The sequence below is a fragment of the Heloderma suspectum genome, chromosome W (genome assembly GCF_057233095.1).
Source record: "Heloderma suspectum isolate Gila_16-S chromosome W, 16-S_ref, whole genome shotgun sequence".
NCBI classification, from domain to species: domain Eukaryota; kingdom Metazoa; phylum Chordata; class Lepidosauria; order Squamata; family Helodermatidae; genus Heloderma; species Heloderma suspectum.
In genome coordinates, this window is record NC_139475.1 from 35,713,827 (window position 1) to 36,002,184 (window position 288,358).

A 288,358-nucleotide genomic window follows, 5' to 3' on the forward strand; every position below is an offset into this window, starting at 1 on the left:
AAGTTCACCTGTCCTCGGCGCATCACCCCCAATCAGACGGCCAGACAAAGCACACGAATGCCACATTGGAACAGTATTTATGGTGCTATGTCAGCTTCCAGCAAGATGATTGGGAGGATCTACTCCCGCTGGCAGAATCTGCATACAATTCCCTACATGCATCCTCCCAGCAGACCCCCTTCTTTGCCACCTATGGCTATCACCCCAGATTCTTCCCAACAGTGGCACCTCTCTCACCGATCCCCGCTGCAGACCTCATGGTGCAGGAATTGAAGGCCATACAGGCAGTCCTGAAAGATCAACTAGACCAGGCAAAAGAAGTGTACAGGCAATTTGCCGACCGCCATCGCCAACTGAGCCCTCTGCTGAAGGTAGGGAGGGGACAGAGTGTGGCTTTCAACCAAGTTCCTGAGTACCTTGAGGCTGTCCCGGAAGTTGGATGCAGGGCACATTGGTCCATTCCTGATCACCTGGCAAATCAACCCAGTGGCCTTCCAGCTGCAGCTCCCTGCGTCCCTTCGCCTTCACCTGTGTTCCACCGGTCACTGCTCATTCTGGCCCTCCCGCCTCATCCCCTGAGTGCTCGACCGCTGCCTCCACCCCCAGTGCAGGTGGATAGGGCAGATGAGTTTGAAGTGGCACATATCTTAGATTCTCGCCGGCATTACAGCCGGCTCTAGTACCTGATTCACTGGAAGGGGTATGGTCCAGAAGAACACTCTGGGGAAGACGCAGCCCAAGTACACACCCTCCGGCTGGTTCGCCAGTTCCACCAGCAATACCCGGCCAAGACAGGGCTGGGGGGCATGGTGGAAGACTGAGTCTGGCTCCGGACCCAGGAGAAGGGACCAGTACAGAAGGAGCCCAGGCCCCCTCACCTCCTGTGGATGTTCCAGGCCCGGCTGCAGCCCCGCCCCCCCCGAGGATTCGGTGGGAGAAACGCCCCCGACACCCACAGAGTGAAGGCGGATGCATGTAAGGGAGCAGCATAGGTGAGCCTCTGTCCGTTTAAGACAGAGAGGCTCTCAGAGGCAGGAGGACCGATTGGATGCAGCTGCTTCAGGACATGGCTGTTAAAAGCAGGAGGCAGGCAAGGGCAAGACAGCATATCTCACGCCAGATCTCAGCCTCAACCTTGGACCTGACCCACTGCCTTGCTCGTGTTCCCTTGTGTGTTTTGGACTTGGGACTGGAAAACAGACTTCTCTCTGGCACATCGCCTTGGGTTCAACTGCCCTGGTAAAGTTCCCTGCTCCAGCCACCATTTCTCTCTCGCAGCCTTGGACAGGTTTACAGCCCTGTTATCAGCCAGTGATTTATCGCTGCCAGCTGCGGTCAGCTGGCAGGAGCTGACAAAAACTGGATTACCTTCACAATCTCCACCCCCACAAGTCGTGGTGGGGGGACAAGCAGAAGCATCTGGCAGATCAGGGCTTTCTGAGGATGCCCACAGCAGATGCTGGGCCACCCCTTAATAAGATAAGCTGACAATGTCAGATTATTATCATTGATGTCAGGGTGGAAACTGAGCCCAGAGAGCCCCAGAGCAGTTCTGATTCTGAGGAGGAACAGCAATCTGTGGGAGTGGAGCCAGCTCATCCCTCACAGGCTCAGCACCTGGCAGAGATTCCTCCTGCCGACATTCCAGAGATAGATAGTGACCCAGGTAGTGAGGGAGTGCGGGAGGAGGGCTTCTTAGACACTCGACGAAGACGCAAAGAGCGATAAGCAATGGAGGGCGCGGAAAGGAGGCGTAGTGCCTGTTTGGCGCGCAAGCAACGGCCGCCTCCCATGGACCCAAGGGAAAGAGGGAGGATCTCTCCCTAGCCCATAAGTTCTGGGTCTGCAAGTGACTCTCTCTCAAACGGGGACCAACTACCTGCCTGAAGCATAGTCCACTCTGCTGTTTCTTTGCTTTAGCCGCTGGTGATTAGCATCTGAAAAAGTAATTAAGCTGTAATGGGATTAAAGCTTTGAAAAGAATTCCCTTTCATCTGTGTCTTGAGTTGGCTATTGGAATCTACTGAGAGAGGCCGCTTCCTGACAATTATTAACATTTCTATACCCCCCAATACCCAAAGCTCTCTGTACAGTTTACTAAGATTAAAAACATTAAAAATACAGTATACAGAGATTAAAAGCCATTTACATTAAAAGTATATGAACAGACAATATACACAAGAGAGCATATATCTAAAACAACTTCAAACAAGCACTCTCAAGCAAACAACCATAACCATAAGACAATCCAGGATCAATTAAAACTTATCATATGCTGCCAAATGAGAAGAGAAGAGAAGAGAAGAGAAGAGAAGAGAAGAGAAGAGAAGAGAAAGGTCTTAACCTGGCGCTGAAAACATAACAATGATGGTGCCAGGCAGGCCTCATGGGGCAGATCATTCCATAATTTGGGTGCCACCCTCTCCATTGTTGCTGCCCTCCAAGCTTCCCTTGGAGTAGGCAGCCGGAGGAGGATCTTCGATGTTGTGCATAGTGTACGGGTATGTTCATGTCAGGAGAGGTACTCTGTCAGGTATTTGTGGTCCTGAGCCGTGTAAAGGTTTATAGGTTAAAACCAGCACCTTGAATCAGGCTTGGAAACATACAGGCAGCCAGTGCAAGCGGGCCAGAGTTGGTCTCATATGATCGGACCTTCTGGTCCCCATTATCAATCTGGCCGCCACATTTTGTACGAGCTGCAGCTTCTGAACCGTCTTCAAAGGCAGCCCCACATAAAGCACATTGCAGTAATCTAACTTGGAGGTTACCAGAGCATAGACAACTGAAGCCAGGCTATCCACATAGCGGTGTAGCTGAGCCACGGACTGAAGTTGGTAGAAGCCACTCTGTGCCACTGAGGCCACCTGAGCCTCAAGTGATAAAGATGGCTCCAGGAGGAGCCCCAAGCTACGGAGCTGCTCCTTCGGGGGGAGTGCAACCCCATCCAGAACAGGTTGAGCACCCTCCCTGCAGTCAGCGGAGCCACCCACCAACAGCATCCCAGTCTTGGCTGGACTGAGCTTCAGTTTGTTGGCCCTCACCCAGCCCATTGTCGCAGCCAGGCACCGATTCAGCACATCCACAGCCTCACCTGAAGAAGCTGAAAAGGAGAAATAGAGCTGCGTGTCGTCAGCGTACCGATGACAACGCGCCCCCAAACTCCGGATGACCGCGCTCAACGGTTTCGTGTAGATGTTGAACAGCATGGGGGAGAATACCGACCCCTGCGGAACCCCATACTGGAGAGTCCACGGGGCCGAGCAGTGTTCCCCAAGCACCGCCTTCTGGAGCCGACCCTCCAAGTAGGAGCGAAACCAGCGCAGTGCGGTGCCTCCCACTCCCAGCTCAGAGAGCCGCCCCAGAAGGATACCATGGTTGATGGTATCGAAAGCCGCGGAGAGATCAAGGAGAATCAACAGGGTCACGCTCCTTCTGTCTCTCTCCTGACATAGGTCATCATACAGGGAGGCCAAGGCTGTTTCCGTGCCAAAACCTGGCTTGAACCCTGACTGAAATGGATCTAGATTAGATTATGGTCTAAGAAAGCTAATATTTAGAAAAGGAGATTAGCGATGGATCTCCGCCAATCTTATTTTGCAAAACAAGCCACATTTTCCCACAAAGAGGGAGCGCAGCCCCGCCGCTGATCAACACAAGGCACGGATCGCAAGCTACAGGCCCAGCTCCTCCTCCTCCTCCCAATTAAAATATTGTGTTTTCTAGACTCTGAACTGACAAAGGAAGCTTTTATTTATAAACCCCCAACAAACAAAGCTTAGACAGGGACATAAAGCCGCCATCCCAAGAGCGGAGGAAGCCACTCCTGCCCAACCTTGCCCCAGAGGAGATACAGGCTTCGTTTTTGATCCGCTCACCTGGTAGATCCAACAGAGGTGGGACACTGGTGTGGGAAGCAACTCTCAGATCAGAGAATCCAGATTTCACCAAATGCGACATGTAGGTGGACCACTGTGGCCACAGCAGACAGACACTGTGACGGATAAGTAAGGAACAAACTGGATCATGGGCAGGCCCAAAGGGGTAGGAAGCCTTACTACATCAGTGGTGCAGCTCAGGAATTTTCACCCCTGGACGTGATGGTCTTATGGGGGCAGGGGAGCATTTAGATGGTCATGATATTCCTTCAGTTGTGAAGCATGCAAAAAGCATTTTTCTCCCCCCATGCTTCAAAACTGCTCTACAGTCCTGATCTATTACAGCAACACCAAAATTGTTTGCCAACCCTGGTTTTAAAAAAAAAATACTCTTGAGCATGTGCAGTTTTGCATTTTAACCTCACTTAATCATAGCGCCATCATTTGGGGGACCCCTGGGCTGCAAGGCCTCGGATCTTGGCCCCAAGCCTGGCCCTAGCAACACTACTCATGAGAATGCCCAGAGGGGGAGCAGCATCCGTCCATGGCAGCAAACACAAAAGAGGCTCTCGTGGTGCCTCAAGAACAAACAGGTTTATTCTGGCAGACATGTTCGTGGACCACTCTCCATGTCCAAAGATACTGAAGTGTAATTCTAGAGGGGCAGCCATGAAGACACATAGTTGAGGGGGCTGGAAAGTGAAGAGGAGAGCGGGGGCAAGTCCATCCGCCTGCCCATTTTAAGGATTACGCTACATGCATCTGATGCAGGGGACTCAGCCACAGGTTGGGGGAGGCCATTAACAACATGTATTAGTAAGATGCTGCAAGACACATTGTCGTTTCGACTTGAGGCAGCACGCTCAGGTCTTTAGCTGTAATGTCAGAACAGAGGCACCTCTATCCCCTCAAAGCAGTGTAGCAAATGAAGGGCCTATCTATATAGGGAGGCATGCTTGCGAGGGAGCCAGCTCTCCGAGCCCCAGTGATGAAGTGTCTCAGCCCCGGTAACAAAGCGTCAGCGAACAGGCGAGTTAAGCAACTGTGCGAGTTTAGCAACAGGGCAAGGAAGCCAGGGCAGAAACTCTTCCTTCCCTACTCCGTACTCACAGTGAGTAACTGTAAATAAATCACTCTAAATAATATCCCCAACTTCTAGGAGTAAACAACTATGATTTCCAGGGAAAAAACACACAAATAAACCAGGTATGAAGGTAGAGAGCCAGCAGGGGGTGGGGGCTATCCAGCGTATTGCACCGAGTGCCGCATGTACGAGACTCTTCCTGCTGGACGGAAGTCGTGGGTGTGCTCAGTGTAAGGAGCTCCTGGCTCTCAGGGAACACGTGCGTTCCCTTGAGGCCAAGGTTGCTGACCTGGAGAAGCTAAGAGAGGCAGAGAGGTGGGGGGATGAGACCTTCAGTGACCCATTGGCTGTGCCCCACTCCCAGGGTGACAGCTCCTCTGCTGTCACAGAGAATGTGGGTCTTGGGGAAGGAGGGCGTCATTCTGAGGAAGAGGGAAGTGATCCCTTAGAAGGGACCTATTCCTCGGAAGAAGAACAGATACCCTCTCGCACCGAGGATGTGCCTCCAGGGGGAGGGGGGGCTTGTGGTAGTGGGAGATGCGATCATTAGACACATAGACAGCTGGGTTTGTGATGGGCATGTAGCCTGCACGGTGAACTGCCAGCCTGGTGCGATGGTTGCAGATATCATGTGCCGTCTAGGTAGCCTAGCAGATAGTGCTGGGGTGGAGTCAGTGGTCATGGTCCATGTTGGTACCAGCGATGTGGGGAAATGTAGCCGTGAGGTCCTGGAAGCCAAACTTAGGTTGCTAGGTAGGCGGTTGAAATCCAGGGCCACCCAGGTGGCTTTCTCAGAAATGCTACCTGTTCCATGCGCAGGGCCAGCTAGACAGGCGAAGCCGAGGAGCCTCGATGCCTGGATGAGACGGTGGTGCCGGGAAAAGGGGTTCAGATGTCTTAGGCACTGGGGAACGTTTTGGGACAAGCCGGGCCTGTACAAGAGGGACGGGCTCCACTTGAACCAAAATGGAACCAGACTGCTGGTGCTAAACATAGAAAGGGGGGCAGAGCAGCTTTTAAACTCAACCCTGGGGGAAAGCTGACAGGAGCTGGGAAGCATCTGGTTTGGGTTAAATCATCCCAAAGGGATGAAGATGAAAATGTTTTTGAGTGCCCAAATGCAGAAAGGGAGGAAATGAGCCAGGAGCACATGGCAGAACATAAGAGCCCATCAAAGGGGCCAACGTCCCATGGCAAAAGAGGCACACGCCAGAGGCATCTGGGGAGGGACACCGTGCATAGGTGCTTCTATGCAAATGCTAGAAGCCTCTGCGCCAAAATGGGAGAGTCGGAGTGCTTGATTTTAAAGGAAAACCTGGATATAGTGGGCATTATAGAAACCTGGTGGAGCGGAGAGAACCAGTGGGATACGGTCATCTCTGGATATAAACTCTACAGGAAGGACAGGGAAGGGCGTACTGGGGGAGGTGTTGCCCTGTACGTCAGAGAGGGCACAGTGTCGAGCGGACCAGAGCACCTACAAGGGGTAGGCTCTTCCACAGAAGCACTGTGGGAGACAATCCCAGGCTCCAAAACTAATTTAGTGCTAGGAACATGCTATCATCCCCCAGACCAGAATGCTCCAGAGTTAACTTGAGATGGAGAACGAAATCAGGGAGGCCTCCAAACAAGGAAATGTTGTAATAACGGGCGACCTCAATTACCCCCACATTGATTGGATAAATGCATGTTCCAGCCACGACAAGGAGGTTAACTTTCTCGATGCCCTAAATGATTGTGCCCTAGAACAGTTGGTCATGGAACCGACCAGAGGGGAGGCAACCTTGGATTTAATCCTAAGTAGTGTCGCCCGGGACCTAGTACGAGATCTAAGTGTTGCTGAACCACTTGGAAACAGTGTTCACAGTGCTATCGGGTTTAATATCTATTTTTAAGTGGGAAATGGCCCAGGAAGTCCAACACAGTCACATTTGACTTCAAAAGAGGAAACTTCTCTGAAATGAGGGAGCTGGTGAAACAAGCTAAAAGGGGGAGTCAAGTGGATTCGATCCCTTCAGAATGCTTGGAGATTACTCAAAACCACAATAACGGAAGCCCAGCTAAAATACATGCCACAGGTTAGGAAAGGCAGCACCAAGTCCAAGAGGTTGCCGGCATGGTTCACGAGCAGTGTTAAAGGAGCTATTGGAAAAAAGAGTGCTTCCTTCAGAAAATGGGAGTCTTGCCCAAGTGAGGAAAACAAAAGGCAGCACAAGCTGGCACAAAGGCGATGCAAGCAGACAGTAAGAGATGGAAAAGAGCATTCTGAAGAGCATATCGCTAACAACATCAAGGCCAACAGTGAAGAATCCTTTAAATATACCAGAAGCAGGAAACCAGCCAGGGAGGCCGTTGGACTGCTGGATGACAATGGAGCGAAAGGAGGACTGAAGGAGGACAAGGAGATTGCAGAGAGGCTGAATGAATTCTTTTCACTCGTCGTCACTGCAGAAGATATAGGACAGACACCTGTGCCTGAACTGATGTTTTCAGGAAGGGAGTCTGAGGAACTGAGGCAAAGAGTGGCAACAAAAGATGAAGTTCTCAACCTTACTGATAAATTGAAAGCAAATAAATCACCGGGCCCAGATGGTATCCATCCTAGAGTGCTCCAAGAACTCAAAGATGAAATTGCTGACCTTCTAACCAAAATATGCCACATGTCCCTAAGACTAGCTTCTATACCGGAGGACTGGAAGATGGCCAATGTAACACCAGTGTTCAAAATGGTTCCAGGGGGGATCCGGGAAATTACAGGCCAGTTAGCTTAACATCTGTTCCGGGTAAATTGCTTGAAGGTATTATTAAAGATAAAATTAGTAGGCGTATACAAGGACAAGCCCTGCTGAAAAAGAATCAACACGGCTTCCGCAAAGGTGAGCCCCATCTCACTAACCTTTTAGAGTCCTTTGAGAGTGTCAATAAACATGTAGACAGGGGTGGTCCAGTAGACATTGTTTACTTGGGCTTCTAAAAGGCTTTTGACAAAGTCCCTCACCAAAGACTCCTGAGCAAACATAGCAGTCCTGGAATAAGAGGTCAGGTCCTCTTATGGATCAGTAACTGGTTAAAGAACAGAGAGCAGAGAGTAGGAATCAATGGTAAATAGTGGGGTCCCACAGGGATCTGTACTAGGACTGATGCTTTTCAACTTGTTCATAAATGATCTGGAATTAGGAGTGAGCAGTGAAGTGGCCAAGTTTGCAGATGACACCAAATTATTTAGGGTGGTTAAAACAAAAAGGGATTGTGAAGAGTTCCAAAAGGATCTCTCCAAACTGGGAGAACGGGCATCTAAATGGCAAATGCAGTTCAATGTAGGCAAGTGTAAAGTGATAAACGTTGGAGCAAACAAATCCCAATTTCAAGTATAGCTTGATGGGATCTGAGCTAGCCCTCGACACCAAGTGGGCTCCAGACAGACTCAGAGCTGCTCTTCCTCTGAATTCAGTCGAAGGTCAAGAGAGGGTAAGTCTCCGTACAACACACATGCATGCGCACACACACACGAAGGGAAAAGGGTCGCCCAGGAAAATGCTGCACATCCATCACCTCCTGGAGCTGGACAGCTAGGGGCCAGTGCTTTGAAGCAACGTATTTCCATTTTACAAGCTTGCTCCATTGCGCTCATTCTCCCCCAAAGATAAAAAAGTACTTCTAGCTTCATATGAATGTTAAAATATTCTCCCCTCCTTTCCACTGAAACAGCCTTTGAAGCGGCTTTCAGGCCCTGGATTTTTCTCATTTTTGATGGTTTAAAACTGTTTGTGCCTGTGTGTGTGCTGTTTGTTTACGTATATGTTTGTATGTAAATGGTTTTTTATACTACATAGAATGTATTTTTAGTGGGGGGGGTTAATCTTTGTAAACTGCCCAGAGAGCGTCAGCTATTGGGCAGTATAGAAACATAATAAATGAAATAACGAACCCTCCTAAAAGCAAATACCACAACCCAGCTACCAGTTAAAACAGCCTAGCCCACCCTGAGTCCCTCCAGATGTTTTGGACTTCAACTCCCAGCCACCTCAGCCAACATCGCCAATGCTCAGGAATGCTGGGAGTTGTTGTCCAAAACATCTGGAGGGACCCAGGGTCAAGAAGCCTGAGTTCTAATTGCAAATGCAGACGGTGAGTGCTGAGAGAAATAGAGCCAAAAGAGGGATAGGAGGGAGGTAGAAGCATGGCGGGGGGACACCAAGGCCTGCTGAAGTAAAACAAAAGCCTCTTAGGGTGCAATGCTTGCCCTGCCCTCCCTCAAAAATAGTCCAATGAGAAATGAGCATGTTCAGTCGCCATAGAATATGGAACATCTGCTGGAAAAGAATAATGGAAGATCTGGGATTGGGGGGAGAGAATGAAATGGAAGAGTACCCTGCAAGGGGGCATGGCTGGTGGGGTAGAATAGTAGTAGGCAACCTTTTGGAGCCCTTTGGGCTCAAATTTGAGAAACTGTCCTGGGCACCACCACAAAATGGCTGCCCTGGGAGGTGTGGTTCATCCCAAAGGACAAGTCGCCTGCCCCAAAGACCGAGTACAAGGCAGAGGTGGGGTGTGAGCCCCAACACATTAAACCACTCCTTCGAACCCAAGTTTCAGAATCAACAGAGACCTATTTCACAGCAATCCCAGCTACTGGTAAGAAAATGTGTTAATTAATTTATTATTATTATTATTATTTTAAGTGGGAGGGGTTGGACACCTCAGTGGGCACCAAGAAAGGTATCAGGGGGGTATTGGTGCCCGTGGGCACCACATTGCCAAACCCTATGTTAGAAGGTCAGGATGCATAGCAAGATTTTGTAGCAGAACGCCCACTTCTATTATTCAATGTTAAATGTCTGGGTGGATGAAAGGCAGGAAGCCCCACAGACACGATGCCCCCTCCCAGGTTTGCAGCACTCCATGACATGGCCTGGAAATACTACAAAGCCATGCCTGCACCTTTACAACTGGTGCAAGAGGGGCAAAATGTCTCCTGCATCAGATAGCAATTCTGTCAGGAGCGCCCTAGCTGCCTCTTGCAGTCCCCTCCAATAGCCAACTCAGGACACAGAGGACGAGGATTCTTTCCAAGGCTTTATTCCTTTATTACTTTATTACTCTTTCAGATACTAATCACTAGCGACTAAGCAAGGAACTGCACTGGCGTAGATAGCAAAGTAGCCTAAGCTCCAGGTAAGGCAGTTGGTCCCCGTTTGAAGGAGAACCGCGGGAAGACTCTGAACTTATGGGCTAGGGAGAGACCTTCCCTCTTTCCCTTGGGTCCTCGGGATACGACCGTCGTTTTAGCGCCAAACGAGCAGAGCACCTTCTTTCCGCGCCCTCCATCTGGTGCCCCTCCCTGCGTCTGCGCCGAGCGTCCAGCAAGCCCCCCTCCAGTGCTCTCTCACTGCCAGGGTCACTATCCCAGGAATGCTGGCAGGAGGAATCTCTGCCAGCTGCTGTGCCTGTGAGAGATGAGCGCGCTCCTCTCCCACGGATTGCTGTTCTTCCTCAGAATCAGAACTGCTCTGGGGCTCTATGGACTCAGTTTCCACCCTGACATCATCCCTGCTCCCATGAGGCCCCCCCCTCGTGCTCCTCCCCTGGGGCCCTGGGTTTGTGGGGGTACAGCTGGTGGAAACGCCTCAGCAGCAGTGGAGCATGCACATTTCCCGCGGGTTCCCAGGATCGCTCATCTGGCCCGTACCCCTTCCAGTCCACCAGATATTGCAGGCAGCCGCAAGAAAGGTGGGAGTCCAGAATCTCCGCGACCTCAAATACCTCCCCCCCCTCCACCAGCACTGGCGGCGGGGGGGGGAGGGGAGCTGGCCGAGCGATGAGGGTCACCAGAAACCAGGGGGGACAGCAAGGACCGATGAAAAACAGGATGGATCTTCATGGAGAGGGGGAGAGCCAAAAAAGCAACAGGGTCAATCTGGGCCGTAATCTGGAAAGGCCCCGTGTGGCGAGGCACGAGCTTCCTTGCGGGTGAGTGAGAGGGGAGATATTGGGTGGACAACCAAACCCAGTCCCCTAGTTGCAGAGACGGACCCGGCTGGCGCTGCTGGTCTGCAGAGGCCTTGTAGGCTGTCTTGGCTTGCTCAAGGGAGTCCCGTAAGAGGTGGTGTACCGCTCGCAACTCCTCTAAAAAGTCATGGGCCGCCGGCACTGAAGAGGGAGCTAGGGTGGACGGGAAAGCCTTGGAGTGGTAACCAAAATTGGCAAAGAATGGAGTTTGGCGGGTGGAAGCATGGCAGGCATTGTTATAAGCAAATTCCGCGAGAGGCAGCAAGGAAAACCCGTCATCTTGCTGGTAATGGACATAACAGCGCAAATATTGCTCCAGAGTCGCATTGGTGCGCTCGGTCTGACCGTCCGTCTGGGGATGGTGGGTGGAGGAAAGATGGAGCGTCACATGGAGAAGCCCACGTAGTTCTCTCCAGAAATGGGCAGTGAATTGGGCCCCCCTATCCGAAATGGGACCCTCGGGCCATCCGTGGAGCTGGAAAACGTGTGCCAAAAAAAGCTCCGCCGTCCCCCTGGCTGTGGGCAACCCAGAGCAGGGGATGAAATGGGCTATCTTAGAAAACAAATCCACCACCACCAGAATGGTGGTCTTACCGTGTGAGCGAGGCCAGTCAGTGATGAAGTCAAGGGAGAGCAGTTTCCAAGGTCCTGAGGGGGTAGGCAGGGGGTGAAGCAAGCCTGTGGGCTTGCTGGAGGGGGCCTTTGCCTGCTGGCAGGTTGGGCAGGAGGCGACATAGGTCTTGATGTCCCGACACACACGAGGCCACCAAAAATCCCGCGTCACTCCGTGCAGGGTCTTGGCAAAGCCAAAATGCCCAGCAGTGGGGGAGTCGTGGCACTGATGGAGGACCTTCTCGTGGAGGGGTCTACAAGGCACATAGACCCGGCTGGAATGGTAAAGCAGGCCACCTCACAGAGAGAAGGGGGTAGAGTGGGGGGGGGCAGAGGCTAGCCCCAATTCCTCCACTGTTGTGCGGACAAAAGCATCCTGAGCCTGTGCCGAGTGAAGGAGCTCCTCCCAAGAGTGAGGCACCTAGCTGCCGCCAGGCTCTTGGGGGGGGGGAGAATCAGGGGGGGGATCTCCCTCACCCCCTGGCTAGAGGTCAGGCTTACGAGAAAGAGCATCTGCTTGTAGGTTGTCCGAGGCCTTCACATGGCAAATCTTAAGGTGGAACTGGGGAAAAAAAAAAGCGACCACCTAATCTGCCACTGGTTTAAGGCACGGGCTGTCTGAAGATGTTCCAGGTTGTGATGGTCTAACTTCAACTGGGTGCTGTGCCCCCTCCAGCAGTTGACGCCAAGTCTCCAAAGCGGACTTGATGGCCAACAGTTCCTTCTCCCAGATGGTATAATTCCTCTCAGACATGTTCAGCTTCCTGGAGTGGTAGGCGCAGAGTTGCAACCCGCCGCCCGCCCGATCTGGCTGAAAAAGCACAGCCCCCACCACAAAGTCAGAGGCATCAGTTTGCACTACAAAAGGCTTCCTCGGGTCGGGATGTAACAGGATCGGCTCAGAACTAAAAAGCTTCTTAAGTTCCTCGAAAGCCTGTTGGGCAGATGCCGTCCAATGAAAAGGAGATTTCCTGCCCTTAAGGAGGTCCGTGAGAGGAGATGTCAGCCAAGCAAAGCTGGGCAGGAACTTTCTGTAGAAATTTGCAAAACCCAGAAAATGTTGCAAGTCCTTCTTGGTGGTTGGAGCCTGCCAGGAGAGGACAGCCTGGACCTTTGCAGGATCCATCCTGATACCGTCAGCTGAGAAAATGTAGCCGAGATAGTCCAAAGAGGTTAGGTCAAACGCACATTTCTCCAGCTTGGCATAAAGATGGTGCTCACGGAGGCGCTGGAGGACGGCGGAGACATGGTGCTGATGGGCGTGGGGGTTCTCAGAAAATATAAGTAAATCATCAAGATACACAATGAGGAAAGTGTCCAAATAGTCCCGGAAGATGGCATTCATAAAATGCGAAAACGTGGGGGGAGCACAGGCGAGCCCAAACGGCATCACTAGGTATTCATACGCTCCCCTACCGGGCTCCAAAACAGGTCTTCCACTCATCCCCCTCCTGGATGCGAATCAGATTGTAGGTGCCACGCAGGTCCAACTTGGTGAAAATCTTGGCTCGCCCCAGGCGCTCCAGCATCTCCGGTATGAGGGGGAGGGGGGACTTGTCAGGGATCGAGACTGAATTCAACGCTCGGAAGTCGTGCACCGGGTGGAGTTCTCCCGATTTCTTGCACACAAACATGGTAGGGGTGCAGGCGGGGGAGGAGGAGGGGCAAATGAAGCCACGTCTGAGGTTTGTGTCCAAAAACTCCTGCAGAGCTCCAAGTTCCGGCTCCAACATCGAATACAGCCAGCCAACGGGGATGGTTGCCCCAGGAATGAGGTTAATCGCACAGTCAAAAGGGCAGTGAGGGGGGAGCTGGTCGGCTTCCTTCTTGTTGAAAACATCCCAAAAAGCCGCATACTTCTCTGGGAGGATCACGGTAGCTGAAGAACTGCCAGAAGTGGACGAGGACAGGGAGGAAAGGGTTAAGGCCTGGGCCGGGACTGGCACCTCGGTCGGGAGGCAATGCCCCTGGCAGTAGGGAGATGAGAACTCCACTTGCGGAAGCCCCCAAGAAATCTGAGGATTATGCTTAGAGAGCCAGGAAACACCCAGCACGATTGGGTATTGGGGAACCCTGGCCAAGTGAAACTGAATCTGCTCAACGTGGGACTGGGCGTGCAGAGTAAGCGCAGCTGTAGTCCAGGTCACCACGCCCGACGAAAGAGGACGCCCATCAATGGTCTCCACTGCCAAGGGGGCAGGAAGAGGCAGGGTAGGAATCTTGTGGAAGTGTTTGAACATTTCATCCATGAAACTGGTCAAAGCCCCAGAGTCCACCAAAGCCAGGGCCTCCATCCCACCCCACCCCACTGGGAGGAGCAGAGGTGAACATGCAATAGCAGATGGGAGGGTGGGGGGGGTTACGGAAGGCACCCACCTGGTGGGGAACCGACCCCCACACTGGAGACCCCCAACAGGCTTGGCGGGCAGCGTAGTCAGGCCTGGGGACGAGGAGGAGGAAGGAGAGGAGGCGGCAGCAGTGGGTCTGGCGCAGGGTTTGGCGAAATGTCCCAGCTCTCCACACTGAAAGCATCGGCGCTCCACGCGCCGCCGCTCTAGTTCCTCTGGTGGTAGCGGGGCTTGGGTAGCTCCCAGCTGCATTGGGGTCTCCTCCGCCCCCACTGCAAGGGTGGGGGTGGGGGAGGGGGCAGGAAACGTGGGGGAATGGGAGGAGGGAAATCTCGGCCCCCGGCACCCCGCCGGGTCTGCCGGTGCCCCTCCAGCAGACTATCTATCTGGACGCAGGTCTGGATGAGGTCCTCCAAAGCAGGAGGGCTAGGCGTGCGTGCCAACTCATCCAAGATCTCGTCGTTCAAACCGTCCAAAAACTGAGCCACCAGCGTGGCATCATTCCACTGTAAATCCTGCATCAGCAAGCGAAAAGTTGTCGCGTAGCTGGAAACTGAGTCCTTGCCCTGCCTGAGGCGGCGAATCTCCCGAGAAGCCGTCTGCGTGCGCAGGGGGTCACCGAAAAAACGGGCCATCGCTGTCATGAAACCTGGATAGTCCCCGAGCAGGGGTTCATTAGCGAGAAGAAGTCCCGAAGCCCATTTAGCTGCCATGCCTGAAAGTAGGTTAATGATGAAGCCCACACGAACCTGTTCTGTCAGGAAATCCTCAGGTCGAAGGCGCAAGTAGAGCTCCGATTGGGCACGGAAAATCTGAAAAAGTCCTTTCTCACCAGAAAACCTCTCTGGCAAAGCCACCGGGCACTGGCAGCAGGGGGGAATCAGGGGTGGTGGGGGTTGAACCGCAGCTTGCAGAGCCTGTACGGCAGTCGTCAGTTGAGCCACTTAATCACGGAGAACCTGGTTCTCTTGCACGAGAGCTTGCACCGCTGAGTCCATGGCAACCTGCAGAGGCAGTAGGAGCAGAGAGAAAAAAAAGAGAAACGGGGACCAAGCTGTCAGGAGCGCCCTAGCTGCCTCTTGCAGTCCCCTCCAATAGCCAACTCAGGACACAGAGGATGAGGATTCTTTCCAAGGCTTTATTTCTTTATGACTCTTACAGATACTAATCACTAGCGACTAAGCAAGGAACAGCACTGGGGTAGACAGCAGAGTAGCCTAAGCTCCAGGTAAGGCAGTTGGTCCCCGTTTGAAGGAGAACCATGGGAAGACTCTGAACTTATGGGCTAGGGAGAGGTCCTCCCTCTTTCCCGTGGGTCCTCGGGATGCGACCGTTGCTTGAGCGCCAAACGAGCGGAGCGCCTCCTTTCGGCACCCTCCATCTGTCGTCGCTCCCTGCGTCTGCGCCGAGCGTCCAGCAAACCCCCCTTCAGCACTCTCCCACTGCCAGGGTCACTATCTATACCAGGAATGCTGGCAGGAGGAATCTCTGCCAGCTGCTGTGCTTGTGAGAGATGAGCGAGCTCCTCTCCCATGGATTGCTGTTCCTCCTCAGAATCAGAACTGCTCTGGGGCTCTATGGGCTCAGTTTCCACCCTGACAAATTCAAGCCATAGGACGTAATTTGCCTAATACAAAAGTCTTGGTGGGATGCCGTCACGGGGGGGGGGGGGAGGCTTTTTTCTGAAATTACAAGAGAAGAGACCCTGCAAACGCTCTCTTGGAAACGCACTCTGAATTTCTTCTACCAGGCGAGCTGGAACAGAGACAACGTCTAGAGGAGCTGGGCGCTGGAAGGCGGCCCTCTTCCTCTCCACCAGAACAGCTTTTTCCGACAGAGATGTGTTTAGTCTAGAAGAACACTCCATTCAATCCGTGAGACCCTCCCAAATGAAACAGAGAACAGCTAATTATGGTAATACTTGTTGTTGTTGTTCAGTCGTGTCCGACTCTTCGTGACCCCATGGACCATAGCACGCCAGGCCTTCCTGTCCTGCATTCTCTCCCGGAGTGTGCTCAAATTCATATTCATTGCATCGGTGATGCTATCCAGCCATCTCATCCTCTGCCGCCCCCTTCTCCTTTTGCCTTCAGTCTTTCCCAGCATCAGGGTCTTTTCCAGGGACTTTTCTCTTCGCATTAGGTGGCCAAAATGTTTGAGCTTCAGCTTCAGTCTCTGTCCTTCCAATGAGCATTCTGGGTTGATTTCCTTTAGGATTGACTGATTTGACCTCCTTGCAATCCCGGGGACTCGTAAGAGTCTTCTCCAGCACCACAGTTCGAAAGCATCCATTCTTCGGCGCTCAGCCTTCCTTATAGTCCAGCTCTCACAGCCATACGTTGCTACTGGGAAAACCATAGCTTTGATTAGACGGACCTTTGTCGGCAAGGTGATGTCTCTGCTTCTTACTATGCTGTCTAGGTTGGCCATAGCTTTCCTCCCAAGGAGCAGGCGTCTTCTAATTTCATGGCTACAGTCACCGTCTGCGGTGATCTTGGAGCCCAAGAAAGTAACATCTGTCACTGCTTCAATTTCCATTTCCATCACTTTCCAGGAAGTGATGGGGCCAGATGCCATGATCTTAGTTTTTTTAACACTGAGTTTCAAACCAACTTTTGCACTCTCCTCTTTCACCCTCAACAAGAGGCTCTTTAGATCCTCTTCGCTTTCTGCCATTAGGGTGGTATCATCTGCGTATCTGACGTTGTTGATCATTCTCCCGGCAATCTTAATTCCGACCTGTGATTCATCCAACCCGGCGTTTCTCATGATGTACTCTGCATATAAGTTAAATAAGCAGGGTGACAATAGGCAGCCTTGTCGTACTCCTTTCCCAATTTGGAGCCAATCGGTTGTTCCATGTCCGGTTCTTACTGTTGCTTCTTGACCCTCGTACAGGTTTCTCAGGAGACAGGTAAGGTGGTCTGGTACCCCCCATCTCTTTCAGAATTTGCCACAGTTTGTTGTGATCCACACAACCAAAGGCTTTAGCGTAGACAATGAAGCAGAAATAGACGTTTTTCTGGAATTCTCTTGCTTTCTCCATGATCCAGAGAAAGTTGGCGATTTGATCTCTAGTTCCTCTGCCTCTTCCCTTGTACTTCCGGTAGTTCTCGGTTCACATACTGCTGAAGCCTAGCTTGTAGGATTTTGAGCATAACCTTGCTGGCATGTGAAATGAGTGCAATTGTACGGTAGTTTGAACAGTCTTTGGCATTGCCCTTCTTTGGAATTGGAATGTAAACTGACCTTTTCCAGTCTTGTGGCCACCGCTGAGTGTTCCAGATTTGACCACCTCCAGCTTACCTTGATTCACTGATCTTACATTCCAGGTTCCTAAACAATATTGTTCTTTACAGCATCGGATTTTCTTTTCACCACCAGACACATCCACAGCTGAGTGTCCTTTTGGCTTTGGCCCAGCCGCTTCACTCTTTCTGGCGCTACTTGGAAATACCCTCTGCTCTTCCCCAGTAGTATATTGGACACCTTCCGACCTGAGGGGCTCATCTTCCGGCGTCATATGGGTGGGCGTCCCACCCAAGATGGGTGGGAGCTTTTAAAAAAGGAAATTCTCAAGGCACAATTACAAACAATTCCAACCAGAAGAAAAGGTGGAAGACAACAGAAGAAATCAATGTGGCTTCACAAAAAGCTTCAGGATGACCTGAAAACAAAAAAGGACACATATAGGAAGCGGAAAGAAGACCAAGCAACAAAGGAAGAGTACAGGCAGGTAGCACAGAATTGCAGGGATGGCGTCAGGAAGGCTAAAGCTGAGAATGGGCTGAGGTTAGCCAGGGAGGCTAAAAGCAACAAAAAGGCTTTCTTCAAATCCGTGCATAGTAAAAGACAGGAAAGAAATGGTGGTTCAACTATTAAATATGGCAAAATGATAACAGATGACAAAGAAAAGACAGAGGTGCTCAATTCCTACTTTGGCTCAGTCTTCTCCCAAAAGAGTGTTTATGACGAAGTACAGGCTGAAGGGGCAGGATTGCAGCTTGAGATCAATAGGCATATGGTCAAGGAACACCTAATTACTTGGAATGAGTTCAAATCTCCAGGGCCAGATGAACTGCATCCTGGAGTAATAAAGGAACTGGCAGAAGAACTCTCAGAACCACTGGCTATTCTCTTTGAGAAATCATGGAGGATGGGGGAAGTGCCAGAGGACTGGAGGAAGGCTAATGTTGTCCCTATCTTCAAAAAGGGCAAAAAGGAGGAACCTGGGAACTACAGACAAGTCAGTCTGACATCAATCCCTGGGAAAACTCTGGAGCAGATGATAAAGCAATCCATCTGGAAGCACCTTGAAAACAATGCAGTGATTACTCGAAGCCAACATGGATTTGTCAAGAACAAATCCTGCCAGATGAATCTGATTTGATTTTTTGATCAGGTAACCTCCCTTGTGGACTGTGGGAATGCTGTAGACATAATATACCTCGACTTCAGCAAAGCTTTCAACCAAGTGCCCCATGATATCCTGATGAGCAAACTAGCTCAAAGTGGGCTAGATGAAACAACGATCCAGTGGATCCACAGTTGGCTACAGAATGGGACTCAAAGAGTGCTTATCAATGGGATCTTCTCAAACTGGGGGGAGGTAACGAGCGGGGTACCGCAGGGCTCAGTCCTGGGCCCAGTGCTCTTCAACATTTATATTAATGACTTGGAGGAGGAGGTGCAGGGAATGCAGATCAAATTTGAAGATGACACCAAATTGGGCGGGATAGCTAATACTTTGGAAGACAGAAACAAAATTCAAAGTGATCTTGATAGACTGGAACGCTGGGCAGAAAGCAACAGAATGACATTTAATAGGGAGAAATGCCAAGTTCTGCACCTAGGAAAAAGAAACCAAATGCACAGTTACAAGATGGGGGATATTTGGCTCAACAACACTACAAGCGAGAAGGATCTTGGAATTGTGGTAGATCACAAGCTAAATATGAGCCAACAATGTGATGTGGCTGCAAAAAAGGCCAATGCTATTTCGGGCTGCATTCATAGAAGCATAGCTTCCAAATCCCGGGAAGTACTAGTTCCCCTCTACTCAGCAGTGTTTGGCCTCATCTGGAGTACTGTGTCCAGTTCTGGGCACCACACTTGAAGAAGGATGCAGACAAGCTGGAGAGGGTTCAGAGGAGGGCAACGAAGATGATCAGGGGACTGGAAACAAAGCCCTATGAAGATAGACTGAAAGAACTGTGTATATTTAGCCTTGAGAAGAGAAGACTGGGGGGAAATATGATAGCACTCTTCAAGTACTTGAAAGGTTGTCCCAGAGAGGAAGGCCAGGATCTCTTCTCAATCATCCCAGAGTGCAGGACATGGAATAATTAGGGATGGCGGAGAATTCCACCACGGGTTTCTGTGAGGCCGAATGCACTGGCATTCGGCCCCCCGAAACCCATGGCGGAACGGCCTCCCACCCCCTGCCACCCCGCGGAATCCCAACGGGACGAAGTTTACCTGGGGCGGATGCTCCGGCGGCAGTGGCTCTGGCGGCGGCTCCGGCGGCGGCTGGTCTCTCAGCTGGCTGCTGTGGCCGCAAATGGCGGCCGTCGTAGCGGCCGCCATTTGCATCCAGCCAGGCTGCCGTGATAGGCTACGTAAGTATTTACGTAGCCTATCATGGCAAAGAGCAGGGACGCAAATGGCCAATACTTACGTAGCCTATCACAGCAGCCTGGCAGGACGCAAATGGTGGCCGCTACAATGGCTGCCATTTGTGGCCGCAACAGCCCAGTCGCAGCCGGAACTCCAGCTGTGGACGGCTCTGGCCGGCTGCTCCGTGGACCCAGCCAGGGAGGATTCCGGGGGGAGGGACGGAGTGCCTCCTCCCCACCACGGATCCCCCACTGCGGAGCCAGGTAAGGGATTCATACATCCCTAGGAATAATGGGCTCAAGTTACAGGAAGCCAGATTCCGGCTGAACATCAGGAAAAACTTTCTGACTGTGAGAGCAATACGACAATGGAACCCATGACCTGGGGAGGTGGGGGGCTCTCCCACACTGGAGGCATTCAAGACGAGGCTGGACACCCGCTTGTCAGGGATGCTCTGACTTGGATTCCTGCATCGAGCAGGGGGTTGGACTCGATGGCCTTATTGGTCCCTTCCAACCCTACTATTCCATGATTCTATTCCTTTGTGCCGTCTCTCCCTCCATGATCACTAATGATCCTTTTGATCACATCTGGCACCCTCCTGCACATCAAGTATTTCAGGATATCTCACCGGCCACATCTTTGAGGAGTTGGCTGACCATTTTACATTTAGCAGGGACGTAAAAGCGGGTTGTTGTTTTGCGATCTTGCTGTGTCTGCAGTTTTTCCCCTTTTCTTTTCCTGATCGGTTGCCATGAAGACCGGCCAGTGGAGCCATAAATAAAAGGTCCGTTGAGCTGCATCAATTGGAGGCTCCTGGCCAGGGGGGTGGGGGTTTGGGATGATGCCAGTGATGGAAAGGACTGTAGAAAGTGGCTAGAAAGGGGCCACTTTGGAACCCAAAGGCGGCTTTTCCTTCAGCTGCCCCAGTTTCTGTTTGCCGAAGGGACAACAGGCCTCCGAAATATTTCCCCGTAACCTCTGAGCGAGACTCTGGGGCCTGTGAGCATTTGGAAAATCCAAGCCTTGGGAAGCTTTATTGCTGGCCTGGGGAGGGGGTTTGCATGGAAAATGTGGCAATAAAGTGCAACCAGGGCCCTGGAAAGAGCTAGCTAGTGTCTAGGCCTCCTCTTCCACCTCCGCTTTGCCAGCCTTCAGCGGCCATGATCTTTGGACCTCTCAGTCTGAGCCAGACCCATAGCCCCTGCCAGCCGTGGCAGCCTTTTGCAGAGGGAACCCAATGTGGGGTGTGTGTGTCCCTGACCCAGCCTGGCTCAGGGTTTGCCTTGCCCTCTTCTCTCCTTGGCTGTCGTGTTCACATCCCTTCTCTAGAGCAGGCCTTGAGGGGGGTGGCTGAACCTGTCCAGAGTTGTGCAGAAGGAAGGGCGAATGTGACCAGAGGGGGCAGAATAAGAGGGCAAACCCCAAAGATCAGGGGGCTGGACAAACTCCCCTACGGAGAAAGGCTGGGGCTATTTGGCTTATCATAGTATCAAAGAAGTATAGGGTTGGAAGGGGCCTACAAGACCATTGAGTCCAACCCCCTGCCAGTGCAGGAAGCCTGATTCCCAGGCGGTGTCCCATCCAACCACTAACCAGGGCTGACCCTGCTTAGCTTCCGAGATCAGATGAGATCGGGCGCATCCAGCCCTTTCCATAGTGCAGAAGCCTGTGACCAGGTGGCCAGTGTTCAGCTTGCCCTGGTGCTGTTGATGGACCAGTGTTCTTATGATTCTTTTTCTTTACACTGGAACTGAACAGAACCATCTTTCAGAGAGAGAACACCTTCAAATTCAGGATGGTCCCCTGCAAAAGAAGACATTTGGCCACCCTTCCTTCCTTCCTTCCTTCCTTCCTTCCTTCCTGGTGTGCTTCTGAGTAATTAAAACCAATTGAAGAGCACAAGTCATAGCTTCAGTCTTTGGTGCCCAGCTGTTCCTCTTAGACCCCAAGATGGTGTCTGGGACCCAAAGATGGAACCTGACAGATTCAGTCCAGTGCAGCCTGTGTGCCCCTTGCCCTGGAGAGAATCCCCTCAGCAGATGCGTAAAAAAACAAACTATTTTCTAGGAGCTCACAAAACAGTTCAGTCAAGTCCAAGCCCAGCTCAGCGGCTGTTCCATCTCCTGATGATGTAAGTATATTATCAGCAGGACAACCCACATGCTTAGCCTCCAAACCCCCTTTCCCACTGTCCCTTTCCCACTGTAGTAAAAATGTAACCTAAAAGCCATTGTATGTGTCTTAAGCAGCACGTAGTATTGTAAGAGCTGCGCATGCCTGGAATGAGCAGACAGTAACCCTAAGATAAGGTTGCCAAGCAAACTGCTAGCAACCAATCAAAGTGACACGCTGGCTGAGGAATAAAAGCTGAGGTGATAAAACTGCGGCGCGGGAGCTGCCCAGGGTCGACTCTGCTTTTGAGCGTGAGCTCCTCTGTCGAACTGTTTGCAAACAGTAAAATCAAGTTGGACCCAGCCTGAAGTTGACTCTCCTCTTTGGGGCAAATTGGACTCGCCTCCAGGGGGCGAAACTAGCATTTTGTGCAACAAATTGGCGAGCGGCCAGGAGTCCCTTGGACCACCCTGGGGTCAAACGACAGAACCGGCAAAGGTGCCTGTGGGGCGCGCCGGACCGACTTTGAGGTCTGCCACGGCACCGGAGAACGGGGGTCGGGACACCCAGGAGGTTAAATGCGTGGACTCCATTGATTGAGTCAACCAGGCTGAACGGGTCTGAAGTGACGGCATTAGGGTGTTGGGCAGAGTAAGTACTTGATTTCCCTTCTGTCTTTCTGTTTGAGTTGCCTTCGGAGCGTCTGAGGTTTGTCAGGCTCCGTGTATGGTTTCAAATAGAGGTAGGCACAATGGAGGCGGGTAGCTCCTGTTCAGAAAGCTCTGCCACTCCCTTGGAATGCATGCTAAAGAACTTTAGCAAAGTCAAGCGTCTGAGGTTTGTCAGACTCCGTGTACTAAGATGTCGAAAGGCAAGCTGGTTACACTCTGTCAATTGGAATGGCCAGCATTTGGAATTAGTTGGCCAGACATAGGATCCTTTGGTGTAAATCTTGTAAATGCTGTATATAAAAATGTGGTGAATAATGGGCAATGGGATCAATTCGCCTATATTGATGGTTGGTTGAATTGGTGAGGAAAGAATCCCCCTTAGTTACAGAAGTGTAAATGTGTAAATGTGTTACTGGCAAAGGACCGCAGGGGCAAGAGACCCCGGGTGGTGTCTGAATCAAGTAGTAAGAGATAAATTTGCCTCAGGGAAAGTGAGGTTATCAGCATTTAGATGAGTGCCAACCAAAATCCACTGAAGGCGAGAAAAGGTTGAATATAAAGTTCAATATTGTAAAGTCATGATGGTATGCTCCAAGGTGAAGCCCAAAGCCCCTGTTCCCCCCGATTCAAGCCCCACGGAAGGAGCTTGAAGACTGGGAGACCCTGCCCAAGGTGCCCTGAGCTCCCCCCCCCCCGGTCTTATTCGGTCTGTTAGGTTGGGAGGAGAGGTTGTTGGGGGAGGGAGGGGGCCCTCCAGAGACAGTTTGTCTGCCACCGTATCCAAGTCTGATAGAAGAAGCAAAAGCAGTTGAAAAAGTTGCAACTTCTGAAGAAAGAGATTTGTTTGACGTCTTAAAGACTGTGGCAAGATCAAGAAACAAAGACAGAGCAAGTTCTTAAAATATCAGGGTCTGTGTAAGCTTATCTCTGTCAGCCTACTCAGAGCAGAGCCAAGGGGGACTTGCCTAACCCCCCTTCGCCGTGGCGGGTTTAGCCTTAGCAAGCAGAGAGGCTGGAAGGTGTCTGTGAAGACCTGACAAAAGAGTGAGATTTGTAAAAAAAAACAAGAAAAGCATCACAGCTGAAAAGCTGAGCAGCACTGCTCTGTTCTTACCTGTGGAGGAATCTAGAAGAGGTGTAAGGTTACACCTTCCCCATTCGAACTGATGAAGAGACACAGAGCTTTTGTTAAAAACATCCCTTCTTTATGGCCCAAAGCCTTCTTTGTTAGAGGCACTCTGCACATGGACTGGAACTTTGGACAGTTAAAGACTTGCCATAAAAAGTACTGTGAGGCTTGTCATAGCCTTAAACTCCCGTTGCTGTAGATTGTGTGTTTGTTTGTGATCAGCTCAGTGTACAGTTTAATTTGTGATTTCAACACTCAGATAAAAAGCTGCATTTGACTGAAAGAACTGGGTATATTTAGCCTTGAGAAGAAAAGACTGAGAGGAGATCTGATAGCACTCTTCAAGTACTTGAAAGGTTGTCCCAGAGAGGAAGGCCAGGATCTCTTCTCGATCATCCCAGAGTGCAGGACACGGAATAATGGGCTCAAGTGACAGGAAGCCGGATTCCGGCTGAACATCAGGAGAAACGTCCTAACTGTTAGAGCAATATGACAATGGAACCCATTACCTAGGGAGATGGTGGGTTCTCCCGCACTGGAGGCATTCAAGACAAGGCTGGACAGCCATCTGTCAGGGATGCTCTGATTTAGATTCCTGCACTGAGCAGGGGGTTGGACTCGATGGCCTTGTAAGCCCCTTCCAACCCTACTATTCTATGATTCTATGATTTCCAAGGCTTTGATTTCATTTACCCTAATGAAGCATACAGATACAAATTGTTAGAGATTCTCAGACTACAAAGGAAACAGCCTTCAAAAAGTTCAAAGAGAAACTACGAAAGTTAGTTTCCCTTTAAAAAGGGGGGCAGCAAATTCTCTTAACTTAAGAGGTGAGAGAGAAAGAGTCCCCCACTCTCCTGTGATACTTCTAAGCCCAGCTGTGTTTCTGAAGCCTAAGAAAGTTCCTGCCCCATGTGTTCCAGCTCTTTCTCAAAATCTGAACTGTTCTGACGTTCCATTTGCTCAGAGGCAAACCTGACACTCTGCCAATACTCATGCAGTGTGGAGTTGCCGATGCAAAAATGGTGGCTTGGAACTCTTTGCATGTATGAGAACGCCCTTCCCTTAATTTTGATGGGCCCTGACCATGCAGTCAGAGGAGCAGTAAAATGGTTAGATCTGCTCCACCATGCCCTACTATACAAAACAAATGTTTTCCAGTCATGGTGTTAGATTTTAATGATATGAAAAAGGTATAAAAGAAGGCAGAAGAAAGTAGCAGACAAAAAGGCTTTAAAAAAAAAGAAAGAAAGCTTATCCCAAATGTGTGTCGTTGAGATTAGTAAGAAGATCTAAGCAAGCGAGTCACTGTCGAAGCAATGGCAAACAGCCTAACTTGCAGAGAAGACAAAGAGTTAAAACTGGCGCGTGGCACAGAAAATTTGAAACATGATCTGCAGAACAGGCAAGCCAAAAGATAAGTGTGCCTGTTACAAGAGGGAGGCTATAGTAGCCATAAAAAGGGGTGAAGCCCCCGTATGAAGCTCTAACAAAAATATTACCCACTAGAAGTGGACAATTAAAATAAAAAAGGCTTTTCTTAAATTGAAGCAAGCCTTAATATCACCGCCTGCTTTAGCCTTATCAGACCCCAGATCATGAAGTTTTTAGAGCTATGGTGCACATGAGAGCACATGAAAAGAGTGCCATTCCTGAAAAAAGGAAAAGGCAATGCTGGCAGCCACCATGGGCGGAGATATAAACTGCGGCTGGAGAGCACAAAAGCGACGGGGGGGGGGGAGGAAAAGGAAAGGGCCGACCGGGGCGCAATAAATGTGCGTATTGTCAAGAGAAGAGACACTAAAAAAGATTGTCCAGAGTTGAAAGAGAAGAGAAAAGAAACTCACCCTGAAGGCTGCCAAACGCGGGCAGGGTCCTCCGGAGTTGGGGGGGAGTCTAGCTGAAGGGCCACCACCCTACAAACAAACGCTGTGGAGAATCCCAAGGTAAAAGTAAGGGTTGGTGGCAGAGACTGTGAGGCCCTAGTAGATACTGGAGCCACATTTTCTATGATCCCTGTGAAGCCCCCCCGGTGAGAGAAAGTGGAAAGCATGTAACTGTAAAAGGAATTAAAGAGAAAAAAAACCTAAATTGCCCGTGTGTAAGCCCCTCCTCACGAAAACTGGAAATAACATACTGGAACATGCCTTTGTAGTTTCACCTGCATGCCCGGTTGCCCTCTTGGGGCGGGACTTGTTAACAAAACTGCAAGCTAAAATCTTCTTCCCTGATAATCAGATTGTAGTACAGCTGCCAGCAATGCAGGGCTCAAATTAGCAGATGGCCCTTCAAGCAGTCGAGATTGTGTCAGAGGCCAAAGGGACTGAGATTTTAGAGAATGTTGATCCATGTGTGTGGGCAGACAGAACCCCTGCCCAAGCAAATGCATAACACCAGTTAAAATCTTCTTTTAAAAAGGGAGAGCCCTGTGTGCGTGAGGCAGTATCCTCTGAAGAAAGCCACCCGTGCAGGCTTCAAGCCGCTCATTGAGAAGTTCAAAAGTTATGGTTAGCTAATAAAGGGATCATCCCCCTTTAACACCCCGATTTTGGGTGCGCCCGAGGCAGATAGCACCTCCTTCAGGTTAGACCAAGACCTGAGAGCAGTGGCTGACTGCCCTTTGTGCCTCAAAAACAATTCAAAAATGTTTGAGCCCCCAGCTCAAATGAGAAGTCGCCCATGCGCTCACTATCCTTTTCAGAGATTTCAAATTGACTTTTCAGAGTTGCCCCAGACTCATGGCTATCGGTACCTGCTAGTAATGATAAAACCAATTGACCGCACCTTAAAGACAATGCTCACTAGAATTTGTTTAAAGATTAAGTTGAAAGGCCACAGGCCTTGCCAATCACCTTGACTCGAGTACGGTACACCCCCAAGGGAAGTATTAAATTGACACCTTTTAAATGTTCCATAAGCGCCCACCTCAGATATTACCTATGGCTGATAGCTTAAATGTGAATTTAGAAGTAAAAGTTTTAAGATTCAAGGTTATGTTACTGCTTTGCAGTCTGTTTTGTTTTCACAGGTTTGCGACACCGCACCAATCCTGGCCTTTAGATGCTCCAGTGCATAATCTCAATCCCAGCGATTGGGTGCTAATCCAGTCCTGGAAAAATGAACCACTTACTGAGAAATGAAAGGGTCCATTCCAGGTTCTACTCACCACTCACACGGCTATAAAAGTCGCTGGAGGAAAGAAGTGGATCCATCACACTGAATAAAGGCATCACCTGCACCAGAGAGGGTCACACCGGAAGCTGACCCACCTGAAGGTCACCGTTGGAATAATGAACCCCTGAAAGGACTCAAGTAGCTCTGCAGAAAGAGGGTGCTCTCGTTTCAAGGGTTCCTGATGAACGGAACAAAACTGAGTTCCAAAAGTTCAAAAAAACTGTGTTTTTGTTGTCAACATTCTAGTAGCTAGAACAAAGGCGTCCCAGGCCTCACTTGCTGTTTAGAGAAAACCGTCAATGCCACAGCGATAATAGTTTGCGCCTTTAAGTGCGTAGTCCACCGCTGGACCAAAGAGAGTATAAATTTGAGAAAAGCCTTTTGAGGGGGGAATTGTAGTAAAAATGTAACCTAAAAGCCATTGTATGTGTCTTAAGCAGCACGTAGTATTGTAAGAGCTGCGCATGCCTGGAATGAGCAGACAGTAACCCTAAGATAAGGCAGCCAGGCAAACTGCTAGCAACCAATCAAAGTGACACGCTGGCTAAGGAATGCAAGCTGAGGTGATAAAACTGTAACGCAGGGGTTGCCCAGGGTCGACTCTGCTTTTGAGCGTGAGCTCCTTTGTCGAACTGTTTGCAAACAATAAAATCGAGTTGGACCCAGCCTGAAGTTGACTCTCCTCTTTGGGGCAAATTGGACTAGCCTCCAGGGGGCGAAACTAGCATGAAAAGAAGATTTTAGCTTGCAGTTTTGTTAACAAGTCCCGCTCCAAGAGGGCAACCGGGCATGCAGATGAAACTACAAAGGCATGTTCCAGTATGTTATTTCCAATCTTTGTGAGGAAGGGCTTACAAATGGGCAATTTAGTTTTTTTTTTCCCCCTTTAATTCTTTTTACAGTTACATGCTTTTCACTTTTTCTCGCCGGGGGGCTTCATAGGGATCATAGAAAATGTGGCTCTAGTATCTTACTAGGGCTTTACAGTCCTTGCCACCAACCCTTACTTTTACCTTGGGATTCTCCCGAGCGTTTGTTTGTAGGGTGGTGGCCCTTCAGCTAGACTCCCCCCCACTGGAGGACCCTGCCAGCATTTGGCAGCCTTCAGGGTGAGTCTCTTTTCTCTTTTCTTTCAGCTCTGGACAATCTTTCTTCTAATGTCTCTTTTCTCGGCAATACGCACATTTATTGCGCCCCGGTTGGCCCTTTCCTTTTCTGCCCCCCCCCCCCGGTCGCTTCTGTGCTCTCAAGCTGCGGTTTATATCTCCGCCCATGGTGGCTGCCAGCATTGCCTTTTCCTTTTTCTAGGAATGGCACTCTTTTCATGTGCTCTCATGTGCACCATAGCTCTAAAAACTTCATGATCTGGGGTCTGATAAGGCTAAAGCAGGCGGTGATATCAAGGCTTGCTTCAATTTAAGAAAAGCCTTTTTTATTTTAATTGTCCACTTCTAGTGGGTAATATTTTTGTTAGAGCTTCATACGGGGGCTTCGCCCCTTTTTATGGCTACTATAGCCTCCCTCTTGTAACAGGCACACTTATCTTTTGGCTTGCCTGTTCTGCAGATCATGTTTTAAATTTTCTGTGCCATGCACCAGTTTTAACTCTTTGTCTTCTCTGCAAGTTAGGCTGTTTGCCATTGCTTCGACAGAGACTCGCTTGCTTAGATCTTCTTACTAATCTCAATGACACACATTTGGGATAAGCTTTCTTTCTTTTTTAAGCCTTTTTGTCTGCTACTTTCTTCTGCCTTCTTTTATACCTTTTTTATATCATTAAAATCTAACACCATGACTGGAAAACATTTGTTTTGTATAGTAGGGCATGGTGGAGCAGGTCTAACCATTATACTGCTCCTCTGACTGCATGGTCAGGGCCCATCAAAATTAAGGGAAGGGCGTTCTCATACATGCAAAGAGTTCCGAGCCACCATTTTTGCATCGGCAACTCCACACTGCATGAGTTTTGGCAGAGTGTCAGGTTTGCCTCTGAGCAAATGGAACGTCAGAACAGTTCAGATTTTGAGAAAGAGCTGGAACACATGGGGCAGGAACTTTCTTAGGCTTCAGAAACACAGCTGGGCTTAGAAGTATCATGGGAGAGTGGGGGACTCTTTCTCTCTCACCTCTTAAGTTAAGAGAATTTGCTGCCCCCCTTTTTAAAGGGAAACTAACTTTCGTAGTTTCTCTTTGAACTTTTTGAAGGCTGTTTCTTTTGTAGTCTGTAAATCTCTAGAAATTTGTATCTGTATGCTTCATTAGGGTAAATGAAATCAAAGCCTTGGAAATCATAGAATCATAGAATAGTAGGGTTGGAAGGGGCTTACAAGGCCATCGAGTCCAACCCCTTGCCCAGTGCAGGAATCCAAGTCAGAGCATCCCTGACAGATGGCTGTCCAGCCTCGTCTCCAGTGTGGGAGAGCCCACCACCTCCCTAGGTAATGGGTTTCATTGTCATATTGCTCTAACAGTTAGGACGTTTCTCTTGATGTTCAGCTGGAATCCAGCTTCTTGTCACTTGAGCCTATTATTCTGTGTCCTGCACTCTGGGATGCTCGAGAAAAGATCCTGGCCTTCCTCTCTGGGACAACCTTTTAAGTACTTGAAGAGTGCTATCAGATCTCCTCTCAGTCTTCTCTTCTCAAGGCTAAATATACCCATTTCTTTCAGTCAAATACAGCTTTTTATCTGAGTGTTGAAATCACAAATTAAACTGTACACTGAGCTGATCACAAACAAACACACAATCTACAACAACGGGAGTTTAAGGCTATGACAAGCCTCACAGTACTTTTTATGGCAAGTCTTTAACTGTCCAAAGTTCCAGTCCATGTGCAGAGTGCCTCTAACAAAGAAGGCTTTGGGCCATAAAGAAGGGATGTTTTTAACAAAAGCTCTGTGTCTCTTCATCAGTTCGAATGGGGAAGGTGTAACCTTACACCTCTTCTAGATTCCTCCACAGGTAAGAACAGAGCAGTGCTGCTCAGCTTTCCAGCTGTGATGCTTTTCTTGTTTTTTTTTACAAATCTCACTCTTTTGTCAGGTCCTCACAGACACCTTCCAGCCTCTCTGCTTGCTAAGGCTAAACCCGCCACAGCGAAGGGGGGTTAGGCAAGTCCCCCTTGGCTCTGCTCTGAGCAGGCTGACAGAGATAAGCTCACACAGACCCTGATATTTTAAGAACTTGCTCTGTCTTTGTTTCCTGATCTTGCCACAGTCTTTAAGACGTCAAACAAATCTCTTTCTTCAGAAGTTGCAACTTTTTCAACTGCTTTTGCTTCTTCTAACAAACGTGGATACGGTGGCAGACAAACTGTCTCTGGAGGGCCCCCTCTCTCCCCCGACAACCTCTCCTCCCAACCTAACAGGCCGAATCAGACCGGGGGGAGCTCAGGGCACCTTGGGCAGGGTCTCCCAGTCTTCAAGCTCCTTCCGTGGGGCTTGAATCGGGGAGAACAGGGGCTTTGGGCTCCACCTCGGAGCATACCATCATGACTTTACAATATTGAACTTTATATTCAACCTTTTCTCGCCTTCAGTGGATTTTGGTTGGCACTCATCCAAATGCTGATAACCTCACCTTCCCTGAGGCAAATTTATCTCTTACTACTTGATTCAGACACCACCCGGGGTCTCTTGCCCCTGCGGTCCTTTGCCAGTAACACATTTACACATTTACACTTCCGTAACTAAGGGGGATTCTTTCCGCACCAATTCAACCAACCATCAATATAGGCAAATTGATCCCATTGCCCATTATTCACCACATTTTTATATACAGCATTTACAAGATTTACACCAAAGGATCCTATGTCTGGCCAACTAATTCCAAATGCTGGCCATTCCAATTGACAGAGTGTAACCAGCTTGCCTTTCGACATCTTAGTACACGGAGTCTGACAAACCTCAGACGCTTGACTTTGCTAAAGTTCCTGAGCATGCATCCCAAGGGAGTGGCAGAGCTTTCTAAATGGGAGCTACCCACCCCCATTGTGCCTACCTCTATTTGAAACCATACACGGAGCCTGACAAACCACCGACGCTTACACGGTGTCTAACAAACCTCAGACGCTCCGAAGGCAACTCAAACAGAAAGACAGAAGGGAAATCAAGTACTTACTCCGCCCAGCACCCTAGTGCCGTCTCTTCAGACCCGTTCAGCCTGGTTGACTCAATCAATGGAGTCCACGCCTTCAACCTCCTGGGTGTCCCGACCCCCGTTCTCTGGTGCCGTGGCAGACCTCAAAGGCGGTCCAGCACCCCCCACAGGCACCTTTGCCGGTTCTGTCGTTTGACCCCAGGGTGGTCCAAGGGACTCCTGACTGCTCGCCAGTTTGTTGCACAAAATGCTAGTTTCGCCCCCTGGAGGCGAGTCCAATTTGCCCCAAAGAGGAGAGTCAACTTCAGGCTGGGTCCAACTCGATTTTATTGTTTGCAAACAGTTCGACAGAGGAGCTCACGCTCAAAGCAGAGTCGACCCTGGGCAACCCCCGTGCCACAGTTTTATCACTTAGCTTGCATTCCTCAGCCAGCGTGTCACTTTGATTGGTTGCCAGCGGTTTGCCTGGCTGCCTTACCTTAGGGTTACTGTTTGCTCATTCCAGGCATGCACAGCTCTTACAATACTACGTGCTGCTTAAGACACATACAATGGCTTTTAGGTAACATTTTTACTACATCCCTGCTTGCTTTGGCTCTGTTCTTCCATCATGGTTTCCTCCAGGCTCTGCTTTGGATCCTTTTGGGGTTACCCAGTTGTGCTTCCTTCACCCACTCTGTTTCTCAGCCAGCATCATACAACTCTGCTCCCCCCGCCCCCACAGCCAACAGCTTTCCTTGTCCTTGTGTGATCTCTTTCTACCTCTCCCCTTAATTGTCCCCTCCTTTTGCCTTGGCCTGTTTTTGTCTCTTGTCCTCTGTCCCGCCTGGGGTCTCTGCTCACTGTTGACGCTGCCCTCCTCCTTTGGCCTGCTTGCCACTTCTGAGCATCCCTGTCTCTTGACACCTCTTCTTTCTCGCTTGCTTGGCCTACCGGGGTCGCCAAGGGATAGCCCACCCTGCCTCTCAAGCCAGCCGGAGCTCAAGGGGCCCCTGACTTCCATCCTTGTGCTCGTTCCAGGCTGTTTATCCTTTCTTCCTGCTCTTGGCTGCTGCCTCCTGCCAGATCCCTGAGTGCATGAACAACAGAGGCCAGGTGTCCCCAACCTGGTGCCCTCCAAATGTGTTGGACTTCAACTCTCATCAGCCCCAGACAGTAGTCAAAAATGCTGGGAATTGTAGTCCAAAACATCAGGGTTGGGGAAAGCTGACCTAAGGTGAGAGCTGTTGGCACTCCTATCTCCCCAGAGTCTGGTGCTTGTTTATTAATGAGAAGCCTAAGTGGAACATGAATAAATCAAAGCTGAAAATTCCCTTACAGCCTATTACCCCACAGTGCTGTTTTATGCATGGCTGTTCCCGTGGCATCATCTTTTGGAACAGGTACTTGTATCTTGCCCTTCTTCCGAGGAACAGAAGGGGGGCTTCACCCACATTTAATCCTTGCAGTGACCCTGTGAAGGAGGCTGGGGTGAAGCTGGATGGAGGTGTGAATGTGTCTCCCCAGATCCGCTTCAGCCTGTTGTAAGCGTGACGTTACCTCTGGGAGAGCTGATGGAGGACTCAGCTTTCTCCATTGGGTTCTCTTGGCTTCAAACTGAACACGCCACCAAAAATTAATTGCCAGCTTTGCTAATATGAAGGGGGCTACGTTGTGGCCCCCCACACACACTTCTGGTCTCTTTCTCACCAGAAACTTGAGCATTCTGATTAGTGCTGGAGTGCCCATTTGTGCGGTACAATCCAGCCAAAGATGCCTCAGTCCCATTTTACATCCATGTGAGGGAATTCAGCCACGTTGACCAGGGGTGGGCAGAAGGTAGATCTCCAAATGATTGGGACTTCAACTCCCAGCATTCCTGACCATTGGCCATGCTGGCAGGGGCTGATGGGAGATGTAGTCCCAAACATTTGAAGACCCGCCTTCTGCCTGCCCCTGGTCTGTGTGGCTTAATTCTCTCCCATGGACGTAAAACAGGACTGAGGCATCTTCGGCTGCTGTTAAAGGGCCAGCTATATAGTCTAGTTCAAGAATTGGCAACCCTGTATATATGTGTGTGTGTGTGTGTGTGTGTTGGTGGGAAAACCCTGCTCCACCCTGTGCATCAGTTCCATGCTGTGGCACTCCAGTTGTGGAGTGAGCTTCCCAGAGAGGTTCGCCTGGCTCCTACATTGTGCTTTTTTCAGTGCCAGGCAAAGACCTTTTTATTTCCCCAGGCATTTTAGTTTGTCAGTTTCTGTTTTAAATCTGGTATTGCATTGAGAACTTGAGCACGCTCTGGGAGAGAGCGCAGGACAGGAAGGCCTGGCGTGCTCTGGTCCATGGGGTCACGAAGAGTCGGGCACGACTGAACAACTGAACAACAATTGCATTTCAAAATCTTTGCACTGCTGCTAGCCTCTATTTGGTTATTATTTTTATGTTTTATACTGTAGTTTTAAATGTTTACGTTGTATTTTATCATCTTGCATGTTATAGTTTTAATTGTTTTGAACCACCCAGAGAGCTTTGACAACTGGGCGGTATAGAAATATAATTAATAAATAAATAAATTGTGCCACCCACAATTCAGAATTGCTGCTTCTTTCTTGCTCCCTGTAAAAAAAGAAGACGATGCACAGGGCCCCTTGTGATGTAGCTGGATTTGGCCCCTGCCTGCCCTGCTTATGAACACGGCACATCAGGCTGTGGTTTTCCTTTGCATGTGCATGTGCTCGCCAGCAAGACAGCCACTTGCCAGCAGCACTGAGTACTGTGCTTGGCTGCACAGCGCTTCCTGGTAATTTGATGATTTGCTCGTCTTTCTTGTTTCATTAATTGTGGTGATGGTTTTATGGATTTTTGTATTGTTTTTACGTCAGCTGCTTGGGGAGGTGTATTGGCGGAAGAGCAGGGTCAAAGTATTTTAAACAAGTAAACCAAAACCACAGTAAACCCCCCACCCCATCCCAAGCAAGGTGCATTTGTGTGGCTAAGCCAGGGCACTGCCTTGTCCGACCTGGTGCCCTACAATTCCCCTCACCCTCCATACTTGCTGGGAGTTGTAGTCCAACCAACCTGGAGGGGAAGGGTGCTATGGTGAATGAAGGTAGAGCAAACAAGGAGTGGACGTGCCTCTATTCCTCTGAAATTAAGGTACAATCCTATGCATGTTCAGACAGAGAAAAGTTCTACAACTCCCAGCATTCCCCAGCCAGCCATGCTGGGAGTTGTAGGACTTTTTCCTGGCTGGGGAATGCTGGGATTGTAGGACCTTTCTCTGTCTGAACATGCATAGGAATCTCCCCCCCCCCCCCCTGCTTCCCAACATGGCTTTTATCCTGCCATCGGCCTGCCTCAAACACAGGATTTTATGGGTGGTCCAGAGGTCATCACTTTCCATTTGTATCTCACTCTCCTACGTTTTCCCACCACTTCTTTCATTTTACTTGGAAAAATTGGCTAAGGAGGAAGAAACAGAATAGCTGCACAGTGCCTGTAATGGCCCCAGGCTTGTAGCCAAGTGACCAGTCGTTTTAGAGGGGCCTAGAGATCCATAATGCTGTTTGCATTTGCTTCGTTATGAGGTGCAGTTCTCTTGCTAGTGGGCCTCTTCGCTGGTAAGATGAGTCAAAGGTCGATATTGCCGCCTCAGCACATTCCATGCTAACAAGCTCTGAACCTTATCAGGGCTGGGGAAGCGCCTGAGAAGTGAGGCTCTGTTTACAGGTGGCTGTGCTGGGAAAGTTCCGATTGTCTCCCCTCTGACGTGGGGCTGTTAGCCTCTGCTGGGAAAGTTGCAGATGAACGCTAATTAACGCTTGCTGCTGTCATGCTGCCTCACTGCTGACGTGTATGGTATAAGACCCACTGTACCCCTTGGCTCGGGGTTCAGAGAAGCTGTCTGATCCAACCACTGGGTACGCCTGTGCGCTGTGAGTACTCAATAAAGGCTCCTTGTGAGCAAACCTGGATCTGGCTTATCACTATCTCGGCACCTTTAAATTAAGAGGCCTACTGCAGGGGCAATACAGACCCTCATTGGTGTACATGGCAGCTTATTTATATTTACAGAAGCAAAACAGGAGGCCTCTGCCTGCAAGGTGCTTACAAAACTGAGATAGACAATGGGAGAGACAATATAGGGAGGAGAAGCAGAGAGGATCGAATTTGGGGGATGCTCAGATACAGTTGAGGTTTTGATGATTTAATTAACGGGGGGGGTGAAAGAGATATTTGGCTCTACATACACGCAAACTGGGTTACTTCCTGTCTTGAAAGTATGTCTTCCTTATCTAGCAAGCTGCCTTTGTGCATTCTGGGGCATTATCTCTTCAGCGGCCCATGCAAGGGAAAATGTGGCATTATCATGCAGGTGCCACACCATCAATCTTTGGTCAGCTGTTTCTACTAGGAACCCCTCCCCCCGCTCCGTCGCTACAGATGGGCTGACTCTTAACTCTACCAATCCGTGCTCCTCCCTGAGCCTAGCAGCATGACGCTGCTCACTCCATCAAAGCGCAACCAGCCCACCTTTTGTGGCCCAAGAGCAAACCATACACAGCAGCCTCCTGGAGGTGCACTGCCTTTTATGTCATGCTCAGCCTGCTGAGTCTGGTGCTGTAATGGCCCCAGGCCTGTAACCAAGTGACCAGTCGTTTTAGAGGGGCCTAGAGATCCATAATGCTGTTTGCATTTGCTTCGTTATGAGGTGCAGTTCTCTTGCTAGTGGGCCTCTTCGCTGGTAAGATGAGTCAAAGGTCGATATCGCCGCCTCAGCACATTCCATGCTAACAAGCTCTGAACCTTATCAGGGCTGGGGAAGGGCTGTGTCCAGACACAGGGCTGGGGAAGGGCTGTGTCCAGACAGGGCTGTGTCCAGACACAGACAAAGGGATTCCTTTCAAAGCTTTATTCTTCTTTTACAACTTAACAACTCTACCGTTTGCAACTAGATCTGAGCAGCACAGTACCTATGCCCTAAGTTGGAACAGTTGGTCCCCGTTTGAAAGGGAATTACTGGCAGACCCCTGAACTTAAGGACTAGGGAGAGTCCCTCCCCATTTCCCTTGGATTCTCTGGGCGCAGCAGTTGTTTGCGTGCCAACCGGGCACGACGCCTCCTTTCCGCGCCCTCCATTTGGCGCCGCTCTCTGCGTCGGCGTCGCGCATCCACCAAGTCTGCTATCCGTGCTCTGTCACTCCCTGGACTGTTATCTAAGCTAGGAATGCTGGTGGGAGGAATCTCCGTCAGCTGTGGGCCCTGGGAAAGAGGAGCGCGCTCCTCTCCCAGGAGCAACTGCTCTTCCTCAGAATCAGAACTACTCTGGGATTCTATGGGCTCAGTGTCCACCCTGACACACACATCTTTAGATTGAGCTGAAGAACTCTCATGTTGGGACTCCAGACAATGGGTGAAGAGGTGTCTGCCTATCCGTGAAAGGGAGGGGCACACATCTGTCAATTTTTTCCACTGGCGATTCCACATGGGAGGAGGAATGGAGGATTGGTGCTGTCTAAAGGGAAGCGCTAGTACAATTTGAGGCGCCGTGACCCTCTACACTCCTCTGGCGTTCTGAGTAGGGATGTTGGAGAATTCCGCCACTGACTCCAGTGAGGCCGGATTCTAAAGAATCTAAACGGACTACCCCCCCCCCCCGAAATCCCCAGAACGTACCTACCTGGCAGCGGCTCTGGCGGTGGCAGCGGCTCCGGGTCATCTTCCGGGCTGCTGCGGTCGCTATTTGTGTCCCTGCTTTAGCTGTGATAGGCTACGTAAATATATACGTAGCCTATCACAGCCTAGCGTAGGGACGCAAATGGCATCCCCTACACAGGACGCCATTTGCGTCTGCAGCAGCCTGGCAGCGGATGGAGGCCCTGCTGCGGATCGGCCCAGCCAGCGGCTCTGCGGACTGGCCGGGCAGGATTCCGGGTGGGAGGACTGGATTGCCTCCCCCCCGTCGAGGATTCCGGGGGGAGGACCGGATTGCCTCCCCCCCCCGGCAGAACCCAGCAGAGCCAGGTAAGTGGGGTTTCGTACACCCCTAGTTCTGAGAGGAGCTGCAGAACAGACCGATCCCAAACTTGCTTGCTATGTTTGCCTTGTGTTCTGAAAAGAATATTTCAGGTGTTGTGGAGTTTGGGCAGGAGAGCTGTGGATGAATGCATGGGACTGTAGTTGGTGGAGGAGATTTATTTTGTGGGCCAGAACCCCAGCTCTCTGGGGGAGAATGACTCTGGTGCACAGAGCTGTGCCCTGGATTAAGTGTTTCTTCTAGCATGCAAGTCTGAGACGTGGGGAATGCTGTAAGCCGAGGCACCGTGTTTAGAGGGCATTTCCAAGTTCGATCCCTGGCAGCATCTCCAGGTAGGGCTGGGAAGGAACTTTCTCTGTCTAAAACCCTGGAGAGCCATTGCTGCCAGTCAGTGCACAGTACTGAACTACATGGACCAAGGGTCTGACAGGGTATAAGGCATCTTCTTCCTTACCTATTTAGGATGCAGTCCTATGCATGTTTAGACAGAAACAGGTCCTACAACTCCCAGCATGCCCCAGCCAGGAAAAAATCCTACAACTCCCAGCATGCCCCACCAATAAAACATCCTACAACTCCCTTATGTGCCATGCATTAAAGTTATTTCTTAAAATTATTCACAATTGAATGTATAAGAAATTAGAATTGTATATAAGTGAAATGCAGTTTGGCTTTAGAAGCAGGATGGGAACAAGAGAAGCATTATTTGGAATTAACATCTTAATTCAAAGATGTCTTGATATGAATAAAGACATATACATAGGATTTATTGATTAAGAGAAGGCATTTGATAAAGTTCGTCAAGAGTGATTGATTGACATACTGAGGAAAAACCGATATCAATAGTCAAGAGGTTTGAATTATAGAAAATATGTATTGGAATCAAACAGCTTCAGTTCATATAGATGGAGAGTTATCTGAAGAAATTCAAATTCAAAGAGACGTAAGGCAAGGCTGTGTCCTGTCACCTATGCTGTTCAAATTATATTCTGAAGCTATATTTAATGAAGCACTTGCCGAACAGATGGCTGGCATAAACATCAATGGAAAAATAATTAACACAGTTCGATATGCTGATGACACTGTAGTAATGACAGACAATATATCTGACTTACAAAAATTACTAGATCAGATTAATAAAGTAAGTAATGAGTATGGCCTTAAAATAAATATTAAGAAAACAAAATATATGGTGATAAGCAAAACACTTTTTACTGCATTTAATATTAAGATAAATAATATGCCAATTGAACGAGTCACAAAATACAAATACCTAGGAACTTGGCTCAATGGAAGAAATGAACAAACACAAGAGATAAACGCAAGGGTGGAGATGGCAAGAACAGCATTTGTTAAAATGAAACAATTATGTAATCAGGACCTAAATCTTGCAGTAAGGATTTGGATGGTAAGATGCTACATGTTCTGAATATTATTCTACAGAGTGGCAGTTTGGACACTTAAAAAGAACAATCTGAGGAAAATCAAATCATTTGAAATGTGGATATACCGATGCATGCTGAAAATATTGTGGACTGATCGAGAAACACATGAGAACATACTGTACAGAGTAAACAAACAAACAGAATTGGTAAAGACCATCAAAAGAAGAAAGTTACAATACCTTGGTCATATTATCTGAGGCGAAAAATACGCTATACTCCAACTCATTATACAAGGGAAAATGGAAGGAAAAAGATCAATAGGAAGAAGACAAATATCATGGTTAAAAAATCTGAGGGCATAGTTCAGCTGTACTTCTCTACAACTATTCAGAGCAGTGGAGTCAAAAACGAAACTAGTTGTAATGATAGCTAACCTATGATAGCAGATGGTGGAACAAGAAGAACAACAAGAAGAAAAACAAGTGCTGCTGCTGCTCCTCCTCCTCCTCCCCCCAGCATTCTCCACTGTTAAGGAAATATCCAAGGCAGGTTAGGTTGAACAGTCAGAAATGTATTAAAGCACATCCCGGCCGTGGAAGAGACAGACGAAACTGTGTCTCTCCAAGTAAAAGAAACACGATGTATTTATTCAGACTGAAAGTTGGAGAACAAAGAAAATACACTATGTATGCTCAGAAACCAGTTAGTACTCAGCAGCAGTCTTATCAGCACAGCGGCTTCCTTATCCTTAGGGATCAGCTTCTTTGGTGGATAGGAATTTCTTGCTTATGAGCAAGTTACAATTACCTTCTCATGGACAGACACTGTGTGTGTGTGTCTCTCTCTCTCTCTCTCAGTCCCATCAGGCAGCTTGCTTGAACCAAACTACTTACAAAGCCTAGTCAGGCCTACTGTCACACCAGACAAGGAAAAAGTCCTATAACTCCCAGCATGTCCTAGCCAGGTCTCTAAACCAAATCATTTGAATTTAACAAGTATGTTGCATTATATCAGTTTCAGCCCCTGAGCACTATCACCATGATCTTTATATTTATTGATCTGTTAAGGAACAAAGGGGTTCCAAACCTTAACAAATTTATTATGAAGAGAGGAAGAAGGAGATGTGGAGGAGTGGATAACAGAAATGTTATTTTATTACTTACATTTCTGTTTGCTCTTCATTTGCCTACCGCTTTTTCTGATTGAAGGGCGAGTAGCAAAGGACAACAATGCCCAAAAGAGCAGATGAAAAAAACTAGAATAGAATTATAAAATAGAACTAAGTCTGTAGCATTTTATGGAGTGATTCCTGTCCCCCGTATCCCCCCCCCCCGCCAGCCCCCAGCAAAAACTTTCCTTGGAGGCATCTTGAAACACACACACACAGTAGCAGATAGTCCAAGATGACTATCTCTGTTATGAGATAGTGTTATGAGATAACAATGTGATGTGGCTGCAAAAAAGGCCAATGCTATTTTGGGCTGCATTCATAGAAGCATCGCTTCCAAATCCCGGGGAGTCCTAGTTCCCCTCTACTCAGCACTGGTTAGGCCTCATCTGGAGTACTGTGTCCAGTTCTGGGCACCACACTTGAAGAAGGATGCAGACAAACTGGAGAGGGTTCAGAGAAGGGCAACAAAGATGATCAGGGGACTGGAAACAAAGCCCTATGAGGAGAGTCTGAAAGAACCGGGCATGTTTAGCCTTGAGAAGAGAAGACTGAGGGGAGACAGGATCGCGCTCTTCAAGTACTTGAAAGGCTGTCCCAGAGAGGAAGGCCAGGATCTCTTCTCTATCGTCCCAGAGTGCAGGACACGGAATCATGGGCTCAAGTGACAGGAAGCCAGATTCCGGCTGAACATCAGGAAAAACTTCCTGACTGTTAGAGCAATACAACAATGGAACCCATGACCTGGGGAGGCGGTGGGCTCTCCCACACTGGAGGCGTTCAAGACGAGGCTGGACAGCCACCTGCCAGGGATGCTCTGACTTGGATTCCTGCATTGAGCAGGGGGTTGGACTCGATGGTCTTGTAGGCCCCTTCCAACCCTGCTCTTCTATGATTCTATGATTCTATGAACCCCTTTTTGTGTTAGCATTACCATGAAGCGTGTGTGTTTGGGGACAATGTGCATTATGGGTGTGTTTTGCTACAGTGTGGTGTTACGTCTTAGCTTGTGGATACAGACTGGGCCTTCCTGGTCCATTCTTGCTGTGTGAATTAATCAAGCCCCTTTGTTATTGCTAAGGAAAGGTTCCTCATTCTGCAGGAGGGAGGCTTCCCCCCCACCCTTTCCCATATTGGTCCCTGTTTCCCCAGTCATGTGGAATGTGGCAGAGAAGTTGTTAGGTGATTACATGAGATGTGCACGCGATCCCTTGAATGCAAGCTGAGAAACTGGGGTGTGTGCATCACCCTGGGGTGGTGTGGGTGTTAGTAAATACCACCAGCTATGCCAAAATCTGTCTTCATAGTTGTCCCATTAAGATCAAGTGGTCCGAGGCCTTAGCACTGCCCTCTGCTCTTCCCTGAATTCTCTTCTGCCCGCAAAAATGACATTTTGCTGAAAATTCAGATCCTTCCACAGCTTGATCCAGTTTGCCGCTGTTCCCTTGGATCAATTAAAAGGGAACGATGAGGTACAAATGACATACCTTAATGAGGATCGTGCCTGCGAGTCGAGAGAAGATCCTGTCTTCTCCCAAATGCCGACTTTTCTCTGATAGTTGGGAAGATGACTGAGGTAGTTCTGAGAACATCCGAGCATCTAGACTGAGCTAATTCCAAGGACATCTGGGTGTAAATAGGCCTATGGAGGTGAGCCCTCACTTGCTCAGATAGAGGCTATTTTAAGAGAGAACTTATTAATCTGTGGGTCTCAATTGTCTGTGGTGAGCTGTATCCAGGTGGAATGTGCCACAAGAGGGCAGCATCTACCCATGTGACGCAGTTGTGCGCCCTGTAGTCTCAGCTGCCAGGTCTGTGTTCAGGGCTGGCACCAAGGGTCAGTGTGGTCGGGCATGATCCAAGGGCCCACACCCCAGCAGGGGCCCACTGACACAAGCCCCCCTGGAGTTGCTCCCCCTCCTCTTCCCCACTGCAACCTGCTTGTTCACCTGCCTCTTGTTCTGGCCCAGACAGCGGTGGTTGTGAGAAGGAGGAGCATCAGATGCCACAGCCTCCTTGCTCCCTGGTTCTCTGCCTGGCAAACAAGCAAGTGGCAGCCATGATGAGGAAGAGGATGTGCAGTGTTGCTGTCCTTTTATGTTGGCCTCTTGACACAACAGAGCAAGAATTCTCTGACTTCTGAGTCTGCTCCATTGCCTTTTTCAGCAGCCTCTCTCTAGTCCCCATCAGAAGGGCTCTGTCAGGTCCAGATAGACTTGTTTAGGGATGGATTCATGGCTTGCAGCCAGTTTGCAGTCAACAAGGGAAACGCATCCCCCCCGCCCTGGACATGTTTCTCCCCACCTCTTCATGATTGCGGGCAGAGATATTGTCATGTCAGGGTTTCGTTAAACTTGTCTAATGATTTATTTTGCTCCATGTCTCTAATTAGGGTGAGTGCTCACTAATGGAATGTTGCTGCCCACAGGGTGTTTTTTTGGCAGAAATTGTTCTCTTCTCTCCTGGCTCACTGCAAAGTGATGATGAGGGTGGCTAAAAATAGCCCTGGGTGTCATATGGCACCTGTCATATGGCTGGTATCCCGTGATGCTCTGGAAAGGTTGCCTCGGGAGGACGAGGCTGCTGCTGTGCTCTGGACTCTTATTGCATCTGCATATTCAAAGCTGGGCTGTTTCCCTCCCTTCTTCTCTGCCTGCAGAAGGTGTTTGCTGTCATTATATTTGTATTTATTTTGCTTCTATACTACTCGATATCCTAAAACCTCTAGGCAGTTTACATCAGCAATCCATCTAATAAACAGGGCATACCTGTGAGTTGGCTTTTGCTCCAAACTGTGAGATGGGTGGTCTGAAGATGGGGTGTGTGTGTCCAAGTAACCCCATTGTCATGGTCAGACCATTCCCTGGTGAGATTTGAACTCACAGTGTTACTTCCCTTCTGCAGGGGCCGGGGACCCATTTGGATGGTCTGCCCCAGGAGACTGATGGAATCCAATGGATCTCTGAATGCTCCTGGGGATTTTCCAGCAGAGAGAGCTGGTGATCCAGCCTCACGGTGGAACAGTGAGATGCGGAGGGCCATCGACATGATTGCACCCGAGTGCCCTCTCCAGTGCTGTAGCGCCCACTCTGCTCCTTGGTATACTGGGGAGCTGTGGTCAATGAAACAGGCTGGACGTCGGCTAGAGCGCAAAAGGCGCAAGACTCACAGCAAAGATGACCAAGCACGCTCTAGAGCACATAACGGTGTCTATTGCATGGTGGTGCGGGCAGCAAAGGAGGCTTATCTTGCTGCCTCCATTGCGTCCTCGAGTAGCCATCCAGCGGAGCTCTTCCGGGTGGTCTGGGGGCTGTTAACACCGTCACCAGCAAATGGGGCCCTGGCCCCATCGAGGACCCGCTGTGACCTTTTTGCATCGCACTTTGAGGACAAAATGGCTTGTCTCCGCAGCAAACCTGACGCTGTTGTTATCACAGTTCCGGCTGAGGTGTCTGATGCCACCATCTGCCCGATTTTGTGGGATCAGTTCCAGTTGCTGCGGCCTGAAGATGTGGACAAGGTGCTTGCAGCAGTGCGACCGACCACGTGCCCTCTCGATCCCTGTCCCTCCTGGCTAATAAAAGCTGGCCGAGGGGGTATGACTGGGTGGGGTCAGGGAGTGCTAAATGCTTCCCTGCGGGAAGGGGTGGTCCCTGCTGTCCTTAAGGAGGCAGTAGTGCGGCCACTGCTGAAGAAGCCCACTCTGGACCCAACGGTACTAGACAACTACCGCCCAGTCGCAAATGCCCCTTTCCTAGGGAAGGTACTTGAGAGGGTCGTGGCGGAGCGACTGCAGGCATTCTTGGAGGATACTGATTATCTAGACCCATTCCGCTCCGGGTTTCGACCTGGTTATGGGGCTGAATCGGCCTTGGTCGCCCTGGTGGATGACCTTCATCAAGAGAGGGACAGGGGGAGTGCAGCCCTGTTAATTCTGCTCGACCTCTCATGGGCTTTTGATACCATCGACCACGGTATCCTCCTGGATCGACTGCATGGGATGGGTGTTGGAGGCACTGTGTGACACTGCCCTGTCCTACCCGCGGGCCCGATTTCAGAGAGTAACATTGGGTGACCATTCCTCGGCCCCTTGGCAATTGAGCCATGGGGTGCCGCAGGGCACCATCTTGTCCCCAATGTTGTTTAACATCTAGATGAAGCCGCTGGGAGCGGCCATTAGGGGATTTGGAGCCAAGTGCCATCAGTATGCTGATGACACACAGCGCTATGTCCCTGTGGCATCTGAATCAGGAGAGGCTGTGCAAGTCCTGGACCAGTGCCTGAACTCAGTAATGGGCGGGATGAGGGCCAATAAACTGAAGCGGAATCCTGGCAAGGCGGAAGCCCTGTGGGTGAGTGGTTCCCTGGTCCGGGAGTCAGGCTCATTGCCTGCTCTGGAGGGGGCTGCTCTCCCTCTGAAAGATCAGGTCCGTAGTCTGGGGGCACTCCTAGATCTGTCGCTGGAGGCCCAAGTGGCCGCTGCGGCTCGGAGTGCCTTTTACCAGCTTCGGCAGGTTCGCCAGCTACGGCCTCCCCTGGACAGGGATAGCTTGGCCACGGTGGTACAGGCGCCAGTAACCTCAGGACTGGACTACTGCAACACGCTCTATGTGGGGCTGCCCTTGAGGCTGGTCCGGAAGTTGGAGCTAGCGCAGAACGCAGCAGCTCGGCTGTGGTCGGGAGCTGCCCCTTTCCAGCATGCAACTCTTTTGCTGAGGGAACTGCACTGGCTGCCTATTCGCTGCCGGGCCAGGGTTAGGGTATTAGTTGTTGTTGTTCACTCGTGTCCGACTCTTCGCGACCCCATGGACCATAGCACGTCAGGCCTTCCTGTCCTGCGCTCTCTCCCGGAGCGTGCTCAAGTCCATATGCATTGCATCGGTGATGCTATCCAGCCATCTCATCCTCTGCCGTCCCCTTCTCCTTTTGCCTTCAGTCTTTCCCAGCATCAGGGTCTTTTCCAGGGAGTTTTCTCTTCGCATTAGGTGGCCAAAATATTGGAGCTTCAGCTTCAGTATCTGTCCTTCCAAGGAGCACTCAGGGTTGATTTCCTTTAGGATGGACTGATTTGACCTCCTTGCAGTCCAGGGGACTCGTAAGAGTCTTCTCCAGCACCACAGTTCGAAAGCATCCATTCTTCAGCGCTCAGCCTTCCTTATAGTCCAGCTCTCTCAGCCATACGTTGCTACTGGGAAAACCATAGCTTTGATTAGACGGACCTTTGTCAGCAAGGTGATGTCTCTGCTTCTTACTATGCTGTCAAGGTGTGCCATAGCTTTCCTCCCAAGGAGCAAGCGTCTTTTAATTTCATGGCTGCAGTCACCGTCTGCGGTGATCTTGGAGCCCAAGAAAATAACATCTGTCACTGCTTCCATTTCTTCCCCTTCCATATGCCAGGAAGTGATGGGGCCAGATGCCATGATCTTCATTTTTTTAATATTGCGTTTCAAACCAGCTTTTGCACTCTCCACTTTCACCCTCAACAAGAGGCCCTTTAGTTCCTCTTCGCTTTCTGCCATTAGGGTGGTATCGTCTGCGTATCTGAGGTTGTTGATCATTCTCCCGGCAATCTGAATTCCGACCTGTGATTCATCCAACCCGGCGTTTCTCATGATGTACTCTGCATATAAGTTAAATAAGCAGGGCGACAATATGCAGCCTTGTCGTACTCCTTTCCCAATTTGGAACCAATCGGTCGTTCCATGTCTGGTTCTTACTGTTGCTTTTTGACCCTCGTACAGGTTTCTCAGGAGACAGGTAAGGTGGTCTGGTACTCCCATCTCTTTCAGAATTTGCCACAGTTCGTTGTGATCCACACAATCAAAGGCTTTAGCGTAGTCAATGAAGCAGAAATAGACGTTTTTCTGGAATTCTCTCGCTTTATCCATGATCCAGTGAAAGTTGGCGATTTGATCTCTAGTTCCTCTGCCTCTTCGGAACCCAGCTTGTACTTCCGGTAGTTCTTGGTTCGCATACTGCTGAAGCCGAGCTTGTAGGATTTTGAGCATCACCTTGCTGGCATGTGAAATGAGTGCAATTGTACAGTAGTTTGAACACTCTTTGGCATTGCCCTTCTTTGGAAAGGGTATTAGTACTAGTGTACAAAGCCCTAAACAACTTGGGAGCAGGATACCCGAGAGAGCACCTTCTCCCTTACCAACCTGCCCGGTCACTGAGGGCATCAGAGGGCATGTTCCTGGTGGTTCCACATGGACCTATGGCCCGGTTGGAGTCCACCAGGAGAAGAGCCTTCAGTGTGGTGGCCCCCTTCCTGTGGAACTCCCTGCCTTTGGAGCTCAGGCAGGTGCCAACATTGTGTTCCTTCCAGCGCCTCCTGAAGACATTGCTATTTCGAGAGACCTTCCTTGCATGACCATCCACGGTTTCTTAAGTTCAGAATCTGTTCTTTTAAGATGTTTTAATTATGGGGTTTTATTCTTTTATCTTGCTGTTCACCGTTCTGAAATCGTTGATGTGGAGTGGTATAGAGATATTGTAAATAAATAAATAATAAAATATAAAAATCAGTGTTAAACAATACAAAAAATGAAATATACAATTAAGAATTTTGCAACGAGAAGATCAGTAGAACAGAACAGTGTCCTAGTTGAGTGTGAGGCAGGGAAGGCCCAAGTAAACAGATGCATCTTCAAGAAGTGTTTCAAGCTTGCCACCATTTCCGCCTCTTGAACTGCATGTTGGGAGAGCATCCCAGGGGGTGGGTGCCACTACCACGTAGGCCCGCTCTCATGCTGTGACCTGGTGACATGTTGACCTGGTTTGCACATAATGCTAACCCATGGTTTATTTAAGTCTGGGTTGCTGTGATGTGCAAACTGGGCTGTGCTAACAAGACATGGTTTGTTAACCACAAGCAACCCAGGAAGAGAAAGCTGTAATTAATTCTTCTTCTTGAGAAGCACAAATATTTATACTCACAGCCCTTCAGGCGTGCTAAGATGGGCACGTTAACAGTTTTCAGCACCTTCTTTCTCCCTTTGGGAAGAAAGTAGCTTAATGGGTTCAGGTTTTTTTCAAGCAGCTCCATGACACGCAGGTGTGAGAAGGTAGATAGGTAGTGGTGTGTGTGTGTTTGTGACAATTCAGTTTGTGAATTCAGCCTTCCCTAAACTGGGGCCCTCCAGGTGTGTTGGACTGCAACTCCCATTGACCATGCTGGCTGGGAATGATGAGACTTGCAGTCCAACACATGTGAAGGGCACCAGGTTGGTGAACATTGCTAATTTATTTCATTTTCATTTAAAATACTTATACCTCACTTTTCCCTCCAAAGGAATCTGTATAACATCAGTAAACAAACGAACGCCCCCCTCCCCTGAAGGAATTGTGACTTGCTGTCACGTTCCTTCGTCCTCCCCCTTTGCAATCAACACACTCCAGGAAACGAAGCTTCAGGCCAACACTACCTTACTGGTTAAGGACTCGCTTCTTTACAAATGCAGATCCTAGGAAACTCTCAGACTGCACAGAACCAGCTAACCCGCACATCTACGAAGATCAACAGAGGACGCGAAGTGGAAGTTAGAGTTGCCGCCAGCAGCCTGGGCGTGAACTTCTGGGCCAGACTTGCTTCGCAGGGATGCCCCTCCCTTCGGGCGGCTCCCTCCTACGCTGGCTTCCGCGAGCGGCCAACCTGGCGGGGCGTCTGAGCCCTGCCCCTAACCCTTCCCGCTTCGCTCTGCGACGGGCCCCAGCGTCCCTCAAGTCGCGCCCCTCGCCCTCCTCCTCCTCTCCCTCCGAACCCTGGGTTCTCATGGTGGAGGAATGGGGAGCCCTTCAGGCCGGGCCACCTGTGTGTCAAGGTCCTGGGAAGAAAGTCTCGCTGTATCTGGGCTCACGAGGGAGGGGGCCTCTCCCTGTTCTTGCTGTTCCCATTCTGATTCCGCATCTGAGCTGCCAGACAGCCCCACACGCTCAGGTTCATTCCTGACACTCGCCTTGGGTGAGCAGCTACTGCACAGAGAGGGCCTCGGAGACAAGAGAAGGTGAGGGAGCAAACACCTCCTCCCAGTGACACGTGTTTTTAGTGCTTTTATGAAAAGTTCTGGGTCAGCACCAGCAATGGGGCTGAATAAAAGATAAACCAGCTGCTGGTTTTCTGTGGTCCAAAAGAGCAGAGCCCTGTTCAGTGCTGTCTGGGTATGAAGCTGTATTTTTTTTAGCCCGATTTTTGCGTGGCTTGCAAGGCAGGATGGGGATTTGTATCCAACGGTCTATACTCCTTCGGTACCCAGGAGCAGCTGGGCATGAGAGGATGAGAGTATGTCTGACTTTAGAGGGGCTGCAGCTGTGTGTGTGTGTGTGTGAGAGAGAGAGAGGGGTGCGGGGGGACCTCAACAGCCTTTTGGGACCTGGTGACAGGCAGAGGAAGGACTTCTAGGTATGGAGAAGGAAAGCTGGGATTCTTCGCACCATTATCAGGCTTGCAAAGTGGTGAGAAAGGAGCCCCGTGGAATCAGACCAAAAGCCCATCTCGTGCAACATTTCTTTTCACTGTAATGTTTTTACATTTTGCATTTCAATTTATTGTACACTGCTCTGATTTTTAAAAATTATTATTGATTACATTAATATCCCACCTTTTCTTCTCTTGAAAGAAGCCCAAGGTGGCTTACATGGCCCTCTTCTTCTCCATTTTGTCCTCACAACTATTTTGCTAGGTAGGTTAGGCCAAGAGTTGGTGACTGGCCCAAAACTACCCAGCGAGCTTCATGGCCAACTGGGGACTAGAACCTGGGTCTCCTGAGTCCCAGTCCAATGCCCCAACCACTACACCACCCTGGGTCTCATCAGTATCACATTGCTATCTCTCAATGTGGAGTAGTTCATACATTTTATAATAGATAATGCTTTTCCCACTGGATGCCCCCCTGGGAACCCCAGAAGCAGGACATGAGCCCAATTGTAGCCCCCTCCTGCTCGTGTTCCCCAGTATACTGCCTCCAATACTGGAGGCAGCATAGAGCCAGTGGGACTAGTAGCCACTGATGGCCTCCTCCTCCTCCTCCTCCATTAATTTGTCCAATCCCCTTTTAAAGCCATCCAAATTGGTGCCCATCATCACATTCCTGGTTGTGGAATGCCCAGCCTTGGAGGCCTGATTGGCACAGACATTGGTCTCATTTTGGTGCCAAGTAAAAACATGGCTTTTTACCGAAGCCTTGGAGGGCTAAAATGCATTCCCTAAAGTAGCACACTGTTTTAACTATTTTATTGTTTTAGATTTTAATTGGTATTAACTTGTTTAATGGTTTAATATGTTTTAGCTGTTTAAATTGTTTTATACTGCTTAAATTGATTTTATCTGTACGCCGCCCTGAGATCTTAATGATATAGGGCAGGATACAAATGTTTTAAATAAATAAATAAAACAAAATTCCATGGTTTAACTCTGCGCTGTGTGAAGAAGTCCTTCCTTTTATCTGTCCTGAATCTCCCATCATTCATGGGATGAGCCTGTCAGCTTCTACTCTGGAGGAAAGTTCAGCCAAGGCCCCGAGCTGTGCAGGATGGATGGGGAGGTCGCAGAACCTAGTGCACACGAAGCTGGGGAGGTGGCTAAACGGACGATAAATAATTCTGTGCCTGTCATGTTTCTTTGGTGGTGCTCTCCTTCCCCCTGTTACCATAGCATTGGGTAACCTTGGGTGACTCCTGGATGGTGGCTCCCATGACCTTGTAGCCCAGAAGACAGCCAGCAGGTGAGCCAGACTGACACACTCCCTGGTGTGAACCTGTCTTGCATAATGGCAAATCCAGACCCAAACTGCTGTGAGACTGGCACTCCAGGCTTATATGATGCAATGTGGTTTAATTGATGCGTGGAGAATTTTACATCCTCCTGACAGAGAGTATACTTTTATTTCACCAGTTCAGCATAATGCTTTAGATTAGACTACTTTTTGATTTCTACATCTTTAGTATGTCAAACCAAAGATTGCAAGATTGACACACTGGTAGTGTCAGATCCTGCCCCAGTATGCTTGGGACTGCAATTTTCTGACACTCCTAGGGCCCCCGGTCTTTGGCGCTTTGTTTCCCTTCTCAGTTATGAGAAGTTTAAAATGCAGATGTTAGCTGCACTAACAGAGTATTTCAATATTAACAAGGGTGCAGCAGGTTCGTGTGCCACTGGGAGGGAAGCCAGTAAAGCTTTTATAAGGGGCCGAATTATTTCTTATGCTTCTTATCAAAAGAAACTTAAACTCAACAGACGTTTTTAAACAAGAAGCTGAAATCTCTCATAACTCAGTTTGCCACTTCCCCCACAGCACAACTCTATCAAGAGCTACAGAATACTAAGCATGAGCTGAATAATATTCTTTTATTCACAGCAGGCGGAATTTGCTCTGACTTGTCTATGACAGAAATTTTGGGGAAATGGTGAACAGCCTAGTAAGATCCTTGGATATCGTATTAAACGGCATCACCATGAAAATGTTATTTCAGTGGCAAAGTATATACCTCTCCTACCGACATAAACTCACAATTTTTAAAGTTTTATTCTGATCTTTACAGTACCAGCAGCAAGATATCAGAGCAAGATATAGAAGCTTTTTTTCCTCAGATCAATCTTCCATGTTTAGATTCTTCACAACAGCTTTTAGCTCCTCTGCATTTAGAGGAAATTATGACTGCAATAATGAAAATGAACACTGGAAAATCACCCGGTCCAGATGGATTCCCAGTTCAGCGGTATAAAACATTCTCCAGGTTTTTAGCCTGAAGTTGTATCACCTCTATAACCGTAATTCTAAGGCAGGCTCTTTTTCTTTATCATTACATGATGCTTATATTACTGTGATTCCTAAGCCTGGCAAGGATCATATCTATTGTGCTAATTATCAACCCATATCATTAATTAATGTAGATATCAAAATATTAACAGCAAACTTGGCCGATCGATTGCAGCAAGTTATGGCCGCATTGGTTAGAATGGACCAGGTGGGATTTATTAAAAACAGACAGGGGGCTGATAATTTCAGATTAGTTGTTCATCAAGTTGCTTTAAACGCTGAAAGAACTGAGCAGGCGGCCATCATTTCTGTGGATGCAGAAAAGGCCTTTGACAAAATTCAGTGAACATTTATTTTTACCATATTGACTAATTTTGGTTTCCCTACAGAATTTTTGAAATGGGTTAAAATCGTATACTCAGCTCCAAGAGCGAGAGTAACGACTTAACGGTTTATTTTTGGCTTATTTTTTTACTAGGGCGGGGCACCAGACAAGGTTGTCCACTCTCGCCATTGATATTCAACTTATGCTTGGACCCCTGGCGTGTGCTATTGGACAAAATAGTAGCATTCATGGACTTGTCCATTTTGACTTAGAATTTAAAATTAGCCTTTATGCTGATTAACTTTTGTTGTTTATCTCGAAACTCCAGTTGTCAGTTCTGGCTATGATGAAATTGATTAATACTTTTGGTGAATTGTCTGGCTGTTCAGTTAATTGGCCAAAGTCAGAAATAATGCCATTTGGAGATAGGATATACTGTAGTGTATTAGCCAATTGGCAATTTCGACAGTGCCAATTGTCGACAGGTTAATACACTTAAGATGAATACTATACCTCGAATTATTTATGTTACATGTGGGATCCCCATACTTATACCTGGCAAATATTTCCAAAAACTTAACGCTTTGTTTTGTAAATTCTTTTGGGGTTCCTTTCCACCAAGAATATCTTTGAAAACGATGCGATGTCCAATTAACGCAGGCGGGTTCGGATTTCTGGATCTTGCTACATACCATCGGGCTTATTTGCTGACCTCTGCTAAATTTTGGTCTTCCACTCAGATTTGATTTTCCACCTTGGTCAGAGTTGGAATCTTCTTGTCTGGAGCCTCTCTCCAAATGGATGGCATTAGGTTCTCAGTACATTAAGGAAGACAGAGCTCCTCCCACAATTATGGCAGTTAGAGAAGTGTGGCGCATAAAGTCACACCAATTACACTTTGACCCATTGTCCCATGCCAAATTGACTTTATGGGGAAATCCAGAAGTAGGAATTGGAAAGAAAACGTTCTTGTGGCAGGCCTGGACAGATAAAAGGATCTTAACCCTGGATCAATTAGTGGGTGTTGATGATGAGCTTTTGCTATTTTCAACTTTGCGAGATAAATTTGGTTTGCCTGTTAAAGCGGAATGGCAGTATTTGCAGTTGAAACATTTGGTAGTATCCAGACTCGGTCCTGCTGCTTTTACTGCTTCGGAGTCTCCTACATTACTAAAATACTTATTGAAGCTGACCAGATATATCGATCCACGATTCACGTTTATAAATACTTATTATCAATGAACAAATATGATACATGTGGTTTACAGCAGGAATGGAATAGGGAATTGGAATGTCCTATTTTGTTTAATCAGTGGACCGCCGTTTTGGCGTCTGTATCCGATATCTCTATGGATCTTAGGTTCCGTCTTATTCAGGAAAAACTTTTGCTTTGGGTCTCTTGGATGCCACAACGTCTCTTTAATAAAGGTTTGTCAAACTTGGCTAATTGTTGGAGGTGTAATGTAGTCAATGCTTCTCTTATTCATATGTTTTGGAAATGCCCAATAGTTGCCTCCTTTGGGGAGGAAGTTATTATGCAGATAAATTTTGTATCGGAAAGCTCTTTTATATTTACTGATGTAAATGTTCTCTTAAATTACTTCCCTGTTTTTTGGAATGTGACACATGGTCATCGTAAATGGATCTTTCGTGCCCTTGTGGTTGTTAAAAGACTGATAGTACGATACTGGAAGGATAAAAGCTCACCGCCTATAATGCAATGGATTGAAGACTTAACAGCGCTAGCAACGTTTGCAAGAGTGGTATGTAGGCATCACTTGCAAATGGACTTATATGTGGATATCTGGTCTGCTTTTACTGAAGTTTATGTGTAGCCTATTTTTTTTCCTCTTTTTTTCTCCCTAGAATATTGTAATATTTGAAACTGAGGATTTTAGAATATGTTGTTATATTTTTAATTTGAGGGGTGTTACTGTTTTTTGTTTGTTTCATTGTTTTGTTTGGTTAAAATTCACAATAAAAATTGATTTTTAAAAAAATAATGGCGAATCCAGTCAGGTGCTCTGGCCTGCCTTGGCTAATTAAGTCTTTTGTAATGAACCTCAGTTGGAATGGTATGTAACGGGGTGCCTGCCATGTTTCCGGAGGATGAGCCAGCCCTGTGCTTGTGTCAGGGGTGTTTCTGAGCTCAGGGAGTGGGATAGCAGTTCAGATTCTGAAGGCGAACCGCCAGACATGGGGGATGTGTTTTCCCAGGCTAGTCCAGACATGACTGGGCTGGCCTCTCAGGTTACAAACGTCCAGCTGGCTGACGATGAGGGTCCCTCTTCACACACACACACACACACACACACACCCGTGAGAAGCAGCAAACAGGAGATTGACCTAATAGACGCCAGGCACAGGCACAGAGCAAAGAGAGAGAAGGCAGGGGCGGAACTTAGATGGTCTACCCAATTGGCCTTGCGTGAGAAGCTGCGCTCAGAAGCCTCACGAGAGAGAGGGACCTCCCCCCCTTAAGTTAGGCTAGCGAGACCGCCTTCCTCTTCAAATGGCGGGCAACTCTCGTAACTTCCTTTTGAATCCCCTGAAGGCATTCCTTTGTAGACTGAGAGTCACTGAGAATTTGCATCTGTATGAGCCTGTGAAGTAATGGATTAAAAGCTGCAGACTGAAGCCTCTCGTCTGTGTTTGGTTTCGGCGTTGAAATAAAGTGGGGGCTAAAGGTATCCTGCCAGTGTGTGTGTTAAGCCACCTCTGGGGTAACAACACCTGGAGAGGCCAGAGTCTTTCGTTGTCCTTCTGGCCCTGGAGCTGGAGGGCCGCAGCCTCTTTGCAGAACTGATCTGTCACTTATTGTTTCCTTTCATTGATTGCATTCTTAGAATCGGCCAAATAGCCCAAGCTCCGTGGGCAGTTTGCAAAGATGAGAACCCCCCAAATGCAATATAATAACAATAAAAAATGCAATATAATATAAAACCATCTCCATCCAAAAATAAACAAAACAATTTTGCACAACCAACAATAAAAATCCCCAGACCTGTTAAAAATCTCGTTATGTGCTATCAATTAACCTGACGCCAGAAAGCTGAGAGCGTTGGCACCAGGCGGGCCTCACTGGGGAGATTGGTCCTCGATTGCAGGGCCACCACTGAGAAGGCCCTCTCCCTTGTTGCTGTCCTTCGAACCTCCGTTGGAGGAGGCACTCGGAAGAGGACCTCAGATGGTGACTGTAGTGTCCGGGCAGGTTCATACTGGGACAGATGCGCCATCAGGGATTGCGGTTGGCACAAATGTGACTCCTGCTGTGTCGAGAAACAGTTCAAAATGACCAGATGGGGAAGTGGTGGGAGATGGCTTCTTTGCAAGCGGCGGGCTCTCAGTGGGCACCCTTTGGCAAGAATACGTGGATTTGTGCTCTGAAATTGAGCCCTGGGGGATGTGTGTGTGTGTGGGCATTCTTTTGCTACCACTCCTGCCTTTGACCCCATCTGGTGCCATTTGCACCAGGTTTTGCTGCTTTTCTTGTCTCTTTAAGACAAGGGTTTAAAACTTGCTTCCCTGAGGGTATATCTGTCGGCTATCTCTGCCTCTCATGCTCCAGTGGACGGTTCCTCTGCCTTTTTGCACCCGCTGGCTAAGCCATTCCTTTTGGGTGTACGGAATCTTGCTCCTCCAATCCAGTTCCTGGCCCTGCCTTGGGCATTTGCCAGTTGTTCTGCTGGTCCCAACCGCCAAGCCATTCTAATCACTTATGACCACTGGTTTCCGTCTCCTGTCTTGGAAAACTGCCTTTTGGGTGGCTTGTGTGACCTTCTTTCTCCCCACGGGCCTGTGCATTGCAGGGTGGCCTGTGTCCCTGCAGTGGCTTGTTTACCTCTGGGTGAATCTGATCTGGCACAGTAGGTTCTCCGTAAAGGTCACCAGGGCTGTTCTTGAAACTCAGATGGTGTGAGTAGTGGGGGTGGGGGGCAGCTCCTGTCGTTTGACCAGGGATTTTTTCTGCATCTGGGATGGGGAGAGCAGCCCTGGAGGTCTGGTGGATGGAGCCTGGCCTGGCCGCATTGTTTTCTGCCTTCTTTTCTTTCTCTCCCCCCGCCCCCTCAGTCCTGCTTCAACGTGGGCCAGGGCCTTGAGCAAGGCGCAGACAGTCCCAGGAGCAGCAGCGAGAGAGCAACCAGTTCGGTCCAAAGTCATACACAGGAGTTCCGAGGAGGTTTTGCGGGCACAGGCAGAGGCGAGGTCAAGGCAGTCCGGAGATCACTTCACCAGCGCCCGTTTCAGCGAGCATCAAGGCCAGTCGGGGGTGTCGGAAAGCGTTGTCCAGATGCGTAGCCCAGGGTCAAGGAGCCTGTCAGATCTGGTGTCTTGGCATGCAAAACCGAGGTTAAGGCGCTGTTGTTTGCAGCAGAGCGATCGGCGGGGCTGATTTATAGCTGGCCGTTAATCAGCACAGCTGGCTAATTAGGTCAGCGTGTTGCTTTTAAGGGAGGCCCCACGCTGTGACTTCCTTTTGTGCTTTTGCTGCTCGCGTCTGACTCTACGCCGTTCAGAGGGATGGATCATCTCAGGCTCTGCTGCCAGCATTTGGGGAAGTTCAGGAACTGCTCGAGAGGGGCCCGGTTGCTCCTGCAATGTTTCCAGGGGAGGACTGCCAGCCAAGGCCTCCTGTTCCTCGCTGAGCTCTGGCTGGGGCCCATTGTGCTGGCTCTCCCCCTCCTTTTCTTCCTCAGATGGATCCTCCTCCAGGTAGGGCATGACACCACCACCACCCCGCAGCTGCTGTACACAGGAACTGAGGGACACCTCAGCCATGCGTCTGTGTGTTTTTGTGCTTTCTCCTCTGCTCAAAAGTGGGAGGGTGGGGAGCCGGACTCAAAGGGGGTGAGATGCTGTAAATGGATTTTTAAAAACTCTCAACCAGCCAAAGGCTTCTCCGGATCAGTCTGAATGCTGTTTTGCCCTTTCGCCCTTCCATTTTGTTTTTTCACAGCTCATTCTTTACTCAGGCTGCTGGCTGGATTGTGCTGTCGACCAAGTGGAAGCTGGGTTGGAGGACCAGCTGCAGCCTGCGGTCATCCCTTGGTCACTGCACCTGGAGAAGGTGGGGGGAGTAAGGTATCACCTGTCAAGCTGAGCCTGGACGTGCCTGGAGGGGCTTTTGAAACTGGGACTGAGGTGGGATTCTGCCTTCTGCCAGGTCCAACTATTCGGCCATCTGGCCCAGTGTGATCTCTTCAGACCAGCAGCGGTTCTCCACTGTCCCAAGCAGAGAGGCGCTTCCCCCATCACTTGCTCACTCATCCGTTGAAACTGAGACACTTCCAGGGATGGAACCTGGCAGGGGCTGAACCACGGAGATACGGTCCTTTCCCTAAAATGACTAGACCGTGGGTACCAAGCAGGTTTCGTGGCTGATCTGGACTTTGAACCCTAGTCCAGCCCTCAGTCCCCTTTCCTTCTGTGAAAGGAAAGAGCAGATGTTTCTACTAGGCCTGTGCCTGGAAATTCTGCACTTTAAAATTCTGCTGTGGAATAAGTTTTCATTACATTTCATTTATCATATTTCTAAACCGCCCTGTAGCCGAAGCTCGCTGGGTGCCCCACAAAAATTAAAAACCATTAAAAATACATTATACAAAGTAGAAAACCATGTACATAAAAGCATATAAAAAGACAGCACACACAGAGACAATGTATGTCTAAAAACAAGTTTTAAACCATCAACCAAAGACAATCCAGGACCTGATTAAAAACTGGTTCATAGAATCATAGAATAGTAGGGTTGGAAGGGGCCTACAAGACCATCGAGTCCAATCCCCTGCTCAGTGCAGGAATCCAAGTCAGAGCATCCCTGACAGATGGCTGTCCAGCCTCGTCTTGAATGCCTCCAGTGTGGGAGAGCCCACCACCTCCCTAGGTAATGGGTTTCATTGTCATATTGCTCTAACAGTCCGGAGGTTTTTCCTGATGTTCAGCCGGAATCTGGCTTCCTGTGACTTGAGCCCATTATTCCGTGCCTGCACTCTGGGATGATCGAGAAGAGATCCAGGCCTTCCTCTCTGTGTGTCAGGAGCGCCCTGGTGGCCTCTTTCAGTCTACTCCAATAGCTAACTCAAGACACAGACAAAAGGAATCTTTTCAAGGCTTTAATCCTTTTACAACTTAATGACACTTTCAGATGCTAATCACCAGCGACTAAGCAAGGAACAGCAGATTAGCCTATGCTCCAGGTTAGGCAGTTGGTCCCCGTTTGAAGGAGAATCACGGGAAGTCCCTGAACTTATGGGCTAGGGAGAGTTCCTCCCTCTTTCCCTTGGGTCCTTGGGACGCGACCGTTGCTTGCGCGCCAAACGAGCGCTATGCCTCCTTTCCACGCCCTCCATCGCTCATCACTCCCTGTGTCGGCGTCGAGCGTCCAGCAAGCTCCCCTCCCGCACTCTCTCGCTGCCAGGGTCACTATCTATCCCAGGAATGCTGGCAGGAGGAATCTCTGCCAGCTGCTGTGCCTGTGAGAGATGAGCGGGCTCCTCTCCCACGGATTGCTGTTCCTCCTCAGAATCAGAACTGCTCTGGGGTTCTGTCGGCTCAGTTTCCACCCTGACACTGTGACAACCTTTTAAGTACTTGAAGAGCGCTATCGTATCTCCCCTCAGTCTTCTCTTCTCAAGGCTAAGCACGCCCAGTTCTTTCAGCCTCTCTTCATAGGGCTTTGTTTCCAGTCCCCTGATCATTTTTGTTGCCCTCCTCTGAACCCTCTCCAGCTTGTCTACATCCTTCTTAAAAGTGCGGTTCCCAGAACTGGACACAGTACTCCAGATGAGGCCTAACCAGTGCTGAGTAGAGGGGAACTAGTACTTCCCGGGATTTGGAAGCTATGCTTCTATGAACGCAGCCCAAAATAGCATTGGCCTTTTTTGCAGCCACATCACACTGTTGGCTCATATTCAGCTTGTGATCGACAACAATTCCAAGATCCTTCTCACGTGTAGTGTTGTTGAGCCACATATCCCCCATCTTGTAACTGTGCATGTGGTTTCTTTTTCCTAGGTGCAGAGCTTGGCATTTATCCCTATTAAATGTCATTCTGTTGTTTTCTGTCCAGCCCTCCAGTCTATCCAGATCCCTTTGAATTTTGTTTCTGTCTTCCAAAGTATTAGCTATCCTGCCCAATTTTGCGTCATCTGCAAATTTGATCAGCATTCCCTGCACCTCCTCCTCCAAGTCATTAATAAAACTGTTGAAGAGCACTGGGCCCAGGACTGAGCCCTGCGGTACCCTGCTCGTTACCTCTCCCCAGTTTGAGAAGGTCCCATTGAGAAGCACTCTTTGAGTCCGATTCTGTAGCCAACTGCGGATCCACCGGATCGTTGTTTCCTCTAGCCCACTTTGAGCTAGTTTGCTCATCAGGATATCATGGGGCACTGTTGCAGAACTCAGAGTCAGAGAGACCACGGAGTGAAGGAAAAAGAGTTCTTCTTTATTTAACGCGCGGGCTTTATGGCTGGAATCACTGCCAAAGAGCCAAAAGCCCCGATTTACATCAGCACATTGTTTTTATAGATATTGTGACACATAGGAAATGACTCCTCCTCTCCCTCCCATGTGGGGTTGCAGTCCTCAACATTTCTTCTCCTAGCACCATTGTTTATAATACAAGAAATGGGTTATAGGGTAGCCATGATAAGCAGAGAACAGCAGAGAACATGATATACATATCACTATGACCTTAGCCTTTGTTGACAAGATAAGAGATTCCTGTGTCTCGTCAGCTTACAAACATATATTTCAGAGAGCAAGAGCTCAGCAAGAACATGAAGCATGAGACTGCATGAGGCTACTTAGTCTGACCCCCGATATGGCTGCTACATTCCCCCCTTAAATGCATAATTTTACTACAATTATAGCATTTCCTTACGCAAATAGACATTCTGGTTTGCGAAGTATAACACAGGACTCTTATAGCAACCCTCTTACTTAATATCTTGTTGAGCTATTAGAGCGTAGCGGGCGGCTGTTTTTGTGGCTGAGGCAGTAAACAGATTGTTTAAGCAACGCATAAACCAGGGAGTGCAGAAGCATAACAGTACCCTTACTAATGCCACTGGTAAGATCAGAACAAATAATGCTTTGAGCCAGCCGAGATCTGGAAGCCAAGAGGTTAACCAATCGAGCCAATCATGTTGTCCTATTGTTATGTCAGCCGCTATATGGTGCAGCTTGTTGATCTGCTCATCTACAGCATTACTATTATCAGTTAAATTAAAACAGCAAAGCTTTTGGTGCGTCTCACAACCCAGATGATGAAGAAGGAAGAGGTAATCTATACCAGCTCGATTTTCTTAAACAGCACCTCTTAAATCACGCAACTCTTTATTTAATAATGACAATGCTCATGAGGTGGCATTTATGCTCTTGGCCAAGCTGCAAGCTAACCGGTTGATTTCCAGACCATCAGCCAAGGCTAGACCTGGAACTCCAACTAACAATACTGCCAGTGCCAATTTTTCTGAGTCAGAGTATAGCTGTAGGTGGCTATTACAATTTTCAGTTAGTTGGAGTGCTCTAGGCTGCCGTTGACAGATTTTCTCTGGCCACGGGGGAAGAATTGGCACCAGGCAACAGAAGAATTGGCACCCAAGGCAACATGGGTGGTTATCAGACAAGTTGGCTGGAATGAATGACCAGGTACGGGAACCACAGGTTCAAAACCATCCATGAGGCAGAAGTATATGTGCATAATTAAAAGATATGTTTTGAATTTCATTACAGTGGAAGGGGGGGCCAGGGATAGCTTTACATTTCCCAGAAGATTTTTGACAATTAATCATTCGTGCACAAGTGGTATTTGTTCCAGCTACGATGGGAGTACGTAGAGTGAACTCTGTAGGGGGTAAGATTTTCGTAACTATGCCCCAGTCAGAATTTTGGGAATAAGTCAAGTTTATATTAAAATTGCTTAACATAGTCTCGTTTTGAATTTTTTCAGGGTTCTTACAGACAGGTATTAGGCAAGAGCTAATAAGCCTGTTTGCAGGTATATCTTTTGGTAAACAAAAATGCTTTACTCCAGTGATGTTAGCTAAGTGAAGCCAGTAATTATCAGCAAATCGCTGGGACAGACTTCCCCCTCCAGGGGCAGACCCCCCTTTTTGCACCTTATTGAGGAACTATAATACAACACCACTAACACTACAACATGCATATTTGATCTTTGGGATCTGACCGTACGTTGGGCAGCTATTCACCTGGCTAGCTGCAGTAGGGTCTAGTCCCCTTCTTCAATTTTTTCCAGTGGCAGGTCTGACCGTACGCAGGGTGGACAGTCTCCCGGTGTGCCCACAGTAAGGTCTAGCCTGAGTCTTCTTACTGGTTTTTCAGAATAATTTTTAGAGGATTTTCAGGATTACTGTTTACAGTCCACTCCCCCACTCTCGCTCTCTTGACTTGTGTCCAATGTATCCAGGGTTTAACTCCAGCTACTTTCACAGCTGTGGGGGTGGAAAGTATAACAGTTTTTGGCCCTCTCCATCTGGGAGTCAAAGGGTCATTTTTCCACTTTTTAACTTAGACTTTAACTCTTGGTTGGAAAGGATGAACTTCTGTGATGGGAATTGGGGGCTTATTTTCTAAGACAAAGCGACGCTGGGCTTGAAGAACTTTGCTCAGTGTTTGGACTTCTTGTTTAAGGCTAACGTTTGCTTGCTCTTGATGCCACTCTAGTGTCAATTATGAAGTCAATGTCATGGCCCCTCACAGTCAATGTCACGGCCCCTCTCAAGCTGTCTTCTCTCTCGCCCGTTTTGGCTGCTTTGGTTTTCTCCTTTGTGTATTTGATTTCTTTTATTTGGGCATTCATGCCACCAATGTCCATCTTGTCCACACTGGGCACACTGGTTCTTTCTTAAGAATCCTCTGCCTCTGCTGGGTCTTCTTTCATTTTTTCGTCCACGTCTTCTTGGGCCTCTGGGTCGAGGGGGGTGTACTGGCGGTAGGCATCTGAAAGACGCTCCAAGTACGCTCTGGGGCCTCGGTGGCACCTTGCAGCACTTTAGACACTTTGGTCATATTAACTGACTTCTTTATACCTGCCTTCATGGCTTCTAACAGCAGGGTTTGATACTGGGTGAGGTGCTCTAGCCCCGCTTGTGTTTTGGGATTTTAGCGGGGGGGTTACTTACAAGGAGACTTTATTGGGTAACTACAGCACACAGGCGCACCTAATGGTTGGATCAGACAGCTTCTCTGAACCACGAGCTATTGGACTAAATGGGTTTTATACCATACATGTTACCCATGAGGCAGCACAACACTACCAAGCATTTTCAGCATAGGCTAGAAGTGTTTGGTTCTCAGGCACAGCTTCCTGTAAACAAACTTCGCTTCCCAAAGTGCTTGATAACACTTCCATTCATTAATATGGGAAGAGAAATTTCTCTCTCTTTCTTTTGCTTTCTTTTTCTTGCTGATCTGCCTGTATTGCAGATTATGTTTCAAACTTTTTACATAAAACTCTCCTGTCTATGCACCAGCCTTGTCTCTTCATTTGTCTTTTTTTTTTCAAGTTAAACTCACTTACTTAAACCTTTCTGCCCTACACTAGTCCCAATGACGCACATTTGGGATAGGCTCTTCTTCTCCTTCTAGTTATATTTTTTTTCATTTTAAAGAACTATTACATTATTGTGGCTACTTTACCCCCAGGTAATAAGCTCCAGGCACAATCAGCTGCTTCTAATTCACCCTGGGGGCAACTATGGCCACGCTTCTTTTTTACAAATGTTTTTTTTCTTTGCGTCTTGCCTTCTCTTTCTTCTTTTTTTTTCCCTTTATCTGTCTGCCACTTCCTCTATTTCTCTGTTTTTTCTACTTGTCTTTGTCTTTTCTCTTGTCATCCACTGGGAACCACACTCAGTATCATTTGGAGTTGCAACTAACACTAATCTGCAAATATCATATATTTTATGATATCTAAGAAATCATAAAATATACACAACAAACTTTTTTTTTTTTTTTGCAATTTAACACAATGAATGGAAAACACTTCTTGCATGGTAAGGCATGATGGAGCAGATCTAGCAATCATACTGCTCCTCTGGCTGCATGCTCAGGGCTCATCAAAATCAAGGGACGGGCATACCCACACACGCAAAGAGTTCTAGGTCACCATTTTTGCATCGGCAACTCTATGCTGCATGAGTTCTGGAAGAAGGAAATCTAAAAGTCATAGATCAAACTTAGCCTGTTGTGCACTGAGCTGACTACAACACAGACACACGGTCTACAGCAATGAGAGTTCAAGTTTATGAAAAGCCTCACAGCACTGTGAAAAGAGGAGGGGGGGGCTCTCGGGGCTATCTATCACTAGACAAGCTAGCCAGGGATTTACAATATCACAAACACACACACACCTCTTTTCTTCTCTTCCCCTTCAACCTGGTACACGAAAGCAAAGTGCCGAAACTCAGGACGCTGGGGGGTGACGGGCATCGCCTTATACTTGCATTATACTTGCATTTTTCAGGCAGCCATTAATCTTCTTCGGGGAGGCGGTGGGGTGATTTGCAGGACTTCAAAGGCAAGCTTCCCAGTTTGTTTGTATTTGTAAATCCCAAGCTCAAAACAGGACAGGATGAGGTACAGGGCAGCCAAATTCTTGCTTTGGCACGGGCAACAAATAACTCGGGTCAGCTTTCTTCGCTGGGGTCTCAAACAGGAAAACAGTCTTAATTTAAAGTTGTAACATCACTGACAGCGTCAGCCAGCCAGCTACACAGATCTCATTGTTTTTTAAGACAGTTGCTCCAATATCTTCTTTTCTTCTCAATCAGGTTGGGTCTCCCAGCTTACACAGTTTATTGCAGCTTTCAGGAGCATGGTAGTAGCGTGATTTTGGCTTGGCCAGGAACATGCTGTCTGGTTTCTTGGTCTCTTCAGCACACACACTCAGGCAGTGTAACACTGGACACTCAAATCAGTGAGATTTCTTCATTGCAGGGAATCCCACGGCAAAAGCTTAATGGTTACGCTCTTCAGAAATCATATAGCCGATGGTCTACAGGCTCTATGAAATTCCAGGACAGTTCAAAGCTAAACATGGTTACCTTGACAGAGATCTTCATCGTGGTCTTTCTACTTCTTTCTGCCTTGGAACAGTCTTATGGCACACTTTCTACTCGAAGAGGGGTCTAGCCTGTGCTCTGGGGGCTGATTCGTCACCTTTATTCCATTTTGCGCCATTATTATTATTATTATTATTATTATTATTAAACTTATTAATCGCCCATCTAGCTGGTCACCCAGCCACTCTGGGCGATGTACAACATACAATAAAACAGTTTAAAACAATAAAATTCTACAATAAAAACATTTTCTAAAATACCCTAACCCACCCCAAATGCCTGCCTGAACAACCACATTTTTAACGCACGACGGAAGCTCATTAAAGAGGGGGCATGACGGAGTTCCCTAGGGAGAGAGTTCCACAGAGTGGGGGCCACCACAGAAAAGGCCCTCTCCCTCGTCCCCACCAGTCTAGCTGTCCTGGCTGATGGGACAGACAGAAGGCCATCTGAGGCTGATCTTGTTAAGCGGCCAGTCTGGTGCTGCTGGAGGGGCTCCTTAAGATAGGCTGGGCCGGAACCATATAGGGTTTTAAAGGTCAAAACCAACACCTTGAATTTGGCCCGGAAAACAACTGGTAACCAGTGCAACTCCTTCAGCACTGGAGTGATGTGATCTCGCCGGCGGCTGCCTTTAATCAGGCGAGCCGCCGCGTTCTGTACCAGCTGCAGTTTCCGAACCGTCTTCAAGGGTAACCCCACGTAGAGCGCATTACAGTAGTCTAAACGAGAGGAGACCAGGGCATGTACTACCGATGGGAGCAGATGGTCGGGAAGGAAGGGGCGCAGCCGCCGTATCAGATGGAGTTGATACAGCGCTGTCTGGCTCACAGCTGACACCTGAGCCTCCATGGACAGCTGGGAGTCCAAAATGACCCCCAGGCTGCGGACCTGGTCTTTCAAGGGTAGCCGTACCCCATTCAACACCAGGGCAACATCCCCCAACCTCCTCCTGTCTCCCACCAAAAGTACCTCTGTCTTGTCAGGGTTCAGCTTCAGCTTATTCCTCCCCATCCAGCCACTTACCGTCTCCAGAGAGCTTCGGCTATTGGGCGGTATAGAAATGAAATAAATAAATAAATAAATAAATAAATAAATAAATAAATTTGGACAGGGATTCTACGGCCAACCTTGGTGAAGATTTGAATGAGAGGTAGAGCTGCGTGTCATCCGCATATTGATGACACCGCACCCCAAACCTCCTGATGATGGCCCCCAGCGGCTTCACATAGATATTAAATAGCATCGGGGAGAGGATGGAACCCTGTGGCACCCCACAAGTGAGTGGCCACGGGTCCGAAACGTCCTCTCCCAGTGCTACCCTCTGATACCTGCCGGAGAGGAAGGACCGGAACCACCGCAATACGGTGTCTCCAATGCCCAACCCCTCCAGGCGGTCCAGGAGGATATTGTGGTCAACGGTATCAAAAGCCGCTGAGAGGTTGAGGAGAACAAGGAAGCAGCATTCCCCCCTATCCAGAGCCTTCCTCATATCATCTACCAAGGCGACCAAGGCCGTTTCTGTCCCATGCCCAAGTCTGAAGCCCGACTGAAATGGGTCTAGATAATCAGTTTCTTCCAAGTGTGCCTTCAACTGCACCGCCACCACCCGCTCAATCACCTTGCCCCAAAATGGCAGATTTGAGACTGGGCGAAAGTTGTTCAAAACTTGAGGATCCAAGGAGGGCTTCTTTAAGAGCAGTCTTATCACTGCCTCCTTGAGGGCTGATGGCATCACTCCCTCCTCAAGGGAGGCGTTCACCACTGCCCTGATCCCCTCACCCAGTCTCTCTCTGCAGCCCATAATGAGCCAAGATGGGCAAGGATCAAGTAAGCAGGTGGTCGGCCGTACAGATGAAAGCACCTTGTCCACTTCATCAGGAGGAAGAAGCTGGAACCGATCCCACCAAACGGGTTTGCCACAGGCTGCCTCTTGCTCACTAACTGTATCCACAGCGTGCAGAGTAACACACCTAATCTGATCAATTTTATCTGCAAAGTGCCTTGCCAAGGCCTCACAGGAGGCCTTAGATTGCTCCAGTGGTTCCGGAGCCACAGGACCGACCAGGCTCCCGACCACTTGGAACAGCCTCCTGGGACAGCACTCTGCAGACGCGATGGAGGCAGCATAATATTCCTTTCTTGCTGCCTTCACCGCCACGTGATAGGCTAAAGATACAGCTCTAGCCCGTGTCTGATCGTCTTTGGAGTGAGACTTCCGCCACCGGCGCTCTAGCCATCTCACCTCCCGTTTCAGAGCTCGTAACCGCAGATTGAACCATGGTGCAGTCCGAGCCCTGTTCAGGGGGAGAGGGCGTTTCGGAGCCACCCCATCTAATGCCCCAGTGATTGCGGCATTCCAGCCACCCACCAGGGCCTCGACCGAGTGGCCGTTGGCATGCCCCAGAGAATCCCCAAGCGTGTTCAGGAATCCATTTGGATCCATAAGACGCCTGGGGCGGACCATTTTAATGGGTCCTCCACCCCTGCGGAGGGGTTGTGGAACCGAGAAGTCCAACGTCACCAGATAGTGATCTGACCATGACAAGGGGGTGGTGGATATACCCCTGACTTCCAGATCACTGCCCACTTCTCCAGAAATAAACACAAGGTCTAGTGCATGACTGGCTACATGGGTGGGCCCAGTTAGAATATGGTGCAGCTCCCAGGAGGCCATGGTCTCCATGAAGTCCCGAGGTGCTCTTGTGAGGATGGCCTCCGAATGTACGTTGAAGTCCCCCAACACCAATAAGTTAGGGGACTGTACACGCACATCAGAGACCACCTCAAGCACCTCGGCCAGGGAGTCAGTCGTGCAGCGGGATGGACGGTACACGAGCAGAATCCCCAGACTGCCCTTCGGGCCCAACCTCCAGTACATGCGCTCCGCAACCTTGGTCTCCCGGAGAGGGGGTCTGGTGAAGACCAAGGGCTCCCGGTAGATAACAGCCACTCCCCCTCCCCGATCCCCAGCCCTCGGCTGCTGTGCATACGAAAATCCGGCTGGACACATGGCTGCAAGGGTTGGAGCAGCAGCCTCGGCCAGCCAGGTCTCCGTAATACATGCCAGGTCTGCACCCTCATCCAGGATCGTGTCATGGATGAGGGAGGTTTTCTGGGTAACAGACCTGGCATTGCAGAGCAGCAAACGAAGGCCAGAAGATGGGGTCACGCCTCCCCCTGCCATCCTTTGGCTCTGGACAGGCCCGGAGCAGGGGACAGATACTACACATCTCTCCCTTGTTCCCCTTAGCTGGCATGGCCTGCCCCTAGCGCTCCGCCAGCGCCTGCCACCCAGCCTCCATATGTTCTGGCCCCCAACACTCCCCCCACTGCCTCCATCAGGTGGACACATGCCCCCTCGCTCCCGCCTATCAGGCAGGCTACCCACCCCTAAAAACACAACAAAATCCCCCAGAAAAACAAAACAACAAAAAACAATTAAAAATCCCCTTAAAAATAATGCCAGGCAGGAATCCACAGGGAAGGCCTGGTGGTAGTGGCGGCGGCGTTTATCTTCTCTTTAGAATCTTTATCTCCTGGGTCTTCATTTTCAGTTTCCATTTCTTAGGGATTTCATCTCAATTAGGCGAGGTGATGATGTTGCACAACTCAGAAAGTTGTGGGCAATTCTCCTCCCCCCCCCCCCTTGGCGCGCTAGGCTAAAGCGACTTCTTCGGCCTCACACTCTCACGCTTCGTTAAAAGCCAGGCTGTCCTGCAACATTTCTCTAATTAACAGCCTCAGATCTTGTTCTTTTTTTTTCTCTCAGCTCGGCCTTGAGCTTTTTGCTGTTTCTCTATTCTGAATCCTTTTAAAAAAATCTTTTTCCTTTCTTTTTTTTAACATACATCTCAAGGGGGTGCAAGTCTTGCTTCCCCCACCTCCCATAGCCTCCCTCCTAAGATGAAGACGGACACAAAGAGGGAAGGGGATTGGTCAGCGAGTAAGGGGTCTCACTGACCGGAACAAGAGGAATTTCACACCACGCACTTTGCTACTGGCCTGGGCACCCGGACGGTCAACGGTATGCAACAGAAACCGCAGTAGCCACTCACACCATCATCAATCTCTCCACTGCATCCATATGTCCCTGCCACCCACTTTCCCACTTTTCCACTAGAGCGAAGCAGTTTCCTCAGCGCCTTGCTGAGTATTAGTGCCTGCTCGGGGGAGTGATCAAGTCCCCCCTCCACCCCCAATCGGGTGGGTCACCTTCTGTAAACGTATACTAACACTGACCTTCTTCATAAGGCGGGGCCCTCTTTTTTTCTGCCCAGTGGCCTTTCTCCTAAAGCCGGGGCCCTCTTTTCATTCCATATACTTGCCTTTCTCCTGAAGGCTTCCAATGTGGGTTTCAACTCAATTGCAGCTGCAGTATGGGCAGGGCTCAAGTTCCTTCCTCCGCTTCCCAAGGTTCTCTTGCCGCTCACAGCCGTTCGGGCAGGCTCGGCGCAGGCTTTCTCCCGTTCACCCCACAAAAAGGTCGGTGGCGCCAAGAAAGGGAGGCGTGCGCCGAGCCCTCCCTCCCGGCGCGGCGATTAAGAGCAGGCAACTGCCAACTCTGTCTCAGAGCCTGCCACATCCGAGTCACGGCACCATTTATGTTGCAGAACTCAGAGTCAGAGAGACCACGGAGTGAAGGAAAAAGAGTTCTTCTTTATTTATCGTGCGGGCTTAAGGCTGGAGTCACTTCCAAAGAGCCAAAAGCCCCGATTTACATCAGCACATTGTTTTTATAGACATTATGACACATATGCAAAATCTCCCCCGCCCCTTTCTGTGTGGGTTTGCAGTATTCAGCATTTCCTCTCCTAGCACCATTGTTTATAATACAAGAAATGGGTTATAGGGTAGCCATGATAAGCAGAGAACAGCAGAGAACATGATATACATATCACTATGACCTTAGCCTTTGTTGACAAGATAAGAGATTCCTGTGTCTCGTCAGCTTACAAACATATATTTCAGAGAGCAAGAGCTCAGCAAGAACATGAAGCATGAGACTGCATGAGGCTACTTAGTCTGACCCCTGATATGGCTGCTACATTCCCCCCTTACATGCATAATTTCATTACAATTATAGCATTTCTGATAACCATACAAAGCTTTTTGTGACATACATATTATTTAGCCTCTTGTTGGGCTATTAGAGCGTAGAGGGCAGCAGTTTTACTAGCTGAGACATAAAACAGATTGGTTAAACAGCACATAAGACAAGGAACGCAGAGACATAACAGAACTTTTATGAACAACACTGGTAGAATTAGGATGAACAATGCTTCAAGCCAGCTAAGATCTGGAAGCCAAGGGGTAACTAATTGAGCTAATTGTTTTGTTAGCTCCTATATTGTGCAGCTTGTTGATCTGTTCATCTACAGCATTGCCATTATCAGTTAAGTTAAAACAACAGAGCTTTTGGTGTGTCTCACAACTTAAATGATGAAGAAGGATGAGGTAATCTATACCAGCTCTATTTTCTAGAACTGCACCTCTTAGATCACGCAACTCTTTATTTAACAATGACAATGCTCGTGAGGTGGCATTTATGCTTTTGGCTAAGCTGCAAGCTAACCGGTTGATCTCCAGACCATCAGCCAAGGCTAAACCTGGAACCCCAACTAGTGACATTGCTAAGGCCAATTTTTCTGAGTCAGAATATAACTGCACATGACTATTACAATTTTTAGTTAGTTGGAGTGCTCGAGGCTGCCGTCGATGGATTTTCTCGGGCCACAGGGGAAGAATTGGCACCAGTTCAATTGGCGGCTGAGGCAACATGGGTGGTTATTAGACAAGTTGGCAGGAATGAATGACCAAGTGCGGGAACTACATGTCTAAAACCATCTATGAGGCAAAAGTATGTGGGCATCATTAAAAATATGTTTTGAATTTTATTACAGTGGAAGGGGGCCAGGGATATCTTTATATTTTCTGGAAAATTTTTGACAATTAAGCATTCGTGCACACATAGTATTTGTTTCAGCAACGATGGGGGTACATAAAGTAAATTCTGTAGGATCTTTGCAACTACGCCCCAATTAGCATTTTGGGAATAAGTTAAACTTACACCATAAACTCTTAACATGGTATCTTTTTGAATTTTTTCAGGATGTCTACGGACAGGTATTAGGCAAGAGCTAATAAGCCTGTTTGCAGGTATACCTCTTGGCAAACAAAAATGTTTTACTCTCGTGATGTTAGCCAGGTGAAGACAGTAATTATCAGCAAATCACTGGGGCAAACTTCTCTTTCCAGGGGCAGACCCCCCTTTTTGCACCTTATTAAGGAGACACAATGCAACACTACTAACACTACAACACGCATGTTTGATCTTCTTTGGGATCTGACCGTACGCCGGGCAGCTATTCACCTGGCAAGCTGCAGTAGGGTCTAGTCCCCGTCTTCAATTCTCCAGTGGCAGGTCTGACCGTACGCAGGGGGACAGTCTCCCGGTGTGTCCACAGTAAGGTCTAGCCTGAGTCTTCTTACTGGTTTTTCAGAATAATTTTTAAAGGATTTTCAGGATTTCTGTTTACAGTCCACTCTCCCCCCCTCGCTCTCTTGACTTGTGTCCAATGTATCCAGGGTTTAACTCCAGCTGCTTTCATAGCTGCGGGGGTGGAAAGTATGACAGTTCTCAGTCCTCTCCATCTGGGAGTCAAAGGGTTATTTTTCCCTCTTTAACTCATACTTTAACTCTTGGTTGGAAAGGATGAACTTCTGTGATGGGAATGGCTTATTTGCTAAGACAAAGCGACGCTGGGCTTGAAGACCTTTGCTCAGTGTTTGGACTTCTTGTTTAAGGCTAACGTTTGCTTGCTCTTGATGCCACTCCAGTGTCAATCATGAAGTCAATGTCACGGCCCCTCTCAAGCTGTCTCTCTCTTTGCCCATTCTGGCTCCTTTGGTTTTCTCCTTTGTGTATTTGATTTCTTTTATTTGGGCATTCATGCCACCAATGTCCATCTTGTCCACACTGGGCACACTGGTTCTTTTTTAAGAATCTTCTGCCTCTGCCGGGTCTTTTTCTTTTCTTCTTTCGTTTACGTCTTCTTGGGCCTCTGGGTCGAGGGGGGTGTACTGGCGATAGGCATCTGAAAGACGCTCCAAGTACGCTCTGGGGCCTCGGTGGCACCTTGCAGCACTTTAGACACTTCGGTCATATTAACTGACTTCTTCATACCTGCTTTCATGGCTTCTAACAGCAGGGGTTGATACTGGGTGAGGCGCTCTAGCCCCACTTGTGTGTTGGGATTCCAGCGGGGGGGTTTACTTACAAGGAGACTTTATTGGGTAACTTACAGCACACAGGCGTACTTAATGGTTGGATCAGACAGCTTCTCTGAACCACGAGCTATTGGGCTAAATGGGTTTTATACCATACATGTTACCCATGAGGCAGCACAACACTAGCAAGCATTTTCAGCATAGGCTAGAAGTGTTTGGTTCTCAGGCACAGCTTCCTGTAAACAACTTCGCTTCCCAAAGTGCTTGATAACACTTTTACTCATTAGTATGGGAAGAGAAATCTCTCTCTTTCTTTTGCTTTCTTTTTCTTTGCTGATCTGCCTCTATTGCAGATCATGTTTCAAACTTTTTATATAAAACTTTCTGCTCCATGCACCAGCCTTGTCTCTTTATTTGTCTTTTTTAAGTTAAACTCACTTACTTAAACCTTTCTGCCTTACACTAGTCCCAATGACACACATTTGGGATAGGCTCTTCTTCTCCTTCTAGTTACATTTTCTTCATCTTACAGAACTATTACATTATTGTGGCTACTTTACCCCAGGTAATAAGCTCCAGGCACAATCAGCTGCTTTTAATTTACCCTGGGGGCAACTATGGCCACGCTTCTTTTTTATAAATGTTTTTTTTTTCTTTGCCTCTTGCCTTTTCTTTCTTCTTTTTTTTTTCTCTCTTCTCTATCTGTCTTCTACTTTTTCTATTCCTTCTTTTCTACTTGCTTTTGTCTTTCTTTCCTTGTCATCCATTGGGAACCACACTTAGTATTATTTGGAGTTGCAACTAACACTAATTTGCAAATATCACATATATTTTATGATATCTAAGAAATCATAAAATATACACAACAAACTTTTTCTGCAATTTAACACAATGAATGGAAAGCACTTTTAGCACGGTAAGGCATGATGGAGCAGATCCAGCAATCATACTGCTCTTCTGGCTGAAAGCTCAGGGCCCATTAAAATCAAGGGACGGGCATACCCACACACGCAAAGAGTTCTAGGTCACCATTTTTGCATCGGCAACTCTATGCTGCATGAGTTCTGGCAGAAGGAAATCTAAAAGTCATAGATCAAACTCAGCCTGCTGTACACTGAGCTGACTACAAACACAGACACACGGTCCACAGCGATGAGAGTTCAAGTTAATCAAAAGCTTCACAGCACTGTCCATGGCAAGTCTCTGACAATTTAAAATTTTAGTCCATGTGCAGAGTGTCTCTAAAAAGCCCAGATGATGATGGAGGCAAACAGAGAAGGCTCTGGGCAATGAAGATGAGATGTTTCCAGCAAAGGCTCTCCACTTTTGCATCAGTTTAAAAAGGGAAAGTGTGGCCCTACACCCCTTCTGACAGACAAGGGCCTTCAACTTTTTTTAGCAAGGCCTCTATCTAAACAGAGCGGCACAGCTCAGCTCTCTAGCCGTGACGCTTTAACTTGGGCAACTCCTCTGTAAATTTTATTCTACCTCTGTCAGGTTCTCTCACAGACATTTTAAAAACTTACTCTTTTTTTTTTTTCTCTTCTAACCTGGTACACGAAAGCACTGAAACACTGAGTGCTGAAACTCAGGACGCTGGGGGGTGACGGGCATCGCCTTATACTTGCATTTTTCAAGCAGCCATTAATCTTCGGGGAGGCGGTGGGGTGATTTGCAGGACTTCAAAGGCAAGCTTCTCAGTTTGTTTGTATTTGTAAATCCCAAGCTTAAAACAGGACATGATGAGGTACAGGGCAGCCAAATTCTTGCTTTGACACGGGCAACAAATAACTTGGGTCAGCTTTCTTCGCTGGGGTTTCAAACAGGAAAACAGTCTTAATTTAAAGTTGTAACATCACTGACAGCGTCAGCCAGCCAGCTACACAGATCTCATTGTTTTTTAAGACAGTTGCTCCAATATCTTCTTTTCTTCTCAATCAGGTTGGGTCTCCCAGCTTACACAGTTTATTGCAGCTTTCAGGAGCATGGTAGTAGCGTGATTTTGGCTTGGCCAGGAACATGCTGTCTGGTTTCTCGGTCTCTTCAGCACACACACTTAGGCAGTGTAACACTGGACACTCAAATCAGTGAGATTTCTTCATTGCAGGGAATCCCACGGCAAAAGCTGAATGGTTACGCTCTTCAGAAATCATATAGCCGGTGGTCAGTAGCTACAGGCTCTATGCAATTCTAACACAGTTCAAAGCTAAACACGGCTACCTTGACAGAGATCTTCAGCATGGTCTCTCCGCTTCATTCTGCTTTGGGCCAGTCTTATGGCACACTTTTCACTCGAAGAGGGGTCTAGCCTATGCTCTGGGGGCTGATTCTTCACCTTTATTTTCTATTTTGCCTTCATCTTCTGGGTCTTCATTTTCAGTTTCCATTTCTTAGGGATTCCACCTCAATTAGGCGAGGTGATGATGTTGCACAACTCAGAAGGTTGCGGGCAATTTTCCTGCCCCCCCTCTCTCGGCGCGCTAGGCTAACAGCTACTTCTTCGGCCTCACACTCTCACGCTCCCACACTTTGTTAAAAGCCAGACTGTCCTGCAACATTTTTCTAATTAACAGCCTCAGATCTTGTTCCTTTTTTCCTCTCAGCTCGACCTTGAGCTTTTTGCTGTTTTCTCTCTCTCTTCTGAATCTTTTTAAAAAAACCTTTTCCCTTCTTTGTTTGACTTACATCTCAAGGGGGTGCAAGTCTTGAGCAGTAGACTAGCTCGCCTCCCCTTTTTTGTGAGAACACATCTTTTTAAGGGTCACCGCCGATTTTATTAAATCTTCTGCCCAACACTTCAATTCTTCAGTTTCTTTTATTAATGCTGATTGAGGTGTAAGGGGAACCTCCCAATCCCGTAGAGATGAAAGTCTTGGCAGACAATATCTGGGAGTTGAGGACCGTAGCTGAAATCGGCGAATTACTGCCGGTGGGGCTTGAAACTGATGGCGACAGTTCTAAGTCAAAGCGAGGGGCAATGCCTCTGCGGGGGGGATGGCAGGGGCTCAGGAGCCACAGGATCTGGATCTCGACGGGGCGGTCTTACAGTAACATGGGCCCGTGGTGGAAGCAGGGCATAAGCAGGTGGAAACGCCGTTAGCTCTGCCAGATCTTCACACGGGGCTTCTAACACTGGTTGTAATTTCTTTTTGGCCAATTTTTCTTTTCTGAGCACGAAAACTTTTGCCTGGGATTCTAGGCATTTCTTTAGCCATGGAGGAGAAGCACGGACTATGGAATCTCACGAGTTTATGTAGGGAAATTGGTCGGGGTGCCCAGGTCTCCCAAGCACAATGGCATATACACGGCTGATTTTGCTGGGCTCTAAAGAGCCTTTAGTAGGCCATCCTACACCAAAAGACGGCCACTCTATTTCACACAAAGTCTGCAACCGTTGAGGATTCATGGGGGGGTCCCCATAATCTCCACTAAAACCTTTCTTAAAATTTGCTAGCATACATCTCAAGGGGGTGCAAGGTTTGCTTCCCCCACCACCCATAGCCTCCCTCCTAAATTGAAGACAGACACAATTAGGGAATGGGAATTGGTCAGTGAGTAAGGGGTCTCACTGGCCGACACAAGAGGATTTTACACACCACGCACTTTGCTACTGGCCTGGGCACCCGGACGGTCAACGGTATGCGTCAGAAACCACAGTAGCCACTCACACAATCATCAATCTCTCCACTGCATCCATATGTCCCTGCCACCCACTTTTCCCACTTTTTACCAGAGCGGAAAGCAGCTTCCCCAGCTTCCTACTGAGTACTGGCGTGCTGGGTACTGGCGCCCACTCGGGGGTGTGATCAGGCCCCCCTTCTACCCGCAAGGAGTAGGTTCTTTTGTATACGTATACCACCAACACTGACCTTCTTCACAAGGCGGGGCCCTCTTTTTTTCTGCCCAGTGGCCTTTCTCCCTAAAGGCGGGGCCCTCTTTTTCCCATATACTTGCCTTTCTCCTGAAGGCTTCCAATGTGGGTTTCAACTCAATTGCAGCTGCGATACAGGCAGGGCTCAAGTTCCTTCCTCCGCTTCCCAAGGTTCTCTTGCCACTCGCTGCCGTTCAGGCGGTCCCAGCGCAGGCTTTCTCCCATTTACCTGACAAAAAGGTTGGTGGCGCCAAGAAAGGGAGGCATGCGCCGAGCTCGTCTTCCCGGTGCGGCGATCAAGAGCAGGCAACTGCCACCTCTCTGTCTCAGAGCCTGCCACATCCGAGTCACGGCACCATTTATGTTGCAGAACCCAGAGTCAGAGAGACCACGGAGTGAAGGGAAAAGAGATTCTTTATTTAACGCGCGGGCTTAAGGCTGGAATCATTTCCGAAGAGCCAGGAGCCCCGAAATACATCAGCACATTGTTTTTATAGACACTGTGACACATATGAAACGGCTCCTCCTCCCCCTCCCGCGTGGGGTTGCAGTCCTCAACCTTTCTTTTCCCAGCACCATTGTTCATAATACAAGAACTGGGTTATAGGGTAGCCCTGATAAGGAGAGAACAGAAGAGAACAGCAGAGAACAAGATATACAATTGTATGACCTTTGACAAGATAAGGAATTCCTGTGTCTCGTCAGCTTACAACAATATATTCAAGGGAGAAAGAGCTCAGCAAGAACATGAAGCATGAGACTGCATGAGGCTACTTAGTCTGACCCCCGATATGGCTGCTACATTATCTATATATAGAATATACAATTATTCAGGATGCTCTGTGAAACTGTATATGAAAACTCGGCTATTGGGTGGTATTAAAATGTTTATATATATTAATACAATTGTAATCACTGTCACTGAGGAAGACGGAAGCCAAAACCCTTGATAGAAATTAAAGAATATATATTTATCCCTGTTTTGCCAATGGCCTTACTAAATATATATATATATATATATATATATATATATATACACACACACACACACACACATATATATATATATGTATTATAGTATGTAATGTACACACACACACACACACACACACACTAAAAAACACACTAACGTTTTTATTAGTAGTGGTATAAATATGAGTAATCTTTCCAAAAGTACTTCCAGGATGGCTCACATCAAATTTTAAAACCAATACGCAATCATCGTTAACATAAAGAACAATAAAATGGAAATGTGTGGGTGGGTCAGCTGGGAGAGACCCCCAAAACCACAGTATCACCCACAAAAATCCCAAAGCTGTCTTCTCAAAAAGACTCCCTAAATGAAAACAATAGTCTTTAAAATGTTTGTGTCTCCGTTGCTGATCAACCCACAATATAAAAAAAAAGTGAATAAACACAGATGAGTTTATTACTATTTATTATTGATTTAATAGATTGTTATATCCTATTTAAAAATACCTCTAAGTGGTCTTTAGTCAGACATTTTGGCTTCTCCCTCCCTCAACAACACAGCCAGGAGATTATGTGTGTGTGAAAGAGAGTTTATTTTTCTTAATTTACTTCGTTTGTAGCCCATTTTTCCTCCACGAAGCTCACAGTGGCATTCGGGCTTATTCCCCCCAAGCCCATTTTATCCTCACTACAACCCTATAAGGTAGGCCACACCGGGAGATGCAAGGACTGGCCCAGGTTCACCCAGCACATTTTCTACCTCAGTGAGGATTCGAACCGTGGGCTAGTCCTAGTCCAATATGCAAACCCATACCTATCTATCTACACACATGCTAATTATATATATCTATAAATCTATAAAAGTTTTCTAGGCGCTGTACAAAGGTCTAATCACAATGCAGTCTCAGCCTGCAGGTTTTCCATCTAACAGATATGATACAAAAAGGTAAAAAGACATGGAGAACGACCAAGCAAGCAAGCAAATTCAGCCTCTAATTAGTCATAATTATAACCTGTGTACTTGATATACAAATGGCTGAATTATATATAAATATGCTATCGTCATAGATAGATAGATAGATAGATAGATAGATAGATAGATAGATAGATAGATATTTAAGGCTGCAATCCAATTCTATATTTTGTTTATCTAAACTACTTCCATGCTTCCTTTTGAGGTATAAAGGTCTCCTCATGGGCAATTTGCAAGCTCAAATTTCAGAACAATAAAATACAAAAGGCCATAAACAAAAAGAGCAGCATAAAATACTTTAAATAACAACAGTTAAAACACCAATTTATGAAATAAAGATGGGCCTCCATTCATTTAAAAGCAGACCAGAGCATCCAGATCTTTAAGTCTCATTTAAAAACAGTCAGGGAGGAAGCGACACATACACATCCCATTGACATTTATTATTGACATCCATATTTATATGGATGGAGCCACCACAGAAATGCCCCTGTTTCTTGTTCCCACCAGCCTAGTCTTACCACTGGGCACCTGAGCAAGGTCTCCATAGCCACTCTTAGGGTCTGTGCAACCGTAGCAGGATCATGGCCATAAACAATAAAATACTCCAAACTCATTCAACTGACCCCCTTCACTTCCTGTTTTGCATAGAAGTATACGGCTGCCCTTCATAACAAGAAGGCTATAATCCTACATCCATTTACCTGGAAGTAAATACTGTTGAGCTCAATAGGACCTACTTTTGTTTTTTATACTTATACTGTTGTTTTTGTATATTTGTCAAGAACTTATTAAAACAATAGCAAACGGTACAACTTATTAAGATATTAGGAGATAGATAATATTTATTTAAAATATTTCTTGGCTGCCTTTCAGGGCAGAACCACTCCCAAAGCAGTATATATTTGTGTGTGTGTATATATGTGTGCGTGCGTGTGCCCGCGCACACACACACACACACACACACACACACAGAGTTTTAATAAAGGTTAGGGAGGGGGGTTGTTTTAAATCACAGAGTCCAACATGTCGGAAATGTCAAAAGCAGATGGAAAGGTTGATAAATCAATGATGGACTTTGCATCTTCCATCATACCAACAACAATGAAAGGAAATATTGTTAGCTTAATGAAAATAATAGCTTCATTAGTTTTGATTTGGATATGACATATACTAAGGTCTCCTGCTTAGCTGATCTTGTTAGAGGAGAGAAATGCCCCAATCAAGTGAAGGGGAAAACAGACCTTGGATTGGGAAGGGGCCATCACTCCATGGCAGAGCCCCTGCTTGGCATGCAGAAAGTCCCAGGTTTGAACCCTGGTAGCAACTCCATGTAGGGCTGGAAAACCTGCTGCCCGAGTCAGTGTTGACAACACTGAGCTAAGCAGGCCAAGGGTGTGTGGTAAAAGTCCAAAACTGGACTTAGAGGTCCGTGCCCAGCTGCCCCCCAATTAAGCTCTTGACACACGGGTAAGATCCAACTCAAGTTTCTTCATGTACAATAAAAGGAAGCTCTGTCAACACAGAGGCAGCGCAGATCAACACTCACCAGTTACATTTATAATCATAGTGTGGCTAAATAAGTGACATCAGCCAAGCCCACTGCGCTGTCTGCTCATTATCAACTGAACTTTTACTGAACCACCACCCCTGGCTTCCTCCCTGAGAGTCCTGCAACTTTCCCAGGATTTATGACCCAATTATTTTGGAAGCACGATGATTCATAGGTGCGGGGTGAGTTGCTGTGCCAACAAGATCACCTATCTCTGCTGTCCTAGCAGTTTCTCCTTCAGTCTGGAAGAAACTGAGACAGCAGCTTTAGGCCTTTGAGGAGTCTGCCACATAGGCACAAAGGAGCCGAGACAACGTGGCTTTGCCTTGGTTATTCTGCACATTCCCTCATTTGATCCAATAGGAGCTGAATTCTTCATACTGGATCACCTAGACAGTGCCAACAGCTCACTGCTTCAGCGGTTCTTTCCAATTTTCTACCTCTTCCTGTGGCAAGCCTTGATACATAGCAAGAAAGTGCTGGCTAACTTGTCTTCTTATACAAGACGTGAAGCATGCAAAGATGCAGGGTAAGAACGATACCACAAATAGAATACCCAACACAATGAGAAAACCTTACCTCAACCAGGCGAGGTTTGGGAGCCATCCGGGTAGCCAGTCTACAGGATTCCATCCTTTCCAGGCTTGTACAGGTACATGTGCTACTTCTCTAATGTCTGCTGCCAATTGTTTTACAGTTTTCCCATTATCATCCATCTTTAGACAACAGTCAGACCAATTACATTTTCCACACAGGCTGCCTTCAGCTGCCAGCAGATAGTCTAAACCCATTCTGTTCTGGATGATGGCTTCCCGCATTTGAGTCATCTGAGTAGCAACCAGGCCCAAGGCATCTGCAGCATGACTGGCAAATACTTCAACTGCTGCCTGCAGCCTGATGAATCTACTGGTGAGATATGTCAAATCTCGTGCTACTATATTGGGTTCCCAGGTAGCAGGACCATAACAAGCAATAATTCTTTTGGCTGGCCATAAGTCATTTCCCCACTTCTGAGTTGCATTGAGCATGCCTTTACCGGCATCTCTCTTCCTTTTTTCCAATTCTGTGTAAGTGGGATGATAGATATGGCTGTTCCCAGGTAAAAGTCGAAATGGTGGATATATGATTCCAACGTAACAGATCCCAGACCACTTAGCGGGTAGAGCTGGATAAGCTCAGCCCCCACATATAAAATAACGGCCAGCCTTGGCATCTTTTCCGTACTTAAAGGGACCTAGCCACAATGCTTCGTGAGCAGAGGGTACTGGGCCACCATCAGTGTAGTATCCTTCCAGTGGTGGAAATATGCATTTTAAAGTTTTTGACCCACAGGAACATTTTTTAGTCAGTATTACAGAATCAGTATCCTCACAAGAAATGTATCGTGACTCAATCCTCCTGTTCCATGGCACATAGACGTTGGGAAACCCTACCACGAAGGTACCATTTAGGTGCATCCAACCCTGACTTTTGTAGATAGTGATGTGCACCCTGGTAACCAGATTAAACTGTCTTCATTCCCTGGTTCCGTATGTGGCCCTGGATACACTGCAATAGGGCTGGACTTTGTGCGTGTGAATTTTTCCTGGGGGTGTTTTACATGGCACCCACTTGGGTGAGGATAATGCACTGCTGTCAGTATTTGGGTATGTGCGTTTTGATCCATGTGTTACTATATTCGGTACAATTTAGGTGGGAATACTCATTAACCCAGGTTTGAGTCCAAAGACAGCTGGACTTATCCAAAAATGGTCCATCTTTATGGGTGAACCTTGGGCAAAGGGCCGAGGAGCCTCTAGGTAACACCCAATCTAAGATGCGCAAAGAAGCTCCTTCCCCATTTCCTTGTATAATCTTGACAGTTAGGGTTCAGAGGCTTGACCATATAAGGTTAGAACTGTTATTAGCTTGACCAAAATGACTCCATCTTTGTTAGTTATATAACCTTAGCTAAGGCTGATGGGATTGTTATGCTGTTTATGCACTTTTAGCGGTCACAGTAGCAAGAAATGTTCCAAGAAATGAACTGTTTGGGTGAGAACTTGTAACCACCACTACCCCCCCCCCCCCCCGAGTATGCATCAGATAACCACATGTCTTGAGTTTATGGCCAAGTTGAGAAAAGTCTGGCTAACAGTTTGTAATGCCTGCTAAGTGCTAAAGTAACGGTTTCATTTACTGCACAGTACATCAACTATTGACTACGCTAAAGCCTTTGATTGTGTGGATCACAACAAACTGTGGCAAATTCTTAAAGTGATGGGAGTACCAGACCACCTTACCTGTCTCCTGAGAAACCTGTACGAGGGTCAAGAAGCAACAGGAAGAACCAGACATGGAACGACCGATTGGTTCAAAATTGGGAAAGGAGTACGACAAGGCTGCATATTGTCGCCCTGCTTATTTAACTTATATGCAGAGTACATCATGAGAAATGCCGGGTTGGATGAATCAGGTCGGAATTAAGATTGCCGGGAGAATTATCAACAACCTCCGATATGCAGACGATACCACCCTAATGGCAGAAAGCGAAGAGGATCTCAAGAGCCTCTTGTTGAGGGTGAAAGAGGAGAGTGCAAAAGCTGGTTTGAAACTCAACATTAAAAAAACTAAGATCATGGCATCTGGCCCTATCACTTCCTGACATATAGAAGGGGAAGAAATGGAAGCAGTGACAGATTTTACTTTCTTGGGCTCCAAGATCACCGCAGACGGTGACTGTAGCCATGAAATTAAAAGACGCTTGCTCCTTGGGAGGAAAGCTATGGCAAACCTAGACAGCATAGTAAGAAGCAGAGACATCACCTTGCCGACAAAGGTCCGTCTAATCAAAGCTATGGTTTTCCCAGTAGTAATGTATGGCTGTGAGAGCTGGACTATAAGGAAGGCTGAGCGCCAAAGAATTGATGCTTTCAAACTGTGGTGCTGGAGAAGACTCTTACGAGTCCCCTGGACTGCAAGGAGGTCAAATCAGTCCATCCTAAAGGAAATCAACCCTGACTGCTCATTGGAAGGACAGATAATGAAGCTGAAGCTCCAATATTTTGGCCACCTAATGCGAAGAGAAAACTCCCTGGAAAAGACCCTGATGCTGGGAAAGACTGAAGGCAAAAGGAGAAGGGGACGGCAGAGGATGAGATGGCTAGATAGCATCACGGATGCAATGAATATGAACTTGAGCACGCTCCGGGAGAGAGCGCAGGACAGGAAGGCCTGGCGTGCTATGGTCCATGGGGTCACGAAGAGTCGGACACGACTGAACGACTGAACAACAACAACAACATCAACTATAGTCTGTGCAGCAATATGGAAAATTACTGACGCATGCATGCTTTCGCCTATGTAACTCAGGCTAGCTATAAAAGACCAGCCTGAGGCTTCCTTGGGGCTGGAGTATATTTTCTTGTACTCAGCCTTGCTGTAGCAATAAAATGCATTGGACCTTTCCCGGTGTCTGTGGCTTCATTGGACCAGCACTAGACACAACCTGGGGGTGCCGTTCTGCTCTCTTACCACAAATCCCAGGTGGTTACATCCGATGTGACAGCCTGACCTGAACTTATGGCAGGAAGCAGGCTGTTATCCTTGACACCCTCCCTTTCCCCTTCCTCCACACGAGGCCTATTTTGTCCCTCGCCTCTTCCTTGTCTTTCCCCCCTTAAGCTAAAACGCTCCAAACATCAGAACCTCCTTCTATCAGAGTTGCTCCAGCCCCCCTCCAGCGAGGAGGAGAATTTGGCTGAAATGCTGACCTTTGCTCACTGCTTGGTGATTTTTTTTTTAGTTGGTGCTCCTTCCGAGTGTTGTGGTAAAAGTCCAAAAGTGGACTTAGAGGTCCGTGCCCAGCTGCCCTCCAATTAAGCTCTGGACACGCAGGTAAGATCCAACTTGAGTTCCTTCGTGTACAACGAAGGCAGCTCTGTCAACCCAGAGGCAGCGAAGATCAACACTCCCTGGGTTACATTTATAATCATAGTGTGGCTAAATAAGTGACATCAGCCAAGCCCAGCGTGCATGTCTGCTCATTGTCAACTGAACTTTTACTGAACCACCACCCCTGGCTTCCTCTCTTAGAGCCCTGTAACTTTCCCAGGATTTATGACCCACTTATTTATGGACTAAATAAGTTTTGGACTTTTACCACAGAGTGCAACAGTGGCCTCCCACCCATGTTCCCCAGAAGATGCTGTTCAGAGGCAGACTGCCTCATATATGTGGGATAATATTTTGCCAACATGACAAAAAGCCATTGGTCACCTTAACCTTTACCTTTGTCTAACCATCTTCCTCCTCTGGCCAATTGGACCTTGGTCTCTGCTTGTAATACAACCGGATCCTGGAGATCTGAGCTAATGTATTAGCTGCTATATTTCCACTACCCATTCATGGATCACTGCCTTGTTGTGGCGAAGGGGCTTGCGTAACTCAGTGAAGCCATAAGCCATGCCGTGCAGGGCCACCCAAGACGGACAGGTCATGGTGGAGAGTTCTGACAAAATGTGGTCCACTGGAGAAGGAAATGGCAACCCACTCCAGGATTCCTGCCAAGAAAACCCCATGGAACGTATCCCAAGGCTAAAAGAGATGACGCCGGAAGATGAGACCCTCGGGTCGGAAGGTGTCCAATATACTACTGGGGAAGAGCAGAGGGTATTTCCAAGTAGCGCCAGAAAGACTGAAGCGGCTGGGCCAAAGCTGAAAGGATGTGTCTGGTGGTGAAAAGAAAGTCCGATGCTGTAAAGAACAATATTGTTTAGGAACCTGGAATGTCAGATCAATGAATCAAGGTAAGCTGGAGGTGCTCAAACATGAGATGGCAAGATTGAACATCGACATCTTGGGAATCAGGAAACTAAAATGGACAGGCATGGGCGAATTTAATTCAGGTGACCATCATATCTACTATTGTGGCCAAGAATCCCTTAGAAGAAATGGAGCAGCACTCATAGTCAACAAAAGGGTGGGAAAAGCAGTACTGGGGTACAATCTCAAAAATGATAGAATGATCTCAGTACGAATCCAAGGCAAACCATTCAACATCACAGTAATTCAAGTCTATGCCCCAACCACTGAGGCCGAAGAAGCTGAGGTTGATCGGTTCTATGAAGACCTACAACACCTTCTAGAACTAATGCCAAAAACAGATGTCCTCTTCATCATAGGGGATTGGAATGCCAAAGGAGGAAGTCAAGAAATCACCGGGACAACAGGCAAGCATGGCCTTGGTGTACAAAATGAAGCAGGACAAAGGCTAATTATTTATTTTATTATTTAATTTATTAATCGCCCATCTGGCTGGTGACCCAGCCACTCTGGGCGATGTACAACATACAATAAAACAATAAAATTCTACAATAAAAACATTTTCTAAAATACCCTAACCCACCCCAAATGCCTGCCTGAACAGCCACGTTTTTAATGCATGACGGAAGCTCATTAAAGAGGGGGCATGACGGAGTTCCCTAGGGAGGGAGCTCCACAGAGTGGGGGCCACCACAGAAAAGGTCCTCTCCCTCGTCCCCACCAGTCTAGCTATCCTGGCTGATGGGACAGAGAGAAGGCCATCCGAGGCTGATCTTGTTAAGCAGCCTGTCTGGTGCTGCTGGAGGTGCTCCTTAAGATAGGCTGTTAAGATAGTAGATATGATGGTCACCTGAATTAAATTCGCCCATGCTTGTCCATTTTAGTTTGCTGATTCCCAAGATGTCAATGTTCAGTCTTGCCATCTCATGTAATAGAGTTTTCCCAAGAGAACACGCGGATCATAGCAAACACTCTTTTCCAACAGCACAAGAGGTGACTCTACACATGGACATCACCAGATGGTCAATATCGAAATCAGATTGATTATGTACTTTGCAGCCAAAGACAGGGAAGCTCTATACAGTCAGTAAAAACAAGACCTGGAGCTGACTGTGGCTCAGATCATGAGCTTCTTGTTGCAAAATTTCAGCTTAAATTGAAGAACGGAGGGAAAACCACTAAACCCTTCAGGTATGACCTCAATCATATCCCCTATGAATATACAGTGGAGGTGAGGAATAGATTTCAGGGATTAGACCTGATAGACAGAGTGCCTGAGGAACTATGGACGGAGGTCCGTAACATTGTTCAGGAGGCAGCAACTCAATCCATCCCAAAGAAAAAGAAATGCAAGAAAGCAAAGTGGCTGTCTGATGAGGCTTTACAAGTAGCTCACGAAAGAAGGGAAGCGAAAAGCAAGGGAGAAAGGGGAAGATATACCCAACTGAATGCAGAGTTCCAGAGAATAGCAAGGAGAGACAAGAAGGACTTCTTAAATGAACAACGCAAAGAAATCGAGGAAAACAACAGAATGGGAAAGACTAGAGATCTCTTCAAGAAAATCAGAGATCTCAAGGGAACATTTTGTGCAAAGACGGGCATGATAAAGGACAAAGAAGGCAGGGACCTCACAGAAGCAGATGAGATTAAGAAGAGGTGGAAAGAATACACAGAAGAACTATACAGGAAAGATCTTAATGTCCCTGATAGCCATGATAGTGCACTCACTGAACTTGAGCAGGACATCCTCGAGAGTGAAGTCAAGTGGGCCTTAGGAAGCATTACTAACAACAAAGCTAGCGGAGATGACAGTATTCCAGCTGAGCTATTTAAGATCCTAAAAGATGATGCTGTTAAAGTGCTGCACTCAATATGCCAACAAATTTGGAACACTCAACAGCGGCCACAAGACTGGAAAAGGTCAGTTTACATTCCAATTCCAAAGAAGGGCAACTCCAAAGATTGTTCAGACCAGCACACAATTGCACTAATTTCACATGCCAGCAAGGTTATGCTCAAAATCCTACAAGCTAGGCTTCAGCAGTATGTGAACCGGGAACTACCGGAAGTACAAGCTGGGTTTTGAAGAGGCAGAGGAACTAGAGATGAAATCGCCAACATTTGCTGGATCATGGAGAAAGCAAGAGAATTCCAGAAAAACGTCTATTTCTGCTTCATTGACTACGCTAAAGCCTTTGATTGTGTGGATCACAACAAACTGTGGCAAATTCTTACCAGAACACCTTACCTGTCTCCTGAGAAACCTGTATGAGGGTCAAGAAGCAACAGTAAGAACCAGACAGGGAAGAACCGATTGGTTCCAAATTGGGAAAGGAGTACGACAAGGCTGCATATTGTCGCCCTGCTTATTTAACTTATATGCAGAGTACATCATGAGAAATGCCAGGTTGGATGGATCACAGGTCGGAATTAAGATTGCCGGGAGAATTATCAACAACCTCAGATACGCAGACGATACCACCCTAATGGCAGAAAGCGAAGAGGATCTAAAGAGCCTCTTGTTGAGGGTGAAAGTGGAGAGTGCAAAAGCTGGTTTGAAACTCAACATTAAAAAAACGAAGATCATGGCATCTGGCCCCATCACTTCCTGGCATATAGAAGGGCAAGAAATGGAAGCAGTGACAGATGTTACTTTCTTGGGCTCCAAGATCACCGCAGACGGTGACTGTAGCCATGAAATTAGAAGACGCCTGCTCCTTGGGAGGAAAGCTAGGGCAAACCTAGACAGCGTAGGAAGAAGCAGAGACATCACCTTGCCGACAAAGGTCCGTCTAATCAAAGCTATGGTTTTTCCAGTAGTAAGGTATGGCTGTGAGAGCTGGACTATAAGGAAGGCTGAGCGCCGAAGAATGGATGCTTTCGAAATGTGATGCTGGAGAAGACTCTTACGAGTCCCCTGGACTGCAAGGAGGTCAAATCAGTCCATCCTAAAGGAAATCAACCCTGACTGCTCATTGGAAGGACAGAGACTGAAGCTGAAGCTCAAACATTTTGGCCACCTAATGCGAAGAGAAAAGTCCCTGGAAAAGACCCTGATGCTGGGAAAGACTGAAGGCAAAAGGAGAAGGGGACGGCAGAGGATGAGATGGCTGGATAGCATCACGGATGCAATGAATATGGACTTGAGCACGCTCCGGGAGAGAGCGCAGGACAGGAAGGCCTGGCGTGCTATGGTCCATGGGGTCACGAAGAGTCGGACACGAGTGAACGAATGAACAACAACAACAACAACAACAACAAATGTTTCCACTATGGGTATAATGCTGGTACTATGAAGCCACTGCAACAATATAGTGTCCATTAGCATAGCTACCAGTAAGTGCTTGCATGCATGCTTTTCCTCTATCTCTTAACTTGGGATTTGGGGGTGGGGGTGGGGGTTGTGCTCTCACCGAATGAGGTTGCCCTCAGGAAACTCCCTCTATTGCCATCACCCCTGCAAATCCCCTATATCACCTTTCCACAACCTGGTACTCTCCCGGTGTGTTAGACTACAACTCCCAGCACACTTGCTGGTGGAAGCTTGGAGTTGTTGCCCAACATGTTGGACTCTGTGCTTGGAGCTGTTGTTTATCAGGGTTGGTGCCAAATTAGGCATGCTGGCATTTCATGTTCAGAAGTCCAAGATAAATGTTAATTCTCTCTGCGCTCAGACACACTGTAACTTTCAGAAGTAACAACTCGTGAAACTGCTTGCGGTTTCCCAGGACAAGTCTCCCGAAACCCGCTATCACCTGAAAGAGATGATGCTGGTGAATATGGTTATACAGGTCCACACTTACTAAAACTGGGTAGCAGAGACAGCTGATCTAAGGAAACCAGAACTGCAATGAACACAGAGGGCATTTGGACGGCACAAGACAAAGAGAAATTGGCACTTATGGTGGGCATGTCACCGAGTTTCACTGTCCAACGCAGCATCGGTTGTTCTGCTGACCCTGAACTGCTCTGCCACTGTGTGGTAGACAGACATGTTGGCCAGGCGCTGAATGCAGAGCGCCACCCTTTTGACGACTGGGATGGGTTCCCACATGTTGGTTTTTTCTCGCTCCAATATTGGCCACAATATTGGCCATCCGCAATCTGGGTCAGAGTCCCACATGACATCCGGAAATGTGAGGTCCACTGCTCGTCACCCAACTCTTTACGGACAAAGTTCTCCCATCACTCTTGACTCTTGGGAAAGCATCACCACCTCCACACTTCCCATGGACGGAATGCTGTGGCATGGGGGACAGTAAGGAACAGTACCTGCTTGTACTTTATGGTCCCAAGAGAAGAGGAACTCTGTCTCAGTCGACACAGAAATGCCTTTGCCCTCCTCCACCTAGCATTGCCTGCCTCAAGGTCCAGATACACTTTGCAAAGACTTACAATGTTACCAAGGACAGCTGAGATCAGGGAAAGGTACACCTGAAGCTGAGAGGGATCCTTTTTGAATTGAGGAGGATGCACCTAGTGCTCACGTGGGTGAGACTTCGCAGATGTGAAGCATCACGAGAGTACCTGCATTCTGGAAACTTGGTTTCTGGTTCTGTACAAACAGTTGCTATGACAACCAGCAAGATCACTAACCACTTCCTACCAGAGATGTGAGACTTCGCACTGCTGCAACCATGATCTGTTGGATCCGCGCGGAGTTAATCAAAGTAAAACTGCGCAGTTTCTCACCTCCGTGTATATGTATGCTTGAATGTTCGCAGTGATGGAGATGTGCAGCCCCAACGATATGAAGGACCAAGTCGGCGCCATGTAGATGGGGCCCAGATCTAACACACTCCCCCCTCTGAAGTCTCACAGATTCCATATGCGGTTGTTTATTAATTAATACAAATTTAAAATCATTAAGCTTGCTAGGCTACATACAAAGCAAAAAGACAAAGCAAGAAAATAGCAATAACCAATATAACAATGGGATAAGACACAACACATAGGATTTCAAATCCAGTGTTACTTCAGTGTACAAATATGCAGTGACTTTCAATAGAGGTTTACACTTGCTCAGACCACTTTAAGTCTCATTCTCATCTCGACAGCATCATTCTAGCACATGCAACGTCCCTCAACAAACATTCAGTCTAGCTTGCTTTTCCTTCGTGAAGTAACTCTGGCTGGGCCACACAGAAGGTTGGGCTTGAGCTGCAATACATGTTCAAACACATTAGCCAATACACGGCCCTAGAGACGATCCTCAGCCAACACTCACTCCCTACTGCCAGTCACACGCAGCCACTGCATCTTGATTTTTCCACGGGAGAAGCTGATGCTATTGTAGGTTTAGGTGGCATAGAGGACAATCTGTCCAGCAGACTCGGAGGACAGGCATTTGATGACTAAGAGGAATAAAAAGCTCACACAGCAAGAAAAATGTTTGTTTGTTTGTTTGTTTGTTTGTTTTCTTAATCGCCCATCTGGCCGGTCTCCCGGCCACTCTGGGCGATGTACAGCAATACAGTTTTAAAACAATAACATTCTACTTCAAAACGTCAGCTTTCTAAAAATACCCTAACCCACCCCAAATGCCTGCCTGGGCAACCACGTTTTTAATGCGTGGCGGAAGCTCATTAAAGAGGGGGCATGGCGGAGTTCCCTAGGGAGGGAGTTCCACAGAGTGGGGGCCACCACAGAGAAGGCCCTCTCCCTTGTCCTCACCAGCCTAGCTGTCCTGGTTGATGGGACAGAGAGAAGGTTCCTGGAGGCGCTCCTTGAGATAGGCTGGCCCGGGACCGTGTTGGGTTTTAAAGGTCAAAACCTACTCCTTGAATTTGGCCCGGAAAACAACTGGTCAGCAGTGCAGCCCCTTCAGCACCGGAGTGATGTGATCTCGCCAGCGGCTGCCTTTACTCAGGCGAGCCGCCGCGTTCTGCACCAGCTGCAGCTTCCGAACCCTCTTCAAGGGTAACCCCACGTAGAGCGCGCTACAGTAGTCTAGACGAGAGGAGACCAGGGCATGTACTACCGATGGGAGCAGGTGGTCGGGAAGGTGGGGGCGCAGGTGCCGTATCAGCAAGCCTCCATGGCCAGCTGGGAGTCCAAAATGACCCCCAGGCTGCGGACCTGGTCTTTCAAGGGTAGCCGTACCCCATTCAACACCAGGTCAACATCCCCCAGCCTCCTCTTGTCTCCCACCAAAGGCACCTCGATCTTGTCAGGGTTCAGCTTCAGCTTGTTCCTCCCCGATAGGCCCCAGTACAGCTATAGAGACATTTTCTCTAATTGCAAAAGCAAAAACGAAGTTACTGAGCACATGAAGCACGTTATCCACGTTTACGCCACTTGCTTGATCTAAATCATTGTGGCACCTTCACCCCTTAGGGAATTGACTCAATCGCCTCTACCCTTCTTAAGGTGGGGAAGGAGGACCGTGGGCGCTACCCGGCGGCCGTCCGGGGAGCGCCCCAAATGGTCAGCGTCCTGAGGACAACCAGCCAGTCCCCACGTTTCTTTTTCAACATTTGGGCCTGATTTTGGAGCTGTGCAACACCTTCAAAGGTTGCCATGGGAGACTGGCTCATTGCCGGAAGGACTGAGGCAGTAGCCCTCGCGAGGGCAAGACGTTCTGCCTCTTGAGCAGAAGTATCGTCGGGCAAAAGAATTTGTTCTATTACAGTATGGGAAGCGCAGACAGCATCTCTCTTCAGCATTTCTTTGACAAGACCCATCCACAAAACGCACACGAGCTACATTAGTCAGTGGCTCATCCCACAAGTCTGGACGTGGCTTTGCTAGGTGCTCGGCCACTTCCAGACAATCCTAAGGGATACCCTCAGCAGCGGGATCAGGCCGCAAAGAAGCAGCATTTAGAGCGGAACGACGTTGCACTGCAATATGACTGCTAGAGAGGAGCAGAATGTCATAGCTGGAGAGGCGTGGGTGAGATAGGTGCTGAGTCTTTGCTTTAAGTGGAAGAGCTGCCGCTGAGTGAGGTACACAAAGGGTTAAAGGAGACCCTAACGCAGTATTTTCGGAGGCTCGAACAGGGAGGGCAGCGGCGGCAGAATCCAGGAAAGTACGGTAACATGTCACTGGTCCGTTCTTATTTCCATGCTTTTAGGTAAGCACACTAAGAGCACAAGAACTTTTTCATAACAGGAGAGAGCGGACGGAATAATCGGGAAGCCCAAGTTGTTTTAGAACAGTGCTTGTTTTGGAGCAGTGGAAGCAGATCCAGCTTCGGAAGGCCAGGGAAGTGGCTCGGGACTATCTGAAAATACTCTGTCAGGGAGCAAAGATCGTGCAGCCACGTTTACACAAAAGGTCTCTTCTGGTCAATAGAAAGAAAAAGTTACAAACCTCTCGGCTGTCTTAGAAGTTGACTTGGACTCCTGCCTTGAGCAGGGGGTTGGACTCGATGGCCTTGTAGGCCCCTTCCAACCCTACTGTTCTATGATTCTAAGTTTGGGGGAGGAGGGGGAGGAGGGGGAAGCGGCTCGGAGATGTGAAGTGTTCCCATCGGCTGGCCAGGCTGGTGGGACACTTATTTTTCTAATGCTCAGCTTGGCTACAGAAAAGTGGCAGCAGTGCTTGAATGTTTTTTTCAAAAACGTCTTTAGACAATCCATGTCGTCTGCTGTAGTCTCACTTTTGCTTTGCTTACAACTGATGATTTAAAAAAAATGTTTTAGCCTAATCAGTTTTCTGCAGCATCTGATGCGCGCTTGGCCTAAAGTATTAAGATCAGCTGGTTCTTAATTTGGCCGATTTGCTTGTTCCTTTAATCTAGTGCGCACTTCTTGGGGCAAAAGAACTCGCATGAGTTGGTTCATGCTAGCCCAATTAGGATTTTAACAAGGGATCACTGTTTGCAATTCTCTAAATTTCTGTGGCTTTTCTCTGGTGTTTCAAAATTTGACTGGGTCTCTCAGGTTTTCCTGGGAGTCCTTAGGACTCTGCTCCCCGGGACTTAGGTGACCCTTTTGACGTCTCGACATACCAATCCAAGAATGCATCCCCATTGACCCTGTGCCACCTTGGACCCCGAGATTCCAAGGCTCCCTTTAAAGGCACAATTCTGTCCAGTCAAAGGTCCCAACCAAGGGAAATGGTTTGGCCGGGTCAAGTCCCATTTGCCCCAAACGTGCAAGTCTTAGGTCCGTAATTCCTGTACATGCACCCTGAAGGTGTCCCTTTGGGGCTGCGGAATTTCTTTGGAAGAATCCGACCCCTCCCTCCATCCACGCAGGAGCACACAGGGAAACCATCAGGAGGCCTCCACAGGCTGCGAGAAACGAAAGGCACCGCCAAATTCCGAGGTGCAGTCAGAGACCGACTCTCACCGAACAGGAGGCACCGTCAGTCACCCGCGGTCGAGGGAGCTCATACCATGGCGGGGAGTGAAGGGACGGTCGGGTTGCTCGCTGCCATCTCCGTTCATTCAGGAATGGTTTATTCAGGAGGTCTGTGCCTTGCCGGCCGGCTCATGCCACAGAGGGAAGGAGGAAAACCCACTCACACAAGGCTCCAGTGATGATAATTTGCCCTGGCCCTTTTTTACCTCCGTTCATACCGGGCAACTCTCGTTCAGTTCTTTTCCTCCTTCACCTGACGCCATATCCCACGGACCTCTGTAACTGCCCCCCAAAACAAAAACTTCCCAAGTGCTTAAATTACTGACTGCCTCTTTAAAGGCGGTATCCCGTCAGCCAAGGCACAATCGTCCCACGGGCAGCCCCACACTGAGTCCCAGACGTATAGGTTTTAAAAGGTCTCTTTCCTTGGTGCGTGCTTCTGGGATGTTCAGTGAGTGGCGGTCCAAATTGGTTCGATTCTCCTCAGCATTTGGGATCCGAGTCATGGCACCAAATTGTTAAGGAAATATCCAAGGCAGCTTAGGTTGAACAGTCAGAAATGTATTAAAGCACATCATGGCCGTGGGAGAGACAGGCAAAACTGTGTCTCCCCCAAATAAAAGAATCAGGATGCATTTATTCAGACTGAAAGTTGGAGAACAAATTGTTTGTTTGTTTTCTTAATCGCCCATCTGGCTGGTCACCCAGCCACTCTGGGCGATGTACAACCATACAACAATCAAAAACAGTAAAATTAAGCATTAAAACACTATGTTCGAAAAATACCCTAACCCACCCTAAATGTCTGCCTGAACAACCAAGTTTTCAATGCATGGCAGAAGCTCATTAAAGAGGGGGCATGGCGGAGTTCCCTAGGGAGGGAGCTCCACAGAGTGGGGGCCACCACAGAGAAGGCCCTCTCCCTTGTCCTCACCAGCCTAGCTGTCCTGGCTGATGGGACAGAGAGAAGACCAGCCGAGGCTGATCTCGTTGAGCGGCCTGTCTGGTGTTGCTGGAGGTGCTCCTTGAGGTAGGCTGGGCCGGGACCGTGTAGGGATTTAAAGGTCAAAGCCAACACCTTGTGTTGCACAAAATGCTAGTTTCGCCCCCTGGAGGCTAGTCCAATTTGCCCCAAAGAGGAGAGTCCACCTCAGGCCGGGTCCAACTCGATTTTATTGTTTGCAAACAGTTCGACAAAGGAGCTCACGCTCAAAGCAGAGTCGACCCTGGGCGACCTCCGCGCTACAGTTTTATCACTTAGCTTGCATTCCTCAGCCAGCCTGTCACTTTTGATTGGTTGCCAGCGGTTTGCTTGGCAACCTTATCTTAGGGTTACTGCCTGCTCATTCCAGGCATGCGCAGCTCTTACAATACTATGTGCTGCTTAAGACACATACAATGGCTTTTAGGTTACATTTTTACTACAATTCCCCCCTCAAAAGGCTTTTCTCAAATTTATACTCTCTTTGGTCCCGCGGTGGACTACGCACTTAAAGGCGCAAACTATTATTGCTGTGGCATTGATGGTTTTCTCTAAACAGCAAGTGAGGCCTGGGACGCCTTTGTTCTAGCTACTAGAATGTTGACAACAAAAACACTTTTTTTTTGAACTTTTGGAACTCAGTATTGTTCCGTTCATCAGGAACCCTTGAGACGAGAGCACCCTCTTTCTGTAGAGCTACTTGAGTCCTTTCAGGGGTTCATTATTCCAACGGTGACCTTCAGGTGGGTCAGCTTCTGGTGTGACCCTCTCTGGTGCAGGTGATGCCTTTATTCAGTGTGATGAATCCACTTCTTTTCTTTGGCGACTTTCATAGCAATGGGAGTGGTAAGTAGGATCTGAAACAGACCCTTCTGCTTCTTGGTAGGTGGTTCATCTTTCTAGGACTGGATTAGCACCCAATCGCTGGGATTGAGATTATGCACTGGAGCATCTAAAGGCCAGGATTGGTGCGGTGTCGCAAACCTGTGAAAACAAAACAGACTGCAAAGCAGTAACATAGCCCTGAATCTTAAAACTTTTACTTTTAAATTCACATTTAAGCTATCAGCCATAGGTAATATCCAAGGTGGGCACTTGTGGAACGTTTAAAAGGTGTCAATTTAATACTTCCCTTGGGGGTGCACCGTACTCGAGTCAAGGTGATTGGCAAGGCCTGTGGCCTTTCAACTTAATCTTTAAACAAATTTTAATGAGCATTGTCTTTAAGGTGCGGTTCATCTTCTCAACTGGACTTGTAGATTGAGGTTTCCAAGGGGGGTGTAGCTTCTAGTTAGTTTGTTATGCCTGGGCCACTACTTGCGTCACTTGTCCAACAAAATGGGGCCCCCGATTTGATTCACTCTCTTTAGGTAACAAGAGCTTAGGGATTACTTTTTAACAGGATCTTGGCTACTGTCTGAGCGGTGCAGTCAATTGCTTTTATCATTACTAGCAGGTACCGATAGCCATGAGTCTGGGGCAACTCTGAAAAGTCAATTTGAAATCTCTGAAAAGGATAGTAAGCGCATGGGCGACTTCTCATTTGAGCTGGGGGCTCAAACATCTTTGCATCATTTTTGAGGCACAAAGGGCAGTCAGCCACTGTTCTCAGGTCTTGGTCTAACCTGAAGGAGGTGCTATCTGCCTCGGGCGCACCCAAAATCGGGGTGTTAAAGGGGGATGATCCCTTTATTAGCTAACCATAATTTTTGAACTTCTCAATGAGCGGCTTCAAGCCTGCACAGGTGGCTTTTTTCAGAGGATACTGCCTCACGCACACAGGGCTCTCCCTTTTTAAAGAAGATTTTAATTTGTCTTATGCATTTGGTCGGGCAGGGGTTCTGTCTGCCCACACACATGGATCAACATTCTCTAAAATCTCAGTCCCTTTGGCCTCTGACACAATCTGGATTGCTTGAAGGGCCATTCGATAATTTGAGCCCTGCATTGCTGGCAGCTGTACTACAATCTGATTATCACGGAAGAAGATTTTAGCTTGCAGTTTTGTTAACAAGTCCCGCCCCAAGAGGGCAACCAGGTATGCGGATGAAACTACAAAGGCATGTTCCAGTATGTTATTTCCAGTCTTCGTGAGGAGGGGCTTACACACGGGCAATTTAGTTTTTTTTTTTTCCCCTTTAATTTCTTCTATAGTTACATGCTTTCCACTTTCTCTTGCCGGGGGGCTTCACAGGGATCATAGAAAATGTGGCTCCAGTATCTACTAGGGCTTTACAGTCCTCGCCACCAACCCTTACTTTTACCTTGGGATTCTCCCGAGCGTTTGTTCGTAGGGTGGTGGCCCTTCAGCTAGACTCCCCCCACTGGAGGACCCTGCCAGCATTTGGCAGCCTTCAGGGTGAGTCTCTTTTCTCTTTTCTTTCAGCTCTGGACAATCTTTCTTCCAATGTCTCTTCTCTCGGCAATATGCACATTTATTGAGCCCCGGTTGGCCCTTTCCTTTTCTGCCCCCCCCCTCTGGTCACTTCTGTGCTCTCAAGCTGCTGTTTATATCTCCGCCCATGGTGGCTGCCAGCATTGCCTTTTCCTTTTTCCAGGAATGGCACTTTTTTATGTGCTCTCATGTGCACCATAGCTCTAAAAACTTCATGATCTGGGGTCTGATAAGGCTAAAGCAGGCGGTGATATTAAGGCTTGCTTCAATTTAAGAAAAGCCTTTTTTATTTTAATTGTCCACTTCTAGTGCGTAATATTTTTGTTAAAGCTTCATACGGGGGCTTCACCCCTTTTTATGGCTACTATAGCCTCCCTCTTGTAACAGGCACACTTATCTTTTGGCTTGCCTGTTCTGCAAATCATGTTTCAAATTCTCTATGCCATGCACCAGTTTTAACTCTTTGTTTTCTCTGCAAGTTAGGCTGTTTGCCATTGCTTCGACAGAGACTCGCTTGCTTAGATCTTCAACGACACACATTTGGGATAAGCTTTCTTTATTTTTTAAGCCTTTTTGTCTGCTACTTTCTTCTGCCTTCTTTTATACCTTTTTCATATCATTAAAATCTAACACCATGACTGGAAAACATTTGTTTTGTATAGTAGGGCATGGTGGAGCAGATCTAACCATTATACTGCTCCTCTGACTGCATGGTCAGGGCCCATCAAAATCAAGGGAAGGGCGTTCTCATATGTGGAAAGAATTCCAAGCCACCATTTTTGCATCGGCAACTCCACACTGCATGAGTTTTGGCAGAGTGTCAGGTTTGCCTCTGAGCAAATGGAACGTCAGAACAGTTCAGATTTTGAGAAAGAGCTGGAACACATGGGGCAGGAACTTTCTTAGGCTTCAGAAACACAGCTGGGCTTAGAAGTATCACGGGAGAGTGGGGGACTCTCTCTCTCTCACCTCTTAAGTTAAGAGAATTTGCTGCCCCCTTTTTAAAGGGAAACTAACTTTCGTAGTTTCTCTTTGAACTTTTTGAAGGCTGTTTCCTTTGTAGTCTATGAATCTCTAGAAATTTGTATCTGTATGCTTCATTAGGGTAAATGAAATCAAAGCCTTGGAAATCATAGAATCATAGAATAGTAGGGTTGGAAGGGGCTTACAAGGCCATCGAGTCCAACCCCTTGCCCAGTGCAGGAATCTAAATCAGAGCATCCCTGACAGATGGCTGTCTAGCCTCGTCTTGAATGCCTCCAGGGTGGGAGAGCCCACCGCCTCCCCAGGTCATTGGTTCCATTGTCGTATTGCTCTAACAGTTAGGACGTTTCTCCTGATGTTCAGCTGGAATCCAGCTTCCTGTCACTTGAGCCCATGATTCCGTGTCCTGCAGTCTGGGATTATTGAGAAGAGATCCTGGCCTTCCTCTCTGGGACAACCTTTTAAGTACTTGAAGAGTGCTATCGTATCTCCCCTCAGTCTTCTCTTCTCAAGGCTAAATATACCCAGTTCTTTCAGTCAAATGCAGCTTTTTATCTGAGTGTTGAAATCACAAATCAAACTGTACACTGAGCTGATCACAAACAAACACACAATCTACAACAACGGGAGTTTAAGGCTATGACAAGCCTCACAGTACTTTTTATGGCAAGTCTTTAACTGTCCAAAGTTCCAGTCCATGTGCAGAGTGCCTCTAACAAAGAAGGCTTTGGGCCATAAAGAAGGGATGCTTTTAACAAAAGCTCTGTGTCTCTTCATCAGTTCGAATGGGGAAGGTGTAACCTTACACCTCTTCTAGATTCCTCCACAGATAAGAACAGAGCAGTGCTGCTCAGCTTTCCAGCTGTGATGCTTTTCTTGTGGTTTTTTTTTGCAAATCTCACTCTTTTGTCAGGTCCTGACAGACACCTTCCAGCTTCTCTGCTTGCTAAGGCTAAACCAGCCACGGCGAAGGGGGGTTAGGCAAGTCCCCCTTGGCTCTGCTCTGAGCAGGCTGACAGAGAGAAGCTCACACAGACCCTGATATTTTAAGAACTTGCTCTGTCTTTGTTTCTTGATTTTGCCACAGTCTTTAAGTCGTCAAACAAATCTCTTTCTTCAGAAGTTGCAACGTTTTCAACTGCTTTTGCTTCTTCTATCAGACTTGGATACGGTGGCAGACAAACTGTCTCTGGAGGGCCCCCTCCCTCCCCCGACAACCTCTCCTCCCAACCTAACAGGCCGAATCAGACCGGGGGGAGCTCAGGGCACCTTGGGCAGGGTCTCCCAGTCTTCAAGCTCCTTCCGTGGGGCTTGAATCGGGGGGAACAGGGGCTTTGGGCTCCACCTCGGAGCATACCATCATGACTTTACAATATTGAACTTTATATTCAACCTTTTCTCGCCTTCAGTGGATTTTGGTTGGCACTCATCCAAATGCTGATAACCTCACCTTCCCTGAGGCAAATGTATCTCTTACTACTTTATTCAGACACCACCCGGGGTCTCTTGCCCCTGTGGTCCTTTGCCAGTAACACATTTACACATTTACACTTCCGTAACTAAGGGGGATTCTTTCCGCACCAATTCAACCACCCATCAATATAGGCGAATTGATCCCATTGCCCATTATTCACCACATTTTTATATACAGCATTTACAAGATTTACACCAAAGGATCCTATGTCTGGCCAACTAATTCCAAATGCTGGCCAGTCCAATTGACAGAGTGTAACCAGCTTGCCTTTCGACATCTTAGTACACGGAGTCTGACAAACCTCAGGCGCTTGACTTTGCTCAAGTTCTTTAGCATGCATCCCAAGGGAGTGGCAGAGCTTTCTGAACGGGAGCTACCCGCCCCCATTGTGCCTACCTCTATTTGAAACCATACACGGAGCCTGACAAACCTCCGACGTTTACACAGAGTCTGACAAACCTCAGACGCTCCGAAGGCAACTCAAACAGAAAGACAGAAGGGAAATCAAGTACTTACTCTGCCCAACACCCTAATGCCGTCACTTCAGACCCGTTCAGCCTGGTTGACTCAATCAATGGAGTCCATGCCTTTAACCTCCTGTGTGTCCCGACCCCCGTTCTCTGGTGCCGTGGCAGACCTCAAAGGCGGTCCGGCACCCCCCACAGGCACCTTCGCCGGTTCTGTCGTTTGACCCCAGGGTGGTCCAAGGGACTCCTGACTGCTCGCCAGTTTGTTGCACAAAATGCTGGTGTCGCCCCCTGGAGGCGAGTCCAATTTGCCCCAAAGAGGAGAGTCAACTTCAGGCCGGGTCCAACTCGATTTTATTGTTTGCAAACAGTTCGACAAAGGAGCTCACGCTCAAAGCAGAGTCGACCCTGGGCAACCTCCGCGCTGCAGTTTTATCACTTAGCTTGCATTCCTCAGCCAGCGTGTTACTTTTGATTGGTTGCCAGCGGTTTGCTTAGCAACCTTATCTTAGGGTTACTGCCTGCTCATTCCAGGCATGCGCAGCTCTTACAGTACTATGTGCTGCTTAAGACACATACAATGGCTTTTAGGTTACATTTTTACTACACTTGAATTTGGCCCGGAAAACAACTGGTAACCAGTTCAACTCTTTCAGCACTGGAGTGGTGTGATCTCACCAGCAGCTGCCTTTACTCAGGCGAGCTGCTGCGTTCTGCACCAGCTGCAGCTTCCAAACCAACTTCAAGGGTAACCCCACGTTACCAACCCAAGGGTAAGCTCTCTCTCTCTCTCTCTCTCTCTCTCTCTCTCTCTCTCTCTCTCCCTCTCTCAATCCCATCAGGCACCTTGCCTTGTAGTGGGAATTTTCCTACATTGCTCGTTCCCAGGTGGGAGTAAAGGATGGACCCATCACAAAACAGACAGAGGCTTCCAGTAGGTGATCTTTTTCGAACTGTGGTGCTGGAGAAGACTCTTACGAGTCCCCTGGACTGCAAGGAGGTCAGATCAGTCCATCCTAAAGGAAATCAACCCTGACTGCTCATTGGAAGGACAGATACTGAAGCTGAAGCTCCAATATTTTGGCCACCTAATGCGAAGAGAAAACTCCCTGGAAAAGACCCTGATGCTGGGAAAGACTGAAGGCAAAAGGAGAAGGGGACGGCAGAGGATGAGATGGCTGGATAGCATCACGGATGCAATGAATATGGACTTGAGCACGCTCCGGGAGAGAGCGCAGGACAGGAAGGCCTGGCGTGCTATGGTCCATGGGGTCACGAAGAGTCGGACACGACTGAATGACTGAACAACAACAACAGGTGATCTTTATTCAAGGATCTGTTGCAACAGGGTTAAACAGCAATACAAGCAAGCTGTGACAACAAACTCACAGCATTTCATCTCCTTTATACTTTTCCAGACGTGGCTGTGTCCTTCCAGGAACTAGCTAATCTTGTTTTGTCACGTACGCAATGTCTCTTGAGCACATAGTCAAACCTTGAGTCTGCTAAATGTCTTCCTTTGTTTTCTGTGGCTCATTTCCTTGAGACTTTGTGTATGTGATCTGCTTGTTTTAGACTCACTGGTGCTCGTGATCACAGGCTTAAGTCTCATGACAAGATTTTGGCTATCTTAAGTTCATGTCAGTCATGAGGTTTTCTTGCACAGCCTGAACCAAACTACTTACAAGGCCTAGTCAGGCCTGTCTTTACATTTCCTTCTTTGGCTCCATCAGCACTGCTGTGGTAGGACCTCCAGCATCTATGACTTCCAGAGAGTGCTGGAGCCAAGCACTGCTGTTGCATCTATTGCTGCAAGGTGAGATAGATAGAAAGGTGTGTGTGTGTGTGTGTGTGTGTGTGTGCGCGCGCATGTACCTCTGCATGTGCATGTGTGTAAGGCAGAGTATGGACACTTGGAGGCAGAGGTTGGGGGATTCAACAGACAGGTTGGGAGAAGATTTCTGATCTTCTTGCACCTGTAAAGATGTCACTGCAGAGTAATCTCCTTAGAATAATGTATTTCTGGATTTTGAGGGCCACAAGTTTGCTTTCGAGAGTCCTGTTCTGAATTAAGCTGGGGAAAGGGGCAATGACCTGGGGAGAGTTTGCCATCATATATCCACCTCCTTGCTAACTGGGAGAACAATCTATCTGCCTCTAGAGCAGGAGTGGGGAACCTCTTGCAGCTTGAGGGCTGAATTCCATTTCAGAGAAACTCTCAGGGAGGCCACACTCCAGTGGTGGGTGGGGCCAGAGGCAAAGTGGGTGGAGTCAAAGGCAAAAGGGGCTGGGCCAAAGAGGAATTTGCAAAAGGAATTGCATTTCTAGGGAGGCCTACAATTCCCCAGAGTTGTAGGACTTCTTTCTGTCTAAACATGCATAGGATTGTGCCGTGAAACAGCCAACTGGGCCACTTTTAAAATTATGTATCTACCCATATCATTTAACATATGTGTTAACATATATTCTGGACCAGAAAAGAGCCAGCCATTCCTCTCTAGGTGCTTGGTAATGGGAGCCAAACGAAACCCTAATAGGCAACCTTGGAAGCTGCCTTCCCCTGAGTCAGGCCATCGGTCCATCTAGGTTGGTATTGCCAGCACTGACTGGCAGCATCTCCGCAGGGTTTCAGTCAAGGCTCCTTTTTGTCGTACCTAGAAATGCTTTCAGGGATTGAGTCTGGGACCTTTTGCATGCAATGCAGGTTCTCTGCCCCTGAGTGATGCCCCCTCCCCTAAAAATAAAAATTCTAGTCCTTATGGTTCTGAATAAAGGATTGATTTATGAAGGAACACAGGAAGCTGCCTCATACTGGGTCAGAACATCGATCCTCTCTAGCTCAGTCTTGTCTACAGTGACTGGGAGTGGCTCTCCAGGGTGTTAGACAGGGCGTCTCTCCCAGGGTTGCTTGTATATGCCAGGGATAGGGACTGTTTGAATTTGAAGGATGTTCAACATTGAATTGTGATCCTTCCTCTAAGAATAAGACAAGCTTCCAGTCCTCACGGTTCTGAATAAAGGGCTGATTTCAGTAGGAAACTGCTTTCTACAATGTCAGAGCTTTGGTGCCATTTGGTCAGTATTGTCAACCACTGGAGGCTGGTGGCTCTGATGTCAGTGGGATGGTGAATCCACTCCGGGTTTCAGTCAGAACTCTAAAGGAGCTGTCCAAGGTGCTCCTTTAGAGTTCTGATGGGTTCTGACTGAAACCCGGAGTGGATTCACCATCCCACTGACATCAGAGCCACCAGCCTCCACTGCTGTCAACACTGACTGGCTGCAGCTCTCTGGGCTTTCAGACAGGGGTCTTTTCCCAGCCCTACCTGGAGATGCTGAGGAATTGAACCTGGGACCTTTTGCAAGCAAAGCAGGGGAGCTGCAGTTCTGCCCTGCATTAGGGCAAGATTTTGCTTCACTATGGAGAAATGTTGGAGATACGGTGTTGACAAAGTCCTGGAGGACAGGTCTATCAACAGTTATTAACCATGTTAGCTAAACAGAGATTCCATATTTAGAGGCAGTCTACCACTGAACAGAAGTTGCTGAGAGAGAGGAAAGAAGAAAGGAGAGGTGATGCCTTCATATCCTTCTTGTGGGGCTCCCAGGAAGCATCTTGGCTGACCACAGTCAAAACAGGATGCTGAGCTAGGTGCTGAGCTTCAGTCTGATCCAGCAGGGCTCATCTGATGATATTCTCATGATATTCTTTTTCAACAAATTCATGGAGGAGGCAGGGTCAAAAAAGAACTCTTACCCATGGTTAAGCCTGATGAAGCTCCCTTGTTAGAAGAATCCTGGTGAATTATGGGTTGTTCTTGTCTTATTGTGATTGTATTTTGGTTTTATTTGTAAACTGCCTTATTATTTACTATAGAATCATAGAGTTGGGAGGGACCTCAAAGATCATCTAATCCAACCCCCTTTTCAATGCAGGCTCTGCACTGCAGGGTGCATCTACAGTCATCCTGACAGATGGCAGCCCAGCCTTTGCTTGAATACCTCCAGTGCCAGAGAACCCCCCACCTCTCACTGTTAGGAAGCATGTCCTAATATTGAGCTGAAATTTGCTTCCCTGCAATTTCCATCTGTTGGTTCTAGACCTGTCCTTCCCTCTGGAGCAACAGAGAGCAAGTCTTCTCCATCTTCTGCATGGCAACCTGAAAGGCAGGATATAAATAACAAAAATAGATAATAAAGCCAGTGTAGTGTAGTGGCTACAGTGTTGGACTGGGAGCCGGGAGATCCGGGTTCTAGTCCCCACTCGGCCATGGAAGCTCCCTGGGTGACTTTGGGCCAGTCACAGACTCTCAGGCCAACCTACCTCACAGGGTTGTTGTTGTGAGGATAAAACAGAGAGGAGGAGGATCATGCAAGCCACCTTAGGTTCCTTGCAAGAGAAAAAAAGGCAGGATATAAATGAAATAAATAAATAAATACACATGTGCCTTATGTGGACCTCTGATTCAGCAGGGATCTTCTGATGTCCTTAGAATCTACAGCTAGCAATACTGTGACCTGGTCTGCACAACATGACAGCCTATGGGTTAAACAACCCATCATGCGCTGTTGTTCACGAGTGGGTGCACCCCTGCCACTTATGCTTTTAATCAGCAACCCACAAGGGGCTTACTTGCAGGTTGCTGTGCATGTTGTCCAAACCCAGACCCCTGGGATGTTTAGCCCCCAAACAACCCAACAGTTAACCTTGTTGTTGGGTGGCTGATTAAAAGCAGAAGTGGCAGTTGCACCAAAAGCAGTGTGTCTGCTCTCTCCTGCTCGCCTCTGACAGCCCATGGGTTGTTTAACCCATGGGCTGTTGTGTTGTGCGAACCGGCCCTGTGTGCCAGTGCACCTCTTTGAGTTTCTGTGTGTGAGAGTGTCAATCAAACAATCTGTCAGGGTGGACACTGAGCCCATGGAATCCCAGAGTAGTTCTGATTCTGAGGAAGAGCAGTCGCTCTTGGGAGAGGAGCGCGCTCCTCTTTCCCAGGGCCAACAGCTGACGGAGATTCCTCCCACCGGCATTCCTAGTTTAGTTAGCAGTCCAGGGAGTGACCGAGCACGGATAGCAGACTTGGTGGATGCGCGATGCAGACGCAGAGAGCGGCGCCAGATGGAGGGCGCGGAAAGGAGGCGAAAAGCAACAGGGTTAATCTGGGCCATAATCTGGAAAGGCCCCGTGCAGTGAGGCGTGAGCTTCCATCACGTCTGCTTCCCGCGCTCTGTCACTCCCAGGACTGCTATCTAAGCTAGGAATGCCGGTGGGCGGAATCTCCGCCAGCTGTGGGCCCTGGGAAAGAGGAGCGCGCTCCCCTCCCAGGAGCGACTGCTCTTCCTCAGAATCAGAACTACTCTGGGATTCCATGGGCTCAGTGTCCACCCTGACACAATCTGAATTTCTTCGTGAATCCTTGGTTAATGACAGGGGTGAAGAAACGTACCCCCTTTCCTCAACCACCGGTCATTTAGTGGTTTCTCAGCTTTTGTGCTTTCTCCCTTTTCTTAAAGGTTGAAATGCCTCCCCTAAAACTGAGTAACTGGCAGGAAGAGCTTGAAGCTAACATATGCTGGTATTTTGTGGGTTTGGGCCCTGCAGCTTTTGCCTTCAGCCCTGCCCACTACTGGAAGGCAGTCCCAAAGACTGTCTCCGAAATGGAATTCATGTTGGGAATATTGCAGCCTCATCTGCAAGTTACTGGAAGGGGACAGTGTTTCAGTTAGTTTATGCATGGGAATTTAGACCACAGCTAGCCTTAGGATCTCTAGCCTACAATGTGGTTTCCTGTGATTTCTTCCTTTTGCTCCCCCCCCCCCGAACGTCCCCCATCTCTGGGAGCACATGTGTTTGCTCTCTCGCACCTGCCTGTGTAATGGAATACAAACTGGACTGAACAAACTCTTTTTGAAACTCTACTGTGTACCTGCATTTTATATGCAAGAATAATTTACCTTTTACCTTTTTATTTTTACCTTTATATGCAAGAATATTTTACCATTTTACCTTTTCTTCATTAAAGAAAGGTGTGGTCTCCTTTTATTCTAAGATAGCCCTGTGTGCGTGTGGGACTGATAAATGCTCTTTTTGTTTTGCTTTTTTGTTTTGTTTTTCTCTGCTCACTGTCTTTCTAACAGGAGACATCATTACTAAAAAATCCCATCAATTTGGCCCTCAGGCTGAAAGAAGTTCAGCATCCCTGGTTCATAGACTGAAGATGTCTTTGGTCTAGAAGGTTATGACTTTGTTCAAAGAGGGTTGAGCCAAATGGACTTAATTATCCTCCACTTCTCAGCAGATCTGTTGGGATCCCCACTCACCTCTCAATCTCAATTTCATTGCAGGTTGATAACCAGGAACTACCAGCACATCCTGGCCTTGGTATTTGTCATCAATGAGCTCAATGAGGATACAACTCTCCTACCCAATGCCACCCTCAGCTTCTGCATCTGCGACCATGGCAATGTTGGAAGAAGGACCTATGTGAACACCCTGTCTCTGCTCTACACACAGGGCCAAATGTTTCCTAATTATAAATGTGAGAGGTGGGATAAACTGCTCTCTGTTATTGGGAGTCTTGATTCCACATCCTCAAGGCAGATAGCATCTCTAATGGGCATCCTCAAGATCCCACAGGTAAGAAGGTTCTATAGAACTCAGGAATACAGAGGTTCAAAATCCCATCCCTGAAAACAGCTCTTACCCATGCAGTGGGTGTGTAGCAGTGGTGTAATGGAGACAGGGCGTGCAGAGACGCAGCCCTGGCACTTTTTCATGAGCAGGGACTCTGATGTCATCTGCCACCCCCTCAGAATTCCCTGTTCCCTCTGAGCTCAGCTGTGATCCTCACTGTAGCTGTGGGGGAATGAATTTCCAAGCAACAATATATTCTTCCATGTTGGAATGCAAAGTATTTGGGACGACTTGGTCTGGAATGGGCAGTTAAGACCTCTTCGCTTTACCAAAGGTGTGCTCCTGGTGGAGATGAAAACTCCTAGAACTGGTTTGTTGATATGGATTGACACAGCTGCCTGAGATTTTTGCATTGCCCTTGGAGACTGTCAGAATGAGCTCCTGCACTTCCAAATTTACCACTACACCAGTGTGTGTGTGTGTGTGTAAAATTCAATCCAGCTGGGTGTGTGGACGTTTCTGTTGGAGGGGGAGGGGGGAGATATAATGAAGGAGCTTAGGGAAGGCTGATGGGTAATGCCGGGGCGCTAAGGGAGTGTGCAAGGGGGCTGTTTCAGTGAGAAGGGATCTGTCCGTGAGGGCTGAGTTGAGAGGGTGAAGCTGCCCTAGAGTATCATATCCTGAAACCTAAAATGTTTGTGAGTGAGTGGGTGGAAAAGATTTCAACAGCCCCACATTTTTTCTCGGACGTCCAATGGAAATACCCCTGCCTTCCTCTCAGCTGCACTGTTTTTGGGTCCCGGTTGAAGGCTGTATATCTTACAAGGTTGTACAATCTTAGAAGGGGACATGTGCTACAATTCTGGATGTCAGGAGTAACTGACCTTCTGACTTTGGCTAACCTGCCATGCATAACCTTGGTGGTAGCCAGGAATCTCAGATGGCTATTGTGTGACTAATCCCAGCCAGCCATGGTTTGCTGGCTGGAATTAGTGAGTAAAGTTTTGGATTGGGGGAAACAGCAATGAGTCTTGTGACATTTCAAAGACTCTCAAATGAATAAAGTATTATAAAACTTCTTGTTCTTCTTGCTGCAACTGGCCAACACAGCTACCCCTCTGGAGATTGGGAGAAGCCCTCCAGACACACACAGTGTAAAAACTGTCAGTGTTTTACATATTGGGTCAAATTTCCATACAAAATAGCTTTTGTTTTAGCCATGGGCCTTAAGATGTAAACACAAAGTGTTCAAACTGGGGGCACTTCAGGGGTGTCTGAATATGCCCCACTAACACTGACCTGGTTTGCATGACACGACAACCCACAGTGGGTTGTCAGCCTTGTTTGTTTCACAGTGGTTTGTCATGATGTCTTAACCTGGTGGCTTCAGCATGGTTTGTTAACCACATGCAAGCCACCCTGAGAACCCATGGTATGTTGTGGTGGCTTGTTTTCAGAGTAGCTTGTCATGACATGTGAACCTGTGTATGCCCCTGCAGTGGGTTTCCAGAATTTAGAGGTGCCGAGAAAGTGATAAATCAAACTCAAAGGTTTGCTCGCAAGGAGCCTTTATTGAGTACTCACAGCGCACAGGCGTACCCAGTGGTTGGATCAGACAGCTTCTCTGAACCCCGAGCCAAGGGGTACAGTGGGTCTTATACCATACACGTCAGCAGTGAGGCAGCATGACAGCAGCAAGCGTTAATTAGCGTTCATCTGCAACTTTCCCAGCAGAGGCTAACAGCCCCACGTCAGAGGGGAGACAATCGGAACTTTCCCAACACGGCCACCTGTAAACAGAGCCTCACTTCTCAGGCGCTTCCCCAGCCCTGATAAGGTTCAGAGCTTGTTAGCATGGAATGTGCTGAGGCGGCGATATCGACCTTTGACTCATCTTACCAGCGAAGAGGCCCACTAGCAAGAGAACTGCACCTCATAACGAAGCAAATGCAAACAGGATTATGGATCTCTGTTGTTGTTCAGTCGTTCAGTCGTGTCCGACTCTTCGTGACCCCATGGACCATAGCACGCCAGGCCTTCCTGTCCTGCGCTCTCTCCCGGAGCATGCTCAAGTTCATATTCATTGCATTCGTGATGCTATCTAGCCATCTCATCCTCTGCCGTCCCCTTCTCCTTTTGCCTTCAGTCTTTCCCAGCATCAGGGTCTTTTCCAGGGAGTTTTCTCTTCGCATTAGGTGGCCAAAATATTGGAGCTTCAGCTTCATTATCTGTCCTTCCAATGAGCACTCAGGGTTGAGTTCCTTTAGGATTGACTGATTTGACCTCCTTGCAGTCCAGGGGACTCGTAAGAGTCTTCTCCAGCACCACAGTTAGAAAGCGTCAATTCTTCGGCGCTCAGCCTTCCTTATAGTCCAGCTCTCACAGCCATACATTACTACTGGGAAAACCATAGCTTTGATTAGACGGACCTTTGTCGGCAAGGTGATGTCTCTGCTTCTTACTATGCTGTCTAGGTTGGCCATAGCTTTCCTCCCAAGGAGCAAGCGTCTTTTAATTTCATGGCTACAGTCACCGTCTGTGGTGATCTTGGAGCCTAAGAAAGTAAAATCTGTCACTGCTTCCATTTCTTCCCCTTCTATATGCCAGGAAGTGATGGGGCCAGATGCCACGATCTTAGTTTTTTTAATGTTGAGTTTCAAACCAGCTTTTGCACTCTCCTCTTTCACCCTCAACAAGAGGCTCTTGAGATCCTCTTCGCTTTCTGCCATTAGGGTGGTATCGTCTGCGTATCGGAGGTTGTTGATAATTCTCCCGGCAATCTTAATTCCGACCTCTGATTCATCCAACCCGGCATTTCTCATGATGTACTCTGCATATAAGTTAAATAACCAGGGTGAAATTTTGCAGCCTTGTCGTACTCCTTTCCCAATTTTGAACCAATCGGTTGTTCCATGTCTGGTTCTTACTGTTGCTTCTTGACCCTGGTACAGGTTTCTCAGGAGACAGGTAAGGTGGTCTGGTACTCCCATCCCTTTAAGAATTTGCCACAGTTTGTTGTGATCCACACAATCAAAGGCTTTAGCGTAGTCAGTGAAGCAGAAATAGACGTTTTTCTGGAATTCTCTTGCTTTCTCCATGATGCAGCGAATGTTGGCGATTTCATCTCTAGTTCCTCTGCCTCTTCGAAACCCAGCTTGTACTTCCGGTAGTTCTCGGTTCGCATACTGCTGAAGCCTAGCTTGTAGGATTTTGAGCATCACCTTGCTGGCATGTGAAATGAGCGCAATTGTGCGGTAGTTTGAACACTCTTTGGCGTTGCCCTTCTTTGGAATTGGAATGTAAACTGACCTTTTCCAGTCTTGTGGCCACTGTTGAGTGTTCCAGATTTGTTGGCATATTGAATGCAGCACTTTAACAGCATCATCTGTTAGGATTTTAAATAGCTCGGCTGGAATACTGTCATCTCCGCTAGCTTTGTTGTTACTAATGCTTCCTAAGGCCCACTTGACTTCACTCTCTAGGATGTCTGGCTCAAGTTCAGTGACCGCACTATCATGGCTATCAGGGACATTCAGATCTTTCCTGTATAGTTCTTCTGTGTATTCTTGCCACCTCTTCTTAATCTCATCTGCTTCTGTTAGGTCCCTGCCTTCTTTGTCCTTTATCATGCCCGTCTTTGCACAAAACGTTCCCTTGAGATCTCCAATTTTCTTGAAGAAATCTCTAGTCTTTCCCATTCTGTTGTTTTCCTCAATTTCTTTGCATTGTTCATTTAAGAAGGCCTTCTTGTCTCTCCTTGCTATTCTCTGGAACTCTGCATTCAGTTGGATATATCTTCCCCTTTCTCCCTTGCTTTTCGCTTCCCTTCTTTCGTGAGCTACTTGTAAAGCCTCATCAGACAGCCACTTGGCTTTCTTGCATTTCTTTTTCTTTGGGATGGATTGAGTTGCTGCCTCCTGAACAATGTTACGGACCTCCGTCCATAGTTCCTCAGGCACTCTGTCTATCAGATCTAATCCCTGAAATCTATTCCTCACCTCCACTGTGTATTCATAAGGGATATGATTTAGGTCATACCTGAACGGTTTAGTGGTTTTCCCTATGTTCTTCAATTTAAGCCGAAATTTTGCAAGAAGCAGCTCATGATCTGAGCCACAGTCAGCTCCAGGTCTTGTTTTGACTGACTGTATGGAGCTTCTCCATCTTTGGCTGCAAAGGACATAATCAATCTGATTTCGATATTGACCATCTGGTGACGTCCATGTGTAGAGTCGCCTCTTGTGCTGCTGGAAAAGAGTGTTTGCTATGATCAGCATGTTCTCTTGGCAAAACTCTATTAGCTTTTGTCCTGCTTCATTTTGTACACCAAGGCCATGTCTGCCTGTTATCCCGGTGATTTCTTGACTTCCTACTTTAGCATTCCAATCCCCTATGATGAAGAGGACATCTTTTTTTGGTGTTAGTTCTAGAAGGTGTTGTAGGTCTTCATAGAACCGATCAACCTCAGCTTCTTCGGCCTCAGTGGTTGGGGCATAGACTTGAATTACTGTGATGTTGAATGGTTTGCCTTGGATTCGTACTGAGATCATTCTATCATTTTTAAGATTGTACCCCAGTACTGCTTTTCCCACCCTTTTGTTGACTATGAGTGCTACTCCATTTCTTCTAAGGGATTCTTGGCCACAATAGTAGATATGATGGTCACCTGAATTAAATTCGCCCATGCCTGTCCATTTTAGTTCTCTGATTCCCAAGATGTCGATGTTCAATCTTGCCATCTCATGTTTGACCACCTCCAGCTTACCTTGATTCATTGATCTGACATTCCAGGTTCCTAAACAATATTGTTCTTTACAGCATCGGATTTTCTTTTCACCACCAGACACATCCACAGCTGAGTGACCTTTCGGGTTTGGCCCAGCCGCTTCACTCTTTCTGGCGCTACTTGGAAATACCCTCTGCTCATCCCCAGTAGCATATTGGACACCTTCCGACCTGAGGGGCTCATCTTCCGGCGTCATCTCTTTTAGCCTTGTGATACTTTTCATGGGGTTTTCTTGGCAAGAATCCTGGAGTGGGTTGCCATTTCCTTCTCCAGTGGACCACATTTTGTCAGAACTCTCTGCCATGACCTGTCCGTCTTGGGTGGCCCTGCACGGCATAGCTTATGGCTTCACTGAGTTACGCAAGCCCCTTCGCCACAACAAGGCAGTGATCCATGAAGGGGTATGGATCTCTAGGCCCCTCTAAAACGACTGGTCACTTGGTTACAGGCCTGGGGCCATTACAACCTGGCACGATGGCTTATGCCAAAAGACTACAGGATCACTTGGCAAAAGCAGCAAAAACCTGACCATCTCGCTTGCTGCCTTGTGATTTCGCTAGCTGTATGTCAGGCTGGAAACACCTGCTTGCCCGATTTCCATTCACACTTGCGATCATTAGTCACTCTGCACAAATTCTGCAAATCAAGCAGTGATCAACCGTGAAATTTGCACACATTTTTCCTAATTTGCAGACCTTTTTTTTACTTTCCAGAATTGTACACCTTAGTTAATGTGAATGTGTGCAAATCTCCCCCAAAATCGGGGGGGGGGGGAGGGGATGCAAAAAAGGCCCTGGGTGGGACAACGAAGGGAGAAACAAAACATGGCATGCCAGCGAATGCCTGATCATCTGACAGCAGTGTGGGTTAAAGATGGATTAAACAAACCCCCATGGTTTGTTTTCAGGATGGCTTATTGTGATGTGCAAACTCACCTATTGTGTCACATTTTCTATTTTTGTGTCTGGACACATTTCTACATGAAACTTGATTGGTTTGAGCCATGTACCTTATGAGGTAATTTAGAGGTATTTGGGAGGATGACCTAAAATCTAAAAGCCTCCAAGTTGCTTAGAAAGAGTCACATTATTTGAATATAAATATGAAGGCTTATTCATTCCAATGGTTAGAAATTTTGTCAGGGTTAGCCCAAGGGCAGCCCTGAATTTTGGGACAATAACCACACTGGTGGAAGTCTTAAAGTCATCAGAGAGCTTCAGCTTACATTTAGAAATCAATTTTTTAAATGAACATCTTCCTTCAGGATAACACTTCATGCATCTGTTGAAGTGGGTTGTAGGAGTCCACGAATCCTTACACCATAAAAATATGTTAATATTTAAAGTGCTACAAAACTGTTTTGTTGTTTTTGCTGCAACGGAATACACAGCTACTCCTCTGGAAATTCCTTCCTTCAGCTTGGTTATGGCTTCTGCAAACCTTTTCAGAGAGCGGAAACGGTATTTCCTTCCTTCTTCCAGATTGATCCCAAGGAAATTGCTCAGTATGTGGGCTTGGTCTGGCTGCTCCTGCATTTCCACTGGAACTGGATTGGGCTGTTTGCTTCCAGTGATGAGAGAGGTGAAAATTTCATCCAGACACTGAGACCAATGCTCACACAGAATGGCATCTGTGTGGCCTTCATCATAATGCTCAGTAAAATGGCCCTTCTGTTTCTAGCAGAATTTGTTCTTATAACTAGTTATTGGTTTGAGCCCCAAGTCATGATTCTCTTTGGAGATTCGAGTGTTATACAACCATTCACAAAGTTATTGGCTGTTCATGAAGAAAAGACCAAGACCCCATTTCGGAAGGTCTGGATTCTAACATCCGATTGGGACATTTCTGCGACAGGATCCCAGTTGGACAGGCGATAGCTACAACCTTTCCATGGTGCTTTGCACTTCAGAGTCCACAGAAGGGATGTGCCAGCATTCAAGCATTTTCTCAGTGTTTTAGACCCATTTCAACTGCAAGGAGGCATCTTTCTCCATGACAGGTGGGAAACAGCATTTGGCTGTCAGTTTCTGAAATCAGGCAAAACCTCTGAATGGGAAGAGAGTGTCTGTACTGGGAAAGAGAAACTAGAGGGCCTGCCAGCCTCTGTGTTCAAAATGAGCATGGCCAGTCATGGCTACAGAATCTACAATGCTGTCTATGCCGTGGCACATGCATTACATTCTGTGCACATATCGGGATCCAAACATGCAATGATGGGGGACGGAAACAGGCTTCTGAATGTCCAGCTGTGGCAGGTAATGTCCTCCTTCAAACAAGAAAGTACCTTGGCGATTTTTTAAAGGCCATCCTGGAAGCAAAGGGTGAGCCTGGGAGAAGGGCTATTAGTCCATTCTAAAGATTCTAGGAGAGACATTCCCCATGGATATTCTTTGGTGGCCATCGGTTCCCTTAAAAAGCAATTTCTATTTTTTTTCCCCATTTATATCCCACCTCTCTTCCATCGTGGAAGTTCCCAGGTGGTTTCCCCTCCAAACACTGACAATACCCAGACCTGCTTAGCTTGAGCAAGGTAGCTGTCTTATCTTATGTGCCTTCAGACCATGACTGGGACAATAGGAAGTGAGTAAAGAGTAGCTGAGGCTTATAGTGTTTCGATGATAATAACAACAACAACAACAACAATGATGTATTTTAAAAGATATTGTGTTTCTGTAATAATAATTACATACGTAGAAATGTGGGTATTGAGGAGGGGAGAATCAAGCAACCCCCACAACACACACAGCTTCTCTACATGGGGCTTATATTGTGAGATCAAGATTGGTTGCTCATGGAAGTTTGAGGGTCCTTTACAAAACATTGTCAACCTCCAGGGCCCTTCCCATGGTTTATGACCTTTATCCCGCTTTTTAAAAGATCAAAGATAACGTGATAAGGGACATTAATCTGATCTACTGACTGTGCGTAATGATGGCATTGCGCTATAATCACAGCACCATCTAGTGGCTATAAAATGAAACATCTAGAAACATACAGAACTTCCTGAGAAAGGAAGTCCTTGATTCAAAGCATGCATTCACTTATGTAAAGGTGCCAATCTTAATCCTGTAAAGAATCCAGAAGCAGAAAGCCCTGGTAAGGATGTAGGATTTCAGCCTCGTGTGATGAACCCCACAGTGCTAGTCTGTAAAGCAGTATTAGTCCCCATTGAAATCTGCAGAAGCAAACACCAGGCAGGTCCCACCCAAAGATCTGAAGGTGTGTTGACACAAGCGGACACCAGCCCAAAAGCCCCCAAACCATAAGCACCTTCTAACACTGCCCAATGAAGAAGCAACTTTAGGTGTTAAACTAAATAATGGAGTACAGAAAAAGACAGTCTCTTAATTTGATGGCATTTACAGTATAGACAAGACCACACTCACAATTACCCCTATTTTCTCAGCTTCTCTTTCATTTCAGATTCTTGGTGCATTGAGGCACATCTGGTTTAACAACAGTGCTGGAGATGAAGTATCTTTCATGGAAAATGGTGAGAGATATGACATCTTGAACTGGATCCTCTTCCCAAATGAGTCTTTTGCCCCTGTGAAAGTAGGACAGGTAGATCCAGGAGCTCCCCCAGGCCAAGACTTCACCATTCACTCTGATACGATCGTGTGGCCTGCAGAGGTGGGGTTGAAGTGAATGGTCTAGATTCATATGAAAACTAAAGAATGTTGCAGTTCTGTCCCTTGAGAATAGGAGATGTCTTTCTAGATGAGACCAAAGGCCTCTTGAATCCAGGGAGGGGCTGTTGCCCAGTGGGAAAGCACAATTGTGGCATGCAGGAAGTCCCAGGTTTGATTTCCAGCATCTCCGGGCAGGGCTAGAAAAAGGCCCCTATCTGAAACTCGCAAAAGCCGTTGTCAGTCAGTGGAGACAATAGCTGGACCAGTAGAAGGCAACTTCCAATGTTCCTGTTTCTGTCTCAGAATATATTTTATCTGAGCCTCTATTATGATGGTCCAAAATAACCTGCAGACATCCAGAAGAGATTTGGCCTTCCTAAATTGCTGAGCCTATCCATCATGTAATAGGAAATTCCACCAAGTAGTTCTGAGTCCTGTTTAATACAATTTCTCTCACCTGGATATCCTCTTTTCCCTTTCAGAAGATGCCCTCTGTGAGGTGTGTGGAGAGGTGCTCTCCAGGACACAGGAAGAAAGTTCTGGATGGGAAGCCAGTTTGCTGCTACAGATGTGATGGTTGTCTGGAAGGGACCTTTTCTAACCAGACAGGTAGTTGAAATCTTGAGAACCATATTAAAGTGTAGAACATATTGGTAGAAGAGTGAAGTTCAGACAAGCTCACACACAAGGAGAAGAGTCTACCATTTGCCTTAGGAATTTTCCCCCCTGTAAATTCCATTTTGTTTGCAAAGTACTTATGTTTTCCTGAAGAAATCTTCTATTTAAATAATAAAATAATAACTCTTAGCAAAGCAGTAATACTCGCAAGTACAGTATTGGTTGGGTTTGCTTTCATATTCACATTAGTTCAGCTTTTCATGCATAGGTTTTTGAAAGCCATGTTTCCAACTTAGGTTGTTTTGACATCAGACCTGCTGTTTGGACTGATCAGGGTGGGTGGCTGCTCATTCTTGTAACAATTGGAGTATGATACCCCGGTCTCAAATAGATTGCCTTTTTCCATATAGTGTCTTCCACAACCTGTTCTGTAGCCTCTGCAAAAAAAATCTCCTGTGGGGACAGTTCATAGTCTCAAGAAAATGACAGGTATTTATTTATTTGCTTGGTTGCTCATTAAGAAGTCACTGCAGGTGACAGATTGTGGTTCAGTTCTTACAGTTAAACAGTTCTCATTTCTAGTTGCAGAATTTGGGATTTTCTTCCTTGCAGAATATTGACCATGAGTCTGGTATAGGTGGCTGTTGCGGGGAAAAAAGTGTTTTGTACCTTTTCTGACTCATGAAATATATTGCCAAAGCTTAAAGAGAGAGCAATGAAAGGGAGTTTGTGCACTTTGGTGTACAGTAGCTGCAGAATTGATTTTTCCAACCACTCTTTTGTGGGCTAAACTGGCCCCCACAAATTGAACATCTGAGTCATGTTTGAGATACTTCAATAGTTGCTGTTCTTTTCAGATGCAGTTCACTGTGTCCCATATCCAGAAGATCAACACCCAAATAAGAACCAAGACCAGTGTATCCCCAAAATTATCCACGTCTGTCATACTTCCCTCGGACTCCTCCGAGGACGAAGAGGAATGGCAGGCTCCGGACCCAGGGGAAGGGACCAGTGCAGAAGGAGCCCAAGCCCCTGAGCCCCCTGTGGATGCTCCAGGCCTGGCTGCAGCCCCCCCAGAGGAGTCGGAGGGCGGAACCCCCCCAACCCCCACAGAGCGAAGGCAGCTGCATGTAAGGGAGCAGCGTAGGCGAGCCTCTGTCCGTTTAAGACACAGAGGCTCTCAGAGGCAGGAGGACCGATTGGATGCAGCTGCTTCAGGACACGGCCCTTAAAAGCAGAAGCAGGCAGGAGCTGGATCTCAGCCAAGGCCCGGATCATACCTCACTCCGGACCTCAGCTTCGGCCCTGACCCACTGTCTTGCTTGTGTTCCCCGTGTGGTTTGGACTTGGGACTGGACACCAGACTTCTCTCTGCCACATCGCCTTGGTTCAACTGCCCTGGTAAAGTTCCCTGCCCCAGCCGCCATTTCCCTCTCGCAGCCTTGGACAGGTTTACGGCCCTGTTATCAGCCAGTGATTTATCGCTGCCAGCTGCGGTCAGCTGGCAGGAGCCGACAACTTCCTTTCATATCAAGAGACACTGGGGTTCATTTTAGCTTTTCTGGCTCTTTTCCTCTCTATGATCACATCTCTAGTGCTGGCAGCCTTCATTAAGCACTGTGACACCCCAATTGTCAAAGCCAACAATTGAGACCTCACCTACTTCCTCCTCCATGCCCTCATGCTCTGCTTCCTCTGCTCCTTCCTGTTTATCAGTCATCCCAGAAAGCTCACCTGTCTTCTCCAACAAACTGCTTTCAGCATCACCTTCGCTATTGCTGTTTCTTCCATTTTTGCAAAAACTGTCATGGTGGTTCTGGTCTTCATGGCCACCAAGCCAGGAAACATGAGAAGAAATTGTTGGAGAGACAACTGACAAACTCCATTGTCCTGGCCTGTCCCCTCATCCAAGCTCTTATCTGTGCCATCTGGCTGGTAACCTCTCCCCCATTCCCAAACTTGGACTTCCATGCCCTGGGTGGCAAGATGGTAGTGGAATGTAACGAAGGCTCAGCCACCATGTTTTACACTGTCCTGGGTTACATGGTTTTCCTGGCTCTCGTCAGCTTCGCGGTGGCTTTCCTAGCAAGGAAATTGCCCAACAGCTTCAACGAAGCCAAGTTTATCACCTTCAGCATGCTGGTGCTTCGCAGTGTTTGGGTCTCCTGTGTGCCAACCTACCTGAGCACCAAGGGGAAGTCCATGGTGGCCGTGGAGGTCTTCTCCATCTTGGCCTGTGGTGCTGGTCTCCTGGGTTGCATCTTCCTCCTCAAATGCTACATTATTGTGCTGAGACCCAGTCTCAATTGAAGAGATCACCTCATAAGGAAAAAGCATGTGTGAATCTTATGCTTTGGAGAATTCCATGCTAATTAATTTGGTAGCCAGTCAAAATCAATTCCCCTTCGTATTTATCAGTACAGGATTTAAAGTGATCCTGTCTGTTGTATTTTAAAATAAAACTAGCCAATCAAATCTATTATTGCTCTGTGTTTATTTTCTACTGGATGTGTTTCCTTTATGTTAAGCCATTCTAAAAATCCAGGAACAGACATCTAGTTAACTGCTCTCATGTGTATATTGAAGGGCATTGGGAGGTAATGAATCATTACAGATTTTAGATGAATGAATCAGTATTGATATTAGATAAATTGTGTAACTGGATAACATTTATTTTAAGTCTAGCTACACTGAAGTAATAAATAATGGGCAGTATCCAGCACTGGGCTAGTTCGCGCAACACAACAGCCAACCATGGGGTATTGTGCCAGGTGTCTATGAGTGCCCAGCTTACTGTGTCATGCGAACCTGAGCAGCATGGCTTGTTAGAGTTGGATGCAACCCCCAAATAAGCCATGGGCTATTGATGGGTTGCTGCCCACTCCCAACAAGCCGTGCTGCATGGGTTCACACAACATGGCAAGCCACGGTAAGCTGGATCCCATGCAAAAATGGTGCCCAGCACAATGCAAGAGCCCCCACAGCTAAATTAAACCATGGTGGTCTGTTACATTGTGCGAACCAGCACACTGCCACTGTACCTCTGCTCCTTCTGTTGTGCCCACAGGACCAACCATTAGCACTTTCTAAATGCTTTTTTACATCAGGCTTTTAACCCGCCACTTTACTGAAGTTTCCGCATTCTTTGTGGAATTAAGTTTGGCTCCTTTACACGTGTTTTTTCCCCCAGGTTTTTCTTTCTCTGCCTTTCTATACGTTGTATTACACAACTACTAGGTGGTGCTATGGTATGGAGGAATTGTGCAAATATGCTAGGGTTTCATGCTGCCATTCACAGATACACCAGACTTTCCTTGGTGGAGAAAAAAATGCTAAAATGGTTGCAAACAATGGGAGAGGCCCTGGGGGATGGTGATGTGGTATAAAGCACCCGCAAACTACCATGAGTGAGGAATCATGATCATACAATAAATGCCTCATATAGAAAGGCTCTAAAGCAACCCTGGAAACAAGCAGAAATGCTTGTTGCCTGAAAGGGGCAGGTCGGCAGAACTCCCTTATGTGAGATCCACTGACTTGCCCCATTCTAGAAACAAGTATTTGGGCTTGTTTCCAGTTGCTTCAGGATCTGCTGGTTCCCATTGCACTAGTGGTTGGATACTTGGATACTTCCCATTGTGTCAAGGGACCCGGACTTTGCTGAATATCTGTTGCTCTTACAGTCACCTCTCAGCTTATGGGGAATTCTAGGATCAAACAAGCTTTGGTTTAAGGGTAGGGATGGATGAAAGTCCCTTACCTGGTCCCGCAGCTTTTTTCGGGGGGGGGGGAGGCGCTCCGTTTCTCCCCCCGAAATTCTTGGCGGATGGGGAGGCGCCCCGCCCCCCCCTGCCGAAATTCTGGCCGGGGGGGAGGCGCCCCATCCCTCCCCGCTGAAATTCTGGCCGGGGGGAGCACCCCGCCTCTCCGGCCGCGAAAGAAAAAAGAAAAATTAAAAAAAAAACCATGATGGGCTACGTAAAGATTTACATAGCCTATCATGGCTGACTTTGAAAAAAAAAAAAGAAGCATGTACGCAAATGCGTTCCTTATTTGGGCACGGGTAGTCTACGTAAAGATTTACGTAGACTACGGCGAAAATAAGGGCAACGCAAATAGTGTTGCCCTTATTTTCGCCATAGTCTATGTAAATCTTTACGTAGACTACCCGTGCCCAAATAAGGAATACAAATGGCGGCACCCATGGGCGCCGCCATTTATGTATGCGCTTTTTTTTTTTCCTCAAAGTCAGCCGTGATAGGCTACGTAAAGATTTATGTAGCCTATCACGGCTGACTTTGAAAATCTAGCCGTGATAGGCTACGTAAATCTTTATGTAGCCTATCACGTTTTTTTTTTTTTTTTACACTTTATTTGGAAATGGCGGCGGCGGCAGCCAGTCGGAAGACCGGCCGCCACTGCACTGCCGCCGGGACTGCCGCCGTGAGGGACATTTGCACGAGGTAAGTCCCATCCCGGGGGGGGCGGGGGGGTGTCAGAGAATTTCCCCACCAATTTCAGGGGGCCGAACGCATTGGCATTTGGCCTTCCGGAGATTCGTGGAGAAATTCTCCGACATCCCTATAAGGGTCAAACTAGATGTGAGAAGCAATATGCAACTAGCAGTTGTAACTGTATACAATTGCATTTGGATACTGACAGGGTAAGCCCATTAGATGGGCAACTGCAGTTGTTCTCTTGGAATCTCACAGATCGAGGCAACAAAATTTGTGGTTCAGAGTTCATTACCTTTGAATTCTTCCTACCTACTGGGTTGTTATCAGTTTAGTTCCAGCATCAACAAATAATGCAAAACAGCTGAACCAATCAGGGCTTGCCCATTTTGATATCCATCCACCTACAAGTCAATGTCCAAATTTTGGACAGTATAACTCAGCTGTTTTTTTCAGATCCTTTTTATTAAGGGTAAGCAACTGGGTAAATCTATATGTGTAAACATTTATTTCACTTTCACACACACACCTGTTTATAAAGGTATGGGTCCTGGTAACATCTGGGACTGTCTTTTAAGAATATAAGAAGAGCCCTGTTGGACCCAGGGTCCATCCAATCCAGCATTCTGTTCACACAGTGGCTCATGGGAAACCCACAAGCAGGACATGAGCGCAACAGTACCCTCCTGCCCATGTTCACCAGCCACTGGTGTACATAGGCACACCACCCCTGATACTGGAGGTGGCATATAGCCATCAGGACTAGTAGCCATGGATAGCCTCCTCCATGAATTTGTCTGACTCCCTTTTAAAGTCATCCAAACGGGTGGCCATCACTACATCCTGTGGCAGCAAATTCCACAGTCTAACTCTGTGCTGTGTGAAGGAGTCCCCCCTTTTCTCTGTCCTGAATCTCCCACCAATAAGCTTCATGGGACGACCCCACTGGGTTCTAGTATTTTGAGAGAGGGAGAAAAATGTTGTGACAGAACTTTTGAATGCTCTGCCAGAACTTGAAGAAAAATTCTCGAAGGCCTGGCTCATATTATGAGAGAACTTAAATACCAGGGTTGGTAAGTGCTTAAAGGCACAACCCTAGGCATGTTTAGACAGAAAAAACATCCTCCCTCATTTAGCTCGATCAGTGAGGAGCAATGTGAACTCAGCTGGCTTCCAGCTGTGAGGGAAGAGAGAGGCAGAGTGAGCCACAGCCTTGAGAAGTGCTCCTCAACTACAGGCACTCCTTCCTCTCTCTCTCTTCTTGAAGGGTGTGGAGCTTCAGGGATGTGTGTGGGGGGCTTGCCTGAGGCCTCATGGGCCAGGTTGGGCAGCCTGGCAGGCTGGATTCAACCCACGGGCCATAGGTTCTGTCAGGCGCGCCCTAGTGGCTTCTTTCAGTAGACTCCAATAGCCTACTCAGGACACAGACGAAACGATTCTTTTCAAGGCTTTAATCCTTTTACAACTTAATGACTCTTTCAGATGCTAAGCACCAGCGACTAAGCAAGGAACAGCAGAGTGGCCTAAGCTTCAAGAATGCAGTTGATTCCCATTTGAAAGGGAGTCCCTTGAAGACCCAGAACTTATGGGCTAGGGAGAGATCCTCCCTCTTTCCCTTGGGTCCATGGGAGGCAGCCGTTGCTTGCGCGCCAAATGGGCGCTACGCCTCCTTTCCGCGCCCTCCATTGCTCGTCGCTCTTTGCGTCTGCGTCGAGCGTCTAGCAAGCCCCGTTCCCGCACTTGCTCACTGCCAGGGTCACTATCTCAGGAATGCCAACAGAAGGAGTCTCTGCCAGCTGCTGTGCCTGTGAGGGATGAGCTGGCTCCTCTCCCATGGATTGCTGTTCCTCCTCAGAATCAGAACTGCTGTGGGGCTGAATGGGCCCAGTTTCCACCCTGACATCATCCCCACTCCCATGAGGCCCCCCCTCATGCCCCTCCCCTGGGACCCCGGGTTTGTGGGGGTACACCTGGTGGAAGCGCCTCAGCAGCAGTGGAGCATGCACATTTCCCGTGGGTTCCCAGGATCGCTCATCTGGCCCGTACCCCTTCCAGTCCACCAGATATTGCAGGCGGCCACGAGAAAGGCAGGAGTCCAGAATCTCCGCGACCTCAAACTCCTCCCCCCCCTCCACCAGCACTGGCGGCGGGGGAGGGGGAGCCGGCCAAGTGATGAGGGTCGCCAGAAACCAGGGGGGACAGCAAGGACCGATGAAAAACAGGATGGATCTTCATGGAGGGGGGGAGAGCCAGGCGAAAAGCAACAGGGTCAATCTGGGCTGTAATCTGGAGAGGCCCCGTGCGGCGAGGCGCGAGCTTCCTTGCGGGCGAGTGAGAGGGGAGATATTGGGTGGGCAACCAAACCCAGTCCCCCAGTTGCAGAGATGGACCCGGCTGGCGCTGCCGATCCGCAGAGGCCTTGTAGGCTGTCTTGGCTTGCTCGAGGGAGTCCCGTAAGAGGTGGTGTACCGCTCGCAACTCCTCTAAAAAGTCATGGGCCGCCGGCACTGAAGAGGGAGCTAAGGTGGGTGGGAAAGCCTTGGGATGGTAACCAAAACTGGCAAAAAATGGAGTCTGGCAGGTGGAAGCATGGCAGGCATTGTTATAAGCAAATTCCGCGAGAGGCAGCAAGGAAAACCAGTCATCCTGCTGGTAATTGACATAACAGCACAAATATTGCTCCGGAGGCACATTGGTGCGCTCGGTCTGACCGTCCGTCTGGGGATGGTGGGTGGAGGAAAGACGGAGCATCACATGGAGAAGCCCAAGTAGCTCTCTCCAGAAATGTGCAGTGAATTGTGCCCCCCTATCCGAAATGGGACCCTCGGGCCATCCGTGGAGCCAGAAAAGGTGTGCCAAAAACAGCTCTGTCATCTCCCTGGCTGTGGGCAACCCAGAGCAGGAGATGAAATGGGCTATCTTAGAAAACAAATCCACCACCACCAGAATGGTGGTCTTACCGTGTGAGGGAGGCAAGTCAGTGATGAAGTCAAGGGAGAGCAGTTTCCAAGGTCCTGAGGGGGTAGGCAGGGGGTGAAGCAAGCCTGTGGGCTTGCCTGAGGGAGCCTTCGCCCACTGGCAGGTTGGGCAGGAGGCGACATAGGATTTGACGTCCTGACACACACGAGGCCACCAAAAGTCCCTCGTCACTCCATGCAGGGTCTTGGCGACGCCAAAATGCCCAGCTGTGGGGGAGTCGTGGCACTGATGGAGGACCTTCTCATGGAGGGGTCTAGAAGGCACATAGACCTGGCCGGAATGGTAAAGCAGGCCACCTCACAAAGAGAAGGGGGTAGAGTGGGGGCGGGGCAGAGGCTAGCCCCAATTCCTCCACTTTTGTGCGGACAAAAGCATCCTGAGCCTGTTCAGAGTGAATAAGTTCCTCCCAAGAGTGAGGTATCACAGCTGCTGCCAGGCTCTGGGGGGGAAGAATCAGAGGGGGGGGGATTTCCCTCACCCCCTAGCTGGAGGTCCGGCTTACGAGAAAGAGCATCTGCTTGTAGGTTGTCCGAGGCCTTCACATGGCAAATCTTAAGGTGGAACCGGGGGGAAAAAACCAACCACCTAATCTGCCGCTGGTTTAAGGCACAGGCTGTCTGAAGATGTTCCAGGTTGTGATGGTTGGTTCTAACTTCAACTGGGTGCTGTGCCCCCTCCAGCAGTTGACGCCAAGTCTCCAAAGCGGACTTGATGGCCAACAGTTCCTTCTCCCAGATGGTATAATTCCTCTCAGACATGTTCAGCTTCCTGGAGTGGTAGGCGCAGGGTTGCAACCCGCCGCCCGCCTGATCTGGCTGAAAAAGCACAGCCCCCACCGCAAAGTCAGAGGCATCAGTTTGCACTACAAAAGGCTTCCTCGGGTCGGGATGTAACAGGATCGGCTCAGAACTAAAAAGCTTCATAAGTTCCTCGAAAGCCTGTTGGGCAGATGCTGTCCAACGAAAAGGAGATTTCCTGCCCTTAAGGAGGTCTGTGAGAGGAGATGTCAGCCAAGCAAAGCTGGGCAGGAACTTTCTGTAAAAATTAGCAAACCCCAGAACACGTTGCAAGTCCTTCTTGGTGGTTGGAGCCTGCCAGGAGAGGACAGCCTGGACCTTTGCAGGATCCATCCTGATACCATCAGCTGAGATAATGTAGCCAAGATAGTCCAAAGAGGTTAGGTCAAATGCACATTTCTCCAGCTTGGCATAAAGATGGCGCTCGCGGAGGCGCTGGAGGATGGCGGAGACATGGTGCTGATGGGTGTGCGGGTCCTCAGAAAATATAAGTCATCAAGATACACAATGAGGAAAGTGTTTAAATAGTCCCGGAAGATGGCATTCATAAAACGCGAAAACATGGGGGGGGGGGTGCAGGCGAACCCAAAGGTATTCATACTAGGTATTCATACGCTCCGTACCGGGCGCCGAAACAGGTCTTCCACTCATCCCCTTCCCGGATGCAAATCAGATTGTCGGCGCCACACAGGTCCAACTTGGTGAAAATCTTGGCTCGCCCCAGGCGCTCCAGCATCTTGGGTATGAGGGGGAGGGGGTTCTTGTCGGGGATCGAGACCGAATTCAACGCTCGTAAGTCATGTACCGGGCAGAGTTCTCCCAATTTTTTGTGCACAAACATAGCAGGGGTGCAGGCGGGGGAGGAGGAGGGGCGAATGAAGCCACGTCTGATGTTTGTGTCCAAAAACTCCCGCAGAGCTTGAATTTCCAGCTCCAACATCAAATAGAGCCGGCCAGCGGGGATGGTCACCCCAGGAATGAGGTTAATGGCACAGTCAAAAGGGCGGTGGGGGGGAAGCTGGCCGGCCTCCTTCTTGTCAAAAACATCCTGAAAAGCTACATACTTCTCTGGGAGGATCACGGTAGCTGAAGAACTGCCAGAAGCGGACGAGGATGGGGAGGAAAGGGTTAAGGCCTGGGCTGGGACCGGCGCCTCGTTCGGGAGGCAATGCTCCCGGCAGTAGGGGGACGCAAACTCCACTTGCTGAAGCCCCCAGGAAATCTGAGGATTATGCTTCGAGAGCCAGGAAACACCCAGCATGATTGGGTATTGGGGAACCCTGGCCTAATGAAACTGAATCTGCTCAACGTGGGACTGGGTGCGCAGAGTGAGCGGAGCTGTAATCCGGGTCACCGCGCCCGAAGAAAGAGGATGCCCATCGATGGTCTCCACTGCCAAGGGGGCAGGAAGAAGCAGGGTAGGAACCTTGTGGAAGAGGGCGAACGTTTCATCCATGAAACTGGTCGTAGCCCCAGAGTCCACTAAAGCTAGGGCCTCCACCCCACCCCACTGGAAGGAGCGGAGGTGAACATGCAATAGCAGATAGGAGGGTGGGGGGGTTGCTGAAGGCACCCACCGGGTGTGGAACCGACTCCCACACTGGAGACCCCCAACAGGCTTGGGGACAGCCTAGTCAGGCCTGGGGATGAGGAGGAGGAGGAAAAGAGAGGAGGGGGAGGCAGTGGGGCTGCAAGTCTAGCGCGGCAGGTTTTGGCGAAATGTCCCAGCTTTCCACACCGAAAGCATCGCTCTAGTTCCTCCGGCAGCAACGGGGCTCGGGTAGCTCCCAGCTGCATCGGGGTCTCCTCCACCCCTACCGCAGGGGTGGGGGAGGGGGCAGGAAACGTGGGGGAATGGGAGGAGGGAAATCTCAGCCCCTGGCACCCCTCCGGGTCTGCTGTCGCCCCTCCAGCCAACTATCTATCTGGAGGCAGGTCTGGATGAGGTCCTCCAAAGTAGGCGGGCTGGGCGTGCGCGCCAACTCATCCAAGATCTCGTTGTTCAAACCATCCAAAAACTGAGCCACCAGCGCAGCATCATTCCACTGTAAATCCTGCATCAGCAAGCGAAAAGTTGTCGCGTAGCTGGAAACTGAGTCCTTGCCCTGCCTGAGGTGGCGAATCTCCCGAAAAGCCGTCTGCGTGCGCAGGGGGTCACCGAAAAATATGGCCATCGCTGTCATGAAACCGTGATAGTCCCCAAGCAGGGGGTCATTAGCGAGAAGTCCCAAAGCCCATTTAGCTGCCACGCCTGAAAGTAGGTTAATGATGAAGCCCACACAAAGCTGTTCTGTTAGGAAATCCTCAGGTCGAAGGCGCATGTTCAGCTCCGATTGGGCCCGGAAAATCTGAAAAAGTCCTTTCTCACCAGAAAACTTCTCTGGCAAAGCCACCGAGCACTTGCAGCAGGGGGGAATTGGAGGTGGTGGGGGTTGAACCGCAGCTTGCAGAGCCTGTATGGCAGTCGTCAGTTGAGCCACTTGATCACGGAGAACCTGGTTCTCTTGCACCAGAGCTTGCACTGCCAGGTCCCTGGCACCCTCCATTCGGCAGGAGGAGGAGAGAGAGAGAGAAAAAAAAGAGGAATGGGGACCAAGCTGTCAGGAGCGCCCTAGCGGCCTCTTTCAGTCTACTCCAATAGCCAACTCAAGACACAGACAAAAGGATTCTTTTCAAGGCTTTAATGCTTTTACAACTTAATGACTCTTTCAGATGCTAATCACCAGCGACTAAGCAAGGAACAGCAGAGTAGCCTATGCTCCGGGTTAGGCAGTTGGTCCCCGTTTGAAGGAGAATCACTTGCAGACCCTGAACGTATGGGCTAGGGAGAGTTCCTCCCTCTTTCCCTTGGGTCCACGGGACACGACCGTTGCTTGTGCGCCAAACGGGCGCGACGCCTCCTTTCCGCACCCTCCAGCTGTCGTTGCTCCTGGCGTCGGCGCCCAGTGTCCAGCAAGCCCCCCTCCAGTGCTCTTTCACTGCCAGGGTCACTATCTATCCCAGGCTTGCTGGCAGGAGGAGTCTCTGCTAGCTGCTGTGCCTGTGAGGGATGAGTGGGCTCCTCTCCCACGGATTGCTGTTCCTCCTCAGAATCAGAACTGCTCTGGAGTTCTATGGGCTCAGTTTCCACCCTGACAGGTTCCCCATCCCTGACCTGGAGGATGCAAGAGCAAGTCATCCCAGGGCTTGATTGGTCAGTTTGAACTTCCCTCTGTGGAAGCTGCTCAACTCCCATAGAAATACCTTTGTTTGGAAATCTTTCTTTGTCTTGAAGCAGTTGGCAAAGAATCCCGACAAGACTAAGCCCCAATCCCCACCTGCAAGCTGCTTTGGTGAGTTCTTCTTAGGATTTTAGGATTCAGCAAAGTGTAAGAGCCTCCTGTATGCCAGGAGGTGATGGGGCCAGATGCCATGATCTTAGTTTTGTTAATGTTGAGTTTCAAACCAGCTTTTGCACTCTCCACTTTCACCCTCAGCAAGAGGCTCTTGAGATCCTCTTCGCTTTCTGCCATTAGGGTGGTATCGTCTGCGTATCGGAGGTTGTTGATCATTCTCCCGGCAATCTTAATTCCGACCTGTGATTCATCCAACCCGGCGTTTCTCATGATGTACTCTGCATATAAAATTAAATAAGCAGGGCAACAATATACAGCCTTGTTGTACTCCTTTCCCAATTTGGAACCAATCGGTTGTTCCATGTCTGGTTCTTACTGTTGCTTCTTGACCCTCGTACAGGTTTCTTAGGCGACAGGTAAGGTGGTCTGGTACTCCCATCTCTTTAAGACTTTGCCACAGTTTGTTGTGATCCACACAATCAAAGGCTTAAACATAGTCAATGAAGCAGAAATAGATGTTTTTCTGGAATTCTCTTGCTTTCTCCATGATGCAGCAAATGTTGGCGATTTGATCTCTAGTTCCTCTGCCTCTTCGAAACCCCGCTTGTACTTCCAGTAGTTCTCGGTTCGCATACTGCTGAAGCCTAGCTTGTAGGATTTTGAGCATAACCTTGCTGGCATGTGAAATGAGTGCAATTGTGCGGTAGTTTGAACACTCGTTGGCACTGCCCTTCTTTGGAATTTGAATGTAAACTGAGCTTTTCCAGTCTTGTGGCCACTGTTGAGTGTTCCAAATTTGTTGGCATATTGAATGCAGCACTTTAACAGCATCATCTTTTAGGATTTTAAATAGCTCAGCTGAAATACTGCCATCTCTGCCAGCTTTGTTGTCAGTAATGCTTCCTAAGGCCCACTTGACTTCACTCTCTAAGATGTCCGGCTCAAGTTCAGTGAGCGAACTATCATGGCTATCAGGGACATTCAGATCTTTCCTGTATAGTTCTTCTGTGTATTCTTTCCACCTCTTCTTCATCTCATCTGCTTCTGTTAGGTCCCTGCCTTCTTTGTCCTTTATCATGCCCGTCTTTGCACAAAACGTTCCCTTGAGATCTCCGATTTTCTTGAAAAGATCTCTAGTCTTTCCCATTCTATTGTTTTCCTCGATTTCTTTGCGTTGTTCATTTAAGAAGGCCTTCTTGTCTCTCCTTGCTATTCTCTGGAACTCTGCATTCAGCTGGATATATCTTCCCCTTTCTCCCTTCCTTTCACTTCCCTTCTTTCCTCAGCTCCTTGTAAAGCCTCATCAGGCAGCCACTTGGCTTTCTTGCATTTCTTTCTCTTTGGGATGGATTTCGTTGCTGCCTCCTGAACAGTGTTACGGACCTCCGTCCATAGTTCCTCAGGCACTCTGTCTATCAGGTCTAATCTCTGAAATCTATTCCTCACCTCCACTGTATATTCATAAGGGATATGATTGAGGTTGGTTTTCCCTACGTTCTTCAATTTAAGCCGAAATTTTGCAACAAGAAGCTGCACTGTCTGAGCCACAGTCAGCTCCAGGTCTTGTTTTTACTGACTTGGAAATACCCTCTGCTCTTCCCCAGTAGTATACTGGACACTTTCCGACCCGAGGGTCTCATCTTCCGGCGTCATCTCTTTTAGCCTTGGGATACGTTCCATGGGGTTTTCTTGGCAGGAATCCTGGAGTGGGTTGCCATTTCCTTCTCCAGTGGACCATGTTTTGCCAGAACTCTCTGCCATGACCTGTCCGTCCTGGGTGGCCCTGCACGGCATAGCTTATGGCTTCACTGAGTTATGCAAGCCCCTTCGCCACAACAAGGCAGTGATCCATGAAGGGGTGTTAAAGAAGAGGAAGCCCTAAAAAGGGGGGAGCTTCCCTTCTCCATAAGTCTATAAGCTTGGACATAAAGAGCTATTCCAAAATGTGAGTGGTGGTTATCTATCTCTGGAATAGAGACAAATATTGTGTGGCGGCCTGTCCTACTCTGCAGGATTGTTGGTGCAAGCTCCTGCTTGCTACAAAGTCTAAGATGTGCATCTGTGTGTAGAATTCTATGACATCTAGAGTTGCCTACACCGTCTTTCTGCTCCCCATGAAAGGTCCTTTGCATTATTGAGCATTGCTGGCATAGTAAGCAGACTGACATAAAGGATTTGGGTCTTGCCACATGGCACCATCTTTGCATTTTGAATGGGAATGGGGGGAGTGGAGAGAAAGGAGGAGAAAGTAGCTCATGGAGAAGGCCCGAGGCTTAGCAGTGGAGTACCTGCTTTGCATGTAAAAGGCCCAGGATTTTCCAGGCAGAGCTGGGAAAGCCTTACTTCTGAGTAAACCAGCTGCCAACTGTCACCAGGCTGCAGCAGAAGGAGATGAGTGTGGGAAGCCCTGCTGAAATACCACTTGATTTTCTTTATTCTTTTTCCTCTTCATCCCTATTTTTTCCTTTTGTGTCCTGTTTTTGTTTTTAAGATTGTAAGCCTCCCAGGGCATGGAGGGTCTTGTTTTATTGATTGCGTACATAAGCTGCTCCGGGAGCCCTTTTTTTGGCTGAGGAACGGGCTACAAATATAGATTGATTGATTTAAGGCTTAAATTATATCTATCAATCAATCAATGCTCAGTTTGCAGCGAAGGTCCAGCTCCTTGCTGACGCCCGTAAGCCTCGCAGACCACCGAGAAACGGCCTCAGAGCGTCGCCTGCGGCGAACGATCCAAAGCCAAACCGGAAGCCAGCCAGCTAGCCACGCAGCCGGCGCCTTAACTCCATGGTGAAAGAACCCTGAGAGCGTTTTCCGCTCCTCGAGGAAAAGGCGTTGCTCTAGTTGCTGTGCTCCGTGGCGCTGCCTCCGAGCTGGGCGCCTGCCTCTGTCGTTCTCTTCAGGAGAAGCGGCGGCCGGTCGTCGGGGCTCAGGTGAACCGAGCCCAGGGCCGGGCCGGGCCGGGCCGGGCCCTCGCCTTCGTCCGCCATGGAGCTGGAGGCTTCCGACGAGGCGGGGAGCGCTGGCGGGGCCGAGGACGGCGCGGGGTTCGTCACCCCCGAGGCGGCAGCCGGAGGAGGATGGGGGGCTCCGCTGGTCCCCTTCGCCGAGGGCGCAGGCAGGCAGGCCGGTCGGTTGGGGCTCCTCGCCAGCCTTTCCTTCCTCAGTCATGCCAGCTGTTATTCAGCAGCAGCCAGGAGGAGAGGGGAGGGGTTGTGGGGTTGCCATTAATGGCATTATTGGCAATATTAGTCATTAATAATGTGTGGTAGCCGGTGGGAAGGGGCATTGTGGGCCTGCAGGTAATGACATTTAGTAATAGGAATTAATTATACTCATAATAATATGATTGTGGGGCTGCCATTAATGGCATTATTGGCAATGGTAGGAATTAATAATACTGATGATAATGTGGGGGCTGGGAGGGGGAATTATGGGGCTGCAGGGAATTACATTAGAATATTAGTAGTTAATGGTACTGATAACATGGGGTGGGAGGGGGGATTGTGGGCTTGGCATTGATAGCGTCATTGGCAATATTAGGAATTAATACTACTGATAATTTGGAGGATGGGAGGGGGATTGTGAGGCAGCAGTGAGTAACATTATTAAGAATACTAGGAATTAATAACATTGATTATTAATATCTATCTTAGTAATGCTACTAATTAACCATATTACTGATGCTAATAGCATGGTGTGCTCTGGGGGAGGAGAGATTGTGGCACTGTTAGTAACGGTATTAGTAATACCATTTATTCATTTTACAGATGATCCTATGGTGTACTCTGGGGGATGGGAGGGGGTGCATGGGGCTGCCATTAATGTTCTTAAGTGTGATCAATAGTGCTGATAATAAGATGCCATACTCTGGGGGATAGTTGTGGGTATTGTAGGCCTGTTACTAAAAGTATTAGTAATACTACTAATATTAATGATGATATGGTGTGTTGTGGGTAGGGGGAATCACAGGGATGTTACTAATAGCATCAATAATAATCATCAGTGATATTACCAATACTATGTTGTGCTTTGGGCAGGATGGTAGGAGGAATCATGGGCTTCTTAATAGTTCTTAAATGATGGTGATTGAGGGTGAGCAAGGGACTGAATCCTGGCTATTATTATGTTTGTTGGGGGAATGAGAGAGAGCACCCAGGACTCTTATCAGTATTAATGTTAATGCTAATTGGTAATAATAATTCCTGAGGGTATGGTGCCCAAGGGGGCAAAGAGTGGATTATTATTAATCAAAATAAATACATAATAATAAATGATGTGCATTGGGATGCTAATGGTAGTTCTGGGACTGTTGCTACTAGAATTAATAGTAATATTTGTTGGGAGAACGGTGGTGTAGTGACTGGGGGAGTGGACTCTTGGATATTAGTCTGTAATACTGTGGGGTTCTTTGGGGGATGGGGCATATGATAGGTGTTGTGGGGCTGCTATTAGTAATGTAATTAGAAGTAATATTAGCACCAGTAATAGTATGTGCTTGTGAGGGTATGTTGGCAAGTGTGCGCTGAGGGAGTGAGATTGAATTGTGGAGTTACTAGTGAGAGCATTGGTGTTAATATTAACAACTATAATATTTGGGAGTGTGTTGGTATGGCAGCCAGTGGGAAAGCCAGTGTGTTATCTATTACAATTTTATTATGGAGTGTGTGTATGTGTGAGAGAGGGAGGGAGGGAGAAAATCTGGAATGGGGGACAAAATAGAGATGTTAGAAGTAGTAATAATTGTTATATTGGGGAAAATAGAAGGAATTTTTGAGTTGTTATTAGTAATGATAGCAGTAACACCAATTTTAAATATCAGTGTCACTAGTATTAGGATTAGTTTAAGGGAACGGTAGTAGTATAATTGCCAAAGGGGAGCATCTGGGAGTATTAATCATGATGTATCTGTTGTAGTAATGGAGATGTTGGATTGTGGAGTGGGGAAGAATCCTGGATAGGGACTGGTGAACGAATCATAGTGTGATGCTGGTGATGCTTTCATAATTAGGTGTAGAAGGTGGAGAGAAGAAATTTGGGATGGGATGGAGCAGGCAGATCTGCAAGAGGAAACCTGGGAGGGGGCAGAAATTCAGGAATTTAAGGGTTTGTTTCAAATGAGGTGGTGTATAAATATTGTTAATACATTAATAAATAAGGAGGGGCTGAAAGGTTGGGGGAAATCCTGGTTTGGGGAGTGTTAGAGGGAAATTGAAGGGCAGGGGTGTAGGGAGAAGCTGTGGATTGGGGGAGATGGTGCTATGGGAGCAATAGAAGATGGGAGGCAGGATATAAGGGGGCAGTGGTGAAATGCTGAAGTGGAGGGATCTGGGAAGAACTAGTAGAAACACTACTGGGGGGCTAGCAGAAGGGAGGAAATGCTGAAATTCTTCCTGGTGGGAGAAGTCTACAGGGGTGTGTGGTGGGGGGAGAGAATATAGTGCTGGGGTAGGAGGATAAAGGAAGAGACAGGTGATGGAGTTGTAGTGGGAGGAGGGCAGTGTGTGTGTATGTGGGGCAGTGGAGAGGGGGCTTGAGCTGTGAGATCATCTGAGTTGAAAAAAGGACAGCCATGTCACCAGAGTGGAGGTGGGAGGAGAGAAAATTGCTCAGCCACAGGCAGCATTCTTTGGGGGGAAACAGCACGATAGCATGAGGAGAAGGTGACAATATGGAAACACCCCCTCCCCCCCAATCTGTGGGAACTTTACCCTTCTTTCCTGTATTAACTAACTTGGACCTTCTCTCTCTCTCCCATGATAGAAACCCTTCTTTCTTCCCTGCCTCCCACTTCTTCAGGGGGCGTAAACATGACTTTGTTCCCTATGCTCCAAAGGATGCTTCTCTCCCCACCCCACCCCTCTCTTTGGCATTTATTTTTAACACTGAGCAATCGGGCTCGTTCTCTCTCTACCCTCCCCCAGGAGATGTTCCCATCTGTCCAAAATGACACGTCCAGGAGTAGTTTGGGAGCTGTGCTTATTACACCATGCAGGCTTCTTGGAGTGTTAAAATCAGGCCTGTCAAGTTTCAAAAAGACTTCTAGGATTGCTTCCAGATGGAGGTGGGCCCCTAGTGCTACCATGTAAAAGGTATTATGTGGTCCTTCCATCTTTTCCTCTTTCATGGATTTTTTGCAGAAAGAAAAAAAGATGGAAGAAACATTGGGAAAATACCGGAGGGTTACAAATAGGAGACACTGTTGCTTGTACACTCAACTCCCCCCCCCCCGACAATTCTGTGAACAAGGCAGAGATAAAAGCCTCTTACCTGCCTTTTAACCAATTTCATCTTGTTAAATTTAAATAAACTTTAGTGCTACCAAAATCTCAATGGAGTTTACCTTCTTTTTGTGAGCATCTGCAGGAAGTATAAGAGACCTAGCCATTTTTTTAAAGCATCTCCTCCCCACCCCCCAAAAAATAGTTTGAAGGAAAATCCATCTTTAATATCTCAGTTACTTTCTCTCTCACAGTAATACACCTGATCCAGAATAACCTCAAACCATAAAAACTCTCTCACACACACCCTAGCTAAAAATAGCATACATGGTTTAAAATTGACCCCCTCCCCTTTAGCATGAGACCTTGGTAACACCCTTTAACCAGCATGTAATAATGAGGCAGGATAAATCAAGGTTGTGTCCCCCCCCCCCCCAATTCCCCCTGTCAGTGCATGTGTGTGGGCAAAGCTGGGCTTCAAATTGTGATCATGCTGATAACGGTACCAAGGAAGGTATCTATTTCAGATGTTCTAAAAAATCTGTGTGTGTACATACAACCTTTGCAATCTTAATGTATACTTACTAGACCCCCTGCCTGAAATGCAGGAGTCGCTTAATTATTTCACACTTGAGGATCCACAGTCAAAGATGTGGACTAGTTCAGCCTGGTGCCCTCCAGATGTGTTTAGGCCACAACTCCCAGCTGGTTGGGGAATGCTGGGAGTTGTAGTCCAACAGCTGGAGGGCACCAGGTGGGGGAAGGCTGAACTAGTGCTCCCAAAGGAAGTATTGCCTCTTGCGTGTTGTGAGGCAGGACAAATCTTCTGTCCATTACGGCCCAATGCATACCTGCAAGTCACTCCTCAGACACTGCTGCAGTCAAAGAGTAGATATACATGTGTGTACTGGTGGCTGAGTATTGAGTTTACTAATATTTTAAATCAGGCAGGTTATTAAGGTAAGCTTTTTGCTGATAACACCAGTGTAAGTTAATAAACATTGCTTCCTGGTGTTTAGTTGGCTCAAATGTCTTGTGGGGAGGAGTCATTGAATCTTGTTGTGCTCTGTGTATATTTGTTTGATAAATACTTAACACAGCCAGGAGCTGAGCTCAAAGAGTTAGCACAGACAGCCTTCGCTCTTGGTGTGGCAAGGCAGGAGGAAGATGTGTATGCACACACACGCACCCCGCTGGCTTGGTAGCATCACAACGGGCAGGGAACTTGGTGAGCCATGGGATGCTGGCCTTGTGCCTCTTAAACCTGTAGTGGTGTGTTTGTAAATAGGAGTTTTTAAAACCTCAGCAATATATGGGGGAAATGAGGACACAGCAGAGCTTGTGTGCGTCCTGATAGTTACAGGGGGAGGGGAAGAAAGTAGGTGTGTTAACTGCTATGTTTTCAGTCCCTTGCTTTGCTCAATTTGGGTCCCCAAATATTACTTGGCAGTCCCTGCCGAGCTCTCAGATGAAGCTGCCTTATGCTAAATCAGTCCTTGTTACATCTTGCCCACCAGTGGCTCTATTCTGATGGGCAGCTGCTCTCTGGGGCTTCAGACAGGGGCCTTTCCCAACTCTACCCGGAGATGCTGAATCTGGGAGCTCATACCTGCAAAGCAAGTGCTTTACCACTGAGCTGTGATCCCTCCCCAAAGTAATATAATCTCGCTTGGTATACAGCATTTGTCCGCGTTGTTGTTGTTTATTCGTTCAGTCTCTTTCTACTGTTCATGACTTCATGGACCAGCCCACGTCAGAGCTTCCTGTCGGCCGTCGCCACTCCCAGCTTCCCCGAGGTCGAGTCCGTCTCCTCCAGAATATCATCCATCCATCTTGCCCTTGGTCTGCCCCTCTTCCTTTGCCTTCCACTTTCCCCAGCATCAGCATCCTCTCCAGGGTGTCCTGTCTTCTCATTATGTGGCCAAAGTACTTCAGTTTTGCCTTTAATATCATTCCCTCCAGTGAGCAGTCTGGCTTTCTTTCCTGGAGGATGGACTGGTTTGATGTCCTGGCAGTCCAAGGCACTCTCAGAATTTTCGTCCAGCACCACAGTTCAAACGCATCTATCTTCCTTTGCTCAGCCTTGCTTATGGTCCAGCTCTCGCAGCCATAGGTTACTACGGGGAATAGCATTGCTTTCACTATGTGGACCTTTGTTGTCAGTGTGATGTCTCTGCTCTTAACTATTTTATCAAGATTTGTCGTTGCTCTCCTCCCAAGAAGTAAACGTCTTCTGATTTCCTGGCTGCAGTCAGCGTCTGCAGTCATCTTTGCACCTAGAAAGACAAAGTCTGTCACTGCCTCCACATTTTCTCCCTCTATTTGCCAGTTATCAATCAAGCTGGTTGCCATAATCTTGGTTTTTTTGAGGTTTAACTGCAACCCAGCTTTTGCACTTTCCTCTTTCACCTTCGTCATGAGGTTCCTCAGCTCCTCCTCACTTTCAGCCATCAAAGTGGTATCATCTGCATAGCTGAGATTGTTAATGTTTCTCCCAGCGATTTGAACTCCAGCCTTGGCTTCATCGAGCCCAGCACGTCGCATGATGTGTTCTGCGTACAGGTTGAATAGGTAGGGTGAGAGTATACAACCCTGCCGTGCTCCTTTCCAAATCTTAAACCAGTCCCTTGTTCCGTGGTCTGTTCTTACCGTTGCTACTTGGTCATTATACAGATTCCTCAGGAGGCAGACAAGATGACTTGGAATCCCCATACCACCAAGAACTGGCCACAATTTGTTATGATCCACACAGTCAAAGGCTTTAGAATAGTCAGTAAAACAGAAATAGAAGGTGTCCAATATATTACTGGGGAAGAGCAGAGGGTATTTCCAAGTAGCGCCAGAAAGACTGAAGCGGCTGGGCCAAAGCCGAAAGGACACTCAGCTGTGAATGTGTCTGGTGGTGAACAGAAAGTCCGATGCTGTAAAGAACAATATTGTTTAGGAACCTGGAATGTCAGATCAATGAATCAAGGTAAGCTGGAGGTGGTCAAACATGAGACGGCAAGATTGAACATCGACATCTTGGGAATCAGGGAACTAAAATGGACAGGCATGGGTGAATTTAATTCAGGTGACCATCATATCTACTACTGTGGGCAAGAATCCCTTAGAAGAAATGGAGTAGCACTCAGAGTCAACAAAAGGGTGGGAAAAGCAGTACTGGGGTACAATCTCAAAAATGATAGAATGATCTCAGTACGAATCCAAGGCAAACCATTCAACATCACAGTAATTCAAGTCTATGCCCCAACCACTGATGCCAAAGAAGCTGAGGTTCATCGGTTCTGTGAAGACCTACAACACCTTCTAGAACTAACACCAAAAAAAGATGTCCTCTTCATCATAGGGCATTGGAATGCTAAAGTAGGAAGTCAAGAAATCACCGGGATAACAGGCAGGCATGGCCTAGGTGTACAAAATGAAGCAGGACAAAAGCTAATAGAGTTTTGCCAAGAGAACATGCTGATCATAGCAAACACTCTTTTCCAGCAGCACAAGAGGCGACTCTACACATGGACATCACCAGATGGTCAATATCGAAATCAGATTGATTATGTCCTTTGCAGCCAAAGATGGAGAAGCTCTATACAGTCAGTAAAAACAAGACCTGGAGCTGACTGTGGCTCAGATCATGAGCTTCTTGTTGCAAAATTTCAGCTTAAATTGAAGAACGGAGGGAAAACCACTAAACCATTCAGGTATGACCTCAATCATATCCCTGATGAATATACAGTGGAGGAGAGGAATAGATTTCAGAGATTAGACCTGATAGACAGAGTGCCTGAGGAACTATGGACGGAGGTCCGTAACACTGTTCAGGAGGCAGCAACTCAATCCATCCCAAAGAAAAAGAAATGCAAGAAAGCCAAGTGGCTGTCTGATGAGGCTTTACAAGTAGCTGAGGAAAGAAGGGAAGCGAAAAGCAAGGGAGAAAGGGGAAGATATATCCAACTGAATGCAGATTTCCAGAGAATAGCAAGGAGAGACAAGAAGGCCTTCTTAAATGAACAATGTAAGGAAATCGAGGAAAACAACAGAATGGGAAAGACTAGAGATCTTTTCAAGAAAATCGGAGATCTCAAGGGAACGTTTTGTGCAAAGACGGGCATGATAAAGGACAAAGAAGGCAGGGACCTAACAGAAGCAGATGAGATTAAGAAGAGGTGGCAAGAATACACAGAAGAACTATCCAGGAAAGATCTGAATGTCCCTCATAGCCATGATAATGCGCTCACTGAACTTGAGCCGGACATCCTAGAGAGTGAAGTCAAGTGGGCTTTAGGAAGCATTACTAACAACAAAGCTGGCGGAGATGACAGTATTCCAGCTGAGCTTTTTAAAATCCTAAAAGATGATGCTGTTAAAGTGCTGCACTCAATATGCCAACTAATCTGGAACACTCAACAGTGGCCACAAGACTGGAAAAGGTCAGTTTACATTACAATTCCAAAGAAGGGCAACACCAAAGAGTGTTCAAACTACTGCACAATTGCGCTCATTTCACATGCCAGCAAGATGATGCTCAAAATCCTACAAGCTAGGCTTCAGCAGTATGCGAACCGAGAACTACCGGAAGTATAAGCTGGGTTTTGAAGAGGCAGAGGGACTAGAGATCAAATCGCCAACATTCGTTGGATCATGGAGAAAGCAAGAGAATTCCAGAAAAACGTCTATTTCTGCTTCATTGACTACGCTAAAGCCTTTGATTGTGTGGATCACAACAAACTGTGGCAAATTCTTAAAGTGATGGGAGTACCAGACCACCTTCCCTGTCTCCTGAGAAACCTGTACGAGGGTCAAGAAGCAACAGTAAGAACCGGACATGGAACAACCGATTGGTTCAAATTTGGGAAAGGAGTACGACAAGGCTGTATATTGTCACCCTGCTTATTTAACTTATATGCAGAGTACATCATGAGAAACGCTGGGTTGGATGAATCAGAGGTCGGAATTAAGATTGCTGGGAGAATTATCAACAACCTCCGATATGCAGACGATACCACCCTAATGGCAGAAAGCGAAGAGGATCTCAAGAGCCTCTTGTTGAGGGTGAAAGAGGAGAGTGCTGGTTTGAAACTCAACATTAAAAAAACGAAGATCATGGCATCTGGCCCCATCACTTCCTGGCATATAGAAGGGGAAGAAATGGAAGCAGTGACAGATTTTACTTTCTTGGGTTCCAAGATCACTGCAGACGGTGACTGTAGCCATGAAATTAAAAGACGCTTGCTCCTTGGGAGGAAAGCTATGGCAAACCTAGACAGCATAGTAAGAAGCAGAGACATCACCTTGCCAACAAAGGTCCGTCTAATCAAAGCTATGGTTTTCCCAGTAGCAACGTATGGCTGTGAGAGCTGGACTATAAGGAAGGCTGAGCGCCGAAGAATAGATGCTTTCGAAATGTGGTGCTGGAGAAGACTCTTACAAGTCCCCTGGAATGCAAGGAGGTCAAATCAGTCAATCCTAAAGGCAATCAACCCTGAGTGCTCCTTGGAAGGACAGAGACTGAAGCTGAAGCTGAAATATTTTGGCCACCTAATGCGAAGAGAAAACTCCCTGGAAAAGACCCTGATGCTGGGAAAGACTGAAGGCAAAAGGAGAAGGGGACGGCAGAGGATGAGATGGCTGGATAGCATCACCGATGCAATGAATATGAACTTGAGCATGCTCCGGGGGAGAGCGCAGGACAGGAAGGCCTGGCGTGCTATGGTCCATGGGGTCACGAAGAGTTGGACACGACTGAACGACTGAACAACAACAATTGGCAATTTGGTCTCTAGTTCCTCTGCCTTTTCTAAACCAGGCTTGTTATCTCTCACTGGCAGGGTCTCCAGCAGTGGTCTTCTCTGTCAGCTCCCTAACCATTTATCTGGAGATGGCAGGGGTTGAACCTGGGCCTTTCTCCATGCAAGAACATGCCCTCGATGACTGAGCTGTGTCCCTCCCCCTCCTTTTAGAAGGGCCTTCCCCAACCTGGTGCTCTCCAGGTGTGTTGGAGTGCAGCTCCCATCATTCCCAGCCAGCATGCTGGGACCAGGCACCTGGATGGGGAAGGCTGTTTTAGATGTTTTGGTGCAAGCAGAGGCTACACACTACCTAGTGCTCTCCTCCTCCCACTTGCACATAAATATATCCCCCAACCCTCCTCTGCAAAGACCCATCTAAATCATGTCTTGAGCAGTCTGGCTGGCCAGGTGCCCCTTGGAAAGCTTAGCTAATGGGGCGTGGTGGTAATGGCCGTCACATTACCCCTGGAATTGAGAGTTGGTCATATCCTGCCTCTCAACATACGTGTCTCAGTTCTTAAGTTATTCTGCTAATGGATATTGAGAGATCCACTATCTTTCATGCAGTTGTCAAAGTATTTTAATCTTCTGAGATACAGGATGTGGAGGGGATAAATACAGGGCTTCCAGCACTGTTACCTCCACAAGCCTGGCAGTCTGAGTGCAGCAATTTGAGAGTGTCATCTAGTCTGCAGTATTAATGGGTCTGAGCTTCTTGTTGGCTGACCACACGCGCGCACACTCTCACACGCAAGCAAGCATCAGTCCCTACCCAGCAGGAACTAAAAGCGGTCTTGTATTTAATTAGCCACCTGGTCATCATAGGTGACCAGGAATTTCATGCAGGCGAATGAGTGGTGTTATCTCCAGGCAAGTGAGCAGGCTGGTGAAGGAGGAACAGAGCGCTCCATTCCTTCTTTGTCAGCCCACTTGGCTACTGTGCCAGCTGCAGAGGAAATTAAGATCCTTTCTCTGCAGTCAGAATGGAAACACAGTGGACTTGGCAAAGGAGAAACAGTTAATTGTTTCTCTTGTGCCACCCCACTGCACTTCTAGCCTGCAAAAAAAAGTTAGCCTGGTTTTTACTCATAAGTGGGAGTAATTTTTTTGCCTGTTGATTAAATTTGGTGGGCTTAGTAACAAGGCTGTCCTAAAAGAGCTGTAGCCTCAACACTTGCTCCTTGTTCTGAGCCAGCTTGACTTGTGTGTGGTACTGCCAAAGTGCTTTCTCGTTTGTATCCTGACCCCTTCCTGGCTATGACTATGCACCTGTTTGGGCCCTGCTTCAACTGATGACCAGCTTCTCCTTGGTCCAGGAATCCTTGCAAAGGAGGAGGAGCCTGATCCTTGCAAAAGCTTACCAAAGCTGATGGCCAAGACTAGGTCTGTGGGAGAACAGCAAAAGCAGCATGCGTAGTAGTGGGCAAACAATTCCATTTCCTGAGAATCTTGGCTTTCTTTCTTTTTTTTTTTAAATCAGGATTCTAGCCTTTAGTGCAGAAAAGGGCAGCGAAAATGATCAAGGGGTTGGAGCATCTCCCATATATGAGAAGGTTACAGCAGTTGGAATTGTTTAGCTTGGGACAAAAGGAGGGTAAGGGGACACACAATAGAGGTCTACAAAATTATGCGTGGTGTGGGGAGGGAGACATTTTTCTCCCTCTCAAAGTGCTAGAACCTGGGGTCATCCCATGAAGCTGCTTGGTGGGAGATTCAGGACAGAGCAAAGGAAGGACTTCTTCACACAGCACAGAGTTAAACTGTGGAATTCGCTACCACAGGATGTAGTGATGGCCACCAGTTTGGATGGCTTTAAAAGGGGGTTAGACAAATTCCTGGAGGAAAAGGCCATCAATGGCTACTAGTCTTGATGGCTCTGTGCTATCTCCAGTACCCGAGGCAGCGAGCCTATGTACACCAGCTGCTGGGGAACATGGATGGGAGGGTGCTGTTGCGCTCATGTCCTGCTTGTGGGTTCCCAGTCAACAGCTGGTTAGCCGCTGTGTGAACAGAATGCTGGACTAGATGGACCCTTGGTCTGATCCGGCATGGCTCTTCATATGTTCTTACGTTCATTGCAAAGGTAAGCTTGAAAGTGGGTGAGCAATGCCAGGTGAAATTATGTGCTGAATTGGGTTGTGGTTGCAGGGATTTCTCCTCCTTGCCTAGCAGTCAGGAGGGGGTGGGCAGGAACATCTGTTCCTCCCCAAGATGAACAAAACCAGAATAATGTTGCACATTAGGTAACACTGCAGTAATAACTAATGCACAATGAGAGTTGGTAACAATTTGCTCACTTCCATTATGTCAATTGGTTCCAGAATTCTGTATGGGGTGTGTGTGTGTGTGTGTTTACCTGTTTGGGTTGGGGGTTTGGTGCATGATTTGAAGTTCCTGGGTATAGCAGATTTTTTTTTAAAGCACAACTAAGTAGAGTACACAGAGCCTAATAGCCATCAGCACAGCTTTGTGGCCATGAATTCCCCAAGTCTGGCTGTCAGTGAGTTTCAGCAGACTCCTCATAAAGTGCCTTCTGGAATGGCTGCCACATGTCATTTTTTTTTTCTGCAGGAAGGTGCTTGAGCCATACATTGTGGGGAGAGAGGGAGAGATACATAGGAAGAGATGGCGTAGCCATCTTTTGTTCTGGAGCACTGCTGGCTTGCTTTATTCGCAGCATGGCTCAAGGGTGCTAAGTAGCTTAGGGAGATGGTAATCAGCCCACTCTGGAAAAAGCCTAACCTGGATCCGGAGGACGTTAATAACTATAGGCCAGTGGCCAACATCCCCTTCCTGGGCAAGGTGCTTGAGCGGGTGGTTGCAGGACAACTCCAGGCACTCTCGAATGAAACTAATTATCTAGATCCATTTCAATCAGGCTTCAGGCCTGGTTTTGGAACAGAAAGTGCCTTGGTCACCCTGTGGGATGACCTGTGCCAGGAGAGGGTCAGGGGGAGTGCAGCCCTGTTGATTCTCCCTCCTTGGGAGTTGGAGGCACTACAGTGGTTCCGCTCCTACTTGGATGGCCGATTCCAGAAGGTGGTGCTGGGGGATCATTGCTCTGTGCCTCGGCAGTTATGCCGTGGGGTTCCACAGGGCTCTATTTTATCCCCTATGCTGTTCAACATCTACATGAAACCACTGGGGGAGGTTATCCGGAGGTGTGGGCTGAGGTGCCATCAATATGCAGATAACACCCAGCTCTACCTCTCTTTCTCATCAAACCCAGGTGAGGCAGTGGCTGTTCTGAATCCGTGCCTGGGCACGGTAATGGACTGGATGAGGGCCAATAAACTGAAACTCAATCCTGCTAAGACGAAGGTAAAGTTAGTTGGTGGGTTGTCTGCCCGGCTAAGTGATGTGCAGCCTCTTCTGGAAGGGGTTGCACTCCCCCTAAAGGATCAGGTTTATAGCTTGGGGGTGCTCTTGGACCCAGAACTGTCACTTGAGGCACAGGTGAACTCAGTGGCATGGAGCACCTCTTATCAGCTTAGGCTGGTATACCAACTGTGCCCTTCTCTGGACAGAGAGAGCCTAGCTACAGTTATCCATGCTCTGATAACCTCTCATCTGGATTACTGCAAAGCGTTATATGTGGGGCGGCCTTTGAAAACGGTCCGGAAACTTTAGTTAGTCCAAATTATGGCAGCAAGATTGTTAACAGGGACTGGCCAACGAGATCACATTACGCCAGTCCTTTTCCAGCTGCACTGGCACCATTTCCGGGCCCGATTCAAAGTGCTGGTATTCACATTTAAAGCCCTGAACGGCTTGGGGCCAGGTTCTCTGAAGGATCGCTGCCTCCCCTATGTGCCTGCCTGGACCCTAAGATCATCCTCAGCAGTCCTTCTCCAGGAGCCCCTGCCAAAGGAAGAGAGCCTTTTTCTGCTGTGGCACCTTGGCTGTAGAATGAGCGCCTTAGAGAGGTTCACCTGGCACCTACGTTGTATTCTTTCTGGCGCCAGGTGAAGACCTTTTTATTCTCCCAGCCATGAAATTAAAAGACGCTTGCTCCTTGGGAGGAAAGCTATGGCAAACCTAGACAACATAGTAAGAAGCAGAGACGTCACCTTGCCGACAGAGGTCCATCTAATCAAAGCTACGGTTTTCCCAGTAGTAATGTATGGCTGTGAGAGTTGGACTATAAGGAAGGCTGAGCGCTGAAGAATTGATGCTTTCAAACTGTGGTGCTGGAGAAGACTCTTGCGAGTCCCCTGGAATGCAAGGTGTTCAAATCGGTCAGTCCTAAAGGCAATCAGCCCTGAGTGCTCATTGGAAGGACAGAGACTGAAGCTGAAATATTTTGGCCACCTAATGCGAAGAGAAAACTCTCTGGAAAAGACCCTGATGCTGGGAAAGACTGAAGGCAAAAGGAGAAGGGGGCGGCAGAGGATGAGATGGCTAGATAGCATCACCGATGCAATGAATATGGACTTGAGCACGCTCCGGGAGAGAGTGCAGGACAGGAAGGCCTGGCGTGCTCTGGTCCATGGGGTCACGAAGAGTCGGACACGACTGAACGACTGAACAACAACATTTTAGCTTCCTAGTCTTTTAGCTTTGGTGTTTTAAATCTGTATTTTAAATCTCTGCATTGGTGCTAGGTTTTTTTCTGGTTGTACTTTTATATTGTGGTTTTAAGCATTCATATTTTATGTTTTATGCTGTCTTTTGTGGCTTTAATTTTTGTGAACCGCCCGCAGAGCTTCAGCTATTGGGCAGTATAGAAAATAAAAAAATAAAATATAACATAAATAAGACATGCAGAAAGGCTGCTCTTTATCTTGAGCAGATTATGCTGAAACGCAGTAGGAATGTGGAGCGAGGGTGAGGGAAGCAGCAGGGTGGCTTGACTAAATAACGGCCATGGCAAAAAACCCAGCTGCAGCCTGCTCTTGACTGTTGCTGCTGCACGTCTGAGAAAGGCACTGTGTTTGTAATGTTGCACTGAGCAGTTAACTGTGGTTCAGAGTAGACATGCTAAACCATGGTGGTTAATTTTAACTGTGGTTTGGTGTCATTCTCTAAATCAACAAACCATGGTTTGCGGTAATCATGGTTTTGAAGTGAAGCTGGCACAAGCTGTGACTTGTAGGCTGTGGTTTGGCGAGAGTTTGAGAGCCATAATTTGCACTAACAATGCTTCTGTGTGATGTCCGAATTGATAAACCATTGCTCTGATTTAGGTCTGGAGGCCTCTGCACCAAGAGGTGGTTGAAATGAGCAGGTTGAAAGTGGATGAGATGCTCTGAACATGGTTTGGTGGTTCTAAACTGTGGTTAGTGCAGAAGCCGTGGTTTGGTGTGATGTCTCCATTGGGACATTGACCATGGCTAGATCTACACTAGTGCTTTTTATCGGTATTGAAGTGCACTGATAACTGCTGGGGCACATTATGAGTTCCATATACCGCGTTTCTAGTGTTATTTCCCACTCTTTATTCCATATTATCCAAAGTACTACAACAGATGTCATTGTGTGGGCTACAAGGCATAAATGTGCAAGAGGAATATAGCGCCATTGTGATGGGATTGTAGCGATATGACCCGAGGTGTAGATCTGGTCCAGGTTTGCACGTAACATTAACCAATTGTTTGTTACCCTACCCATGATTTGTGTGGCAGGCAATCGAACAAAGTGGTTTGTATTTTCAGTCTCTGAGTTGTGTGCTTCCCTTCCACTTCATCCACTCCTTCCCTGTATCCCAAACGTATTTGTAGTGCTGTAGTCCTGGCATTTAGAGCAGCTGCCTTGTTTATTTACAGATCTTGCCTGCTGCCGCTATAGCCTAGCAAAACAACTGAAGTTTCTGGGTTAACATGTAATGACAACCTGTGGGAATGCTGTAGACATAATATACCTTGACTTCAGCAAAGCTTTCGACAAAGTGCCCCATGATATCCTGATGAGCAAACTAGCTCAAAGTGGGCTAGAGGAAACAACGATCCAGTGGATCCACAGTTGGCTACAGGATCGGACTCAAAGAGTGCTTCTCAATGGGACCTTCTCAAACTGGGGAGAGGTCACGAGTGGGGTACCGCAGGGCTCAGTCCTGGGCCCGGTGCTCTTCCACATTTTTATTAATGACTTGGAGGAGGAGGTGCAGGGAATGCTGATCCAATATGCAGATGACACCAAATTGGGTGGGATAGCTAATACTTTGGAAAACAGAAACAAAATTCCAAGTGCTCTGGATAGACTGGAGCGCTGGGCAGAAAACAACAGAATGACATTTAATAGGGACAAATGCCAAGTTCTGCACCTAGGAAAAAGAAACCAAATGCACAGTTACAGGATGGGGGATATGTGGTTCAACAGCACTACAAGGGAGAAGGATCTTGGAATTGTTGGCGATCACAAGCTGAATATGAGCCAACAATATGATGTGGCTGCAAAAAAGGCAAATGCTCTTTTGAGCTGCATTAATCAAAGCGTAGCTTCCAAATCCCGGGAAGTCCTAGTTCCCCTCTACTCAGCACTGCTTAGGCCTCATCTGGAGTACTATGTCAAGTTCTGGGCACCGCACTTTAAGAAGGATGCAGACACACTGGAGAGGGTTCAGAGGAGGGCAACAAAGATGATGAGGGGACTGGAAACAAAGCCCTATGAAGAGAGACTGAAAGAACTGGGCCTGTTTAGCCTTGAGAAGAAGGAGGGGAGACAGGATCGCGCTCTTCAAGTCCTTGAAAGGCTGTCCCAGAGAGGAAGGCCAGGATCTCTTCTTGATCATCCCAGAGTGCAGGAGACGGAATCATGGGCTCAAGCTGCAGGAAGCCAGATTCCGGCTGAACATCAGGAAAAACTTCCTGACTGTTAGAGCAATACGACAATGGAACCAGTTACCTAGGGAGGTAGTGGGCTCTCCCACACTGGAGGCCTTCAAGACGAGGCTGGACAGTCATCTGTCCGGGATGCTCTGACTTGGATTCCTGCATTGAGCAGGGGGTTGGCCTTGATGGCCTTGTAGGCCCCTTCCAACCCTACTATTCTATGATTCTACCCATGATTTAAACAACCCAGAATTCACAACCCAACAACAAACCATGACTTGGTTTGAATGTAACGGCAGCAGATTGTGGGTTAATTAACCCAAGTTTTGCTGGGGGGAGGGGTGCCGCTGTCATTTTGAATATGCAAGCTCTAATTGGAGGTTATTCTTTGACGTGCGAACCCAGAGACTATGGGTTAATCGTGGGTTAAGCAATGCAACAGTTAACTTAAGAACTAAACATAGGTTAACTGGGTTGGTTCTCATGTCATGGAATAACCTCCGATGGGTTAATTGGAGGTTGCATATTCAAAATGTTGGCAGCATGCGCCATGGCAAATCATGGGTAAATTAACCCAGGTTTTGCCACTGTTACATGTGAACGGGGCCCATGGTTCACTTTCTGGGTTGCTTATGGTTAACAAACAATGGTTTGTTAGCGCTGCCACAGTCACACATCACAACAATCCAGAATGCAAAAACCCAAAGCACGGGTTATCTTTATGTGCAAATTAGGTCATTGTGTGGAGGCAAGTGTCACATAGAGACTAGAACAAAGGAAAGGTGTACAATTTGGGGAACATGTACCAAGGTACGTTAAGGCAGATTAGTTACACTCCGTCGGCTTTCACTGCACTGTTTTTATACCATGCTATCCATGTACATGGCACTTTACAGTGTGACAGCAATCTGTCCTCCTGATTTATATCTCCCAAGCAACTTCAATTCTAAATCTTACAGCCAGGGTGGAGATGCAACAAAGGGACAGGAGGAGTAATGGGGATTCTTTTCGCACAGGGCATAGCCGAAAATGTCTCATTGGAAAGCAGAAGAGAGAGCATAAATTGGCACTGTGTAAGTGTTCTGGGAGGAAGTTCCAGGCTGAAGGGGCAGCGGAATTTAATTAAAGGCTTTTTTCCCCACTTCTCAGCCAAACAGGCTTCTGGAGCAGCTTACATCCAATCAGTCAAGCAAGACAGCACCTGCCCATAGGCTTACTGTTTAAAAAGACATGATACACAAGGAAGAAAGGATGGGAATGGAAGAGGAAAAAATGAAATAGTTTTTCAGCTGGCCTGGTCAGATTGTCTTACTTGCCCCTCTTCTCCCTCTGTGCAGCCTGCTGGAATTGTATGAGCACAGTTGAGATTATAGAAAGGCTCTTCATCCCCACCCCCCATGCATATCTGTGGGTGGAACAATGCCAGCTCCGGGTATGAGAGACTCTTGGGCAACAATGCCTTCCATGGGGCCACCTCCTCGCCCTTGTCGCTTCTGCCCATTCTGTCACTCTCTTCCTGCAGGCCCAATTTTCATTGCTGCCAGTGGCCATGCTGGCTGGGGATCATGGGAGTTTTAGTCCAACCCATCTGGAGGGCACCAGGTGAGGGAAGGCTGGCCTAGGGTTTGAGGCAAGTGGAAGCCGCTGTTCCTTCTCCTTGCTCACCTCCCTTATTTTATTTTATATAAAGTATTTTAAACCCACACCTTAGCCAGAAGAAGGCTCTCTGAGTGGCTTACAATCAGTCAGTAGACAGTCCCTGCCTGCTGGCTTACAATTTTAAAGAAGCCACAACACGTGAGGAAACATGGATGAGGAGGAAAGAGGAAAAACTTAAGTAGTCTTTTAGCGTGGCTGGTGGTGCATACCCTCATCTCCCAGGAAGGTGGAGCAGTCCAACTGGAGCAGGCCCTGATGTTCCCTTTGCTTGCTCCTGTTCTCCTTCGAGTGAGCAAGAACAGGGTGCTATGGCAGATGGCACAGGAGGCTCCAGCCCTTGCCAAACCCAGCAGTTTACCAGGCTGCTTCGGGCAGCAAAACTTAAGGAGGTAGTCTAAGGCAGGAAATTGCTATCCCATTGGGCCTTTGCATGAGGAGGGAGCAAGGTTTTAGGCTCTGCTTCAGGCAGCAGAATGGGGGAGGGTTTCTGATCCTTTTTAGTGGCGGTATAAGGAACAGAAGAAGCTGCCAGGATGAGTGACGCAACATGATAAAGGGCTTGCTCTATACTGATGGAGGGGAAAGAGTCAATTGGGGAAGCAGGTTCTCGTGGGGTGTCACGTAGCATTTCCTTGCCTCCAGTCTCCATCTCCTTGTGGCATTAAAAACAACAACAGCTCCACAATGAGCTGCAGTCCTTATCTGGTTTGTGTCGAAAGCCAGTGTGGTATGGTGGCTAGAGCAGCCTTCCCCAACCTGGTGCCTTCCAGATTTGTTGGACTGCAACTCCCATGCTGGGGCTGGGAAGGCACTGAGGGTGCCAGGTTGGGCTAGAGGGTGGATTTTGACTGGGGAAATCAGGATTTTAATCTTTGCAGAGCTGTGAAGCTCAGTGAGTGATCTTGAGGTAGTCTCTTATCCAAACTAACCTCACAGGGTGGTTGTGGGTTACTCCACTTTAGCCACACGTCCACCACCCTGAGCTCGAGGAGGGGTGTGATACATCGGAAGCTTCCTTATCCATAACCTGTGTGTCTGTCTAGCCCTGTATTGTCTACTGTAGTGTCTCCCCAGCATCTCAGGCAAAGAATCACCTTTCCTCTCTGCTACCTGATCCTTTTCACCAGAAATTCCAGGGATTGAACCTAGAGCACCTTCTGTGTGCAAAGCAGCGATGGCCCCTCTTATGTAAAGAATAATAATTTTGAGTCTTCACATCATGGGAGACAGAGTCCTAAGCTGGCACCGCTGTGATCTCAGGTAGGATTCTTGGCAGTAAGAGAGGGGGGAGGGGAGGAGGCAGGGCTCATTGTTGAGGTCACAGAGGGCCACAGGCAAGGAGGGGGAGTCCATGCTGGCCCATGGACTGCTGGCCCTTGAGAACAGGATGTAGGGTAAATTGAAATATGTGCACCCCCCCCGCCCCCTTTGCTGGATTGTTCTGTGCTTTGTTCCAGTTGCCTCCATCTGTTAAGGGATCCAGGCACTTACATTGCAGTTTTCCAAGCTTGCTCTGTGCTCACCTTTCTGTTGGTCTGACAAAGATAGCAATTTGGAGATGGGGAGAAGCTAGAAAAATCAGAGCGTAGGGTAAGCAAATGGAGGGACCAACTTCTCCCTACACTCTACAGCAGGATTAGGGTTGTAGGAAGAAGAGGAAAATGGAATCCGGCTTATTACTTGGGTGGGGGCGCCAGACATTTTTGTTTTGAACATTCACTGCTATTTTACCATCCCCCCCATCCCCCCATGCCAGCTGCAGAGAGCATAACTGCGGCCCACTGCCTGGTAGGCAGACCGCAAAAGCATAGGTGGCAAAATGTTCAGCAGTTACTCCTTTTCTTCTGCTTCATTCTGGGGAGCTCTGAAGAATTGGGTAGTGGGTCTTTGCTTGTACTGATAGCTTAGCTCCACCTTCTCCAACCAGGGTGGCTGGGGGGAGGGGGGCACTCGAAGTTGTAGTCCAACACACTTGGGAGGCACTGGGTCCTGGGGATGGTTGGTTTAGCTGACCTGAGGCTGGGTCACTCTGACTTGAAGCCTGCAAGCCAAAGCTTTAGCTGCCTATTTCAAATCAATATGCAGTTCCTTACTTGCACAGCTTAGTTTCCTCCTGCTCTCTCCCAGCTGCCCTTGTCATCCCCCTGTTCCCCTCCCACTCCCAAGTTTATTTGTTTATTTAAGTTCCAGCCATCCCCTCCTGAATTCTCCCTCATCTGCCGCTCTCCTAGTCCTCTGATTTTCCTCCTTCATTGAGCCCTTCTGCATCCTCCCTCCCTTCTGATCCAAGCAACTCTGCCAAAGTCCTATGAGGAAAGGTTAAGGGAGTTGGGCTTGTTTAGACTGGAGTGCATTCAATGAAGGGGCAATACAGTACCTTCTTCAAATATCCAAAGGGCTGATGCATCGGCAATGGAACAGATTTTTCTCTGCTCCAGAGAATAGGACCCCTAGAAAACAATGGACTGAAATTATGGGGAAGTGGCCGATAAAGTAAATATATACAATACGTATGCAGGCACAAATACCACTCACACACTATCTTGGAAGTTGGTGGGTTCTCCTTTTTAGAGGTTTTTAAGCAGAGACTGGATGTCCACCTGTCAGGGCTGTTGTTGTAGTGGGTTTCCTGCATGGCATGGGGTGACTAAGCCAGACGAGGGACTAGGGGAGAGTCATGGCAACAGTTCCTGGAGGAAATGGAAGGAGGGGAGGAGAGCAGTTAAAAATCAGTTGTGGGTAGAGAGAAGAGGAAGGAAGAAGGTAGCTTTGGGAAGTGGATGTTTTTAGCCAGCATGTGAGCAGGAAGCCCAGACTTGGAGCTGCATCGCTGACCTGATCATCAGGGGACTGAATGGCTGTGAGGGGCACGCAGGAGCAGGAGGCCATCTCCATTACAGACATCTGAGCAGCACACTGTTGGAGTTGACAGAACTGTATACACACACAGCAAGAGAGGACAAAGGGGTGATTCCAAAAGTGAGGGAGGGGCAATTCATCCTTATTTGAAATCCAAAGAAAGTTTGTTAATATGCCCAGGTGTTTGATGAATCCTTTAATTCCCCATTCAGGTCTTTATTTAAATGAACCTGTGGCCCCAGGTGCCACACCTGCATCAGCGGGGGTTGGGCTAGAAGAGCTTTTAAGGGAGGCTTCGTAGCTCAGTGATTGAACGTGGGACCTTCTGCAGGGTTCTATCCCCAGGTAGGGCAGGAAAAATTCCTACCCCAAACCCTAGAGAGCTGCTGCCAGTTAGTGTTGGCAATAGTGGGCTAGATGGATCAAGGATCTGACTCAATAGATAGCAGTTTCCTCTGTTCCTGATTGTAAAGGAAGGCAGGACCCCCGGGCTCTACTAGCCTCCTTCATCTGCTGTCACCACCTCTCCAAGCCAGCTCAGCCAGACCCAAGAGGAACCCCCAACTTCCTCTCAACCTTGGGAAAGAAACAGTAGCCACTGAATTCAGCACTGACCCAGGAAAGAAATAGCAATAGTTTGAGATAGACATTTATTTACAAGTTAAGGGGTAAGGGAATGGGAAGAGAAACAAGACAAAGTACAATTTAGAATTCCCACAAGTACCAATTCCCTGTTTGGAAACCCAACGTAGGACAAAACAATAAAAGACTACCTGGCCTAGCTACTCACAGCTCGTGGTAGTAGGGTCCTTTGTCATAGCCCACATTCCAGCACCTTCCACCTGGACCGAATGAAAACCAAAGGACAAAAAAAGATGGCTGCTTGTCTCTTGTATCTAGTCTCTGCCCAGCTTCTAGTCCTTTTGTCCCCCCTCCCTTCTCTCAAGGAGGATGAGATGGGTTTTCCACACCTCTCCAGCTGTGCTAGCCCTTTGGCAGGCCGAGCTGGTTTACAACCTTGAGTTCTGATAAGAACTCTGGCCTGGGGCCTTTGGTCCTAGGATCGCCCACATCTCCTTCTCCCTCCAGGTGGCCTGGCTGAATTGCAAATCTTCCTGCAGGACCTCCTACCATACAACACTAAAAGTACAACGTAAAATCACGCAATACAAAGTTAACCCTTTCCCACCATATCTTTGGCCCAGTGAGGCCTTCTCCTTGACACTGATGTTCCTTCCAATTCTCTGATTGTATGACAGGCTTTCTGCCTGACCAATCTTTCTCTGACATGAGGGCAGCTCAGCCTGTCACACCCTCTGGCCTCCTCGGTCTTTCGCCACCACCAAATCTAGAATTTTGTTGCATAAAGAGACAACCTCCAAAGGTTTGTCAACAAATTGTGATTTAAGAGGGAGTTTTGACACTGGGAGGAAGTATTTAAGCAGGCAGTCTTCCTGCCTATGTTCTGATGCAGCATAGCCTTATGATAATACAATGTAGTATTAGGCTTTCTTTTTTTTGGTGCTGCTTTATTTGCAAATTGGGAAATAACCTTCTCCCCACCCCAAGAATGCAGGACACAGGATGGAGGGTTAGAAACTGGTGGCTTGAAAAAGCATCTTTTCCAGAGTTTCTAGATTGGCTGTATCCTTTTTAAAAGGCAGTGGTGTGTGTGTATATAGATATGTCTGTGTGTGTATTGCTAGATGTGTACAGTCACACAAACACACATCTCTATGTTAATAGCCCCCATGACATAAGAAAAGGAGTGGATGGAGATACTCATCTAGGTTGAAAGGCTAACATAGCAACATTCAGAAACCTCCCCCCCGCCTTCTTCCTTTGGTTTGATTTGGTTTTAGGTTCAGCGGGTTTGCGTGCTCCAGGAAAATCTCCAGGTCACGCAACAACGGTTGTCGCAGAATGAAATCTTAGAAGCTTTAGCCAAGCAGCTTTAAAAACAGGCGCTCTTGGACCTAAAACTGTCACTTGAGGCACAGGTGAACTCAGTGGCACAGAGCACCTCTTATCAGCTTAGGCTGGTATACCAACTGTGCCCTTACCTGGGCAGAGATAGCCTAGCTACAGTTATCCATGCTCCGATAACCTCTTGTCTGGATTACTGCAATGCATTATACGTGGCCTTTTAATGCCTTTGAAAACGGTCCGGAAACTTCAGCTGGTCTGAACTAGGGCAGCAAGATTGTTAACAGGGACTGGCCAACGAGATCACATTACGCCAGTCCTTTTCCAGCAGCACTGGCTGCCAGTCCGTTTCTGGGCCTGATTCAAAGTGCTGGTATTAACATTCAAAGCCCTTAATGGCTTGGGGCCAGTTTATCTGAAGGATCACCTCCTCCCATATGTGCCTGCCCGGACCCTAAGATCATCCTCAGCAGTCCTCTTCCGGGAACCCCTGCCAAAGGAAGAGAGCCTTTTCTGCTGTGGCACCCTGGCTGAGGAATGAGCTCCTTAGAGAGGTTTGCCTGGCACCTACGTTGTATTCCTTCCGGGGCCAAGTGAAAACCTTTTTATTTTCCCAGACATTTTAGCTTTCTAGACTTCTAGCTTTGCTGTGTTAAATCTGTATTTTAAATCTCTGCATTGCTGCTAGGTTTTATTCTGGCTTTATTCGGGTTGTATTGTTATACTGTGGTTTTAATGTTTTATATATTTTGTATTGTGTGCTCTTTGGTGTTAGTTTTTGTGAACTGCCCAGAGAGCTTCGGCTATTGGGTGGTATAGAAATAAATAAAACAGATAGAGCTTGTTGAGAAATGCTTGCTCTCAATCTGCTCGAGACAAATGCATGCACTTCTTGATTTTATATTTTATTTATTGTTTTTTGACATTTCTATACTGCCCAATAGCAGTTTACCACCCTTTGGTGTGGTCTGGCAGTGTCCTGTTCTCACCAACCCAGAGCTGTGTCCTGTGTATTTATTTTATTTATTAAAAGTGTTTTGAATCCGTTCTTCATTGCAAAGTACTAGGGTGGTAAGCAAAAAACCCTGTAAGAACCAAAGTAGGACACAAATATAATAGTGAGTGTGTGTGTAATAATAAAACTGAAGGCATAAAAAGCAGAGCAGATTAAGCTCGAAGGGACGTGTTAGGGAGCTGTCCAGCAGGATATGGGGCAGGTCTGTGGCAAGGCTTCTGCCGCAATGGGGGAGCTGTCCAGCCAAGGTATTGGAATTATCACACAAGACTAGAAGCCAGAAGGAATGAGGTGTTGCACCAACAGCATCCAGGTAGTGTGTGAGAAATTGTATAGTTGCCCCTGCTGCTCCACCACTACTTGGAGAATCAGTGGGTCCCCAATTCAAAGGTAGTTGGGTTCATGAGTCCCTCTTTCATGTAGGGCTCTGACACAGGAGGTCTTAGACTGCCAAATACGTTTGTGCCTTCTGGTTTCTGTTGGGGGGGGGGGATGGGTGATTGTGAACAGTCTGAAGGGGGGGGTGTTGCCTAGTCAGGGTGTATCAGGTCCCTCCCTGGGTGAGGAGGTTGGTCTTGGGGTGTCCAGCAGGGCACACTGACTTCCCTGCTGCTGGCTATGGATGGGACGAAGAAGGTGCCTTGTAGAAGCGTTATCCTTTCACTCTGCGCTGGAGAGAAAAGGAGGCTGTTATGTCTCCCCCCCCTGCCCCCCCAGGGCAGGTGATGGGAAAGACCCTTGCCTGCCTGAGACCCCTAGAGAGCTGCAGTCAGTCAACGGTAGACAGTCCTGGATGGAATAATAAGGCCACCCTGGTGTTAGGCTTACCTAACTAAGTTCCCACGTTCCCAGGTTATAATAGTACAACCTGAAGGAAATACCCCAATGTTGGCTCAGCGTGGCCTGGTTGTCATTCCACCAAGAAAGCTTTCCCTCTTCCCTGGCTCTGTTCTCTCTTGCCTGGATACTCCTTGGAGGGTGAGAGGAGGCTTTTCTGATAGTGACGGTTTCGCTTCAGAAGGACGTTGTGTGGTGCGACGGGCTGACACAAGGCTGGAGACATCTTTTAGATTCCTAGGAGCCTCACTTGTGCATTGAGAAGAGTAATCCTACTCTGTAAATGCAAATCTTGAGCATTTGGCCCTTCTTGTGCTCCCTCCCCTCCAATGTGGGCAACACTCGACCAGGGAACCTGATTAGGTGCTTAGGAGCTGCAAGGCAAATCTGCTTGTGGTAATGCAAAATTGAAGTTAATCTCCTGCTCTGGAATTTTGACAGAGTGCAGGAAAAGAGATTAGCTGGCACAGTTTCTCCTGGAATCTCCCTAGCAGTGTGGGAAGGCATGGCGTTTTTTTAAAAAATCATCATTATAGTGGATAGTTGTGGGGAATCACATAACTGAGATCTTGGAGACCTTGTGGCTTTGTCATTGTGTGAGGCTCTGTGTATACCAGAAAAAGCAGAGTGTGTGCCAAATCCAGCTTGTTGAAAATCTGCCTCTTTTAGAAATAAAAATCAAATTCCTAGCTCACATGGCTGAGAAGATACACTCCCAGTCTTAAAGAGCCTGTGGGATTGTTGAAAATAAGCATTTCATTGGCTGTGGGCAGGGATCAGCTACTCTGACTGAGGTTATGTAAAACCAGAGAAATTGTGCAAATTTGCTTGCCATGCCTAATTTATTTGGGCTGTGGGGTGTCTTGGGGCAAGGGGCCAAGTACATCAGAGAGATGCTGGAACTCAATTTATCTGTTAAATTGCTGCTCTTAGCATATGCCACATGCATGGCCAAAAGTTCCTCTGTTATGGGGTGGGAGTATTCCTCCACTTAGGAAATCTCCTCCTTGGGATTTATATGTGGAGAGTTATCTCCCCCCGCCGCCTTTGGAGGTGGATTTGGCCCTGTCAAGTCCCCATCTGAAGTCTTACATGGTACAGTTTAGACCAGCCCAACCTGGTGCCCTCCAGATGTGTTGGACTACAACTCCCAGCAGCATCTTGTGAGCACCACGTTGAGGAAGGCTGTTCTAGACACCAACTGACCACCTCACTGTGAACTAGCCTCCTGACCAATGTGTAAAGCAGGGGTGGGCAGACTTCAGGCTTGAGGAACATCTACATTTCTTTTTCACTAGAACCCCAAGGTCCAGCAATTAGAATTAGGTGCAAAAGAATGGATCAAAAAGGTAGACATAGAATTCAGGAACAAGGTGGCTCTGCACACTTGCTCAGCCCAGGAATTAGGTTTCAGTATTGGATCTGAGCACTCTCACACATTTTTTTTTTCATACACAAATGTACTCCTACTTTCCCCAAAACTTTCTTGATTTTAGCAGCCTAATTTAGCAGGGCCATGGGGGCCTGTTGGGGTTTAAACCATTGCTGATCTACTGCAAATCGCTGAGAGACCTATCAGTAGATCCCAGTTTGTATTCTTGCCTGCCCCTAGTGCTCAAGAAACTCTGTTTACTCACTAGTAAATCCCATTGTATTTAAAAGGGCTTACTCCCAGGTAAATGCATATAGGCAGCCTTAGAAAGATGAGGGGAAGGGAGAAGGGTATGTAAGTATAAGTTGGGAGACTTGAATTTTTAACATGGGGATTTAAGCAAGGAGCACAGCTTTCTGGGAGGAACAGAGGGGGGTGACAGTGATCTCCCCACACCTGGTTCGGTTTGCCAGACAACGTGCTTTGATATTACCATGTTGTTCTCCTCTTCTCAGGACTAGCTCGGAAGAAGGCTGTTCTAACCGAGGTGAGTTCTGCTGCTTTCCTTCTGTCAGGAAATGCTACAAATCTGCCCAAGCTTTAAGTTGAGCCTCAGGGTGCCCTGCTGTTTGTCCTCTTGCCAGAAGAGTGAGGATGAGTGGGCAAGAAACATGGGGCCTTTTCCATGGTGGCACCCAAAACTGTAGATCTCTCTGGGGCACCTTTTCTTTCCACACTAAAGCAGATACTTACCATTGTAGCTGTTTCAGTAAGCCAGTTGTTGCTTCTGGGTGGTTTGACTAGTTTATTTTAACGCTGCCGAGTTTGTTATTATTTATTTATTGCATTTATATCCTGCCTTTTTTCCTCTTGCAAGGAACCCAAGGCGGCTTACATTATCCTCTTCCTCTCCATTTTATCCTCACAACAACAACCCTGTGAGGTAGGTTGGGCTGAGAGTCTACGACTGGCCCAAAGTCACCCAGTGAGCTTCCATGACCGAATGGGGACTAGAACCAGGCTCTCCCAGCTCCCAGTCCAACACTCTTGCCACTACACCACACTGGCTCTCCAGTGTGTTGTTTTTGTATGTGGCTTATATTTTAAGTTGTGCTTTTGTGGATCCTGACTTTTTGGTGTGATTTAAATATGTGATTCCCCTTCATGGATCACTGCCTTGTTGTGGTGAAGGGGCTTGCGTAACTCAGTGAAGCCATAAGCTGTACCGTGCAGGGCCACCCAAGACGGACAGGTCATGGCGGAGAGTTCTGACAAAATGTGGTCCACTGGAGAAGGAAATGGCAACCCACTCCAGTATTCTTGCCAAGAAAACCCCGTGGAACGTATCACAAGGCTAAAAGAGATGACGCCGGAAGATGAGACCCTCAGGTCGGAAGGTGTCCAATATACTCCTGGGGAAGAGCAGAGGGAATTTCCAAGTAGCGCCAAAAAGCGTGAAGCGGCTGGGCCAAAGCCGAAAGGTCACTCAGCTGTGGATGTGTCTGGTGGTGAAAAGAAAATCCGATGCTGTGAAGAACAATATTGTTTAGGAACCTGGAATGTCAGATCAATGAATCAAGGTAAGCTGGAGGTGGTCAAACATGAGATGGAAAGATTGGACATCGACGTCTTGGGAATCAGCGAACGAAAATGGACAAGCATGGGCAAATTTAATTCAGGTGACCATCATATCTACTACTGTGGGCAAGAATCCCTTAGAAGAAATGGAGTAGCACTCATAGTCAACAAAAGGGTGGGAAAAGCAGTACTGTGGTACAATCTCAAAAACAATACAATGATCTCAGTACGAATCCAAGGCAAACCATTCAACATCACAGTAATTCAAGTCTATGCCCCAACCACTGATGCCGAAGAAGCTGAGGTTGATCGGTTCTATGAAGACCTACAACACCTTCTAGAACTAACACCAACAAAAGATGTCCTTTTCATCACAGGGGATTGGAATGCTAAAGTAGGCAGTCAAGAAATCACCGGGATAACAGGCAGGCATGGCCTTGGTGTACAAAATGAAGCAGGACAAAGGCTAATAGAGTTTCGCCAAGAGAACACGCTGATCATAGCAAACACTCTTTTCCAACAGCACAAGAGGCGACTCTACACATGGACATCACCAGATGGTCAATATCGAAATCAGATTGATTATGTCCTTTGCAGCCAAAGATGGAGAAGCTCTATACAGTCAGTAAAAACAAGACCTGGAGCTGACTGTGGCTCAGATCATGAGCTTCTTGTTGCAAAATTTCAGCTTTAATTGAAGAACGTAGGGAAAACCACTAAACCGTTCAGGTATGACCTAAATCATATCCCTGATGAATATACAGTGGAGGTGAGGAATAGATTTAAGGGATTAGACCTGATAGACAGAGTGCCTGAGGAACTATGGACGGAGGTTCGTAACATTGTTCAGGAGGCAGCAACTCAATCCATCCCAAAGAAAAAGAAATGCAAGAAAGCAAAGTGGCTGTCTGATGAGGCTTTACAAGTAGCTGAGGAAAGAAGGGAAGCGAAAAGCAAGGGAGAAAGGGGAAGATATACCCAACTGAATGCAGAGTTCCAGAGAATAGCAAGGAGAGACAAGAAGGCCTTCTTAAATGAACGGTGCAAAGAAATAGAAGAAAACAACAGAATGGGAAAGACTAAAGATCTTTTCAAGAAAATTGGAGATCTCAAGGGAACGTTTTGTGCAAAGACGGGCATGATAAAGGACAAAGAAGGCAGGGACCTAAGAGAAGCAGATGAGATTAAGAAGAGGTGGCAAGAATACACAGAAGAACTATCCAGGAAAGATCTGAATGTCCCTCATAGCCATGATAGTGCGGTCACTGAACTTGAGCCGGACATCCTAGAGAGTGAAGTCAAGTGGGCCTTAGGAAGCATTACTAACAACAAAGCTAGTGGAGATGACAGTATTCCAGCTGAGCTATTTAAGATCCTAAAAGATGATGCTGTTAAAGTGCTGCACTCAATACGCCAACAAATTTGGAACACTCAACAAAGGCCACCAGACTGGAAAAGGTCAGTTTACATTCAAATTCCAAAGAAGGGCAACGCCAAAGAGTGTTCAAACTACCGCACAATTGCGCTCATTTCACATGCCAGCAAGGTTATGCTTAAAATCCTACAAGCTAGGCTTCAGCAGTATGCAAACCGAGAACTACCGGAAGTACAAGCTGGGTTCCAAAGAGGCAGAGGAACTAGAGATCAAATCGCCAACTTTTGCTGGATCATGGAGAAAGCGAGAGAATTCCAGAAAAACGTCTATTTCTGCTTCATTGACTACCCTAAAGCCTTTGCCTGTGTGGATCACAACAAACTCTGGCAAATTCTGAAAGAGATGGGGGTACAAGACCACCTTACCTGTCTCCTGAGAAACCTGTACGAGGGCCAAAGAGCAACAGTAAGAACCGGACATGGAACAACCGATTGGTTCCAAATTGGGAAAGGAGTACGACAAGGCTGCATATTGTCGCCCTGCTTATTTAACTTATATGCAGAATACATCATGAGAAACGCCGGGTTGGATGAATCACAGGTTGGAATTAAGATTGCCGGGAGAATTATCAACAACCTCAGATACGCAGACGATACCACCCTAATGGCAGAAAGTGAAGAGGATCTCAAGAGTCTCTTGTTGAGGGTGAAAGAGGAGAGTGCAAAAGCTGGTTTGAAACTCAACATTAAAAAAACTAAGATCATGGCATCTGGCCCCATCACTTCCTGGCATATGGAAGGGGAAGAAATGGAAGCAGTGACAGATTTTATTTTCTTGGGCTCCAAGATCACCGCAGATGGTGATTGGAGCCATGAAATTAAAAGACGCTTGCTCCTTGGGAGGAAAGCTATGGCCAACCTAGACAGCATAGTAAGAAGCAGAGACATCACCTTGCCGACAAAGGTCCGTCTAATCAAAGCTATGGTTTTCCCAGTAGTAACGTATGGCTGTGAGAGCTGGACTATAAGGAAGGCTGAGTGCCGAAGAATCGATGCCTTCGAACTGTGGTGCTGGAGAAGACTCTTACGAGTCCCCTGGAATGCAAGGAGGTCAAATCAGTTAATCCTAAAGGAAATCAATGCTGAGTGCTCCTTGGAAGGACAGAGACTGAAGCTGAAGTTCAAATATTTTGGCCACCTAATGCGAAGAGAAAACTCTCTGGAAAAGACCCTGATGCTGGGAAAGACTGAAGGCAAAAGGAGAAGGGGACGGCAGAGGATGAGATGGCTGGATAGCATCACCAATGCAATGAATATGAACTTGAGCACGCTCCGGGAGAGAGCGCAGGACAGGAAGGCCTGGCGTGCTCTGGTCCATGGGGTCACGAAGAGTCGGACACGACTGAACGACTGAACAACAACAAATATGTGATTAGCATCTTCTGAATATATAGTTTTTTATTTGGAAAACCAGGATAAAAATCTATTAAATAAAATAGAAGTCAACAGAACTGGGGGCTCTAGTCCTCTTGCAGTGCAATCTTAGGTATGTATACTGAGATGTAAGTTTTACTAAGTTTAGTGTGACTTACTACCAGGATTAAGTGTACAGCAGCCTTCCCCAACCTGATGCCCTCCAGATATGTTGAACTGCAACTCCTATCCTGGCTGGGAATGATGGGAGTTGCAGTCCAGCACATCTAGAAGGCACCAGGTTAGAGAAGCTGCATTTAAACCATTGATTCATATGTCCAGCCTCTTTTGCTCTATGGCACAGCTAACAGTTCCACAGCTTGGCCCAATCATTTCCCCAGACACCCAGAGAGTAACTGGCAGTTCTGATGGGTGGTGCTCTGTGTGTGTGAGAGTGAGTGAGTGATGAGAGGGGACTTACTTTTTCCTCTTCCCTCCCCGTCCCTTTTTCCTTGTGTGTCGTGTCTTTTTAGATTGTAAGCCTGCGGGCAGGGACTCTCTTCTTTTACTGATTGCATTGAAGCCGCTCCGGAAAACATTTTGGCTGAAAAGCAGGGTAAAAATACTATGATTGAATGAACTATCACCTGTTTGGCAGCTGTTGTTCCCCCTGCAGAATTGCCTTTTTCCTCAATTTATATTTGCCAGAAGCCTAAAAAGAACTTACCACCCACCCATCAGCAAGCTCCATCACATCCACATCTCCTTCCTTAACAGTTTGTTCCAACCCTGTCCTTCCTCCTCCTTGTAAGCTCAGGTTCCACAGAGTTGGGGGAGCAGGATGCAGAGAGTTCCAGCTACTTGCATAGTTTTGGATTCTTGAAGGAATGCCTCCTCCCCTGGGTTCCCTTACGATGCTTAGGCACACTGCTCCCGGGGTGGGTGGAGAGCAACTGTCTTAGATCCGTCAGGCCTTCATCTAGAGCTCCCTGGCTACCTCACTCCTGGATCTTTAGCAGGTTGCCTAAAAGAACCCCTCTTAGGTGTTGATCACCAGAGGGAGATTTGAGGCTGCCTTTTCTTGCCTCTTTGGGTGCTCTCTGGGTCTTTTGGGTTTTAGCTGTGATTGAAATAGTGTGGTTTATGGCAATATTGATAGGATAGCTTTTAAAGATAGTTGGCTGCTTTGAGAGCCCCACAGGCTAAGACTACAGAATGCAAAGGTTTGAAATAAATACAGTAAGAAAATTTGTCCAGCACTCCCTCTCCTGAGGAACATGAGCAGCGTCCCTTGAGCTTACGGGTCGCAGAGGAGCAATAACTGACTTTACTATGGCTTAGCTCCATGGGACTCCCACCTTCCCTGTGCCCCCTGTCTCGCTTCTTTTTTCTGCATCTAGGGTGGGTTTCCCTTGCTTGCTTATGCTCACCTTGAACTCCTTCCCTTCTCAGGCACCATCGTTGACAGGGCAACCAGGGGCCAGCCAGGGGAAGAAGATCGGCCACCGAGGGGTCAATGCCTCAGGGGAAACGACATACAAGAAGGTGTGATCTCCTGGTGCAGGGGAGTCGAATCTCTTTCAGCTCATGGGCCGGATTCAATTTTAGAGACATTCTCCAAGGATGCATTACAGTATTGGGCGGGGCCAAATGCAAAACACACGGGGCCAGAATACCAAGAATAGGAGCATATTTTAGCTTAAAACTTTACGCTTTAGGAGAGCCATTTCAGCCGTTTAGAATGGGAAAAAAATGTGCAAAAGCACGGAAAGGGTGTGGGGTAGGTGAAGGGGGCAAGAACATCTGGGGTCCAGGTAGGGGTGAGCTTTGAATACAGGTGGAGCCCCCTCTTCCTGCCTCCATCCAAACCCTGTGCGCTCCCCTCCTTCTCCCAATGACTCAGCTTGGGGGAGATCATGCTCACGATGTCCCCTCTTGTCCACCACAGACCACATCATCCACGCTCAAGGGGGCCATCCAACTCAGTATTGGCTATACGGTGGGCAACCTGAGTTCCAAGCCTGAGAGGGACGTCTTGATGCAGGATTTCTACGTGGTGGAGAGCATTTTCTTTCCCGGGTAGGACGCCACTGGCAGTGGAGGGAGGGGAGATTGCATCAAGCAAAAAGGGAGATTTTTAGATGTCACATGAATGGCAGTTCAGCTAGTATCTTTTGGTCATGCTGGGAGGTGTGCACACATGACGAGCCCCTTTCCGAGAGGGCCAGTGGGGTGGGTGGTGTTGCAGCTAGCTCTGGTATTAACAGCAGAAATCCTGCAGATAACTATTGCTGACTGAGAGGAGAGCGTTTGACCTGTTCTGTTTGTGTGTGTGCTCCCCCTCCCCCCTTACATGCAGTGAAGGCAGTAACCTCACCCCCGCACACCACTACCCAGACTTCAGGTTCAAAACGTATGCACCAGTGGCTTTTCGGTATTTCCGGGAGCTTTTCGGCATTCGTCCAGACGATTATTTGGTAAGAGCGGCTTCTCTTTGCCCCTGGCCAAATAAAAGGTGGGGCTTCATGTGTGTATATCCATGTAATATCTGGATTGCATGGGTCAGCAGGGTGGGGCTTGGGTTGGGGTGGATGGAGGGCCCACCTGCCTGCCTATTAATGTGACCTCCCTGTACACTCTTGACTGCCTCTTTCTTGCCTTCTCTCCTTCCTCCCTCAGTATTCCTTGTGCAATGAGCCCCTGATTGAACTGTCCAACCCTGGAGCCAGTGGCTCCCTCTTCTACGTCACCAGCGATGATGAGTTCATTATCAAAACAGTGATGCACAAAGAGGCCGAATTCCTCCAGAAGCTTCTCCCGGGCTATTATATGGTGTGTGCTAGAATCTGCTTTCTGGCCATTGTGGGTTTGTAGCAGGAACCCCACTTGAACTCTTTACATATATATAATTTGAAACTGAGAGGTGTCCTTGTTGGGCTGCTTTAGGTTGCTTTCCCCTCCCCTTGACCTTTTTCTTTTCATTTTCAAACTTCTCTGTTCCTAAGGTGTGTAGAATGCATTACCTTCTTTGGGGTGGTAGCCCTGTTTTGCTTCCAAAATGATGGGCATTCAGCCACCTGCATTAGCTACTAGAAGGAATGATAATTTTAAAAATGCTGCTATAAAAAAACAACCATAAGCAGTATCATCTGTAACAGTGGTCTGCAAACTCTTTTGATTGCGCACCCCTATCACTAAAATATTTTTGAGCACACACCCCTAATATATGTATATTTATTTATAATTGACATACATGTACTACTGCACTAATATATTATGTACATACACAAAAATAGAAATTAAAGAAGGATGAGGTAAAGATGAAATAAACAGTATTTTTAAAATACTTTATTTTTTTACGGTATAAAAAACCTTTTTGCTTTCACTAAAAATTATTATTAACAACAGTATTTTTAGTGAGAGCAATGTGATAACCGAAGCAAAATATGCTTCGGTATTTTGGAAAATCTTGGTTTAACACTTTGTGATACAGCGATTCAAAGGTCTGGTTCTAAGTTCACTTTATTTTGATTGTTGTTGTTGTTCAGTCGTTCAGTCGTGTCCGACTCTTCGTGACCCCATGGACCATAGCACGCCAGGCCTTCCTGTCCTGCGCTCTCTCCCGGAGCGTGCTCAAGTTCATATTCATTGCATCCGTGATGCTATCTAGCCATCTCATCCTCTGCCGTCCCCTTCTCCTTTTGCCTTCAGTCTTTCCCAGCATCAGGGTCTTTTCCAGGGAGTTTTCTCTTCGCATTAGGTGGCCAAAATATTGGAGCTTCAGCTTCATTATCTGTCCTTCCAATGAGCACTCAGGGCTGATTTCCTTTAGGATGGACTGATTTGACCTCCTTGCAGTCCAGGGGACTCGTAAGAGTCTTCTCCAGCACCACAGTTCGAAAGCATCAATTCTTCGGCGCTCAGCCTTCCTTATAGTCCAGCTCTCACAGCCATACATTACTACTGGGAAAACCATAGCTTTGATTAGACGGACCTTTGTTGGCAAGGTGATGTCTCTGCTTCTTACTATGCTGTCTAGGTTGGCCATAGCTTTCCTCCCAAGGAGCAAGCGTCTTTTAATTTCATGGCTACAGTCACCGTCTGCGGTGATCTTGGAGCCCAAGAAAGTAAAATCTGTCACTGCTTCCATTTCTTCCCCTTCTATATGCCAGGAAGTGATAGGGCCAGATGACATGATCTTAGTTTTTTTAATGTTGAGTTTCAAACCAGCTTTTGCACTCTCCTCTTTCACCCTCAACAAGAGGCTCTTGAGATCCTCTTCGCTTTCTGCCATTAGGGTGGTATCGTCTGCATATCGGAGGTTGTTGATAATTCTCCCGGCAATCTTAATTCCGACCTCTGATTCATCCAACCCGGCATTTCTCATGATGTACTCTGCATATAAGTTAAATAAGCATGGTGACAATATGCAGCCTTGTCGTACTCCTTTCCCAATTTTGAACCAATCGGTTGTTCCATCTCTGGTTCTTACTTTTGCTTCTTGACCCTCGTACAGGTTTCTCAGGAGACAGGTAAGGTGGTCTGGTACTCCCATCACTTTAAGAATTTGCCACAGTTTGTTGTGATCCACACAATCAAAGGCTTTAGCGTAGTCAATGAAGCAGAAATAGACGTTTTTCTGGAATTCTCTTGCTTTCTCCATGATGCAGCGAATGTTGGCGATTTGATCTCTAGTTCCTCTGCCTCTTCGAAACCCAGCTTGTACTTCCGGTAGTTCTCGGTTTGCATACTGCTGAAGCCTAGCTTGTAGGATTTTGAGCATCACCTTGCTGGCATGTGAAATGAGCGCAATTGTGCGGTAGTTTGAACACTCTTTGGCGTTGCCCTTCTTTGGAATTGGAATGTAAACTGACCTTTTCCAGTCTTGTGGCCACTGTTGAGTGTTCCAGATTTGCTGGCATATTGAGTGCAGCACTTTAACAGCATCATCTTTTAGGATTTTAAATAGCTCGGCTGGAATACTGTCATCTCCGCTAGCTTTATTGTTACTAATGCTTCCTAAGGCCCACTTGACTTCACTCTCTAGGATGTCCGGCTCAAGTTCAGTGACCGCATTATCATGGCTATCAGGGACATTCAGATCTTTCCTGTATAGTTCTTCTGTGTATTCTTGCCACCTCTTCTTAATCTCATCTGCTTCTGTTAGGTCCCTGCCTTCTTTGTCCTTTATCATGCCTGTCTTTGCACAAAACGTTCCCTTGAGATCTCCAATTTTCTTGAAGAGATCTCTAGTCTTTCCCATTCTGTTGTTTTCCTCGATTTCTTTGCATTGTTCATTTAAGAAGGCCTTCTTGTCTCTCCTTGCTATTCTCTGGAACTCTGCATTCAGTTGGGTATATCTTCCCCTTTCTCCCTTGCTTTTCGCTTCCCTTCTTTCCTCAGCTACTTGTAAAGCCTCATCAGACAGCCACTTGGCTTTCTTGCATTTCTTTTTCTTTGGGACGGATTTCGTTGCTGCCTCCTGAACAGTGTTACGGACCTCCGTCCATAGTTCCTCAGGCACTCTGTCTATCAGGTCTAATCCCTGAAATCTATTCCTCACCTCCACTGTATATTCATCAGGGATATGATTTAGGTCATACCTGAACGGTTTAGTGGCTTTCCCTACGTTCTTCAATTTAAGCCGAAATTTTGCAAGAAGCAGCTCATGATCTGAGCCACAGTCAGCTCCAGGTCTTGTTTTTACTGACTGTATGGAGCTTCTCCATCTTTGGCTGCAAAGGACATAATCAATCTGATTTCGATATTGACCATATGGTGACGTCCATGTGTAGAGGTCGCCTCTTGTGCTGTTGGAAAAGAGTGTTTGCTATGATCAGCATGTTCTCTTGGCAAAACTCTATTAGCTTTTGTCCTGCTTCATTTTGATACTTGGTTTTAATGGCTGTCATAGCTGAAAAAGACGCCTCACAAAGATATGTAGATCCAAATGGAAGAAGTGCATCGTTGGCTGCGCTTACTGAATAATGATACTCATTTTTCAGTCTCATCCACCACTTATGCAAAGGTTTTTGCTGAAATTCAGCTAGTAAACTTCCATCTTCCCTGATGTCAATCAGTTGTTCTTGCAAACTAATTGGAAGGTGTTGCATTTTTATATTTTTAACCAATGGGTTCAAAACCCACTGAAACGCTTCAAATAGGTTAGAAATTCCATTTCCAGGTTTTTAAAGTGTGCAGATATGAGAGTTTTTACAGGTGTCACACTTCATCGTTTTCGGCAACAAAATCACATACCGATGGAAACATTTCCAAACATCCATTTTCAAAATGCTGTCTCCATAGCACGAGTTTCTTTCGAAAAGCAGTTACTTTCTCACTCATTGTTAAAATGTCACCTTTACCTTGAAGGGACAGATTGTGTTTATTTTTTCAAAAATATCTGCTAGGGAGCATACTGCTGACAGCCACTTGTCATCACAGAAAAAAGTCAGCAAATTTGGAACAAATTCGTTCTCCTCTGGCAGGATGGCAGCTGCTCCGGCGCCATGGCATCCTCTGCTGTGCCTGGCAGAGATTGGTGCAGTTGCTCCCGTGGCCGTGGCAGAGGCAGGATAGGACTGGAGCCGAGAGAGAAATGCCATGGAGCTTCCCTCCCGGCTCCCGTCCCATCCTGCCGCCACCACCACCATCACTGCACACGCTGGCAGCTCGTCGGAGCAGCGGGAGGCTGCGCAATTATCAGGCGGCTCGCGCACCCCAGTGGATCGTGATGCACAACCCCTGCGGTGCATGCACCCCACTGTGGAGACCATTGATCTATAAGGCTGAAGGGCAATAAAACTAACCCAACAAAGAGCTGGAATAAAATGGCTACTGAGGTCATTTCCCCCTTTCTGTAGCACTTCATTGTTGTTGTTCAGTCGTTCAGTAGTATCCGACTCTTCGTGACCCCATGGACCATAGCACGCCAGGCCTTCCTGTCCTGCGCTCTCTCCCGGAGCATGATCAAGTCCATATTCATTGCATCGGTGATGATATCCAGCCATCTCATCCTCTGCCGTCCCCTTCTCCTTTTGCCTTCAGTCTTTCCCAGCATCAGGGTCTTTTCCAGGGAGTTTTCTCTTTGCGTTAGGTGGCCAAAATATTGGAGCTTCAGCTTCAGTATCTGTCCTTCCAATGAGCACTCAGGGTTGATTTCCTTTAGGATGGACTGATTTGACCTCCTTGCAGTCCAGGGGACTCGTAAGAGTCTTCTCCAGCACCACAGTTCAAAAGCATCGATTCTTCGGCGCTCAGCCTTCCTTATAGTCCAGCTCTCACAGCCATACGTTGCTACTGGGGAAACCATAGCTTTGATTAGACGGACCTTTGTCGGCAAGGTGATGTCTCTGCTTCTTACTATGCTGTCTAGGTGTGCCATAGCTTTCCTCCCAAGGAGCAAGCGTCTTTTAATTTCATGGCTACACTCACCGTCTGCGGTGATCTTGGAGCCCAAGAAAGTAAAATCTGTCACTGCTTCCATTTCTTCCCCTTCTATATGCCAGGAAGTGATGGGGCCAGATGCCATGATCTTAGTTTTTTTAATGTTGAGTTTCAGACCAGCTTTTGCACTCTCCTCTTTCACCCTCAACAAGAGGCTCTTTAGATCCTCTTCGCTTTCTGCCATTAGAGTGGTATCGTCTGCGTATCTGAGGTTGTTGATCATTCTCCCGGCAATCTTAATTCCGACCTGTGATTCACCATGCAGCACTTTAACAGCATAATCTTTTAGGATTTTAAATAGCTCAGCTAGAATACTGTCATCTCCACTAGCTTTGTTGTTAGTAATGCTTCCTAAGGCCCACTTGACTTCACTCTCTAGGATGTGCGGCTCAAGTTCAGCGACCGCACTATCATGGCTATCAGAGACATTCAGATCTTTCCTGTATAGTTCTTCTGTGTATTCTTTCCACCTCTTCTTAATCTCATCTGCTTCTGTTAGGTCCCTACCTTCTTTGTCCGTTATCATGCCCGTCTTTGCACAAAACGTTCCCTTGAGATCTCCGATTTTCTTGAAAAGATCTTTAGTCTTTCCCATTCTGTTGTTTTCCTCGATTTCTTTGCATTGTTCATTTAAGAAGGCCTTCTTGTCTCTCCTTGCTATTCTCTGGAACTCTGCATTCAGTTGGATATATCTTCCACTTTCTCCCTTGCTTTTCGCTTCCCTTCTTTCTTCAGCTACTTGTAAAGCCTCATCAGACAGCCACTTTGCTTTCTTGCATTTCTTTTTCTTTGGGATGGATTTCGTTGCTGCCTCCTGAACAATGTTACGGACCTCCGTCCATAGTTCCTCAGGCACTCTGTCTATCAGGTCTAATCCCTGAAATCTATTCCTCACCTCCACTGTATATTCATAAGGGATATGATTGAAGTCATACCTGAATGGTGTAGTGGTTTTCCCTCCGTTCTTCAATTTAAGCTGAAATTTTGCAAGAAGCAGCTCATGATCTGAGCCACAGTCAGCTCCAGGTCTTGTTTTTACTGACTGTATGGAGCTTCTCCATCTTTGGCTGCGAAGTACATAATCAATCTGATTTCGATATTGACCATCTGGTGATGTCCATGTGTAGAGTCGCCTCTTGTGCTGTTGGAAAGCAGTGTTTGCTATGATCAGTGTGTTCTCTTGGCGAAACTCTATTAGCCTTTGTCCTGCTTCATTTTGTACACCAAGGCCATGCCTGCCTGTTATCCCAGTCATTTCTTGACTTCCTCCTTTAGCATTCCAATGCCCTATGATGAAGAGGACATCTTTTTTTGGTGTTAGTTCTAGAAGGTGTTGTAGGTCTTCATAGAACCGACCAACCTCAGCTTCTTCGGCCTCAGTGGTTGGGGCATAGACTTGAATCACTGTGATGTTGAATGGTTTGCCTTGGATTCGTACTGAGATCATTGTATTGTTTTTGAGATTGTACCGCAGTACTGCTTTTCCCACCCTTTTGTTGACTATGAGTGCCACTCCATTTCTTCTAAGGGTTTCTTGCCCACAGTAGTAGATATGATGGTCACCTGAATTAAATTCGCCCATGCTTGTCCATTTTTGTTCGCTGATTCCCAAGATGTCAATGTTCAATCTTGCCATCTCATGTTTGACCACCTCCAGCTTAACTTGATTCATTGATCTGACATTCCAGGTTCCTAAACAATATTGTTCTTTACAGCATCGGACTTTCTGTTCACCACCAGACACATCCACAGCTGAGTGTCCTTTCGGCTTTGGCCCAGCTGCTTCACTCTTTCTGGCGCTACTTGGAAATTCCCTCTGCTCTTCCCCATTAGTATATTGGACACCTTCCGACCTGAGGGTCTCATCTTCTGGCGTCATCTCTTATCACCTTGTGATACGTTCCATGGGGTTTTCTTGGCAGGAATCCTGGAGTGGGTTGCCATTTCCATCTCCAGTGGACCACATTTTGTCAGAACTCTCCGCCATGACCTGTCCGTCTTGGGTGGCCCTGCACGGCATAGCTTATGGCTTCACTGAGTCATGCAAGCCCCTTCGCCGCAACAAGGCAGTGATCCATGAAGGGGCTGTAGCACTTTAACATGTTGTAATTCCTGGCATCACCGATTAAATGGATCAGGTTAGTAGGTGATGGGAAAAGACCCTTCTTTGCCTGAGAGCCTGGAGAGCCACTGAAAGTCAGAGAAGACAATACCGGTCTAGATGGAGTAATGGTCCAGCCCCATATAAGTCAGTTTCCTATTTTTCTGTGCTCTCCTTTGGCTTCAGGGGTTTCATCAGGCCCTGTTTGCATGTCTTCAAGCTTATCTTTGTAGCTGTGAACTAATCTTCAATTGATAAGTCTGTGCCTCCGTTTCTTTTTTTTAAAGCTGTCATATGGTTTCAAGGAACCATTCTGGTGCCATGGTTAGAGTGTTGGACTAGGACTGGGAAGATCCACTAGGTGGCCTTGGTTGTGAGGATAAAATGGGGGTGTGGGGAGCCATGTATGCTGCCTTAGTTCCTTGAAGGGGAAGGGTGGGACAAAAATGTCATAACGTTCCATTTGCTTTTTTCCCTCCTCCTCCTCCCTCCCCATCCCTTTTTTTCCTTTTGTGTTGCAACTTTTCAATTCTAAGGGACTGTCTTTTGTTTTGTTCCTCTTTCAGTTCAAGAGTGGGGTTAAAAATGCTTTAAATGAATATTGAAAATAAACGTAAATATATAACAAAATAAATAACAAATACATGAGGACTAGAAACTTCACTTTTGAATAGTGAAAGTTGAGATGGTCAGGATGCTGAAAATTCGTGTTGGAACCTGAATCTCACACTTATGTGCTGTGTGATTTGTCAAGGTGCCTGTCCTAATGTTTGTTTTTATTTTTTAAACTCTTCTAGAACTTGAACCAGAATCCCCGGACGCTGCTGCCCAAGTTCTACGGCCTCTACTGTGTCCAGTCTGGGGGAAAAAACATTCGGGTGGTGGTGATGAACAACATCCTGCCCCGGGTGGTGAATATGCACCTTAAATACGACCTCAAGGGCTCAACTTACAAGCGCCGGGCATCTAAAAAGGAGAAGGAAAAGTCGAGCCCCACCTACAAGGACTTGGACTTCATGCAGGACATGCCTGATGGCATCATGCTAGACACGGACACCTTCAGCGCCCTGGTCAAGACGCTGCAGAGGGACTGCTTGGTAGGTCCAGGGGGATGAAGCCCACCCTACTGGAACCACCATGAGGCGTGTTTAACAACAGCCCTGCAAGATAGGCCAGTAGGGAAGAAGGGGAGAAGTTGGCAGAGAGACTAAGCCAGTCTTGGTGGCTTATGGTATGTGCCCGGCCGCCCTTTTGAATATTCAGTCCGTGGGTTATGTGAGGGTTGTTTAACCCTCACGTAAGCCACTCTTGCAAGGTTCACATGACACAACAAGCCATGGAGGGCAATTGCCCCCACAGCTGAAATATTCAAAAGAGTGGCTGATATCTGCTGTGATCATCATGGGAACCCAATCACTGGGTGTGTGTCTGTGTGACTTGTGGAAGAGCTCGTGGTCAAGATGGGATATGAATGGGGAACTTCATGCAGAGCTCCCTGATGATATGGAGTCTGGCCATTGGTCAAGCAAGTCTAGTCAAGCGAGAGAGGGAGCACGCGAGCGAGAGCGAGCGGGAGCGAGAGTGCTAGAGAGCGTGAGCACGCGCGCGAGAGAGCGCTAGACAGTGAGAGAGAGAGCGAGAGCACTAGAGAGCGAGCGAGCGGGAGACAGAGCGAGCGAGAGCACACGAGAAAGCGGGAGAGAGCGAGAGAGAGAGCGGGAGAGAGCGAGCGAGAGCAGGAGAGATCGAGAGAAAGAGCGAGAGAGAAAGCGCACGAGAGAGCGAGAGCGTGTGAGGGGGGGGAGAGCGAGAGAGAGAGAGCAAGAGAGAAAGCGAGCGAGAGCAAGTGAGAGACAGAGAGCGAGAGAGAGCGAGTGCAAGAGAGAGAGCTAGAGAGAGCGAGAGCGCGGGAGAGCAGGGGTTCTGTCATGGAGCAGTGATCTGCTCTGGAATATAAGAATCTGCCTTCAACCAGGCTGGACTGTTTATTATCCATCTAGCCCGGTATTGCCCATTTTGACAGGCAGCAGCTCGCCAGGATCTCAGGCACCTGGGTTCCCCCTCACCGGATACCTGGTCCTTTTAATCAGCGACACTGGGGATTGCCTGCTCAATGCAGGAATCCAAGTCAGAGCATCCCCGACAGGTGGCTGTCCAGCTTCGTCTTGAACGCCTCCAGTGTGGGAGAGCCCACCACCTCCCTAGGTAATTGGCTCCATTGTCGTATTGCTCTGACAGTCAGGACATTTTTCCTGATGTTCAGCCAGAATCTGGCTTCCTGTCACTTGAGCCCATTATTCCGTGTCCTGCACTCTGGGATGATCGAGAAGAGATGCTGGCCTTCTTCTCTGTGACAACCTTTCAAGTACTTGAAGAGCACTATTCTATCTCCCCTCAGTCTTCTCTTCTCAAGGCTAAACGTGCCTTGTTCTTTCAGTCTCTCCTCATAGGGCTTTGTTTCCAGTCCTCTGATCATCTTTGTTGCCCTCCTCTGAACCCTCTCCAGCTTCTCTGCATCCTTCTTAAAGGGTGGCGCCCAGAACTGGACATAGTACTCCAGATGAGGCCTAAGCAGTGCTGAGTAGAGGGGAACTAGTACTTCCCGGGATTTGGAAGCTATGCTTTGATTAATGCAGCTCAAAATAGCATTTGCCTTTTTTGCAGCCACATCACATTGTTATCTCATATTCAGCTTGTGATCTACCACAATTCCAAGATCCTTCTCGCTTGTAGTGTTGTCGAGCCAAGTATCGCCCATCTTGTAACTATGCATTTGGTTTCTTTTTCCTAGGTGCAGAACTTGGCGTGGTTGTTGTTGTTCAGTCGTTCAGTCATGTCTGACTCTTTGTGACCCCATGGACCATAGCATGCCAGGCCTTCCTGTCCTGCGCTCTCTCCCGGAGCGTGCTCAAGTTCATATTCATTGCATCGGTGATGCTATCTAGCCATCTCATCCTCTGCCGTCCCCTTCTCCTTTTGCCTTCAGTCTTTCCCAGCATCAGGGTCTTTTCCAGAGAGTTTTCTCTTCGCATTAGGTGGCCAAAATATTTGAGCTTCAGCTTCAGTCTCTGTCCTTCCAAGGAGCACTCAGGGTTGACTTCCTTTAGGATGGACTGATTTGACCTCCTTGCAGTCCAGGGGACGCGTAAGAGTCTTCTCCAGCACCACAGTTAAAAAGCATCAATTCTTCGGCGCTCAGCCTTCCTTATAGTCCAGCTCTCACAGCCATACATTACTACTGGGAAAACCATAGCTTTGATTAGATGGACCTTTGTTGGCAAGGTGATATCTCTGCTTCTTACTATGCTGTCTAGGTTCGCCATAGCTTTCCTCCCAAGGAGCAAGCGTGTTTTAATTTCACCCTCAACAAGAGGCTCTTTAGATCCTCTTTGCTTTCTGCCATTAGGGTGGTATCGTCTGCATATCGGAGGTTGTTGATAATTCTCCCGGCAATCTTAATTCTGACCTGTGTTTCATCCAACCCGGCGTTTCTCATGATGTACTCTGCATATAAGTTAAATAAGCAGGGTGACAATATGCAGCCTTGTCGTACTCCTTTCCCAATTTTGAACCAATCGGTTGTTCCATGTCTGGTTCTTACTGTTGCTTCTTGACCCTCGTACAGGTTTCTCAGGAGACAGGTAAGGTGGTCTGGTACTCCCATCACTTTAAGACTTTGCCATAGTTTGTTGTTATCCACACAATCAAAGGCTTTAGCGTAGTCAATGAAGCAGAAATAGAAGTTTTTCTGGAATTCTCTTGCTTTCTCCATGATCCAGCAAAAGCTGGCGATTTGATCTCTAGTTCCTCTGCCTCTTCGAAACCCAGCTTGTACTTCCGGTAGTTCTCGGTTCGCATACTGCTGAAGCCGAGCTTGTAGGATTTTGAGTATCACCTTGCTGGCATGTGAAATGCACACAATTGTGCGGTAATTTGAACACTCTTTGGCGTTGCCGTTCTTTGGAATTGGAATGTAAACTGACCTTTTCCAGTCTTGCGGCCACTGTTGAGTGTTCCAAATTTGTTGGCATATTGAGCGCAGCACTTTAACAGCATCATCTTTTAGGATTTTAAATAGCTCAGCTGGAATACTGTCATCTCCGCTAGCTTTGTTGTTACTAATGCTTCCTAAGGCCCACTTGACTTCACTCTCTAGGATGTCCGGCTCAAGTTCAGTGAGCGCACTATCATGGCTATCAGGGACATTAAGATCTTTCCTGTATAGTTCTTCTGTGTATTCTTTCCACCTTTTCTTAATCTCACCTGCTTCTGTCCCTATTAAATGTCATTCTGTTGTTTTCTGTCCAGGGCTCCAGCCTATCAAGATCACTTTGAATTTTGTTTCTGTCTTCCAAAGTATTAGCTATCCCGCCCAATTTGGTGTCATGTGCAAATTTGATCAGCATTCCCTGCACCTCCTCCTCCAAGTCATTAATAAAACTGTTGAAGAGCACTGGGCCCAGGACTGAGCCCTGCATTACCCCACTCGTTACCTCTCCCCAGTTTGAGAAGGTCCCATTGATAAGCACTCTTTGAGTCCGATTCTGTAGCCAACTGTGGATCCACCGGATCATTGTTTCATCTAGCCCACTTTGAGCTAGTTTGCTCATCAGGGTATCATGGGGCACTTTGTCGAAAGCTTTGCTGAAGTCGAGGTATATTATGTGTACAGCATTCCCACAAGAGAGGTGACTTGATCAAAAAATGAGATCAGAGTCGTCTGGCAGGATTTGTTCTTGACAAATCCATGTTGGCCTCGAGGAATCACGGCATTGTTTTCAAGGTGCTTACAGATGGATTGCTTTAACTTCTGCTCCAGAATTTTCCCAGGGATTGATGCCAGACTGACTGGTCTGTAGTTCCCAGGTTCCTCCTTTTAGCCCTTTTTGAAGATAGGGACAACATTAGCCCTCCTCCAGTCATCTGGCACTTCACCCGTACTCCATTATTTCTCAAAGAGAATAGACAGCGGTTCTGAGAGTTCTTCTGCCAGTTCCTGTATTACTGTAGGATGCAGTTTGTTTATTTATTTATTTAAATTTATTAATCACCCATCTGGCTGGTCACCCAGCCACTCTGGGTGATGTACAACATACACTAAAACAGTTTAAAACAATAAAATTCTACAATAAAAACCTTTTCTAAAATACCCTAACCCACCCCAAATGCCTGCCTGAACAACCACGTTTTTAATGCACGACAGAAGCTCATTAAAGAGGGGGCACGACGGAGTTCCCTAGGGAGGGTGTTCCACAGAGTGGGGGCCACCACAGAAAAGGCCCTCTCCCTCATCCCCACCAGTTCATCTGGCCCTGGAGATTTGAACTCATTCCAGGTAATGAGGTGTTCCTTGACCATATGCCTATCGATCTCAAGCTGCAATCCTGCCCCTTCAGCCTGTACTTCGCCTTTGCCAGGGGGTCGTAGACCCTCTTTTGGGAGAAGACTGAGTTAAAGTAGGACTTGAGCACCTCTGCCTTTTCTTTGTCATCTGTTATCATTTTGCCATCCTTATTTAATAGCTGAACAACCATTTATTTCCTCTGTCTTTTACTATGGACGTAGCTGAAGAAAGCCCTTTCGTTGCTTTCAGCCTCCCTCGCTAGCCTCAGCTCGTTCTCAGCTTTAGCCTTCCTGACGCCATCCCTGCAATTCTGTGCTACCTGCCTGGACTCTTCCTTAGTTACTTGGCCTTCTTTCCACTTCCTATATGTGTCCTTTTTTGTTTTCAGGTCATCTCTAAGCTTTTTGTGAGGCCACATCGGCTTTTTCTGTTGTCTTCCACCTTTTCTTCTTGTTGGAATTGTTTGTAATTGTGCCTGGAGAATTTCCTTTTTTAAAAGCTCCCACCCATCTTGGACTCCTTTTCTTGTTAGAGTCGCTTGTCATGGGACCTTACTGATCATTGTTCTGAGTTTATTAAAATCAGCCTTCCTAAAATCCAGGGTACGCGTTTGACTACACTCGGCTTTTGCTTCCCTTAGAACCAAGAACTGAAGTACAACATGGTCACTTTCCCCCAGAGTTCCTGTAATTGCTACTTTATCCACCAAGTCATCTCTGTTGGTTAGCATCAAGTCAAGGATAGCTGATCCTCTAGTTCCTTCCTCCACTTTCTGTAGAAGGAAGTTATCCGCCAGACCGCCACACAAGTCAGGAATTTCCTGGAGGGGCCATGTTTTGCAGAATTTGTCTCCCAGCAAATAATCAGGGAAATTGAAGTCCCCCATTACTACTACATCATGCTTCCTTGAAACCTTGGCAATTTGCTTTTCAAAAGTTTCATCCTCGTCTTCTCCTTGACTGGGTGGCCGGTAGTAGACTCCGACCACCAGGTTCCTTTTATTCTTTGCTCCATTTATTTTGATCCAGACGCTCTCGATGGGGCTACCAAGCTCCTCCTCCTGTATTTCTGTGCAGAGATATTTACGTATTTTTCACATACAGTGCAACCCCACCTCCCTTTCTGTTCCTCCTGTTCTTTTTGAACAAGTTATATCCTTCAACTGCTGTATTCCAGTCATGAGAGTCATCCCACCAAGTCTCAGTTATACCTATCAAGTCATAATTTCCCTCTTGTATTAAGAGTTCAAGTTCGTTCTGTTTGTTTCTGTCAGGAGCGCCTTGGCGGCCTCTCTCAGATTCCAATAGCCAACTCAAGACACAGATGGAAGGATTTCTTTTCAAAGTTTTAATCCTTTTACAACTTAATGACTCTTTCAGATGCTAATCACCAGCGACTAAAGCAAGGAACAGCCAAGTGGCCTAAGCTTCAAGTAGGCAGTTGATTCCTGTTTGAAAGAGAGTCACTTGAAGACCCTGAACTTATGGGCTAGGGAGAGATCCTCCCTCTTTCCCTTTGGTCCATGGGAGGTGGCCGTTGCTTGCACACCAAACGGGCGCTACGCCTCCTTTCCACGCCCTCCATCGCTCATCGCTCTTTGTGTCTGCGTCGAGCATCTAAGAAGCCCCCCTCCCGCACTTCCTCACTACCAGGGTCACTATCTATCTCAGGAATGCCGGCAGGCGGAATCTCTGCCAGGTGCTGAGCCTGTGAGGGATGAGCTGGCTCCTCTCCCATGGATTGTTGTTCCTCCTCAGAATCAGAACTGCTCTGGGGCTCTCTGGGCTCAGTTTCCACCCTGACAGTTTCCCACACTCTGGGCATTAGTATATAGACATTGAAGACCATGTGCTTCATAGTCTGGCTTACTTCCTACATGTGTCTGAAGACTATTATTGGGCGCTCTTAGAGCTGTTCTCTCTGTTGCAGTGCATGAGCCTTCATCCATTGTTACCCCCAACTTTACGTCTCCCTTCCCCGTAGGATTCAGTTTAAAGCTCTCTTGATGAAGTTCTTCATGCTGTGGCCAAACACATTCTTCCCATCCTTTGTGAGGTGCAACCCGTCCCTAACCAACAGCCCATCTTCCAGGAAGTGTAGCCCGTGGTCCCAGAATCCACATCTCTCGCACCAGCACCACCTGGCACCTTCATAGCCAGTCATTCACCTGGAGTATTTTCCTTTCCCTTTCTATCCCTTTTCTAACTACTGGAAGGATGGTTGAGAAAACTATCTGGGCCCCAAAGTTCTTGAGTTTCCTTCCCAAAGCTTCAAAGTCTGACATGATTTCTTCGTAGCTCCGCTTGGCGGTATCATTTGTTCCCACATGGATGAGAAGAAAGGGCTACCTGTCAGTGGGCTTTATGAGTACAGGCAACCTTTCAGTCATGTCTCTAATCCTTCCTCCTGGGAGACAACATACCTGGCGAGTCCACAGGTCTTCGCGATATACTTGGGTCTCGATCCCACGCACCAAGGAGTCTCCCAGTATTACCACTCTTCTTGTTGTTGTAGCCCTGAGTTTCGTCGCCTCTGCTTGACTGACCTTCAGCCTCTTGATGTCAGGGTGGAAACTGAGCCCAGAGAGTCTCAGAGCAGTTCGGATTCTGAGGAGGAACAGCTATCCATGGGAGAGGGGCCAGCTCATCCCTCACAGGCTCAGCACCTGGGAGAGGTTCTTCCTGCCAGCATTCCAGAGATAGAGAGCGACCCGGGTAGTGAGGGAATGCGGGAGGGGGGCTTCTTAGATGCCCGACGCAGACACAAAGAGCGACGAGCAATGGAGGGCGCAGAAAGGAGGCGTAGCACCCGTTTGGTGCGCAAGCAACGGCCGCCTCCCATGGACCCAAGGGAAAGAGGGAGGATCTCTCCCTAGCCCACAAGTTCTGGGTTTTCAAGTGACTCTCTTTCAAACGGGGATCAGCTGACTACTTGAAACTTAGGCTACCCTGTTCCTTGCTTTAGTCGCTGGTGATTAGCATCTGAAGGAGTCATTAAGTTGTAAAAGGATTAAAGCTTTGAAAAGAAATTCTTTCGTCTGTGTCTTGAGTTGGTTATTGGAAATCTACTGGGAGAAGCCGCCAGAGCGCTCCTGACACTTGCTCACTCTCATGCAGGTTCTCCTGTGATTCTTCCTCTGCAGGCTGTCCTCCAGTCTCATGCGCAAGTACCTGGAATCGGTTCCACAGCTGCACTGCTTCCACTGGTGCAGAGTGGCGTCTAGTTCTTCTGCTCCTAACTGTCACCCTTTTCCATGGAGTATCCTCTACTCCATTTTTCCTCGCCTCAGCATTTCCCACTTCTGCCTCATCTTGCTGTTGCTCTTCAAGCTTCTGGTCTTCCCTTTGCTGCTGTAGTTCCCCCATTCTGTCCAAGAACTCTTCGTGTTCTCTTACTCCCCGGCGGGTCGACAGTCGCCTCTCCAGTCCACTTACTTTTCCTTCCAGCAGCGTGATCAACTGCACCTGTTGCACATGTGCGCCATGTTGGTCTCAGGCAAGAAAACAAACACTGCACACACCTCGCAGGTCACCGCCACTGGAGAGTCTTGTCCTTCCATTGCCTCTTTTCCCTTTTTGTGTCTAGCATTGTGATTGTTCTAGACTAGCCTGTGCCTGCTCCTCTACTCAGTAGAGGTTAAAAGCAGAGTCCCACTGGTGTGGAAGTGTGTGTTACAAGACAAATAAATGAAAAAAAGGTTTGTTAAAAAGAAAAAAAAGTGTTAGGGGCCTCCCCCTTGCCCTCCCCTGCCGCACTCCCCTGGCCAACTCCTGTTTGCTCCCCCTGTCCACTCGCTCTGGTCGCTCGCTCTCTGGGAGCTTGCCGGCTTCTGTAGTCCCTGGACCAGCTGGAGCAGCTTCCTCTGCTCTGCTCAGCTGGGAGGCGGGAAACAGACTGACGCTTCCTGCCCACACAGCTGCTGGGAGTACTCAGGCCGCACCCCCCCCAATTCAGTTGGAGCTCTCAGGAGCACCTAGTGAGCTCACAGCCGCTCAGAAGGATAAAGGGCAGCCCCCTGGGCTTCCTGCAGCCCATTTACCTCTTAGCCTCTGTGTCCTTTGTCTCTTTTACCTGTACTACAGAGTTAGCTGGTGGAACACAACTGGAGTAGTTCCCCTGGTTAATCCCCCATTTTTTCCCACTTGATCTCCCCCCCCCCCCTCATTTCCAGGTGCTCGAAAGCTTCAAAATCATGGACTACAGCCTCCTCCTGGGAGTCCACAGTATAGACCAGCAGGAACGGGAGCAGCAGGTGGACGGCACCCAGAGCATGTCTGATGAGAAGCGCCCCGTGGGCCAGAAAGCCCTGTACTCCACAGCCATGGAGTCAATCCAGGGTGGGGCTGCCCGGGGAGAGGCCATCGACACAGATGACATGTATGTGCAGGCTGGCAGCCTGAACCTTTGCCCCCTTCCCTGCAGGGGCAAGCAAAAGAACTGTACAGGTAGAGCCACCCGTCTTAAGGGTGCTGTGGCCTATGTTAATCAAGGCCTGTGGACTTGACTCATCAATCCAGTGTGGATGGGCTGGGGTTGAGGAGGCTTCCAAATGAGCTGTCAAGGATGTTGAGCCAGCCCCATGGAAAACCAGGATGTCTGAGAAGCATTGCTCGAAACCAGTCTCCTCACTAACCTGCGAGTTTTCTGTGCACAGGGGGGTCGGTGGGTTAGGGTGTGGGGAGTTAGGGAGGATGAATGTCTCATCCCAAAGGCTGGAGAGAGATTTCAGAACATGGGGAACGTTTGCTGAAGTCACAGGAGGGAGGTATTATCAGCCTAAATGAAAAGGGGAAGGCCAGGGCTGCGGAATGTTAATCAGCCTTTAATTACTTTCAGTGAATCACCCAGTTTTCCTGCAGTGGAGGAGGATGTTGCCCCTCCCGCTTGCTCCGATAGGCAGGAATATGCAAATTAACTGAATTGCCCTCGCACGTGGGAGAGCAACCTACTCCCAGTTTTCGTTTCCTGCCTCAGCTCTGAGCAGGTTGCTGGAGTAGCTCCTCTAGCACTCCAGCCCTTTATAGCTACAATTTGCCTCACTTTTTTCTTATTTCTTCCTCTCTATCCTTCTTTACCTTCTCCTGCAGTTTCCAAAACAAAAACTTTCCCCCTCTTTAGAGTTAGGAGCTTTCCTAATTACAGTGGTCACCAGGCTTGCACCTGCAATGCCTGATTTCACCTTGGAGATAGAGAGGCCTGGAATGCTGGGGGAGTCCTTTCTGGAACCTCAGGAAAGGGCCACAGGGGCAGGTCTGTCTGCCCAGATAAGATGCCTCCCAGCACCATCCAGATACAGGCCTAAGCAGGGCCTGTCCCCCTCAGCACAGGCGGGCCTAGTAGGAGCAAGGCGGGCCTGGCACGGTATTGCGTCCCGACCCCGCCCGGGGACTGGGAACGATCCAAAGAGGGCTCAGAATAGGTAAGTCCCAAGGGGCCTGCATCTCAGCAAACTGCCTCCAATTCGCCCCTGCTGCCAGTCACCAATAGCCAAGCCCTTCACCCGAAGTTCTTCCGATGGATCCAAGGGGGGAGTCCGCCTGGCTATCCCCCCTAGCAACTCAGCAGTTGGGATAAGGCCTCTGGCCTTCCCTCAGAGCCAACTGGGTGCAAGCATTAGAGAGATAACAGGGGCTAGGGGAGGGAATTATCTTTTCCCCTCCCTCTTCCCCCAGTCAGGCATTGAGGTTGTCCCTCTGCCAGCTCTCCGCCACCATTTGTATTCCCATCATTTTCAGTGCAGCTGCCATTATGGGCAGACCACACAGAATGAACAGGCCGATCCCCTCCCTCCGCACATCTCCAAGGCCAGCCTATTCTGCAAAGGGCAGCAAACGCAAGCCCACAGAGGGAGGGGATCCTTCTCCCTTACCATACGTCCTGCCTCCGCATCACTGGATTCAGAGGCAGCTATTTCTACATTCCTGTCTGAGGGAGAACAGGGAGGCCTTTTCAGCAGAGGAAGCCCAGCCACACAAAGGCCTTGTCAGACTGAGGATTCCCTAGTCTTATTAAATAATGCTGCTTTGGATTCCTGCATTGAGCAGGGGGTTGGACTCAATGGCCTTGTAGGCCCCTTCCAACCCTACTATTCTATGATACTATTCTATGATTCTATGCTAATACTGTGCACTGGGGCTGGTCTGAAGGCCCATGATGCAGGCAACTTGTTGAAGCTAAGTTGGTCTGGGCCGGGATAGTGTTTGGATGGGAGGACACCTGGAACTCTATGTAACTGGACATGAATTCTGAGGGGTGAGGACAGGAAAAGAAGCAGAACCCTGATCTTCCAGAAGGGGTGGCAGACGTTTTTTCCTAACCACATCCCTCCCCCCCCCCCCCGTTGTTCCCTTCCCCGGCACTTTTATGGAATGATAAAGGGAGAATGGGTTAAACCAGGCTCATCCAGACCAACTAGCTCCTTTACCAAAAAAAAGCTTTATGATTTGCCAAAAAAGGGTAGTGAACAAATGACAGGTGCCCCGGTGGATGCCCCTGCGGCTGCCCCACTTTTTGGTGCAGTATATTCAAAGAATGGGGACAATTCCCCCAGGAACCCAGAGGACTGAAAGGGGGGACTGGACCTCCGTAGGGCTAATGAGGCTGCCCTGAGGGTTTCATTCACAGAACTGGTTATGGCTAGGGCCTCCTAGCTCTGGGTGAAGGACATTCTAAAAGTTTTTACAGGGAATAATATCAAGCTCCACCAGGGAGTTTATAAGCCGCTGAAGTCAGTAGCCTTCATGGCCAATGCCAGTTTGGATGCTGTCCAATTCACTGCCAGAGCCCAAGCTGCAGCCTTGTCAGTCAGATACCAAATATGGCTTTAAAATTGGAATGTTTCTGTGTGTTCAAATCCAATTTGATCTTGGGTCCCCTTGGAAGAAGAAGAAGAAACAAAGGGCAAAAAAGAAGCCCTGCCTTCTACCTCCAAGAAAGAGGAGTGTAAGCCCTTTTGATGGGGGGCAGGGTCTTTTTATTCCTTTTGCCCAAGCTATAGATCCTGGGACAGCAGAGGGTCCAGGTCCACCTGGGGCAGATGGGGATCCATACCCAGGCACCAGCAGAGCCAGGGATTTTGACCCGCCCCCCCAATACAGCCCTTAAGGGGCAGGAGAGACAGCAATAAGCATAACTGTCCAGTTCCCCCAGTGGGAGGGAGGTTTCAGACTTCTTATCATCAATGGAAATTCTCCAGCTCAGGTTAATGGGTGCTATGCACAATTAGGGAGGGCCATATACATTTGATTTTCTTCAACTTCCTCACAACTTTTTCATCTCCTTCCTAAGGTCCAGGAAATTGGAGAAGAACCACTTAGTCCTGCAGGCCATATCTCACCTCATTGATGTTGGAGGGATCAAGCCAGCGCCATCATTGGAAAGACTGAAAGGCTGCTACTCAATATTTTTAATTGCCCCCCCAAAAAAAGATCAGGGACTGGAGGATAATATTGTACCTGAAATGGGTGGGTTAAAAAAAATCCAGAATGTTTTGGGTAGAGACACTTGTACCATTGTTGAATCTCTCCAGACAGGAGATTTTCTGGCATCTCTGGATCTCACAGAAGCGTACTTGCATGTCCTGACTCACCCGGTTCACAGACAGTATTGTGGTTTACCTATCAGGGAAATATTATCAATGCAGAGTTCTCTCATTCAGTCTCTCCTCAGCCCCCAGGGTAGAATTGGTAGTACCCCTGAGAAGGCAGCAAATTTATTATTATTTATTTTATTTTATTTATTGCATTTATACCCCGCCTTTCTCCCTCTTGCAAGGAACTCAAGGCGGCTTACATTATCCTCCTCCTCTCTATTTTATCCTCACAACAATAACCCTGTAAGGTGGGTTGGGCTGAGAGTCTGTGACCTGGCCCAAAGTCACCCAGTGAGCTTCCATGGCCGAGTGGAGACTAGAACCCGGTTCTCCCAGCTCCTAGTCCAACACTCTTGCCACTACACCACACTGGCTCTCAGTGGGTGACTTTGGGCAATTTACCCTTGCCCTCACCTCAGCAGCATTCTAATGAAGTCTCCCTCACTCCAACAGGAAATTCTGGATGTCCACAGGACATTAGCATACCTTCAGTCACATGTTTTCCTGGTGAATGTCAGAAAAAAGTCAGTTTTGCCCTTCTACGGAACTGCAGCACCTTGAAGTGGTAGTGAATACTCAATCAGGTATAGTTCTGCCTTCTGCTGGAGAGATCAGAAAAGCTCCAGGCCATGGTAAGAGTGATACTTCAGAATCCCATCCCAGACCTGATGGCCCTAGCACAACTGCAGGGGTTGTGATCGCTACCATAGATGTGTCCCATGGGCCAGAAAATGCTCTAGGTCTCTTCAGTGGCATGTCCTCCTTTTTTCCAGGAGGATATAGCTGTCAGAGACACAAACCAAGCCAATTATCTCTGGAAGTCCTTGACTTGGTTGTTCTCCTCCCTCAATCCTTAGGGGGCAGTCCCTTAGAGAGAGTCCCTCAGTCCAAATTACAACAGATGCCATCCTTCCGGGTTGGGGCTCCCCACTGCAGATCCACCGTGGCCCGGTGCAGATGGCACCCTGAGGAAGCATTGCACAGTATCAATCCATCTGGCTCTCCTTACCTTCAGCCACCTGATACAGCCCAAGGTGGTGCTTGTATGAACAGACAACATGTGAAGTGCCAGGGAGGGACCAGGTTGTGCTCCCTCATGGCTGAGGCAGACCTCCTCCTGCAGTGGGCAGAGTCAAACCTCATATCGCTATCAGTCAAGTACGTTCAAGGGGATTTTTAAACTCCTTTGCAGACTGGCTGAGCTGACTGGATGTCATCTAGACAGACTGGAGTCTCGACTCGGTGGTCTTTCATGCCATAGTTCAACATTTCAGTACACCAGTTGTGGACTTGTTTGCATCCCCCATGAACCACGAAGGCCAAAGTCCTTTCCAGGTATGCAGCAGAGGGTGTGGAAGACATAGATGCCATGTCTGCTGCTGTGTCCTACAGGCATCCTGTACACTTCTTAGTGCAACCTCCATGAAAGCTCAACCCCTGTGCAGAATCCAGCCAAAGCACATGCTGTGTGATTCTGGTAGCGCTAAACTGGATGAGAAGGGCCTGGTAGTTGGTCCTTTTACAGCTGTTGGTAGCATGGGCCACTACCAACAGTTCCAGACCTTCTCTGTCAAAAATAAATAAATACAAATAAAATAAAGCCATGCTGGTTTACAACTCCACACTTGGCATGTGAAAGGTTAGTACTAGCATGCACCAGTTACAACACAAAAGACAAGATAGTCTTGTTTTCCCACAGAGAATCCACAAACATGATACTGGGATCTTGCAGGGAGCTTTTTGCAGGTGGTGGAGGCTCTGATTAAGGCTGACATGGGACTGGCCCTGACATTCCTACAAAAAGGGCTGGATCAGGGTGGTTCATGACATTGTCCTCTGTGTTATCTGAGTCTTCCCATAGATCCCTGGCAGTGCACCCTCATATAAAATGTTTTCTAAGGGGTGTTTCCTTACTAAAGCCAACACTTATCCACAGGTACCCTCCTTGGGATCTGCATGAAGTCCTCAAAGATCTTACCAAGCCCCCTTTCTAGCCTCTATGAAGGGTCTTGTTGACTTTTTCTGGAAGGTTCTTTTCTCTCGTAGCCATCATGTCGGCCTGCCAGGTATTGACTAGAAAGGAATTATGCTTTGTCCAGCAAGATGCAGTCATACTTCACTTGGATCTGACTTTCATTCCAAAGAATAATTATAAAATAACTCCATCTTCCCCAGGGCAGAGGAGCTCATTCCGCCATCCGTTTGTCCTGGGCTGAGTCGGCTCCTAGAAAGAGAATGGCATGTTTTGGACATAAGATGTGCAGTTAAGATCTATCTTAAAAGGGCTAAAAACTTTTGTGTCTTTGACTCTCTTTCTGCTTCATTTCAGCCTTCCACCATAGGCAAGAAGATCTCCAAGTCAATGTGGGCACGGTGGAGTAAGGCCTGCATTTTCCTCTGTGTTGCACTCTGGTTCTGCTTGGCTTGGGGGGGATCTCTGCTCACTTTGTACAGAGCACAGCCACCTCTACTACCTTTGGGACCAATGCCCCCCTTGTGGACATTGCAACTTGGGCTTCAGTGTCTTCCTTTGTGAGATGTTACAAGTCAAAACATCCTCGCTTTGGCCAAGGCATCTTTTGGCCAGAGGGTGCTTCAGCATATGGTTACAGTTTAGTTAACAGGGTTAGCAGCAACTTACCCGCCCAGTTTGGGGCACCGCTGTTAGACGTCCCATATAAGGATATCCTCCGCCACTGCAGGAAAAAGGAATGTTGGTACGTACCGTGATACGTTCATTTTCCGCTGGATGGAGGATGTCCTGCCTACCTGGCAGCAATCTGTCGCTGATCAGGGGGTTCCTCAATTAGTAGTTCTTCTGAAGGTGTTGATCAATGTTTTTACTAATAAAGTTTAGAGGGGCTCTGGCAACCACCAGCTGCATCTGGTGAGCACCTACCTGGCCCGTCTGTCTGCCTGCTGCTTCTCAGCCTGCTTGCAAGCCGAGTTGTTCCCACCTGCAGCTCCAAGCGGTGTGGACCAGCAAGAGGATACTTAGTTGCAGAAGCCCAAGGCAGTGGCCTTGGGCAGTGGCTGAAGAGCATTGCCTTTTTGGTGCCCATTTGGTGCTAATGAGGGCAAGCATATATACATGACTTAAGGATAGAGGGGAAGTGCGTCTACTCACTGCTTTGCGAGGCCCATGCTTGTTGGACTTTTTTTTAGTTAGCATCCAATTATTAGAGGAAGGGAACACTATAAAAGACTGTACCCTGGCAGAAGGGAGTGGGAGAGAAGATGAAGTCTGCCTGCCTGACTGTCTGAGGGAAAGGAGTACGCCCATCTGTGGTCCTAGTGTTTGTTACTGACCCTCCTACTCCACCTGCCTGTTTGCTCATTAGAGATAGTTACTTAACTAAATACCATTTCCTACAGAGTCATAAAGCAGTCTCCATACTTGGTGGATGGGTGTGCCTGCCAGGGAAGGTGGGTATATGGGTTTTGTTTTGTTTCCTTGGTTGTTTTAGTAATTTTATTAATTGAAATTCATTTTAATATTACAATCTAATTTAGAATTTCAGTGAGTTTATTTTAAGATTTATATTAATCTTTGCCCTTGGGGGCTTATTTTATATAATACGTTGTATTTTATGTTTCATACCTTATTTTATCACTGTTTTTGTCAATTTTATAACATACTATTATTCCTTAATAGAGTATTAATAGATACTTTTAAGATTTATATTAACTGAGCTCAGGGGGCTTATCTTATTTTATTTTATATGCTATATCTTCTTTTTACATCTTATTTTATTTTATCACTGTTTTTGGCCAAAAAAAAAAAAAAAAGTTTGGGTGTGGTGAGATGGTTCTTACTAGAGTGGGGGGGTACAGGCAGCTAGGGTTAACTCCGGTGACGGAAGATGTGGTGACTTATGTCAAGGCACAAAATCAATCTAGGATTACTGATTTTGTTGTTGTTAAAAATGAAGCTGACCAGCAAGGGGCACCGGATAAGGAAGCTCTCGATTGGTCCATGGGTCCTTACTGTTTAACGAAGAATATTGTTATGGGGGAGGCCAGCGATAGTCTGGCCCAGGAAATAGCCTTTGTGGAGGGTTCTATAGGAGCAGAAGGCCAAGCACATTTCCTTAGTGCTTTGCTTGACTCTCTGCATAGTAAAGACAATGAACCACCTAGCTCCCCTCTAAAAATTTCAGAGAAGCTCATGAGTAATAATTTACCCCCATTTTCTCCTTCACATCATAAGTTATCTCCAACCAAAGAAATCAAGGATGTATACTCCTCTCCCTTTTAACAAAACTTCTTATTGCTGATAAGACAACTGTATACTATTTGGATAGAAGATATAGCCATGAGAAGGAATTTTCTGGCAGAGTGTAAGGAGTTATTAACAACGTTAACAAATGTTGTGCTAGGTAATATAAAGGCCAAGGGATAAACAGCTCCCAACATCTCTTTCATAAATGAGATCAGGCCAAAGACCCAACCTGACTTGCCAGACAAAGCCACTGAAGATGCTCCACTTCAGGCATTACCTAAAACTAAGAAAGGAAAGGTATAAATGGCAAAAGAGATATAAAATCTAAAAAGATTGTAAAAAGATCTAAAAAGAAAACTAAAAATATCCAAAGTTCAGCTCATCTAAAGAAAATACCATCATTTAACTTTAAGAGATTCTTCAAATTATTAGATGAGAAGGAAAAACGGGAGGAAGTATCTAAGTGTCGGGTCCAGAACAAGACGCTAGAGACAAAAGGAAGTAAATCACCAAATCCTACGGTAAAATATATCCCAAGAAAATACAAGTGCAGGGATAAATGACATCCAGGACCCATGGACTATAGGTGACTTCCCAGTAAAGGTAACCTCAGTTCCTACTTGAAGGTACCAGACAGGGCATTGTACAAGATCCTCCCCCTACTAAAAAACCTTGGCAGTTCCAGCTAATGCAATATAATCTGGTATTTATAAATTATCCAGAACCAATAGGCCAGCTGCCCCAAGTAAACTGCAAATTACATCTCATGAAATGTATCCTTTACATCTATTCCTTTAACAGCAGAGGATATCATAAAGGTCAAATACCTCTTTTACAATTACATCTCAGCCCAAGCAGTTATAACCTTTGCACAAAGAAATGTAGTGGCTGAAATACAGTCAGGGCCAGAAATACTGGAGCAAGGATAACTGTTTTGGCAGTTGGCCTCTGTACACCACCACATTGAAGGTGAAAGGAAACACACCCAGATGGGAGCGAAGTCAGGACTTCCAGCTGTAATTCAAGGGGTTGGACAAAAGTGGGGCACTAACCATTCAGGAAGGACAGCCAGTGGCATACACACACCCCCATCGTTGGGGGCTCATTAGTAATGGAACAAACCAACATCATTTCAAACTTAAGGATCGCCTTTAACACCTGGATGAAAATCCTTTGCAGTCAATGACTGCCTGAAGTCTGGAACCCATGGACATGACCAAATGCTGAGTTTCCTCCCTCGAGATGCTTTGCCAGGCCTTCACTGCAGCTGCCTTCAGCTGCTGCTTGTTTGTGGGTCCTTCTGCCTTCAGTCTTGTCTTCAGTAAGTGAAAAGCATGCACTATTGGGTTCCGATCAGGTGACTGACTGGGCCATTGAAGAACATCCCACTTCTTTGCCTGGAGAAACTCTCGGGTAGCTTTTGCTGTATGTTTTGGGTCATTCTCCATCTGCATTATGAAGCGACGTCATATCAGTTTGGCAGCATTCGGCTGAATCTGAGCAGAAAGTATAGCCCTATGCACTTCAGAATTCATCCTGCTGCTTTTATCAGTAGTCAGGTCATCAAGAACACCAGTGACCCGGCTCCATTGGCAGCCAGACATGCCCATGCCATAACACTGCCTCCACCATGTTTGCCAGATGATGTGGTATGCTTTGGATCATGAGCTGTTCCTTTCCTTCTCCATACTTTTCTCTTCCCATCGTTCTGGTACAGGTTAATCTTGGTTTCATCAGTCCAAAGAATCTTATTCCAGAACTAGGCAGGCTTTTTTAGGTGTTTGCTGGCAAAGGCTAATCTGGCCTGTCTGTTCTTGAGCGTTACCAGTGGTTTGCACCTTGTTGTGAAGCCTCTGTATTTACATTCATAAAGCCGTCTCTTGACTGTAGATGCTGACAATGACATGCCTACATCCGCAAGAGCGTTCTTGGCCTGGCTAGATGTTGTGAAAGGGTTCCTCTTCGTCATGAGCAGAATTCTGCGGTCATCCACTTTAGTTGTCTTCCGTGGTCTTCCAGGCCTTTTGCCGTTGCTGAGCTTGCCAGTTAATTCCTTCTTTTTCAGGATGTCCCAAACTGTTGTGCTGGCCACTCCCACTGTTTTTGCGATCTCTCTGATGGGGTTATGTTGTTTCCTCAGCCTCATGATGGCCTCCTTCACTTGCATGGACACCTCTTTGGACCTCATGTTGGGAGTTCCAGTGGACAGCTACCAAATGCTAATGTGACGCTCAGAACCATCTCCAGGCCTTTTACTGCTTGGTGGGTCATGGGGCACCCAGGAAACAGGCCACACCTGGCCATGCAGCTGCTTGTCAGCCATTCGTTTCATTACTTACCAACGATGGGGGTGTGTGTGTGCCACTGGCTGTTCTTCCTGAATGGTTAGTGCCCCACTTTTGTCCAACCCCTTGAATTACAGCTGGAAGTCCTGACTTCGCTCCCATCTGGGTGCGTTTCCTTTCAACTTCAGTGTGGTGGTGTACAGAGGCCAACTGCCAAAACAGTTATCCTTGCTCCAATATTTCTGGCCCTGACTGTATCTGATGCAACGGAAGGGCTTTTCTTTTTAAGTGTGGAAGCTGGAATACCCACAAATATGATAGAGAATTTGTAAAATTACTTCAGGAGCGTGACATTATCTGTATACAGGAAACATGGATAACCAACACAGAAATAGATAAGGTCTGTCTAGAAGGTTATACAACTTCGATCCTCCCTGCAAAAAAATCTCTCCTCTAGGGGCCGCCCAGCTGGAGGCGTTACTATTCTATTAAACCAAAAATGGAGGCTTGATGCCGAACAGATTAAGGTGGAAGTTGCTCCATCTCAATTAACAGTAAGATTGTGGTCAGGAAATAGTTTCTCCTTAATCATAATTAACATCTATATCCCCCCCCCCCCCCAGCATGAGAACCTCTCCCAGCACGTTATGGATTGAATTGGAGTTAGCCCTTGATTACTTAGAAAATGAGTTCCCATTTTCTATTATTATAGTAGTGGTGGGAGATTTCAGTGCCAAATCAGTGGAAACAAAAATAAGTTAGCAGGTCATCTAAATACTGAAGAGTAATTATTGACTGTCTTCCCACAGATTCTGAGAGATAACACAGTAAACGTAACAGGTTATAAATTTTTGGAGTTCCTGTTCACAAGGAATTATTTAATATTGAACAGGTCCTATCCTAAAGACACCCCACGAAACTTTACCTATTTATCAATAAGAGGACAAAGTATAATTGATTATGTGTGTTTTCCCATGAACAAGATTAGGAACTTTATCAATTTTGAGGTTATCTCTACGGGCCATTGTGATCACCAGCCTCTGAGGTTTTTTTTAGAGAGGATGAAAGTTCTCAGATTTTTGCTCATGAGGAGTATTAGGTCAGAGTTGAATTAGTTGGCCAAAGGAGGGTTAGATGAAATATTCTTATAATGGATACAATTAACAGTACGCTTTTATTGGAGCAGATGTTATCCAGTCGTGATAACATATTGCAACTAGATGTTAATTCAGCAAATATATTACATCTGTGTCAGCACATAATGAGAAATCTAAAGCTGTATTTGACCAGGAGCAATGGAGCACTCCCCACTCAATGTCAAAAAGGTTGGTTTGGCCTGGACTGTAGAAAGGTTTGATCGATAGTAAGAACGTATGCTAGGGAATTGAAGTCTGACTACTCCCCTGAAATAATTAAGATATTTATAAATAAGAAAAAAGAATACAGGGGGCTAATTAGAAATAAGAAAATGATATTCCAAAGACGAGGTGTCTTTGGACACAGTTTGGCATAGTTTGGACACAGCCATAAAGATGAAAGACATGGCAGCCTTTTGGAAGATTGTGAACAGTGGCTTAAATCGTGATAATCTCGTTGTTGTTGTTGTTCAGTCGTGTCCGACTCTTCGTGACCCCATGGACCATAGCACGCCAGGCCTTCCTGACCTCCACTCTCTCCCGGAGCGTGCTCAAGTCCATATTCATTGCATCGGTGATGCTATCCAGCCATCTCATCCTCTGCCGTCCCCTTCTCTTTTTCCCTTCAGTCTTTCCCAGCATCAGGGACTTTTCCAGAGAGTTTTCTCTTCGCATTAGGTGGCCAAAATATTTGAGCTTCAGCTTCAGTCTCTGTCCTTCCAATGAGCACTCAGCGTTGATTTCCTTTAGGATGGACTGATTTGACCTCCTTGCAGTCCAGGGGACTCGTAAGAGTCTTCTCCAGCACCACAGTTCGAAAGCATCTATTCTTTGGCGCTCAGCCTTCCTTATAGTCCAGCTCTCACAGCCATACGTTGCTACTGGGAAAACCATAGCTTTGATTAGACGGACCTTTGTCGGCAAGGTGATGTCTCTGCTTCTTACTATGCTGTCTAGGTTGGCCATAGCTTTCCTCCCAAGGAGCAAGCGTCTTCTAATTTCATGGCTCCAGTCACTGTCTGCAGTGATCTTGGAGCCCAAGAAAGTAAAATCTGTCACTGCTTCCATTCCTTCCCCTTCCATATGCCAGGAAGTGAGGAGGCCAGATGCCATGATCTTAGTGTTTTTAATGTCAAGTTTCAAACCAGCTTTTGCACTCTTCTCTTTTACCCTCAATAAGAGGCTCTTGAGATCCTCTTCGCTTTCTGCCATTAGGGTGGTATCGTCTGCATATCTGAGGTTGTTGATCATTCTCCCGGCAATCTGAATTCCGACCTGTGATTCATCCAACCCAGCGTTTCTCATGATGTACTCTGCATATAAGTTAAATAAGCAGGGTGACAATATGCAGCCTTGTCGTACTCCTTTCCCAGTTTTGAACCAATCGGTTGTTCCATGTCTGGTTCTTACTGTTGCTTCTTGACCCTCATACAGGTTTCTCAGGAGACAGGTAAGGTGGTCTGGTACTCCCGTTTTCCACAGTTTGTTGTGATCCACACAATCAAAGGCTTTAGCGTAGTCAATGAAGCAGAAATAGACGTTTTTCTGGAATTCTCTTGCTTTCTCCATGATCCAGTGAAAGTTGGCGATTTGATCTCTAGTTCCTCTGCCTCTTCGAAACCCAGCTTGTACTTCCGGTAGTTCTTGGTTCGTATACTGCTGAAGCCTAGCTTGTAGGATTTTGAGCATAACCTTGCTGGCATGTGAAATGAGCACAATTGTGTGTTAGTTTGAACACTCTTTGGCATTGCCCTTCTTTGGAATTGGAATGTGAACTGACCTTTTCCAGTCTTGTGGCCTTTGTTGAGTGTTCCAAATTTGTTGGCATATTGAGTGCAGCACTTTAACAGCATCATCTTTTAGGATTTTAAATAGCTCAGCTGGAATACTGTAATCTCCGCTAGCTCTGTTGTTAGTAATGCTTCCTAAGGCCCACTTGACTTCACTCTCGAGGATGTCCTGCTCAAGTTCAGTGAGTGCACTATCATGGCTATGAGGGACATTCAGATCTTTCCTGTATAGTTCTTCTGTGTATTCTTTCCACCTCTTCTTAATCTCATCTGCTTCTGTGAGGTCCCTGCCTTCTTTGTCCTTTATCGTGCCCGTCTTTGCACAAAATGTTCCCTTGAGATCTCTGATTTTCTTGAAGAGATCCCTAGTCTTTCCCATTCTGTTGTTTTCCTCGATTTCTTTGTATTGTTCATTTAAGAAGGCCTTCTTGTCTCTCCTTGCTATTCTCTGGAACTCTGCATTCAGTTGGGTATATCTTCCCCTTTCTCCCTTGCTTTTCGCTTCCCTTCTTTCCTCAGCTACTTGTAAAGCCTCATCAGACAGCCACTTTGCTTTCTTGCATTTCTTTTTCTTTGGGATGGATTGAGTTGCTGCCTCCTGAACAATGTTACGAACCTCCGTCCATAGTTCCTCAGGCACTCTGTCTATCAGGTCTAATCCCTGAAATCTATTCCTCACCTCCACTGTATATTCATAAGGGATATGATTGAGGTCATACCTGAATGGTTTAGTGGTTTTCCCTCCGTTCTTCAATTTAAGCTGAAATTTTGCAAGACGCAGCTCATGATCTGAGCCACAGTCAGCTCCAGGTCTTGTTTTTACTGACTGTATGGAGCTTCTCCATCTTTGGCTGCAAAGGACATAATCAATCTGATTTCGATATTGACCATCTGGTGATGTCCATGTGTAGAGTCGCCTCTTGTGCTGTTGGAAAAGAGTGTTTGCTATGATCAGCATGTTCTCTTGGCAGAACTCTATTAGCCTTTGTCCTGCTTCATTTTGTACCCCAAGGCCATGCTTGCCTGTTATCCCGGTTATTTCTTGACTTCCTCCTTTAGCATTCCAATGCCCTATGATGAAGAGGACATCTTTTTTTGGTGTTAGTTCTAGAAGGTGTTTTAGGTCTTCATAGAACCAATCAACCTCAGCTTCTTCAGCCTCAGTGGTTGGGGCATAGACTTGAATTACTATGATGTTGAATGGTTTGCCTTGGATTCGTACTGAGATCATTCTATCATTTTTTAGATTGTACCTCAGTACTGCTTTTCCCACCCTTTTGTTGACTGTGAGTGCTACTCCATTTCTTCCAAGGGATTCTTGTCCACAGTAGTAGATATGATGGTCACCTGAATTAAATTTGCCCATGCTTGTCCATTTTCGTTTGCTGATTCCCAAGACATCGATGTTCAATCTTGCCATCTCATGTTTGAGCACCTCCAGCTTACCTTGATTCATTGATCTGACATTCCAGGTTCCTAAACAATATTGTTCTTTACAGCATCGGATTTTCTTTTCACCACCAGACACATCCACAGCTGAGTGTCCTTTCGGCTTTGGCCCAGCCGCTTCACTCTTTCTGGCGCTACTTGGAAATTCCCTCTGCTCTTCCCCAGGAGTATACTGGACACCTTCCGACCTGAGGGGCTCATCTTCCGGCGTCATCTCTTTTAGCCTTGGGATACGTTCCATGGGGTTTTCTTGGCTGGAATCCTGGAGTGGGTTGCCATTTCCTTTTCCAGTGGACCACATTTTGTCAGAACTCTCCGCCATGACCTGTCCGTCTTGGGTGGCCCTGCACGGCATAGCTTATGGCTTCACTGAGTTATGCAAGCCCCTTCGCCACAACAAGGCAGTGAACATTTTAGTGACCTATTTAATGCCCATACCCTGCAGATACGTCTACCTTTGATTTCCACTCTTGGCACGACAGATCCATGGCCCCCTGTATCATAAAGATATAGTCATTAATTAATGCATTGCCAGTCAAAAACACCAGCAGAAGACTACGTTCTAGCAGAGGCATTCAAATATAACATCAAATGGTGGCTGCCTATTTGGGCCAAATTGTTTGACCATATTAATCTAATTGGCGACCTCCCAAAGGGCTGGAAGACTTTTGTAGTAATTCCAATCTTTAAAAAAGGGTATCATAAGCTCCCCTCAAACTATAGGCCAATTAGTCTTATAGATGTTGCAGCCAAATTATATGTGAGACATCTGCTGAACAAACTGGAAGATTGGGTTACTATGAATAATATTCTTATAGAAGAACAAGCTGGGTTCCGAGCTCGTTATTCAACAATGGATCATTGTTTTGTATTAGACCATTTGGTTAATCGTCTAGTACAAAACATAACCCAACGAAAGTTAAATTTGTATGTGGCATTTGATTTCCAAGCAGCCTTTGACTCTATGAATAGGAACAGGTAATAGGCTAAACTGGCAGAGTTAAACATGGATCGACACCTTTTGATGTTACTACAATTGTTATGTAAAAACTCAAATATTCAGGTGAGGTTTTCCCCTGCTGGACATGTGTCAGACAGCATTGCAGTATCTCGAGGTGTTAAACAGGGATGTGTCCTGGCTCCCCTTTTATTTAATATCTGTAAATGTTACAGCTTCTGATTTGAGTTGCGATCCATTTTTTTCCGGTAAAAGTAGAAGAAAGGAAACTGTCTTTTCTCCTCTGTACTGAAGACCTGATCCTCATCTCGCATACTCGGATTGGTCTGTGTAGATTACTATCATCAATGGCTGAATATTCCCAAAAAGATATTATCCATTAATTATGGGAAAACTAAAATGATGGTCTTTGGACATAGATCCCCAATACATAAGTGGAAAATAAATTCCCACCCCATTGAGCAAGTATCCTCCTATTGCTATTTGGGTGTTCTTTTTTCATCCTCAGGAGGCTGGAGCGCCCATTTTAAGTCTCTGGAATTAAAGATAAACCAGCAATTACAGTCATGTGAAAAAGAAAGTACACCCTCTTTGAGTTCTATTGTTTTACGTATCAGGACATAATAAAAATCATCTGGTCCTTAGCAGGTCTTAAATACAACCTCAGATGAACAACAACACATGACATATTACACCATGTGTACAGAAATAAAGCCAAAATGGAGAAGCCATCTGTGAAAAACTAAGTACACCTTATGATTCAGTAGCTCGTAGAACCACCTTTAGCAGCAATAACTTGAAGTAATTGTTTTCTGTATGACTTTATCAGTCTCCCACATCGTTGTGGAGGAATTTTGGCCCACTCTTCTTTACAACATTGCTTCAGTGCATCGAGGTTTGTGGGCATTTGTTTATGCACAGCTCTCTTAAGGTCCCGCCACAGCATTTCAATTGGGTTGAGGTCTGGACTTTGACTGGGCCATTGCAACACCTTGATTCTTCTCTTTTTCAGCCATTCTGTTGTGGATTTGCTGGTGTGCTTGGGATCATTGTCCTGTTGCATGACCCAATTCTGGCCAAGCTTTAGCTGTCAGACAGATGGCCTCACATTTGACTCTAGAACACTTTGGTATACAGAGGAGGTCATGCAATGACTGCACTCAATGACTGCAAGGCGCCCAGGCCCTGTGGCTGCAAAACAAGCCCAAATCATCATCCCTCCACCACCGTGCTTGACAGTTGGTATGAGATGCTTGTGCTGATATGCTGTGTTTGGTTTTCGCCAAACGTGCCACCGCGCATTATGGCCAGACATCTCCACTTTGATCTCGTCTGTCTGAAGGACATTGTTCCAGAAGTCTTGTGATTTGTTCAGATGCAACTTTGCAAACCTAAGCCGTGCTGCCATGTTCGTTTTAGAGAGAGGAGGCTTTCTCCTGGCGACCCTTCCAAACAAACCATACTTGTTCAGTCTTTCTCCAATTGTACTGTCATGAACTTTAACATTCATGTAGAGTCTGAGATGTAACTCTTGGATGTTTTGCAATTTCTCTGAGCATTGCACGGTCTGCCCTTGGGGTGAATTTGCTGGGACGTCCACTCCTGGGAAGATTGGCAACTGTCTTGAATGTTTTCCACTTGTGCATAATCTTCCTCACTGTAGAATGATGGACTTCAAATTGTTTGGAAATGGTCTTATAACCCTTCCCGGATTGATGGGCGGCAACAGTTGCTTCTCCGAGATCATTGCTGATGTCTTTACTCTTTGGCATTGTGTTAGCATGCACCTGAAAGCTCGAGACCAGCAAACCCCTGAGACTTCGGCTTTTGTAGAGGTGGTCACACTTGCCGATGATCAGTTAATCAAGGGCATTTGATTAGCAGCGCCTGGCTGCTACTCGGCCTCTTCATACCTATGGAAGCAGTAAGGGTGTACTTAGTTTTTCACAGATGGCATCTCCATTTTGGCTTTATTTCTGTACAATAAATAATGACACGGTGTAATATGTCATGTGCTGCTGTTCATCTGAGGTTGTATTTACCTCATTTTAAGACCTGCTAAGGACCAGATGATTTTTATTATGTCCTGATACGTAAAACCATAGAATTCAAAGAGGGTGTACTTCCTTTTTCACATGAGTGTACCTAGACTACTGAAGTTTTGACACACAAGAGGTGGTTATCAAATCAATCCAACTCTAACCTTGCTGAAATCAAAACTAGTCTCTCAATATGCATATGGAGGAAAGCTGTGGGGTTTAAAATCCCACACAACATGGAATTGTTTCAAAACAAACTGTTAAGGACTATTGGTGTATCAAGGAGTACTCCTTCATTTCTGCACTCGGAAACCGGTGTAATGCCAGTTAAAACTAATATCATTATTAGGGCCTTTAATTATTGGCTCAAGATTTTTTCTCACCTCCAACCAGATTACCCAAATTGTGTCTTTTAGAGCAAATGAGAGCTAATCCATCAAATACAGTATCCTGGTTTCAGAGATTAAGTTCCCAAATTAATTATTATAGCTTCTCTACCCAGTATTTTACTATCTTAAATACAGCCCACAGTAAAGTGGTTTTTAAGGAGAGGGTTTATAGTGTTTCTATCCAAGTGGACCTTTGTGCAGTTTCCAGTAACAACATGGTTTGCTAAGATCAAGAATAATTTTGAATGTGAAAGATATTTGATTTTTATTTCTAATCCTCGTCTGAGATCAGCTGTAACACGGCTACGGATGTAGCAGATGAAAATGGCAGTTTTGGAAGGGCGTTTTAATAAAATGCTTTATGCCTCCAGACTTTGCCCTTGTCGGAGTGGCAAAATGGAGGACCTGCCTCATTATCTGTTCTATCTCTTCCCAAATTCGTTCCAAGTATTTAGATACATTTTTTGAGAAAAAGTCCATCTGGTCCGACTCAGACAGAATAATTTTTTTGTTTACAAAAAATAAGACAATTCTGGCACTGGCCAAATTTGTCTTTGCAGCCCAAAGCTATAGAGTAATTTTTTTGACTTTGCAAACTGATTAAAAACATGTAATGTATGTTTTATCTGATTTTACTCATCTGTGTTTTTTGTATGCTTGCTGTAACCATTGGTTGAAACAATAAAAGCTTTATTGATCGATTGACTAATAAAGTTACTGGAAATTTGAGGCTGAGCTATCTTCCGAACTGGGAGTAGATTGCTCTCCCATGTAAGAGGGCAATTCAGTTAATTTACATGTTCCTGCCTATCTGAGCAAGTGGGAGGAGCAACCCATATAAGGATACCCTCCATCCACTGCAGAAAATGAACGTATCACAGTTCCTTTCTTTGCAGGGACCATTTTAGCTGCTATTTGTTTAATTGCAAACGGCAGCTAAAATTGTCACCACAAAGGACTGCCGTTAACCCTGTCACACCCTCGATAAACAGCTGGGTTCCTGAAGCCTGGGGTGTAGTGAAGTGGTTGAGGTAAAGGTGGGGGTGGGAAACCAGTGGCCCTCTAGAGATGGCTGGACTCCAACTCCCATCATCCTTGACCATTGGCCATGCTGGTTGTGGCTGATGGGAATTGGAGTCCAGCAGCATCTAGAAGGCTGTAGGCTCCCCCGAACCCTTGGCTTAAGAGATGGAGACAGAAAACAGATAAATTTTTGAACAATTGATGCCTGTTTGTTGATGATCCAAAACGGAAGGAGTTAGATGGACAAAAAATGCATTAACCGCCTATCAGTTTTATAGAACTGTTTTCCATGTTTTAGTAAATCCAGTGGATTTTCCTTTGCTTTTAGTTGTGCAGCTGAAACAGTTGCAGATTCCTTCCCTGTTTACGCCCTCCTTCCCTCTGTGGTTGAATTTTAGATTGTGAGCTCCTTCGGGGCAGAAATACTCTGTAAAGAGCCATGCATCCCATTGGTGTTATGTAGATGAGCCTTCCCCAACCTGGTGCCCTCCAGATTTGTTGGGTTGCCTTGGCCAATGGCTGGGAATGATGGGAGTTGCAGTCCAGCACATCAGCACATTTGGGGCGGCAGATATAGATAACAATAGGTTTGTGTGTGTTTACATGAACACACCAGTCTCTTATTTTCATAATTTAAAAGAGAGATTGATGACTACACTACAATGTCTTGTACGCTGCCTTGAGAAGTTTCGATGTGGTGATGGCTGTTCACTTAAGTCAGCCTTCCAGATGTGTTGGACTACGGCTCCCATCACTCCTGATCATTGGCTGTGTTGACTGGGGCTGATAGGAATAGTAGTCCACCCAGTTGGAGGAAGCCAACTTGGATGGCTTTAAAATGGGATTAGGCAAATTTGTGGAGGGCAAGATGTCTTATCAGTCGCTATGGAGCATAAATGGGACCTCCATGTTCAGAGGCAGTCCACCTCCAAATGCCAGTTGCTAGGGGGGCAGGAAATCAAGGCAGAGGAGCCATTTCCTTTGCACCATGCTTTGTGGGCTTCCTGAAGGCATCTGTTTGGCCACTGTGAGGAACGGGATACTTTCTGAACCACCAACAGAGCTGCTCTTAATGTTTGTTCATCATTTTGACAGGCTGAATAAAGAGGAAAGTGATAAAAGCTATAAAACCATTCCCAACTGGTTGCCTTGAGGTGACTGATACAAATATATAAAAGTCCTATGTATACACACACATATACGTACATGTGTGTATATATGTGCATATATAGGGACTGATCAATCTTTCTAAGTTTGTAGTAAATTCTTTTTTCTCTTCACCCTGACTTATATATATGTTTGACTCTCGGTTAGGGGAAATGACCCTTTGTGTATGTGGTTCTGCCTTGAGGCGATGAACACAGCCATAGCACAGGCACGTTGGCTTTGGAGATGAGCCCCATTGGGTGCTGTAGGATTTGCACCCTCCTAAGTTTACTTTAGGATTGCACCCTTAACTGAGCGAGGGGCAGTTAATGAGCCTGGCCTGGTCTTTCCTCTTCAGGATGGGTGGCATTCCGGCTGTGACTGGCAATGGAGAGCGTCTGCTCCTTCACGTGGGCATCATAGACATTCTCCAGTCCTACCGGTAGGCATGTTTTAGAACTCTCTTTTGCTCTTCGATGGAAGAAGGTGCACAAATCTGCCCCCTTGAGTTCTCCTAGGGCAGGGGCGCATGACTTTTTTGGCCCTGGGGGCCACATGTTATGCTGGTTCAGGGTGGGGGTATCAGGAGCTGCATGCACACCCATATGCACGCATGCAGGAGCACACCAGCAATCCCCAATAGCGATGGCTCTTTTCTGGCTAGCAGTGAGGAAAGAGATATCTCTATGACACTCTCTGGGGAAGGGAGTGGAAAGTACAGGCAGTGGGGAAATTGTGTGTGTGTGTGTGGGGGGGTTAGGGCTCCCACTAATCTAGGGTGTGATTTGGCCATAGTTCTACCAGCCCTTAACATTGTACCCCACCCATCTCTCACCCTTTCTTTTGATTGCAAAGAGGCAAGGAATATGGGCCTTTGGGTTTGGGGATAATGCCTTGTTTATGCACCTCTCTCTTCATGCACCCTTCCATTTTTTCCCTTACAATCCAGGTTCATCAAGAAGCTTGAACATACATGGAAGGCTCTTGTCCACGATGGGGTGAGTTTGAGCCTGACAGGCTGCCGAGCGAATGGGGCTTCTGTAATGGAGGCCCAACTGCATTCTTGGGGCTCCTCTATTTACTTACTTACTTACTTACTTCATTAATAGCTGAAGCTCTCTGGGCAGTTCACAGAAATTAACACCACAAAGCACAGAATATAAAATATGAAAGCATTAAAACCACAATATAACAATACAACCAGAATAAAACCTAGCAGCAGTGCAGGAGTTTAAACTACAGATTTAAAACACCAACTCTAAAAGGCTAAAATACTGGGAGAATAAAAAGGTCTTCACCTGGCACTGGAAGGAGTACAACGTAGGCGCCAGGCGAACCTCTCTAGGGAGCTCATTCCACAGCGGGGGTGCCACAGCAGAAAAGGCCCTCTTCCTGGTAGCCACCCTCTATGCTCTCTGAAGTGTGTGTTGCCACAGAAACAGATGTCATAGGTCAGCTTTCCCCAGACTGGCACCAAGGGCCATGCTAGCTGAGGATTTTGGGAGTTGTAGTCCAACACATCTGGAGGGTGCCAAGTTGGGGAAAGCAGTTGTAAGTTTTCTACACTCCCTAACAAAGTAGATGTATAGGGCAGAGAGAATAGGGTGCTGTGATTCCCAGTTTGGACACAGTGATCCCAGCTTCCTAAACCTGGTGTTCTCCTTGTGCACTGGCTCTGGTGCTGGCTGCATTCCCAGTTAAATCAAACCACAGTTCTTTGTTATGTCCGCAACAGGGAACTGTGTAGGCTGAATGCCAGTTTACTAACCAGGATCTTAACTCACCATTTGATCCTGCTTAATAAGCCGATTCTAACAACTGCTGCCTGTGTGGTAAGGGGGCACTTTGGTTTAAAGAGATCGGCAACAAAGCATAGAAGCTGGCACACAGCAGGTGGAAGGGATGTGGGGGAGCGCACTGGCCCAGCAGTCATTTATAAAGTTGGGATTGTTATGTCCACCCAGCCCCGTTTTATTTATTTATTTAATATCCCATCTTTCTACCCAAAAATGGCACTTAAGGCAGCTAACAATGAAAAACCAAATTAAAACAAAATCTTGATTGAGTCATTAAAAACACAACCAAACAGATGAGCAACCCCAGCTAATTTTAAAAAACACACCCTTCAGTTGCCAACCAGCTTATATGCCAAAGGCAATGTATCTGTGCTATAACCTCCTCCCCAAAAGAAGCAACTACTGGACATTGCCAAAACATAGATTTAAAAGAATAATTAGCAGTATCGCGCTACCAGCAATTAGCCAAATTAGACAATTCCTTATTAAACAGATGTTGCAGTGTGAAATAGATATGAAACAAAAGGTTTTGCTGAATAAGACGCAGCCTAAGATTCATAGACACGACAGGTAGATACCAAAATGACAATCCACTGATTAGGCATTTTGTGGTGGTACCCACAGTAGTTTCTCAAATTCCCAAATGTGCCCATGAGTCCAAAAAGGGTGGGGACCCCTGCCTTATGGACTGTTGGGGAGAGGCCATACCTCAACGGGAGAGCACCTGCTTCTGCACCCTGCAGAAGGTCCCAGGTTCAATCCCTGACATCTCATTAAAAAAAGGATTAGCTAGCAGATGATGAAAAAGTCTGTTCTCTGTCTGAGACCCAGGAATGCTGCTGCCAGTCAGAATAGGCAGTACCGGGGTACATGGACAAATAGTCTGATCTGATAGAAGGCAGCTTCCTGCATTTCTATTGACCTTTTTGATGGCATCCGGCCCAGGTTAGCTATTTTATTACTGCAGAATGTATTTGTTGCAACCAGCTTCTATTCCTGCAATTAAAGAATAGCTGATCAAGGTCTTGGAATGGACAGATAGACTGATATTGTGATGCCAAAGACATATGCATGCATTGTTATGCAGCACCAGTAGGAAATGGTGCCATCTTGGAAGAGGCATTCTTTCCTATGTGAGAGTGAAGGGGGAATGGTTACAAGTGCTTGTATTAAAAATAGTCAAAAGCTGCCAATGGCAGGCACCATTTTGGAACAGGCATTCCCCCTTTCCTCTCACATACAAGGGAATGCCTCTTCAATGTTGGTGCCTTCTGCAGAATATACGCATGGCATCTAAAAATGTGCAACAATTTTTAATACAAGTGCTCATTAAGAACTGCTAGAGGCAGGCACCATCTTGGAAGAGGCTTTCCCTCTTTGCTCTCACACAGGAGGGAGTGCTGCTTCCAAGATGGCACCAACGCTTCTGGTTCTGTATAACAATGCATGTGTATGTCACAGCAGGCACCAAGCTCAAAGAGGCATTCCCCCTTCCCTCACACAGGCGGGAATGCCTGTTCTGCCACCTGCTGCTGTTATAAGTACTTGTATAATTAACTTTTAAAAAATGTGTTGCCCAATCAATTGGTGTGATGACTTCTTTCTCCTTCTCCATATTGCACTGTCCATGAATGACAGCCCCCTGCCCTAAGGGACTTACGATGTATAAATCTATTCTCCCTTGGTCTTCCTTATGACTGGAACTCCCTCCCAGCACATCTACGTTTCCTTCTTTCCTTCCTTCCTCCTCCTCTCACCTCCCTGTATTGATTTTAGATTGTAAGCTTCTTGGGGCAGGAACCTGTCTTCATTGTCACTCCATAACACCTCATTGCTCTTGGTAGTGTGATCTACATGAGTAATTCTATAATAATAAAGCTCCTTGCAAAACCAGAACAAGCAGCTAATCACAAGTGCAATCAGGCAGACAGCAGAACTCCAAGCTTTATTTGTAGCTTTCGCAAGGGCGAAGCCAACACATGGCAATCTGATTTCTTCACAGCCACAGCTTCACAACACTTTGCCTTGGAGACCTGGCTACGTTGAGAAGGCCTCTCCCACCTTAGTTATTCTTACTATGATTCCCTTCTCCTTCCCTGTTTTTCTAGGACACGGTGTCAGTCCACAGGCCCAGCTTCTATGCAGAGAGGTTCTTCAAGTTCATGACCAATACAGTGTTCAGGAAGAGTTCCTGTAAGTATGTGTTTGCTTGCGGTTCTTTTTTTTTAATTAGTTTCCCTTTGAGGCTATAAAGAGGGGGAAAGCTTGCTGTATAGTGATGGAATGGGATAAGGCAATGTTAAGAAAATATTCAAGGCAGGTTAGGTTAAACAGTCAGAAATTTATTAAAGCACCACACAGCTGTGGGAGTCAGCCAAGAGCTGAGTCTGCTCAAAAAAGAAACAGGGTATCTTTATACATCAGTGTGGTCAGTGAGCTAGAGCCAGACATCCTGAAGGGTGAGGTTGAATGGGCCTTAAGAAACATTGCTACTAACAAGGTAGCAGGAGATGACGGTATCCCAGCTGAACTGTTTAAAACCTTGCAAGATGAGGCTGTCAAGGTGATGCATGCCATATGCCAGCAAATTTGGAAAACACAAGAATGGCCAACAGATTGGAAAAAATCAACCTATATCCCCATACAAAAAAGGGAAGCACCAAAGAATGTTCAAACTATCCAACAGTGGCACTTATTTCACATGCCAGTAAGGTAATGCTCAAGATCTTGCAAGGTAGACTACAAATTGCCAATATCCACTGGATAATGGAGAAAGCCAGGGAGTTTCAGGAAAGCATCTATTTCTGTTTTATTGACTACTCTAAAGCCTTTGACTGTGTGGATCATAACAAATTGTGGCCAGTTCTTGGTGGTATGGGGATACCAAGTCATCTTGTCTGCTTCCTGAGGAATCTGTATAACGACCAAGTAGCAACGGTAAGAACAGACCACGGAACAACGGACTGGTTTAAGATTGGAAAAGGAGTACGGTAGGGCTGTATACTCTCACCCTACCTATTCAACCTGTACACAGAACACATCATGCGACGTGCTGGGCTTGATGAATCCAAGGCTGGAGTTAAAATCGCTGGGAGAAACATTAACAATCTCAGCTATGCAGATGATACCACTTTGATGGCTGAAAGTGAGGAGGAGCTGAGGAACCTCATGACGAAGGTGAAAGAAGAAAGTGCAAAAGCTGGGTTGCAATTAAACCTCAAAAAAACCAAGATTATGGCAACCAGCTTGATTGATAACTGGCAAATAGAGGGAGAAAACATGGAGGCAGTGACAGACTTTGTCTTTCTAGGCGCAAAGATTACTGCAGACGCTGAGTGCAGCCAGGAAATCTTCCGGTTCTTCCCCCAACCTGATGGCTCCTGGCAGCCTTACCAGTTTGCCCTCGGGTCTGGTGGTGCTGCTGCTGAATGCCAGGTCGGCCCAAACTAAAATCTCCCTCATCCATGATTTGATTGAGGATGAGGGGGCTGACGTGGCATGTATTACTGAGACCTGGGTGGGGGAACTGGGAGGGGTCACTCTCTCCCAGCTGTGCCCTCCCGGGTACTCGGTGCAGCACCAACACCGACTGGAGGGTCGGGCAGGGGGGGTTGCTGTGGTCTATAGGAATTCAATCTCCCTCTCCAGGCTTCCTGCTCATTCGAGTGCAGATCTTGAGTGTTTGTACCTTGTGTTGGGTACCCGGGACAGATTAGGGATTCTGTTGGTGTACCGCCCACCCCGCTGCCCATCAGACTCCCTGCCTGAGCTGATGGAGGTGGTCTCGGACTTGGTGTTGAGGACCCCCGGGATGATGGTCCTGGGGGATCTCAACTTCCATGCCGAGGCCGCTGTATCCGGGGCGGCTCAGGACTTCATGGCCGCCATGACAACCATGGGGCTGTCCCAACATGTTATCAGCCCAACGCATATAAAAGGACACACGCTTGATCTGGTTTTCTCGACTGGGCAGGAGGATGGTGATCTGAAAGTGGAGGAATTAACATCTGTCCCTTTGTCATGGTCAGATCACTTCCTGCTGAGGTTTAGATTCCCGGCGGCCTTCCCCCTCTGCAAGGGTGGGGGACCTATTAAAATGGTCTGCCCCCAGAGATTAATAGATTCCGATGGATTCCAGAGGGTTCTGGGGGATTTTCCTGCTGGTATGGCTGGTGCTCCTGTCGAAGCCCAGGTCGCTCTGTGGAATGCAGAGATGACTTGGGCGGGTGACACGATGGCGCCCAAGCGCCCTCTCCTTCTGAGCAGAACCCAGCCAGCTCCTTGGTATACACCTGAGCTGAGGGCAATGAAGCAAGAGGGGAGACGGCTAGAACGCAGGTGGAGGAAAACTTGTGCTGAGTCTGACCGAACACAGGTAAGAGCCCACTATCGAGCCTACTCTGTGGCGGTGAGGGTGGCAAAGAGACAGTTCTTTTCCATCAGCATTGCATTTTCTCAGTGTCATCCAGCGGAGATTTTCTGAGTGGTTCGCGGCCTGTTACATTCTGGGCCAGGGAGAGAGATGGTGGAACCCTTGGTGGCATGCTGTGATGAGTTTGCACAGCACTTTGAAGATAAAGTCGCTCAGATTCGCCATGAATTGGACACCACCATTAATGCAGTTCCATTGGTAGAGGCGTTCAGAGCACCATCTGGTCCAGTTTTATTGGATGAGTTTCAGTTACTGAGGCTTGAGGATGCGGACAAGATGCTTGGCCAAGTCCGATCGACCACTTGTGTGCTTGACCCTTGCCCTTCATGGCTTATTAAATCAAACAAGGAGGGGATGTCTGGCTGGGTCCAGGAGGTTGTAAATTCCTCCTTGAGAGAGGGAGTGGTGCCGGCCTCTTTAAAAGAGGCAGTAATTAGACCACTCCTGAAAAAGCCTAACCTGGACCCAGAGGATGTTAACAATTATAGGCCAGTGGCCAACATCCCCTTCCTGGGCAAGGTGCTTGAGTGGGTGGTTGTTGTAGGACAGCTCCAAGCACTGTGGAATGAAACGGATTATCTAGATCCATTTCAATCGGCTTTCAAGCCTGGTTTTGGAACGGAAACTTCCTTGGTTGCCCTGTGGGATGACCTCTGCCGGGAGAGGAACCCTGTTGATTCTTCTGGACCTCTCAGCGGTTTTCGATACCATCGCCCATGGTATCCTTCTGGATAGGTTGTCTGGGTTGGGAGTTGGAGGCACTGCACTACAGTGGATCTGCTGCTACTTGGATGGCCGATTCCAGAAGGTGGCACTGGGGGATTATTGCTCTGTGCCTTGGCAGTTGTGCCATGGGGTTCCACAGGGCTCTGTTTTATCCCCCATGTTGTTTAACATCTACATGAAACTGCTGGGGGAGGTTATCCGGAGGTGTGGGCTGAGGTGCCATCAATATGCAGATGACACCCAGCTCTACCTCTCTTTCTCATCAAACCCCGGTGAGGCAGTGGCTGTTCTGAATCAGTGCCTGGGCACGGTAATAGACTGGATGAGGGCCAATAAACTGAAACTCAATCCACACAAGACGGAGGTACTGTTAGTGGGTGGTTCGTCTGCCCGGCTAGGTGATATTCAACCTGTTCTGGAGGGGGTTGCACTCCCCCTAAAGGATCAGGTTCGTAGTTTGGGGGTACTCTTGGATCCAGAACTGTCACTTGAGGCACAGGTGAACTCAGTGGCACGGAGCACTTTTTATCAGCTTAGGCTGGTATACCAGCTACGCCCTTATCTGGACAGAGATAGCCTAGTTACAGTTATCCATGCTCTGATAACTTCTCGTCTGGATTACTGCAATGCGTTATACGTGGGGCTGCGTTTGAAAACGGTCCGGAAACTTCAGCTGGTCCAAAATAGGGCAGCAGGATTGTTAACAGGGACTGGCCTGCGAGCTCATATTACGCCAGTACTTTTCCAGCTGCACTGGCTACCAGTCTATTTCCGGGCCTGATTCAAAGTGCTGGTGTTAACATTCAAAGCCCTGAACGGCTTGGTTCCAGGTTACCTGAAGGATCGCCTTCTCCCATATGTGCCTGCCCGGACCTTAAGATCATCGTCAGCGGCTCTCCTCCGTGAGCCCCTGCCAAAGCAAGTGAGGCGGGTGGCTACTAGGAGGAGGGCTTTTTCTGCTGTGGCACCCCGGCTCTGGAATGAGCTCCCTAGTGAGGTTCGCCTGGCACCTACATTGTACTCCTTTCGGCGCCAGGTGAAGACCTTTTTATTTTCCCAGGCATTTTAGCATTTTAGCTTTCTAAATTTTTAGCTTTGCTATTTTAAATCTGTATTTTAAACTCCTGCACTGCTGCTAGGTTTTATTGTGGTTGTATTGTTATATTGTGGTTTTAATGTTCTATATATTTTAAATTGTTTTATTGTGTGTTGTTTGGTTTTAATTTTTGTGAACCACCCAGAGAGCTTCGGCTATTGGGCGGTATAGAAATGAAAGAAAGAAAGAAAGAAAGAAAGAAAGAAAGAAAGAAAGAAAGAAAGAAAGAAAGAAGGGCTGACCAAGGGCAAGATGGACGGATGATATTCTGGAGGTGATGGACTCAACCTTGGGGGAGCTGGGGGTGGCGACAGCTGACAGGAAGCTCTGGCGTGGGCTGGTCCATGAAGTCACGAAGAGTCAGAAGCGACTGACCGAATAAACAACAACAATCTTTATACATACTGAAACTTGGAGAAGGAAAGAAAACACACTACGCATGCTCAGAAACCATTTAGTACTCAGTAACAGTCTTATCAGTACAGCTACATTATTATCTCTTTCTTCTAAGGTCTTAAGCCACTCCTTAAAAAGGAATTTCCTGCCTATAATGAGCAAGTTACAATTACCATCTCATGGTCAGACGCGCATACGTTTTTCCAATCCCATCAGGCACCTTGGTTGGTTGCTTGAACCAAACTACTCAAGAGGCCTAGTCAGGCCTACCTTCACAGCCACTTTTCCCAACCTGGTGCCCTCTGGATGTGTTGAACTACAACTCTAACATGGCCTGGTTGGGGATGATGGAAGCTGTAGTCCAACATATCGGGGGGGTGCCAGATTGGGAAGTCTGGGATGAGGCTAATTCCCCCCTTTCTCATACACATCGGAATACACATGTTCTTGGTCAGTTTTGTTTTGTTAAAATTTACAATTAAAAAATTGAAAAAAAACTCCTCACTTTGGAGTACATTATGTTACTATTTACATTTACATCACTGCTTTTCTCCAAGGAGCTCAAGGTGCTGTATGTAGATCTCCCTTTCCCCTACCCCATTTTATCCTTACAACTATCCTTTGAGGTGGGTTAGGTTGAGACAGCCCAAGGCCATCTGGTGAGCTTCATGGCTGAGCAAAGAACCTGGGGTTCCCAGTCGTCGCCTGACACCCTAACCACTACATGACACCGTAGACCAGCCTTCCCTATCTGAGATCAGAGACAGCAGGATGCAGGTGGGCTCTTCCTAGCAGTGGCCGAGTCCTTTTATGCAATGTGCACCATCCCTATGCGGACGATGAGCCCTGTGCAAAGTTGGGATTTGTCGTCTGAGACCCTTTTTCTGTGCTGAGAGTAGCATGGAATTTCATGCCACCCTCAGCACAGAGAGAGGCAAAATGGGACAATGACATCAGTGAGCGTGCCCGTGCCCCCTGACATCATCTGGCCCATGGAAGGCCTGGGGAGGGGCAGTTTGGCCCCGCAAATTGGTTCAGCACCCCTGCCATAGACATTTGTTTATTTCCCTCACATCCCGAAACATTGTCAGTACAATTGTTTTGAACAGTAGTCACATTGTTCTAATATGGTTGTATGGCTTTTATGTTTTTATGCATTCTTGTTAGACTTTTACACTGCCTTGGTGACACTTGTGGAAAGGCAGTATATGAATATTAATAAATCAATAATAAATACATAGGGCAGCTCTATGAACCTTTGCTCAAGCGGGGGAGGTGATCTTCTGCCATTTGGGGTGGGGGCTTTCTCTGGGTCAAGAGCTGGATCCTGCACACATGAGAGTCCCCTCACCTACCTTCTCCCGTTTGACATATGTTGTTGCTCTCCATCACCCCTCCCCTTTGCAGCTCTGAAAGCTTCTCCCTCGAAGAAAGGGCGGAGTGCCTTGTTAGCCATCAAGCCGCCTGGCTCAATGGCTGCATTTTCGGTGAGCCAGATCCCCTCAGAGAAAGATGAGACCCAGTATGACCTCCGGGAAGCCAGGAGTTACCCCACTCTAGATGACAAAGGTAATGTGTGTCACCCACTAACCCTCATCTTTCCTGATTTCCACACTGCCTGTAGCTCAGCCATCCCAACCCAGTGGGCTCAAGATAAGTTGGACAACAATGGCCACCATTCCAGTGGCCATGCTGGCTGGGGAATGATGGGAGTTGCTGTCCAACACATCTTCAGGGCACCAGGTTGAGGAAAGCTGCCTTAGTGACCATCCTGGACACATTCAGTCCCCTACTGCCCCCTTAGTGCAAGTAATGCTTCCCAGTATCCTGGCACCATCCCACACATTGTTTTCCCTCGATCTCTTGCTGGGCTTTTGCAGGTGCTGAAATTAACCACAACAGGGGGGAAGGTAAGAACACTGATTTCTCCCTCTGTTAGTCAGTTGGAAGTTGTACTGGAAGGGGTTTGGGGGTCCCTCCTTTGCTTTGGTGAACAAAGATGATGGCTGTGTGGTGGTGGTGGCTTTTAAACTTCCTGCCTTTAAGAACTTCATTGCTATATGCAGCAAAAGAGTTCTTTTTTATCTTACCAGACAGCCCTTTGGAGTTGGTTTGGATCAACGTTTGAATTACAGGGGTGCATGATCCTTCTCAAAGCACCCAGAGGTTTTTTAAAACCCTTTTTAAGGCAGGATTTGGTTAGAGTCAGTTCTTAGGCATCTGAAGAGGGGTGAGTTCCCTGGAGAGAGGGAGCACACAGGAAAGAACACCTTCTGGCAGGGTGGGTGGAACACGGAGGGGCTGCTTCAGTGAGATTGTGCCCACAATCCACGCTATGAAATTTCATTTGCAGCCTTCAGTTGACTTGTGCTTGATGTGCCTTGGTTCTAGGTGTGCCAGTTGGGTGGTGCGTTTTGTGTGTGCATTACAAACTGCAGAAATTTATACGTTTTATGTTGGAGAGATTGACAGGAGGGAGGGAAGATGTAGGGGTAGAACATTTCCCAACCGTAGCCCGTGTGTTAAGAAACGTCTTCCACCCCTGAAAGTATTTGACCTGAGGGAGGGGTCAAGAGAAAAAGGTATGGGATGCAGACTCTCCAAGGCTTTCCACGTACGTGTGTGTGTGTGTGTGTGTGTGTGAGAGAGAGAGAGAGAGAGAGAGAGCAAGCGCGCGCAGAAATAGACTTCTTCATATCCTCCACATTTTCTTTGCAACCATGAGGGCTAGGAGATTGCTTCACTTTCTTTAAATGAAATTTGAAACAGCTTAACATTCTCTGTTCTGAAACGAGAGTGGTGCCACACAAATATCTTGGCCCAAGTTTGTCACAACCAGGAGAGAGAAGTTGTCCAGTTCTCTGTTCCTCCAGCGTGGCTGGTTTCTTTTGGGCACATGGGTGTGTGCACATGTAATGGGCATTAAACCAGACCTCTCCACAATGCTAGCAAATCAGCGGAGAACCATGCTTCGCCATAACAGATTTTTGCGAGAGGTGATTTTGATGCCTAACCCACCCCCAACTCCTGAACGTTTTTGTCCGTGTGAACCTTACCACAGCGGGGGCTGCCCAACTCCTTCCCCTGTGAGTGCTTCTGTCCACCATAAGGCACGACTTCTTTCCCCCAATGAAAACTACTTGCTCTCTAGAAAGCATAGAAAGCATTCTGGGATGTTTGCTGTGCCTTTGGCTGAACCCAATCTTCTTCCTTGCGTGGAAACGGGCAACAAATGTACTCCCATGCATAGAATGGTTGTGTGAACCTCACTCTGTTGCATCCCGCCCTCGATAGGGGGAGGGCTTAGCACTCTTTTGCATTGTTACTCAATGTTCTCTTCTCTCCTTTCTCCTCACGGACATGGCAGGGCGGCCAGACCTGCTTCCTTGCACTCCACCATCATTTGAAGAAGCAACTACCGCCTCTATAGCTACGACGCTCTCATCCACGTCTCTTTCTGTCCCTGAGAGGTCTCCCTCCGAGTCCTCGGAACAGCCCCGGTATAGGTAAGCGTAGAGATGTAACATTTCCGGAAATTTTGGGGCCATGGGAGAAAAATCGTTTGGGATTGGGGGGGGCGGGGGGACCTGGAAATTCTGGGGAAAATGGAAAAATAAGTAATACTTACTTTTTTTAGCACTCTTTACAGATCTAAAGTCACTTTGTTGCTTGAAGATAGCCTTCCCCAACCTGGTGCCCTCCAGATATTTTGGACTTTAGCTCCCATCAGCCTCAAGCAGCTTGGTCAGGAATGCTGGGCACTGTAGTCCAGAACATCCAAAGGGCACCAGATTGGGGAGGCTGCTTTAAGAACATAAAGCAGCTTTTCTGTTCCCAAAGTCATTTTATGTGCGACTTAGTCTGTTCATAAAATTATCATATTTTAAAACTTTAAAAAGTAAACTCAGTAAATTTGTAATTATTGTCTAAATAGTTTAGGCCTACATTAAATGACTGCTACAGCATCAGTAACACAAGACTCCATAGAACAAAACCCAAACTGTCAATCTTGCACAATCATGAGTGTACTCACATGTTGGGAAACTGAGCATAAAAGTCTATCAGTAAAATACACTTTAGATCAATAATTTTAATAAGGAATAAAAAAAATAACTATGCTGAGAATCTTACAGAGAGGATTAAAAAAATATTTCCCCCCGGGTTTCTTATTTCCAGACATTTTACATCTCTAGTCTTTCTATAGAAGTATTCTTATTACATTGTTTTTAGAAATCATTGGTGGGGGTGGGGTAAAGGCCTGGTAACAATGTATAACTACTTTGTCCTAAACTCTAAATGAAAATATTTCATACAACGCTGGGAAAGACACAGGACCGGGCACCCTGCACTTCTTTCTTTCTTTCTTTCTTTCTTTCTTTCTTTCTTTCTTTCTTTCTTTCTTTCTTTCTTTCTTTCTTTCTATACCGCCCAATAGCCGAAGCTCTCTGGGCGGTTCACAAAAATTAAAACCAAACAACACACAATAAAACAATTTAAAATATATAAAACATTAAAACCACAATATAACAATTTGTTGTTGTTGTTGTTCAGTCGTTCAGTCGTGTCCGACTCTTCGTGACCCCATGGACCATAGCACGCCAGGCCTTCCTGTCCTGCGCTCTCTCCCGGAGCGTGCTCAAGTTCATATTCATTGCATCCGTGATGCTATCTAGCCATCTCATCCTCTGCCGTCCCCTTCTCCTTTTGCCTTCAGTCTTTCCCAGCATCAGGGTCTTTTCCAGGGAGTTTTCTCTTCGCATTAGGTGGCCAAAATTTTGGAGATTCAGCTTCATTATCTGTCCTTCCAATGAGCACTCAGGGTTGATTTCCTTTAGGATGGACTGATTTGACCTCCTTGCAGTCCAGGGGACTCGTAAGAGTCTTCTCCAGCACCACAGTTGGAAAGCATCAATTCTTCGGCGCTCAGCCTTCCTTATAGTCCAGCTCTCACAGCCATACATTACTACTGGGAAAACCATAGCTTTGATTAGACGGACCTTTGTCGGCAAGGTGATGTCTCTGCTTCTTACTATGCTGTCTAGGTTGGCCATAGCTTTCCTCCCAAGGAGCAAGCGTCTTTTAATTTCATGGCTACAGTCACCGTCTGCGGTGATTTTGGAGCCCAAGAAAGTAAAATCTGTCACTGCTTCCATTTCTTCCCCTTCTATATGCCAGGAAGTGATAGGGCCAGATGACATGATCTTAGTTTTTTTAATGTTGAGTTTCAAACCAGCTTTTGCACTCTCCTCTTTCACCCTCAACAAGAGGCTCTTGAGATCCTCTTCGCTTTCTGCCATTAGGGTGGTATCGTCTGCGTGTCTGAGGTTGTTGATAATTCTCCCGGCAATCTTAATTCCGACCTGTGATTCATCCAACCCGGCATTTCTCATGATGTACTCTGCATATAAGTTAAATAAGCAGGGTGACAATATGCAGCCTTGTCGTACTCCTTTCCCAATTTTGAACCAATCGGTTGTTCCATCTCTGGTTCTTACTGTTGCTTCTTGACCCTCGTACAGGTTTCTCAGGAGACGGGTAAGGTGGTCTGGTACTCCCATCACTTTCAGAATTTGCCACAGTTTGTTGTGATCCACACAATCAAAGGCTTTAGCGTAGTCAATGAAGCAGAAATAGACGTTTTTTTGGAATTCTCTTGCTTTCTCCATGATGCAGTGAATGTTGGCGATTTGATCTCTAGTTCCTCTGCCTCTTCGAAACCCAGCTTGTACTTCCGGTAGTTCTCGGTTCGCATACTGCTGAAGCCTAGCTTGTAGGATTTTGAGCATCACCTTGCTGGCATGTGAAATGAGCGCAATTGTGCGGTAGTTTGAACACTCTTTGGCGTTGCCCTTCTTTGGAATTGGAATGTAAACTGACCTTTTCCAGTCTTGTGGCCACTGTTGAGTGTTCCAGATTTGTTGGCATATTGAATGCAGCACTTTAACAGCATCATCTTTTAGGATTTTAAATAGCTCAGCTGGAATACTGTCATCTCCGCTAGCTTTGTTGTTACTAATGCTTCCTAAGGCCCACTTGACTTCACTCTCTAGGATGTCCGGCTCAAGTTCAGTGACCGCACTATCATGGCTATCAGGGACATTCAGATCTTTCCTGTATAGTTCTTCTGTGTATTCTTGCCACCTCTTCTTAATCTCATCTGCTTCTGTTAGGTCCCTGCCTTCTTTGTCCTTTATCATGCCCGTCTTTGCACAAAACGTTCCCTTGAGATCTCCAATTTTCTTGAAGAGATCTCTAGTCTTTCCCATTCTGTTGTTTTCCTCGATTTCTTTGCATTGTTCATTTAAGAAGGCCTTCTTGTCTCTCCTTGCTATTCTCTGGAACTCTGCATTCAGTTGGATATATCTTCCCCTTTCTCCCTTGCTTTTCGCTTCCCTTCTTTCCTCAGCTACTTGTAAAGCCTCATCAGACAGCCACTTGGCTTTCTTGCATTTCTTTTTCTTTGGGACGGATTTTGTTGCTGCCTCCTGAACAATGTTACGGACCTCCGTCCATAGTTCCTCAGGCACTCTGTCTATCAGGTCTAATCCCTGAAATCTATTCCTCACCTCCACTGTATATTCAGAAGGGATATGACTGAGGTCATACCTGAACGGTTTAGTGGTTTTCCCGACGTTCTTCAATTTAAGCCGAAATTTTGCAAGAAGCAGCTCATGATCTGAGCCACAGTCAGCTCCAGGTCTTGTTTTGACTGACTGTATGGAGCTTCTCCATCTTTGGCTGCAAAGGACATAATCAATCTGATTTCGATATTGACCATCTGGTGACGTCCATGTGTAGAGTCGCCTCTTGTGCTGTTGGAAAAGAGTGTTTGCTATGATCAGCATGTTCTCTTGGCAAAACTCTATTATCTTTTGTCCTGCTTCATTTTGTACACCAAGGCCATGCCTGCCTGTTATCCCGGTGATTTCTTGACTTCCTCCTTTAGCATTCCAATCCCCTATGATGAAGAGGACATCTTTTTTTGGTGTTAGTTCTAGAAGGTGTTGTAGGTCTTCATAGAACCGATCAACCTCAGCTTCTTCGGCCTCAGTGGTTGGGGCATAGACTTGAATTACTGTGATGTTGAATGGTTTGCCTTGGATTCGTACTGAGATCATTCTATCATTTTTAAGATTGTACCCCAGTACTGCTTTTCCCACCCTTTTGTTGACTATGAGTGCTACTCCATTTCTTCTAAGGGATTCTTGGCCACAATAGTAGATATGATGGTCACCTGAATTAAATTCGCCCATGCCTGTCCATTTTAGTTCTCTGATTCCCAAGATGTCGATGTTCAATCTTGCCATCTCATGTTTGACCACCTCCAGCTTACCTTGATTCATTGATCTGACATTCCAGGTTCCTAAACAATATTGTTCTTTACAGCATTGGATTTTCTTTTCACCGCCAGACACATCCACAGCTGAGTGTCCTTTCGGCTTTGGCCCAGCCGCTTCACTCTTTCTGGCGCTACTTGGAAATACCCTCTGCTCTTCCCCAGTAGCATATTGGACACCTTCCGACCTGAGGGGCTCATCTTCCGGCGTCATATCTTTTAGCCTTGTGATACGTTCCATGGGGTTTTCTTGGCAAGAATCCTGGAGTGGGTTGCCATTTCCTTCTCCAGTGGACCACATTTTGTCAGAACTCTCCGCCATGACCTGTCCGTCTTGGGTGGCCCTGCACGGCATAGCTTATGGCTTCACTGAGTTACGCAAGCCCCTTCGCCACAACAAGGCAGTGATCCATGAAGGGGAATATAACAATACAACCACAATAAAACCTAGCAGCAGTGCAGGAGTTTAAAATACAGATTTAAAACAGCAAAGCCACAAATTTAGAAAGCTAGAATGCTAAAATGCCTGGGAAAATAAAAAGGTCTTCACCTGGCGCCGAAAGGAATACAATGTAGGCGCCAGGCGAACCTCACTAGGGAGCTCATTCCAGAGCCGGGGTGCCACAGCAGAAAAAGCCCTCCTCCTAGTAGCCACCCGCCTCACTTGCTTTGGCAGGGGCTCACGGAGAAGGGCCGCTGATGATGACCTTAAGGTCCGGGCAGGCACATATGGGAGGAGGTGATCCTTCAGGTAACCTGGCCCCAAGCCATTAAGGGCTTTGAATGTTAACACCAGCACTTTGAATCAGGCCCGGAAATGGACTGGCAGCCAGTGCAGCTGGAAAAGTACTGGCGTAATATGAGCTCGCAGGCCAGTCCCTGTTAACAATCTTGCTGCCCTATTTTGGACCAGCTGAAGTTTCCGGACCGTTTTCAAACGCAGCCCCACGTATAACGCATTGCAGTAATCCAGACGAGAAGTTATCAGAGCATGGATAACTGTAGCTAGGCTCTCTCTGTCCAGATAAGGGCGTAATTGGTATACCAGCCTAAGCTGATAAAAAGTGCTCCGTGCCACTGAGTTCACCTGTGCCTCAAGTGACAGTTCTGGATCCAAGAGCACCCCCAAACTACGAACCTGATCCTTTAGGGGGAGTGCAACCCCCTCCAGAACAGGTTGAATATCACCTAGCCGGGCAGACGAACCACCCACTAACAGTACCTCCGTCTTGTGTGGATTGAGTTTCAGATTATTGGCCCTCATCCAGTCCATTACCATGTCCAGGCACTGATTCAGAACAGCCACTGCCTCACCGGGGTTTGATGAGAAAGAGAGGTAGAGCTGGGTGTTATCTGCATATTGATGGCACCTCAGCCCACACCTCCGGATAACCTCCCCCAGCCGTTTCATGTAGATGTTAAACAACATGGGGGATAAAACAGCCCTGTGGAACCCCATGGCACAATTGCCATGGCACAGAGCAATAATCCCCCAGCACCACCTTCTGGAATCTGCCATCCAAGTAGGAGCGGAACCACTGTAGTGCAGTGCCTCCAACTCCCAACCCAGACAACCTATCCAGAAGGATACCATGGTCGATGGTATCGAAAGCTGCTGAGAGGTCCAGGAGAATCAACAGGGTCGCACTCCCCCTGTCCCTCTCCCGGCAGAGGTCATCCCACAGGGCGACCAAGGCACTTTCCGTTCCAAAACCAGGCCTGAAGCCCGATTGAAATGGATCTAGATAATCCGTTTCATTCCACAGTGCTTGGAGCTGTCCTACAACCACCCGCTCAAGCACCTTGCCCAGGAAGGGGATGTTGGCCACTGGCCTATAATTGTTAACATCCTCTGGGTCCAGGTTAGGCTTTTTCAGGAGTGGCCTGACTACCGCCTCTTTTAAAGCGGCAGGCACCACTCCCTCTCTCAAGGAGGAATTTACAACCTCCTGGACCCAGCCAGACATCCCCTCCTTGTTTGATTTAATAAGCCATGAAGGGCAAGGGTCAAGCACACAAGTGGTCGATCGGACTTGGCCAAGCACCTTGTCCGCATCCTCAGGCCTCAGTAACTGAAACTCATCCAATAAAACTGGACCAGACGGTGCTCTGAACGCCTCTGCCAATGGAACTGCATTAATGGTGGTGTCCAATTCATGACGAATCTGAGTGACTTTATCCTCAAAGTGCTGTGCAAACTTGTCACAGCATGCTACCGAGGGTTCCACCGTCTCTCTCCCTGGCCCAGAATGTAACAGGCCGCAAACCACTCAGAAAATCTCCGCTGGACAACACTGAGAAGATGCAGTGCTGGTGGAAAAGAACTGTCTCTTTGCTCCCCTCACCGCCACAGAGTAGGCTTGATAGTGGGCTCTTACCTGTGTTCGGTCAGACTCAGCACAAGTTTTCCTCCACCTGCGTTCTAGCCGTCTCCCCTCTTGCTTCATTGCCCTCAGGCCAGATGTATACCCAGGAGCTGGCCGGGCTCTGCTCAGAAGGAGAGGGCGCTTGGGTGCGATCGTGTCACTCTCCCGAGTCATCTCTGCATTCCACAGAGCGACCTGGGCTTCGACAGGAGCACCAGCCATACCAGCAGGAAAATCCCCCAGAGCCCTCTGGAATCCATCGGAATCCATTAATCTCTGGGGGCGGACCATTTTAGTAGGTCCCCCACCCTTGCAGAGGGGGAAGGCTGCCAGGAGTCTAAACCTCAGCAGGAAGTGATCTGACCATGACAAAGGGACAGATGTTAATTCCTCCACTTTCAGATCACCATCCTCCTGCCCAGTCGAGAAAACCAGATCAAGCGTGTGTCCTTTTGTATGCGTTGGGCCGATGACATGTTGGGACAGCCCCATGGTTGTCATGGCGGCCATGAAGTCCTGAGCCGCCCCGGATACAGCGGCCTCGGCATGGAAGTTGAGATCCCCCAGGACCATCATCCTGGGGGTCCTCAACACCAAGTCCGAGACCACCTCCGTCGGCTCAGGCAGGGAGTCTGATGGGCAGCGGGGTGGGCGGTACACCAACAGAATCCCTAATCTGTCCCGGGTACCCAACACAAGGTACAAACACTCAAGATCTGCACTCGAATGAGCAGGAAGCCTGGAGAGGGAGATTGAATTCCTATAGACCACAGCAACCCCCCCTGCCCGACCCTCCAGTCGGTGTTGGTGCTGCACCGAGTACCCAGGAGGGCACAGCTGGGAGAGAGTGACCCCTCCCAGTTCCCCCACCCAGGTCTCAGTAATACATGCCACATCAGCCCCCTCATCCACAATCAAATCATGGATGAGGGAGGTCTTATTTTGGGCCGACCTGGCATTCAGCAGCAGCACCACCGGACCCGAGGGCAGACTGGTAAGGCTGCCAGGAGCCATCAGGTTGGGGGAAGAACCGGAAGAGGGGACAGCTGTAAGGTGTCCAGCCCCTCTTCTCCTCAGCTGGCCTGTTAATCCCCCAATGCCATACCACCCCCTGCCCGTGACCACAGTTATAGTGGCACCTCCCCCACCCCCTGAGTTGCCCAATAGTCCTCCCAGGCACATAATAAAATGTTAGGGTATAAAATGTTCAACAGTGTAAAAGAATATAAAAGATAAAAGAGAACAGCAGCTAAGAAGGAGCAGATAAAGTCCACGTTTGCCCCTTTCTCCCTTGTCTTTAAAGCTGCTGCCCTCTGCTGCTGCTATTTGCTGCTGGTATCTGAGGCTGCTGGTGTCTCTGGAGAGGCAGGTGGGTGGGTCTTCAAGTCCTGTTCTATGTGACTCCAAGTGCGACGCTAAGTGTGCACTTAGCGTCGCACTTGGCGCGACGCCGAGGCGCTGCCTCTGGCAGCCCCCCCTTAAGTACCTGTTGGTGGGGGCAGAAGCAGGCTCAGGATCCACCTGGTGCAGCTGCTGGCTGGTCCTCCTTCCCCCAGGCTGCTTCCCGAGCAGCCTCTGGCAGCCCCGCCATAAATACCTGTTGGCGGGGGCAGAAGCACTTTTGGACTGGCGAGAGAAGAGAACTGGGGGGAGAGATCTGTTCCATCACTTTCCAGCTCCTTGCAACAGCTCCTCTCCCCGCACCCCACCTCCCAGTAACTTTGCCTTGCGTCAGCCTGCCACTGATTGTGGAGTGAAGCCATCTGTTGAAGATCTCCAGCCAATCAGAACAGAGCGCTATCTCTTAGCCCTTTTGAGACCTTCAGCATCACGGAGATTTAAGCCACCCTGCTATGAGGTGGTGGGCCGCCCCAGCAGGGGTGCCTCCAAAGGGGGCATGCCCCTTTGGTTTGCCCCTTCGGGATGCCGCGAGGGCGCAAGCGCCTCTTACTTTCTCCTTCTTCCTTGGTATGTCTACTCTCTGCTTGTCCATTGACTACCTGTTCTGTGTGAGTGGGGTGTCTCTGAGTGAGAGCAGGGACCCCCCTGACAGCAGTTGTACCTACATCTCATTGTTTGCCCACCCTGGGTTAGAGACAGGGGATCGGGGCTTCATGTGCCAGAGTTGCTTCTTCTGCCCAGGGTGGGAGCCTCTGGTAGTTAGAAGTGGGGCCTCCCCTGGGGGAGGACTGCTTGCCACACTCCAGGGAATCAGCATGAACTAATGGAAGTAGGTTGAATGGCTAGGAAATGAGCATTTTGCTTGCCCTCTATATTGCTTGGTTGGTTGGTTGGCAAGCCTGATGTCTTAGCTGTGACCAGTGGCTGGGTATAACCACAAGTTACAAACTGTGACTGTGTTTGTTTGGCTGGGAGTGACTGTTGGATGAGTGGAGTGTATGTGGTGAATGGTTGAGGGTGCGTTTGGACGGTGGGTGGGTGCTGAGAGTCTGCGGGCAGTTCTGGTGTGGTAAGGGTGCGCTTGGGAAACTGACACGGGGACCCACGGAGGGGGCACCACTATCCCAGTTACTTGGTGCAGACAGAGATATGGCAGGAGGAGGGGGTTGGGACATCAAAGTGGAATGGGCCACAGGTGTTTACACACTGTTCCCCTTCTACCCCCCTCCTCTAGCTCTCATGTGCCTGGTAGCTCATCCACTGAGCCCTCCTGTCTTGCGGTGCTGCTATTTAACGCCAGGTCTTTCCACAATAAGATCGCTCTCATCCATGACCCAATCGTGGACGAGAAGGCCGACCTGGCGTGTATCACTGAGACCTGGGTGGGTATCTTGCTGCCTCCATTGCATCCTCGAGTAGCCATCCAGCGGAGCTCTTCCGGGTGGTCTGGGGGCTGTTAACACCCTCGCCAGCAAATGGGGCCCTGGCCCCGTCGAGGACCCGCTGTGACCTTTTTGCATCGCACTTTGAGGACAAAATGGCTTGTCTCCGCAGCAAACCTGACGCTGTTGTTATCACAGTTCCGGCTGAGGTGTCTGATGCCACCATCTGCCCGATTTTGTGGGATCAGTTCCAGTTGCTGCGGCCTGAAGATGTGGACAAGGTGCTTGCAGCAGTGCGACCGACCACGTGCCCTCTCGATCCCTGTCCCTCCTGGCTAATAAAAGCTGGCCGAGGGGGTATGACTGGGTGGGGTCAGGGAGTGCTAAATGCTTCCCTGCGGGAAGGGGTGGTCCCTGCTGTCCTTAAGGAGGCAGTAGTGCGGCCACTGCTGAAGAAGCCCACTCTGGACCCAACGGTACTAGACAACTACCGCCCAGTCGCAAATGCCCCTTTCCTAGGGAAGGTACTTGAGAGGGTCGTGGCGGAGCGACTGCAGGCATTCTTGGAGGATACTGATTATCTAGACCCATTCCGCTCCGGGTTTCGACCTGGTTATGGGGCTGAATCGGCCTTGGTCGCCCTGGTGGATGACCTTCATCGAGAGAGGGACGGGGGAGTGCAACCCTGTTAATTCTGCTCGACCTCTCATGGGCTTTTGATACCATCGACCACGGTATCCTCCTGGATCGACTGCATGGGATGGGTGTTGGAGGCACTGTGTGACACTGCCCTGTCCTACCCGCGGGCCCGATTTCAGAGAGTAACATTGGGTGACCATTCCTCGGCCCCTTGGCAATTGAGCCATGGGGTGCCGCAGGGCACCATCTTGTCCCCAATGTTGTTTAACATCTAGATGAAGCCGCTGGGAGCGGCCATTAGGGGATTTGGAGCCAAGTGCCATCAGTATGCTGATGACACACAGCGCTATGTCCCTGTGGCATCTGAATCAGGAGAGGCTGTGCAAGTCCTGGACCAGTGCCTGAACTCAGTAATGGGCGGGATGAGGGCCAATAAACTGAAGCGGAATCCTGGCAAGGCGGAAGCCCTGTGGGTGAGTGGTTCCCTGGTCCGGGAGTCAGGCTCATTGCCTGCTCTGGAGGGGGCTGCTCTCCCTCTGAAAGATCAGGTCCGTAGTCTGGGGGCACTCCTAGATCTGTCGCTGGAGGCCCAAGTGGCCGCTGCGGCTCGGAGTGCCTTTTACCAGCTTCGGCAGGTTCGCCAGCTACGGCCTCCCCTGGACAGGGATAGCTTGGCCACGGTGGTACAGGCGCCAGTAACCTCAGGACTGGACTACTGCAACACGCTCTATGTGGGGCTGCCCTTGAGGCTGGTCCGGAAGTTGGAGCTAGCGCAGAACGCAGCAGCTCGGCTGTGGTCGGGAGCTGCCCCTTTCCAGCATGCAACTCTTTTGCTGAGGGAACTGCACTGGCTGCCTATTCGCTGCCGGGCCAGGGTTAGGGTATTAGTGCTAGGGATGTACGAAAGTCCCTTACCTGAACCCGAAAGTTGATTCGCGGTGGGGGGAGGCGCTCCGTCCCTCCCCCCAAAATTCTGGCCGGGGGGGAGGTGCCCCGTCCCTCCCCCCTGAAATTCTGGCCGGGGGGGAGGTGCCCCGTCCCTCCCGCCGCGAATCCTGTCCTGCCGGGACGCAAATGGCAGCGGCCATAGCCGCCGCCGTTTGCGTTCCTGCAGTCAGTCGTGATAGGCTACGTAAATGTTTACGTAGCCTATCACGGCTGAGTGAAAACAAACAGATGCGCATATGCAAATGGCGGCGCCCATGGGCGCCGCCATTTGCGTTCCTTATTTTGGCATGTGTAGTCTACGTAAACATTTACGTAGACTACGGCGAAAATAAGGGGAACACTATTTGCGTTCCCCTTATTTTCACCGTAGTCTACGTAAATGTTTACGTAGACTACACGTGCCAAAATAAGGAATGCAAATGGCGGCGCCCATGGGCGCCGCCATTTGCGTACACGCGTTTTTGTTTTTGTTTTTCACTCAGCCGTGATAGGCTATGTAAACATTTACGTAGCCTATCACGGTGTTTTTTAAAAAATCTAGCCGTGATAGGCTACGTAAATCTTTATGTAGCCTATCACGTTTTTGTTTTTTTTTTTACTTGGAAATGGCGGCGGCGGCAGCCAGTCGGAAGACCAGCAGCCGCCACCGCCGAACCACCACTGGAGCCGCCGCTGCCAGGGACATTCGCGTAAGGTAAGTCCCATCCCGGCGGGGGGGCAGACCGTTTCTCCACCAATTTCCGGGGGCCGAATGCGCTGGCATTCGGCCTCCCCGAGATACATGGAGAAATTCTCTGACATCCCTAATTAGTATTAGTGTACAAAGCCCTAAACAACTTGGGACCAGGATACCTGAGAGAGCGCCTTCTCCCTTACCAACCTGCCCGGTCACTGAGGTCATCAGAGGGCTTGCTGCTGGCAGTTCCACGTGGACCCATGGCCCTGTTGCAGTCCACCAGGAGAAGAGCCTTCAGCATGGTGGCCCCCTTCCTGTGGAACTCCCTTGCCTTTGGAGCTCAGACAGGTGCCAACGTTGTGTTCCTTCTGGTGCCTCCTGAAGAACATTGCAATTTCGGGAGGCCTTCCCTGAGTGACCAGCCGTGGTTTCTTAAGTTCAGAATCTGTTTCTTTTAAATTTCAGATTTACTTAAGTTCTACAAATGAGGACTTAAACAACGACATAAGCTAAACGCATTTATTAAAGAAAGATGAAGAAAAGTTTAACAAGCACACATACCTTCAGCCAAGCAAAGCCATACTCACACTTTACCAAGAAGGGTAAAGGGACTCTCCTACTCCAAACCCCGACTTCAACCATGGCCCATAACATAGACCACAGTGTAGCAGGTTCGACCCAGAGTAAAGAAGGAAGACCCAGATCTCTTCTGTGTACCCCATTATATACCCTCTCAAAGTTAGTGTCCTCCCCTCTAATACATATTCTTTTTTTTTTATTCTACTTTTTATCTTCATAAATGAAATAAAAATACCAACAACATAATCACCATCTACAGTTTTCAACATTACAGTATTCTTGAGGACACAGCAACAACAACAAAAAACAAAAAAGGAAGTATAAAAGGAAAGAGAAGGAAAACGGTGAAAGAACAGGAAAACAAAGGAAACAAGAAAAGTTTTTTTTTAAGGTTACATAAAAGGGTTACATTTAGACTCCCTTACACATAAAACTTCAAGTATCACTGTACTTAAAAGATTATACAATTGCCAATATTACAATTCAGTACAGCCTAGGTAATCCATCTTATTTCAGTAACATACTGTATCCTCAGATTTATAGCAAGGAAACAGGCATATAATTCTTTTCCCCTAGCCATAAAATACTTTTCAACTAACATATAATGGTAAAGCTAAAATCAACCAACCAGGAATATTACTAATCATGGCCTCAAAATAATAATAATACTCATAATAATTAAAAGAAAAAGGAAATTATTAAGGATAAAAGAAAAAAAAGCAACAACAATCACTAGGATATTTTATACTATCTATATTTTAGATAGTATAATTTCTAAATATATATATATATATATATATATATATGAGAGTGTGTACATTTCTATACACCCACAAACCAGAATTTTATATACAGTATACCATGTCTATTATAAGAAAAAGGAGTTAAAAGAAAATGGAAGGAAAAAAATATGGATATGTGTAAGCAATCATCTCTGGCATACTGCCCAGATCATGTAACCCAAACAGACCGACAAGCGATAATGGTTTATACATTCCCAGCTCATGGGACTGAAGAAGATGGCTCCCATGCTTTACCAACAAGCCAAGCTTCTGCCATTTCATGATTTAAAAACGTTTTCATCTGGCCTTCAAAGAGAATGAAAAATGTGGCAGGGTATTTTATGTGATATTGTAAATTCATTTGTTTTGCCTGGTTTCTTGCCTTAGTGAATTGCCTTCTTTTATCAGCGATTTCTTTAGTGTAATCCGGAAATAGCATAACTTTATCTCGTTTTGGCCCCCAAAGAAGATCTCCCCCCTTTCTTGCGAAGCGCAGAATGTAGTTTTATGTAGAAACTCTTGCAAACTGAACTATAACAGTAACAGCAGTCCCTTTAACGCTACACAACGCACCGGACTTGGAACACAGAATGCATGCTCAATGTCAAGTAAATAATCAGATGGCAAAGCAAGTAGTTCATGCAGGAATTTATCCAAGAATTTAGATAGGCTTACATCAGTGGGTAGTTCTTTGATGCCAATAATGCGTAGGTTTGCTCTTCGAGTGCATGCTTCCAGTTGAGAAATTCTAGTAGACAGGATATTATAAGAAGCTTGCATTGTAATCTCTTGAGCTGACACCCAGTCTTGCAGGTCATTAACTTTCGCCTCCATCTTTTGCAGAGAAGTATTAATTAGGTCCACAGCCCCTTGAAGGGCAGTAATGGAATCTTGGATTGTATCCAATCTCTTAGTCTGTTCTGACAGTTGAAAAGACAAAGTTTTTATCAGAGCAAGCAGCTCCTCTATATTTCCACCACTTCTAGGAGCCTTTGCCAAGGGAGGTGTGTGTGTGTGTGGGGGGGGGGGGGGTCGGGGGTCAGCTGTGATCCCGTTCCTTTTTTCCTTCCCCTTGATGTTGCCATCCTTCTCCTTAAACAAATTTTTCAGGTCCTCAAATATTGTTGGTATTCTTTAATCCAAAAACTACATTTGGAACTCGTCATACCTGTGTTCTCCTAATTAGATAGGAGTTTCAAAACAGCTTTGAGTCGATGTCTTTGCTCCGGAAAACTAACCTTGGAGTCCAGCCCTTCTGCTGCTCTGCAAAATGAGCTACTCTTCAAAGATTTCATCCAGATAGTACTCTTGCTTCCCCTTTTAGTTCCAGGGGAAGATAAAAAGGGGTTTTCAACCTTTTAAAAGCTGTTTGAGATAGCGTCCCACGGAGCCTCCACAGAACGATGCCAGGGCGACATTGGCTCCGACCGGAAGTCCTCTAATACATATTCCAAAGTCTTTACAACTATTGGTCCATGTCATCCTATATATCCCATCTCATGACACATTTCCCAAATATTCCCTCCTACCTCTTATTTACTACGTAACAGGTCTAAGTTCTCCTTTTATGTGGTCAACAGCTCCTTTTTTCCTTTCCTTTATTTCCAGACAGGGGAATCCCAAACCACAACATGTTCTTGTCTATGACCCCTTACCTTTTACCCAGTTTCCTTATAAGGAAGACACAGTTAAGGTTATCAAAATCTCTTCTCAGCATCAGCATCTAGCAGGCTTCTAATACAGTGGATTTTACTCCTCTGCTTGCCCCATTGCACATTAGCTTTAACGCCCCACCCCCATATTGTACTGAAATGTAATTTGCAAATGCCAAGACAATCCTTATAAATGTTTTAATTGTTTGAACTATGGGGTTTTATTCTTTTATCTTGTTAACTGCTCTGAAATCTTTGATGTGGAGCGGTATATAAATATTGTGAATAAATAAATAAATAATCCGAAGCTGTTCAGTTTTTCCAGTTTTTTGGAAAAAAACAAAAATGGTCCTTGGGGAAAAAACAGAAAAAAAAGTTTTTTTCCAGGGGTTTTTCAGGGCCTTCACATCTTAGATAAGCACAGCCAGTGGAATCTTTCTGTACTTTTTTCCTTTCTATTCTTTGCCAGGAAGACACCTGGGCTTGTTTTTTTTAAGGGCCTGGAATGTTAACGAGGGCCCTTACTTAACTTTGCTCCTCCAAGTAATCAAATGCTGCTTGGATGGGAATAATTATGATCCAAGAAGGGGGTGCTGGGAGGGATTATGCCTGATTATAATAATTCACACAGTGCATAGTTAAACTATGGAATTCCCTACCACAAGATGTAGTGATGGATGTAGCCACTTTCGATGGCTTTAAAAGGGGATTAGACAAATTCCTGGAGGAGATGGCTATCCATGGCTACTAGTCCTGATGGCTCTATGCTACCTCCAGCATCAGAGGCAGTATGCCTAGGTACACCAGTTGCTGGGGAACATGGGTGAGAGGGTTCTGTTGCACTCATGTCCTGCTTGTGGGTTTCCCATGTGCGGTTGGTTGGCCACTGTGTGAACGGAATGCTGGACTGGATGGACCCTGGGTCTGATCCAGCACGGCTTTTATGATGTTCTTATCTTCTTAATTATACTTAACTAAACCTCACTCATTGCTGTTCCTTCACAGGTGGCACACCCAATCCTCAGGGCAGGATGGAAGGTGAGTTAGACACTTTCGCATCCCCTGTGTGTCTCCTGGGAACCGTTTGCCTCCATCAGCAGGCCCCAGTGTCCTGTTCCTCTTACAGTCAGGGCCAGAAATATTGGAACAAGGATAACTGTTTTGGCAGTTGGCCTCTGTACATCACCACATTGAAGTTGAAAGGAAACACACCCAGATGGGAGCGAAGTCAGGACTTCCAGCTGTAATTCAAAGGGCTTGGCAAAAGTGGGGCACTTTTCAGGGAGGACAGCCGGTGGCATGCACACCCCCCCATTGTTGGTGGCTCGTAAGTAATGGAACGAATGGCTGACAAGCAGCTGCATGGCCAGGTGTGGCCTGTTTCCTGGGTGCCCCATGACCCACCAAGCAGTAAAAGGCCTGGAGGTGGTTCTGAGTGTTACATTTGCATTTGGTAGCTGTTCACTGGAACTCCCCCAACATGAGGCCCAAAGAGGTGTCCATGCAAGTGAAGGAGGCCATCATTAGGCTGAGGAAACAACATAAACCCATCAGAGAGACAGCAAAAACATTGGGAGTGGCCAACACAACAGTTTGGAACATCCTGAAAAAGAAGGAATTAACTTGCAAGCTCAGCAACGGCAAAAGGCCTGGAAGACCATGGAAGACAACTAAAGTGGATGACCGCAGAATTCTGCTCATGGTGAAGAGAAACCCTTTCACAACACCTAGCCAGGTCAAGAACGCTGTTGCGGAGATAGGCATGTCATTGTCAACATCTACAATTGAGAGACGGCTTTATGAATGTAAATACAGAGGCTTCGCAACAAGGTGCAAAACACTGGTAACTAGGGATGTACAGAAATTCCGCCACGGATCTTGGGGAGGCCGAATGCCAGCACATTCGGCCTCCCGAAATCGGTGGCGGAACGGCCCGCCCCCCCCCCCCCCCCCGGACGAGACTTACCTTGGGCGGATCTTCCTGGCGGTGACGGCTCCGTCGGCAGTTTGGCGGCTGCGGCGGCCGGTCTTCCAACCGGCTGCCACCACCGCCATTTCCAGTTTAAAACAAAAACAAAAAAAATGTGATAGGCTACGTAAAGATTTACGTAGCCTATCACGGCTAGGTTTAAAAAAAAAAACACGCGCATATGCAAATGGCGTTTTTTGTTTTTTTTTTTAGTCAGCCGTGATAGGCTACGTAAACATTTACGTAGCCTATCATGGCTAGGTTTTAAAAAAAAAACACGCGCATACGCAAATTGCTTTTTCTTTTTTTTTTAGCCAGCTGTGATAGGCTACGTAAACATTTACGTAGCCTATCACGGCTGACTGCAGGGATGGAAACGGCGGCGGCTATGGCCGCCGCCATTTGCATCCCTGCTAGCCAGCGGCCAGATGTCCGGCTGCTGGCGGAGCCGGTCAGCGGCTCCGCAGAATCGCTGTGGAGCACAGCCGGCCGGCCAGGATTCCCGGGGGAGGGACAGAACGCCTCCCCCCCAACCATAAACATAATCCGCAAAAGGTAAGTACCTTTTGTACATCCCTACTGGTAACGCTCAAGAACTGAAAGGCCAGATTAGCCTTTGCCAGCAAACACCTAAAAAAGCCTGCCCAGTTCTGGAATAAGATTCTTTGGACTGATGAAACCAAGATTAACTTGTACCAGAAAGATGGGAAGAGAAAAGTATGGAGAAGGAAAGGAACCGCTCATGATCCAAAGCATACCACATCATCTGGCAAACATGGTGGAGGCAGTGTCATGGCATGGGCATGTCTGGCTGCCAATGGAGCCGGGTCACTGGTGTTTCTTGATGACCTGACTGCTGATAAAAGCAGCAGGACGAATTCTGAAGTGTATGGGGCTATATGTTCTGCTCAGATTCAGCTGAATGCTGCCAAACTGATAGGATGCCGCTTCGTATTGCAGATGGATAATGACCCAAAACATACAGCAAAAGCTACCCAAGAGTTTCTCGAGGCAAAGAAGTGGGATGATCTTCAATGGCCAGGTTAGTCACCTGATCGGAACCCAACAAAGCATGCTTTTCACTTACTGAAGACAAGACTGAAGGCTGAAAGACCCACAAACAAGCAGCAGCTGAAGGCAGCTGCAGTGAAGGCCTGACAAAGCATCTCGAGGGAGGAAACTCGGCATTGGGTCATGTCCATGGGTTCCAGACTTCAGGCAGTCATTGACTGCAAAGGATTTTCATCCAGATGTTAAAGGCGATCCTTAAATTTGAAATGATGTTGGTTTGTTCCATTACTTATGAGCCACCAACGATGGGGGGGTGTGCATGCCACCGGCTGTCCTTCCTGAATGGTGAGTGCCCCACTTTTGTCCAACCCCTTGAATTACAGCTGAAAGGCCAGACTTCGCTCCCATCTGAGTGTGTTTCCTTTCAGCTTCAATGTGGTGGTGTACAGAGACCAACTGCCAAAACAGTTATCCTTGTTCCAATATTTCTGGCCCTGACTGTATATGCCACTATTTTATTGAGGATGCCTATTATTTATGTAATTAATATTTTTATTCCACTCCACAGCCCAAACAGACTCCCGGAGTGGATTGTGATCCATCAGTAGAACTATATGGTCCCTGCCTTCAGGCTTACAATCTAAAAAAGACACAACACACAAGGAAAAAGAGAGGGAGAGGGGTGTGGGGGGAGAAATTAAGTAGACTTTCAGCAGGGCTAGTCAGATGGTCTTGCTTACCCCCAGTCCAACTGCAGCAAGCCCTGATTTTCCCGCTACCTGCTCTTCCCGCTACCTGCTCCTGTCCTCCTCACCCCATCGTTTTTCTTGCAGGGCTATTGATGTCAGTTGGCCCTGTAGTGGGGGGGGGGGGGAGAAGAGATGCACAATCCAAATAGAGCCTGATGTTATTGCTCAGTGGCAGAGCAAAGGCTTTGAAGGTAGAAGGTCCCTGGTTCTAACCCTGCCATCTGCAATTCAGAAAGGACCCCAGGGAGCAGGTGATGGGGAAAACCCTTCTCTTCCTGAGACTCTGATCTGATATAAGGCAGCATCCAGCGCTCTTCCTATTGCAGTCCAGTGCTGCCTTTTCTCGTTGCAGCAGTGTTCAGCCCACACCTGTCTTGAACTTTGCTGATGCCAGCCTATGGCAGTGCTCGATCCTGAATTCTAGTGTGAGTGGGAGAAAATGGTAGAGATTTAGTGAGGAGTGCGGAGAAGGATTTTTGTTGTTGTCCCCCCATGCCCCTCCCAAACTGCAGGTCTCGCGAACAGGTCCGGACAGAAGAGGAACTCCAGCAGATCACGGTGGAGCTCCAGTCCAAGTGCTATGTCGAGATCGTGGTCCCCAACGTGGCAGCTGCCAGGTGAGTCCCTACTGTGGCTGTGGGCCCTCATGGTCTGCATGTTGCTGTTACAGGATAGCCCAGCCTTCTCCAGCCTGGGGATGATGGCAGTTGAAGTCCGGTGCTGGGATAGCTGCATGCACGCCTGTCTCCACACACTCCTCAGGAAGCTTTCTGAGCATGGAGGGGCTGTAGCTCAGGCTTTGCATAGTGAAGGTCTTGGGTTTAATCACTGACGTATCGATGGAGATTGAGACGACTGTGGCCTGGTTCGGAGTGCGATGGTAGAACAGATAGCAATGCTTGAGACCATCCTGGGACCCGCCACATGTTTTGGACTCCAGCTCCCCTCAGCCCCAGCTGCAATGGCCACCAGGCAGGAATGCTATGAGTTGTGGTCTGAAACGTCTGGAAAGCACCAGGTTAGGGAAGGGTGGTCTAAAGCATTATCTGTTCTTCCATTGCCGGTGGGGAGGATCCCATTTCTGAACACTCTCCTACATTTCAGGAGGGGGCGGGATCCTCCAAGTATGTAAAAAAAACAAAACAAAACCCCAAACCCTAGCGTTTCTCCGTGCTGTGCTAGCTTTCTACTTGCAAAGAGTTGGTTTTTAAGAAAATATATGCAGGGCAGCACTCAAAAATGGCATCCCCCTTTAATGCAACTTGAACATGGTAGAGTCCATTCTCCAACCTCCCTCCTGCCACAGGTGTAGACCAGCCCCTGCTCACAGATTGGAGGCTCTTGCAGTCTGACACAGAATGGGGGACTCAATTGGCACACAGCCCCAAAACTGACACTGTGCATTGCCTCTTTGGGTAGGGGCGCAGTGGGAGGAATGCCAGTTTCCGCAACCATCAGGGCTGCTGTGTGTCAAGCTTGACCCGGAATTAATCCCCCCCCTTGCCTCCCCACTTCCTTTCCAGGGAGGTAGCCTCATTGGTGTCCACTGCCATGCTGTCAGCAGCTGCGGCTGAGGTGGAGACAGTCAGCCAGGCATCCGAGCCCACCAGCCAAGCTTCAGATGAGGAGGATCTGCTGGTTTCAGATATCTATTTCGTAAGTGACTTTTTTTTTTTTACTTTTGCAGGCATAGGAAAGTGTTCAGTCAGCTGTGATGGACCATTCTCCTCTCTCTCTCCTTCCTTCCCCCCACCATCTTCAGCTTCTGCAGTTCTTCCTTTTTGGGGGAGAAGTTATTTTTTTTACCTCCTGAACTGGGTTGTTTGACATGACTTGAAACCCTGCTCCAGGCTTGTCCTCTTGCACCCGACTGGGGAGTCCCAGAAGCCAGCCCCTCTCCTCATGTTTTTGGAGGTTAACAGCCCCTCATGCTTTAAAGAAAAGAAAGGAAGGCAAAAAGTCCTTTGTCGCCAAAGAAGTGGCAAGGTAAGGGTGGAAGGGGCTTCAAGGATATAGGAAGTGAAGTCTCATGTTTTTTCATATGAGACGGTGACATGATGTGAGCTTTCCTTGTGCTCCAAAGCCTCCAGCTGAGGGGCGTGCTTAGCTGGCGGGGGGGGGGGGGGGGGCTTGTAGGCCATGTAGTTCAACCACCCACCCCAGTTCAAGGCAGGAAATCCAGGGCTCTCCGGCCTCTGCTTTGAAGACTTTGCAGCAAGGGAGAGCCCACCACCCCTCCAGGACGGGGCTGGGTAGAAGGTAGATCTCCATATGTTTTGGACGTCAACTCCCAAAGGCCAGTATGACCAGTGACCAGGAATGTTGGGAGTTGAAGTCCAAAACATTAAAGATCCACCTTCTGCCCACCATCACTCTAGGTCATTGGTTCCACTGTTGAACTGCTCCAACCGCCAAGATGTTTCTCCTAACATTCAGCTGAAATCTCCCCTCCTGTAACTTATGCCTGTTAGATCTAGTCCTGCCCTCTGGAGCAGCAGCAGAGAACACGTCTTTGTCGTCTTCTGTATGATGGCCCTTTGGGGATTTGAAAAGTGTTGTCATGTCCTCCCACTAAGGAGGTGGGAAGCTGACAGGTTCCAGGTCTGCGCCCTGCCCACTTTCTCCACCCCTCAGTTCATGGCCCGGCTGATGTAAATAACATTTTTATTTGTACAGTGCTCCTATACCCAGAGGGCCGCGGTGGCTTAGTGGTTAAGATGCTGAACTGCAGACTGGAAGGTCGACAGGTCAGCAGTTCGAGACCCGAGTGCTGCATGATGGAGTGAGCTCCCATCTTCAGTCCCAGCTCCTGCCAACCTAGCAGTTCGAAAGCAAGAAATTGCAAGTAGATAAATAGGCACCGCTTCGGCGGGAAAGGTAACAGCGTTCCGTGCACCTCAGTGTTCAGTCATGCCGGCCACATGACCACGGAAGCGTCTTTGGACAGCGCTGGCTCTTCGGCTTAGAAACGGGGATGAGCAGCGCACCCTAGAGTCGGACACGACTGGTTGAGGACACCTTTACCTTTTACCTATACCCAGGCTCTTTCCACTGAGGTTAGGTGATCAGGCAGCCACAAGGACGGGCATACCCTCCCCTTCCTGGATCATATTCCCCCCACTCTCCAGTCTTGCTTCTGGTTAGGGAATGGATTTATTTTATTTTATTTATATACTGCTCCTCATCAGAAGATTTCGGCGTGGTGAACAACGTAAGAATAAAACACTGGTTAAAAGAGTTAAAAAAAAGTTAAAACATTTTAAAAACATTTTTAAAAAGACAAATCCCAACAAAGTGGAATTCAACAACCCACGGCTGGTCATGCAAGGAAGGCCTCTTGAAAGAACAACGTCTTCAGGAGGCGCCGGAAAGAACACAATGTTGGTGCCTGCCTGACCTCTAAAGGCAGGGAATTCCACAGGAAGGGGGCCACCACACCAAAGGCTCTTCTCCTGGTGGACTCCAACCGGGCCATAGGTCCATGCTCTCTGAATGACCTCAGTGACCGGGCAGGTTCGTAGGGAAGGAGGTGCTCTCTCAGGTATCCTGTGTCAGGGTGGACACTGAGCCCATAGAATCCCAGAGTAGTTCTGATTCTGAGGAAGAGCAGTCGCTCCTGGGAGAGGAGTGCGCTCCTCTTTCCCAGGACCAACAGCTGACGGAGATTCCTCCCACCAGCATTCCTAGTTTAGTTAGCAGTCCAGGGAGTGACCAAGCACAGATAGCAGACTTGGTGGATGCGCGACGCAGACGCAGAGAGCGGCACCAGATGGAGGGCGTGGAAAGGAGGCGAAGTGCCAGGTTGGCGCGCACACGCAAACAACGGCTGTGCCCAGAGGCTCCAAGGGAAAAGGGGAGGGACTCTCCCTAGTCCTTACGTTCAGGGGTCTGCCAGTAATTCCCTTTCAAACGGGGACCAACTGTTCCAACGTAGGGCATAGGTACTGTGCTGCTCAGATCTAGTTGCAATCGGTATAGTTGTTAAGTTGTAAAAGAAGAATATTTATTTATTTATTTATTAAATTTATTAATCGCCCATCTGACTGGTCACCCAGCCACTCTGGGTGATGTACAACCCACCATAAAACAAATTAAAACAATAAAATTTTACCATTTTTTTTTTTTTTTAAATACCCTAACCCACCCCAAATGCCTGCCTGAACAACCACATTTTTAATGCACGACGGAAGCTCATTAAAGAGGGGGCATGACGGAGTTCCCTAGGGAGGGAGTTCCAAAGAGTGGGGGCCACCACAGAGAAGGCCCTCTCCCTCGTCCCCACCAGTCTAGCTGTCCTGGCTGATGGGACAGAGAGAAGGCCATCCAAGGCTGATCTTGTTAAGCGGCCTGTCTGGTGTTGCTGGAGGCGCTCCTTAAGATAGGCTGGGCCGGAACCATATAGGGTTTTAAAGGTCAAAACCAACACCTTGAATTTGGCCCGGAAAACAACTGGTAACCAGTGCAACTCCTTCAGCACTGGAGTGATGTGATCTCGCCGGCGGCTGCCTTTAATCAGGCGAGCCGCCGCGTTCTGTACCAGCTGCAGTTTCCGAACCGTCTTCAAGGGTAACCCCACGTAGAGCGCATTACAGTAGTCTAAACGAGAGGAGACCAGGGCATGTACTACCGATGGGAGCAGATGGTCGGGAAGGAAGGGGTGCAGCCGCCGTATCAGATGGAGTTGATACAGCGCTGTCCGGCTCACAGCTGACACCTGAGCCTCCATGGACAGCTGGGAGTGCAAAATGACCCCCAGGCTGTGGACCTGGTCTTTCAAGGGTAGCCGTACCCCATTCAACACCAGGTCAACATCCCCCAGCCTCCCACCAAAAGTACCTCGGTCTTGTCAGGGATGAGCTTCAGCTTATTCCTCCCCATCCAGCCACTCACCGTCTCCAGACATTTGGACAGGGATTCTATGGCCAACCTTGGTGAAGATTTGAATGAGATGTGTCATTCGCATATGTCATCCGCATATTGATGACACTGCACCCCAAACCTCCTGATGATAGCCCCCCGTGGCTTCACATAGATGTTAAATAGCATCGGGGAGAGGATGGAACCCTGTGGCACCCCACAAGTAAGTGGCCACGGGTCCGAAACCTCCTCTCCCAGTGCTACCCTCTGGTACCTGCCAGAGAGGAAGGACCGGAACCACCGCAATACAGTGTCTCCAATGCCCAACCCCTCCAGGCGGTCCAGGAGGATACCGTGGTCAACGGTATCAAAAGCCGCTGAGAGGTCGAGGAGAACAAGGAAGGAGCAATCACCCCTATCCAGAGCCCTCCTCATATCATCCACCAAGGCGACCAAGGCCGTTTCTGTCCCATGCCCAGGCCTGAAGCCCGACTGAAATGGGTCTAGATAATCAGTTTCTTCCAAGTGTGCCTTCAACTGCACCGCCACCACCCGCTCAATCACCTTGCCCAAAAATGGCAGATTTGAGACTGGGCGAAAGTTGTTCAGAACTTGGGGATCCAAGGAGGGCTTCTTTAAGAGCGGTCTTATCACTGCCTGCTTGAGGGCCGATGGCATCACTCCCTCCTCAAGGGAGGCGTTCACCACCGCCTTGATCCTCTCACCCAGTCTCTCTCTGCAGCTCATAATGAGCCAAGATGGGCAAGGATCAAGTAAGCAGGTGGTTGGCCTTACAGATGAAAGCACCTTGTCCACTTCATCAGGAGGAAGAAGCTGGAACCGATCCCACAAAACCGGTTTGCCACAGGCCGCCTCTTGCTCACTAACTGTATCCACAGTGTGCAGAGTAACACACCTAATCTGATCAATTTTATCTGCAAAGTGCCTTGCCAAAGCCTCACAGGAGGCCTTAGAATGCTCCAGTGGTTCCGGAGCCACAGGACCGACCAGGCTCCGGACCACTTGGAACAGCCTCCTGGGGCAGCACTCTGCAGACGTGATGGAGGCAGCATAATATTCCTTTTTTGCTGCCTTCACCGCCACGTGATAGGCTGAAGATATAGCTCTAGCCCGTGTCTGATCGTCTTTGGAGCGAGACATCCGCCACCGGCACTCTAGCCGTCTCACCTCCTGTTTCAGAGCTTGTAACCGCGGATTGAACCATGGTGCAGTCCGAGCCCTGTTCAGGGGGAGAGGGCGTTTCGGAGCCACCCGATCTAATGCCCCAGTAATTGCGACATTCCAGCCACCCACCAGGGTCTCGACCGAGTGGCCGTTGGCATGCCCCAGAGAATCCCCAAGCGCGTTCAGGAATCCATTTGGATCCATAAGACGCCTGGGGCGGACCATTTTAATGGGTCCTCCACCCCTGCGGAGGGGTTGTGGAACCGAGAAGTCCAACATCACCAGATAGTGATCTGACCATGACAAGGGGGTGGTGGATATACCCCCGACTTCCAGATCACTCCCCGCTTCTCCAGAAACAAACACAAGGTCTAGTGCATGACCGGCTACATGGGTGGGCCCAGTTAGAATATGGTGCAGCTCCCAGGAGGCCATGGTCTCCATGAAGTCCCAAGGTGCTCCTGTGAGGATGGCCTCCGAATGTACGTTGAAGTCCCCCAACACCAATAAGTTAGGGGACTGTACACGCACATCAGAGACCACCTCAAGCACCTCGGCCAGGGAGTCAGTCGTGCAGCGGGGTGGACGGTACACGAGCAGAATCCCCAGACTGCCCTTCGGGCCCAACCTCCAGTACATGCACTCAACAACCTTGGTCTCCCGGAGAGGGGGTCTGGTGAAGACCAAGGACTCTCGGTAGATAACAGCCACTCCCCCTCCCCGATCCCCAGCCCTCGGCTGCTGTGCATACGAAAATCCGGCTGGACACATGGCTGCAAGGGTTGGAGCAGCAGCCTCGGCCAGCCAGGTCTCCGTAATACATGCCAGGTCTGCACCCTCATCCAGGATCATGTCATGGATGAGGGAGGTTTTCTGGGTAACAGACCTGGCATTGCAGAGCAGCAAACGAAGGCCAGAAGATGGGGTCACGCCTCCCCCAGCCATCCTTTGGCTCTGGACAGGCCCAGAGCAGGGGACAGATACTACACATCTCTCCCTTGTTCCCCTTAGCTGGCATGGCCTGCCCCTAGCGCTCCGCCAGCGCCTGCCGCCCAGCCTCGGTATGTTCTGGCCCCCAACACTCCCCCCACTGCCTCCATCAGGTGGACACATGCCCCCTCGCTCCCGCCTATCAGGCAGGCTACCCACCCCTAAAAACACAACAAAATCCCCCCCAACAAAATAAAACAAACAAAACAATTAAAATCCCCTTAAAAATGCCAGGCAGGAGTCCACAGGGAAGGCCTGGTGGCAGTGGTAGCGGCGACGGCAGCAGCAGGCCCAGCGGCGGCAAGCACGCCTCTTCCCCGGTGGTGGTGGTGGTGGCTTCTCCTGCAGGCCCTGGCTCTCCCAGGCCACCTCAGCCAGCCAGCTTATGTAGCCCCTCCAGGGCTACATTTTCAAATAAAGCTTTGAAAGGAATTCCTTTTTCTGTGTCTGGACTTGGCTACTGGTTTAGACAGAGAGAGAGACCTCCAAGGAGCCCTTGACATCCTGGTCCCAAGTTGTTTAGGGCTTTGTTGTTGTTGTTCAGCCGTTAAGTCGTGTCCGACTCTTCGTGACCCCGTGGACCATAGCATGCCAGGCCTTCCTGTCCTCTGCTCTCTCCCAGAGCATGCTCAAGTCCATATTCATTGCATCCGTGATGCTATCCAGCCATCTCATCCTCTGCCGTCCCCTTCTCCTTTTGCCTTCAGTCTTTCCCCAGCATCAGGATCTTTTCCAGGGACTTTTCTCTTCGCATTAGGTGGCCAAAATATTTGAGCTTCAGCTTCAGTATCTGTCCTTCCAGTGAGCACTCAGGGTTGATTAGGGCTTTGTACACTAGTACTAATACCTTAAACCTGGCCCGGTAGCGAATAGGCAGCCAGTACAGTTCCCTCAGCAGAGGAGTTACACGCTGAAAAGGGCAGCTCCCGACCACAGCTGAGCTGCTGCATTCTGCACTAGCTCCAGCTTCTGGACCAGCCTGGTAAAAGGCACTCCAAGCTGCTGCGACCACTTGGGCCTCCAGTGACAATGATGGGTCTAGGAGTACCCCCAGACTACGGACCTGAACTTCAGAGGGAGAGCAGCCCCATCTGGAACATGCAATGCGCCTGACTCCCGAACTCAGGAACCACTCACCCGCAGGGCTTCCACCTTGCCAGGATTCAGTTTCAGTTTATTGGCCCTCATCCAGCCCATCACTGAGTCTAGGCACTGATTCAGGACTTGCACAGCCTCTCCTGATTCAGATGTCACAGGGAGATAGAGCTGCGTGTCATCAGCATACTGATGGCATTTAGCTCCAAATCCCCTATTGACCGCTCCCAGCGGCTTCATCTAGATGTTAAACAACATTGGGGACAGGATGGTACCCTGCGGCACCCCATATCTCAATTGCCAAGGGGCCGAGGAATAGTCACCCAATGTTACTCCCTGAAATCAGCCCCGTAGGTAGGACCGGAACCACTGTAGCACAGTGCCTCCAATACCCATCCCACGGAGTCGATCCAGGAGGATATCATGGTCACTGGTATCAAAAGCCGATGAGAGATCGAGCAGAATTAACAGGGTTGCACTACCACTGTCCCTCTCTTGATGAAGGTCATCCATCAGGGCGACCAAGGCTGATTCAGTCCCATAACCAGAACGAAACCCAGACTGAAATGGGTCTAGATAATCAGTATCCTCCAGGAGTGCCTTCAATTGGTTCGCCACAACCCTCTCAAGTACCTTCCCTAGAAAAGGGGTATTTGCGACTGGGCGGTAGTTGTCTAGTACCATTGGGTCCAGGGTGGGCTTCTTCAGGAGTGGCCGCACTACTGCCTCCTTAAGGACAGCAGGGACCACCCCTTCCCGTAGGGAAGCATTTACCACTTCCTGGACCCACCCAGTCATACCCCTTCAGCTAGCTTTTATTAGCCAGGAGGGACAGGGAACAAGAGGGCACGTGGTCGGTCGCATTATTGCAAGCATCTTGTCCACATCATCAGGCCACAGCAACTGGAACTGATCCCACAAAATCGGGCAGGTGGTGGCATCAGACACCTCAACCGGAACTGTGATAACAACAGCGTCAGGTTTGCTGCGGAGACAAGCCATTTTGTCCTCAAAGTGCGATGCAAAAAGGTCACAGCGGGTCCTCGACGGGGCCAGGGCCCCATTTACTGGGGAAGATGTTAACAACCGCCGGACCACCCGGAAGAGCTCCGGTGGGCGGCTACTTGAGGATGCAATGGAGGCAGCAAAATAAACCTTCTTTGCTGCCCGCACTGCCACGCAATAGGCACGATTATGCACTCTAGAGCGTGCTCGGTTGTCTTCACTTCGAGTCTTGCGCCATTTGCGCTCCAGCCGACGTCCAGCCTGTTTCATTGACCGCAGCTCCCCAGTATACCAGGGAGCAGAACGGGCTCCACAGTGCCAGAGAGGGACTCAGGTGTGATCATGTCGATGGCCCTCCGCATCTCACTGTTCCATAGTGAGGCTAGGGCCTCGGCTGGATCACCAGCTCTCTCCACTGGAAAATCCCCAAGAGCATTCAGAAATCCATTGGATTCCATCAGTCTCCTAGGGCGGACCATCCGAATAGGCCGCCCACCCCCGCGGGAGGAGAGTAATGCCGTAAGTTCAAATCTCACCAGGAAATGGTCTGACCATGACAATGGGGTTACTTGGAGCCCCCCAATCTTCAGACTACCCATCTCACAACTTGGAGCAAAAACCAAATCAAGGGTGTGCCCTGCTCCATGTGTTGGGCCGATGACAAACGGAGACAGCCCCATGGTTGTCATGGAGGCCATGAAGTCCTGAGCTGGAACTCCGGAGACAGCCTCAGCATGGAAGTTGAAGTCACCCAGAACCACCGTCCTGGGTTCTTCCAACACCACACTTGCAACTGCCTCCGCCAGCTCAGTCAGGGAGGATGCTGGCGGTACACCAGCAGCATCCCCAATCTGTCTCTATGGCCCAACACCAGGTGCAACCCCTCAAGGCCCACTCCTAGGTGGAGTGGTCTCCTGGTGATAGAGATGGAAGTTCTATGAACCATGACAACTCCCCCCCTCCCCCCGGCCCTCCAACCTATGTTGGTGCTGCACTGAGTACCCAGGCGGGCAGAGCTGAGTCAGGTTGACTCCACCCAGCTCACCCACCCAAGTTGCAGTGATACACGCCAGGTCAGCCCTCTCATCCACGATTAAATTGTGAATGAGTGCGGTCTTATTGCAGACCGATCTGGCATTAAATAGCAGCACCGCAAGACAGGAGGGCACAGTGGAAGAGCCACCAGCTACATGAGAGCTAGAGGAGGGGGGTAGAAGGGGAACAGTGTATAAACACCTGTGGCCCATTCTACTTTGATGTCCCAACCCCCTCCTCCTACCGTATCTCCTTCTGCCCCAAGTCACTGGAATAGTGGTGCCTCCTCCATGGGTCCCCACATTAGAGTCTCCTAGGCACATCCTTACTGCCGTAAAATACCCACACACTCTCCACAGCCACCCACCATTCAAATATACAATCAACCAGTCAACTCATACACTCCACTCATCCAACGATCACTCCCAACCAAACTAATACAGTCACAGTTTGTAATTGTGGTTGTAACCAGCTGCTGGTCACAGTTAGGACATCAGGCTTGTTACCCAACCAATAAAGCAGAGAACAAGTAAAGTGCTATTTCCTAGCCATGTAACTGTCTTCCATTGGTTCATGCTCATTCTGTCTCACCTGGAAGGTGGCAAAGCAGTTCTCCCCCACACCCCCTGGCTCTCACCCAGGGTAAGCTCCACTTCAAGCTCCCACAGGCTCCCACCCTGGGCAGAGGAGCAGTTGCGGGATATGAAGCCTTTATCCCCTGTCTCTCACCCAGGGTGGGCAACAATAACATAAGAAGAACTGCTGTTGGCAGAGGGTCCCTGCTCTCACTCAGGGACACCTCACTTCACACACATCACTTCACACAGTACAGGCAATCAATAGATGACCAGGATGTAAGTGATCCAAAAGGAAGAGAAGATGGAAGGCACCCTCGACCTCGTGGCAAACCGAAGGGGCAAACCAAAGGGGCGCGCCCCTTTGGTGTCACCCCCGCCAGTGGCGGCCCCCCACCTCGTAGCAGGGCAGATTTTAAGTCTCCACGATGCCTGGAGATCTCGAGGCTCATAGATAGCACTCTGCTCCGGTTGGCTGGAGAAAACTTCGGCAGGTGTTCCCACTCACTCTGCAGTCAGTGCAGGCTGATGCAAGGCAGGATACTGGGAGATGGGGGGAGTTTACAGGCAGCAAGCAACCAGCCAGCTGTAAATGGTGGAACAATCTTCTCCCCTCAGTTCTTTTCTCTCACCAGTCCAGCAGTGCAGAGTGGCCAGTCCTGATGCATTGGTGCTGCTGGCTAACCATGGTAAACCTAACCAGGGTATCTCTGAAATAGGGCCGGTTAAGTGGGAGACCCAGTTAGCCTTAATAGCAGCTAATGTTGGTGATGGTGATATCTGTTAACCACTGTTCAGATCAGAGAGAGGAGGCGGTAGCATTTGCTCCACAGAGTTCAGGGAATGCACGATCCTAATCTCTTAACCAGGGTTGAGAGAGACAATGGCCTGGTTTGCATGTAACAACAACCCTGAGTACAGGTTGATTCATGAGTCGTTGTTGAATTGTGGGCTGTCATTACATGTGAAAGTTGCACTATAGTTTAACTCTGGGTTGTTAACCACAAACAGCCCAGAGTTCACAACCCAACAACAAACCATGACTTCTCTTCCTGAGTTCACAACCCATAGTTAAACCATAATGCACATAACAACAACCCACGATAAAAATAGATTGCCTTTAGACCAGCCTTCCCCAACCTGGTCCCTCCAGATGTGTTGGATGGCAACTCCCATTATCCGGGGGAGAGGACTAGAAGGAGGTACCTACCTGGGCTGCCTTCAGGTGTGTTTTTGCCTTGCCCCACCCACCTACACACTGTATATCTGGCTGGAGCTTGCCAGAGGTTTCTTGGGGAGAGGACTAAAAGGAGAAGCTGCTTTGCCTGGGCCACCTTCAGGTGTGTGCTTGTCATGCCCCACCCACCTCCAGACTATATATTTGGCTAGAGCTCCTTTCTTAGCCAGAAGATCAAGGCTAGTGAGGGAAGTTGAAGAGTCTATTGGACTTGGTTGGATATGCCACTGGGGCGATTATCCGGTCTTGGTTCGACACTGTTACTGTGCTTTAAGTTTGCAATAATTTGTATTGCTTTTATCCCCTCTCTTAGCAAAGGGTATTCCTTTTTAACTTCAACTTTTTAAAACCTGTTTTTAATTTTTGTGTTGCTTTACTTTTTATCCCCTTTTTCTTTTAATGCATACTGGAGTGAATTCAGAATGACCAGGTTACCATGGTACTAACCAGGGCCCAGAAAGGCCAAAAGAATCATATAGAATCATAGAATAGTAGGGTTGGAAGGGGCCTACAAGGCCATTGAGTCCAACCCCCTGCTCAATGCAGGAATTCAAGTCAGAGCATCCCTGACAGATGGCTGTCCAGCCTCGTCTTGAATGCCTCCAGTGTGGGATTGCCCACCATCTCCCTAGGTAATGGGTTCCATTGTCATATGGCTCTGACAGGCAGAGGGTTTCTCCTGATGTTCAGCCGGAATCCAGCTTTCTGTCACTTGAGCCTATTATTCCGCATCCTGCACTCTGGGATGATGGAGAAGAGATCCTGGCCTTCCTCTCTGTGACCACCTCTCAAGTACTTGAAGAGCGCTATCCTGTCTCCCCTCAGTCTTCTCTTCTCAAGGCTAAGCATGCCCAGTTCTTTCCGTCTCTCTTCATAAGGCTTTGTTTCCAGTCCCTTGATCATCTTCGTTGCCCTCCTCTGAACCCTCAGAGGAGAAAAAAGTAGGGATGTCAGAGAATTCCGCCACGGATCTTGGGCATTTGGCCCCCCGAAATCGGTGGTGGAACGGTCTGCCCCCCCCACCCCCCACCCCCGGGACAAGACTTACCTGGGGCGGATCTTCCTGGCTTCGCCTATCACAGCTAAGTTTAAAAAAAAAACGTGATAGGCTACGTAAATGTTTACGTAGCCTATCACTTAAAAAAACAACAACAACAACGCGCGTACGCATTACTGAAATTTCCCACCTTACTGTTTCTGACCCTGATCTAATTATATTATTAGATAGTTGGCTACGCTATTTGCGTTCCCCTTATTTTCGCCGTCTTAGTCTACGTAAATCTTGACGTAGACTAAGACGTGCCAAAATAAGGAACACAAATGGCGGCGGCTGTGGCTGCCGCTTTGCATACGCGCATTGTTGTTGTTTTAAGTCAGCCGTGATAGGCTACGTAAACATTTACGTAGCCTATCACGGCTGACTCAGGGACGCAAACGGCGGCGGCTATGGCCGCCGCCATTTGCGTCCCTGCTAGCCAGCGGCCGGATGTCCGGCTGCTGGCGGAGCCGGCCGGCAGCTCCGCAGAATCCCTGTGGAGCACAGCCGGCTGGCCAGGATTCCACGGGGGGAGGAATGGAGCACCCCCCCATCCAGGATTCCAGGGGGAGGGACGGAGCGCCTCCCCCCCCCACCATCAACATAATTCGCGAAAGGTAAGTGCCTTTCGTACATCCCTAGAAAAAAGAACCTCTCCCTGCATCTGCACAGAGGTTGATTTTGGAATACTGTCTCCCAGTAGAATCTGAGGGAATATGTATTGAAGATAACCCAACTAAGGACCAATTTACCCCTGCCGTGGTAGATGTCAGGAATGAATCTGAGTGTGTGGAGTTGTCTGGCAGCTCAGATTCGGAATCAGAATGGGAATAGCCAGAACCAGGGGAGGCTCCCTCCCTAGTGAGCTCAGATATGGCAAGGCCTTCTTCCCAAGACCTTGGCTCACAGATGGCTCAGTCTGAAGGGCCCCTCCCTTTCCTCCTCCATGAGAACCCAGGTCTGGGGGAGGAGGAGAGCGAGGGGCATGACTTGAGGGGTGTCCTAGAGTGAAGCAGGAAAAGATAGAGGTGGAGCTCAGACGCTCCACCAGGTTGGCTATGCGTGAAAGCCAACGTAGGAGGGAGCCATTGTAAGGGAGGGGCATGCCTTCAAAGATAGTCTGGCCGAGAAGTTCTTGCCGAGGTTGCTGGCAACTCCTCTAACTTCCACTTCAGCTCCTCTATTGATATTCATAATTGTGTGGAGTAGCTGTTTCCTTTGTAGTCTGGAGTTTCCTAGAATTTGCATTTGTAAGGAAGCGAGTCCTTAACTAAAAATAGTGAGGTTGAAGCCTGATACCCTGGAGTATGTTGATTGCGAAGGGGGAGGATGAAGGAACATGACAGTAGACACACTAGGGTTGGCGGAGAATTTCTCCACGAATCTTTGGGAGGCTGAGTGCCGACGCATTCGGCCCCCGAAAGTGTTGGGGAAATTCTCCGCCGGCCCCCCGCCCCCCCCCCCGGGATGGGACTTACCTTCGGCAAATGTCCCTCTCGGCGGCGGGTCCCGGCAGCGGTTCGGTGGCGGTTCGTCGGCAGGGGCAGCGGCCGGTCTCACGACCGGCTGCCGCCGCCGCCATTGCAAAAAAAAAAAGTAAAGTAAAAAAAAAACAAGCCACACCCGTGATAGGCTACATAACGATTTACGTAGCCTATCACAGCTAGTTTTCCAAAGTCAGCCGTGATAGGCTACGGGTGTGTGTGTTTTGTTTTGTTTTTTACTTTTTTTTTTGCGGCTGGGTAGACGGGGCGCTCCTACCCGGCCTGAATTTTGCTGGTGAGGGATGGGGTGCCTCCCCCCTGGCCTGAATTTCGGCCGGGCGGGGCGCCTCCTCCCCCTTGCCTGAACTTCGGGGGGAGAACCGAAGCGCCTCCCCCCCACCGCAAAGCAAGCTGTGGGACAAGGTAAGGCCCTTTCGTCCATCCCTAAGACACACTGAATCATATTTACATGGTGAGAAGTGAGGATAACAGGGATTTCCAGTCGGAGGAGTTTGTAGATACACAAGGTCAGGATATGGTGGGCAATTGGTCCCCTGACCCAAATTGTTTTGTGGAAATTCTTACTTGCTGTCCCCTGGACATGGTATATTCCAGGATAATTTTGGTTCTGAACAGCAGGATAACCTGATGGAGAAGTGCATAGAAAAGGAAAATCAGGTAGTCCTTGCTGAAGTGTATGAATTCCTTAGGGACCAATGTTTCCTTACAGCTGAAGTTAATAACATTTTTAAGAGTCTGGACATATTAAAGAAGGAGCTCTCTGGTCTTAAGGCCAGCATGCAAGTCATACTGGGCCTAATTGAGACTGGGATATTGCCAACAGCTCTTGTTCCTGCTACAGTACCACTCAGTCAGGAAACTGATAACATTCCTGATCTGAGAGAGCTGCAGGTGGACACTTATCTCATTGCTAAACAGCATCTCAGGGACTATGTGAGTAATTTTTTGTTGGACTGGGAAAGACAGGGCATGCCATGGCCAGATATGGTAGAAGTGGGAGAAACTCAGGATAACATTACTGAAATTTCCCACCTTACTGTTTCTGACCCTTATCTAATTATATTAGATGAGCAACAAGAGGACTCAGTAATGGAAACAGGTATGTCAGATAACATCATGGGGCAGAATGGAATAGAAGATGAGCATGGGGAACTGGGAGAGGTGGATAATGAATCAGATTTAATTACGGCATCCCAGACAAAGGATTCCCTGGGTAAGTCTGATTTCTGTATCTCCATATACAGTTGGCCACTGAAACAGATGGATGGCTCATGGAAAAGAGGTACAGAGGTGCTATCAGATTTACTATCCATAGTTGGGACATAATACTATCACTTACCTTAGGAATTGTGTTCGGGGCACTCAAGCCAACTATAACTGGGAGAGAAATACATATGAGCTAAACAATAGTATGCTGCCTCTATTGCATCCACCGTGCGCCATGGATACAGTTAGCGAGCGAGAGGCGGCCTGTGGCAAACCGGTTGTGTGGGATCGGTTCCAGCTTCTTCCTTCTGATGAAGCGGGCAGGGTGCTGTCATCTGTAAGGCCGACCGCCGGCTTCCTTGATGCCTGCCCATCTTGGCTCATTATGAGCTGCAGGGAGAGGCTGGGTGAGGGGATCCGGGCGGTGGCGAACGCCTCCCTCGAGCGGGGACTGACGCCATCAGCCCTCAAGCAGGCAGTGCTCAGACCGCTCTTGAAGAAGCCCTCCCTGGATCCCCAAGTTCTGAACAACTTTCGCCCGGTCTCGAAGCTGCCATTTGGGGCAAGGTGACTGAGCGGGTGGTGGCGATGCAGCTGAAGGCACACTTGGAAGAAGCCGATCATCTAGACCCACCTCAGTCGGGCTTCAGGCCTGGGCATGGGACAGAAACGGCCTTGGTCGCTTTGGCGGATGATAGGAGGAGGGCTCTGGATAGGGGCGGATGCGCCTTCCTTGTTCTCCTCGACCTCTCAGCGGCTTTTGGTACCGTTGACCACGGCGTCCTCCTGGACCGCCTGGAGGGGCTGGGCATCGGAGACACCGTATTGCGGTGGTTCCGGCCCTTCCTTTCCGGCAGGTAGCAGAGGGTAGCACTGGGAGAGGAGGTGTCAGACCCGTGGCCGCACACGTGTGGGGTGCCACAGGGCTCCATCCTCTCCCCGATGCCATTTAGCATCTATGTGAAGCCGCGGGGGGCGATCATCGGGAGGTTTGGGCTGTGGGCGGTGTCATCAACGTGCGGCTGACACGCAGCTCTACTCCTCGTTCAAATCCTCACCAGGGCTGGCTGTGGAATCCCTGTCCGAATGTCTGGAGACAGTGAGCGGCTGGGTGGGGAGGAACAAGCTGAAGCTGAACCCTGACAAGACCGAGGTGCTTTTGGTGGGAGACAAGGGGAGGTCGACCTGGGGTTGAGTGGGGTGCGGCTACCCTTGGAAGACCAGGGGGTCATTTTGGACTCCCAGCTGGCCATGGAGGCTCGGCTGTCAGCTGGGAGCTGGATGTCAAGGGCTCCTTTATTTATTTATTTATTCATTCATTCATTCATTCATTCATTTCATTTCTATACCGCCCAATAGCCGAAGCTCTCTGGGCAGTTCACAAAAATTAAAACCAAACAACACACAATAAAACAATTTAAAATATATAGAACATTAAAACCACAATATAACAATACAACCACAATAAAACCTAGCAGCAGTGCAGGAGTTTAAAATACAGTTTTAAAACAGCAAAGATAAAAATTTAGAATGCTAAAATGCCTGGGAAAATAAAAAGGTCTTCACCTGGCACCAAAAGGAATACAATGTAGGCGCCAGGCGAACCTCACTAGGGAGCTCATTCCAGAGCCGGGGTGCCACAACAGAAAAAGCCCTCCTCCTAGTAGCCACCCGCCTTGCTTCCTTTGGCAGGGGCTCACGGAGGAGGGCCGCTGATGATGATCTTAAGGTCCGGGCAGGCACATATGGGAGGAGGCGATCCTTCAGGTAACCTGGCCCCAAGCCGTTCAGGGCTTTGAATGTTAACACCAGCACTTTGAATCGGGCGTGGAAATGGACTGGCAGCCAGTGCAGCTGGAAAAGTACTGGCGTAATATGAGCTCACAGGCCAGTCCCTGTTAACAATCTTGCTGCCCTATTTTGGACCAACTGAAGTTTCCGGACCGTTTTCAAAGGCAGCCCCACATATAACGCATTGCAGTAATCCAGACGAGAAGTTATCAAAGCATGGATAACTGTAGCTAGGCTCTCTCTGTCCAGATAAGGGCGCAGTTGGTATACCAGCCTAAGCTGATAAAAAGTGCTCCGTGCCACTGAGTTCACCTGTGCCTCAAGTGACAGTTCTGGATCCAAGAGCACCCCCAAACTACGAACCTGATCCTTTAGGGGAGTGCAACCCCCTCCAGAACAGGTTGAATACCACCTAGCCGGGCAGAAGAACCACCCGCTAACAGTACCTCCGTCTTGTCTGGATTGAGTTTCAGTTTATTGGCCCTCATCCAGTCCATTACCGTGCCCAGGCACTGATTCAGAACAGCCACTGCCTCACCTGGTTTTGATGTAAAAGAGAGGTAGAGCTGGGCGTCATCTGCATATTGATGGCACCTCAGCCCACACCTCTGGATAACCTCCCCCAGCGGTTTCATGTAGATGTTGAACAGCATGGGGGATAAAATAGAGCCCTGTGGGACCCCATGACACAATTGCCATGGCACAGAGCAATAATCCCCCAGCACCATCGGCCATCCAAGTAGGAGCAGAACCACTGTAGTGCAGTGCCTCCTACTCCCAACCCAGACAACCTATCCAGAAGGATACCATGGTCGATGGTATCGAAAGCCGCTGAGAGGTCCAGGAGAATCAACAGGGTCGCACTCCCCCTGTCCCTCTCCCGGCAGAGGTCATCCCACAGGGCGACCAAGGCAGTTTCCGTTCCAAAACCAGGCCTGAAGCCCGATTGAAATGGATCTAGATAATCCGTTTCATTCAAGAGTGCCTGGAGCTGTCCCGCAACCACCCGCTCAAGCACCTTGCCCAGGAAGGGGATGTTGGCCACTGGCCTATAATTGTTAACATCCTCTGGGTCCAGGTTAGGCTTTTTCAGGAGTGGCCTGACTACCGCCTCTTTTAAAGCGGCAGGCACCACTCCCTCTCTCAAGGAGGAATTTACAACCTCCTGGACCCAGCCAGACATCCCCTCCTTGTTTGATTTAATAAGCCATGAAGGGCAAGGGTCAAGCACACAAGTGGTCGATTGGACTTGGCCAAGCACCTTGTCTGCATCCTCAGGCCTCAGTAACTGAAACTCATCCAATAAAACTGGACCAGACGGTGCTCTGAACGCCTCTACCAATGGAACTGCATTAATGGTGGTGTCCAATTCATGACGAATCTGAGCGACTTTATCCTCAAAGTGCCGCGCAAACTTGTCACAGCGTGCTACCGAGGGTTCCACCGTTTCTCTCCCTGGCCCAGAATGTAACAGGCCACTCGGAAAAGCTCCGCTGGACGACACTGAGAAGATGCAATGCTGGTGGAAAAGAACTGCCTCTTTGCCACCCTCACCGCCACAGAGCAGGCTCGATAGTGGGCTCTTACCTGTGTTCGGTCAGACTCAGCATGAATTTTCCTCCACCTGCGTTCTAGCCGTCTCCCCTCTTGCTTCATTGCCCTCAGCTCAGGTGTATACCAAGGAGCTGGCCGGGCTCTGCGCAGAGGGAGATGGCGCTTGGGCGCCATCGTGTCACCCGCCCGAGTCATCTCTGCATTCCACAGAGCGACCTGGGCTTCGACAGGAGCACCAGCCATACCAGCAGGAAAATCCCCCAGAGCCCTCTGGAATCCATTGGAATCCATCAGCCCCCAGGGGCGGACCGTTTTAATAGGTCCCCCACCCTTGCGGAGGGGGAAGGCCGCCAGGAGTCTAAACCTCAGCAGGAAGTGATCTGACCATGACAAAGGGACAGATGTTAATTCCTCCACTTTCAGATCACCATCCTCCTGCCCAGTCGAGAAAACCAGATCAAGCGTGTGTCCTTTTACTTGCGTTGGGCCGATGACATGCTGGGACAGCCCCATGGTTGTCATGGCGGCCATGAAGTCCTGAGCCGCCCCAGATACAGCGGCCTCGGCATGGAAGTTGAGATCCCCCAGGACCATCATCCTGGGGGTCCTCAACACCAAGTCCGAGACCACCTCCATCAGCTCAGGCAGGGAGTCTGATGGGCAGCGGGGTGGGCGGTACACCAACAGAATCCCTAATCTGTCCCGGGTACCCAACACAAGGTACAAACACTCAAGATCTGCACTCGAATGAGCAGGAAGCCTGGAGAGGGAGATTGAATTCCTATAGACCACGGCAACCCCCCCTGCCCGACCCTCCAGTCGGTGTTGGTGCTGCACCGAGTACCCAGGAGGGCACAGCTGGGAGAGAGTGACCCCTCCCACTTCCCCCACCCAGGTCTCAGTAATACATGCCACGTCAGCCCCCTCATCCTCAATCAAATCATGGATGAGGGAGATTTTAGTTTGGGCCGACCTGGCATTCAGCAGCAGCACCACCAGACCCGAGGGCAGACTGGTAAGGCTGCCAGGAGCCATCAGGTTGGGGGAAGAACCAGAAGAGGGGACAGCTGTAAGGTGTCCAGCCCCTCTTCTCCTCAGCTGGCCTGTTAATCCCCCAACGCCATACCTCCCCCTGCCCGTGACCACAGTTACGGTGGCACCTCCCCCACCCCCTGAGTTGCCCAGTAGTCCTCCCAGGCACATAATAAAATGTTAGAATATAAAATGCACAACAGTTTAAAAGAACATAAGAGATAAAAGAGAACAGCAGCTAAGAAGGAGCAGATAAAGTCCACGTTTGCCCCTTTCCCCTTGTCTTTAAAGCTGCTGCCCTCTGCTATTTGCTGCTGGTACTGTGGCTGCTGGTGTCTCTGGAGAGGCAGGTGGGTGGGTCTTCAGATCCTACGCGACTCCAAGTGCGACGCTAAGTGTGCACTTAGCGTCGCACTTTGCGCGACGCTGAGGCGCTGCCTCTGGCAGCCCCGCCTTAAGTACCTGTGGGCGGGGGCAGAAGCAGGCTCAGGATCCACCCGGTGCAGCTGCTGGCTGGTCTTCCTTCCCCAGGCTCCTTCCTGAGGTCCCCGTTTGAATGGGAATCACTGGCAGACCCTGAACTTAAGGGCTAGGGAGAGTCCCTCCCCTTTTCCCTTGGATCCTCTGGGTGCAACCGTTGTTTGCGCACCAAACGGGCACTACGCCTCCTTTCCACGCCCTCCATTTGGCGCCGCGCTCTGCGTCGGCGACGCGCGTCCATCAAGTCTGCTTCCCACGCTCTGTCACTCCCAGGACTGCTATCTAAGCTAGGAATGCCAGTGGGAGGAATCTCCATCAGCTGTTGGCCCTGGGAAAGAGGAGCGCGCTCCTCTCCCAGGAGCGACTCCTCTCCTTCAGAATCAGAACTACTCTGGGATTCTATGGGCTCAGTGTCCACCCTGACACCTGACAGCGCTGTACCAACTCCATCTGGTATGGCGCCTGCGCCCCTACCTTCCCGACCACCTGCTCCCATCGGTAGTACATGCCCTGGTCTCCTCTCGTCTAGACTACTGTAATGTGCTCTACGTGGGGTTACCCTTGAAGACGGTTCGGAAGCTGCAGCTGGTGCAGAACGCGGCAGCTCGCCTTAGCAAAGGCAGCCGCTGGTGTGATCACATCACTCCAGTGCTGAAGGAGTTGCACTGGTTACCAGTTGTTTTTGGGGCCAAATGCAAGGTGTTGGCTTTGACCTTTAAAACCCTATATGGTTCTGGCCCAGCCTATCTCAAGGAGCACCTCCAGCAACACCAGTCAGGCTGCTCAACAAGATCAGCCTCGGATGGCCTTCTCTCTGTCCCATCAGCCAGGACAGCTAGGCTGGTGAGGACGAGGGAGAGGGCCTTCTCTGTGGTGGCCCCCACTCTGTGGAACTCCCTCCCTAGGGAACTCCGCCATGCCCCCTCTTTAATGAGCTTCTGCCATGCATTGAAAACGTGGTTGTTTAGGCTAGGGATGTCAGAGAATTTTGCCACGAATCTTGGGGAGGCCGAATGCCAGCGCATTTGGCCCCCCGAAATTGGTGGCGAAATGGTCTGCCCCCCCGCCTCCCCCCCAGGACGGGACTTACCTTCGGCAAATCGTCCTGGCGGCGGCAGCTGCGGCAGCCGGTCTTCTGACCGGCTGCCACGGCCACTGCTATTTCCAGTAAAAAAAAACAAACGTGATAGGCTACGTAAAGATTTATGTAGCCTATCACGGCTAGATTTTCAAAAAAATACCGTGATAGGCTACATAAATGTTTACGTAGCCTATCACGGCTGAGTAAAAACAAAAACGTGCGTACGCAAATGGCGGCACCCATGGGCGCCGCCATTTGCGTACATGCGTTTTTTTTTCTTTTTTACTCAGCCGTGATAGGCTACGTAAACATTTACGTAGCCTATCACGGCTGACTGCAGGGACGCAAACGGCGGCGGCTATGGCTGCCGCCATTTGCGGGCCTGGCCGGCCAGGATTCGGGAGTGGAGGGATGGAGCGCCTCCCCCCCCCGGCCAGAATTTCGGGGGGGGAGGGACGGAGCGCCTCCCCCTCCCGGCCAGAATTTCGGGGGGAGGGACGGAGCGCCTCCCCCCCACCGCGAATCAAATTTCGTTAAAGGTAAGTGACTTTCATACATCCCTAGTTTAGGCAGGCATTTGGGGTGGGTTAGGGTATTTTTAAACAATGTTTTAATGTATAATTTTAATGTTTTAAATTGTACTGTTGTACATCACCCAGAGTGGCTGGGTGACTGGCCAGATGGGCAATTAAGAAAACAAACAAACAAATAAACAAACAAGAGTTCAAACAATTCTTCAAACTTGAGAGATGGGCACTGTTTTAGGAAAAACATGGGAAAATCCCGATTTATTCTCCCTAAAGCCCAGCACCACTCCTAGGAACGTCCCTGACTAGATGGTTTGGATTCATATTACCCCTTTGTTTTGCCAAAGGCAGAGAGGTTCTTGTTTGGAGTCAGAAGCAATAAGCACGCCAGTAGGTAAGAGTAAAAAAAAGCTTTACTAATTATAACAGGCAGAGTATTACAGTTAAGCATACGATGTTATAAAGCACTCTAAGCAAAATATCTTACTCGTCTGTTCTGCTGTTGGGAGCCGCAGATACCAACAGCAGAGAGACTCCAATCGGCCAACCCGTAGCACCTCCGTGGTCCCAGTCCGCACCAAAGCTCAGCTTGATTGCCACTGTGAAGGGACTTATATACCCCACATCCCTTGTGTCTACGTGCCACTATCCGCAACCTCCTTAATCAATCACACCTCTTTTGGTGGTCTGATTCTTAGTCTCATGATGATTATGCAGCCTCCCATGAGATAAGCCAAGGCAGGTGGACCACAGCCAGGGAGATCCTCCCGCATTCCAAGGTTGTACCATCCCGATTCTAACCTTGAGAAACCTTAGAAAAAACATGTTTTCAGGCCAAGGAGCCTAAAAGGCCTAATTTTGAGGCCTCACAGAAAATTTGGTCATGTAAAGAGCAGTTGTAGCATGTCACATCTATCTCGAAATACAAAGGTCTTCCGGCATTTCCTCTACATCCTTTCTATTTTATCATGGAACATAGCTGGGTGGCAGAGCAAGTTAGCAGATCAAGAGTTTAGCATATTTCTTTCACTTTATGACATTCTTTGTTTCCAAGAAACGTGATTATTGGAAACCTCAACCCTTTTGCTGCAGGGGTTCAGCTCCTTTCTGCTTCCTGCAACAAAACTCCATCAGAAAGGAAGAGCCAGGGGAGGCCTGGCTACACTTGTCTCAGTGAAGCTTGATGTTGAGGCTGAGGTAATTCATCAGTCTAAAAGTAACTTTATTTTATCAGTATTGGTAAAAGGTAAGTGGAGGTGTGAGCTGGATGCTTTAATTTGCCTTAATGTATATTTTCCACCTGATAAATCCTCACTGACCTTAACGATTCTATGGGAAGAATTGGCAATGGTACTGAACCTCTGTGAAGCACAGTTTCTTGAAGCTAGTATAGTGGTTTGTGGTGACTTTAATGCTTGTGTTGGTCCAGGACCCAACAAAAATGGCAATGCTTTCGGTCTGGATTGTAGTGATGTCTTTCCATATGATCGCTTTTCACATGATAAAATAATCAATGAAGAAGGTCGAAGGCTAGTTGAACTTATGTCCTGCTTCCAGCTGATATGCCTTCATGGCAGTTTTCAGGATATGTCTAATGGATATTTTACATTTCTTAATAGTAGGCCAGGTAATGTTATTGATTAATCTTTTGCTCACCAAATTTATTGTCCTATAAGGCAAGCTATAACATTATAGACTGACCAGAAAGTGACCATTTACCTATACTTTGGTCCATCTTTATACAAGCTCCCCAACTGCGCCCCCTCCCCATGGACACAGCAGACGGAACAATCATAGGTGGGAAACGTTTAAGATGGTCTTCTTCTGTTAGCCAGTCTGTTCAGGATCATTTGAACAGTCCTTATCTTTTGGGAGTACGCCAAAACATTGTCGAAGGACATGTCGATCCTATAGATGGCAGCTTGATTATAGCCAATGCATTAAGGCCACTCCTAACAAGAACAGTCCATCAACCTGGATTGGTCTCTCATAAAGTTGGGCGGTATGACACAGAATGCAGACAAGCTAAAAAGAGCCTGTCTCAATTAACTTGGAGGATAAGGCAGCTAAAGCTGGAAGTAGATTTGGAAGCATTGGCTTCCTGTCGGTTAGCTTACAAGAATCATAGAATCATAGAATAGTAGGGTTGGAAGGGGCCTACAAGACCATCGAGTCCAACACCCTTTGTCTTTGATTTCTGCCAAATGGAACAGCTCACAATTAACTATGCTAAATCCAAGGTGTTGGTCTTTGGTAAAAGTCCCCCCAGGTACAACTGGAGGCTAGATGGAAATAAGATAGAGCAGGTTTCCTCCTTCAAATACCTGGGTGTATATTTTGATGAGATGAGTTCTTGGAAGATTCAGCTCCAGAACATTAAAATAAGAGCACAGAAGACAACTTGTGCTATCTTGAAATTTTTCTACTCCAGGGGAGGCAGGCAGCAGGCTGGTGGCGCCAGCACTGAAAGTGTTCCTTGGAAAAGCTGTTGCTCAAATCCAATATGGGATTGAGATTTGGGGGGTCAGGCGTAACAAGTTGAAGGAGTTGGAGGTGTGTCAGAAACAGTTTTTGAGATCCTTACTGGCAGTACCCCGAGGGACCCCAGCCCCCTTCCTCAGGGCAGAGACAGGCATGGTATCACAGGAGCTGGGGCTCAGAAGGCAGCCCTTCTGTATTCTAAGAGTGTCCTGGACATGCCAGAAGATCGCCTCCCCAAGCTTTGTTTAAGAGAACAAATGAAGAAGGGTGGCTGGGCTAAGTTGTGCCATCAGTTGCTAACCTCTAAAAACCTTCTACCAGATATTTGTACTATACCGGGAGCCAAAAACAAATTGAGGGATTGGATTTATGGAAAAGATAATAGGCAGGACCTAGATCTAATTAAATCTTCAAACTTTTCTCAGTGGTATTATCTGTTTAAAACAGATCATGAAAGAGCTCAATACCTGCAACCGCTCACTTTTGCTTCTTTGAGAACCTAATTTACAGAACTACGCTCCCAAACCATGCCCACAGTATTCTTGGATGGAAGATACAGGCATGTTCGAAGAAACCTGTGGTTCTGTATCTGTGGCATGGGAGAGGCAGAGGATACCTCACATTACTTACTGTACTATCATTTATATCAAAACTCCAGGGAGAAATTCCTGCAACAGATTTTGGCAGCTTTACAGGGCAAAAGTATCTATGGGAAGATTCGTTGGTTACTGTCAGACTGCGATCCTTAAGTTACACACAAAACAGCTCTGTTTGATAAGACCGCAAAACATATTTGTGCAAGCACTCTGAATGCTATGGCAGTGGTGATTCGTTAACTTGATTCTGTTTATGTTCTGTTATTGCATGATGCTTTAAGTTACGTTGTTTGTAATGGCTATTAGTCAAATACAATAAAATGTTCAGACTCAGAAAGCTCCCATTATCCCCAGCCAGCATGGCCAACATATCTGGAGGGCACCAGGTTGGGGAAGGCTGCTTTCAGTCACCAGCTGCCTGTCACCAGATAATAAATCCCTCTCTTTTTGTTTTAAGCTGTGCCCAGGGTGGTACAACCCTGAAAGCAGTAGGAGCACGCCAGGGAACTGGCAGCCACTGTGCCTTTAAAACCTGACTCGAAACTGACTCCCTTCCCCCAGCTGGAGGGGTAATTCTGGGATTCAGCTAAAGCTCTAGATCTCAGCCAAGAGGACTGGCCGCATCCTTCTCTTTGCCTCAGTGGCCCTTTCCTGGTTCACCTGCAGCCCGTTTTAGCTGTCATGGACCAGACTCGAGCCTCCTCTGGCCCCTGTCCCATAGGTCAACAAAACCCAAGCACCCCCCTCCACCTTGCCTTCACCTCCCTCCTATTTCATCCACTCCCCCTTGCCTGCTCATGCCAATGTCTCCAACAGGAATCAGCTCATGACGCTGCTCTGCGTGGTTTCACAATGCATGTGAGCTGGAGATGCTATCTGCCTCTGTGTTATTCTTACTATTTTGCTAACATTTGCCCTTTGCAACTGGCCATCTAGTGAGGGCCGTGATTCTCGCATTGCCGTTTCTCAAGCGTGCCCCCCACCCCCTGTAAGGTCCTGCTGCTTTTGAACGTTCATGGGTTCAGTTCAGTCACTGCTTTTGTGCAGTTTTTCCCCTATTCTAAAAGGTCGAAATGCCTCTCCAAACACTGAGTTACAGGGCTCCTGTTTTGCATGTCCCAAGGTGTGCGGTGTGCCTGTGGTGTGTCTTGAGGATTCACTCTGTAACTCAAGCGTGTTGGACTCCCCTCTGCCTCAACTCGCAACCAAACATCAAATGGGAATTTAAGGATCGCCTCCCTCAGAAGGTCAAATGCAAACACCAGGATCAGAAAGCCCTTCAGAAATTGCAAGCAATACGTTTTAACTACAGCTATTAAAAATGCTTGCAATTTGCAAAGCGCCTTAATAAGTAGCAAAATTTCTCTGGGTGTAAACCTAGGCTCCATTCATACATGTCTTCCCTCAGAGAAGGCCTGAGGAAGCCTGTTGCAGCTGAGCTCCATTAACATCCTTCTCATATATCTGAGCTCCAACAGCATCCTTCTGTTCCTATGCACAGTCCCCTCCTTGGGCTTTCGTCTCTCATGCTCATGCATGCTCACCCTTTCCAGAAACATTATCTTTTCTCTCCTCCCCTTTACCTCTGTTCTTCTTTTCTCATCATCTCCTTCATCCCCCTTTCTTTTTTTTCTTTCATCCCCACCCATTCTCATTTGCTACAGCATGTGCCATCCAGTTCACAGATGGAAGGTACTGGATTTACTCCCCCTGCCTGCGCAGGCTCTGAGTGGCCTCTGTTTCCTCTGGGGATGTAAGTGCCCCAGCGTTGAAATGCCACGTTTGGGGTTTGGGGGTGCTTTGAGGCACCTGGTTTGCCACTAACACTCCCAGTGCTGGGGCTAGTTGGACTCAATAAGAATGGTTCGCATTCATATTCCTTAGCCAGTAATCCTTAACAAACGACCCTGTGAGGTAGGTCAGGATTCTCCCCATATTTCAGATGGGGAGACTGAGGCAGAGAGAAAGCAGGACAGCCTCTGGCCTCCTAGTAAGTTCACTGCAGAGGTGAGAGTCAAAGTGGGGAGAGGGGGGAGTGTTCCAGATTCATAGCTCAGCTGTTAACTATGCCTGGCCTTGCTCATAGTGGACATTCTCATGTTTTATCTTACAAGGGAATAGAGGGTGAATTTTGGCTGGCAATTAGATCGAAGGTGGGGTTATTTAATCATGGGTGGGAGGAGACTCGGAATGCAGCCTTGGCAGTTCAAAGCACCATTTCCTTTCTTGCTTGTAGCTGTAGATCAGCCATCCCCCAACCTGGTGTCCTCCAGATGTGTTGGACTGTGTCTCCTACCAAGGTAGGAGGGCACCAGCCCTGGGGACAGCTGCTGTAGACTCTTAACGTGTCAGATTAGAAGCTCCTGTAGGCCTCTCCCAGCTTGCCTTCTGAGAAATGATTGTTTTGTGACTGGTTGTGCCCACCGTGACAACCATATTATGAAAGAAGCAAGCCTGTCCCCCATGGATGGCAGCCATTTTGTGATAGCACCCACAACACTCAAAATTCCAAAAGTGCCCACTGAGAGGTTTTGGACCCCTGACACACTGACAATGTTGTTATGTTGTTTTAAAAGAAAAAGGTTAACATTTGCATATTTCATCATCAAGATGTTCTTCGAATTCTATTTCCAAATGAGCTCTTCATATTATTACGCCTAATATAATCTCTAGTTAGTAAAGAGTAGAATGGCTTCAGATACTTTAAAGAGGCCATCACGTTGGTGGGGGGTGGGAGAGACTAAACCACTCCTGCATCTTTGACTTTTGACATCTTTGTCTACAGGTCTACATAGGTAGGAGATTAACATCTGTATGTGTATAAAATCTGTTTGGGGAATGTTTCCCCCTTTCCCAACTCTGTTTCTGCCAAAGCACTGCAGGGGCCGTTTGCCATAGAGTGCATGAAATTAAGGACAGGGTGAGTGTGCCTCAGGGCATGTACAGAATGCCTTTTCTTCTGCACTGAGTCAACAACAGTAGCAGCAAAATCCTCTCTGTGTCTGGCCCTTTTCGGTAGAGGGTGTGGCTTGTCTCCCAGGTCAGCTCAAACCTCAGCACCTCTTGTTTTAGAAGCGAAGCATGCAAAGGACCCAAACTCCTGCATGTTAGTGAGTCTTAGCTGTGCTGATTCTGTGGCACAAGCCGTTGAAAGGTGTAGACAAGGTATAAACCAAGGTGCGAGAGAGAAGGTAGCTTCTGTGTTCAGGCTACGCTCTGTTCTTGTGCTTTCTCTTTCCAGCCATACAGCTGTTCTCATCCATGTCCCACTTTTCATCTCTATTTATTTCTTTATTTCTCTCTGTTCCCTGCCTCTGCTGTGCTCTTGCTTTCTGCTTTGCTGTCCAGCAGCCGACAGATGAGAGGAGCTGGGTGTACTCTCCTCTCCACTATAACACTCAAATCCAGTCAGTCTCCGATGAGGAGAGTGATACAGTAAGTTCTTCAAAAAATATATATACCTTTTTTAAGGGAGAAAACATTGCTGAGTTAAGAACTTCTGAGCATGTGCAGAGTATCTCTCCTTGTCAGGTTGGATAAACTGCAAATTGGCCAAGAGCCGAGTTGATTCCTGACAGTGGGAACTGAATCCTGTCATGACCTGGGATTTCTAGGAATTCGGCCCTGTTGAGATTTTTCCAGAGTCAACATTCTTAGTCTAACCTATGGGTGAATCCACATCAAGTAACTCCCCAATGAAGCCAGTGTAGCATATGACCCCTGACCCTTTTCTGGAGTTGCTGAGTCTCTCTCTCTGCATGCTTTCACCCTCCCTCTCCCCTCTCCCCAAGCATAAACAGCAGGAAACGGGCTGTGCTCTTTCAGTGACTTCTCTGTCTCTCTCTGTTGCCCCTTGCAGTAACTTCTATGCAAGCCCCCCACCCCACCCTGGAAAGAGTGCTCCTCCTGCCACTGGTGGAGGCATTACCTTTTGGCCAGCCTGCAGATGCTGTGACGAAATGAGGGGAAGAACTCGTTGTGCTGGCATCAGCTGTGCTCTGGGATATCAAACTGTGTCAGAAAGATGGAGCAAAAGCATCCTTTATCGTGTCTCATTCCTTCCTCCTCCCTCTGTTTTCTACACAACGTTATTTCCAAGCAGCTCCTGGCCCAGGGGACATCTGAAGCTGGAAGGGGACGTGAATTCTGGGTAGTGACCAATTAAGACATCTATACATATGTATACATATATTATTTCTCCCCCCTGCCCCAAAGTGCACTACTGTAGCTACTTATCTGTATGTGATACTGTGAACTTTCTTTTTGTTTTTCATCATGTATTTATTTCGTTTATCTTTGCACAAACATAGCACACTTGTGCTTTTTTTTTTTAAGCATTTGGTTTGCTGCACTTTGGGGGTACAAGGGGGAAGGCGTTGTTCTGTTTGCATAGTTGGTCCACCAGGTGGTACTTCCATTGTCCAGGAGTGCCTGACAGGGGGCATTGCTCAGTGAGAGGGTTCTGAGGCATCAAGAGCCTCAGAACAGGGGAAGCGGCACAGTGAAGAATCATAGAATAGTAGGGTTGGAAGGGGCCTACAAGGCCATCAAGAGGCTGACATGGGTGCAGAAAGAGCCAAGCACCTGTTCCTATGGCCTCTGCAGCCTTGGGCCCATCTCTTAGCCACCCCATGCTTCCATTTGCATTGGCAAGAAAAGGAGAAACAGCCCACTTTGCTGAAACATTTGAAGCCTCAAGCAGGAACTTTCCAGAAGCCTTTTTTCCATGTCTGTTTGGGCTGAACTTTCTATCCCAAGGAAAGCAGATCCTTCTTCAACTTGTGTGCTTAACAAAAACTTGTTGGCTTCTATTCACTGCTGAGGCAATGTGGAGACTTCTGCTGCTGTGATGACCACACTCCCATCGGGGCGGTGGGGAAGGGGGGCTCTATTTCTGTGCATGCCGCCTGCCCTGTTTTATTTATGCTCTTGAAGAGTCCCCATTTTTCTGGCAAGGGCAGCTTAACTCCGCCAAAGCTGTTGCGTAGGATCTTGTGGCATGCCTCTTCAGGGGCGGCTCCTGCCAGATGCATCCAGTGGATACAGGAGAGAGCACTGCATGGGAGACAACGCCATTGCACTCCATGTGTAAGCAGGGTTGGCTTCAGCCACAGGATGTGGCAAGTGGAAGGAGTTGCAGGGCCACTGAGTCTTGAGATGAGCAGCTCAGAAAGGAGAGAACTTTGCCAGAGAGATGGGCACGGTCGCTGGGGGAGTTGGGCTTCTTTCTTTTTTATTGGGCTTGAGTCTAGTAATCTCAGGGCAAGTGTGCTCAGTCTTGGGGGAAATGCAGCAAATACTGATGGGAGTGGGTGGTTTATTGTCCCTAAAAACAATGGCACTGTAGTTGCTGCTGCTTAGAATTCTTGATGGGAGAAGAGAAGGAGGTCATGTTATATGTGGAAAAGCAGGTGGCGTGACAATCCAGTCCTTCGTGTATGTGCACACCTATTCATGCTCTCAGCCAACCTCCAAAATGATGGAAATTACCACATCCTTGAGGGCTGTTGCAGGTGGATAATTTTTGTAGCTGTGACAGTACGATGTGTACACACACATGTGCTCTCTCCTCTCTTCTGATTATGCAGACGAATGTTCTTTGTGTTGGGGGTGGGGGGAGGAGAGGAGAGAACTTCTCTAAATAGCAGCTCTTTAAAAGCAAAAGACCTCATCAGCGCAATATTCAAGAGAAACCAGATCCCGCCACTCCCCTCCTGATGGCTGGATCCCAAAGTCTGCCCCCAAAAGCTCTTCCCAGTCATTAATCATTGGGTCAAACAACCCATCCTTGCAAAATGGCAGAACTAAAAGGGGATCCTTTTCTTGCTCAGTTAGCTCTTTTTCTCTCTTTTTTTACAGGGAAGTCACACCATGAGCTGAGAGAGCTCTAATCCTTATTAGAATCCTTATCTTTTTGTTCTTATAAAAGTCCACACGCACATGTACACACTTTGGTCTGGCACAGAAAGGGTGAAACTTCAGCACTTTCTTGAATGTGAAAAAAGGAGTACCTTTTCTTGTAAGGTGTATCCTGCTCACCTTGTGATGAACTCCTTGCAAAATGGGGTGGGGGGTGGGGGGGTGTTAATTTCATTCTTTGCTGCAACTTTATGCCAAGCTATGGGAAGCCATTCTATAAAGTGAGGGTATGCAACCTTTTTGATCCTGAGGGATGCATTGGGCAGGGCCAGATTGCCACAAACACAAGCTTGGGGATTCCCTTGCTACTGCTGGCAAGAAGATCCCTGGGGATTCTCATGCTAGCAGTTGGGAAGGGATTCCCTTGCTAGTGTGGGAATCCCTTCCTTATGTTGTTCAGTCGTGCCCAACTGTTCGTGGCCCCATGGACCATAGCACGCCAGGCCTTCCTGTCCTGCGCTCTCTCCCAGAGCGTGCTCAAGTCCATATTCATTGCATCGGTGATGCTATCCAGCCATCTCATCCTCTGCTGCCCCCTTCTCCTTTTGCCTTCAGTCTTTCCCAGCATCAGGGTCTTTTCCAGGGACTTTTCTCTTCGCAGTAGGTGGCCAAAATATTTGAGCTTCAGCTTCAGTCTCTGTCCTTCCAATGAGCACTCAGGGTTGATTTCCTTTAGTATGGACTGATTTGACCTCCTTGCAATCCCGGGGACTCGTAAGAGTCTTCTCCAGCACCACAGTTCGAAAGCATCCATTCTTCGGTGCTCAGCCTTCCTTATAGTCCAGCTCTCACAGCCATACATTACTACTGGGAAAACCATAGCTTTGATTAGACGGACCTTTGTCGGCAAGGTGATGTCTCTGCTTCTCACTATGCTGTTTAGGTTTGCCATAGCTTTCCTCCCAAGGAGCAAGCGTCTTTTAATTTCATGGCTACAGTCACCGTCTGCAGTGATCTTGGAGCCCAAGAAAGTAAAATCTGTCACTGCTTCCATTTCTTCCCCTTCCATATGCCAGGAAGTGATGGGGCCAGATGCCACGATCTTAGTTTTTTTAATGTTGAGTTTCAAACCAGCTTTTGCACTCTCCACTTTCATTCTCAACAAGAGGCTCTTGAGATCCTCTTTGCTTTCTGCCATTAAGGTGGAATCATCTGCGTATCTGAGGTTGTTGATAATTCTCCCGGCAATCTTGATTCCGACCTGTGATTCATCCAATCCAGCGTTTCTCATGATGTACTCTGCATATAAGTTAAATAAGCAGGGTGACAATATACAGCCTTGTCGTACTCCTTTCCCAATTTGGAACCAATCGGTTGTTCCATGTCTGGTTCTTACTGTTGCTTCTTGACCCTCGTACAGGTTTCTCAGGAGACAGGTAAGGTGGTCTGGTACCCCCATCTCTTTCAGAATTAGCCACAGTTTGTTGTGATCCACACAATCAAAGGCTTTAGCGTAGTCAATGAAGCAGAAATAGACGTTTTTCTGGAATTCTCTTGCTTTCTCCATGATCCAGCGAATGTTGGCGATTTGATCTCTAGTTCCTCTGCCTCTTCGAAACCCCGCTTGTACTTCCGGTAGTTCTCAGTTCGCATACTGCTGAAGCCGAGCTTGTAGGATTTTGAGCATAACCCTGCTGGCATGTGAAATGAGCGCAATTGTGTGGTAGTTTGAACACTCGTTGGCATTGCCCTTCTTTGGAACTGGAATGTAAACTGACCTTTTCCAGTCTTGTGGCCACTGTTGAGTGTTCCAAATTTGTTGGCATATTGAGTGCAGCACTTTAACAGCATCATCTTTTAGGATCTTAAATAGCTCAGCTGGAATACTGTCATCTCCGCCAGCTTTGTTGTTAGTAATGCTTCCTAAGGCCCACTTGACTTCACTCTCGAGGATGTCCGGCTCAAGTTCAGTGAGCGCACTATCATGGCTATCAGGGACATTAAGATCTTTCCTGTATAGTTCTTCTGTGTATTCTTTCCACCTCTTCTTCATCTCATCTGCTTCTGTTAGGTCCCTGCCTTCTTTGTCCTTTATCATGCCTGTCTTTTCACAAAATTTTCCCTTGATAGCTCCGATTTTCTTGAAAAGATCTCTAGTCTTTCCCATTCTGTTGTTTTCTTTGATTTCTTTGCATTGTTCATTTAAGAAGGCCTTCTTGTCTCTCCTTGCTATTCTCTGGAACTCTGCATTCAGTTGGATATATCTTCCCCTTTCTCCCTTGCTTTTCGCTTCCCTTCTTTCCTCAGCTACTTGTAAAGCCTCATCAGACAGCCACTTGGCTTTCTTGCATTTCTTTTTCTTTGGGATGGATTGAGTTGCTGCCTCCTGAACAATGTTACGGACCTCCGTCCATAGTTCCTCAGGCACTCTGTCTATCAGGTCTAATCCCTTAAATCTATTCCTCACCTCCACTGTATATTCATAAGGGATATGATTTAGGTCTGAATGGTTTAGTGGTTTTCCCTCCGTTCTTCAATTTAAGCCGAAACTCTGCAACAAGAAGCTCATGATCTGAGCCACAGTCAGCTCCAGGTCTTGTTTTTACTGACTGTATGGAGCTTCTCCATCTTTGGCTGCAAAGGACATAATCAATCTGATTCCGATATTGACCATCTGGTGATGTCCATGTGTAGAGTTGCCTCTTGTGCTGCCGGAAAAGAGTGTTTGCTGTGATCAGCGTGTTCTCTTGGCAGAACTCTATTAGCCTTTGTCCTGCTTCATTTTGTACACCAAGGCCATGCTTGCCTGTTATCCCGGTGATTTCTTGACTTCCTCCTTTAGCATTCCAATGCCCTATGATGAAGAGGACATCTTTTTTTGGTGTTAGTTCTAGAAGGTGTTGTAGGTCTTCATAGAACTGATCAACCTCAGCTTCTTCGGCCTCAGTGGTTGGGGCATAGACTTGAATTACTGTGATGTTGAATGGTTTGCCTTGGATTCGTACTGAGATCATTCGGTCGTTTTTGAGATTTATACCTGATCTCTTATTAGGGTTATGGGAATGGTTTCTCTCGCTAGAACTATCAAGGGAATGCCTTCATTATCTCTGATCTCTCATCAGCGATACAGAAGGGGTTCCAAAGCTAGCATGGGAAACCTCAGGCAGTAGTGCTGCAGTGGCAGCGGATGCAGGGGCTCATGGGCCACCAGAAATGGGCTGCACTTTTCGCACCACTGCTGTAAAGATACAAAGATTAAAAGGCCCTTTTAGAAGTTAGTATCTGAAGCATGCAAGCCTTTCTCCATAACCCTGTTAATGATGCCAGGTCTCAGAAAAGGCTATATGCATCATGCTGAGAAGGCTGATGTGTGTTGTATTCTTTACCGCAGGCCCACATCTTTAAGACTTACCTTTTTGTCTTTGATAGCTTGAATGGTGAGGCACCCAGGGTCAGTGGAAAGATATCAGATTTTTCTTGCAACCACTGAGGTCAGAATCCCAACCTTGCTTTGGGTGGATGGGTTTAGCACCCAGCTTCTTCAGCCTTCAGGATACAACATCTGCTTCCCTCCTGAGGTTGCCCAGATGCCCATCTTTCGTAGCAGTGCTGGCATGAGGTGAGATTCAGAAAACATCTTGGGGCTCCCCTTAATCGTTGTTTTTTTTTTCTGGCCTGGCACTCTGAACAGAACCAGGTAGGCTGTTCCTCTGAGGCATTGTGGGAAATGGGGGCCAGAATGCTTCCATGGCAGACAGGTAAGCCTGCCAAGGCCCACTGACAGGAGACAGCCCACCAGACTGCACTTTGCCCAAGGTCTCCTCAAACCTGCGCTTGTCAAGACAGGCCCTTTGCTGCTGGGAAGAGGGGAGGGGTGTATTTGGGTCACCTGAGCATCTGCTGTCCATCCAAGGCTGAGCACCCTGTTCCATCTAGGGTAGAACTCTAGCTCTGCTTTGGAGCAAAAACTTAGGCCTGGGGGAGGTTCCTCTGAAGTTACCCTTCGCATATCAAGCCCTGGAGTGCCTCTATATTTTTGGGGTGAGTGAGTTGCCACCAGTTAGCTCAGCCAGTCAAGCTGGGGGAAATGGAAGACTCACGCATGTACAGGAGGGGTTCTCTGGCTGGGTCCAGGAGGTTGTAAATTCCTCCTTGAGAGAGGGAGTGGTGCCTGCCGCTTTAAAAGAGGCGGTAATTAGACCATTCCTGAAAAAGCCTAACCTGGACCCAGAGGATGTTAACAATTATAGGCCAGTGGCCAACATACCCTTCCTGGGCAAGGTGCTTGAGCGGGTGTTTGCGGGACAGCTCCAGGCACTCTTGAATGAAACGGATTATCTAGATCCATTTCAATCGGGCTTCAGGCCTGGTTTTGGAACGGAAACTGCCTTGGTCGCCCTGTGGGATGACCTCTGCCGGAAGAGGGACAGGGGGAGTGCGACCCTGTTGATTCTCCTGGACCTCTCAGCGGCTTTCGATACCATCGACCATGGTATCCTTCTGGATAGGTTGTCTGGGTTGGGAGTAGGAGGCACTGCACTACAGTGGCTCTGCTCCTACTTGGATGGCCGATTCCAGAAGGTGGTGCTGGGGGATTACTGCTCTGTGCCATGGCAATTGTTCCATGGGGTCCCACAGGGCTCTATTTTATCCCCCATGCCGTTTAACATCTACATGAAACCGCTGGGGGAGGTTATCCGGAGGTGTGGGCTGAGGTGCCATCAATATGCAGATGACGCCCAGCTCTACCTCTCTTTTACATCAAAACCAGGTGAGGCAGTGGCTGTTCTGAATCAGTGCCTGGGCACGGTAATGGACTGGATGAGGGCGAATAAACTGAAACTCAATCCAGACAAGACGGAGGTACTGTTAGCGGGTGGTTTTTCTGCCCGGCTAGGTGATATTCAACCTGTTCTGGAGGGGGTTGCACTCCCCTAAAGGATCAGGTTCGTAGTTTGGGGGTGCTCTTGGATCCAGAACTGTCACTTGAGGCACAGGTGAACTCAGTGGCACGGAGCACTTTTTATCAGCTTAGGCTGGTATACCAACTACGCCCTTATCTGGACAGAGAGAGCCTAGCCACAGTTATCCATGCTCTGATAACTTCTCGTCTGGATTACTGCAATGGGTTATACGTGGGGCTGCCTTTGAAAACGGTCCGGAAACTTCAGCTGGTCCAAAATAGGGCAGCAAGATTGTTAACAGGGACTGGCCTGCGAGCTCATATTACGCCAGTACTTTTCCAGCTGCACTGGCTGCCAGTCCATTTCCACGCCCGATTCAAAGTGCTGGTGTTAACATTCAAAGCCCTGAACGGCTTGGGGCCAGGTTACCTGAAGGATCGCCTCCTCCCATATGTGCCTGCCCGGACCTTAAGATCATCGTCAGCGGCTCTCCTCCGTGAGCCCCTGCCAAAGGAAGTGAGGCGGGTGGCTACTAGGAGGAGGGCTTTTTCTGCTGTGGCACCCCGGCTCTGGAATGAGCTCCCTAGTGAGGTTCGCCGGGCACCTACATTGTATTCCTTTCGGCGCCAGGTGAAGACCTTTTTATTTTCCCAGGCATTTTAGCATTTTAGCTTTCTAAATTTTTATCTTTGCTGTTTTAAAACTGTATTTTAAACTCTTGCACTGCTGCTAGGTTTTATTGTGGTTGTATTGTTATATTGTGGTTTTAATGTTCTGTATATTTTAAATTGTTTTATTGTGTGTTGTTTGGATTTAATTTTTGTGAACCGCCCAGAGAGCTTCGGCTATTGGGCGGTATAGAAATTAAATAAATAAATAAACAGACAGACAGACAGACAGACCCTTCCTTCCTTCCTTCCTGGCCCAAGGTGCTACAATGGCCACCATTGTTTTTCAAGGATGTCAGAACTGAGGCAGCCCAACGACAAAATCTGACCAATAATACCCCTTGCAGAGCTCTTTGGTTTTGCAGTTCGCCCCACCACTGAACAGAAGCATAAGTCTCAAAGTGATGCTCCCTGTGTTCCTATGAATCCCGGTGCCCTCTGCTGTCACTGACAACTAGCAGTGTTGGTTTTCTTCTCTTTTCTGCACTGATCTGACAACCTCGAGAGAGAGAGGCCCCCCATGAACTCTGCAAGGAGGTTCCCTCAGATAGAAGATCTTTGGCTACAATTTGGGGTCCCAGTGAATGGCTTCTGCTGTTCCCAAGCAAGCTTGGACTGTGTTGCTTCTGGGACACCTTCCCATCCCCAGCACCTAAGCTATCCTCAAAGACACCCCCCCCCCCATTTCAATGGTGGAACAACTTGTCACTCAAGCCAACAGGAACTATGTCTGATATGACTATTTTAGAAGTCTGCATTAGACCCAAGTGTGTGTCTGTATATACATTATTTTTTTCTGATTTATTTATTTATTTTTGCAAAAAGGTCATTTTTTTCGGAACATCCGTACTCTGTTATATGCTTTGTACAAATAATGTATTGGATTTGGGGATGATGTTGTGGGTAGGGCAGTGTTGGGTGGAGAGGGGGAAGAAAAGCTAGTCAGACTTCATTTGTTAATGTCATGTATCTTTTTTATGGTTCTGTTGAGTCACAAACCGCTTCTTGTTATTGAGATCTATTTTCTGCCCTTGCATGTAAATCATTGTGTATTACGAAGCTATACGACTGCAATGTAGTCTTTGATGTAACACCAGAGGCTAATTCTCTCTTCTATATATACAAAAATGCACCCTGACAGAAATTCCCTCTGTCTTTTTCTCCCACCACCACCACCTTGTAAATAACTTATGAAGTGTGTGACAGTGGCACCCTTTGTCTAAACTTTGCCAGGAGTGGGCAACTGGTGGCTGTCCAGATGATGTTGGACTATAACTCCCATCATACCTGACCATTGGTCATGGTTGGGGTAGATGGGAGTGGAAGCCCAAAGACCTATTTATTTAAAACATTTGTATCTCGTCCTATATCATTAAGATCTCAGGGTAGCATACAGATAAAAGCAATTTAAACAGTATAAAACAATACATTTTAACACCTAAAAACATCTTAAACTATTAAACAAGCTAATACCAATTAAAATCTAAAACAGAAAAAAAAAGTGTGCTACTTTAGGGAATGCATCTAGCCCTCTAAGGTTTTGGTAAAAAGCCATGTTTTTACTTGGCGCCAGAATGAAAACAAAGTCTGTGCCTGTTGGGCCTCCAAGGGGAGGGCATTCCACAACTGGCTTTCACCACTCCAGATGTTTTAGCCTACAACTCCCATGGTCTACAAATCCAATTGCCTGTGCTGGCCCAGGTTGATGGGTGTTGTGGGCCGAAACAGCTAGAGGGTAGCAGTGTTCTATATGACAGAAGACCTTTCTTCCATTTGCTTCCAATTATTTCCTCTCAGTGGCATTTCGTCTCCACCTCAGGTGATCTCCTGTCTCTTTTTTGGGCTTCTTGGTGTATACATGTACATGGAGTCTGTGAACTCCAAGATTGGCCATGCCACTCATCCCTTCAGGAGTGGATCATAGAATAGTAGGGTCGGAAGGGGCCTACAAGACCATCATGTCCAACCCCCTGCTCAGTGCAGGAATCCAAGTCAGAGCATCCCCGGCAGGTGGCTGTTCAGCCTCGTCTTGAAGGCCTCCAGTGTGGGAGAGCCCCCCACCTCCCTAGGTCATGGGTTCCATTGTCGTATTGCTCTGACAGTCAGGAAGTTTTTCCTGATGTTCAGCCGGAATCTGGCTTCCTGCAACTTGAGCCCATTATTCTGTGTCCTGCACTCTGGGACGATAGAGAAAAGATCCTGGCCTTCCTCTCTGGGACATCCTTTCAAGTCCTGGAAGAGTGCTATCCTATCTCCCCTCAGTCTTCTCAAGGCCAAGCATGCCCCGTTCTTTCAGTCTCTCCTCATAGGGCTTTGTTTCCAGCCCCCTGATCATCTTTGTTGCCCTCCTCTGAACCCTCTCCAGTTTGTCTGCATCCTTAAAGTGTGGTGCCCAGAACTGGACACGGTACTCCAGATGAGGCCTAACCAGTGCTGAGTAGAGGGGAACTAGTACTTCCCAGGATTTGTAAGCTAGACTTCTATGAATGCAGCCCCAAATAGCATTTGCCTTTTTTGCAGCCACATCACATTGTTGGCTCATATTCAGCTTTTGATCTATGACAATTCCAAGATCCTTCTCACTTGTCATATTGTTGAGCCAAGTATCCCCCATCTTGTAACTGTGCATTTGGTTTCTTTTTTCTAGTTGCCGAACTTGGCGTTTATCCCTATTAAATGTCATTCTGTTGTTTTCTGCCCAGAGCTCCAGCCTATCAAGATCACTTTGAATTCTGTTTCTGTCTTCCAGGGTATTAGCTATCCCGCCCAATTTGGTGTCCTCTGCAAATTTGATCAGCATTCCCTGCACCACCTCCTTCCAGTCATTAATAAAACTGTTGAAGAGCACTGGGCCCAGGACTGAGCCCTGCGGTACCCCACTCGTTACCTCTCCCCAGTTTGAGAAGATCCCATTGATAAGCACTCTTTGAGTCCAATCCTGTAGCCAACTGTGGATCCACGTGATAGTTGTTTCATGTAGCCAACTTTGAGCTAGTTTGCTCATCAGGATATCATGGGGCACTTTGTTGAAAGTGTAACTTCGGTCCCGTTTAACCTCAGAACCTGCACCAAATGGGTCCGAAGCACCCCAGTGGGTACCCAGGCTAATCCCAACAGGTAAACATCGCCACAGAACATCGCTACAGACGAGATTGTAACTTGAAACCATATTCATGGCTTTATTGCAGAAAAGTCAGGGAAAAATACAAAAACAACAAAAATGGCATGGTGGTTATATGAGCTTTAGAAACTGTCTCTCCAATTACAGGGAAAGAGAATGCAACATAAACAAAAGATAAATTAAAAGAACTGCAGTTGCCAAAGCTGGTACTATGAACTTGGCCAATAAGATAACGGCTTGAGCTTCTAGCATTGTAATGACTCCTCTTTCCAACTTACTCCTGTTTACTACTTGCGCTCCAAGCTAAATGAAAACAATTCAACCTATGTGTTAACCTGCCCGTGGCCGCCTCCTGCTTCTTACTTGAATACAAAACTTATGCTGAAGCTTTACTAAGTTCCTCTAGGCATAGGAAGAGTAGAGGAAGGAGTTGGAGTGAACAGAAAACTCAAGACTTGGGCATAATTCCAGTTCTCACCTTTGAAGATGGGATTCCAAATCCCCTCTTCAGATACAACCTCCAAGTCTCAAGCTTAGGAAACACTTTAAGTCCCAAACCCCACAATAACTCCAAGTCCCAAACTCAGAAATCATTCTAAGTCCCAGACCCAGAAATTACTCTAAGTCCCAAAGTCTAAGAGTCGAAAAAGGTCCATAGTTACCTAAATCCATGGGTCTGGTGGCACGGCAGAAAGAGGGAAGTGGAGCAGCAGGAACAAAAAAAACACCAACACCCCAGAGCTCCCATTCCCTGGGCATAGTGACCTGGGCCCTGGTCAAAGGTGGGGCCCAAGGAGCAGTGAGACAATCAGCCTCCAATAGGAAATGGGGTGCACATGGTTAGAGCATTTGCTCACCAATCAGAAACAAGGTGTCCCATCTATCTCCCATGATTTCATGTGTCTGGGGAACGTGTCTGGCACCATTACAAACGGGCTACTTCAAAATGTCTCAGCATATGACCCAAAGTCTGCCATCTGGGCACGCTATCTTGATTGACGCATTGCTCTTCGGTATATCTTCTTTGAACTCCCGGTCATCTTTGGCCATTTTTGGTCATACCCGCCCAAACGCCGCCTCCTAGTTGTTGCTCGTGCTCAGGGATACACTTCCCCGCCCTACTAGCATCGAGTAGAGACATTCTCTTATCAGCAGGTGTATACCACGAGAAGTCAAAACAGCACTTTTCCTCCTCTCAGTAGGCCTCTGAGCAGGCTCAGTTCTGCTGTTCATCTCACTTAGACACTCTGCCAGCATGTCGTGGCCTTGAGCAAGCTCTGTGAAGCCACTTGTAAAGACAGCTGCATTTTTTCCCCCTTCTTCAAAGACAGTCCTGAAAAATCTCAGAGTCTCAGTTAGTGAAATAACATCATTTAGTATAGAATCAAACTTCACGGTCTTCTCGCCTAGGGGTCAAGAGTCTGGAATATAAAGCTGTCTGGGGTCTTCTAGGGGCTTTTCTTGTAGGCCTCTCCCAGATTAAATCAGCCATCTTTACTCTTTGTTAACCTTTTTTAGTACCAAATAACACAAAGTTTTGCTGAAGTCAAGGTATATTATGTCCACAGCATTCCCACAGTCCACAAGGGAGGTTACCTGATCAAAACATGAGATCAGATTCGTCTGGCAGGATTTGTTCTTGACAAATCCATGTTGGCTTTGAGGAATCACTGCATTGTTTTCAAGGTGCTTACAGAGGGATTGCTTTATCATCTGCTCCAGAATTTTCCCAGGGATTGATGTCAGACTGACTGGTCTGTAGTTCCCAGGTTCCTCTTTTTCGCCCTTTTTGAAGACAGGGACAACATTAGCCCTCCTCCAGTCATCTGGCACTTCACCCGTCCTCCATGATTTCTCAGAGAATAGACAGCGGCTCTGAGAGTTCTTCTGCCAGTTCCTTTATTACTCCAGGATGCAGTTCATCTGGCCCTGGAGATTTGAACTCATTCCAAGTAATGAGGTGTAATTAGGTCCTTGACCATATGCCTATCGATCTCAAGCTGCAATCCTGCCCCTTCAGCCTGTACTTTGCCTTTGCCGGGGGGGCATAGACCCTCTTTCGGGAGAAGACTGAGACGAAGTAGGACTTGAACACCTCTGCCTTTTCTTTGTCATCTGTCATTTTGCCATCCTTATTTAGTAGGTGAACCACCATTTCTTTCCTCTGCCTTTTACTATGCACGTAGCTGAAGGAAGCCTTTTTGTTGCTTTTAGCCTCCCTCGCTAACCTCAGCTCATTCTCAGCTTTAGCCTTCCTGACGCCTCCCTGCAATTCTGTGCTACCTGCCTGTACTCTTCCTTTGTAGCTTGGCCTTCCTTCCGCTTCCTATATGTGTACTTCTTTGTTTTTAGGTCATCTCTAAGCTTTTTGTGTGTCAGGACAACTCACTGTGCATGACAAACACTCTCTTCCAACAACCTAAAAGACGACTTTATACTTGGACTTCACCAGATGGCTGACACCGAAATCAGATTGACTACGTACTTTGTAGCCAAAGGTGGCGGACATCTATGCAGTCGGTAAAACAAGACCTGGAGCTGAATGTGGCTCAGATCACGAGCTTCTTATTGCACAATTTAGAATCAGGCTAAAGAGAATAGGGAAGACCCACAGATCAGTTAGATATGAGCTCACTAATATTCCTCATGAATATGAAGTGGAGGTGAAGAATAGATTTCAGGGGCTAGATTTAGTAGATAGGGTCCCGGAAGAACTATGGACAGAAGTTTGCGACATTGTTCAGGAGGCGGCAACAAAAAACGTCCCAAAGAAAAAGAAAACCAAGAAGGCAAGATGGCTGTCTGCTGAGACACTGGAAGCAGCCCAAGAAAGAAGGAAAGCAAAAGGCAACAGTGGAAGGAGGAGATATGCCCAATTAAATGCAAAATTCCAGAGGTTAGCCAGAAGAGATAAGGAATTATTTTTAAACAAGCAATGCGCGGAAGCGGAAGAAGATAATAGAATAGGAAGGACAAGAGACCTCTTCCAGAAAGTTAGAAACATTGGAGGGAAATTCCAGGCAAAAATGGGTATGATCAAAAGCAAAGATGGCAAGGACCTAACAGAAGCAGAAGAGATCAAGAAAAGGTGGCAAGAATATACGGAAGATCTGTAGAGGAAGGATAATAATATCGGGGATAGATTTGATGGTGTTGTCAGTGAGTTAGAGCCAGGCATCCCAAAGAGTGAGGTTGAATGGGCCTTAAGAAGCATTGCTAATAACAAGTAGGGATGGCGGAGAATTTCTCCCCGAATCTTCAGGGGGCCGAGCGCCCAACGCATTCGGCCCCCCGAAATCGGCGGTGAAATTCTCCGCCCCTACCCCCCCCCGGGATGGGACTTACCTTTGGCGAATGTCCCTCCCGGCGGCGGGTCCCGACAGCGGTTCATCGGCCTTTCGTCGGGGGCAGGGGCGGCAGCCGGTCTTCCGACCGGCTGCCGCCACCATTACAAAGTGTAAAATAAAACAAAAAAACCCGTGATAGGCTACATAACGATTAATGTAGCCTATCACGGCTAGATTTCCAAAGTCAGCCGTGATAGGCTACGTAAATCGTTACGTAGCCTATCACGGGTGACTTCGGAAAAAAAAAAAAGCATGTACGCAAATGGCGGCGCCCTATGGGCGCTGCCATTTGCGTTCCTTATTTGGTCCCGGTAGTCTACGTAAAGATTACGCCATAGTCTACGTAAATCTTTACGTAGACTACCAGGACCAAATAAGGAACGCAAATGGCGGCGCCCATAGGGCGCCGCCATTTGCGTACGCACTTTTTTTTTTTTTCCAGAGTCACCCGTGATAGGCTACGTAACGATTTACGTAGCCTGTCACGGCTGACTTTGGAAATCTAGCCGTGATAGGCTACGTTAATCGTTACGTAGCCTATCACGGGGTTTTGTGGGGGTTTTTTACACTTTGTTTCGCGGCTGGGGAGACAGGGCGTTTCTCCCTGGCCTGAATTTCGGCCGGGCGAGGTGGGAAGCCTCCCCCCCCAGCCTGAATTTCAACCGGGCAAGGTGGGACGCCTCCCCCCCCTCGCCTGAACTTCGGGGGGAGAAGCGAAGCGCCTCCTCCCCACTGCGAAGCACCCCTGCGAAAAGGTAAGTGACTTTCGTACATCCCTAATAACAAGGCAGCAGGAGACGACGGTATCCCAGCTGAACTGTTTAAAATCTTGCAAGATGATGCTGGCAAGGTGATGCATGCCATATGTCAGCAAATTTGGAAAACACAAGAATGGCCACCAGATTGGAAGAAATCAACCTATATCCCCATGCCAAAAAAGGGAAGCACCAAAGAATGTTCAAACTATCGAACAGTGGCACTTATCTCACATGCCAGTAAGGTGATGCTCAAGATCTTGCAAGGTAGACTCCAGCAATTCATAGAACGAGAACTGCCAGATGTGCAAGCTGGGTTTAGAAAAGGCAGAGGAACTGAATTGCCAATATCCGCTGGATAATGGAGAAAGCCAGGGAGTTTCAGAAAAACATCTATTTCTGTTTTATTGACTATTCTAAAGCCTTTGACTGTGTGGATCATCACAAATTGTGGCCAGTTCTTGGTGGTATGGGGATACCAAGTTATCGTGTCTGCCTTCTGAGGAATCTGTATAACGACCAAGTAGCAACGGTAAGAACAGACCATGGAACAACGGACTGGTTTAAGGTTGGGAAAGGAGTACGGCAGGGTTGTATACGCTCACCCTACCTATTCAACCTGTACGGAGAACACATCATGCGACGTGCTGGGCTCGATGAAGCCAAGGCTGGAGTTAAAATCGCTGGGAGAAACATTAACAATCTCAGCTATGCAGATGATACCACTTTGATGGCTGAAAGCGAGGAGGAGCTGAGGAACCGCATGACGAAGGTGAACGAAGAAAGTGCAAAAGCTGGGTTGCAATTAAACCTCAAAAAAACCAAGATTATGGCAACCAGCTTGATTGATAACTGGCAAATAGAGGGAGAAAACATGGAGGCAGTGACAGACTTTGTCTTTCTAGGCGCAAAGATTACTGCAGACGCTGAGTGCAGCCAGGAAATCAGAAGACGTTTACTTCTTGGGAGGACAGCAATGACAAATCTTGATAAAATAGTGAAGAGCAGAGACATCACGGTGACAACAAAGGTCCACATAGTGAAAGCAATGGTATTCCCCGTAGCAACCTATGGCTGCGAGAGCTGTACCATAAGGAAGGCTGAGCGAAGGAAGATAGATGCGTTTGAACTGTGGTGCTGGAGGAAAATTCTGAGAGTGCCTTGGACTGCAAGAAGATCAAACCAGTCCATCCTCCAGGAAATAAAGTCAGACTGCTCACTTGAGGGAAGAATCTTAAAGGCAAAACTGAAGTACTTTGGCCACATAATGAGAAGACAGGATACCCTGGAGAAGATGCTGATGCTAGGGAAAGTGGGAGGCAAAAGGAAGAGGGGCAGACCAAGGGCAAGATGGACGGATGATATTCTGGAGGTGATGGGCTCGACCTTGGGGGAGCTGGGGGTGGTGACAGCCGACAGGAAACTCTGGCGTGGGCTGGTCCGTGAAGTCACGAAGAGTCGGAAGCGAATGAATGAATAAACAACAAGCTTTTTGTGAAGCCCCATTGGCTTCCGCCTTTTTTTTTTCTTGTTGGAATTGTTTGTAATTGGGCCTTGAGAATTTCCTTTTTTAAAAGCTCCCACCCATCTTGGACTCCTTTTCTCGTTAGCATTGCTTGCCATGGGACCTTACTTATCATTGTTCTGAGTTTATTAAAATCAGCTTTCCTAAATTCCAGGGTACACGTTTGGCTACATTTCAGCTTTTGCCTTCTTTAGAACCAAGAACTCAAGTATAACATGGTCACTTTGCCCCAGAGTTCCCGCAACTGCTACTTCACCCACTAAGCCATCTCTGTTGGTTAGGATCAAGTGCAGGATAGCCAATCCTCTAGCTCCTTCCTCCACTTTCTGTAGGAGGAGGTTATCTGCCACACAAGTCAGGAATCTCTTGGAGGGGCCATGTTTTGCAGAATTTGTCTCCCACCAAGTATCGGGGAAATTGAAGTCCCCATTACTACTACATCATCCTTTCTTGAAACACTGGCAATTTGCTTTTCAAAAGTTTCATCCTTGTCTTCTCCTTGATTGGGTGGCCGGTAGTAGACTCCGACCACCAGGTTCCTTTTATTCTTTGCTCCGTTTATTTCAACCCAGATGCTCTCGATGGGGCTACCAGGCTCCTCCTCCTGTATTTCTGTCCAGAGATATGTATTTTTCACATACAGTGCCACCCCACCTCCCTTTCTGTTCCTCCTGTTCTTTTTGAACAAGTTATATCCTTCAATTGCTGTATTCCAGACATGAGAGTCATCCCACCAAGTCTCAGTTCCACCTATCAAGTCATAATTTCCGTCCTGCATCAAGAGTTCAAGTTTGTTCTGCTCGTTTCCCACACTCTGGGCATTAGTATATACACATTGAAGACCGTGTGCTTCATGGTCTGGCTTTCTTCCCACATGTTTGTGAAGACTATTGTTGGCTGCTATTAGAGCTGTTCTCTCCGTTGCGGTGCATGCGCCTACGTCCATGGTTACCCCCAACATTACGTCTCCCTCCCCCGTAGGATTCAGTTTAAAGCCCTCCTGATGAAGTTCTTCATGCTGTGGCCGAGCACATTCTTCCCAGTCCTTGTGAGGTGCAACCCATCCCTTGCCTGCAGTCAATCTTCCAGGAAGTGTAGCCCGTGGTCCCAGAATCGAAATCTCTCTTTAAGGGCGCAATTTAAGGATTGCGCCCTTAAAGAGAAATGCAGTACATTTCACCATAGTGCAGAAATCTGTGACTGGTGTGCCCACCTGTTCAGTCTGCTGACCAGGTAAGAACTGTGGATGGGTGACAGGTCTGATGGTTCTTTATTCTTAGCCAGAATTCAACAGGACATCCTTCAAAGAAAGAATGCCTTGAAATAGAGGACTGCCCTCTGTGAAAGAGGACACCTGCCCCCCCCCAAGTTGGGCCATCAAGCCCAGTATTGTCGACACAGACTGGCTGCAATGGCTCTCCAGGGGTTCAGGGAGGGTTTTTTCCAGCCCTACCTGGAGAAGCGGGGGGTCGAAACCTGGAAAGTTCTTTATGAAAAGCCGGTGCTTGACCACTGAGTTACAGCCCTTCCTGCAAAGCCTCACAGGGTTGTGGTGAAGATAGGAGCCCTGCAAACCAACCTTGGATCAGGTCGCCTCTTACGTATGTCCAGCCTCGTCTTGAATGCCTCCAGTATGGGAAAGCCCAGTACCTCCCTAGGTAATTGGTTCCATTGTCGTATTGCTCTAACAGGAAGTTTCTCCTGATGTTGAGCTGGAATCTCACCCGGAGTATTTCCTTTCCCTCTCTGTCCCTCTTCTAACTACCGGGAGGATGGATGCGAAAACTCTCTGGGCCCCAAAGTTCCTGAGCTTCAGAGTCTGGCGTGGTTTCTTCCTCGCTCCGCTTGGCGGTATCATTTGTTCCCGCATGGACGAGAAGAAAGGGACACCTGTCAGTGGGCTTTATGAGCGCAGGCAGCCCTTCAGTCGCGTCTCTAATCCGTCCTCCCGGGAGGCAGAGTGCCTGGCGAGTCCACGGGTCGTCGCGACATACTTGGGTCTCGATCCCACGCGGCAAGGAGTCTCCCCCTCCTCCCCCTCTTCTCTTCCTGTTGTCGTAGGCCTGGGTTTCAGGGCCTCTGCTTGGCTGACCTTCAGCCTCTTGCTCGCGCTCCTGCGGGGTCCCCCGCACTTCTTCCTCCGCAGGCTGCCCCCCAGTCTCACCCCCAAGTACCTGGGACCGGCTCCACAGCTCCACTGCCTCCACTGCCGCCGAGCGGCGTCTAGCTCTTCTGCTCCTAACGGTCCCCCTTTCCCAAGGAGTATCCTCGCGGCATTTTTCCTCGCCTCAGCGCCTTCCTCTTGTGCCTCAGCTTGCTGTTGCTCTTCTGGCTTCTGCTCTTCGCTTTGCTGCCGCAGGTCCACCGCTCTGTCCAAGAGCTCTTCGTCTTCCCTTATTCCCCGCAGGGTCGGCAGTCGCCGCTCCGGTCCCCTTCCTTTCTCTTCCAGCAGCGTGATCAACTGCACCTGTTGCGCGTGTGTGCCATGCTGGCCTCGGGCGCGGAAACAAACACGGCACAGGCCTTGCAGGTCACCACCACCGCAGAGCCTTGAATTACAGAACCATCCCACCAAACTGATGGAAGCCAAACTAACCATCGTGGACAGAAAATAGTGCAATATCTCATGGGCCATCCATGTCTTCATTTGTATGGTTTGTACAGCCAACACAAATCCCACCCTCTGTGGATTCTGCTAAGTGAGTGTTGGGTGACCAAACTGGATTCCCCACCCCCACCCCTCCAAGAATAGAAATCTGGAGTGTTCTGGAATTTCAGTGATAACTTTGGAACGTTTATTTAGCCATGCTGGTCCATGGATTTCTGCATTTTTGCGCAAATTCGGGAAATTGGAAAAAATCCAATTCTGTCAATGAGTGGATGCTGAAATGAAAGGCAGCTGACAATCTGTGAAATGGAGACGGAACAGATTTTAGAAAATCCATACATTCCTAGTCAGAATTGCCCCTTCAAGACCAAGCCACCCCAAAATACTTTACATTACACAGAAGACAATATAGCGTTGCTGGGGAAATCCCCCCCCCCCCCGCTAATGTGAGGATTGCAGCTAATCTTAGAGGGAACAGGGAAGCTGGGGGGCAGGTGACATCAGTGACCCTGGTAATAAATAAGTCCTGAAACTTTGATTGTGTGACTCCTGGCTCATTGCACCAGTACTCCAGGGTCTGAGTCAGAAAAAAGGTATTCCCGTCCTACGATTCTCCATCATCACTAGGGCCTGATTAGCATAAATCATCAAGCTAATCTTGGCATTTTCAGCTTCTCTTAAAATCCTAGGCCTAGTGAAGGGAGTATTGATTCTTGAATATATTTGGTTCCTGCCTCAGGAAAATATATAATCTCTATCCAGCACAAAAACAAAATCTGTTCTTCCAAACATCACTTAAATGATTATCTGTGAATAGCATTTGAAATGTCTTTGGAACCAGGATGTGATTCTTGGAGCCAATAGAAGCATCAAGATGTTTACTCTCCCCACCCTGGGAAAAAAAAACACTTCCATTTTAAACTTCATCCAACACCATTTCCACCTTCCGTCAATGATCTATATTTTACATAGCGTAGCTTTGTGGAAAGAAACTTGGCCACGATTTGAGGGCATTAAAAAAAAGCTGACGTCACTTCGAGTTGCCTTTTAGAAAAAGGAAGTGACCATTGGAATCTCAACCTTTACATTTTTCCTTTCAGTTGGATGTTACATATTTCCCTACCTCAATATTTCCTTTCAGTTGGATGTTACATATTTCCCAACAACCCCAGTCATTCATTTCTGAAGTCCTAAGACTTCAAATGAGGCTTTTATCCTGAGATCATCCTGCTTCATTCACAGAATTTTATCGGGTCCCTGGTCACCATGTCTTCCACTTGTGACACTCCCATGTTTTCCCACCACCTGTTCTGCCTTTTTTCTCCCCACAAAATGAATCCGTTAAGGAGGAAAAGACAAAATAGCTGCACATTGTCTTTTGACTGGCAGCACTAGGAGCCGTCCACCCAGATGCAGCCAGAGTGAGCCAAGCAATAGCAAACATGTAGTTCCCATTTTGTCATTCGCCCAGCCTGTTTTATTGTTTGTGCAAAATGCCATTTTGATAGAGTCACTGTCACTACAGTCCCTTCTTGTATGGGCTCCAACTGATTCATTTATTTATTTGTTACATTTATATCTTGCCTTTCAACCAAGAACCCAAGATGTGTACATGATCCTCCTCCTCTCTGTGTTTTCCTCACAACATCCCTGTGAGGTAGGTTGGGCTGAGAGTCTGTGATGGCTTCATGGCCCGAGTGGGGACTAGAACCCAGGTCTCCCCAGTCCGAGTCCAACACTCTCACCACTACACCACACTGGCTGTCCACTTCATTTTGTAGACATGAGGATAGGTAGACATGAATGGGATGCATGTTTACTCACTGGGGCTGAAATTCTGCCAGTGGTTTATCGTCACTGGCTGCAGTATTGATAATAATAATATAATCAAATATATGCATTGCTTCCCACCACAGAAAGCCATCTTGAAGCAACTGGCACATGCAAATACAGAAAACTGTAATTAATATAACAGAAATTTATATAATCACTCCCAGAATCGATAGAACCAATAAAAAAACCAAAACCAAAATCAATCATTGCCTCTGTACACCCGTTGCTGAGGAACATGGGCAGGGTGTGTGTGTGCTCTTGCACTCATGTCCTGCTTGTGGGTTCCTGGTCGACAGCTGGTTGGCCACTGTGTGAACAGAATGCTGGACTGGATGGACCCTTGGCCTGATCCAGCAGGGCTCTTCTGAATTTTATTGATTACCCCCCTCCCGAAAAAGAATCTTGATGCAACCACACATACAATAATGTCAGGGTGACTTTTTTTTAGTGTTTAATCCATGCACATGTGTGCATCAATAATGTAGAACAGGGGTTGGCAACATGCAGACTGTGGGTTGCATGCGCCCCTCCCCTCAAAAACAGCACCCCCACAGTGACATAAGGAGCACTCAAAAGGTGCCCCCCGGAGCTCCTGCAGTGACCCACCCCTGATGGAAAGAAACCACATCAACTTGAACTGGGTCACCTGAGCTTGAGACAGGTTGCACACCACAAACCCTGTACCATCTTTTTTCCACCCACTCCTCACTCTGGACTGGGAATCAGGTGCCCCAAACAAGATTCTCTGCCTCCTCCCCTAACACCTCACTGCCCTGGCGTTCCCCCATGGCATACCAGCATTCAGACAGGCCTGACTGAGCCGCCTTCTGAGTTCAACACCAAGACCCAGCAACAACCAGAGGATGGAGAGTAAGCGCTTCCATCTGTTTTGACTTTTCTGTCCCAGCTGGAAAAGAAAGCGGAGAGACAGAACAAGGGAGTGAGGAAACAATCCAATATAGTCTTAATAGCAGAGAGTGTTATTTGACAAAAACAACTGCACTTAATTATGTCCTGATGTCCAACCTCTGTAAGGAAGGAAGGAGGGAGGTTGGAGCGGTGACAAGGGGGATCAGTGGTTAGGAATGATGCCAAGGGGGTTGGCATGACCACCTCCTCCTCTTCCTCCCTTCTTGCCAAACGCTGCCCTACCACAGGCATGTCAAACTGGCCTGCCTGCACTGGCTGCCTGTATGCCTCCGAGCCCAATTCAGAGTGTTGGTTTTGACTTGTAAAGCCCTACACAGCTTGGGAGCACAGTACCTGACAGAATGGCTCTCGCAGCATCAACCGACCCATACACTACATGCTGCATCTAAGGCCCTCCTCCGGGAGCCTCCTCCAAGGGAGGCTTGGAGGGCGGCAACAAGGGAGAGGGCCTTTTTGGTGGTGGCTCTCTGTTTATGCAATGATCTCTCGGATGAGGCCCATCATCTTTTCAGTGCCAGGTTAAAGCTGCCCTCTTCTCTCAGGCATTTGGCAGCGTATAACGACTCTCTTGATTTTCTCTGGCTGATCGCTTTAAATTGTTGTTGTTGTGTGTTGTTTGTTTTATGTCATTATGTGAATAGTTCTTATATTTTCTATAATGTATTTTAATGGTTTTTAATTTTTGTGAACTGCCCAGAGAGATTCAGCTGTGGGGTGGTATAGAAATATAATAAATGAAATGAAACTTCCCTGAGGAGTGCAACAGCCTTGCTGAATTGGTTGGGTTTGGGGAACAGCCTTTTGCTGACAGAGCAGAGAGGCTTGGGCAAGAAGCTTCCTCTGTGGGTCGCCAACAGCAGAGTTAGTGGTCAATTTTGAAGGGCGGGCGCTCATAATGACAGCCCCAGTAGCCACACTATCAAAGGGGAGCCCAAAAATGCAGGCAGGTGTTTCTATCTGCATCAGCAAACCAGTTCTAGAACACCCTTCCCCAATCTGGCATCCTCCAGATGTGCTGGACTACAATTCCCATAATCCCCCAGCCAGCTACGCTGCCCTAGAAAGTTCGGATTAGAGGGTTACATGGCTAAGATATACAGGATGTGTCAGCGAAGGAGCCTGATAGTGTGGTGTAGTGGTTGGAGTGGTGACATAGAGCTGGGAAGGCCTGGGTTCAAACCCCCATGCAGCTACAAAGCACAGGGCCAATCTCTCTCTCTTGGCCAATCTCTCTTTCTCTCTCAGTCTAACCTACCTCACAGAGTTGTTGTGAGGATAAAATTGTGGTTGATTTGTAGAGAACAACCATAAATGAAGAAGCATGGGAGCTCCTTTGAGGAAAGAAAGGCTGGGATAAACATGTCCTAAATAAAAACTGGTGTTTGTTTTTTCTTTTTTTTAATGGCTGACTTAAACCTGTACATTTTTTAATCACCCTCTGCATTAAGTGAACTAGTTCAGTAATTTTAGACTCTGGACTTAATCCACACACATACACACACACCCGCTTCTTTAGAATGTAATGTGTATTTTTTGAAAATACAGTAAGCCAACCCTGCTGTGTTCAGGTCCCCCTCCTGCTCACTCTGCGAGTGGGGCCCTGTGCTTCTGCCCCACGGTCCTACCCCAACAGCACCACCATCTGCATTGACATCTGCTAAGGTGCATTTTTAAATGGGTTTCAGCTGGTTGATGCAAACTGCCTATTTTATGTATTTACTTACCTTTATTCCTTCATTGGTGTTGGGTTTTTTTAATGGAATATTGTATTAGGATTCTAACATTTCATCTTGTATACCACCCTGGGGTCATAAGGTGAAGGGTGGTATAAAATATTTTTTATAAGTTACTAAGACCACAACTTTAGATGAGATAAACTGCTTGACTGCTGCTGCTGTGCCTGCTGCTGCTGCTGCCGCCACCACCACCATCACCACCGTGGACTCCTCCTGCCTGGCAGTATTTTTAAAGGGGATTTTTAAATTGTTTTTAAATGATGGGGGGACTCTGTTGTGTTTTTAGGGGTGGGTAGCCTGCCTGATAGGCAGGAGCGAGGGGGCATGTGTCCACCTGACAGAGGCAGTGAAGGGAGCGTTGGGGGCCAGAACATACTGAGGCCGGGCAGCAGGCGCTGGCGGGGCACTAGGGGCAGGCCATGCCAGGTAAGGGGAACAAGGGGGAGATGCATAATGCCTGCCCCCTGCTCCGGGCCTGCCCAGAGCCAAAGGATGGCTGGGGGAGGCGTGACTCCGTCCTCTGGCCTTCGTCTGCTGCTCTGCAATGCCAGGTCTGTTACACAGAAAACCTCCCTCATCCGTGACATGATCCGTGATGAGCGTGTGGACCTGGCATGTATTACGGAGACCTGGCTGGCCGAGGCCGCTGCTCCAGCTCTGGCGGCCATGCGCCCAGCCGGGTTTTCGTACGCACAGCAGCCGAGGGCTGGGGATCGGGGAGGGGGAGTGGCTGATATCTACCGGGAGCCCTTGGTCGTCACCAGACCCCCTCTGCGGGAGACCAAGGTTGCGGAGCGCATGTACTGGAGGTTGGGCCCGAAGGGCAGTCTGGGGATTCTGCTCGTGCACCGCCCACCCCGCTGCGCGACCGACTCCCTGGCCGAGGCGCTTGAGGTGGTCTCTGACATGCGTGTGCAGTCCCCTAACTTACTGGTGTTGGGGGGCTTCAACGTACATTCAGAGGCCGTCCTCACGGGGGCGCCTCGGGACTTCATGGAGCCCATGGCTTCCCGGGAGCTGCACCCTATTCCACCTGGGCCCACCCATGTGGGCCCACCCGGTCATGCGCTAGACCTTGTGTTTGTTTCTGGAGAAGCGGGGAGTGATCTGGAAGTCGGGGGTATATCCACCCCCCCACCCCCCCGTCATGGTCAGAGCACTCTGGTGACGTCGGACTTCTCGGTCCCACAACCCCTCCACAGGGGTGGAGGACCCAGTAAATGGTCCACCCCAGGCGCCTTATGGATCCGAATGGATCCCTGGACGCGCTTGGGGATTCTCTGGGGCACGCCAGCGGCCACTCGGTTGAGGCCCTGGCGGGTGGCTGGAATGCCGCCATCACTGGGGCATTAGATCAGGTGGCTCCGGAACGCCCTCTCCGCCTGAACAGGGCTCGGACTGCACCATGGTTCAATCCGCAGTTGCGAGCCCTGAAGCAGGAGGTGAGACGGCTGGAGCGCCGGGGGCGGACGTCTCGCTCCGAAGACGATCGGACACGGGCTAGAGCTGTATCTTCAGCCTATCACGGGGCGGTGAAGGCAGCAAAAGGGAATATTATGCCTCCTCTATTGCGTCCGCAGAGTGCTGTCCCAGGAGGCTGTCCCAGGTGGTCCGGAGCCTGGTCGGGCCAGCGGCTCCGGAAGCACCGGAGCATTCCAAGGCCTCCTGTGAGGCCTTGGCAAGGCACTTTGCAGATAAAATTGGTCAGATCAGGAGTGTTACTCCGTGCGCCGTGGATACAGTTAGCGAGCGAGAGGCGGCCTGTGGCAAACCGGTTGTGTGGGATCGGTTCCAGCTTCTTCCTTCTGATGAAGCGGGCAGGGTGCTGTCATCTGTAAGGCCGACCGCCGGCTTCCTTGATGCCTGCCCATCTTGGCTCATTATGAGCTGCAGGGAGAGGCTGGGTGAGGGGATCCGGGCGGTGGCGAACGCCTCCCTTGAGCGGGGACTGACGCCATCAGCCCTCAAGCAGGCAGTGCTCAGACCGCTCTTGAAGAAGCCCTCCCTGGATCCCCAAGTTCTGAACAACTTTTGCCCGGTCTCGAAGCTGCCATTTGGGGCAAGGTGACTGAGCGGGTGGCGGCGATGCAGCTGAAGGCACACTTGGAAGAAGCCGATCATCTAGACCCACCTCAGTCGGGCTTCAGGCCTGGGCACGGGACAGAAACGGCCTTGGTCGCCTTGGCGGATGATATGAGGAGGGCTCTGGATAGGGGCGGATGCGCCTTCCTTGTTCTCGACCTCTCAGCGGCTTTTGGTACCGTTGACCACGGCGTCCTCCTGGACCGCCTGGAGGGGCTGGGCATCGGAGACACCGTATTGCGGTGGTTCCGGCCCTTCCTCTCCAGCAGGTAGCAGAGGGTAGCGCTGGGAGAGGAGGTGTCGGACCCGTGGCCGCGCACGTGTGGGGTGCCACAGGGCTCCATCCTCTCCCTGATGCCGTTTAGCATCTATGTGAAGCCGCGGGGGGCGATCATCGGGAGGTTTGGGCTGTGGTGTCATCAACGTGCGGCTGACACGCAGCTCTACCCCTCGTTCAAATCCTCACCAGGGCTGGCCGTGGAATCCCTGTCCGAATGTCTGGAGACGGTGAGCGGCTGGGTGGGGAGGAACAAGCTGAAGCTGAACCCTGACAAGACCGAGGTGCTTTTGGTGGGAGACAAGGGGAGGTCGACCTGGGGTTGAGTGGGGTGCGGCTACCCTTGGAAGACCAGGAGGTCATTTTAGACTCCCAGCTGGCCATGGAGGCTCGGGTGTCAGCCAGGAGCCGGACAGCGCCGTACCAACTCCATCTCGTAGGGCGCCTGCGCCCCTACCTTCCCGACCACCTGCTCCCATCGGTAGTACATGCCCTGGTCTCCTCTCATCTAGACTGCTGTAGCGCGCTCTACGTGGGGTTACCCTTGAAGATGGTTTGGAAGCTGCAGCTGGTGCAGAACGCGGCGGCTCTCCTGAGTAAAGGCAGCCGCTGGCGAGATCACATCACTCCAGTGCTGAAGGAGCTGCACTGGCTACCAGTTGTTTTCCGGGCCAAATTCAAGGTGTTGGCTTTGACCTTTAAAACCCTACACGGTCCCGGCCCAGCCTACCTCAAGGAGCGGCTCCGGCAACACCAGACAGGCCGCTCAACGAGACCAGCCTCGGCTGGCCTTCTCTCTGTCCCATCAGCCAGGACAGCTAGGCTGGTGAGGACGAGGGAGGGGGCCTTCTCTGTGGTGGCCCCCACGCTGTGGAACTCCCTCCCTAAGGAACTCCGCCATGCCCCCTCTTTAATGAGCTTCCGCCATGCATTAAAAACGTGGTTGTTCAGGCAGGCATTTGGGGTGGGCTAGGGTAATTTTAGAAGTGTGATGTTTTTAATGTTGAATTCTATTGTATAAACTGTTTTTATTGTTGTACATCGTCCAGAGTGGCTGGGTGACTGGCCAGATGGGCGATTGATGGATGGATGGATGGATGGATGGATGGATGAAATAAATAAATACATACATACATACATACATACATACAATTGACAAGGCCCATGAGATAAGCACTGACAGAAATGGTAGTGGAAACTTTAGAGGTGAGATATTCTTATTTAACGTATTTTGATGGTTGCTCGATTTTACTTGATTGTACCATGTGAACTGCTTTCAGAATTCTTCGCTGAACATTTTTTAAATGTATTTATAAACTGCCCACCCCTTCATGGATCACTGCCTTGTTGTGGCGAAGGGGCTTGTGTAACTCAGTGAAGCCATAAGCTATGTTGTGCAGGGCCACCCAAGACGGACAGGTCACAGTGGAGAGTTCTGACAAAATGTGGTCCACTGAAGAAGGAAATGGCAACCCACTCCAGGATTCCTGCCAAGAAAACCCCATGGAACGTATCCCAAGGCTAAAAGAGATGACGCTGGAAGATGAGCCCCTCAGGTCGGAAGGTGTCCAGTATACTCCTGCGGAAGAGCAGAGGGAATTTCCAAGTAGTGCCAGAAAGCGTGAAGTGGCTGGGCCAAAGCCAAAAGGACACTCAGCTGGGGATGTGTCTGGTGGTGAAAAGGAAGTCCGATGCTGTAAAGAACAATATTGTTTAGGAACCTGGAATGTCAGATCAATGAATCAAGGTAAGCCGGAGGTGGTCAAACAGGAGATGGCAAGATTGAACATCGACATCTTGGGAATCAGCGAACGAAAATGGACAAGCATGGGCGAATTTAATTCAGGTGACCATCATATCTACTACTGTGGGCAAGAATCCCTTGGAAGAAATGGAGTAGCACTCATAGTCAACAAAAGGATGGGAAAAGCAGTACTGGGGCACAATCTCAAAAACGACAGAATGATCTCAGTACGAATCCAAGGCAAATCATTCAGCATCACAGTAATTCAGGTCTATGCCCCAACCACTAAGGCCGAAGAAGCTGAGGTTGATCGGTTCTATGAAGACCGACAACACCTTCTAGAACTAACACCAAAAAAAGATGTCCTCTTCATCATAGGGGATTGGAATGCCAAAGTAGGAAGTCAAGGAATCACCAGGATAACAGGCAAGCATGGCCTTGGAGTACAAAATGAAGCAGGACAAAGGCTAATCGAGTTTTGCCAAGAGAACACGCTGATCATAGCAAACACTCTTTTCCAACAGCACAAGAGGCGACTCTACACATGGACATCACCAGATGGTCAATATCGAAATCAGATTGATTATGTCCTTTGCAGCCAAAGATGGAGAAGCTCTATACAGTCAGTAAAAACAAGACCTGGAGCTGACTGTGGCTCAGATCATGAGCTGCTTCTTGCAAAATTTCGGCTTAAATTGAAGAACGTCGGGAAAACCAATAAACCATTCAGGTATGACCTCAATCATATCCCTTATGAATACACAGTGGAGGTGAGGAATAGATTTAAGGGTTTGGACCTGATAGACAGAGTGCCTGAGGAACTATGGACGGAGGTCCATAACACTGTTCACGAGGCAGCAACTAAATCCATCCCAAAGAAAAAGAAATGCAAGAAAGCCAAGTGGCTGTCTGATGCGGCTTTACAAGTAGCTGAGGAAAGAAGGGAAGCGAAAAGCAAGGGAGGAAGGGGAAGATATATCCAACTGAATGCAGAGTTCCAGAGAATAGCAAGGAGAGACAAGAAGGCCTTCTTAAATGAATAATGCAAAGAAATCGAGGAAAACAACAGAATGGGAAAGACTAGAGATCTCTTCCAGAAAATCGGAGATCTCAAGGGAATGTTTTGTGCAAAGATGGGCATGATAAAGGACAAAGAAGGCAGGGACCTAAGAGAAGCAGATGAGATTAAGAAGAGGTGGAAAGAATACACAGAAGAACTATCCAGGAAAGATCTGAATGTCCCTGATAGCCATGAGAGTGCGGTCACTGAACTTGAGCCGGACATCCTTGAGAGTGAAGTCAAGTGGGCCTTCGGAAGCATTACTAACAACAAAGCTAGTGGAGATGACAGTCTTCCAGCTGAGCTACTTAAAATCCTAAAAGATGATGCTGTTAAAGTGCTGCACTCAATATGCCAACAAATTTGGAACACTCAACAGCGGCCACAAGACTGGAAAAGGTCAGTTTACATTCCAATTCCAAAGAAGGGCAACGCCAACGAGTGTTCAAACTACCACACAATTGCGCTCATTTCACATGCCAGCAAGGTGATGCTCAAAATCCTACAAGCTAGGCTTCAGCAGTATGTGAACCGAGAACTACCGGAAGTACAAGCTGGGTTTCGAAGAGGCAGAGGAACTAGAGATCAAATCGCCAACATTCGCTGGATCATGGAGAAAGCAAGAGAATTCCAGAAAAACATCTATTTCTGCTTCATTGACTACGCTAAAGCCTTTGATTGTGTGGATCACAAAAAACTGTGGCAAATTCTGAAAGAGATGGGAGTACCAGACCACCTTACCTGTCTCCTGGGAAACCTGTATGAGGGCCAAGAAGCAACAGTAAAAACCGGACATGGAACAACCGATTGGTTCCAAATTGGGAAAGGAGTACGACAAGGCTGCATATTGTCACCCTGCTTATTTAACTTATATGCAGAGTACATCATGAGAAACGCCGGGTTGGATGAATCACAGGTTAGAATCAAGATTGCCGGGAGAAATATCAACAACCTCAGATACGCAGACGATACCACCCTAATGGCAGAAAGCGAAGAGGATCTAAAGAGCCTCTTGTTGAGGGTGAAAGAGGAGAGTGCAAAAGCTGGTTTGAAACTCAACATTAAAAAAACTAAGATCATGGCATCCGGCCCCATCACTTCCTGGCATATAGAAGGGGAAGAAATGGAAGCAGTGACAGATTTTACTTTCTTGGGCTCCAAGATCACCTCAGACGGTGACTGTAGCCATGAAATTAAAAGACGCTTGCTCCTTGGGAGGAAAGCTATGGCCAACCTAGACAGCATAGTGAGAAGCAGAGACATCCCCTTGCCGACAAAGGTCCGTCTAATCAAAGCTATGGTTTTCCCAGTAGCAACGTATGGCTGTGAGAGCTGGAGTATAATAGGGATGGTGGAGAGTTCCGCCACGGATTTCAGTGAGGCCAAATGCACTGGCATTAGGCCCCCCGAAATCTGTGGCGGAATGTCCTCCCTCCCCCCGCCACCCCGTGGAATCCCCCCAGAACGAAACTTACCTGGGGCTGCGGCGGTGGCTGGTCTTTCGGCCGGCTGCTGTGGCCGCCATTTGAATCCTGCCAAGCTGCTGTGATAGGCTACATAAGTATTTACGTAGCCTATCACAGCAAAGGCAGCCATGCAAATGGTGGCCACTATGCCATTTGCGTAGCTGCCTTTACCGTTTTAGGCTACGTAAATACTTACATAAATTATGTATTTAAGTACGTAAATACTTACGTAGCCTACCATGGAAAGAGCAGCGGCGCAAACGGCATAGTGGCCGCCGTTTGCGCCCCTGCTCTTTGCTGTGATAGGCTGTGTAAATACTTACGTAGCCTATCACGGAAGCCTGGCAGGACGTAAATGGTGGCCGCTATGGCGGCCGCCATTTGCATCCACAGCAGCCGGCCGTGGCCGGAACTCCAGCTGCAGATGTCCCTGGCTGGCGGCTCCATGGAGCCGCCGCGGAGCAGAGCCGGCCCAGGGAGGATTCCGGGGGGAGGGATGGAGCGCCTCCCCCCCCCCACGAATCCAAGCTGCGAAAAGGTGACTTTCATACATCCCTAGACTATAAGGAGGGCTGAGCACCAAAGAATTGATGCCTTCGAACTGTGGTGCTGGAGAAGACTCTTACGAGTCCCCTGGACTACAAGGAGGCCAAATCAGCCCATCCTAAAGGAAATCAACCCTGAGTGCTCATTGGAAGGACGGATACTGAAGCTGAAGCTCAAACGTTTTGGCCACCTAATGCGAAGAGAAAACTCCCTGGAAAAGACCCTGACGCTGGGAAAGACTGAAGGCAAAAGGAGAAGGGGGCGGCAGAGGATGAGATGGCTGGATAGCATCACCGATGCAGTGAATATGGACTTGAGCACGCTCCGGGAGAGAGCACAGGACAGGAAGGCCTGGCGTGCTGTGGGCCATGGGGTCACGAAGAGTTGGACACGACTGAACAACAAATAAACTGCCCAATAGTAACCGAAGTTCTCTGTGCAGTGTAGAATACATTAAAAACATAAAATACAAACATTCAAATAAAAATAAAAACAGTGGAGAATATATCAAGCTGAGATTTTTTTTAGGGTGCAATCCTATGCACATTTAGGCAGAGAAAAGTCCTACAACCTGGCGCCAGCAAGATCATAACATAGGCTCCAGGCAAGTCTCTGGGGAGTTTATTCCATAAGTGGGGTGCCACCATTGAAAAGGCCCTCTCCTTAGTAGTCACCCTCCTTGCCTCATTTGGCGGGGACACTGGGAAGAAAGCCTCAGATTATGATCTTAATGTCTGGGCAGGTAAACACGGGTGCTGAAAAGGTACTGAATAAGTATTCTGAATAAGTAAATAGAATCCTAGAGTTGGGAGGGGAGGGGGCTTGTAGGGTGGCTAGTTCAACCCCCTGCCTGAGGAACTAATTTTAGAGCTAGTGCATCCCCAAGAGGTGGCTGTTGACCTCTGGGTCATTGTTTCCATCCCCAAACTGCTCTGATCGTCAAAATGTTTCTGCCAATGTTCAACCAAAATCTGCCTTCCTGTAACTGATATCTTTGTTCTCTTCTGTGTGACTGGCCTGCAGGAATTTGGAGAGTGCTATCATGTGTACGTACACACACACACACACACACACACACACAGAGTCTTCCCTTCTCCAGACTCAATATACCCAGTTCCTTCAAACTTTTCTCATAGGACTTGTTTTCCATCCATCAGACTATCTTTGTTGCCTTCCTCTGAACCCTTTGTTCCAATTTGCCTATCTGCTTCTTAAACTGGAGCACCCAGAACGGGACATGGTACCCCAAATGAGGTCTGACTAGTGTGGAATAGAGTGGAGCTATTGCTTCCTCTGACTCAGAAATTATGGTTCTGTTGATGCAGCCTAAAAGTGCATTTGCCTTTTTTGCAGCCACCTCACACTTGCTGGCTCATGTTCAGCTTGTCATTGACTATGATCCCATGATCCTTTTTGCATGTGCTACTCTCAAGTCCAGTAGTCCCCTATCCAGTAGCAAAAATATTGCTTTAATTTATCGTGAGCCACCTTGGAGCCCTGCAAGGGTGGAAAGGGGGCTACAAATGTTCGTAACACGTATGACATAAATACATTCACCCCATCCTGGTTGGCTTGCACTATGCAGCTGTGACATCTTGAAATGGTGCATTGGAATTGTCGCATTAAAGCTGGCTGGCTGGCTGGCCCCTTAAAAGATGGTGGGTCTCATTTTGAGTCCACAAGAAAAGGACTTGTTTGCTTTGAGGTACTGGCTCCATCTTGCTCCCTGTTTAGCCTCCAGCCAAGAGAAGCCACCAGCTGATGTGGCCACCTCATGTCTCAGATGACACCCAGGATCAATTGTGTCTCCTCCTGACAGCATTCAACCAGATGCCTTTGGGAGCTCTTAAGAAATGCCTCCCCACCACCACTTCTGTTGGTTCCCAGTATATGACCATTCTGGGGTAGACTGCCCCTGACCCTTGGAGCTTCCATAGCTTTCATGGCTAAAAGCCATCAGCAGCCATCTGTCAGGGATGAGTCCCAGCCCTTTCAGATGTCTGAAAGCTCCGATTCTGAGTCAAAGTTAGAAGTGTTAGATCAAAGCCTGGGGGAGGGACCCTCCCTAGAGCTCCTAGATGCTGGGAGAGATTCCTCCCAAAGCCTTGACAAACAGAAAGCCCAGGCTCAGTCCCTGCCTCCTTCCTGCACTGTAGAAACTCAAATTTCTGATGAGGAGGAGGGCGAGGGGCGCGACTTGAGGGACGCTGGGGCCCGTCGCAGAGCGAAGCGGGAAGGGTTAGGGGCAGGGCTCAGACGCCCCGCCAGGTTGGCCGCTCGCGGAAGCCAGCGTAGGAGGGAGCCGCCCGAAGGGAGGGGCATCCCTGCGAAGCAAGTCTGGCCCAGAAGTTCACGCCCAGGCTGCTGGCGGCAACTCTAACTTCTGGTTGTCTTGTCTGCTTAGAGAATGTTGATTGGTTGTTTACGGCTAGGGGCAGTCTGAGTTTCCTTGAGTCTGCATTTGAAGAGAGGCTAGTCTCTAGCAAAATAAAGTCGTATTAGTCTGAAGCTTTGTCTTCTTGTGGTGTTGATTGCAAAGGGAAAGGACCATGCATTTCTGACACCATCAATAACCATTTGCTCAGTAGCCATCAGCAACCTTCAGCTAAAAGCCATCAGTAACCAATACTAGCCATTGGCTAAGGGCCAACAGTAACCATCAGTAGCCATCAGCTCTCAGTAGCCATCCTCCACGAATTTTGTCTAATCCTTTTTCAAAACCTAGGATGCTTCCAAGTTAGGTTTTTGACTGTGCAAATGCTCTGCCACATTCATGGATTAGAAATTCTCTCCCTTACACACATCCAAACAACCAAAGTAGCCTTCCAGCTTCTAGCTATCCAACCTCTGCTACAGGACAGAGCCCAAAGAGAAAACAACAGAACACCATTTGTTGTCACCTATTGTACATTTCCCAGCTCAAACCATTGATCTACATCCCTGATCAAGAGGTCCATGTCTATTTCCTGGGCTTGAATAAGGAGAAAAGGGGGTGGGGTTTACATGCATTAATCAGCTCACCATTGCAAGGACATCCATGTTGTCACTTGACAACTGTTTTAAGAATGGCCACTGTTAAGGTAATTATCACTCATGGTACTTTCTGCATTTCCATTCCCTCTGACCCCACTGTATACAATTCCCACCACCACCATGAAATGTAGCCCACAGAAGCTTAATCCTAGGGAGCAGCATTCGGTTTTTCCCAAGTCTCCCTGCTGGTTGTTCTTTGTTCCTTCCCCAACTCTCCA

At 48.0% G+C, this 288,358-nt stretch overlaps 1 protein-coding gene across 3 annotated transcripts; it reads left to right on the forward strand.

Moving 5' to 3' along the window:
• The first annotated feature begins 97,059 nt into the window (after window positions 1-97,059).
• On the forward strand, window positions 97,060-241,990 carry LOC146333966 (phosphatidylinositol 4-phosphate 5-kinase type-1 gamma-like). Of its 3 annotated transcripts, none has more exons than XR_014786415.1 (22): window positions 97,060-97,254; window positions 102,821-103,112; window positions 111,302-111,388; window positions 112,010-112,136; window positions 152,674-152,705; window positions 157,976-158,068; window positions 158,472-158,602; window positions 158,883-159,000; window positions 159,203-159,355; window positions 166,868-167,167; window positions 175,586-175,791; window positions 182,381-182,431; window positions 195,801-195,884; window positions 196,392-196,440; window positions 199,347-199,431; window positions 205,296-205,457; window positions 207,256-207,394; window positions 222,655-222,687; window positions 225,891-225,995; window positions 226,902-227,034; window positions 227,141-227,364; window positions 228,055-228,111. XR_014786415.1 is itself a non-coding variant. In XM_084825084.1 (22 exons), the coding sequence occupies exons 3-22, from the start codon at window positions 111,365-111,367 to the stop codon at window positions 240,986-240,988; spliced, it is 2,079 nt and encodes a 692-aa protein (XP_084681210.1). In that variant the 5' UTR covers window positions 97,060-97,254; window positions 102,821-103,112; window positions 111,302-111,364; the 3' UTR covers window positions 240,989-241,990. The 3 variants fall into 3 exon arrangements, 1 of the variants encoding a protein (XP_084681210.1); XM_084825084.1 differs by lacking the exons at window positions 227,141-227,364; window positions 228,055-228,111 and adding exons at window positions 205,769-205,798; window positions 240,965-241,990; XR_014786416.1 differs by lacking the exon at window positions 182,381-182,431.
• Window positions 241,991-288,358: the final 46,368 nt, after the last annotated feature.

Excerpts from the sequence above, each read along its gene's own strand:
- LOC146333966 (XM_084825084.1), top strand. The coding sequence starts at position 111,365 with ATGAAGTATCTTTCATGGAAAATG. Across the intron at positions 196,441-199,346 it reads AGGCTCTTGTCCACGATGGG|GACACGGTGTCAGTCCACAG; the intron begins GTGAGTTTGAGC and ends CTGTTTTTCTAG. Across the intron at positions 225,996-226,901 it reads CCCAACGTGGCAGCTGCCAG|GGAGGTAGCCTCATTGGTGT; the intron begins GTGAGTCCCTAC and ends CTTCCTTTCCAG.